The sequence below is a fragment of the Pelodiscus sinensis genome, chromosome 9 (genome assembly GCF_049634645.1).
Source record: "Pelodiscus sinensis isolate JC-2024 chromosome 9, ASM4963464v1, whole genome shotgun sequence".
NCBI lineage: Eukaryota > Metazoa > Chordata > Testudines > Trionychidae > Pelodiscus > Pelodiscus sinensis.
The window spans coordinates 38,718,095-38,954,288 of NC_134719.1; the positions used below are offsets into that span (position 1 = coordinate 38,718,095).

At 43.9% G+C, this 236,194-nt stretch overlaps 3 protein-coding genes across 10 annotated transcripts; 2 read left to right on the plus strand and 1 right to left on the minus strand.

The window, feature by feature from the left end:
* Positions 1-10,463: 10,463 nt before the first annotated feature.
* On the minus strand, positions 10,464-42,885 carry LOC102446988 (putative ferric-chelate reductase 1). Of its 5 annotated transcripts, XM_075936600.1 has the most exons (17): positions 42,818-42,842; positions 42,494-42,605; positions 28,534-28,729; positions 28,080-28,216; positions 26,693-26,787; positions 25,818-25,968; positions 24,264-24,443; positions 20,217-20,315; positions 19,147-19,294; positions 18,363-18,479; positions 16,615-16,727; positions 16,234-16,320; positions 14,942-15,039; positions 14,625-14,683; positions 13,765-13,908; positions 11,581-11,642; positions 10,464-11,495 (listed from the first exon to the last, which is right to left on the minus strand). In XM_075936600.1, exons 3-17 carry the CDS (start codon positions 28,727-28,729, stop codon positions 11,403-11,405), a joined length of 1,779 nt encoding a protein of 592 aa, XP_075792715.1. In that variant the 5' UTR covers positions 42,494-42,605; positions 42,818-42,842; the 3' UTR covers positions 10,464-11,402. The 5 variants fall into 5 exon arrangements, with proteins under 5 accessions (XP_075792715.1, XP_006119896.2, XP_025038754.2 ...); XM_006119834.4 differs by having other exon boundaries at positions 42,494-42,885; XM_025182969.2 differs by lacking the exons at positions 42,494-42,605; positions 42,818-42,842 and adding an exon at positions 42,308-42,463.
* A 27,287-nt stretch (positions 42,886-70,172) lies between these two features.
* On the plus strand, positions 70,173-138,458 carry AGL (amylo-alpha-1,6-glucosidase and 4-alpha-glucanotransferase). 4 transcript variants are annotated; one of them, XM_075936602.1, is made up of 35 exons: positions 70,361-70,517; positions 70,608-70,757; positions 75,185-75,395; positions 76,548-76,714; positions 77,181-77,384; positions 83,002-83,183; positions 83,820-83,931; positions 84,337-84,457; positions 84,684-84,786; positions 84,888-84,985; positions 87,397-87,536; positions 91,429-91,616; positions 95,127-95,250; positions 96,334-96,497; positions 97,098-97,199; positions 97,475-97,630; positions 97,711-97,861; positions 100,283-100,407; positions 100,505-100,617; positions 100,773-100,907; positions 101,595-101,725; positions 104,281-104,417; positions 105,236-105,369; positions 109,241-109,416; positions 113,069-113,171; positions 114,634-114,859; positions 115,427-115,538; positions 115,848-115,983; positions 118,623-118,735; positions 130,115-130,326; positions 130,833-130,930; positions 131,519-131,606; positions 131,707-131,840; positions 135,274-135,434; positions 136,214-138,458. In XM_075936602.1, exons 2-34 carry the CDS (start codon positions 70,676-70,678, stop codon positions 135,389-135,391), a joined length of 4,596 nt encoding a protein of 1,531 aa, XP_075792717.1. In that variant the 5' UTR covers positions 70,361-70,517; positions 70,608-70,675; the 3' UTR covers positions 135,392-135,434; positions 136,214-138,458. The 4 variants fall into 4 exon arrangements, with proteins under 4 accessions (XP_014427393.2, XP_075792717.1, XP_075792716.1 ...); XM_014571907.3 differs by lacking the exon at positions 70,361-70,517 and adding an exon at positions 70,173-70,329 and having other exon boundaries at positions 135,274-138,458; XM_075936601.1 differs by having other exon boundaries at positions 135,274-138,458.
* A 7,352-nt stretch (positions 138,459-145,810) lies between these two features.
* LOC102446348 (putative ferric-chelate reductase 1) lies at positions 145,811-195,638 on the plus strand. The gene is made up of 16 exons (XM_075936604.1): positions 145,811-145,832; positions 151,954-152,152; positions 153,159-153,295; positions 160,727-160,818; positions 162,382-162,466; positions 170,443-170,628; positions 172,205-172,306; positions 174,271-174,412; positions 175,905-176,018; positions 178,799-178,911; positions 185,288-185,374; positions 187,574-187,671; positions 191,213-191,271; positions 193,640-193,777; positions 193,878-193,903; positions 194,873-195,638. Exons 1-16 carry the CDS (start codon positions 145,830-145,832, stop codon positions 194,960-194,962), a joined length of 1,671 nt encoding a protein of 556 aa, XP_075792719.1. The 5' UTR covers positions 145,811-145,829; the 3' UTR covers positions 194,963-195,638.
* The last annotated feature ends 40,556 nt before the right edge of the window (positions 195,639-236,194 follow it).

Sequence of the window (236,194 nt, forward strand, 5' to 3'; positions counted from 1 at the left end):
TGCATAGATGGTTTGCACAGTGCTTAAGAAAGAGGCTGCAAAGAAACAAGGTGTCATTTTTAAAACAAGATTTCCCTTCACATATTACTACCATTGCTTAATTCCTTCCATTCTCCCATGGAGTCCACCTTTTATCTTCACATTTCCTTAAATCACTTGCTTTGTCCTTTCAAAGAAAATGTCTCATTCCTAGTAACTTTCCAATGTCTGCTTTACTTTCCTTATTCCTTCAACCATGCCCATATAGGGCTCCAAACTTTTTGCCTTCCCTTTTTCACATGCTAAATGACTTTTCCCAATGAGACAGGTTTGTCTACTATTAATTTGGTAAGGAGGGTGAGCTTGTTTACTAAGCCTTATACCTCCTGGTCCTTTTCTTAAACATATTCCTGAGGGAAGAAAAATAAATAAATCTGAGAGGTGCTTTAACTCTCAGCACCCATCCTTAAGGGAATCTAGCTCTGTCTGGGTATTGAGGGACATGCATTTCTACCTCTCCACTTTTGCAGCAGAGGCTTTTACATTTTTGCAGTTTCATATCTGGATTCTTATATTCAGACAATTTTGAAGAACACCTCTTTACAGGTTTTCCATAGAAGACAAAAGCTGCAGCTGTTTCCCTCTCCATTGGAGCCAAGGGTTTACATATTTACAGGTAGTTAGCCACTTTGTCTTTTAGGTCTGAAATTGTATGGATAGCAATTAACACTTGATCAGACCAAGGGTTATGCTCCAACCTTTGCAAGATTTTGTTCAAAAGGGGTAACATCTTTTACAAATGCCAATTGTCTCAGTCTTCTCTCTGCCTTCTTAAAAGACTGCTTACATTTAAACTTTTTCTAGTATACCCAACCTCCTATTGGGACTAAAATAGCAATACCACTACCTCCTTTTTCTTTCTTTCTGGAGGGCTACAATTTGAACTTTCTGATCTCTATTACCTGCAAAGCTTCTTTGTGCTGCCAACTAGGGCATTTGCACCACAAAGGAAATCACAACCTGGTGTGGCTCCTGGAGCTTTCACAGCATTTTAGTCTGTTTGCAGTTTTTACTCATTCTATAGTTTACAGGAAAATGTGCAATCTTTGTTTACAACACTACTTAGCCACATTAAACTTTGCATAGAGTGTAACTCTTTCTTTATGCTTACAGTTTTCCTGTACTTTCATTAAACAACTTGGACTAAAATGGTCTTACCAAACCAATTTGTTTTAAACCTGCAAACAAACAAGATTACTGGACCTTAAAACTTCATTTATTTACACTATATATATATATCTACACACAGATACACATACATTCTCTCTGAACCTTTCTTACACTATTTCTACATAGCTGTACAACAATTACATTCCCTTTTTATTCAATGGGGTAGTTTAGTTCCAATAGAACACCCTCCCTTTAGAGTTCTTTTGACAGTCTCTCTCTAATCAAATGTTCAGATTTGAGTCAAATTTGCCTGGGTTATTTACAGACATTCCTTTGGAAAAAGGGCCCATTTTTCCTTCAGAATGACTGTAAAGAAACCACAATTTTCTATCTACACCATTTTAGCATTTGCACAACTGCTCAATTCTCTCCATTCTCTGCAGAGTTTAAATTCTCTGTTTTTCTTTTCTTAAAACACTTTCTTATCTCTAAAATAAAAAACTGGCCTTGTTTCAGATATTACTCTTGTAAGTATGCTTTAAGGGTTTAGATTTCCAGTACTTACTGCCTTTTTCTCAGTTCTACCACAAGGCTTTCAATCTTATCTGTTACCTGCCTGCTTGTCTGGGCCTGATCCTGTTTTCCTTTTCTGCCTGCTTGCCTGGGCCTGATCCTGTTTTCCTTGCTAAATGGAAAGTGGCTCCTTTCCACAGACTCAGGCTTTGTCCCATTCTTTAGCTTGCAGGCAGTTCTATACTTACAGAACTGTACCCACAACTCCTCAGGATTTCCCCAATCCTCTTCTAACATTTCTCTATTCCATTTTGGGTTGCCCCAACCTTCCTGGGCAAACCCTTTCTCTATATCACTAAAATCCATGTCTATCATGACAGGCTTCATGTTGCTGTATGTGAACCAGTAGCACAATCCTGCCGACTACGCCAATTCTGTCAGCGGACGGTCAGGGCAGTGAGTCCCTTATGACCGGCTGAAGTTCTTTTAAATTGTGCTTGGTTCTGTTACAGCAACTGAAGGAGTCAGGTTAAAGCTTAAACAGTTACTATTTATTGTTACAGGGTAAACTTAGTTGTTAAATGCTACTACTTTGTTACAGATAACACAGACACTACAAAGGACAGGACAGAAATTACACTAATAAGTCACTTACAGGTACCATGAAACCCTTTGGTTCTCTGAGCTCTTATTAAATGCATGCAAAATAGACACATAGCAGGTATATATTCTCACCCCTGCGTTCCAGACTTGGCGTGGCCAGCGTCTTTCTCTCAATCCCTCGGGAAGAAGTAGGGCGAGGTTGGGCGTCCCACAGACCTCGGGAGACAATCAATACCTGCCAGCAGGTATAGATGATTGGAGCTCAAATAGGGTGGGCTGCTGAACCTCTTTTATACCCCTTGGGTCATGTAGGCTTCTTCCTGGGCTCAAGTGGCCATTAAGGAAAAATGGCTTTGAATGCCAAGTTTCCCACGAAGGGTGCAAAGCATAATTCACACCTGGGAAAATGCAGACAATGGGCACCTCTGGTATGTGATGGGCGAAGATTCCTCTCCTGGGACAGTGCAGGCGTGTCAATTACTGGTACTAGCCATCAGGGCGATGGGAGGCCCCGGGTCGTCAGCTAGCCCATTTACTGTCTGGTTTCTGTTTATGGTAGAGTCAGGGACAGGCAGCACACCTGTGTTCCCAGGGCATCAAAGGCTGACTGCCTTTCTCTTGCTCTCTGGGGGGGGGGGGGGGGAAACAAGATGGGGCTCGTGGAAAAACAAGATGGGGTTTTTGTGTCTGGCTACACCCCCCAAGCCTCAACACCCACACGCCCTCTGCCCTGCTCCCAAATCTCAACACCCACACTCCACCTGGCCCCCACACGTCCCAATGCTGCCTGGGCAGCCAAAGAGAATCTACTGTGAACCAGGAGCATTTTGTAGGTCTTTCGATTACATCGATTGAAAACGACCTGTGTAAAGAAATGGACTTTACTGACATAATTGAAGAATGTGCTGCCAAAAGAACTAGACAGCTATAGTAGACTTAAATACAATGTTTAATGAAATGAAAATGTTTAATTATTAATGCAGAATTGTTTAAGAATGAATTACAATATAATTAAAATAAAAATTATCCAACTAAATTAAGTTCCTATCAAATTTACCCAATTCACATTTAATATAAAAAATAGCCTTCCATTTGCGCATTTGATGCCTTTTTTCTATTTTGTCTCCAAAGGGGGACTCCGCAAAATTGTGCTGCCCTGGGCCCCGCAAAACTCATCTGCCCCTGTTTTCATCAATAGTTACAGTTGAGACTGTACAGGAGGCTGGCAGTCAGCTGCACCCCAAATTCGCCTCTTTCATCGGTTTAACTGTCACCATGCCAGCTGGGGGAGGGGCATTCCATTGCTGTACTTTTACATATGGGCAGTGAGCAGGCAAAAGCTAGTGCTGAATTGGGAGTGCCTTGCAAACCTAGGTCTAGTTACTTCACTCCTTGGCTGCCCCTCATCCTGTGAGCTATAAAAATATCTGACACAGACACCGTCTGAGATACATAGGGGTGCTTAAAATGTAGGGCTGAAAAATCTCTCTTAATAGGACTTCACTCAATGCAGGAAAAAGAACAAATAAAACTGAATAAGGCTTAAGCTGTTGTGTGGCAGTTCTTTTCTAGTTGCCTTGGTCTCCTTCTCACTCCTTCAGTCTTTAGGTCTCTCTTTACATTCTCCTAGGCTGTGCCTACATTGGCAAGATAACTTGCTGCCTATCTACACTGGCCGCGAGTTCTTGCGCAAGAACACTGACGTTCTAATGTAAGAAATCAGTGCTTCTTGCACAAATACTCTGATGCTCCTGCAACAGGCCAGTGTAGACAGGCAGCCAAGACATTTTGCGCAAAAGCAGTCTAAACGGAAAAAAAGCCCTAGTGGCAGCTTGGACGCTCCATACCTGCAGGCAGCTCCAGAGTTCCTGGTAACCCGAGACCCCTTAAAGGCAGACGCAGCCTGCAGCGGCCACGAGGCAGAAGCCTTTCTGCCGCCTCTGCCCAGAGCTCTGCCACATGGTTCCTGCCATCCCCAAAAGGCACCAGACCAGGATGGCTGCTCCAGGGGGGGACCAGCCACCCGCACCCCCAGCACAGGAGGCCCCAAGGGGCAGAAAACGAAGAGCCCCGTCCTGGTCCCCAGGGGAGCTGGAGGCCCTCCTGTGGGAGGAGGAGCACTCCCAGCCGCCCAAGCACCAAGCTGGCGGGTCAGGCAGCGGGACCAGCTCCTTCGGCGCCATGTGAAGGCCGTCGAACAGGTGGCGGCAACCAGCACGCACCGAGTGGAGGCAGACCTGCAGTGACACCAGGAGGCCTGGGGCCCCTTCCAAGCCCAGTGTGTGCACATGGCAGATGCCATCTCCACCCTCACCGCACACATTGGCCATGCCATACATTATGGCATGGCCTTGCCCCATGCACCCACCATTCCTCCCATAGCAATGCCCATGCCCCCTCCTGCTCCTGACCCTCCTGCCTACCTCCTTGTGCTGCCTGCCCCTACGCGGCCTGACCCCCATGTGCAGGTCCGCCCCCGCAGAAGCAATCACAGGGGCCACCCCTCCCAGTTAAGAACCTGTTCCCCCTCCCCCTCCTCCTCCCATCCTACATCTCCCCCCTCCCCATTGTAAATAAAAAGTTCAAACGTTGTGTTCCAAAAAAACCTGTATTGGTTGTTTATTGGGAGGTAAGGGGAGGGGAGGAGGGAAGGGTAGGGAATGGGAGGGAGATGTCAAGGGAGACAGAGGTGACCCTACTATGGGGCCCGGGAGAACATCTCCATCAGGGCCTCCCAGATGTGCACCCCATCGTGGTGCGCCTGGCGGATGGCAGCTGTGCGGGGCTGATCGTAGGCCTGGCCCTTGCCTGCCATCCATGCCGGGAGGAAGGCCTCCCCCCTCCGCTCCATGAGATTGTGGAGCACGCAGCACGCGGCCACTACCTCCGGGACATTCCGCTCACCCATCTCCAGATGGGTGAGTAAGCAACGGAACCGGACTTTCAGACACCCGAAGGCGCACTCCACTTGGCTGCAGGCCCGGTTGAGGCGGTCATTGAACTGGGCCTGGCCGCCTCGTGTAGGGCTGCATTAGCCAGGCCAGCAGGGGGTAAGTCACATTCCCCACAATACATGTGGGCATTGGCATGTCCCCGACTGTAAATCTACACTGGGGGAAGTAAGTGCCTGCCTCCAGCCTCTCAAACAGGATGGAGTTTCTTAGAATGCGGGCGTCGGGTGCCCTGCCGGACCAGCCCGCATAAATGTCCAGGAAGTGGCCACGGTAGTCCACGAGGGCCTGGAGTACAATGGAGAAGTACCCCTTTCTGTTTATGAAATGGGCTGCTCGATGCTCCGGGGCACGGACGGGTATGTGGGTTGCATCCAGGGCTCCCCCACAGTTGGGGAATCCGAGGGCAGCGAAGCCAGCCACCGTAGCCTCCATGTCACACAGGCGGATGACTCTCTGGAGCAGGACGTCATTGATGACATGGACGACCTGCAGAAGGGTACAGAGAAAGACAGGGGAACGCATCACATAAGGCAGGGTGAGTGCATGGTCCCTTGGGGGGAGGCCCCCTGAACGCATGCTCCCTTAGGGGGGGCCCTGTGATGTCCTCTGTCCTTACACATACCAGGGCCCTCTTGCCCCACAACCCTCCCCCCACCAGCAGGCCTGTGCAAGGGAAGGACAGCCCAAACCCCCGGGTGCAGCACCCTCCCCCTCCCTCTCCCCGGGACTTACCTGCATGACGACAGCACCGACGGTCAATCTGGCCACCCTGAACTGGTGTGCCACCGATCAGTAGCTGTCCAGGGTGGCCAGCTTCCATAGTGCGATGGCAACCCTCTTCTCGACTGGGATGGGTGCCCACAGCCGGGTAGTGCTTCTCTGGAGCGCAGGGGCGAGCCAGGCACACAGCTCCAGGAACATCCGCTTTCGCATGTGAAAGTTCCGGAGCCATTGCTGGTCGTCCCATTGCCTCAGGACCAGCCAGTCCCACCAGTGGGTACTGGTGTTCAGACTCCACAAGGACCTCTGCACGGTGGGTTGGGGATGGCACAGGGACGCCATGGCCTACCTGGTGAGGGAGTCCAGAGCTACCTGTGCCTTGAGACCCTGGATGAGGAGTGCAGCAGCCTGGAGCACCAGCTGCAGGCACTACACAATGGCCAGAAGGGGCCAGAGCAGGCACAAGGCCACCCCTGGCTCCATGGCACAAGAAACAACCTGAGATTAAAAAAAAAAAAAAAAAAAAAAAAATCAGCCAAAGGCACTAAAGGCACAAGGCAGCAGTGTCCAAGAAGGCAGAGGGCAACCACAAATGGAACTGCTACGGCTGTCAGTCCCTGCAAGAGGTCCTGTAGCACGCAGCAGGAGAGAAACGGCTGTCCGGGGAGATCCCTTTAAGCACGTGTCTCAAAGGAGAGCCAGCCCCCGCCCCCGGAAAGGGCTGCTGCCCTTTTGCCCTCTGCAAAATGGTTCCGGGCTCCTGCTTTTGCACAAAGCGTCCCGCTAATGTAGACGCGCTTTTGCGCAAAAGCGCATCGTTCTTATAATGAGTCCCAGACCAGTATAGACGCTTTCTTGCGCAAATACTCTTAACACAAAAACTCTTGCATTAAAAATATTTGCGCAAAATCATGCCAGTGTAGACGTAGCCCTATTGTTTCGCTTTTTCCTTTTGCCAGTTTTCTCCTCCTAGTCTGTCTACCCACATTCTCTTTCTGGCATTTCCATCCTAAAATGACAGAGTCCTTTCCTTTCTCCTTCTATGCTGGGGGAATTCCCTCCCCCCCCCTCAAAGTTCTGGGACAAGGAAGTCAGAGGCATGGGGGTGTCTGAGGAGGCAAAGGGATTAATTTCACTTTAAATCTATTGGAAGTTTAACCCAGTATTAGCGGAGATAAATTTACTCACAACTCCATCCATGCAGCACCAGTCCAAATGCTAGTGTGGGTAACGAGAATAACCATAGTTAATAGGGGTAGAATCCTCAGACTGACATGCAGCGAGTGAGATGTTCCATGACTTACTATAGGAGCCCCTCAAGTATTCCTCCTCTCATAGGATGTGTGGTTGGGGGAGGGGAGAAGACCACGACCAACAGCAGCAGTTGGTGGAAATACAGAGTTAGTGGAAATCCTTGACACCTGTGGCCAGATTAATCGTCAGCAAAACAATCACCAGCACTAATTTTTCAGGGGCAGCATAGCTTTACCGTGACTCATCTCTTCCCTTCTTTAGCACACAGGAACTCAGTGCATGCTGTTGGTGTATAAGGGAAGAGAACACCACAGCAGATCATGCACATAAGTCCCTCAACTTCACCCACTAAAGAAAGACTCTTGGAACGTGACCCCAGGGAAGCTGTAGAGGGGTGGGGAAGAAAGAGGACAACAATCTCTGTAAAGTGTCGCAATCAGTTCAATCATGACCTCATAAGTACATATTTTTTATTCACCCAATTATTTTGATATTAGTTATAAGAAACTCCTTTAGGCCACTTTCATTTTATTAGCCCTCTTATAACCAAGGAACTGATCATTAAACCCTAACCCACTGGAGCAGTTCTGTTAAACATCAATGACACAGTGGAAGTGGACCCAGAATATGGCCTTAAAGGAGACATGCTTTGCCAGAATGAAACTATTAATATGATTTATTACACCGTGTGTCAAACGCTTGCAAGGAACGGGTCCTGCTCATCTTTTCATTGGTGAAACAAATAGGGTTTCACACAGGAGTAAGGAAGCAGAATGTGATGCTGGCAGCAAAGTAGTATACTACATTACACTTGAAATGACTGGCATGAAAGAAGCCAAAAATCAGTATATTTAATCCATGCTCCCTTACACAGCAAAATTCCCCTGGTCTTCAGCTGGCAGTTTTCATTGTGCCATGATCAGTCCTACAAAATTAGTTTTTATGCTTTTGATGAAATGTATTTTAATGGCAAGATACAGCCTTAGAAAGATATAATGCAATAATAATCCACCTACCTTTATTTCAAATCTAGATTACCAAATGATTGGAAAGGAACGCTAATAGTTCTCAATGGCCCTAGAAATAAACCTGCTGTCTTCTCTTCTGCTGCCATGGATGATCCATCCACAGAGTTATAAACAGAGAAAAGGGAGGCAAGCTCCAGGAAACACACCTGAGCAGTGTTTTCTGCTCCTAGATGTACTGAGCCTGGCCCAATACCCTTTGTCATTAATTGAAAATCTACTTTGCTGGGAGATGGTCAAGCCCATTGTGCAGGGACTTTAAATAAGAAGCACTAAATCAATAAGGCTATGACTACACTGCTTCCTTCTGTGCAAAAGTCTATGCAAGTGAAGCAGAGATTAGCATATCACCACACTTCATTTACATAATTAGAGGTTGTTTCTGCACAAGGAGCTGTCTACATCACTCCTTTTTTCACAAAAGCCTCTTGCACAAAAACAGCCCCTAATTATGCAGATGAAGTGCTGTGATATGCTAATTTGGGCTTCACTTGCCTAGACTTTTGCGCAAGAAGAAAGCAGTATAGACGTAGCCTAAATGCTAGCAGCATGATCCCATGATTTTTTTTTAATTTGGAGAAGAGCAGATAAGCTTAGTCTCATCATCATCTGTGGAACTGACATGAGTAGCTATCCCAGGAAACCCTTGTCAGAAAAGCATGTGGTGGAAGAGTTTAAAACACACACACACACACACACACACACACACACACACACACACCCCGTTCAAGTTCAAAAGATTCTTTCATAGGAATGAATCTTATGAATTTTCTAAATTAAAAATAGTGTAATTGTACAAATAAATGTTGCCTATAAGAGAAAAGCAGCAGCAAGCCAAAAGGAAATTTTCCTAATAAAGCTAATCTTGTGCTTTTATTGTTAAGTGTCTTTATCCCATTAAAAAGACAAGACAAATCTTTGAAAGTAAAGTATTTATTAGTCATTTTAAAAAAAACACACAAAAACCCAGAATGTGCTCACATTTCCATGACAGAATGGACAATGTTTGAGGTATTAGAGTACATAGCACAAAGAGCTACTAGTGTAAGAACCACGCAAGAGACCTTGACAATGATAATTAAAACAAGCAAATCCCAGTGAAATATCAGCTTTTCATCTGTAGAGAAATGATTATAAGCATATGCAGAGTGGCCAGTGATTTAGAGGACAGTAGGGTACCAGTGGTTGCCAGGTTCCTGGGATTAGACATCCCTATATTCTATTGAAGCAGATTCCTAATACTCACATCTCCACCAATCCAGATCCTAGTATAATTCCTGTCATTTCTTTCCTTCTGTATCCACACAAGGGTTTTTGCAAGTGCTTGCTCTTTTTACTCAGATTCCTTTTCTTTTTGCTTCACTTCCTCCCTCCTTTCTGCTACCGCTGGTTCTTCTTTCCCATTCCTACACCCACTTGAAAACTACCATGGCTGCATGGGGTGGGGTTACCAATAAACAGCTTGGGGCTGAACCACATGCTTGTGTGGCTGAGATAGCTACTGGAGGTAGCAAGAAGAAAATAAAATTGACCCTACAGCCTTAGCTCATAGCCCTCCACTAAGCTGCTCCTGCAACCAACTACATGAGGGGGACCAGAAAGGGCTGGAGAGAGTACAGATAGGCTATAAAGGAGACAAACACAATAAAGGAGAAAAAAAAACACAACATAAAAGGTTGCCACCACTTTATCACAACTGCTAAGAGAATGTGTGTGGGGGGGGGGGGGGGGAGAAGAGAGAGGTTTGGAGGAGTGGTACAAGTCTGGTTTCATATACCTTTCTTCATCCCCATCTCATCCCTTGCAGCTAGTCAGTGATCACCTGGTTGGCAAAAAAATCTGTTATAACATACCCAGATCTTTATGCTTTGAAACATCAGGAACTAGATTATAGCATGAAAGTCAGTTCAGAGTTGGGTGCTACTGTAGTGACACATGCTAGTAAAGCACTGCTTATAGCAGGCTGGGACTATATAGTTGGCAAAGCTACTGCTGCCCTTAGACAAACACACAAAACAAAATTAAAAAACCACACCTTTCTGTACTTGTATCAGTATTGCTTATGGAATCCCTTGCTTCTCAAAGAGGGAAGGCACCCACAAACACACACACATAAGGTCTCTAATATTCCCATGCAGATGAAACAAAAAAGATCATGCTTCTGTTGGATGGATATGCTAATTCAAAAAAAGCTCTGGGAAAGCAGCTTCTATCAACTTAACTAAGAGGTCAAGGAAACACTTCATTTCTCTTGCACTAACAGTGCCATGTTTAATCACAAAGTGATGAGCAGGAATTTTGACAAAGCATGGCCCTTCAAGCCACAAGTGGCCAGAAGACACTGAATATTTTTATACACACAGTTTCTCTAAAAGTTACTCACACGTACAGAGGAAGCACCTAGTTGTAACACAAGCATGGCTCACATTACATGAGTTTGCAATAAAGCTGTGTTTTCTCTTTGTCCTGAGGGCTTTTTAAAAAAAAAAATCTTGAGGTTGATGCAAGTTCTGAAGCTTAGCCCTGTTTGTATGTTATATGACCTGCTCTTAGAGCAGAAAATGTTTATGCATTGAACTGCAGAGAAATATGGCAACATAGTTCTTGATACATCAACTTGTGTTTGTGACAGTCTCTGTGTCTAGATTTTTGGAGTGCACAATACTGATACCACCTACATTAAGTAAGAGCCATTAGGCAGTAAATTATTCATTAAGCAACATGGTAAACTGAACTATATGACAAGCAGATTTGGGACTTGTCTATTCAGTATTCCAAATACTGTGCATGTAGGTTAACACAATTCTGATGAGATCAACAGTGATTTCCATCCCTTCCAGCCAGTAGTTGGAATCATATCTCCTCAGCCTACATTCTTCGAAACAAAAGGTTAAACTACTGTATTAAAAATTATTGCAATTTTTACTTAGGAAAAGACTCCCATAAAAAAATCTAAAGATAGTTTGGGCAGGACTGCAGCATCCATCCTTAGAATCTGAACCTACATTTTCTTGATTCTGAGAGTGCAGATGGATTAAGTCTTCACACACACAATTATTCAAGTATAATTTCAGGAAGGTATTGAGGCAACAATTTTATCAGTAAGAATTCCTTGAGTGGTGCTTCACTTTTGATTTCACTGCAAATGTTCCACATCTATGTCCTTGCCAGAAAGTCATAGCTTTCATACTTGGTGGATTGCTGTCAGGAAGGTAATAAGGAACGCTGCATTTCCACAGATGTAGATGGTTAACATTATTTGTTTAAACGTATGACCCTAGAGGAGAGAATATACGTGTCACAATTATTATGCTGGAAAGTACTTTACAATACATGCTTTTCTTTGCAAGGTTGCAACTTGCCTCTGCCTCTGCCGATGTGAGTGACTGCAGAATTTGTATCCTATCATCATCAATCACTTCAACTGTAAAAATCAAAACAAATGTGTGGTTAGCCCGCTACTTGATAAAAGATAGATGATTATGTGGTAAAACATTGTATTAGCTATAAAGAAGTAATTCAATGGATGGAATGCCCTGTATAAAGGCTGATGAGCAGACATTTCTCCAGCCAGTTCAGAAACACCACTGAAAAGCCTCATGTCACATGTTTTTTCATGGCCTATACTTCACTGTTCAAAGTAGAAATAAAGATAAAAGTTGTTGGAAATATGGAAGAGCTTGCCAGAAGCAGAGAGAAAACTCAGTATTTTTTCTTTTTAATGATGAAAGCGGATGGTTCTCAAGCAAGGGTATGCATATCACCGTGCAACTCCTAAACACCTGCAATCTCAACACTTCTAGATATTTGCCTAGGTTTTATAAGAGGCTACATAAAAAGCACTAGTGAAATCAGTACAGACAAAAAGATTCATAATGACTTTACACTGTCTTTAATATTATACACTGAAATGTAAGTATAATATTTTTATTCCAATTGATTTTATAATCATATGGTAAAAATGAAAAGTACGCAATTTTCATTAGTGTGCTGCGATGCTTTGGTATATTTAGGTCTGATTTTGTAAGCAAATAGTTTAAGTGAAGTGAAAAAATTGAGGGGTACACAAGACAGACTCCTGAAATTAGACTGGGACACTCCTACAGTACACTGGGAGTGTCAAGATCTACCACTGCTGAAGAGGACAGTTGATACAGAAATGTAAACTAGCCCCCTAGATTTCTCACGGACTGCTGAATTTAAGACGCTTTTGCTTCCCCCACCCTTCCATTTTGTGCCATTTGATAAGACTATCCTCTTGTTACTCAAGGCAGTAGTTTAGGAGTCACCCAATTCCTCTTCACCACCACCGGCCCCCTGCCCATCTATAGGCAGGATCTAACTTCTGCCGGTTCTCCAAATAGCAGCTAAATTGGGCCTCTTCTCTGAATTCTGTGTTAATAACTATCACTTTTCACATACTGTAACAACTGCTCTCCATCCTTTTTTACTACTAGGCTGGTCTATTTGCTTGCGTGTACAATCTAGATTCCTAGCGACTGTGACCATAGTGGAGATGTGAACTTGGGGTGAAGTCCTGTCCTTACTGAAACTGCAAGACTCCTATGGATTTCAATGGGCTCTGGGCCCTGGTATTTGAGCTAGAATGAGTAACTCATTAGCTGCTAAACAGAGTTTGTGCTTAAGGTCCTCTGGTAGTTACCAGTCTGTTTGTACATAGGCAGCCATAGTTAATTACTGTAATAGTTTACCATAAATTGATTGAGGGCAGCAGATACTACTGCTTACCTAAATTCAAAAGGACTTTCTTCACTCCCACCCTAAGCTGGACTTTCCTCATAACATCACAATTGCCAGTGGTGAGCTAGCAACAAAAAATGAAGATTTTTAAAAACAACGGAGTAGCCCAGTGGCACCACAGAGACCAACAAAAATATATAGTATCTCAAGGAAGACGTTCTGGAGTACATTTTAAGAGAACCACATGACCCTCTGGCATTAAGATTTAGGTTTTCATGACATAGGGGCTGAGTCAAAAAGCTACACCAGCCCTTACAGTCAGGAAATCCTAACCAGAAGTGTCCAAAACAATTCACTTATTGGGACCATTTTTCAAAAGTGGTCAAATTCGCATGTAAGTTTTCATCCACTTGTATGCATCTATTCCACATATTAATTTTTTTTTAAAAATCACCTAATTTAGTAGGTTTTTGCAAGCACAGTATCAGAGGCTGGTTTAAGCCTCTCAACTGAATTAACTCATTTATCCAAGTATCAGAGGGGTAGCCGTGTTAGTCTGAATCTGCAAAAGCGACGAGGAGTCCTGTGGTACCTTATAGACTAACTGAAGTGTAGGAGCATAAGCTTTCGTGGGCAAAGACCCACTTCGTCAGATGCATGCATCTGACGAAGTGGGTCTTTGCCCACGAAAGCTTATGCTCCTACACTTCAGTTAGTCTATAAGGTGCCACAGGACTCCTCGTCGCTTTTAATTTATCCAAGTGTTTGCATTTCTTCTGAGAAGTCCTATTTAGAACTAGTTGACAAGCAAGACAGTGACACTAGCTGTATTGTTTGGTTTGTACCTTTGCGAATGAGACAGTAGCTATGTATCTCCAGGAGAACATCAATACCAACATGCCAAGCTACGAATCCAATCATTGTGTAAGTGTCCCATGGATCAGGAAGGTTGAGTGCTGGTAGGTCCATTCCCAGAAACATCGTCACCACTGTTAAAACAAAGTCATAGTTTAAAGTACTGCTCTTAAGACAAAGCAATACAATCTTATGGCTTGGTGGAGGAATGGTTATATCAAGAGTTAAATATACTTCTGGAGGATTAAGAGTGGAAAAAAAAATCAGTCATTAATGTTTAAATTTGACACTTTAGCATCTTTGTTGAGACCCATTCATAAAGTGTCAAATTTAAGCATGAATTACTGTAATTCATGCTTAAATTTGACACTTTACGACTGGGTCTCAACAAAGATGCTAATTACCTTACCCATTACAAAGATAGCTTCCCCAGTTATCACCTTTAATATCATTAGCTCACAGACATTAACCGCCCCCCCCCCCATCCCGCCTCTGTTCTGAAATTCGATTTGTCCTTTTTAAGTGTGTTCACTTTTTTTGATTGTATCCCTTTGGTATGTATGGTCATGCCAATTGTCTTTCACAATTTGATCTGAGGAAGTGTGTCTGGCCCACGAAAGTTCATCACCTAATAAACCATCTTGTTAGTCTTTAAAGAGCTGCATAGTCCTCTCTTTTGTTTAAGATTTAAGTAGTTATCTACATTAATATCCATGTTTGTACAAGCTAGTGTTCAACCACCACTCCATTTCTGCAAAAACCAATATTGCAAGACACACAAGCAAGTTACAACTAGGCTATAAACAATGAGGTACACTAGATATGCCTAGAATGGATTAAAATTACTCACCAGCTAGTATTCTAGCTGTTGTGCCAGTACTCCAGTGAACCCAGTTAAATACATGCCTTCTACAAGATAAAAGGTAATCAGTGTTATATCAATTTAGTTATATTTTAGATATATAAATCAGTGTTATATTTAATTTAGTTATCAACACAAAATCTTTAAAAGGATGGAAAAAGGATCCTTAAATATGGTAGGTTATCATGAAAAATTAGAGAGTTTATATCTGTGTAAAACATGCTCAAAAATCTTTAGTATACAGTCAATGCAAACTGTGGGGGATGTACCTGACGACATTTTAATGAGCATAAATATCGGAGTACCTTGGTGCGTGCGGAGGGGGTCGGAAACCTGCCATCAGAGGTTGAAAGATTGCCAAAGCCATCACGGTACAGCCCAGGTATGGATGAAAGCCTGCTCGCTGAACAAAGGATTCCTTTCATTAATACTGTGACATTCATGCTGAACAAGGCAAACATCATTTAGACAAAGGAATACGTCAGAAACAACTTAACACAGTTCCAAAGGCTTGTTTTAACCAATTCCTTCAGGGGCATTCCAAGTCCTTATCCTCAGCTACTTATGTTCCCATCTCACCTTTTCATCAAAGTCTTGGCTACAAGCAGAAGCATATTTCTCTCTACTGTATGTTTTTTAAATTAATTTAAAACTGAATGGTATGCAAGATAGAAGGCAGCTTGAGAAAAACAAAATGAGTGGAACATGGGGACAAGAGAGCAAAGGGACAATTAAGAAAAGAAAAATTCAGACTTAGGATTGGGATGAACTTGATGTCAAATACTATCACCACAGATAGGAAAACTGATCTAAGAAGAGTGCTTTATACACCATCATTTAAAAACTAGGCTGGATAAAGCACTGACTGGAAAATTATACCACAGAGAAGGTGTGTCTAGACTACACGGTTTTGTCGACAAAAGTGGATTTTTGTGGACAAAACTATACCTGCATCTACACTACCGCTGAGTTCTGTCGACATTAAGTCGACAGAATGTGGCAGTTTTGTCGACAGCGGTAAACCTCATTCTACGAGGAATAACGCCTTTTGTCAACAGAGTTCTGTCGACAAAAGGTGCTATTGCAACCACACTGTGCTTTTTCAAAAGAGAGCCTCTAGATTCTGTCGAAAAAGTGGCTTGCTTTGTCGACAGAACTGGCTGTAGTCTAGACGCTCTTTGTCGACAGAGGCTTTGTCGACAAAAGCCTGTAGTCTAGACGTACCCACGAGTTCTGAATAAACTGCAGTGGGGAGCAAGGGGGGAAAGAAAGTAGCAGATAGAAACTAGAGATGGAAAAAGATCTATGGTAAAAGTAAGGGGGGGGGAGGGGTAGAAGTGGGCTTAAAGCAGGCAGAATAATTCTAAACAAGGGAAAACCAGAAATGGTAACTGCACTGTGATTTTTCAATTGGAAGCAGCAATAAGCAGGAAAACAAGATAAATGCCTGATTTACACTTATCAGGAGATTACTCAAGCACAGCCATGGGGTAACCGCTTTCAAGGCAATTTGGGGGCGGGCGGGGATTAATAACTACCTGTAGCATGGATGGACATTAAAACAAAACAAAAACACAGATCTACTGAATTTACTTACTTCACTCCAGCCACCTCTATATATAAACGGAAGAACAAACGCGATGCTTGTAAGAAGCACTGTGGTCAACATCAGCATGCGATGTACCTATGAACATTTTAATAGTTTAAGAGTAGAAGAGTATTTAGGAATGTTATTAAAATAAATTGTTAGAGTCTGCAATACATGGGCAGGCAAGCAGAGATTATAGTAAAGACAAAATCCATTGTAAATATGAGAATACCTAATGGAGCTCATTGAATTACGCAAATGAAAGTTATGGCACTCCAGGTTTAGTAGTAAGAGAAGATGTAGGAGCATTAAAGTTTTATTCTAACTATCTGTAATAAGCTAGCACACGGCTAACTGGTATGCATAGTTTGTTGTGGGTTTTTTGCCTACCTGGAACCAAATCTCCTTTCCAAACAATGAATAAGGCCAAACGGGTTTGAAGAATCTGGCAACAATAACACCAATGCTAACTGTAGTCATCCATGCAACAAACATTAGTGAAGCTGAAGGAGAAAATAGCCACATGTGAAAATTGGGTTAACACAACGGGTATGAACACAATTGACAAAATAACGCAGTAGGCAGGCCTCAGAATTTAGCATTAGAAAACCATGAGAGAAGGAGGTCAAACCCTGCTGGTACTGGATTAAAAAATGCCTCCCACAAAGACGTGCATATACACATTGGTGTACTCTTGCTACATTAAATATCTATTTCTTTTTAGCAGAGACCAGTCAACAATAGGATTGATCCAGCAGTGGAGAGAGATCAGTGTTAGGTCAGCAATAGCAGCACATTCACAAACGTATAGCTTTCACTTCTAAACCATAGGGCAGTGTACTGCTGCCTTCTACGACAGGGGTGGGGAATCTCAGGCCCAGAGGCTGAATGTGGCCGCCAACTTGACTGGATCTGGCCCCTGAGGCTCAGCACTCCCCCCCCCCCCAACCCCCAGCACTGAGGAGTCGGTGCTGCGCTCCAGACTCCTCTCCACCCCCGCTGTCCTACGTCGGGACTGGAGCACACAAAATCTATGAGGCTGCACCCCAATAGGCTATGGTATGAGAGGGGAAATATAGGGCATGTCTTCCTTCTTCTCAGTCAGGGGCCACATCAGTGAAAAAGTGTGTCTTCCTCCCCGTCCCCCCCTGCCCCGGTGTGGCCCCCAACTGATTTCTGTAGGTAAGTGGCCCCTGACCCAAGAAAGGTTTCCCACCCCTGCTCTATGAGCCTATTTACTATGCAATAGCACAAGTCAAAGACAAAGGCGGTAGTGAGGAACCTATGCTTCATCTGCTGATCACAGATTTTTTTTTTTTAAATGAGCACCTAGACCAGTGGCGAGCAACCTACGGCCCACAGACAGCCCGTCAGGGTGGGGGGTGTTCTACGTATGGGCTGAGACACATTATGTTTACCGATTCCCACACGCAGGGTTGCCACATTCTTCTGCTTTCCATCTGGGTAGCTTTATTCTCCTACTGCTATTAGTAAAGTGACATGCATATCAAGCCAAGGGCACATGAAATGAGGGGTGTGCTGATTGCATACAACATTGACTGAGAGTTCACCTCACAAACTCTAGGTATGCAAGTGCAGTTAGCAAGACCATCCTATCCCGGGAGACCATCTTGGTTACAACAATCCTGGAGGGCCACTCATGCAGCCCACTCACTAGCTTCAGCTAGTGAATTTTTTAAATTATAAATCTAAATTAAATCTTAGTTTAAATATAAAGCAGGTCTTCTTTAACAAAATATTTTCATTCCAAAAAGTATTGGAAAAAAGGAACTTCAAAATAGAGATGCAATTCTAAATTCAGACTGCCCAGTTACAAAAATACAAAAACAAAACTCCTTTAAAGCCAAGGGAGCTAGTGATGTGTTTGACAAATGAGTAAATAAACTCTTCTCCAATGAATGCATAGAATCATGCAAAGCCACATTAGTCGGTCAGGCCACATTAGTGGTCCTATTTGTCCAAGCCAGCTCATATCTGGAGAAGCAGATACCTCAGTGGACTGCAGATATACCAGAGGATGGGAAAATAGCTACTTTACAAAATTTTCATCCTTCTTTCTACAGTCATCAGGCCTCTTCAGCACAGGGCAAATCTTTGAAGTTAAAACTGTTACTTGCCATGAACTTTAAGAAGAAGGGGAGAGCGGGATCCCCCTACATCCTTTGGAGAGTCTGTGACATTGTACATTCCATTGGTGATCAGAGGCTGACGATTATGTTTGTAAATTAGACCTCCTAGGCAAAAATACAGAATAGTTTACATATAATTAAAGTCACTGTGCTTGTAACCCTTCTCCTCCCATCTTTTGTTTACAATTCATGTGAGCACCATATGCTGTACAAACAGCTGTCTCCCTATATGTCCCCTCAAGATTCTGAGTGGAATCTTTTGGGTTCCACAACTCCCAACAATTGAGTTTTATTATAATCTGAGAAAATCTTAACATGCACAGACAGCCTAAAACAAAAGATTTCAAACACCTATAGATCTAATAAAGAATGATGAGGATCTTGCAGACAATGCTATTTAGTTTGATCCCTATTAAAAACAATATAGGATTCTCTCTCAAGAATCCTACTCCAAGCACCAGATGGTTATGGAACTCATTTGTGTTAAGAACAAACTAGATTTTTGTTACATTACCAGAGATGAGTCAGCACTCATTATATTAAAGTTGTTTCATAGAATCATGGAATACTATAACCGGAAGGGACCTTGAGAGATTGAGTCCAGTGCCCTGCCCTCACAGCAGGACTAAGCACTGTTTAGATCACCCCAGATAGATGTCTATCCAACCTGCTTTTCAATGTTCTTTTTTAGTACATCTTATATAGGGAGCAGGCACTGTTTGGCATGGTTTGAGAAATATGAATGTTTAACCACATCTTCAGTCAAACTTACCCTCACTTGCCTCTCCGTCTGCCAGAAATATGTAATAATTGGCATCCAGATTAAACCTCCCTTTATAAGCAGGAAGATGAAGGTTTCTTCTGAAAGAGCACTGAACGACACCATCAGCCACCCTCCAGGAGATATCTTCAAGGCCATTCTATGGAACAAGTCATGGACATTTAATGCTTGTTCTTTTCAAGTTTGAAAGATCCCACATAAATTCTCTCCCCTCCCTCCTCAAGGTCAGTGAGTTGGGCGTGGCTCTACTTGGCCAATAAGCCAACATTTCACGAGGCATACTGGAGCAGTCGACAAAGGCTTCCCTTGTCGTCCGTGGCACATCCAGACTGCCCCGCTGTGCCACCAAACAGCTGATCAGCACAGCGCGGCAGCCATTTTGATGTAAATGAAGCAGGGATTATTTAAATCGCTGCTTCATTTTCCTATGTCTAGTAAACTCATCTACATGGCTCCGTCAATGGAGCCGTATAGTCTAGACATACCCTAAGAGGTTTAATGACTTGCTTACACAGAGAGCATGAGGTAAAAAGAGGGAGGAGTGCTTCGCCGAACAGCAGAATCAAGAAATTTGCATTCTATTACCCATTAGCCAGCCATCTCAGCATTGCCTTGAACAAGTCACTTTCATGCTATCATTCTTTTACTCTCAGTACTCTTTGTAGAGTCACTCTAGACTCCACACACACACACACACACACACACACACACACACACACACGCCATAGAGCTCCATCAGGATTAGCAATGGTAAAAGAATTGTAGAAAGTTTCCCTGGCAGAGACAGGGCAAAAACAGGCCAGTTCCCCATACCACAAGAGAACTGCCCCCCAGGTTATTCAAAGAAGCTAGCTACAGATCTGAGTTAAGACATGCCATATGCATAAAAAATGAGCACTTTCCACGTGAGGTGGGTCAATAAGTCCAGAAAGGGAAAGATCTTGAGGGTCCTTATCATAAGATAGCCGCCTGTAGAACTTTATTAGCACCATGGAGAGCTATTGCAGCGTTTTTATATATAATGAATATCAGTGAGATATTGACAAATTAGGACACCATACCTCTGAATCCAACACAGGAGGAGTTCGCCCACTCAGATAGGCAGTATTTACATTAATACGGTGATCTTCATTAATACACAGATACGCATCATCATCACCCTGAAAATAAAAGCATTATTTTGTCTATTTTAGATAATTAGACAAAATCATGTTTATTCCAAGCTTTCCTTTTCATCTGTGAGATACCCAGAGTAACTTCCCTGTCATTACAGCAAGTTTATAATGGTGAAACTAAACTGAAAATCTGCCTGGCGTATGAAAAAGCTGATGAAAACACCTTTTTTGGGGTGACAATTTGATTTTGTAAGTTCAAACACTGGCTAGAAAAAAAACTGATTAGGTATTTAGTAGCATGGAATATGCCAAAGCCCAAATTTACATTAACAAGCTGAAGAAACGAATGTTTTAGTTTTAACTCCAACAACACAAGTAAGTACAGGCAGTCCCCGGGTTACGTACAAGATAGGGACTGTAGGTTTGTTCTTAAGTTGAATTTGTATGTAAGTCGGAACTGGTACATATTGTAGGGGAAACTCTAGCCAAACATTTCTCCAGAGCTCAGTTTTATTCTCCCACACCTCACTTCCCTCAATCCTTTATTCTCAAGCTGAGGTGTCTCCTGAGAAAAGCCACTCCGCGTCTCCCTGGTCTGCTGTGGGGGAGCGCTAGCTTCGCGTCTCCCTGGTCTGCTGTGGGGGAGCGCTAGCTTCGCGTCTCCCTGGTCTGCTGTGGGGGGCACAGCTAGTGCGGGGTTGCCTCACCCCGTTTGTAAGTAGGGATCCGATGTAAGTCGGATCCGTGTAACCCGGGGACTGCCTGTAGTGCATTAAATAATAAAGTCTCACCACCAGGGGTCAGTAGTACTTTATAACTATGCAGTGAGCACCGAATAGTCTGTAAAACAGTTTGTTCATGGTCTCCAGCAATCCAGAGACAGTGTTTTGGGAATCTAAATATCAGTGCAAAAAAAAGGGGAGGAGATTTTAACTCAAATTAATAACTTGCTTATAAATAAAATTGCTTTGTAGAAAGTAATGAAGAAGCATCTCCCACCTCTATTGCCAGAGCATCTTAAATAGCTTAAAAAAAGTAGATTAATTTACATCAAGTTATAGGATTACTTCAACAGCTAACTCTAGTTGTTGTAAACAAAGAAAACATTATTTCTTCCCATACTTGTAGAGTGAAGAGATACTTTCTCTTGGGACAATGATAGATATAGAAATGCTTAGGAATGCTCAAGAAGGCTGTTGGAGGGACATGGTCTCTTACACGTGTGGTTAGCAAAAAGGTAGTCCCGGACTTGCACTTCCCTTAAAGATCCTCTGGCACTCTCTGAAAGAATGAGTACATGCCTTCTGTTCAGTACAGAATTTAGATATACAGATTACTGCAGTGGCTCCCAATCAGGGGTACAGATTCCCATAGTGGTACACAAAGATCTTATAGGGGATACATCAACTCATGTACTTATTTGGCTATTTTTACAACAGGCTACATAATCACTAGCAAAGTCACTACAAAATACAGTTTTATACAATGATTTGGTTATACTGTTCTACATAGTGATGTGTACGTATAATATTTATAATCCAACTGATTTTAAAATTGTATGGTAAAAATTAGAAAAAAAGTGAGCAATTTTTCAGTAATAGCATCCTGCGACATTTTTAATATCAATTTTGAAAACAAGTGGTTTGTAAGTGAGGCAAAACTTGGGAGGTATGCAACACAAATCAAGCTCCTGAGAGGGGCACAGTAGTTGAGAGATTGGGAGCCACTTGATAAGAGCACAATACTTGTGATGGTACACCCCCATATTTTTATGGAAATATGTTTTGAATATGATAGTATAACAGGACAAGTAACATATCATTCAAGAGCCTATAGTCCCTTGACTGTGTAAATCCTATTTGTGTGCATATATCCATTCTTGTATGTGAAGTCAGAAATATGAAATGTAAATCTGTTTTACTAGTTCTAGGTCATCTAGTGAAAACCATTAGTTGTACTTGAGGAACTTTATGGCCTGGTGATCAAGACAATGATCTATAAATGGTTGTTTTTCCTGCAAGCCCAAGTTGTGGCTGGTCCTACACAGACATGTGACCACGCCACCTGGTGCTGAAATCCATCTTGAATTTCATATTTTTCCAGAAGGAAAGGGAGGAGAGAATTGAACAAACATTTCTCCCTTGAGGAAATTCTATTTAAGGAATAGGAAACAAAAAAAAATGAGCTGGGTCTTCAGCTGGGTCTTTTGAAACAAAAAACAAGAGGGGTTTTTTGAAACTTCCTCCCCATCAGAAGAGGAGATAAACGTGAAGAGACCTGAAAACAAAGAGTAATGAGGGAAGAAGCTGTTAGATGCAGGCCAGGTAACACTCTGACTAAGAATTTTACCTGAAATAAGTACTAGGGTCAGGAGTTTTATTTTGTAACAATTTCTCTTAGGCTACGACTACACTGGCATGATTTTCCGGAAATGCTTTTAACGGAAAAGTTTTCCGTTAAAAGCATTTTCGGAAAAGCACATCTAGATTGGCAGGATGCTTTTCCGCAAAAGCACTTTTTCCGGAAAAGCGTCTGTGGCCATTCTAGAGGCGCTTTTCCGCAAAAAAGCCCCGATCGTCATTTTCGCGATCGGGGCTTTTTTGCGGAAAACAGTACTGTGCTGTCTACACTGGCCCTTTTCCGAACAGTTTTCCGGAAAAAGACTTTTGCCCGAACGGGAGCAGCATAGTTTTTCCGGAAAAGCACTGATGATTTTATGTTAGATCGTCAGTGCTTTTCCGGAAATTCAAGCGGCCAGTGTAGACAGCTGGCAAGTTTTTCCGGAAAAGCGGCTGATTTTCTGGAATAACTTGCCAGTGTAGACACAGCCTTAGTGTATGAGGCTTAGCACTTTATTATCAAGCCCAGGGTAAATATCAGTTACCGGGGAGTGGGGGAGAACAATCAACAGCTGTGCACATTTCTCTTTCATGGATGGAGAGCGAATTCTATAAGTTCTCACTCTGTGTAAAACTTTTATAGAGAAAGATGGAATTTATTTGCAGGTTTGGTCCCTTTTGAGAGCTATGCTGCTGAGTGCTGTTAAGTCCCTGTAGTTGAGCCCTTCCAGAACTGTTATCAATGTCTGTGTTACTCTGCTGGTTGGGGAATGGGGGGGGGGGGGAAGGTAGCAACTCTGTGCCTTTGCTGGGTGAGACCAGACCATCAGCCCAGCAGGACAAGGTGATGTAGAGCTCCAGAGGACAGGCATTAGCAAAGCAGGTGACAGTCTTCAAGTGGACCTCTGTGATCCAACCAGTCACAATACTGTCTCCCATTGTAAACTCATAAGAGCCACTGAAGGGCTTTCAGGAATGACTGTGCCCACTAAGAACATAAAATCCTGTTTAACGGCTTAACCAATTAAACATTATATTAACCGATTCAAGGGGAACTTGGGGGGGGGGGGTTAGGGCCACTAACAGAGGCTGCTCAGGTCTGGCAGGGAACTGTCCTAGCCCCCTCTGGTTAACCATTCACATCCCTAGTGATCATCACAGAACTGTAAACTGGTTTCTGAACAGAATAAGTAAACATACAGCACTTCAGAGATTACTTTCAGGATAGGCAATGGAGAATAACTCGCCTAACTACACCTATCCAGGATTCGACCAAAAGAAGGTATGTACTCATTCTTTCAAGGAGTGCCAGAGGATTTTAAAGCAAGTGCTAAGTCAGGGACTACATTCTTCTTTTCATACCTGTAAGAGACCACCTCCATCCAACAGCGCTCTCGAGCACCACATGGGAGTAACTATTTAGTGGGAGAAGTGCTACTATCACCTCTTCCGGCAGCATTTCAGTTTCTCTTGTGGGGTTCTTAGACTACTACTCACGCTTAACTCTATTTACTTGCAACAAGTCTGATAGATGTGCAGCTGATAATGTTGGGGCAACAGAAATCTTCATTTTCAATTTCTTGACTAAGTATAAACTACGTATTTTGTTGTGCCACTTGGATGGCATAGGAAATACTGTAAAAAGACTACTCACCATCCACTGGTCATGAGATAATGCAAAGGCTATATAGCCTTCACTAGGACCACTCATTTCAATAAGCATTGAGTGGTTATTTTGTTTGAACGACAGAAAGAAACAGTCGGCAGCCCCAGGATCACATTTTAGAGGATTCCTTATGCAGAACTTTGTATTTCCACAGCCTGAGGCATTAAACTAGACAGACAAGTAGAAAATTAAGTTAACAAAACAACCTGGTCATTCTCCATCCTACCCCACCCCATGTGCCACTACAATTAATGTGGTCCCAATTAAAGAAGAAGAGAAGATTTACACAGAAAATGCATAAAGAACCCCTTCTTCCTCACTCAGCCAATAATTACTAACCAAGATTAGAATTCATGGTCATAGCAGTTATTAAATTGTGAGCTTTGAATTCACCAATGCATTTAAATGAAAGAGTTTGACATCATAATGGTAACAAGGCTATAATTTTGGAGGTGCAATACAATCCCCTCCTGTTCAAGGATATTTCTTCTGCTTAATAAAATATGTTATAATTAACTCGAGTAAAAAAAAAATTCTTAAAAAAAAAAAAAACCACTTCCTGGTAGCTCACTTTTTGAACTATTCTAAGTCATTAACAGTCCCAAAGTGCTTAAGTTATTAGAAAGATATTCCTGTGAAGTCTTGCAAACTCCAAATAGTGCACATTATGGGGGGGGGGGGGGGGAGTCTGCTTTTCCCCTATTGGTTAATAAATAAACTCACTAAGAAAAGTTAAGCTGCACAGACATGCAATTATGGCATTGAACTCAGGGTTGTTCACCATTTTAAATACAGAAAATTCAAGTTAGCAGTAAATGGAAGAGATGACATATTGCTAAGTCTGATAAAGTTAAATGATAATGCTATTGCCTGACAATGTTGCCATTTTGGAACTTCAAGAACCAGTAATGGAACTTCATCTGAAGAAAACGCATGTGAACAATATAGTTATAAATTAGGCTCACCCACTCATGTATAGAAATAATTCTTGTTTCTACCTACCCTCATTTTATTAAACTTGAGTTTTATTTATACAGAGCCACAAATCAGCATGGCTCTTTATACGTGGAGCATAAAAGGACTCCCCAGGTTAACTTATGCATTTTATTTTTTTGACTTTTTACCAATCAGAGCTTGAACTGAGTTTCTGTACTTCATCCCTTGTCTCTTAACACCTCAATAGTTAATAATTGGACAGAGACAAATGTGGGTAAAGTAGTCTTATTGAATCAACTTCTGTTGCTGAGAAAGACAAGTTGAGAAAAAAAAATAGACAGAGAGAGAGAGAGAGAGAGAGAGAGAGGAGTTGGTTCAATAAAAGACATTACCTGACCCACCTTGTCTGTCTAATAGCCTAAGATGAACATGGCTATAACACCACTATATTACAAAAATCTGATATCATTTCCTATCTTCTGGCAACACAATGGCTAAGAAAGCATTAACTGCAGTCCTCCTTTTGAAAAAGCTCCTATTGAAACCAGGGATGAGAACTGAATAAAGACTGCAGAATTTAGCTCATAATACAGAAATGATACATACCGATTTTGTTAGGTGAGAAACTGGCTGGGAAGTTGGCAGAGTGTCTGGTGTAATACTTGTAGGAATTGTCCAAGGTGGTGCATTAGGCTGGGAAATAACAGGGCCAAGAATCTTCACCCAAAAGAGTTTATATTTCTCTACAACTGTGGCTCTGGAAAAGGGAGAGGGGAAGAGAAGTGACACAAACTTTCCTCACTCAGTACTGAGTATTTCGAGTACTAATGAACGACTGAATAGTACATTACAAAAAAGGAGGAAGAAACTCCTATATTTAGTTGGCCACAAAGGAACATTATGCTTGTCACATTGCATCATACAACTGATCTCATCTACACCAGTACCTCATGTTTTGGGAAAGGGAAGGGGGAATGAAAAACCTTCATCTAGAAAAATCTAGGTGATCCAGCTTCAGAAATAGATTCAAGACAGTCACTCCCCAGCTGCCAGCTACATAATTTGAAGCATCACAGAAATGTCAGGATGCATTTAGTTTCTATGATCATACCATACATCCCGGTTCCAGAACAGTCATATAATGGCATGGTACACATGCAGTTTTATTTAGGAATTAAACTAAAAAAAAAAGTTGCACATCACAGAAATATTTCCACTGCTACATTTACAAGTCACTCATTGCCTAGAACTAGGAAATATCCTAAGTAGTAGGCCAGTGTCAACCAGTAACAAGCCTTGAAACTCTCCCCCCGCCCCCAACTTCAAAAGAGGAGAGAACGTTGATAATTTTCTACCAACAGCAGAGCCAGTTCCCCCAGAGACATTTCTTGGGTGCTAGTTAATATTTATGACAGAAAAAGCAGTGGTTTTTCATCTAGTTTGCATTTTTGTAAAATAGCACTAATACTTTGTTGACTTACAGAAATTGTACATGTTCTGGTGCATCTGTCGGGGAAACCCAATAAGCCTCTACATGATTCTTTTTTGATTTACTTGTATGACTGACAGCAGAATTCTGAAAGAGACATATCTAGAATCAGAGAGATCCCTCACATAGGTGTATACAGTATAAAATTATGTACATACAGTAACAGCATGCCTGTAGTTATAAAAATTAACACAAGGGTGCACCAGAGAGGCACTAAACTGAGTCATGAACAAGCCCACAGACCCAACCCAATGGCTTCTATATACAGTAGACTTCTGATAATCTGGCACCTTTGGAACCCAGGGGGTGCCAGATTATGGGATATGCCGGAGTATCAGGAGGTACTCCGGTGGAGGGCTGTGACGGGTCTTCCAGGACCTGCACTGCGACTGGCGGGGTGGTGTTGACAGAACGGCGCAGCAAGGGGCAAACCCTCTGATATTTTGCAAGGAGATGGGGGAATCCCCACACAGCCGCTGGCGACAGGCCAGCTGGGGCTGCAAGCGGCGGCCTTGGGGAAGCGGCAGAGCAGAGCAGCTGGGTTGCTGCCAGGTTGGTCCCGAAGCATCACCCCTCACCTCGCCATCTCTCCTCCGCCGCCGCTTGCAGCCCCAGCTGGCCTGTAGCAGGTGGCTGCACAGGGCTTTCCCGGCCTGTAGCAGGTGGCTGCACAGGGCTTTCCCCGCCTCCCTTCAAAACAGGGGTTTGCCTGTTTTGCAGGGTTTCGTCCCTCGCCGCCGCCATTCCCCGCCAACCCCGCCCCCTTTCCGCCCCCCAGCTGGCTGCAGTGCGGATCCAGCAGACCCATCACAGGGATATAATCCCCTTCCCCTCTCTCCCGTTTCCCGGCCTGCAAACACGCATGGGGCTCACAGGAGCTCCAATTGTCTGGCTGGCTGGCACACTTCCGGGTTCCAGGTGGTGCCGGACTATCAGGAGCACCGGACCACTGGATGCCAGACAATTGGAGTTTTACCGTACTAACATCAGTGGGACAACAGTTGGATCCTATGAAAAGGGAGTCAGTTATAACCAGACTCTGGATGTGACCAATGTCTGCAACATATATTGAATGGAGTGTCAGCTGTTCTACTTCCTATTAGCACACTGAACAAATATGAACTAAGAAGTATAATCCATTTGCTGTGTGCAGAGCCAGTTGGTACGAATCATTTCCCATTAGTAGTAGCTAGAGGCTATGGTCAGAGCCAACTGCAGATAGCTACACCTCCACCTGCAAATCCCTGCTTAAATATGCTGAGCTGGCTGCCTACGCAGAACTAGAGAGGCTAAGAAGCTTAGGCTAGGTCTACACTGATTTTAGCTATTGGGTGTAGCTACACCAATTCGTCATAGGCCCTGTTTGAAACACACCATACCTTTACACGTCCACATGTCAGGAGCTGAGAAATCCTTTCATCGGCAAGTATAAAAGAGCCAATTGCAGGGCCATCCAAGTTTTCTGCATTCCTGGCTTGTATGAAAAATCCTTCAAAAACTGGACCAGATAAACTAACTGAAATAAGGAGGGGTGAAAAAAGAGTTAAGATATTTCCAATGTAATCTATGAAGGTGAAAATGAAACATGCTTCCCCCGCCCCCAAGCTTTAGCAATGGCCATGGTTTCACGTTATTTTAGAGGTTAACTACCCTGACTTGGATCAACACTCATTAGCATCATCAGGACATTTCAACTTCCTTAGGATGTAACTGTCTATGGTGCTTGATCCAGGTAGCCACAAGGAACCTACAGAAGGTCAATGTGAGACAAGACCATAAAACAATGTCTTTGATCACTTTACTTTACATCAACCACAATGCTGGACACAATACCTTTTATATGGTCTCCTGGTCTAAATACAGTCACATTCACTGAGATAGTGTGCACAGGTGATGGTTGTGGAAAATGTCCATGGAGAGGCCTCATACTACTACAGGCTTCTTTTACTTTTCCATTTGGATAACCAGCCACAGGAACAGAAAGGAAGGTAAATATCCAAAGAGTGCGAGTCAGTCCAGGCAACTCCATCTGAATAAGTTGAAATTACACATTATTAGCCAAACCCTGTAAATGCTATGTAGTTTATAGATTAGAAAGAATAGGGTGGGTCTTTAGTAGATATAGTTGATTTTTTAATAATTTGCATGAGGTTCAAGAATCATAGCAAACGAGAATATCCAGACAATTTGCAGGCATTCGTTAGATTGGTATCTCTCTATAAACAAGCATTTAAAAAATTAACACAAATGTTTATTTGTTCAAGAACTGCTGTACAGGCAGTCCCCGAGTTACGCGGATCCGACTTACGTCGGATCCGCAGTTACGAACGGGGCACTTCCTCTCCCTGGTCTCGAGCAGACCAGGGAGAGGAAGCAAAGCGGCGGCGGAAGGCGCGGCCAGCTGACAGCCCAGACGCGTCTGGGCTGTCAGCTGGCCGCGCGTTCTGCCGCTCTGCTGTGCTCCGCTCTGCTCCCCCTCCCCCTGGTTTGCAGACCAAGGGGAGGGGGAGCAGAGCGGAGCACAGCAGAGCGGCAGAACGCGCGGCCAGCTGACAGCCCAGACGCATCTGGGCTGTCAGCTGGCCGCGTGCTCCGCTCTGCTCCCCCCCCCCTGCAGATCAGGGGGAGGGGGAGCAGAGCGGAGCACAGCAGAGCGGCAGAACGCGCGGCCAGCTGACAGCCCAGACGCGTCTGGGCTGTCAGCTGGCTGCGCGTTCCGCCGCTCTGCTCTGCTCCGCTCTGCTCCCCCTCCCCCTGGTCTGCAAACCATGGGGGGGGGGGGGAAGCAGAGCGGAGCACGCGGCCAGCTGACAGCCCAGACGCGTCTGGGCTGTCAGCTGGCCGCGCGTTCCGCCGCTCTGCTCTACTCTGCTCCACCTCCCCCTGGTCTGCAGACCTGGGGGACGGGGAGCAGAGCAGAGCAAAGCCGCGGAGCCCGAGGGCAGCAGGATAGCCACGGCGCGTCTGGGCTGTCCCGCTGCCCGCGTGTTCCGCCGCTTTGCTCCCCGTCCCCCTGGTCTGCAGACTGCAGCTGCAGACCAGGGGGACGGGGAGCAAAGCAGAGCAAAGCCATGGAGCCCGAGGGCAGCAGGATAGCCACGGCGCGTCTGGGCTGTCCCGCTGCCCCCGTGCTCCGCGGCTTTGCTCCGGACGCCTGTGGTACAGCAGCTGGGGCGCTGCCGGTTGGTCCCGTAGCGCCGCTCTGGGTGCCACTGGACCAACCCAGCAGCACCCCAGCTGCTCTGCCCCAGGTGTCCCCTAGTCAGCAGCTGCTGAAAATGACCAGTGGCTGACTACAGGAAGCCCCTGCCCCGGGCTTCCTGGAATCAGCCGCTGATCAGTTTCAGCAGCAGCTGACTTGGGGATGCCTGGGGTTCTTAAGTTGAATCTGTATGTAAGTCAGAACTGGCGTCCAGATTCAGCCACTGTTGAAACTGATCAGTTTCAGCAGCGGCTGAATCTGGACGCCAGTTCCGACTTACATACAGATTCAACTTAAGAACAAACCTACAGTCCCTATCTTGTACGTAACCCGGGGACTGCCTGTAATTGTGGTGACCATCTAGTCACATAGTAACCTTTGTCTTCCCTAACCAGATCTGTGTTTTAGACAGGCAACCATTTAAAACGAGTTCTATTTTCTTCTTTTAAAATAGTCCTTTCAAACTTTCAGAAGGGTCTTTTCCACGTTTCTGCTGATATTTATGGGTCTTTTCAACAACAGAGAGATGATAGGATGCAGAGCAACAGCCCCTAAAAAGCCAATTGCTCAGCCTTTACTTTCTTCATTTACTAAAAGTGAGGACACTTGGTACTTATTACTAGGGATATTAGATACTGGGTAATTGTCTAGCCATGCAAGCACATTAACTCTTATTGGTTACACAACTATTTAATAGTCTCAGGGGCAGGGCTGGCAGCCAATGTGCTCCATTCCCACTCCCGCAGAGCCTCCTGCCACCCTGCACTACTGTCTCTGTATCAGAGGCTGCAGCTCAGGGTGCCAGGCGGGAGCCAGTCCGCAAGGGGAGCCAGTTTAAAAACCAGCTCCCTATGCAGATCAGCTGCCTCAGAATCTGAGCTCTCTGCAGTGGCTTATCAGTTAATAGTATAGTCGACTACATGTTGACATCCCTACTTTGTACATGGATATGGAATGCCTCACTTTCATTGTAGATTTTCAAAATACTTCACAAAAAACTAACAGTCTCACATATGTAAATATTATCCCTGTTCAACAGAGGCGGCAACAGAGAAATAGGTTTTGACCATGAGAGAGAAAGAGAGAGATTGAGATGACATGACATGCTTAAATCTGCAAAGAATCTCTGAGCTGGGAGTATAACTCAGGAGTTCCTCCCTCCCAGTCTTGGGCTAAGCCCATGCCACAATCTTCAGTTCATTCTGCAATCAGTCCTAGAAAAAGTAAGCCAGCTCCAAGTAGGGGTGTTGACTACCTGATAAGCATAAGCTTTATCGGATAAATGAGGAGTCACTCGATTAGTCGCTTCCCCCTGCCTTGCTGTCTGTATCAGAAAGCAGCAGCAAGGGGGGGATGGGAGAGCAGGAGCCAGTGCAAGGGGGAGCTGGCTTGGAACCATCTCCTTAGGGGACAGGGCAAGCAAAGGTTTCCCGACTGCTGCACCTCGTCCTTTGAAATGTACAGGAGCCACAGGTGACTCCTGTACATTTCAAAGGGAGAGGCACAGCACGATAGCGAGCACCCAGGGCCGGATTAAGGCATGGGTGAGCCGGGCAGCTGACCGGGGCACCAACCAATGGGGGGCGCCTGATGGCAGCTACAAGGAGTGCGCAGAGCCCCTTTTAGCTGCCATCAGGCGCCACGCGCCTGCCTTCTGGATTGCAGGCTGCAGCAGCTCCCAGCGGCCGCCCAGGGCAGGGGCCGCATTAACCCCCGCAGCGCCGGCCAGCAGCACCCTTCCCCCAGCAGTCGCGGGGCCCTGCATGGCCAGGCTCGCACGCCAGCAGTGGTAGCTGGGCCAGGCCGAACCGGGCCAGGCACATGCGTTCTGCTGCCACCAGCTCCACGTGCCCTTCCACACACACCAGGCGGGGGCGGGACCGTGCATGCGCCCTCCCCCAACCAAGGGCGCAATTAAACTATCTGCCCAGGGCACCGGAATGGCTCAGTCCGGCCCTGCAAGCACCCCCTTATCAACTAATCAAGCAGTCAATGGAAATTCCATTAACTACTTAATTAGTTGATTAATCAAAATTTAACATCCCTATCTCCAAGCAGGGGCCTGAGTCAAACCCTCCCCACATGGCATTACAATGTTTCTCATCTCACAGTTCTAATCAGATGAAGCCCACCAGTTACATGGGACAGTCAGGTTTTTTTTTTTTTTTAATTAATCTAATAAAATACAAATGCAAAGGATGGTAGTATTTAGGAACTACAGAAGCCTGACAGGTCCATATGTTTATTAGTCAGACCCACAAAAAAGTTCAAATCTACATCATATTGTACTGATGTAGAACCAGTCATGCTGTATATATTTATTCCTTTTTGCATGACTAAAGATTCCCCAGTGACAAGATCTTCCCGAGCGATTTTAATGGCCAAGCAGTTTCTTTAAAGTCAGGTGAAACGAGATTAGGGTGTTGTCACACTAATCAAAGGGGAAAAAAAAAATCAAGCTATAGTTTCAAAGTACAAAGTTACAGACTAGAACTAAACTCTGATCTTTCCCTCTGGAAAAATATTTGTCTATGAGCTTGGGGAGGAGGGGGAGGGCTGGAGAGAGTGTGCGTGTGTGCAGGAGAGTGGGGGAGGACGGTATTTTCACTAGCTCCACACAGGTTTTCCCAAAGCATCTCTCTCCCCCAAGGAATCATCTTTTGGAATTGAACAGTACTGGACATTGTTATACCTTACACATATGAAAACCAAACACTGATGCAAAGAACCATGATGTATTAGGATTGAAGATCATAATGGAGGGAAATATAGATCTGACACACCAGATTATTTTAAAATACAGGCAGTCCCCGGGTTACGTACAAGATAGGGACCGTAGGTTTGTTCTTAAGTTGAATTTGTATGTAAGTCGGAACTGGCGTCCAGATTCAGCCGCTGTTGAAACTGACCAGCGGCTGACTACAGGAAGCCCGAGGCAGAGCTGCTCTGCCCCGGGCTTCCTGGAATCAGCCGCTGATCAGTTTCAACAGCAGCTGACTTGGGGACGCCAAGAGACAAGCGTCCGCGTCGAGAAAAGCCTGGTCTGCTGGGGGGGGGGAGGCGCACTAGCTGCACCTCCCTATCCCCAGCAAACCAGGGAGACGCGAGCGGCGGGACCACTGAGACGCACCGTGGTCCCGCAGCCCGCGTCCTCTGCGTCTCCCTGGTCTTCTGGGGGGCCCCCCCAGCAGACCAGGGAGATGAGGAGCAGCTTTTCTTGCCGTGGAGGACGCGGGTAGCGGGACCGCGGCGCGTCTGGGCGGTCCTGCCGCCCGCATCCTCCGCGGCGAGAAAAGCCCCGTTCGTATGTAGGGATCCGACATAAGTCGGATCCACGTAACTTGGAGACTGCCTGTAAAGAAAAGTAACTTTGTTCTGTCACCATGAGGAAATATGGCAGAAAGAAAGGTAGGTCTGGGCTTTTAGTGTTAAAATTTCAGCACAGTGAGATCTTTTAAGGGGATGAGTTGCTAGTCTGCATGTTAAGCAGAACACTGTAAATAGAGTTTTTAATTATTATAGGAGGAAATTGTTCAAAATAAGAAAACATTGGATCAGGATTTCATCTCATACTTGCATTAGGATACTGTTATACCAACAGTACTTGTGTACACTAAACTAGGTTCTATACTTACAGATATAAGACAGACATTTGCTATTATGCACAACGTTGCTCCAAGACAGTATAATTTCAGGGCAACTTATTAAATTTACCTGGGTGTCTGACATCTCAATCCATGATAAAACAACTATTTCCACGGTGGTCAAACAAAATGGTTTAAAAAAAAAAAAAAAAAAAAAAAAAAAAAAAAAAAAACACACCACACACACTCTTGAAATCTTCACCCTCACTAAGACATCTCAAAGCGTAAAGCAGATTACCGAAGACTAGTGTTCCCCTTTAAAAACAGAGTAGGAGACGCACATATATTCAAGTCACAGATATGCTAATGTGAGATCCAAATACCTGCTTTCTGGGAAAGTATAGTCTGTTTTACCCATATAGATCACAAAAGCGGAGCTAGGAAGCTTCCTAAGCACATATGGATATAAAAATAACACAAACATTTCTCAGATAAACGGAGCCCTGCCTTCGGATTTAAAAGAGAGAGAGAGAGAAGCCAAAACGTTTACAAGGTCAGAGTAACCATTTACTCACTAGAAACATTTTCATATTAGCACTTTTCGCAGAGTGCTCACATACAATGCAAGACTCAGTTGTACAAAACAATGCAGGATTTGTGCTTGTACATAAAGCCACCAAACAGCTACAGTACTATGTTCAGTAAATAGGAGGGGAAAAAAAACCCAGGTTTACACTCATTCCAGAGAAACATGCCCCCCCCCCACACACACACACAAAACCCTTCTGAAAAACAATGATTTTGTTTTTTCAGAATACTGAGACAAGACAGGCTATTATACAAACTCACTGTGTCATCTATTACTTCTAGAGAGCTAGTTTCCTAATTTATTGCAAATGACAAATTAAAATGAATGTGGCAAGCTCCTGCTAGTCCTCATTCCAGCACATCTCCAAAACCAGTCAATTTTTGAATCATCACCAGAATTCTGTGCAGGAAAGGCTGAGGAGCACATTCCATAGGCAAGAACTGAGGTGAATTAGAACTTAAAATAAAGACAACTTGCACAGTCCTTGCTGAGATCACAGTATGCACAAGTCACTGCAACTTTTCTTATTTTCAGGAGCTCTTACATAGAAGATAGAACAAGCTTCATCATGTTGACAGTTACCATGTGATAGAGACTTGTTTTTGATAAGAAGATAACAAAACAATGTTTAGGGTTCCAGTTTAAACAGTAGATGATGTGGTACAGATTTTTTAAGAGAAGCCAAGGTTATTCTTCTACAAAGTGGACTGGTAACAAGGCTACTTTTTTCCATAAAGATAAAAATGGGTTTTCAGAGGGGAAGAGAAGAGGGAAATGTGAAATAATTGTTATACCATACCATAATTTAAAAAGGGAGATGGAGCCAGCAGAGACAGGGCTAAGTGAGTGTCTGCTAGGTATCCCAAATTTTCCTACTAAAAGTTTATTCCTCCACACACACACACCCCTACCTGAGTTTCCTAGTAAAGTCCCTTTCTTTGAGTTGACTCTTTTACAGCACAGAGGGAAGAACGCCAAGAAAACCAGGAAGTTACTCTCAGAATGCCAGAGAGAAGAGCAATTTGGTACTGAAGATTTACCCAAACTATGTGAAAGGAATTCAGTGTCTGAAACCCAATACAAACCAGAATGTCATGCCAGACACCATTCCATATAGTAGTAAAGCCCCAAGCCTAAACTTCTTGAAGCTTGGGAATTAAAATGTAGATCCAAAATACATTCTCACCTCCATTCTCACCTCCAATCTGTTGCATCTCTTACTCTTCCTTAAGGGAAGAAGAAAAACTGGACTAGGAGACAATATCAAGAGACCTGATTTTGCAATAATGCCTCAGCATAGGTACATTAAGACTTGTGCTTAGTTTTCTCTTAAGTCCATAGCAATAACTGTGAGACAGAACATGTCACAACCTCGTGAACATGACACCACATATTAACTAAAAGCCATGAAGGAAAAACTGAACTTCTTGGAAAATTGAATATACATCATCAGTACGTCTGGATAGTGAGATCTTTAGATTTAAGGCGATTAGCTAATTATTTTACTGAACTAGTAATAACTGCTTCAGGAAAAAAAAAATCACCATAAACAATTATGAAAGTACCTACTATATGATGCCAATAATTCAAATAATGTATTGAAATCAAGAGCGGTAAGATAAACATGGTATTACAAATCATTACTAAAAATTATGGAACATTGGTACAGGGAACACATTTGTATTCACTCCAGAAAGGTTCAAAACTGCCAGTCCAGGATCAGCCAAACTTTCCAAACCAATCCTCATATAAAATCTTAATGGAATCAAGAATAGCTACTCTTTCCCTCCATAAATTACAGGGTTATTTTTTCTGATAATTACAGCTCTTCACTCAGTAGCTTAGATTGCCTATAATGATAAAGCTAATTTCCAAAACATGAAATTATACATGTTATTTGCTAAAAATGAGCTAGTGGGGGCAGAGCCAGGCCTGGCTCGCAACGGCCAGCAGAGAAGAGAGAGGAGTAGAGGCAATCACAGCCCTCCCTAGTGACCAGGGGTAGAGTCAGGGTTGCCTAGCCCTTTGTTGGCAAACAAAGCAAATGGGGTGCTGCCTCCTAGTTTTATAATAAAAATGAAGAAATAGCATTTATATTTTTCTCTCACAACAGTCCGGCTTATTAATTTATTTCCAGCTCAAACACAGTGAACTGTCTTTGTCAGCTGATCTCCTAAGGAAAGCTTAATCAGCAGATCTCATTAAATCCAATACTCTAGATAAGATTAGTAGAATTTAACTGGAAAAAGAACTATTCCTTAAACCACAATATAAATACCGTACAACTGACTGGTACCCACAGATAACTGGTTTAATAACCAATGTGAAGCAGAATGCAGACACTGGTGCCATATGTGAATAACGACCTTATAACAGGAACACACCCATTAGACAACAGTAGTTCTTGTAGTACTGGATATCTAATAGTCTCTAGCATTTATATTAAATTTAGAGCCAAATCTCTACAGTTGGAAACAGAAGAACTTCATGGCTATGTCTACATTGGCAAGAACACCGACGTTCTAATGTATAAAATCAGTGCTTCTTGCACAAATACTCTGACGCTCCCGCTCAGGGATAAGCCCTCTTGCGCAACTGTTCTTGCCAGTGTAGACAGGCAACATCAATTTCTTGAGTAAGAAAGCCCGATATTTAAAATGGCAAGAGAGCGTCTACACAGGCATGGATGCTCTTGCACAAAAGCACATCTTTTGCGCAAAGGCACATGCCAGCATAACGCTCTCTTACTCAAATACTCTAACGTAAAAACTCTTGAATTAAGGAGTATTTGCACAAAATCTTGCCAATATAGACGTAGCCAATGAGTTTAAAGGTTTTGTTCACCAGGTAACCAAATTTACCATCCAACAACAAAACATGAGAAGACAGTCAAGCTGTTTTACCTTAAACATACTTCTGGCTTGTTTTTTATGACATGGCTGTCCTATACAGTGTGAGAGTTGGTTGACCTTGATGTCAGCAGAGTTATAGCATAATTAACTGTAACTAACCGGCTGTGTCTAGACTGGCAAGTTTAGATGCTTTTGCGGAAAAACTTGCCAGCTGTCTACACTGGCCGCTTGAATTTCCACAAGAACACTGACGATCTCATGTAAGAAATCAGTGCTTCTTGCGGAAATACTATGCTGCTCCTGTTCGGGCAAAAGCTTTGCGCAAAAGGGCCAGTGTAGACAGCTCAGATTTGTTTTGCGCAAAAAAGCCCCGATCGCAAAATGGCGATCGGGGCTTTTTTGCAGAAAAGCGCGTCTAGATTGGCATGGACACTTTTCTGCAAAAAGTGCTTTTGCGGAAAAGCGTCCGTGCCAATCTAGACACTCTTTTCCGTTAAAAGCATTTGTGGAAAATCATGCCGGTCTAGACGTAGCCACCATGCATACTAACTCAGTAGATCAAATGGTTGCACAATTCATACTTTTATTTATAGTGCTTACTTGGGAAATGCTTCAGAACTCGCAAATTAGAGGAGGACATGTGTAAGTTCATTAGGTACTTTGTAACTCATTTCTATGCAATACACTACTTTCCTACTCACTCATTGGAGAGAGCCAATAATCCAGTAGCTTTAAAATACACTCATCTGAACCAATCTCAATGCGTCAAATACTAACTGAACTATAAAAATAATTTAATCCAAAACCTTCTACAGAATCCTAAAGCCCTCTGATTATGCAATGCTCAGTATATCATGTTTGACAGTGCTTTCTTCCTTGCTCCACTACCATTCCTAATTCAGGAGGGACTGACTATATCTGAAAATGAATATAATTTTAGTCTTCAAGTCCATTCCATCATTAGCATCTCCATGATAAGACTAACAAATAGTTAGATACTAGCACCAGAGCTGGCATTGTTTGCTTATTTCAAATAGGACCATGACTGTAAACAATGGATTGGTAACTTGTGATCCAAACACCTGAGTTGGGGTTGAATTAGAATCCACAGTCCATTGTAAAAAGTCTCTCACAAGATTGGCAAGCTACTCAGGTCTCAAGCAGAAGCCTTCTGTGTGGAAGTACCTGTCTTGACACCTGCACTGGTGACAAGCCATGAAAACAGGGTAAATATGTTGTGAGGCCACCAGAGATTGCCTAAATTCACAAATAGTATTCCTAGGAAGCTAGTGATTTCAGAGGTGAAGAACGGATATTCTGGTTTTAAGCAGGATCTGGATTTCCAGTCAGGTCATCTGGGTACCTTCAAGAGACACTCCTGAAGAACTGGTGAACAAGTCCCTTTCTCTTCAACTTGTCTGAGCTAAGGAAGAACAGCAGTGATTATTTAGATATTAACAGATCGGAGCAAGAGTACCTCTTTATCTGCAGCCACTAACTGATGGAGTTTACAGAAATCATTTTTACCTAAAGGAAAAAAAAAAAAAAAAGACTGTAGGGCCTATCCACAAAAGCTGTTATGGATGAGAAGCCAGATTCTGCCAACTTAAATATGAACCCTTATTTATAACTGTATTGAACTACCTAGGATTGTCTGAGTCCTATGGAGGAACAGATTAGAAAGTAAAAGGTTATACTTTCATTGACTACAATTAGCTTTAGATCAGGTCCTTAGTAGATGTAGGACAGGGAGGACTGAAAAATACCAGATTTGACTTAAGCTACTGTTAGGACTACATGGTAAGAGAATTTCTGGATTTTGTGCAAGTCATAAAAGATTGTAAATAAAACAAATCCCAGAAAGCCTCTGTTTTTAACATTGGAAAGGGACTTCTGGTGAGTTTGCCCAGCTGTGCCAACATTCTCGCTTCATCCTGCCACAACCCAAATACCATTCTGCATTTTCAGAGAGATAATAGTCAATATTAATAGGCTAAAAAGATGCAGCATCTTTATTGCACCCCATTTTTCTAGAGGACTAAAAGCTGTAATAAGATTAGAATCCTAGGGCCTAATCATTCCTGCTCCCATCTGACATCTGTGTGCACACGAACCCTCCTAGATGACAGCCCCACACAAGGTAGCCAGGTTCCTCCATAGAACCATCCCACCTCTCAGGACATCCTGGAGGGTTCTTCACAAGATCAACAAATCTGCCAATGACGAGAAAAAAAAAAAAAATCAGCTGGACCCACAGAAAGTTTGCAGGAAAAGCAGCAAAGCCTCAGGCTGGGCTATCTTCCAAGTCAGTCCCTCACATGAGGGAATGCTCCTAAAAGGGGGCCCTGAGGCAACTGGCAATGAAGGACTGGAAGCATGGTCCTATTCAAGACATACTGCTAGGGATTCAGAGAGGAAGCAGAGCGCCAGAGCATACCCACCAGGCCTCTATACAGGAGGCCCCATCAACTTCATGAGGTTTGGTGGGGAGACAGAGTGAGATCAACAGCTAGTTCCAGTGGGGTGATGTCAGAACTCACGTCAAGGGAACAGACTTGGTTCCCACACTCCATTCCAAAGGAGTTTCTTCATAAAAGGGAGACTGAATATCTGGATAAGGAACTAACTGATCTGCTGTTCAGATGCTGCATGCACTCCTGTGTAGCATCTACACAGCAATTCCATTACACGAAGTCCCCGGGTTACATCAATCTGACTTACGTCGGATTCCTAGTTACGAACGGGGGAGGGGGGGGACGCAGCTAGTGCGGGGTGCCCGGAGGCCGCAGCCCGGCGCAGGGCTGGGTGTTTAACGGCGGAGGCGGATTCCCCTTTAAATCTCCCTGCCTGCCCCCCACCCCCCCAGGTCTCCCTCTTACCACAATGCACCAGGCGCGCCAGGCTCCCTCATGGAAATGTCGCCGCCAGGGCGCAGCTAGTGCGGGGTGCCTCCCCCACTGTCACCGCCTCTGGCGGCGCGGGGGGCGCTTCCCCCCGGCAGACGAGGGAGATGCGGAGCTAGTGCCACCCTCCCCCCAGCAGACCAGGGAGATGCGGAGCGGCTTCTTGGAATCAGCCGCTGGTCAGTTTCAACAGCAGCTGAATCAGGCCGCCTGGGGTAGAGCAGCTGGGGCGCTGCCAGGTTGGTCCCGCCGCCCGCGTCCTCCGCGGCGAGAAAAGCCACTCCGCATCTCCCTGGTCTGCTGGGGGAGGGGGGCGTGGCGCTAGCTCCGCGTCTCCCTGGTCTGCTGGGGGGAAGTGCCCCCCAGCACCGCCAGAGGCAGCAACAGTGGGGGAGGCACCCCGCACTAGCTGCGCCCCGGCGGCGGCATTTCCATTCAGGCGGTGCTGAGGGAGGCTGGCGCATTGTGGGACTGGGCTGGGAGTCCCGTTCGCGGGAGGAGGCGGAGGGAGGGCGAGGAGCAAGCCGGTAAGAGGGAAACCTGGGGGGGGGCAGGCGGGGAGATTTAAAGGGGAATCTGCCTCCACCGTTAAACACCCTGCCCTGCGCTGGGCTGCGGCCTTCGGGCGCTGCAGCGGCCGGTCGGGGCGCACGGGGCACACTTGGCCCTAGCCCCAGAGACCAGTCGCATGGGGAGCGGGGGAAGGGGATGCGAAGCGCCGCCAGGGCCGCATTAAAAAACTCCCCGTGCTGAGGCCGACTTACATACAAATTCAACTTAAGAACAAACCTACAGTCCCAATTTTGTACATAACCCAGGGACTTCCTGAATTTCAAAATAATGGACAACTTATTCTGACTTCTGTAAACCTTATTCTACAAAGTATAACGCATATTCTGAAATAGTTATGTTGGAATAGGGGCTGTGTAGACACTCCACTTCTGCTATTTCGAAATAGCCCCTCACCAAGGCCATTCTAAGTTATTCCTCCTGGGGCTCTAAATCGAAATAGCACATCTACATTAGAGAAGCCTGCCTCGGATTAATTTTGAAGCTTTCCTGCAGTGTAGACATGCTATTTCGAAATAAGCTATTGCAGAATAACTATTTCAGAATAGCTTATTCCGAAATAACTGTGCGGTGTAGACGTAGCCTCATCGTGCCACGTTACTATTCTCACAAGAGAATGGGGACACAGAGCCCTGCTGTCTGAGCTCCATCTCCCTAAGTAATGTAAAAAGGAGGGTTGTGGTCACTTCTAATCTGCTGCCAGCTCAAAAGGACACCGTTACAGAGTAGAAGAAAGAGCCCTATTTGCATGTTCAGGTTAGCAATAAACTCAGCAACCTGTACTCCTAAGTCACTTAGAAATGAAGTCTGATAGATATTTCACTCAGATGGGTGAAATTAAAAAAAATGTATTTCAATCATCTTTATAATAGAGGAATAGTATTACTGTATATTTTAATCTGATCCAGAGTTACATAGTAGCCCATTTAAATTGGGAACGCTCTGCATTCTGTTCACATAGTTTGTTAGTTCACAAAAGCCAAAAATGTCCATTTCCAGTACAAGAGCAGGAACAACAACAGACCAGTCTGTGTAGCTTGGGACATATTACAATGTTTTCTGTTTCCGGTAACATTAAAACTACACACAAGGAAGAATAAGAGTATCTTCTGGGAAGGATAAGAGCCACATCAAAAAGCAAGATAAGGGAGGACTTAATAAAGACACCTGACATTGTCAGAGCAGCATCAACCTTCCCACCTTTGGCTCCCATCCTGCATCCAATTAATGGGGTCCACTGGCAGAGGTTAAGTTACCTTTGGGTAGGATTTTCCCCCTTTCGCAGGAATAGAAAAGAGTTTTCTTTAAAAAATATAAAGACACAATTTTAAAACTATAAAAGGCAAATGTATTTTTAAAAAGCCAAAATTGTTTCAAGGTAAAGTAGTCTGAAGTTTAGTTTAACAGGATCTTGTTAATATCTCAAACTTATAGCAATGACATTACTTTCTAAATAAGAAGATCTTTTTGAAGTCTTAGATGAAAGGCATTACATAAGCATCACTGTTGTAATACACTAAATGCAAATAATTTTCATTTGTTTTACAAGTGTTAGAAACAGCTCTCTCTTTGCACATATGTTGTCTTAGGAAATTTAGATTTTAGTAGAATATAGAAACAATGCTGGAAATGTATAGCATTAACATAGTTAAGCTGTGTTCATACAGAAGGATCTGGATTTCCAGAAAAAGACGTTATGTATAAAGCTTAAAATATTTTTTTTCTCTTCAGATACCCAATTATAATAATTGAATTTTGCTCTACATACCTATAGTTCTTTATAATACAGAGAACATAGAAACAGAGTTCTCCTGCATCACCACACTCATCAATACACATTTTAAAATAATCTAGTACTTTCTAATCACAGGAAAGCTATCATCAACCTTATGCCTGACATATATTACCAGCAGAAGCTCTGGAACCAGATCGTAGAACACCTGTTCTTTACTTGCTACATAGACCTTGCTCAACAAAAAGCAGTCACTTCTCCCATTACCACAGACACTCTTAAACTAGTGTTTTAAAAAAGATTGCACTACATGGTGTTCAAAGCGTTTTTGCTACCAACAGAACCCTAACATAATGCTTACCTTATAAAACCATGCAGAGTACTCTAGCCAGACTTCCTGCTTTCTGACAAGTTGCAGCACACTTCAGCAGAGGGTGGAGCCAAACAGAAGTTTAATCAGAAGGGAACACACCCTAAGGAAAAGCTTGTTAAAGCAAGTGTGAGGTTAACAACAAGGGGGAGAAACAGAAATGTTTTAAATTAGCTTTTCAAAATACATATCTTAATAAAATGTCATAAATGTTTAGCACACCACATTGAAAGTCTATTTTACTTCCCTTTACCCTGATGAGCAACTAATGAAAAATAAATATTTTACTCATCCAAGATTAAAAAAAAACCCCACAGGCAAAGAAGAATTTGCCAGGCTGCAACCATGTGTTTATGCACATCCTTAACTTCACTACTGGATGCAACCCACAGATTTCAGTGGGATCATTTTTGGAGTAATAAAGTTAAACAAATGCATGTTTGCAGAATTAAGAACTAAGGCCCACATCTTCACTGATAAGAATTAGGTGCCCAACCACCATTGAAATCAATCTGGATAAATTCCTAATCACACAATGAGCTCAAGGAAAGCAGGCCTTTTTCCTGGACAGCTGTATTGCTTTCTGGAGAACTTTATATGTGCCCATGCCTCTGCCTGTATGAAGTTCATTTTGGGATTAGCTCCTAAAAGATCAAATTCATTTTATTCTGTAATTCAGGGCATTGTCCAGCTGTCATTATATAAGACCTTCTTCTACAGGTTTCCATTGAAAGGCAAATTAATGTCATTAGGCCTGGTCCTGCAAGCTGACTTATGCAGCTGGATCACTGGGCAGACCCCCAACCAACTCAATGGGGCTTTGTAGGAGTCCACCTTGCAGGATCCAGTGCAAAACAAAATATGCTTATTTATTGCAATCTTGAAATGTTAAAAGTTACCTAGTAATGATCTCAAGGTTCAGTCAAACCCTTGTGCCTGTGAGGTGCCCTGTTGATGTCCCTGAGGCTCTAGCCCAGATCTTCAATGGCATCTATGCACCCATCTCCCATTGAAATTAACAAAGATCTGTCCTTCTGTGGCTCTGCAAGGATACTTCCTGCAAACCGTTATGCTTGTGAGAAATCTCATTGAGTTCAATGAGCTTACTACTCAGAAATGTAAAGTTATTTCTGGGTGTGCATGTTTGCCAGATTGCAGCTTTTATTACCAGCAAAGCAAATATGTACTATCATTAGAATTCTTGCATAAGACTGCAAGGGGATCTCAGTACTTATGCAGACATCTTATGTCACAATTTTAATATACTCCATGTTTTGACTAAATCCTTCTATTGCTCAGAAACCACAATATATTTTTTTACTGAGGGGAGGGGAAAGGAGCAGCAGCAAATATTCAGAACAATTCAACGGTATGCTGCAGCCATAGCATACATGTCTTTTTAAGTCTTTGTAGAGCGTCTCATTTACTGCAAATAAAGAAGTACTTTGTTTTATTAGGATTTCCATAGTTATTCTGCCCCACTGAGATAACACAGGGCCTTGAGATAACAATGCTCTTATCCATTGCAAGCAGCATAGTTCAGCACAACTGAAAACTCAGCCCCTAAACTTTAAGAGAGGACATAAGTCTTCCAGTGAAATAGACTAATCAAATGTTCCTATTGTGTGTTTGAGTGCTGTACAAAACAGTATATCTGTATTTGTATATGTTAAAATTGAAGGGGAGTTTGTTGTGGAATGGAGAAGTCTGAGAGAGAGTATAAATATCTTGATGTTTGAGTAGTGAGGCATGATATTCGGAGCTGGTATGGAGGGGTACATTGTGCTAAATGGTGACTTCCTGGAGTTTTGGCGATTGTTTTATTGGGAATTTCATTTCTGCAAACTGAACTGTAAATTAAAGATATTGTTTGTGTGTGACTATTTAAACTGAACATAATGACATAAAATTATGATTTCCCTACAGCCCTCCGAATGAAAAGTCAGGACTTTAATAAAGATACTGCTCTGAGTTACTAGATTCATCTCTAACTCCTCCAGATACATTTCCTGAACAGGAGTGAATTTCACTTATTGTGCATAATACCAATACTATATTTACATCATGCAATTAATACACTCCAATGCATATTTACTAGTAAACTGGAGCAATTTTATTACCTCAGGCATTCAATTAGAACTAATATTAGCTTGAAGAATGTAACTATTGAAATATCAGAGATTTGCTTATTAATACCCTGTAATTTCTCTCTAATCTCATTTTTTCCCAGATAACATTGACTACCAACCAACTTCAATACGATGATGAATTTTAGAGATGCTCTGTAAGAGCATATTCCAAGGTAGGTTTATGGTGTGAAATAACAATGAAATACTGATTGCATAAGCCATCACATTGTTAGGGCACCAAGCCCCAATCCTGAAATGATCTTCCTCAATGAAATCATTGTACAAGATCCTTATTGTGCAGTATCTAAAGAAATACCATACAAAATTAAAGCATGGGGTTGTTTGTTCCAGGTCATTTGCAAATACATTTATTTCATGTTCACTTTCCACTCATAAGTAAACCAAAAATACAGTATTTTGATAACATTTTGAGTCACAAAGCCCACAAAAATAAAGTAAATCTGATTTGAAAAGCACCCATCTGTCCGTAACCCATTTCTCTGTTTACAGCCACCTTGCTTGTAACAGTGTTATTTGTAAACCACTAGAAACAATATTAAGACATGAAAATTCAGTTGGAATTAAGGTCTCAGCCATCTGCTTGTGCAAATCTCATTACAGTATGAAAGTCTGTGTGTCAGAACAAAGGACAGGAATTATATACAGCTAAGTACCTGATTTGCACCTGCACAATGGGAGGATCCGCTTTGAAAATGTAGCACTTGAGTGTACATTTTGCTAATAACAGTAGTTGGATGTTGAAAAAGAGAATTCATTTGTCTCTCCATGTTAAACTGGCAAAAGGAGGGAATGACCTTTTGTTGGTGCTCTCTTGTTCAGCTTCTCTGTTTCAATAGCTGTTAGTGATTGCTTTACAAGTTTGGCAAATATTATTACAAAAACAAAGGAACCAAAAACTTTCTATAAGTGAGAACAGGTGCATATACTCCCTCTAAAATTGCAGCCCTGAATCTTTCTCCAGGGATTCTGCAGCTTTTCAAGGTTATCGATTCTCTTTCCAAAATACACGAATGTGTGCACAGAGGTAGTGAAAACATTTCTATAAAAAAGGCACTTATGCTATAAGAGGTAAATCATTCTTAAACTTAATATTTCTGTATAATATGCAGCCAAAGCCTGTAAAGAGTGCCAGAGTTATATTAAGGAAATATACCCCTGAAGGATATGTACTAGACAAGGCCGAAAGCTGGTTCTACAGGCTGTAGGAAATGTCACTTACTTGTAATTTGCCAGGTGTATTGCAATTACAACAACCTAGGACTTGACACTGTGATTGTGTAGTCAGTTTCAAGAATAAAATACACATTACAGACCACAAGCTCCCATTTGAACAGAATGTCCCATAAAAAATGTAAGCTTTCATCACACCAGCTTCTCACCTCAGAACTTTTTCCTCTTACACTCTCCCTGTTTGTTTTTCACTGGGAGAGAGCTGTTTCACATTACCCTTCCTCTCCTTGCCTCCTCCTTCGGTTTCCCAGGCAAAATCTTTCCCAAGCCAACTTTCCTGCACCCAGAAAAGTAGTTCAAAATGTATCATAAATATTAACAAATTAGTCTGCACCACATGTTACTTATCATTTTGCCCATTTCACAGGGATTAAAGCTGAAATTTAAATGTGTACACTGATTCTGAGCACACAATATTTGAACACCTAGAATCCAGTTCTCAGAAGCACTTAACACAAAGCACTCCAACAGAGACACAAGTCCTCAGTGTCTCTTAAAATCAGGTCCTAAGCACCTAAGCTCTGCCTCTAAAAATGGAGGCACCTAAAATTAGTAGGCATTTCAACATTTTATTCCAAGGACACTCAGCAGTTAGTGGTGGGTCAGGGGACAGAAACCAGGCATTCTGAATTAATTATATGTACCCTTTAGAGGAGGTACTCCTATTACAACACTGAGCCTCAAGGGAACTGGCCCTTGGACTCCAGCAGCAGTAGCTATAGAGGCTCATGACTCTGTTTCTCAGATTATTTAGGCTCTAGGGCAGAGATGGGACTTGCTAGGAACACTACCAGACCCAAGCATAAGCTAGAATTCAGAGACTAAGAATTTGCTTTTGCTTTCAGTTTTAGCTTTTGTTTGGAGTTGTGATGGATAGAAGGAGTGCTGGCCAGCACCCAGTGACTAAGGGGTTAAACTCAGGTAGCTAGGAACAGCAGGGCCGCCGGGGGAGGGCGGGCAAGTGGGGCAATTTGCCCCAGGCCCCGAGCCCCACAGGGGCCCCACGAGAATGTCTGAAGTCTGAGTTCTGAGACAGTGAGTGCCAGGATGCGGCCCACAAAATTACTTTGCCCCAGACCCCTCTGAATCCTCTGGGCGACCCTGAGGAACAGTGTTGGTAGGGGGCCAGAAGAACCAATGGGGATACAGTGCTGAAATCTGTATTGTATTCAGATACTTGCTCTCTTTGTGAAAAAAAATTGTAAGATAAGAGCTGGAGGAAGCAGATGCAGTAATCAGAATTGCCATGCCTATAAGAAATATTGGGCATGGGCGTGAACTGGGCCTTGAGGTACGGATCAGAATGGTTTGTGAGTAGAGGGAAAACGTGTATTTAGTCACGATTCAGGGTATTTTTCTTTATTTTGGTTGTTTGGTTAAACTTCTCTTTGTGAATCTATGCCTTCTCTCACCCACTTACCATTTAAGTTACAGCCTGAAAAACTATGATTCCTTGTCTTTTCTTAGTTGCTCTGTAACACCTAGCAACCAAGTAAGCTTTATCAAGCATAGCTTTTTGTTTTGTTAATAAAATCATCTTTTTATGGTGATGATTTGATTCTTGTGCCCTGGAAGGTAACAGGAGATCTCTGCGAGTCTGCCTAGCCTTGGAGGTCAGCTATCAGAGATATAGTTTGTTTTTCTGTGCTTTTTGCTTCTTTTTTCAAGCTCTCTTGGGGCAAAAGAACCTGGGATACTACTGGAGAATTCAAGTATTCCTTCCTGTTTTTTCTGGATTAAATCACTTGATGGTGGCAGCTATCCCCCCAAGGTCCCTAATAGGTCCCCATCTTCTGCACTTGAAGTGCCAGAGTGGGGAACACTTGAAGTGCCCTCCTGTTCTCCACACTCCTAACCAAGGGAATACTTAGAGACCTTTCAAGATTTCAGGGATGATGGAGAGTGTCATCTCAACAGAGACCAAGAGGTTGAGGAGAGTCACAATTAGGCTAACAAGAGACAACCTAACTACACATTTGAATCCCAATCAGAGAGATACCTTCGTGTAGCTACTTTAAGAACATCCATGTTTGTTTATTTTGATATTGTGTTTTAAGCCATCCTCTGACTTCAGCACTGCACCACCCAGCAAGGATTATGTCTAAACTCACTATTTTCCTAGGCAGGTGCTGGGAGCATAAGTGACTGCAGGGGAAGGAGTGCAGGGAGGGCAACCCAAAAGGGCTGGGAGAAGGCATGTGGGGGTACCCCAGTTAGCAATTAAAATATTGGTGGGAGGGTAGAGGTGCAGTGCACCATGACTACAAGTACATGGTGGTTTATACTGGCTGTAAACATAAGGGCTATGTCTACACTGGCATGATTTTCCGAAAATGCTTTTAATGGAAAAGTTTTCAGTTAAAAGCATTTTTGGAAAAGCATGTCTAGATTGGCAGGATGCTTTTCCGCAAAAGCACTTTTTCCGGAAAAGCGTCCGTGGCCAATCTAGACGGGGTTTCCGCAAAAAAGCCCCGATCACCATTTTCGCGATCGGGGCTTTTTTGCAGAAAACAGTACTGTGCTGTTTACACTGGCCCTCTTGCGCAAATGATTTGCTCAAGAGGGCTTTTGCCCGAACGGGAGCAGCACCGTATTTCCGCAAGAACACTGACAATCTTACATGAGATTGTCAGTGTTCTTGCAGAAATTCAAACGGCCAGTGTAGACAGCTGGCAAGTTTTTCCACAAAATCAGATGATTTTGCGGAAAAACTTGCCAGTCTAGACACAGCCAAGGAGGAATAGAGCTTATATATTGTTGTTTTTCTCTTTTATTATCCTGAGCCTTTGTTTCCATTGTCCCCTATCCTGCATGCCACATACTTAATAAAAGCCAGGTTATTGTTTTCTTACTTGGGAATTGTAATAGCTCTTTGACTGTTGTGTGCTGTTGCTGACACTCCACTGTGTGAGAATATTTACTCAAGGAATAGAGCCTCTGTGCTCTCTGCACTAGAAGGGGTTTCCTTGGTGGAGGGACCTAGCACTTTTATAAGTGAACTTTCTGTAATAGTATATACACATGCAATCTTTTAAATCATAATTTTGATTTTAGGAACAGTAAACTGCTCCTCAGGAGCTCCCCTGTATTTCCCCATGTCTGTACAGGTTTCTTCTTTCATAGTTTTATTGCCCTATAATTGGAGAGTAACTGATACAATATTCATGTGAATATAAATATTGTTTTTGTACAGTATCTTGCATTTGACTATGGTTATCCTTTTCAGATCAGCAATAAGTACTAAAGAATAAAAATGTCCTCTCTACTTGTGTTAAGAACCATATAGACTAGAGAACTTGAACAGATCTGACTGATTCTTCCATAATACCACAGCTGATGTTTCATCCTAATGTAAAGTTTGGCAACTAAACTTGTCTCCAGTCCTTCAGATCAGCATGGCATTCAAGAAGGGAAAACCACAAGCACTCAGAGAAGAATGACAACTTTAGGTTGCTTTTGTAGAAACTTTGGTCAATTTGCAAATCCAGATGCAGAACTACTTCTGCTCTATATGCCTTCATCACAACAAGGTACCAAAACTGGAAGCAGGTGTTCAAAAGTTTTGGAAAGCATGTTTCCTTGTTAAATACAAAGCTGCCTGCTGAGTCGAACAGTAGCAGAGTCTGTGCATTTCTTGGTTGTGAATGAACAGCTGCTGAGAGATGGCAGGATCAGAATAGCACAGTGACAGCCCTTCCGCGTTATTTTCTTTTCAACTCATCAGTTGATCCAAGTGGAAAGATGACTCCGGCTGTAGGATATCAAAATCCATGCTGCAGCAAGATTCAAAAGGAGATCATTTGCTGCCATCCCCCCTTTCCAGGCCTCAGTGAAGAGAGAAATCATTGCAGAAGATGTTCATAAAACTGAAGCAGAGGAAACATTCAAGGCTGATGGGACCAGAAATTACATGTGAGATAAAGTTGTGGCACAGAAGTTTTGATTAATGACTAATTTTTTTCCTCTCTCCATTTGTATGACATGACCCCAGATTACAAAAGGGTATACCCCATTATGTGTCACTGACTCCCGTCCTACTGACATAATACTAACATAGAGAACCCTTCCTGTGGGCATATGACTAGTCTCCGTGGAACAGCGATTGAAAGGCTGATGGATGTAACACATATGGATGGAGCTCTTGGATCCTAAGACTTTAGCAAAAACAGTTTCCTTCTGTTTGTAATAACTGAGTATGATGTAGATTCTGGTAAAATACTACGTCTAAGATGGAATCTTTATCATAGACACCTGCTACATTATACATGTCATGAGCAAATTCAGCAAGTTTAATCTAATTTAACTAGTATGTGACTACTGATACAAGTTCTGATTGGCATATGAAGCATTCTAGTAGACGATGGTAATCAGAAACCTCAAAGCCTTCTTAGACAAAGGCTTTATCTTCACTGCAAACTTAACTCATGTTCAAGAATGGGTTTTCCCAATAACACATTATTCATTCACATATGCACATAGCTCCATCTGTGCTATATGGGGAGGCAGCCCTAAGGCAGACACTGAGTTAAGCTATGTCTATACTGGGAAGATTTGGAAACAACAGCACTGTTGACATGCAAAAGTCACCAAAAGTGAAAACTGATCAAACCAGGTTTTCTGCCTCCCACTGCCAGCATTTCATGGCCATATTGCTGTAGATAGTGCAAAGCAGTATGGGTAAGCATACCACAGTGCTGAGTTGTGGGAAGGCAGAGCTGCTCTGCAAGCTTTTCATGCTAAGAAATGTCAAAGCTGCACAGCAATCTCTCCAGCCCTCCCCCTGCAGCAGCAGTCTTTCTGCCTCTGTGTTCCTAGCTGGGCAGAACAGGAAGAAATATTCCACTGATTTTCTCTTTGTTTGTTCCCCAAAGGAAGCAGCTCACTCAGCTGTCATATACTATAGAGGTGCATGCCTGCGGGGCAGCCAAGATCACAAAACACTGAGCAAAGCCATCAGGGCTGGCATTGTGGCATACCAGCAGAAGCCAATTCTCTCAACAAAACAAACAGCAGAGTCAACACTGGCTCTTTATCAAAAATAAAGGGAGAGGAAAAGACAAAATTTTCATGTATCCTGCCTATTCCAAACCCAGGTCAGTATAGTGAAAATGTGCAGTGACAGCCAGTTATAACAATTGATAGAAGATGGCCTTCCACTCCCTTCTCACAAGTGCCTGGGCAACCATTCCTTTGTACTATCTTCAGTCTACCTGCGCTCAGACCCCTGGCCATAAGTAGTCTACTTTCATTTGCCTCTGCTCAATGTCCTTAATTCCAGACTACTTGCCTGCCTTCAGTTTCACTCATTTCCAGTGCTTGGAAGAATGTCCTGTAAGAAGCCTATGTATCAACATGCAATCTGCTGTCAAGGGATGATACCAGAATCTTGGTGCAAAACAGCATTAGCCCATTCCATTCTTCCATGTCCACATGATCCCAGCCTGTTGTATTTCTGCTTGTAACTGTAAGCCACTGTCTCCATCTTCTTCACGCTGCCTTTGAAACACCTGCTACCATTGCTTGGCAGCAGAGTCTGCTGAGGTATGCCAAATAAACACTGCCTCGCTGAAAAGCACCAGCTGCCAGTCCCAATGATTAAAGTGAGTGGGCTCTATGCTTTCAGCAGATTACCATGAACCACTCTGCCAGCTTGGGTCCTGCCAGGAAATTAATTTCCTGGACCAAGCTCATTTCCTCCAATAGTCCCCAAAGTGGGCAGATGAAATGACCCACAAAAATCTTCAGTGATAAGCACTGAACAACTCAGTGAATTGTTGTACTGTGAATCACAGGCTACACAACTAGAAAGCTGTACTCATCACTGAAGACAAACTCAAATAATAAACTAAAATGGCCTGTTGTAGTTAAGGTCCTAGGTTTGCTTTCCCCAGCAAACTGGATCACATAGTCAGGGGTGAGATAAAGAACAGAACTTGCTTCAAATAATTCACTGCGGGAATTGAGGGCTACCAATGGTACTATAAAAATAATATCAATTTAGGTGAGCCAGGACTGGTTGAACTGGACCCTCAGCTATTTCTATACTACAAGGTTTTTGTGCAAAAATGGCCATTTTTTTCGCAGAAACTGGCAGAGCGTCCATGCCTTAAGCGCGTTTTTGCGCAAAAAAATACAGTAAATGAACAGGACAGAGGGCTTTTGCCGGTAGAGTTATTTCTCTCCCCATGTGGAATAACTCCTTTTTGTTCTATAGCTCTTGCACAAAAAGGCATGTGTGGATGCTTTGCAGGGGTTTCTTGTGCAAAAAGAGCCTATCAGAAAAAGCACAGGTGCTCTGATGGTCATTCTGTGCTTGGCCATCAGAGATTTCTTGCGCAAGAGCTCTCATGCAGTGTGGACGTTCTCTTGCGCAAAAGCACATCACTTTTGTGATGCACTTTTGAGCTGTGGACACACTTTTGCGCAAGAAGTTTTTGCGGAAGATCTCTTGTGCAAAAACCCTGCAGTGTAGACAAAGCCCCAGTGTAAGCACCGTGAAAACTCAAGGTATTCTGATTTCATTTGTACCATTTGTATCTTTCAATGAGTTATGAATTGGGTGGTTATACACCCCATTTTATCCAACTAGTATAGGCTACTTGTAGCCTATACTTACCTGTAGTAAATATAATCAAATAAAGACTGCAGCTATCCCAGATGTGAAGTGAGACTCTAAGAAACTTCATCTGCTTTTTATAGCGTTGACTATTAGATGATCCTAACATCAAATGGTGATTATTATACTCCTGTACTAGACATGGTATAAAGATTTTTATATAGTGCCACCTAATGGCTGAGCAGTATAATACAAATAAACATTTCATTCTGAGTGACCAAATCCCATTTCTATGTGTATAAAACAGCATAACATCAAATTATGTGAAAGGACAAATGCAGTTTTTATGAACATTTTTCCTTGCAATCCTAATATCTTAAACTATCCGAAAGCGTATAGCCATCTGTCTGTATAAACAAAATCACTGAAACTCAGACTGTATATTCAGTGATTATGAAAACCTCTACTGCTGCTAAGGGGTAGAGGAAATGGCTGTGATATAAATTTTTCTGGAATTACTATGCAGTTCTAGGCATGAATTGGCTATTTCTGTTTTAATTTATTGGCAAATAATTTAGAAACAGTTGTATGATATGTAAAGTACTGTACTGAGTAAAAAAGTATTATTAGCAGTCATCCCAATATTCTGTGGTTCCTGGCAGTCAGGTTGTTTCCTAACTATTATGATATTTATATAACCATACTGGTGTTTCTAAAGTCCTGTACTTGCCCAATACACACAGAGCCAGTTTATAAAAACACAAAAAGGACCAGAGGCATAGATGAAAGTGAACCTAGGAATTTAGCTTACTTGTATTTCCATTACAATAGTATTGCTTCCTATGAAAGCATGTTCCCTATTTTGATTGGTATGCTTACACAACATCATTAAGCAATGTTGCCAGAAAGAAAGGCTGATAGCATTTAATTAGGACGTAACAACCATATTAGACCTCCCTTGTGTATCTATGGGAAATTTTCTCAGAAGCCATCTCCATTCATTTTGATTTATATTAGTATGTTGTAATTGAAGGGATGTGTTGATATGCAGGGGAATAGACACAAATAAATTTGATATGCTGGCTGATTGCAAATGGATATGTTATCACCATTATTATTATTAATGATTATTATTATGTGTTTATTATTTGCATTACCATAGTGCCCGAAGAGTTGAAGAGTAGGAACTCCCAGTAATACCTTGTTCTCAGACTGCTGTTTTTATATTGCTTAGACTATACATTGGTAATGTAAAGATCCATGCATAAAGAAAAAAATAATTTACAAATTACTTAACCATCTTCTAACATCTCCTCTCATGTGTTTAAAGTAGGTATGGGGGTATCTATTCCTGGTAATACTACCACCAAATGTGCCTTCCGTAGCTCCCCACAACATTGCCTACTCTGCACATTTATGCCTGGATGATTACAGGGGCCTAGATTTTATCTACATGTGGAGGCATTTCCCTTGTCTGCCCTTTACCCATGTCACTGTCATGCATTATGGTTCTGTGACAAGGCTTCTACGGTTTTGTTTGAAGTTTTCTATTCACCAAGACCAACCTACATAAGAGAACCAGCCTTAACTCTTTTGGAAAAAAAAATATTTGCGTCATTAGTGGTATCCTGATCCTCTCTGCCCAAATTAATAAATACAGGATAATTGCAGCATTAATAGTGGAGAAAATTATAATGTCATGAAATGATTATTTTGATTGGCCTTACTTTTTCTTGGGACCCTTTCAAAGAGATTATGTTGTGCATTGTACTGGTCATTGGGACTTGTCAGCTTACAAAAGAGGAGCTTAAGGGGGGATATGATAGAGGTTTATAAAATTATGACTGGTGTGGAGGAAGTAAATAAGGAAAGGTTATTTACTTGTTCCCATAACATAAGAACCAGGGGTCACTAAATGAAGTTAATAGGTAGCAGGTTTAAAACAAACAAAAGCAAGTACTTTTTCACAAAGTACACAGTCAACTTGTGGAACTCCTTGCCAGAGGATGTTGTGAAGGCCAGGACTTCAACAGGATTCAAAAAAGAGTTAGATAAATTCATGGAGGATAGGTCTATCAATGGCTATTAGCCAGAATATGTAGGAATGTTGTCCTTACCCTCTCTTTGTCAGAGGCTTGGAATGGATGATAGGGGGTGCAATTGCTTGATGATTACCTGTGTTGGGATTTTGTGGTTCCCAATAATAACCTGATGATTACCTGTGTTGGGATTTTGTGGTTCCCAATAATAACCAAATGAGTCAGATGCGGGCAGAATCAAGGGTCTTTGATAATTCATTAAATTCAATTCAACAAGACTTTATTCAATGTATACAAAGGGAGAGCCCCTGGTACAAAATTCAGCCAGAGTCCGTCCTCCCCCCCCGCCCCCCCAGCAAGGAGCCCCTCCCCTTGCTATTTTATAGCACATGGCAGTTACATAACAAGTTACATAACACAAACCTCTAACCAATCATATTTAACCTTTCCATATATGGATTTGTTCATCATATGCTTATACTTCTCCATTCCACATGTTGAGCTCACCCCTCCCTTTGGCCTTTTCTAAAATGAGCCACAGCCTGCTTCTTTATGCATACAAACCTTCTAAATCTCATTTTGTTTAAAATGAACACAAGCATACCCTTCACCTGTTCTGTTCATTCCCTCTGTGGGCACCTAGCATTGGCCATTGTTGGAAGACAGGACACTGAGCTACTTGGACTGACCCTCTTTGGCCATTCTTATGGTCATCTGCGATACCCCGTAACCTATTCCCAGGGTCTCTAGACATTTTGTCACTTACCTGCTTTCCTTTTCACTTGAACTTTCTTTGTATTAGTCATTCTTCTTTATGCCATGTTTTTAATTTTCTTTTAAAAGATCATATTTTAAACTGAGTTATGTACATATACATGCATTATGTAGATAATAGTTTATTTGTTAAGAGGTTATGGAAAAGGCATAAATCATGCTGCTTTTAATATGGTACATTAAATGGCCACTTGATGGCACCAAACACTAGGAAAACAGGATAAGCATCTCCGTATTGGCTGAATAAGAACATACTTTCTTTTTTGTATCACTGATATTGAAAGGCAACAGCTAAGAGAACGTACATAATAGCTTCTTATCAAGATATTCACAAACTGCATAACAAGTTTTGTATCTTAGCTTCTCTCCTGAGTATTACCTTGCCAAGTCTGCTAGATGCAGTGAGAGATTGTATGAAGTATATACACAGAAGTTAATTTTCCATGCATAATCCAACTGTGTTACATTACCCAGACATAATCTGCATATTCTGTAAAGTAGGGGATGGGGAACCTCAGGCCCGGGGGCCAGATGCAGCCCCCAGTTTGCCTGAATCTGGCCCGCAAGGCTCAGGCCCCATCTCCAGCATAAGGGAGCCCATGCTGGCAGTCCAGCCTCACCACTGCCCCACCGTGGGACTGAGCACACAAAATCTACTAGCCTCCCTAGGCTCAGGTATGAGAGGGGAATGTGGGGAGTGTCTTTCTGCTTCTCAGTCAGGGGCCACGTCAGTGAGGGAGATATATATATATTTGCTTCTCACTCGTGTGCTGGCCCCAATTGATTTTTCGCTGAGTCAGTGACCCCCAATCCAAACAAGGTTCCCCACCGTGGCTGTAAAGCTTTCACTATTGCAAAATATTAGGCAGTATACACACTGGAGTAGACTTTGGCCTATTTGTACATATACTTTTTGATGAACAATTATGTGTCCATTGGATAGAATAGCAGCAGGAGTATTCCATCATTCAGCTTAAGAATCCTATCAGCTACACTGATTAAATTTAAGGATCTTTTATTTTTATGGACCATTTTTTTCAATATGTTTTGATTATATATTGACTCAGTAATATGGAAGCCCTTATAGACAATTTGGTGGCAAAGACAGAAGAACCCCTGACATATTTTTCAACATTTCTTTTTGAGGAAGAAGTTCAATGGCTAATGCACTACTCAGAGTAGTGAAATAATATCCAAGTTCCTTCCAGAACAGGGCTTTAAAAATATCTCAAGGACTAGCATATCTGACAAATATGCATAAAAGCAGAAAAAAAAATTCTGGGAGAGGACTTGACCAAATTACACCAAAATGATACTTTTAAAATGAAAACTGGTACAGTAGAACATGTTGATAAGAGAGAAAACAGGAGAGTTTTTTGTTTTGTTTTTTTATTTTTACACATTTGCATTAAGTTAAATTGTGCAGGTAAGAATATCATGGATACATTTTAAAGGGTATCAGCCCATACTGTTTAGAATTCTGTTTGCCAGCCCTCCACATCCCCCACTAAGAATATTCATAGCAAATTAGTCAAAATGATGCTGTTCACTGAAGCTCAAACAAATGTCTTCAGCAACTGTGCTGAAAATATATAATTATACAAGTTGGATCTCCTTGGTTTGGCACCCTGGGACCTAACCAGTCCCAGATGAGGGAATTTGCCGGTCAAGGGGAGGTCTCCTGACACCAGCCATTCAGCCTGCTGCCCCTCCCCACTGCCTGCTCCTTCCGCTCTGCCAGGCTGCCTGCTAGCCAGCCCAGCTCCAGCTCTGCTGCACGGCACGATGGCTCGTGTTGCTTCTGCCTGGCTGCCATGGCTCCAGCCCAGCTTCCGGCACAGCCCCAGGCTTGCTGCCACCACCTGTGCTAACACAACCCCGGTCAAACTTCCCCTCCTGGGCTGGGCTGCCATAGTCCTGGCCTCACTGCCGGGCAACAGCAGCAGCCCTGCTAGTGCTCCATTGCCACCCAGGCTGCCCCGGCTGCTGCATCCCCAGCATTATCAGACTCCCAAGCTGCTGGCCTCTAGGGCTCTCTCATCCAGAACATCTGTGGTCATGCTGGACCACGGATGTTGCCTGACAAAGGAGTCCCAGTTAAAGGAGGTGCTACTGTAACCTCCACTGGGCAGATTTGAACCTAGGCTGTTTGGAGCGCAGTGTAGGAGCCTCTATAGCTTGAGCTAAAAAGCCTTTTGGCTCTCAGCTTAGGCTGTAGAGCTCCCTTGTTCTTATCTTTCACTGTAAATCGTCTAGTGCCATTACATGGGACAGTGAACCACGCTAGGGCTATGTCTACACTGGCGGGTTCTCGCGCAAGAACCCGCAGGGCGTCCACACAGCCCGCCCGCTCTTGCGCAAGATTTACAGTACGGCGTCAGAAGAGACGGCTTCTTGCTCAAGAGCTACACTCTTTTCTAACAAGTGCAAGCTCTCTTGCGCAAGAGGGCAGTGTGGGTGCGCGGCAGGGGTTTCTTGCGCAAGAAAGCCCTATGGCTAAAATGGCCATCAGAGCTTTCTTGTGCAAGGGAGTGTTCACACTGCCGTGGATGCTCTTGTGCAAAAGTACATGGCCGTGTGGATGTGTCCTTGTGCAAGATGTTCTTGCACCAGAACCCACTAGTGTAGACATAGCCTAGGTGTTACACAACCTGTACTTTGTATTTACCTGGCTCATTACATGACCAAAGCTGAACCACCATAACCTAATTAAACCTTATAAAGTAATTATTATCATTCATATTTTCTATGGAGAAGCTAAAGCAAATAGGTAGCTTGACTTGTCCAAAGCCACATAGTCAAAGGTAGAGCTGGGATCAGAAAAAGCCTCTTTAATCCAAATGTTTCTAACAATGTAAGATTCAGATTTCAAAGATCAAAAAGGTACTGTCACGTGCCCACAGTAAAAGGCACATATTTAGATAAGCATACCATCAGCCCACATCCAGAATCTCTACACCTAAATGCATGAGATGTTGTTGTAGTTCATTTAATAGCTTTTTAACTCCATCAAACCAGGACCCTTTGCCATTATTAATCATGCCTATCTGGCTGTTTCAATTGGGCTGGCTATTTAGAAGGAAGCTGAAAACAATATAGGTTAGATGGCATAAGCCTGAGGTCCCAGCCAATGGTGTCTTTCTCAGTTGTAGGTTCTGTCCAAAGGCTGTTTGTGAACTCTCACAGAGCAATTACCATGATTGTGTAATGATGGCAGCATTTGCTTTCAGCTACTGCACTGCTGGAATCTAACTCGTTATTTTGTAAAGTGATTTGAAGCAACTCAAGTATGAAGGTGCTGTACCAAGCTTAACTCTGTTCTATGGAAAGTGTCCTTAGACATCACTTCTGTTTCACTATACTTTACATGAATACTGAAATAGTTTTAAGCTAGTTTCAAATAAGCAAGCTAAATGCCTATTTTTTGAAATAGCAGATCCCATATTAAATGTTGTGAGTCTGACAGGAGTGTATTCCCCACACTGGCCTGAGAGGGTACAGAATTAGGCCAGGCAGACCTAATTAACCAATTAAGCAGCAAGTAGGAGAGAGAGAGAGACTACAGAGAGGCCATTAATCAGAAGCAAGCTGTGCTGGGCAGGAACAGAGGGAGCCTGTATAACTCCCAGGAGCTGTTAGGTGGAGGTTGTTTAGCTATGTAGGAAGATTTCTAGGTAAACAGAAGTAAATGGTAAGTTGATGCACATTTTGGCTAGATGTTATGAGGGCCCTAGGCTATAGCTCCATGTAGGGAGGAGGTGTTGCTGCTACCAGTCCCTGAGTATGGGCCCAGGGTATTGATGCTATAAGCCAGATAATTGGTCTGGAAGAATTGTAGCTTCTCTAGAATGGTGTGATCTGGGCCAAGATATGACCTAGAAGCAGCAGCTCTGAGAGAGTGAGAGAAGAAGGTAGGTAAAAAGAATATAATGCCTAAAAGTGCTAATCCTTCTTTGCCCCCCTCCCCCCCCCCCCATAGCTAGTAGGAGGTCCCATGCTTGGTCACTGTGCAGAAACCATGTGTTAAAACCAAAGGGCTTTCTATCTACAGCAAATGCAGAATATTCCTCAAAACCATAAAATGTTACTGAAAGTTTGACTTTAGCGGGCAAGTACTATCTTGTACCAAGGTCCCCATTCCCAACTGGATGCTGACAGATACCTAGCTGGAATCTGTCTCCCTTCTGGGTTGATATGGGTAGGACAGATATAAAAGCCATGTGACCCATTTAGACTCTACTGAATGCCTGTGAGTTGCTGCATGCATTAGTTTTTCTTGTAAATGTGGTTATTACAGATTGGAAAATGAATACCTAAGTGGCTGTATTGTGGTAATTCATACAGAGACTCCCAAAGGAGAGGATCATAAGTTAGTATGGAGAACTGCCCTCCTACAGACCTAATCTTTCTCCTGAAAGAGGAGACCCATCAATGGGCTGTATGTGGCTCTCAACACTGGAAACAATCAGCAAAAGGATTAAAGGTTCCTATTATTGGGCTCTGCTTTTTGTGAAGATGAATCCTGAAAATGGACTCTTCTCATCAGCTGAATGTGCAGTTCAGAGCAGAAGGAGAGTAAACATAACAAACCCAAGGAAATGAGAATCTCTATGCTGCTTGTATTCAGGGTTGGGGTAAAGAGTTTGTAGGCATAAACGAGATCTCCAGCTGCTTAAGTAATTGGTTTACTGACTATAAAAGCACATATTTCTGTTGGAAACATAAGACTGTAAATTATTCATCTCTTTGTTTACTGGCTTGACTCTCTTTAAATATCCAATTTTCTTTTCCTATTTAATACATCTTCACATAGTTTACCTTAAGACTGGCTGCAAGATTTGTCTTTGCTGCCATACTGCATGTCAGTTGCATTTTAGGTAAGTGACCAGATTAGGAGTTACAACAAGATTCACAGCAATATCTGTTAAGGGGCAATCCATCACAGAGATACATTCACTGGGGGTGAGGGAGGCAATACAGACTGGAGTATGTTTGGGCACATCTGTGTGTCTGTGATAAGGCTGTTAACGTAACTCAGGAGTCTGCACTTAGTACAGCTGGTTGGCGAAATCTAAGTTTACAATTCCCAACCAATTTGGGGTTTGTGCCCTGGTTTTAGCACTCAAGAACATGAGTACCAACCACTGGTTAATGTCACCATTGGGATATTCACATACAAGCACCTTTTGAAAGAAGTATGACAACTTAATGTTTCTGCATTATGGTCCTAGCATTCTCTCTGACCAGGGCTGTCCTTGTCCAGTTTTGGTGCCCTGTACAGCCTGAGCACCTGCAACACCACACCACCCCCGCCCAAGAGACCCAACCCCTCTGTGTGAGAGGAGGGATGCAGCAGGGACACAAGGGCAGGAGCTGCACTGGGCAGGAGGAGGGAAGACAGCAGGGGTCAGGCCTGTCCTGCACTCAAATGTGGTGGTGAGAAGTGGAGTGACCTAGCCCCACCCTGTTCCGCTCCCAGCTGCATTGCTCAGGGTTGAGGACTGGGGGGAGGGGGAGGGAGACCACTGTAGCACTTGCCTACAGTAGGAAGTGGAGCAGCACAGCTGGGAGCTGGCGGAGTAGGCTGGGGTTAGGTTGCTCCACTTCCTGCTGCCACCAGTGAGTGTGGGGATGTGCCTGACCCCTGCTGCCAGCGTCAGTCCCCTCTCCTCCCCCCACCCCCAGACACACACACACACGCTACTACTTGAGCCATGTCCCTTGGAGGGGGAGGGTGGAATGTGAGTGGGTGAAGGCATAGTGTGAGGAGCTGTTCTCAACCTTGCATTCTCCAAAGATGTCTGGGGTATGGGGCTGCCTGCTACTGTGGGTACTGCTGAATATGCAGCTGCTTGGGGTACTACGGATTTTGGGTTACCCTAAGCAGCTGTGTATCTTGCATATTGGTAGGGATGGTCCTGTTGCCAGCATGCTAAACCTCTCACCCTGAGGTGAGGAAGAACAATGAAAGTGTTAAATAACACCAAACAAGGGCTCAGATGTGCACTTTGATCCACAGAGTACTGGATTGTGCTAAAAGGGGATGGGGAGTCTAGAGCCCATAGGCTGAATGCAATCCATTGCTGAACTTCATCTGGCCCATGCTGTGCCTCCCCAAAGTCGATGCAGGGACTGATCTGTGCTCCACTCCCTCGTGGGCTGCAGTATACCAAACTGGAGCTGGATCCAACCCACAGGCTCTGCCTGGTGGAGAGTGGGAGGAGGCAGTTGTGCTTGCTGCTCCCTCCCTCCCTCCCTCCCTCCCAACTGGGGAAATGGCAGTGCAGCAAAATGCTGCCTGGAAGCTTTCCCCCTGGTTCTCTGCCGCCAATAGGAGCGGCAGGAGACATGATGCCATTGCATCCACAGGGAGCTGTGCTAGGTAAGTGCCCCACCAATCACCTCAACCCCCTCACTTCCCTCCTGCTTCTGCACCCTGCTCCTGCCCTGCACCCTCATTTTGTTCTTGCACATCCCCCACAACCCTGCTTCTCTCCTGCACTCTACCTTCCACCCAGACCCCACACCCCCACTTCTTCTGCACCCCCTCCTGCCCAGAATCTGCACCCCCTAATTCACTCGTGCACATACCTCCCACCCAGCCCTACTATTCGCAGCCCACTCTTGAACACTACCGCCTTTCTAGATCCCCCACCCTACTCTTGCACTCTCTAGACTACTTCCCAGAAGCCCCCTTCCACACACTGAACCCCCCCACTTTTGGCAGAGCCTGGAGGCCTCAATCTACTATTCTGCCCCCCTGACTGTGCTTCTCATTTGGGGGCACGTTGGTGAGGTGCTTTGTAGGGGGGGGTTCGTCTCACTCTTGTGTGGCCCCTGACTGTTTTCTGTAGGTCAGCTGTCCCAGACCCCCCAAAAAAGTTCCCCATCCTAGGGATGTGAGGTACTGGTTGCTTCCCCCCCCCCCCCCCCCCGACCTCTATCAGAAAGAGGCAGCGGGGTGGGGGAGAAGTGAGGGTACTTCGGAGCAGAAGCACCACTTGAAGCCTGCGGCCAGACCCTGGGCTCCATGCAGCGCTGTTGCTTTGAAATGCTGCAAGCAGCCCAGGGCCAGCGGGGGTGTCCCCAGGCTGCGTGCAGCGTTTCAAAGCAGCAGTGTCACAGGATCCCAGGATCAGCTGGGTACTCCGAGTTCCTCATGACGCTTTCTCCCTAGGGCTGTTGCTACACTTCAAAGGCAGAATTGCCCTATTGACTAATCGAATAGTCAATGCAAAATGCATTGACTATTCAATTAGTCAATATTTAACATCTTTCCCCATCCCTGACTTAAGGTCTGGCCCAAACTCTCAGTCAATGGAAGTCTTTCCATTAACTTCAACAGGGTTAGGCTAGGCTCTAACTGATCTTAATCAGATAACCTTAAATATATGGTAACATGGAGACCCAACCACAAGTGTGTTAATCATGTACTGATGTCTGTCATAAACCATGGGTTACACAATGACTGTGAGAGGAAGCAGTGAGACAAGAGGCTGATAAGGACAATGGAACTGAGGTAGCGAACATGCTGCTACTTACACACATACAAGACACACATCTGCCAAAACTTTAATCCATTTCTTACTTGAGAGAGTGGTGGGATTTTGATATGACAGACCTTTTTAACACAACCAGTTTTAATGCATAACAGTGCAATGTACTATAACTAAAAGATCCAGCCTAGTTAAACTTTTCACAATATTAGACTACTTACACTTAATATTTATTTCCTTATTTTGTATGCTAAATAAGCTTTATTTCTTTAAGGTGATCTGAAGTGTTGATTTCAGGGTTAAAGGATAATCACAGTAGAGATAAACAATGAAGATACTACCTTGGTGCTCAACAGGATCTCAAAGTTTCTGTTGTCTTTCTCCTCTCCCCCGCCCCCCCTCCAATTTGGAAAGAAGCTGGTGTGTAATGTAAATTGTTCAAGGTTTAAGGTAAATATGAATTTGACACAGATAAACTGTGTGTATCAAAAGACAAACTATGTGCATTTTGAGACCTCAATCTGTGAGGGCTGAAATTAGATGCTTGCCTGGGGTCTAATTCTCATGGTAACATGGACAGTTAAGGCCAAATGAAGCAAAATGCAGGACAATGTAGCACTTTAAAGACTAACAAGATGGTTTATTAGATGATGAGCTTTCGTGGGCCAGACCCACTTCCTCAGATCAAATAGTGGAAGAAAGTAGTCACAACCATATATACCAAAGGATACAATTAAAAAAATGAACAAATTTTGTTAGTCTTTAAAGTGCTACATTGTCCTGCATTTTGCTTCAACTACCCCAGACTAACACGGCTACATTTCTATCATTAAGGCCAAATGTCTTTCAATTAAGCATGCAAGGGAGATTTTCTAATAGCCTAAGGCAGTGGTTCTCAATGGAGTTGTGTAGTTTTACAACAGGATACATAAAAAGCCCTAATGAAGCCAGTACAAACTAAAATTGCATGTAGGCAATGTGTTGCTTATACTGCTCTCTATACTGTGCAGTGAAATGTAAGTACAATATTTATATTGCTGTTTCATAATATGGCAAATGAGAAAATTAGCAAATTCACAGTAACAAGTGCTTTGACACGTTTTTGCATTTTCACGTGGTTTGTTTTTGTAAGTCTTCTAGTGAGGTGAGAGTTGAGAGATGCAAGACAAATCAGGCCCCTGAAAGGGGTACAGTAACCTTGAAAGGTTGAGACCTACTGGCCTAAGGGTTGTAGGAGCACAAATCCCATAGATCTATTAATTCATAGGTTTGTACAAACCCAAATAAAGATCCTTCTCTAAAGATCTGATAAGTGAACGTATATAAGACAATAGACTACTTCAGGTGCATGGGGGAGGCAGAGACTGTATTTGTGGGCATGATTGTCTGTGGTCTCAGCACTCTAGCATCATAACCTCTGAAGAGTTTTGTTTTTCTTGTGGGTCTGGGTTTTTATGGTATTGTGACAAAGGAGGGACTTGATGAAGTGGCTTTGCAGATGACTTTTGGGATGTACTCCCCAAACATGAAGGATAGCATGGAAGACAGCACAAAATACTTGTTTGAAAATGTAATAAGTGAGTGATGGAAAAACTGCATTATGATGCAATCGGAGGAAGGAATGAACCTCATTATTTAGAAGGACTGTTAGGTAGGATGGGAATAGGCCACAAAGATTACTGAATGAATTCAAGTAGTAGCTTATGTTTGGTGAGAGCAGTGATTTTGAAACTTTTACAAAATATTGTCTGTTATGGAAGGGTTGGAGAACTTTTTTGGGTCAAGGGCCACTGACCCACCAAAAAAAATCAGTTGTAGACCACAAGTGAGAAGTAAAATGAGGGGGGGGAACCTCAGCCCTCATTGATATGGCCCCCAACTGAGACACTTCAATAAATGGTGGAACTGAAAATTTTCTTCTTATTTGTATTTTAGGTTTAGTAGTATAGTAAGGTAGCATTAATATAGCAATGTAAGGTATCTATTAACATACATTTAATATTTTATTAAATTAAGTCCTTTTAGTTATTTCTTTGCCCTAAAGTTTAGTGAGTCTAGTAAATGGGCCTAAGCAGAAAAGATAGTTTTGGTATCGTGTCTGTGCTAATGAGACTAAAAGAATGTTCAAGGCTGAGGCCTTAGTTGCTTGATTTATGATACCCCTTCGCTTTGTCAATGCAAATATTGATACGCCACATAACCTTGAAAGTCCTTGTAACATTGCTTAACTGTGTGAGAAAATGTTCAAAGTTATTGCTCAGAACCAGATGGCCAAAAGAAGGTGGTTGAGTGTGGACCAGGGACCAGAAAACTAAACAACCTGGTGTCAAAGAAGCCATCTATAATCATGCCCATAATAAGAAGGGATTGAGATATTGGCCAATTGAGCCTTGAAGCAAAGCTTGTGCCCCCAAAAGACTATTGATTACAGGATGAGCCTTCAAGAGATGTTTGGGAATGATTGACATCAACAAGATAACACTCCGGTCACAAGCTGACAGAGCGGAGGATTATAAAAGCAGGGTGCTTTGCTATGGAACTTTGGGTTTGTCTTGCCACCAACTCCAGGAGCATCAGATCAATCAACCCACAGAGCCCAGCTCCCCTTCTGTGATCAATGTGGCTGACAGCTAGATTGTTCGAGAATCTGGACTGGTAGCTAGAACATCTGGCAGGACTGTGTGTGTGTGTGTGTGTGTATGGGGGAGTGTAGCCAGACAGGAACCCCCCTGTAATATCCATTTTTGCTTGCCTGGAGCATACAGGGCGCACAGAGCAGAAGGCCCAGGCTGTGTGACCGTGAATGGCTGTAAACAGAGATACGCCAATTGCTGACCAAGAGGCTGCCAAAGAGTGTCCTTGACTTAACCCATATTGATACGAACACACAGCTGTCCACGGGGGGAGGAATCTCTCGCCCAGTAAAAAAGTCTAGTACACACAATTTAGTTCTCTCTTGCAAGTGTAAATTAACTTGAAACTTGCTTGTAAGAACTGGCGCCACAAAACGGACCAGTACAATTTGGCATCTTAGATAAGAAAGAGGATATGGGTCCCCAGGGGTATAAAGATGGGTCCAGCAGCATATTTACTCTGAGTGTCAATCTACCATCTATCTGCTGGTCGGGTTAGGTGTTTGATCTCCCAAGGTTCCAAGGGGACGCCCACCTTGTATTCGTCTTTCCTAGGAATTGAGAGACCGGCCCTGGCCTGACACGCTGGAGTCGAGAGGCACAGAAGGGGGTAAAAATTGTACCTGGATGTGGTCCTTTGTTTAAGTGTGTGTGTGTGTATACACACACACACACACACACACACACATACATAGTGTTAGAGCTTTTTAAAGATTAAGCTGTCACTTGGTACCATTATTTCTATTTTCTATCTTATTTTCCTGTAATCATTTTAAAGACTTACATACATATATTTGCTAGCATTTAAGAAATAGAGCAATAGCCATTGTAACCATATGCTTTTATAAGTCTTTTTAATAAACCTGTAACTGTTTAAGTTTTTAACCTGACTCCTTCAGTTGCTGTAACAGAACCAAGCACAATTTAAAAACTTCAGCCGGTCATAAAGGGACAGGCATAGGAAGAGCTTGGGCGTTTGGATCTGTGTCACTCCCAGGTGACAGATTCGTTGGCGCACCTTTCAGCCTTTCCCAGGCTGCCCGCTGCGAAGGAACCCTGTGTTCTAGCAGCTAAAATCTAAGGTGTAATAAATTCTTCCTATAAAGGGGCATCTGTTAGCTTGCTGGCTACCTTCTGCGAAGGGACCCTGGTCCTAGCAGTAAAGACACAGATGTTAAACCTTTTCTGAGAAAAACACACACACACACACACACACACACTCTGCCCTGACTGTCGGCTGACGGGGAGGAGGGAGAGGAGTGTGTGTGATTAGAAAGCATATGCAACTGTTGTATTCTCAATAAATGCAGAGTATTGCCTTTCCCCTATAAAAGATCTCATGTGCTTCATTTAAACACAACATAAGGGTTGTTGCCAGATGTCAGGACACTCCTGATAACTCCAGAAGACCGCTAGAAACATTGACGAAACAGGGAAAGGATCAGTCCCAGAATGGGAGGTGAAAAATCAGAATAACTGAAGGTGAAAGATTTCATTAAACCAGTTTTTTTTTTTTTAGGGTATTAAGTGTAGCTAGCATGTGGTGGTTTGCTTCATAACTTGCTTTGTTCAGGGTGCATTACTGATAACCATTTAAATCTTACTTTTTATGCTTAAAAGTTATTTTAATCCAGTGTAAATTGTTACTGGGGGAGGGGAACAGTTGTGCATATGTATGTAAGAATGAGGGTGGACAATATGGGCCTCCTCTGTCTAAAACTTTATACAGAGTAACATTGATTTACCTGGGGTTCAGTTCCCATTGGATCTGTGTGCATGGGAGCTGACGCAAGTTCCTTTAACTTAATCTCCCCTGAGCTATTGCTCAGCAACTGCATTATATTGCTGTGGGGTGTGATTCCTATCCGTGCCAGTGCTGAAGGAGGCCAGAAGGTTTTACTCAGCAGCACAGGGGGTTGAAGGGCATCCATGAGGGCAGAAAAGTTGGCGCTGGTATTCTGGCACATCAATGACAGTCATAAGGGAATCTCTGACTAACCATTTCAGTTATAAGATCAAGAACACCTATTCCTGCTCATTCAGAAATATAATTTATGCTATCATGTGCTGACAGTGTCTGTCTGCTATGTACGTTGGACAAATGTCTGACACTTCACCAAAGAATCAATGCACACAACAGATGATAGACAGGATCACAAAGAAAAGTTTCTTGCCATTTCAACAAGAATGGGCATTGTCTCAAGGACTTAACTACCTGCATCCTGCTTCAAAGACATTTTAACACCAGACTTGAAAGAGAATCCTCTGAACTGTCATTCATGCTTAAATGTGACACTTCACACCTAGGTCTCAACAAAGGCACTCATTATCTTACCCATTACAAAGATAGCTTCCCTAATTATCACCTCTAATATATCATTAGCTCCCGGACATTTTCATCCCCCCTCTGTTCTGAAATTTGATTTGTCCTTTTCATGTGTGTTTTTGATTGTATCCCTTTGGTATATATGGTCATGCCAATTTTCTTCGACAACTTGATCTGAGGAAATGGGTCTGGCCCACGAAAGCTCATCACCTAATAAACCATCTTGTTAGTCTTTAAAGTGCTGCATAGACCTGTCTTTTGTTTCAGCTAGACCGGACTAACATGGCTTCATTTCTATTACCAGTCACAGTACTTATTCACACACACTCTTCTAGAAGATAAACCTTCACCTCCCCGTAGTGTACAAGGGGTAGCCATATTAGTCTAACTTAGAGTGGTCCTGTAGCACCTTTAGGCTACGTCTACACCGGCTTCCCTCTCTCTGTTCTCTCTTCCTTCTCCCCACCTCCCTGCAGCAGATATGCAAATGAGGCACTAATTTGCACATCTTGCAGTCATTTGCATATCCTCCTCTGATCCTTTTTGCGGAAGAGGTTTTGCAGTTAAGTCCTGTGTAGACTAGGCCATTTGTCAGAAAAACCCTCTTTTGCGTGAGTCCTTATTCCTCAAAAATGAAGCTTACAGGCTCTTGTGCAAAAGTTTTTTTCTGACAAATGACCCCATCTACATGGGGCTTTTAATGGCAAAACCTCTACTGCAAAAAGGATCATTGGAAGAAGATATGCAAATAAAGTGTGAATTTGCATATCTTCTGCAGCCAAGGGGGGGGGGGGAAGCTGCAGTGTAGATGTAGCTTCAGAGTCTAAGGACTGCTGGTCTGCAGGGGTTCCCCCCAGTAATAGTAAAACCCCACATGCATCATTCTAGCTGCTTTCACTACCAGCAAAAGAGCAGACTGCTCTGCTCCTTTGAGGTACATAGTGCCTAATGCAGGAAGCTTTCAACAAATTTCTATTTTCTTACCAGCTTTTTACTTATTGCCCACTGCAAAAGGCAGCCAGGTGCCAAGTGAACACTACTTTTTATGTTAACACAGTTACTGTAAATTGAGAAGTAGAGAATTTTTTTTAAAACAATCCTATGCAATGAAAATAGCCTGACCTTCCATGGTGCCAAGATTGACCTTTTTCTGTGGTGTCAACTAATGATAGACTGGGAGTGAGATGCTTATAGCAACTGTTCTGGCTAGCTTCTTGTTGCAATGTTAGGCTGCTAAGGCAGGAGTTCAAGAAGCTAGTTGATATTTCAGATGTGGTTTTCTTACGAAGAATACTGTAAACTTAAGATATATACAGATCACAAATACTAGTCAGAATAATTGCCTTGACAAGAGGTGTGTAGTTTTCAAAGCCAAAATGTTTTAGATTTAATAGACATTTATGGTTTTCTTTTCCTCCTTACATTTGGCATAGTACAGATCCTTATTTTAATCTTCCACAATGGGAGTATCTATATAGTATACACACCCAGCTGACATCTTTTTACAAAAAAGAAATATATAGCTGAAGAATTTAGATGTATGGATGATTTTGTGCTGAGGGAGCAGTGTAATTTTACTACAGCTTCTTTCTGCTATCATCTGTTTGCTGCTGAAAGATCTGGTGGAGAATTGGTGTTGTGTAGAACACTGAAAAATTAGTGCCTAGGCATGGGGCTGTTAATACCATATAGCTTTTAGCAACAAAGCTGTGCCCTGTTGACAAAATACTTCCACCCTCAACAAGGGCGTTTCATTTAGTTGGTAGCAGAGCAAGCCTGCCAATAAAGCACCTTTCACTCTTTCACTTGTTGTGGCAAAACTTTGCTTATGGGGTGGGGTTAAGCATCTGTGAATGCTAGATGTTTTGTGGCTGAAGTGCAACAGCCTTACAGACACACTCTTTCACATGTGGCCTTGAAACAGGTTTCAAACATTTTTCCAATCTAAATGTAAAGTATCCATTTCTCTGTTATAATGAACAGCTTACAGTACCAGAAATGTTTCTCTAATCACATCTCCACTACTGCTGCGTGATTTATTGGTATAACAAGCATTGAACATAGTAAGTTCAGTGCTGTTAACTTCGCTTCATGGGTGATGTGAGTAAAAGTACAAACTCGATGCCTGAAAGCTGTCGGGGTGCAGTGAGCCCGGACAGAGGTGCTTGCAGCCGGGGGAGAGCACAGCCCTATGGACTAGGTGACCCTGACTGGTCCATCCAGGACAGAGGCTTAAACCGGCGGCTGGGGGTCGCTTTTTCCAGCCTACTGAGCTGGAGGTGGATGGGGCCCCGGCGTGCCAGGCTCGATTTCCATCCCTGGCGGCGAGAGTGCGGCCACGACGGTTTATTTTTGAAGAGAGGAGAGAAGGGCACCGCATTTTAAAATTATCCCTCCACGTGCTGTGTCCTGAGGATCCAGCCAGCAACCCCCCCTCCCCCGCCCTCTGCCCGCTCTTCTCGCGGGAGCTCGCCGCCCTGTCAGGGTCTGGCCGCAGCGGAACCAGTGCAGTTGCTGCGAGGCGGGAGGCCCTGGGCTCTGTGCGCCGCTGCCCGTCCGTGTCCGCCCGGCCCGCAGAGGGACCCCACCGTGCCTGCGCGGAGGAGCCGCCCCCTGCCCTTCGGTGAGTGCAGCCCCGCGCCCGGCGGCTATTTATACCGGCCGGGGAGGCGCTGCCAGGCCGCTTCCCCGCCCCCTGCGCGCCCCGGCCCGAGGGCACATTGTGCCGGGAGAGTGACAGGCGCAGCCCCTGCCCCTGCCTGGCAGCGCGGCCGGGACTTGCCCCCAGCGCCCGCTTCTCCCCGCGGCGATGTAAGTGCCGAGGCGCCCGCGGGGCCGGGGCTGCTTCCTGCTTTGGTGGCTGTTGACTGGGGGGGGCCTCGGGGTTGTTTGTCGTTGTAGGGCCCGCTCCTGTGCGCCCGACGTTCCGCGTCTCCCCTTGAGAGAGGTCACGTCCGCAGGCAGCAGAAATGGCCCCCAGTAGGCAGACCCGGGTCTTGCTTCTCAACGCCATGGAAAAGCTGGAGAAGACCCTCTTCAGGCTGGAGCAAGGTCAGTGCTGCCCTGGGGCGGGTCCGAGGGCTGCCCGCGCTAGTAGCTGACGGGCAGCTCTTGGGGAAGAAGCCATCCCTTCACGGCAATGCTCGTGGTGAGCCGTCGTGTGCCCCTAGCCCAGGCATGTCCAAAGTCCGGCCCGCGGGCCAATTGCGGCCCGTGCTCCAGTTTAATACGGCCCCACAGGTAATTTGGAAATATCTATCTTTAATGGCCCCCAACGAATCCAGATGTATTGAGATGAATACATTGTAAAATCTCAGTTAATGTCAGTTGGTCTAAATCAGTTATAAATATATTTGGACACAACATGTATACTTGGTGTTATGTTCCTGTTCATATTTTTTGAACTTAAAAGTTGACAGACAACCTTTATTACCAATAATATGTAATGTACTTTACAATGTTCCTGACATATATTTCAGCTTCCTGGATTTTTTTTTTTCATCTGGCCTTCAGATATGAAAGGCAGAGTGATTTAACACCTGTTTAGATTTGTCATCCATGTGACGAAATGAAAAGTATGCTGTTTGCAATAAACTTTACATAAAATAGTTAATTTGCATTTAATTTTAATGGTTCAAAGAATGTCAGGCAAAATGGTCGGCCCTCGCGCATGTTCACTTCATCAAATCTGGTCCTCTTTGAAAAAAGTTTGGACACCCCTGCCTAGCCCATCGTCTCCCGGACGGGGTAATTGCTGAACACAGCTACTACCGTGTCCTTTGTATGTTGTTTATGGGGAGTAGCATGTTAGAGGCTCCAATTGTAGATCAGTGCTGGTGGTAAAGCTCTTGGAGGCCAAAAAGACATTGTATTTCTTAAAAAAAAAAAAAAAAAAAGGCAGAATCACGTTTCCAATGAAACATGAGTCTAGTTTAAGACAGCACCTGTAGGATGATACAACTCCTGTGTTCATCTCTAGTTCAGTCCCTATTTGTGCTATTTATAAGTAAGTCTTAGTGATTTAACTTTGTGTGTGCAGCACTGAATCATTATGATTTAGTCCCATGTCTTAATCCCATGTCTTAATCAATATGAAGTTTATTTATGTCTGTAGTCCTATTTTTTTGGGGGGGGGAGGGTCACAGATAAGACTTGAAGATCTGCTAAATTTGTGCGCAAAATTGATTAAAGCAATTCTGTAATTTAGAATTATTTCTCTTGTTAGTAAGCTCTTGGAAACATTTTTATATTTAAGTATATCCATCAGCCTGTTAATGAAAGGCATATTTGGACCAGTATCATCTGGATCAGCAAATTCAGCCCATAAACTGTTAAGGTGAAAATGTTTATTCTTTCTTGCATACGGTGTTTTCTTTAAGGTGCAACAGTGTAAGTTTCATCTTTCACCCAGAAGATTTAAAAATATTGTCCAATAATGGTTGATTTATGAACTTATTTTCAAAATATTTCAGAAAAGCATGACTTTTTTTGGCCCTTCTCAAAAACTAGAAGTCACAATTTGCTGAATGATTAATATTTGAATTTACCAGACTTTTTTATTCTTAATTTTTAAAAAAAAGTGCAGAGTCAATTCTGATCAGCCTATTAACTTTTCTTAAAGCTATATAAGCTTGCATGGGGGCTGCTGAAGATTGGAAAACCACACACTTCAAATTGCCTAAACTGATAGCTAGTGGAGGGAGAGCATAGCTAATTTAGGGAAAGTATTCCTGGTATCAGTGCTGTTACTATAGGGGATAAAATATCAAAGGCATATAACCCAGTGGCTTGATCTAATTTTAGCTGACTCAGTCAAGATTATGGTGAGGAGAAATTGCCTGAACTTGCTAAGAGTAATTTTTGTATACAATTTTTGCAACCAAATTAGCTAGTTGATAGGCACCCAGATTCTGAAACTGTTAAGTCTTTGTGCTATTATATGCTTGGGAGGGTTTTCTTTCATCCTTACTTTTTATGTTTAGTGGATGACAAGGTAAGTAACAGATACTGTAAACTTCACTGGCATGGGCTATTTAAATGTACTTGGATAGCTGAAATTTGATATTTGGTCATTCTGGCACAATTCCATTTGTTGAGCAACTTTTTTATTTAATGAGGATGGTATGATTTAACTGTTTTTAACATTTTTACATGTTACAGCATACGTTTTAAACTTTCTCTTATAGGCTATGTCTACACTGCACGCTTATTTCAAAATAACGCATGTTATTTAGAAATAACAGTGTGTGCTTCTACACAGTCATGGATTCTAAAATCCTGATCCTGCAACTGACTGTCCAGTGAAGTCACTGTGGCATGGCATGGGTTTATGGTTGTGTGTGGGTGTAGTTGGAGGATTGAGGCCTTGATCAATAATGGCAGTTGCCTTGAAAGTGCTTAAGCATCCGTCTAATTGCACTCATGTGAACAGATCAGGCTTTTGAGGCCCTGATACCACAATCTGAGTCATTCAGGCACTCACTTGCTCTGGGATCTGTTGGTTTAAATGAAATTCTATATGTGTTCACCTGAGTGGATCAGATTATAAATTGAGGGGCAAAGGTTTCTATTTTAGAGTATGAAGGCTTAAATCTTGCAATTTACAATTTGTGGGTGAGCTGCTGCACCTCATCAGAATACCAAGGAAGTCATTGGGGCTGTATGCAAATATAGCTGTCCATGCAATACAATGCAGGTGTGGGGCCTCAATTTGGTTTATATTTTCAAAAAATGTAAAGGATTTGGGATTTGTTTACTTGAATATTACATGAAATGTAAACATGTCTATAAAACATTTTCATTTTCAAGTTTGGTCTTCCATTTTTCACAAATAGTTATCTTCCCAATTCAGTTAAATTTAAAGGAGTGTCAAATCAGAACCTCGTTTTAAAAAACAATTAATTATGAAAATTCAGGTAATACATATACCCAAGTTCTCATGCCAGTGTATGTGGTTTGAAAGTCCTAGTTTCCTCTTATGTTTTATATTTTTTACTCTCTTGCTGTGTGAAAGATTCACACAAATATGAGAAACTGACTAGACAGAAAATGCTGTTAAATGCACAAAGATAAACAGACTAAAGAAATATAGCTTTTTCCCTCCCCACTCTGTTTTTCATGTGGCAGTAACAGTATGTGTGATACATATAACCCATGTTTTACTCTTGTTATAAGTTGACATTTATTTAAATAGATGTGTACCATCTCTATTTTATCTATTAAAAATGAGGTGACTGTTTAAATAGTAATACTTCTGTCACCTTAAATTAAGGATGTTTGCTATCATGTAATTGAATAGTTGTGTAACCACGTGAAATCTTATTTATTGGTTACATGAGTATTTGATTGGCTGACAGCCCCAGTCCCGGGGATCCTCCCTGCTACTATGCACTGCTACTTCTAATACAGAGTCAGCAGTGTGGGGTGGCAAGAGGAGCCAATTTGAAAACCAGCTCCCCACACAGACCAGCTCCTGCCTGCTGCCCTATGCTGCTGCCTCTGACACAGAGGCAGTAGCACGGGGTGGCAGCAGCCCCTATTTGTGGGGGGTCTGAGTTCCCCACAGACAGAGGCTTCTCCATGTGATGCGGAGCATCCTTTGTCCACAGGGAGCTCAGGCTCACCATGGACAGAGGCTGCTTTCCAGCAGCCTCTCCTACCCTTGTCTTGCTGACAATGATAGAGGCCGGGGGGGGGGGGGGGCGGGCAGACAGGCCATACCGCGGAGCTGGTGCTGGGGGGAACCACCTCTTAAGCTGGCTCTCCACAGCTCTGACTTCTGCCTGCCCTCTCCCCTGCTGCCTCTGTAGGAGGCAGCAAGGAAGGGACAGGTGAGTCTGCTGAGCTGATAAATGCAGGGAGCTGGCTTGAAAGCCGGCTCCTCGTGCATATCGGCTACAGCCTGCCTCCCTTCCCCCCCCCCCCCCCGCCGCCACTGGGCTTGCTGTCTCTTATCAGGTGCTCATGAACAGTCTGCTTAAAACCAGCACCTCACGGGCACCGACTCCCGCTCTCCCTCCCCTGCCTTGCTGCCTCTGTCAAGGGGTGGAGAGATGCATGTAGTCGACAAGATTATACGATAAGCCTAGGCTTATCGGTTAGTCAACTACATGCTGACATCCCTACCTTAAATACTTCTAAAACAGCAATAAATAACTATTTTTCAGACTTTTTAGTTAATTTATTGTATTTGTGTAGAAATAGAGTGCTCTGAAGAGGGATACTTAATTTCTGATTTTTAATGGCAACATTAGCAGAGAAGCAGAAATAATTATTACACCATAATTCTCTATTGATGAGAAATGCCATTAAAATTAAATCATTCTCTTAACTGTACACTCAGTGCATCAGTATAGAATTATGGTACCCCTCTATTAACTTGAAGTCTTCATATTGTGACTCTCACTAATAAACCATAAGATTATTCTTTAATTTTAACAAATACGAATTTTTTTAAACACTTCATCTTTTCTGTTGAGGTTTTGAACTACAGTTCCGACTGGGCCCAACATTACAAGGCAAGCATGTTACAGTGTACACTAACTATCCAGCTTCTGGAGAATTATTCAATCGCCGTAAGTTCAGGGCACTGTCCTGGCACAACCCAACAGGAAGAGAAGATGATTCCGATAAATATTGTAAACTGGATCTCCAAATTTCTGGGTCGTACCAGTATTATTTCTGTCATGAGTAAGTGGAGCTTTTTACATATGAAATGCTGTAGTCTTCACCCTCATTACTCTATGTATCTCCGTCTTGTCCTAGAAGGGAAACTGAGGTATAAGACAATAATTCAGTTTCCATATCTGTGCAGTCATCATTGGCCTCTGTGGTGGACTGCTTGCAAAGGATTCATGATGGTTTTTCAGGCTGCAGTGTTTTGGGAAGTACTCAGACCAAATTTATTCTCTCGCTCTCAAAAAAATTCATGCCTACACGGTCTGAGTCATCAGCATTCTAATGGTACAAATAATTAACTATTTAGTTTTGGAAGTTTGTGAGAGCTCAAACATTTAAAATCAAAGTTGTCTTTCTTATACATCTTCATGGGCTTTTTCCACTTAGTTCTGACATAGTGGCTAACAGAGCTAGAAATCATTATGTTCAAAATCCATTTATCTCTAACTTCAGTAATTTTTTTGAGGTCCTGACACAGTTTAAGCAGTCGATCTGTAACTCGGGGACTGCCTGTACTTCCTCTAATGGTTATGCTTTAAGAATACTCATTTTTATTCTATAAAATGGCTGAATAGAGAAAATAGAGTACCCACACAATGGCTGTTGTTCTTATACATGATCTTTAAAATTTTATAACAACTTGCATTCTTCCTTTTTTACTATTTAATAATTAAACATGTTGTTATACAAGAATAAGACTTAGGCACAGTTCTTCAAGGTGCTAAATTAAAACTTTTAAGAATTATGGCACCTTCTAGGTTCAGTCACTATTTTTAACCCCTATCCTATCCTATTCAGTCTATGCAGACTAATTTTCATATCTGCACAAAGCCCCATTAATATCCATGGGGCTTCATATAGACCTGAAGAACTGCTTGCATGGATCCAGCTGCAGCACTGAAGTCTTTTGTATGTTCGCTAGAAAAAAACCTCATTGTAAATTTCAGAGGCAGAACATTAAATAAGTTTGAGTTTAAATGAGTCCTTAAATTCAGAAAATGGTAGGAATGATTCTGAGTTGGAAAGACCTGTTCTGCAGTACTTTAGCATGCTGAGATGAGATGATTTTTAAAATACTAAATTGTGGGTTGGCTTCTGGTGTTAGAACTGGCTGGTGCAATGGGCATTTGTTTTTCCAGTAGTTAATAGACTCATTTTTTCTAGAAATGAGAAAAGTGGTGGAGGTTACATAGTTGTGGACCCTATTTTGCGTGTTGGAGTTGATAATCATGTATTGCATTTGGATTGTGTTACACTCCAGACATTCCTAGCTAAGTGTCTGGGACCATTTGAGGAATGGGAAGATCGCCTTAAAGTTGCAAAAGAATCAGGTAATAACTACATACTCTGTAAAGATCACTTTTAAGGGATACATATTAAATGTATACTGTTTAAGCTCTACCAGTATGTTACATAGTTCTACTTTTTTTTTTTTAGTTTGCAGTATGTTATGAAATAAATAGTTATGAAACTGAATCCATGTTAAATGCATAATAAAGTAAATCAGTCTGATTATGAAAATAATATTTTCTTTGAAGGACAATTATTTGGGAACGGCCTTTAAAAATGTGATCTGAATTTTTAGGCTGTTTAATTTGTATCACATAGATTGGAAAGATACAGAGGAAATGAGGATAGAACGTGGTTTAAATGTTACCAAAAAACTTGTTTTAGCTATTTGAAAAGTTTGGTGGCAGTACATACTATGATGGTACAGTTTATCATAGAATTTCATCTTATGTTCATTGTAATCTTTTTCTTGTATTAACCAATGGTTTCCTTGTAATTTTTTTGTAGGTTACAACATGATTCATTTTACACCAGTGCAAAAACTTGGACTATCTAGATCATGCTACTCTCTGGCTGATCAGTTAGAAGTAAATCCTGATTTTTCAAGCTCAAATAAAAAGTGCACTTGGAGTGATGTAGGAAACCTAGTGGAAAAAATGAAAAATGAATGGAATATGCTTTGTATAACAGATGTAGTCTACAATCATACTGGTATGATTTTTTGCTATACTACCTTGATGCTTTTTGTTGCCAGCTCAGTAACAGTGTCAGAGCTAATCTGTTTATTCGCTGTTTCATGATTTTTCCCCATGAAAAGACCTTTTAAAAGGTTTTTGAGGGTACTTAATCATCTTTATCTGCCTTTTGAGTCTCCTAAATCCATTGTATCTTGTATCTGTCAAGGAGAGCTGTCTATTAAGAAGGCAAAATAAGAATTTTTATAAGTACTTAAAATCTAAGGAAATCCTGATTAAAACATCTCTATAGAACACCATTATGCTTGTCTATATTTATGCTTGTCTATATTTTCATAATACTGTATTCATATATGCTGCATGGCATTGCTCAGGTATAAATTCACTGGATCACACTGTAACAAGTGTAATGTTCTTCACTGTATAAAAAAGGGGAGGGGAACCTTTTTTGGAATGGGGGCCACTGACCCACATAAAACTCAATTGGAGTCTGCACTCAAGCAAGAAACAAAAACAAAACCCATCACTAGGGATGTAATCATGTAGTCGATTAATCAATAAGAAGCAGCTTATAGATTAATGCTATAGACTACATGCATTTCTCCCCTTTCATCCACCAGTACATTTTTTAGCAGGCTGGCCATCAGCCTTGCTCAGTCCTGGCTTTTGATGGGTCTGGGACCTACCCCTGCTGTGGCTCTGCATTTAAAGTGTATTAGGAGCTATGCAGGCAAGCAGCCCAGCTCAGTCCCAGCTCATACTGGGTCTGGGAGCTCAGACCCTCCCCGGTCAGAAGCTGCTGCCGTCCCGCGCTGCTGCCTCTCTACCAAAGGCAGCAGCACGGGGTAACAGGAAGCCAGTCTACGATGGGAGCCGGTTTTTAAACTGGCTCCCCTGCAGACCAGCTCCTGCTGGGTATCCCATGCTGCTGCCTCTGATACAGAGGCAGCAGCGTACAGTGGCAGGGGGCTCCTTGGGAGTGAGACCTTAGTGCACTGGCTGTTGGCCTTGCCCTCCGGATAATATACAATAGTCGACTAATTGATAAGAATTCATGAGGTTAATTGACTATTGAACATCCCTACCTCTCACTGACATGGCCCTTGAATGAGAAGCAGAAAGACACTCCTCACATTCCCCTCTCATACCAGAGCCTCGGGGGGCCAGGCTAGTAGATTTTGTGTGTTCCAGTCCCATGGGGAGAATGGCGCGCAGAGGGAGGTGGGCTGGAGTGCCAGCTCAGGCTCCCCAGTGCTGGGAGGGAGCTCCAAGCCTTGGGGGCCTTTATCCGGACAAACTGGGGGCTGCATCTGGCCCCTGGGCCTTAGGTTCCTCACTCCTGGTCTAAAAAAACACCACATTAATTTTAGGATAGGAGGAAGGAAGGAAAACAGAAGTAGGGTGATTGGGTCTGAGGCAGAGAGAATGCATGGAACAGATCTGTATCATGCTTTCAGAAGAAGAGATGTTCTAGGAATATGTTTTTGACATAAATAAAAGGATCAATTTTGTACGAGTCTCTTTCATACATTAGTGCAAAAATAGATACTATCGTCTCAGTCTTCCGGTTTCTTTATAACCTACTCGATGAAGCTGTTGTTTGTAGCTCACTGCAGTGCTCTATTTTTGGAATTTCTGATGCTCTCTGGTGTTGAAGTGCTATTTTCTTAAACATCAAAGAAGCTTTTAAAAACCATTTCTTTGATTCATTGAGCAAGGTTTTATTGATTTCTCTTAACACAAATAGGTTAGGAATAAGATGATCATTTAAAGGAGTAAGATAAATTAATCATATACATTCTCTCAGATCTCATGACTGCATTTCTACAATGTATGAATGAAAACTCTTGCCTTCCCACTTCTGTGCCTGTCTCCAAAAGTCATGTGCATCCCTAGTACCAACTCTAATTTTTTTTAATTTTTTTTTTTTTTGGCAGTGGGTTTGATATCTAAATTATAGGTCAATATGTAATAGTTCTACAGCACCATTAGTGTTGTGTATGGCATTTTATAGCTAAATAATAGATGGCCCCTGCTCCAATGGCTGTAAAATGGAAGGGCTGAAGCCTGCAAACTTAATCACAAGAGTAAGATATTTTCACTTGAACACAGAAGTTAGGAATGGGCAATGGGATGAATCACTGGGCTAGATGGACCTTTGGTCTGACCCAGTACAGGTTGAATGTGTCTCAGCCGGGACTCCCTGGTCTGGCAACATCCATGGTCTGGCAGGCGTTCTGGATGTTGCTAGACCGGAGAGACCCACCCCAGTGGAGGACCAAAGGCAGGAGCTCTGTGAGGGCTGGGAACCAAGCCAGGCTGGCTGCAGGGAGGCCAGTAGCTGGAAGTCCGGCTGACCCCGTGGGAGGGGAGCCAGAACACCAGTGGGATCCGGCGGGGCAGCAGACTGCTTTAATGAGACCAGGAGCCCTGGTGGTGGGACCACGGGGCTGCCGCAGCAGGGCTAATGGGGCCAGTGCTGCCTCGGTAGGCTGGCTGGTTGGGAACTGCAGCTGAACAGCAGTCTGCTGTGGGGAAGAGAGGGGTGGGAATCTTGGTAATGGGACTGTGGGCTGGCGAGGCTGGTGCTACTGCCGTGGAGCTGGCGTGGCTGGGAGTACTGGTGGTGGGGCAGTGGTTTGCCACCATAAGGCTGAGTGCCCCAGCGGCAGGACCATGCGCTGCCATGCATAGCTGGTCACAAGTGGGGAGGCCAGGCAAGGAGCAGAGCCCAGCTGGGGGGCCAGTGGGTGGGGGAAGTAATGACCTCCCCTTATCTGGCAAAATCCCTCCTTGAGGACCACTCAGGTCTTGAGGATGCTGGGTCAAGGAGGTCCAACCTGAACAGCTGTTTTTGTTATGTTCACATGTTTGGATGTAAAATACAAGTCATAACAGCAAGCAGTGTACGAGCGGGAGGCCAATAAGAGTAAGTGAGGACAGTTCATGAAGAAAAATTGCTTGGTTAGTTATATATGTATTTTAAAGGTTTCGTGTCTTTTTTTTTTTCTTTTTTTTTTCCCCTGCTGATAAACTAATGGTGGTGGTAGTCGTCAGTGTTTCCTCTAAGCTGCGCAGGTGATCAGTGAGCGCTGCCCTGTCAGTCAGCTGTGTACAAGGAGCCCCCAGTCTCTGACTTCGTGGAGCTTCACAGGTGATTAATCAGCTGTGCTGCCATGCAGTTTAGAGGCAACACTGGTAGTAGTACTCTTTTTATACTAATTGGTGAAGAAGATTTCAGTTGGAGTTTGAACCTCTTAAATTCCTCTTCTGGGAAGTGTCTTATTTATCTGACTAATCCAAAATATTTTGCTAGTAAATTTGGCTGTTTGTATAGTCAGATAAAAACAGGTTTAGTTTTAGGCAGCATTCTCAATTCAGTGTCTGATAAGAACAGCAATAAAATGGTTAAACATGTTAGTGTCACAATCATTTCTTTAAAATTCAGCTCTGTGTAAAGCAAATAAAACTTTCAGTTTATTTCCTTTGAACTGACTGTCTTGGCATGCAACACACTCCTGGCCTAGTCTGGTATTTTTGTCTCTAAGCTTTTTAAAAATATAAATTAAAAACTTGGGCCCTGATTCTGTGTTTTCAGGATTGTGGCCTATGTCACTCCCCTCTCCCCTCCCCTCCCCCCTTCTCCCCCACCAGATGAGAATGTAACCACAGTGGGGGCAGGACAAGCAGAGGAGTCTTCCTGAGATTTCCCCACCTGCTTCCACAGGCTTGATCTGGTGGCTTGGCGGACTGAATCTGGCCTGCAGAGGGTGTTTTGCCCAGGCCTGATCTATGTGCTGTACAATTGAGGAAAATGTCTCCCATTTTCCTACAAACAGAAGTATTTTAATCAGTTTTCAGTAGCATTTAAATGCTTGTGGTAAATCAAACTAACCATTAGAGTCCACAGTTATTTGAGATAAAAAGGGAAAAGTGTGAGTGCTATTGTTTGCATCTGGCTGCACACTCAAAGACAATATTGTATATTGGCAAGTAAACTCCCCCCTCCCCCCCAGCTTTTTTAAATGAAGCTTATTATGAATATATTTTCTGAAAACTACAAATTTTTCTAATCATGCATGTTTTCCCCATTTGTTACATTCAACAAAACAAGAATAGTTTGTCAAGAATAATGCTGTCTAGTGTTTCTCTAGAAGTTTCACTAAATTCCAGTTCAGAGAATTATCTTCAAAGCAATTACTTTTATCAAAATTATTATACACTTTTTTTCATCTCGTGTCTGAAGGCTAGAAGGTGATTTCTCAGAATCAAGTGAAAAGTTATGTCATTTTGCTGCCTTATCTTTTTGGCAAGAATCACCAATTTCTGACACCAAAGGACACGTCTTTTTTTTTTTAATTTCCCGATGTCTGTCATTTTTTTGTTCATCTATTCAGAATAGGATAACTTTGCTTTTTAAAGAAAAAAGTATTTTTGTACAGAAGTCTCAGGCAACATATGTATGTGAATAAGATCCCATATAAGATATTTACAAGTGAAGCTTTTAAAGGCCCGAGGTAATGTTGCTTTGTTACTTTCAGATGCGCTGGCTGCCTTTAGTTGTGGATGGCAGGGTTCCAGGTTTATAAAGGTCAAACAGTCAATGCCAAATTCTAAATGATAATGAAATGTAACAGTAGAGGTCGCTTCAAACAAGAGAGAATTATAAATACTATGGGGTGATCAGCAAACAAAAATAACACACAATTTGGTTTTAAAAAAAAAAAAAGCCCTCACAGAATAAGTATTGCAGTCTGTTGCATTTCAATGGAACCACAACCAGCATAGGCTGATTAATAAATTCTATCAATGTTAGAAATGACTTGTGGATAGTAATGGACACAAACCCTTTCTTCTTTGAGTTAGGGACCACATTTCCTTTACTTCAGCCTTCCATGACTCTTTTCTAAGGCAATGTAAAAATTATATGAAATTTCTACAGGGCTGTGTTGGGGAGCATTTAATCATGATCTTTGTTTCGTTTGGTTGTTGAACCATTCTATAATCATTATAGTTCTCCTACTAAATTACATAGACTAGTTCAAAAGATCCCATGAAAATGATAATTTTCTATGAAACTCTGCCTAGGGCTTTTCTATAAGGAAAGAGCAATGAAAGTTAGATGCTTTCTTTTCCTCTCTTCCTCATTTTCTCCCCTCCTCCCACCCATGACTTATCTTTCACATTTTTTGTGGATACCCACTATTACTACAAGCATGGCCCCGTGTATATATAGCAGTGGGTTGCATCTTAGTTCTATGATAAGGGCTCCTTGATTTCTGCCACAGAACACTACTGTGTGAAGGGATCTGTATTGCACTGTCATTCAGCATGTACCAGAAGCAAGGAATCTCTTGTGTTTGGTTTTTTTGCACGAAAAAAAAAGTAAAATAGTTTCTGCTATACTAGAATATCTGTTTTTGTCTATTGACTTTTTAGTCATACCAAAGATGTTAGTGGAATGTAAGTTTTCATGTGGTCTGATTCTGTAAAGACTGAAACCAAATCTTCTGTTGGAAACTAAACTGATTTTTACCTCCTGTGCTATCCTAAAGTTTTGGTCATAAGATGTTTGTATAAAAGAGTGAAATAATTCAGCTTGTTTAATTATTGTTTTTTCTCTTATTACTAAGCTGCTAACAGTGAATGGATTAAGGTGCATCCAGAATGTGGTTATAATCTTGTAAATTCTCCCCACCTGAAACCAGCCTGGATCTTAGACCGGGCTTTCTGGTATTTAAGCTGTAGTGTGGCTGAAGGGAAATACAGAGATAAGGGGCTACCTCCATCAATTGAAAATGACCATCACCTGAACGTAAGTAAATGAGAAACACAGCATTGTACTTTGTAGTAATAATAAACAATGTAACTATATGAAGAAATGTTTATTTATATTGTGGTAGTGCCTAAACTGTGCTAGATGTTTCTCAAACATATACAGGTTGGACCTTTCTGGTCCAGCTCCCTTGAGACCTGATGGAACTGAAAGTAGGGAATTTGCTGGACCAGGAAAGGTCCCTTGCCACAGCCCCTCAGCCCGCCCTGCCACCAGCTCATTCCTTCCCAAATGGGCTTCCTGCTGACAGTCAGTTGCCCTGCTCTGGCCCCACTCCTAGTTGGGCTGCCGCAGACCCATTACCAGAGCCCCAGCTCTGATGCTAGGCTGCTGCAGCCCCGGCCAGGCTGTCCATGAGGGGTTGCCATGGCCACATGCAGCTCCGGCCCCCCTACCACCAGCCCTGCTGGGTTCCCAACCCTGCCAGGCTCCCAGCTGCTGGCCCTCTGGCCCCAGGGCTCTCTCATCGAAATACATCTGTGGATGTTGCCAAACCGAAGAATCCTAGTTAAAATAGGTGCAACCTGTACTAAGACACACAGTCCCTGCCCTGAAGTATTTATTTTTAATAGCTTTTTAGGACTTGTGTAAAAGTAACTCTCTTTTTTTTTACAGTGTATTCGTAAAATAATTTGGGAAGATATTTTTCCCAAGATAAAATTATGGGAATTTTTCCAAGTAGATGTTACCAAAGCTGTGCAGCAATTTAAAAACCTTCTGATTAAAGGTAAAAGTATATCTGTTATACATACATGTTTTGGGGAGAAGAGGCTTTCTGTTGTTGGTTTGCTGTTTAAATGCATGCTCAGATACATACCAACTTGAACACTCTCAGTTTTGACAATTATAGTCAAAATTACTTTAAATGACTTACAAAAAATAAAGACTGCTTTGTCTAAGAGCTTAGCTGAAATTATGACCTGGTTGAAGTCAATGAGTATTTTTGCAGTCAACTTCAGTAGAGCTTTTTTTTCCTCCCCTAGTTATCTGTATTTCAGTTTCTAGGTAAACTGGAACAGCAAAACCTGTCTCTCTATGTGTGTTTTTTGTTTTTTTTGTTTGTTTTAAGTTTTAGTGTGCGCATTTTAAACTTCTACTCTACCACATTTTGGTTAATTTTATTTTTCTTCAGGTAACAGGAAAACTCAATCTGATCCAAACCAACATCTTCAAATAATTCAGGATCCCGAATATAAACGACTTGGCTGTACTGTGGACATGAATATTGCATTGGCAACCTTCATACCACATAGGTAACTGTAATATTGGGTTTGTACAAGAAAAACTGAATGTTAACTTTCAATTGAAAAATCTAGTATGATGAGATCCTCTAGGTGGGGTAAGGAATTAGAATTTTCATTCATCAATATTTGAGTTACCTTTTATAATCAAAGGTATGTTTAAAATTTAGGAACTTTAAACAGGTGTATAGTGAGAGCTGAACTTACAGTTTTTAAGTGCTGTTTTTCTGTTGTATAGTAATGGACCAGCTGCAATAGAAGAATGCTGTAACTGGTTTCAAAAGAAAATTGAAGAATTAAATGCTGAGCAGTTCCGGCAAATTAACTACCATCAAGAGCAGGTCTTTTTTAATGCTGCATTTAAATTTTGAAATCTTTCTTTCTTTCTATTATAAACCATAATTTTATACTTTTATTGAAATAACATTTAATGTACTTCCAGGCAGTTACTTGTGTTGTGGAGACTGTGGCTTATGAGAGACTGGCTGACCATGGTCCTAAACAGGGTCCTGTTAGTAGAAAATACCCTTTACTCACCAGGTATTGTCTTTTGTCTTCGCTCAAAAAGCAATTTTTAAAATGTTCTACTTTCTTAGCTTGACTAAAACATCTAGATTTGATGTTACAGATGATATGGGCCTGACTCTGATGGTCTGTAAAGGCTAGGCCCTGCAAAGCATTCATCACTGTCATGACTTTGAGCAGTCTTGCTGAGCATCTTTGCAAGAATGAGCCTTTACACTGTTATAAGTTAGGAGTAACTCCCTTTAAGTCAATGGAGCAATAACTCTGTAAGAAGAGAAGAATCAGGCCATGTTTCTTAGAAACCAAACTATGCAAAACTTACTCGTTTAACTTGAACTTCAGTTTTAGCTCAATGAGGATTAGTGTTTCTCTGGTAAATTTTTTGTGCAAGTTGCACGTAAGCCTATGGAAGAGACATAATCTTTGAGGCAAATGTAAAATCCAATAAAAATAAACTTCTGTATTAAACTCACCTTTTTACTACAACAACATGGGATGCTTCCTTACAGTGATTAGCTAAAATTAGATTATTCTAATTTTAAGACTAAAATCTTTTGTTTTGAAACTGAGATTGTGCAGCCCCATAGTTCACATTCTGAGCTACAATGTAAGCCTTTGCATCACTTTCCCCATCTTTCTCCTCTGATCACACAGATGGAAAAAATGGTAACTTAGTTAAACTAATCACTGATAACGCTTTGTTGTAATGGCTGAACTTCTTGTTAGGCTTTCATTCAAAAATCTCTTTTAAAAAAAAAAAAAGGAGGGGGGGACATCAGGTGGCTGTACAGAACACGGTATGGGGTTTAGATTTCATTGAAATCCAGGGGATTTGTTATGGTGTTGCTATAGTGCTCATCTAGGGAATCAGGGGTAATTGCACCTTGCTGCCCTTGCTACTTAAGCTGCACAATACAGCTTTGCCAGATTTGGGGGGTGCAGCCTGAAAGAAACTGGATGTGGTGCTGATAGAATATTTGTACTAGTTTGGAAGCAGTGCAGTCTCTTAAGGGTGCATCTGCACGGCAGGGCTTAATTTGAAATAAGCTACACAAACTGAGCTACGTCAGTTGCGTAGCTTATTTAGAAATAGCTTATTTCAAAATTGAGAGTATCTACACAGCACTTATTTTGAAATTAAGCACTCTTCCTTTGATTTCCCTTACTCCTCGTACAATGAGGGTTACAAGAGTTGGAGTAAAAAGTCCTCCACTTTGACTGTATTTTGACATTATTTCAAAATATCTGCCTGCTATGTAGACATGGACTAAGTTATTTCAAAATAATGCTTGTTATTTCAAACTGTTTCTGTGTAGACATATCCTAACTGATTTAGAGGTCTAATCTAATTTTCAAAAGGGAGTTAGGCATTTAGGAGTTATCCAGCTACAGTAGACTTGTGATAATCCGGCACCCTTGGGATCCAGGTGGTGCCGGATTATCAGAAATGCCGGACTATCAGGAGGTACTCTGGCAGGGGTGGGTCTCGTCGGAGGGGAAGCGGGGGAGGGGGCGGGGGTGTGCCAAACCCTCCCTCCTGCTGCAGGGAGGCAGAAGAGGAGAGGCGATGACAGGCAGGCAGCCGCATTCAGGACATTCTGGTCAGTTACAGTCACTCCGGCTGGATCCACAGCCGACACCCAGTTCAGCCTTTTTCTTCACCACCACCACCACCAGAGCCTACTGTTGTTGACACTCCCATAGAAGCAGAGGAGGATATTGAAGAGGGGGATGATAACAGGGATGAAGCAGCACTGGTTTCATCGGATGATGAGTAATTGTGCAGCATGACAAAATAAAGTTACAGATTTAAGTTTCTGGGGTTTGTTAAAATTCGCATTTTTTAGTGTTTAAGTGAATAATTAACAGACTGTATATATATCAGCAGTGTATATATCCGCACACCCCCACCCCACCGACCTCTACCTTCCCCTGCCCCCCCCCCTCCCCCCCCCCCCCCCCCCCCGGCAGTAGAGAGGAAAGTTACATTAACTGCATGTTGGCTGTGAATCCAGCCGGAGTGACTGTAACTGACCAGAACGTCCTGAATGTGGCTGCTTTGGCACACCCTCCCCCCCCCCCCCCCCCCCCCCGGCAGTAGAGAGGAAAATTACATTAACTGCGTGTCGGCTGTGGATCCAGCCGCAGTTAATCAATTACTCTAACAACTTGAAGCAGCTGCTGGAGCACTTCCGGGTTGCAGTTGGTGCCGGACCATCAGGCGTACTGGACCATTGGATGCCGGACCACCGGAGTTTTACTGTACTTTGCAAAACAGAAAACAGCCCTTCATTTATCTCTTAGCAACAAAGTAGTTTTGTGCAATTTATTGGTTGATATAAGGCAGGCGGTATTTCAGTTGTCTTTAAAATATTTAAGTCTTAATTTTTTAAGTGCATTTTACTTTGTATTTATACAATCTCTAGATATTTTACTTACCCATATAAAGAAATGACTTTGGAAGAGGAAGAACCTCTGATGCATCAGCCTGATAAAGCTTGTCATTTCTTGGCTCATAATGGTTGGGTAATGGGAGATGATCCTCTGAGAAACTTTGCTGAACCAGGTTTGTGAACTGAACTTCAAATCGCTTAATAAATAGGGCATTTTGGGGTCTTTTTTTGCTTTATCTCAACGTAGTTCCAAATTTTAATTGAAACTTGTGCCAGTGCATATAGCATTTGTATTCCTATTCAGCATGTTAGCAATGCTACAACTACTTCAGGATTTAGAGCAGTGAACTCCAATCTTTTAAGCACAAGATCTCTTTTTGATTTTAAGTGCAATCCAAGGTCGACCTCAAATATAAATACCCTTGCCTCACCCCGCTTGCTCCATTCTCCCTTCCTCCCCCATCCTCACTCACTTTTATTAGGTTGAGGGTTGGGGTTCGAGGGAGGAGGTGCAGACACTGATCTTGGGCTAAGGGATTTGGAGTGTGGGAAGGGGTTCTGAGCTGAGCCTGGGGCAGGGATTTGAGGTGCAGGAGGGGTGCAAGGTGCAAGCTCTGGGAGGGAGTTTGGGTGCAGGGGAACTTGGGGCTAGGGCAGGGATTTGGAGTGCAGGAGGGGTTCAGGACTGGGGCTGGGGTTCAGAATGCAGGCTCCAGCTGGGCACTGCTTACCACAGGTGACTTCTGGGTGGTGGTGCAGTGGGGCTAAGACAAGCTTACTCCTACCTAGCCCCTGCACCACTCCCAAAAACAGCCAGCAAACTTTCCATCCCTGCCCCCCTGCTCGGTGGAGATGGGGTGCGGGGGGGAAGGGGTACCCTAACATAGCACACTACCTCCTCTTTTTCCCATGCCCTGCACAGCAAGCAGGAGGCTCCTTGGACTGGAGGACAGCTCCAAGGCAGAGGTCAGGAGCAGCATGGCTGTGCTGAGAGGGGCAGCTGAAGTGCCGGCACTGGATAGCCTCCCAGCCAACCCTGTTAGGATCACCAATCAGCAGTTCCCAGATCTACCAGTAGATCACAATCTGCTGGTTGGTGACCACTGATTTAGAGAGTCTTTTCATTTTCTGAGTGCTGTTTACTGTTGTCTTACCATGTGTATAGCAAGCACTATACCTCCTAAAATTTAAGCTTCAAAACACTTTGTTTTCTGAATAGGCGGGAGTGGGCTTTTGTTACGGTTATGATGTTCTGAAATCACTCTTTAAATGAAATTGTCTATGCTCATTCTCTCTGTGAAGGAATGCAATTTGTTAAACAAATATTTCCTGACATTTGAGTTAGGAGAACCAAAGAATATTTTCACCAGATTTTTTTTTTTATTCTGACAGTGTTCTCTAATAGCTTGAATACATCCAAACTTTGAGGGTCAGCTCCTCAGTTTTGCCTTTTAGGTACTCCCCTCCCTCCCCTCACTGCTCGTGTGTGTGTGTATCTCTTTATACACACGCGCGTATCTGTCTCTTTATTTCTTCCACTCCCTCCCCCCCTTTAAAGGATGCAGGTGATCTGAAAATTTATTTGGTGAACTCTCAGAGCAGTAGTTTTGTCTAGTGTAGTGAAATTTTAATTCCAATTCAGTTGCTAATGGTTAAACTGGTGCTAATGGATAGCATCACAGCAGCTGTTCGCCCTCATAAATTTACAGAAGTGCCTGTCAGAGCTCTGCCAATAAGTACATTCAGTATATGGTTTTTAATTGTTGCAAAATAATTGACTTCCTTTTTTTCCTCTACATATTCTCTTTAAAATAAGGCATTATTGAAGATTAATACATGTTGGCCCAGTGCAGAAGTTTTTTTTTTTTTTACTCATCCTTTAATTGGCTGTCCTTTTCTTTTGGCAAATATACATGTATTTGGCTAGTGCAGTTGTCCCCTGATGTCTAATTTTCACTAAATGGGTAAAATCTTGGCCCAATTAGAAATCTATCCATTGAATTCGCGGGTGCTAGGATGTCACTCAATTTGTTTGAAGATACTTGTACAGGTTGCACCTCTATAAAGCAGGATTCTCTGATCCAGCAACATGGATATTCCAGGATGAGTGTCCCAGCACATTGCAGGCAGTGGGCGTCCCGGTGTGCTGTGGAGGGAAGAGTGTCACGGGGTCCTGGTGCATGGCCCACCTGGCTGCACGGGGAATTGTGAAGCTGCCAGGGATATAGGGGGGCAGGAGCCTTGTGCAAGGCTGGGTGTAGCTGGCAGGAACCAGGGAGCCAGAAATGACTTCCCCTAGTCTGGGGGAAAAGGCCTCATCCAGGACCAGTCAGGTCCCTAGGGTGCTGGACCTGTGTCTCAATATATGACAATACTTTATATTCTCCATTAATCTATTTTTCTTGAAGGGTTCATTACCCCCCTATGTCTTGCATACTTCCATTGATGAAGCAGTGTGTGGTGATGTAAGGGTAACTGGAGCAGGCTGCCAGTGTGTCATTGCTCTCCTTTTTGCATGATAGAACTTAACAATTGTTCACAACTTGACAAGGCTTACAAATTTGGAGGGGAAGGATTTACAACAAGGAAAAATCACAAAACTAGCAGGAGATGTATGAAGTAATGCAGGATTATTTTCTCAGATGAGTACAGAAAGTTCTCCTTATGTTTCATAAATCAGCATTTTTAACTGCACTGAGTAAAACAGAATAAGAAGAGCTCATTGTGGAATAAAAGTAATCAGACCATTAGAACTCTGCATTTCATGAACAAAGTGTTCCTTATGCGTGATTGTAAGCAATTACCCAACTGGCTTCCCAGATAATGCTGAAAATCAAAGTAGGTTCTTAGATGTCTTCAATAGGTCATAAATACCTTTTTCCTAATCTGATTCTAACAAAATATTTTTAATAATCTTCAAGAGCTGTAAAAACAGTAAATTTCATATTTTGTGGTACAGTGGATTAGAGTATAATTTACAGATAAATCGTGATTTTTAAAATTTAGACTGATCACATGTAAAATACAGAAATAAGGGAATGAAACAGACTAGGATATAATTTTCAAAGCCATCTCAGTGTCTTAGGTGCTTCTTCAAAATGTAGCTCTAGATTTAGTAGGAATAGAAACTGAATTAAAATAGATTACATTTTAAAATTAAGGCAGTTTATATTACGCACAGTTTATATACACTTTGAACCTGTCTGTTGTCAGCATTTGCTGTCAAGTATATGATTTACTGTTTTACTGAACTGAAAATATGGAAAAGATTGTCGAGAAAGAGATCTTTCATGGAATTTGCAATGCTATACATTTTAATGCACAGGGCACTGTTTTATTTTATTCCGTTCAATGTACCACTGTTTCTTATTTGAAATTTAAAATACAAATTGGTTTGTTTATAGAACTATATTAATATTCGTATAGACTTCAAGTGCACCTTTAGTGTAATGTTACATGGGAAGATGTGATTTAGCATACATTATATAATTTGAGAATTGATATGGTATAGTTAAAATCTTGTTTTAATACTCCTTTTTTTATTTTTATTTAACAATAAACTCAATGGCTGCGTCTAGACTGGCAAGTTTTTCCACAAAAGCAGCTGCTTTTGCAGAAAACCTTGCCAGCTGTCTACACTGGCCGCTTGATTTTGCACAAAAGCACTGACTTTCTACTGTCTGAAATGAGTGCTGCTTGCGCAAATATTATGCTGCTCCCTTTCGGGCAAAAGCCCTTTTCCGGAAATGCTTTTGCGCAAAAGGTTCAGTGTAGACAGCTGAAAACAGATTTGTGCAAAAAAGCCCCGATGGAGAAAATGGCAATCGGGGCTTTCTTGCGCAAAACTGCGTCTAGATTGGCACGGTCGCTTTTCCGCAAAAAGTACTTTTGCGGAAAAGCGTCCGTGCCAATCTAGATGCTCTTTTCCGCAAATGCTTTTAACGGGAAAAATTTTTGTGTTGAAAGCATTTGCAGAAAATCATGTCAGTCAAGACATAGCCAATATGTCAGGTTCCCTTGCTATCAGTAATGTATTGCAGCTAAGTTAATTTCTTTTCTTTACAGGTTCAAATGTTTACCTAAGAAGAGAACTTATTTGCTGGGGAGACAGCGTCAAACTGCGCTATGGAAATAAACCAGAAGACTGCCCTTACCTATGGGCACATATGAAAAAATACACTGAAATTACTGCCAAATATTTCCATGGAGTGCGTCTTGACAACTGCCATTCAACCCCTCTTCATGTAGCTGAGGTGTGGAAGGAACTAGCATTTTTATCGTAAAGTTGTTTTTGTATGTGTAATAAAGATTTACATAGCAAATGGCAATGCAGACATATGCAGGCTTTCATTAAAAATCCTCGTAGATTAGTTTAGTTTATTTGAGGTAGCTTGAATCCAGGTAATGCTGATAATAGCAGTGAAGGCCAGCATGGGATTCACAACAGACTAGTGGGCTGAGTGCATATCTAGGACCCATGCCAGGCTTGAACTATCTGTGCTGAAGTCTGTGCTTTATTGTCTTCACTGTGGTTGTTGTACTATTTGGATTCAGGTGTTGTAGAGGTGTACCCGCTGGATCACTTGTCAGAACATTTGTCAGAGAATACTGTTCTAGATGTAGTATTAAATTCCTTGAATGTTAAATCTGTTTTTTTTTTCCCCCTACTTTCTGTTGAGTGCCTTCTCCTCACGAGAAAATCATTCTTAAACAATATAGGCTACTCATTTGTAACTCATTGCAACAACTGGTGTCATCTTTTCTGAATTAATATTTTGCATCTAATGACTTTGTTAATTACTATGGAAAATATTTTTCCAAAGCTTCTGTCTGATCAAGCTTAGTGTGAATAACTCTCTCAGTAGTTCCCCAAGATATATTTCGTTTCCAGCTTAAGTCTAGTTGAAGAATATTTAGAAAGCATTGATTTTTCTGATGACTCTATCAAAGCAGGATTGAAACTAACTGTAGATTTATAAGATTTTTTTTCAGTACTTTGGGAAACAAAATATTGATTCATTTAAACCTATTTTTGGCTCCCTGGGAGCCATAGTGCACATATGGCTCTTGCAGCTATACCTGCTGTTATTGCCATTTGAATTTCTGTTCTTAGCAGGTTTAACTGAACTGCTCATAAGAGGGCATGCTCATGAAACCCTAGTCTAAATGTCTACTCTTAAAATGGTACAGTGGCACATTTGCATCATTGTAGTACTTCTTTGTAGACACTGCCTTACACCCACTGGAGGGATTCTTCCATCAGTGTAGGTAATCCACATCCAAAGGGCAGTAGCTAGGTCAACAGGAGAATTCGTCCAGCAATCTAGTGTTATCTAGTCAGGGACTTAGGTTGAGTTAAATTCACATCACTGAGTGGTGCTGTTTTCACACCCTTGAGAAACATTACACCAAACTTAATTTTCTCACGTAAACCAGGCCTAATTCTGGTGTAGCTGAAATGGCAGCAAAACTGATGAGGTTTTTTTGTTTGTTTGTTTTTTGCATATTTCTCTTCAGTAAACATGGATATACTAGGTCCAGTACTGTTTGTCACAAATTTCATTTTCCATCAAGATCACCAGTAACAGTGGTTGCAACTGACAATGAATTGGTTTTCAGCAGCTTTTCATAGTTGCTGTATTATTGAACATACTAGTGCTTCCTGTAATGTAAATTCTTGTTGCTGACCTAAACAGTTTCATCGTAGCCTTCCACAATTGGTAAAGTATAACCCACAATAATATAGTTCAAAAGGGTTATTTTTCAGGGTTCTGCTTCATTTCGCGCCCCCCCCCCCCCTTTTTACCTTAAGACTTTTCCACACACCCACATATACTCCACCATCACATAACAGAATTAGTTTCTAAATCAATTTAGTTAAATGGATGCAATCCCTTTCTGCAGGACTGCTGATAGAATTCCCAGGATCCTAGAAGGGCAAGGCCGGGGCTAGCTTCCCCCAGCCAGCCCTTCAGTGCTGCCCAGCCTGTGCCACCTGGGGCTCTGGTAGTCATTTAAAGGTCCCAGGACTCTACTGCCACTCTTGCAGTGGTAGCTAGCAGCCCGAGGCCCTTTGAAATTGCCTGGCCCTGGGACAGCTGCCTCTTTTGTTTCACCACCCCCCATCAGTGGAGCTGCCTTTGTGAGACTTGCTTAGATCTAAATGTGCTTTCTTAATAAATAAAACTAAACTAATAGCCCTCTTAATCTGATTTTATCATGTTCACAAACAGGTGTTGCACACTTTTAAATCAGTTAGAAATTATTTTGATTCAGTACAGTTTCTAGCTGTAGGCTGGGCCTTAGTAATATGAAGTCTAATTTTTTCTGCTTTTGGTCTTTGAAGGCGCCAAGGACTAAATGCAACTTTTTCACCTTTAATTTATGTATCTTTCCTGTTTGTTCATGCAATTGAGTTTAAAGTATTGACAAAAACAAGCAAAAAAAAAATCCTCAAATTTTGAAGAAGTTTGACCAAGATTCTTGTGTGTATGTTAATATTATTCAGGAGATCTTTATCAAAACCATACCAGATCTTGTACAGGCAGTCCCCAGGTTACGTACAAGATAGGGACTGTAGGTTTGTTCTTAAGTTGAATCTGTATGTAAGTCGGAACTGGCATCAGCCACCGCTGAAACTGATCAGTTTCAACTGCAGCTGAATCTGGGTGCCAGTTCTGACTTACATACAGATTCAACTTAAGAAACCCAGGCGTCCCCAAGTCAGCTGCTGCTGAAACTGATCAGCAGCTGATTCCAGGAAGCCTGGGGCAGAGCAACTCTGCCTCGGGCTTCCTGTAGTCAGCCGCTGGTCAGTTTCAGCAGCGGCTGACTTGGGGACGCCTGGGGCAGAGCAGCTGGGGTGCTGCTGGGTTGCTCCAGTAGCGTGGCTCCTGGGCGCTACTGGACCAACCCAGCAGCACCCCAGCTGCTCTGCCTCAGGCGTCCTGATTCAGCCGCTGCTGAAACTGACCAGCAGTGGCTGAATCAGGACTCCTGGGGCAGAGCAGCTGGGGTGCTGCCAGGTTGGTCCGGAGCGGCGCTGCGGGACCAACCCGGCAGCCCCCAGCTGCTCTACCCCAGGGGTAGGCAAGAAAAGCCTGGTCTGCTGGGGGGGGCACTAGCTGCACACCCCCCAGCAGACCAGGGAGACGGGGGGTGGGGACGCCCAAGTCCTCCACGGCTTTGCTCCGTCTCGCTGGTCTGCTGACCTGGGAGACACGGAGCGAAGCCGCAGAGCACGTGGACAGCGGGACAGTCCAGGCGCGCTGCGCTGTCCCACTGCTGGCGTGCTCCGAGGTTTTGCTCCCCATCTCCCTGGTCTGCAAAGCCGCGGAGGGGCTGGGGCTGCGGGACAGCCCAGGCGCGCCTGGGCTGTCCCACCGCCGGCTTCCCCCGTGGCTTTGCAAAGCAGACCAGGGAGACGCGGAGCAGCTTTTCTCGCCCCGAAGTACACGGGTGGCGGGACCACGAGGTCCCGCAGTCCATGTCTTCCGGGGCGAGAAAAGCCGCGTTCGTAACTGCAGATCCAACATAAGTCGGATCCGCATAAGTCGGGGACTGCCTGTAATTGTTTAAAGCACACAATCAGGGTCTAACTTTTACAATAAGTACTACTCATTTATCGAAATTTTTGTTTTCTTGAACAATTTTTTTTTTAAGAACTCAACTATGTTTGGTTACCATACATCATGTTATGGTATATGCTTAGGTTTCAAGGGTTTGTTTTTAATGAAGATCATTAAAAAGTTTATCATCTATAGGAAATGCTAGCAGCAGCCAGGTCAGTCAGACCGAATCTTTATGTGATAGCTGAACTCTTCACGGGCAGTGAGCACATTGACAATGTCTTTGTCAACCGCTTGGGAATTACCAGTCTTATTAGAGGTATAGATGCCTGAAAGTTTTATTTAGGATTGCTATATGTGGTTCAAAGTTTTTAATGTGAAACTAACTTTGGTTTGGTTTGTTTATTTTTATATCTCTGCCCTTTGCAAATTCAAACCTCTTTTGTTCTTTTTCTTTTAATTCCTCTATCTATTATCTTTCTATTCCTAATTGGCTTTTTGGTTACTTTTGCATAATTGAACTTGTTTGGTTTCTTCATGTTTTGGCTTTCCATTTTGTGTATGCTGCATGGAATTACCTTGCTGCCCAATCCGTGCCTAGCTTTGTATTCTTTCTTTTTTTCTGTTCTGCCTTTCCCTTTTCTGTGTCTTCCTTGGCTGTGCTTTTTGCAGTATATGCTGGACACAGCAAGAAAACTGCGGGCTGATTTGTATGTAGTGGCTGAGCTGTTCACAGGAAGTGAGGAGTTGGACAATATCTTTGTGACTAGATTGGGCGTTAGCTCCTTAATAAGAGGTAGGCTTGCTATGTGTGTTGTTCCCCATCACTCCTCTGATGCTGCATGTATGGTGTGCCATGTATGGGAAAAAAAGTCAGATGTTGGACTTGTGCAACTTGTTATATTTCATATATTTAACACGTGCTCAGAGGCATTTAATTTTATATGGTATTTTCTCTTTACTTAAATATGGTATTGTGTCATAAGCTGAGATATGCATCCTAGGTGTTGTAAGAGTTCAAAAAGGAACTGTAATGTATATCGCAATCTGGAGGAATAGCAGTATTTGTGGCATAGCTTTCCCACACTTCTTCCTGATTGGTTCTGGTTTTTCTTTTTCTTTTAATTGATGGACCTTTGAAAGGGGATACTCTTTTCTTTTCTTTTTTTTTAATGTTTTTCCTTTTTTACCCTAACACACCATGACACATTACATGGTGGATGCACTCAAATTGTGGACACTCTACCTATAATTAAAGTTTAATATTCTTTTAATATTAAGTAATACCTTTGATTATTTAGTATGCCAAATATGAAGGCATTTATTGTAGCCTTCCTATTGGATATCCTTTAGTTATGTCAATAAGTCTCCTGTAAACACTCACACAAGTTTTGTTCCGTAGAGGCAATGAGTGCGTATAACAGTCATGAAGAGGGAAGATTAGTTTACCGTTTTGGAGGCGAACCGGTTGGGTCTTTTGTTCAGCCTCGTTTGAGACCATTAATGCCAGCTATTGCACATGCACTTTTTATGGATGTTACACATGATAATGAATGTCTTATTCAGGTAAGCTCTTCAGTTATTTTAGATTTGTTAGAGTATTTAACATGGAAACAATTTTTTTTTTTGGTAGTGTGATTGTCATGTCAATTCATAAAGGTTATAAATCAGGAATTACTTTTGAATGATGTTTTGGAAAGACATGACTAGTTAAAAAGTTATATGAAGTGGAATTATACAGTGTTTCCCACAATCTTTTGACCTGTCCCTTTGGGGATAGAAGCATAAAAATCTAGTAAATACATTCTGGTTTGACTCTTGCATGTCCACCTATTATAAACTTTGTAAAGGTTTCCTCTTCACCTGTTCTCTTAATCTGATCCTGGGATGTACAGAATGGGTAATACTGGGAGGATCAGAGGAAGATTGGGCACTGGGATGACATTGTTAGGAGCTCTGCTCTTTTAAACTTCATGTGATGATTTTAAATAAAAGCTTATAAAAGTTTTAATCTGTGATTAGTGCTATAAGCACATCCAGTAAACAGTGAGTTCTTCTGTAAAATAAGTATTTGAATTTCTTGTGTTTGGAAGGAAATAAAAAGATGATAGACTAGGTTAATTTTACTCTTTTTTTTTTTTTTTTTTTTTTAATTCTTATAAATAGCACCGATCTGTGTATGATGCTCTTCCCAGCTCAATGATCGTGTCCATGGCCTGCTGTGCTACAGGAAGCACCAAAGGCTATGATGAGTTAGTACCCCACCAGGTCTGTGTCTCCTCTTTAAAACTGCGGTTGACTTACTTTTTTACAAAAAATTCATCGCTATTATAATACTAGAATACCAATATTACAAATATTAAAGTTTATACAATAAATTATGGGATTTACTCATTTAAAATTTCAAAGAGATAGCTTATTAGCTATTTCACTGTATCTGTGGAAAATGAACTGATAGAAGAAGAGGAGGGAGGAGGAGAGAGAGAGATTTCTAGTTATTTTTCAGAATAGTTTATGTATGGCTAAAGTTTAATTATTTGCAGATTTCTGTAGTCTCCGAAGAGAGGTTTTATGCCAAATGGAATCCAACTGCGACAACCTCTACTCCTGGTGAGGTTAATTTCCAAACTGGAATTATAGCAGGAAGGCTAGCCATGAACAGGCTGCACCAAGAGTTGGGAGCGAAAGGCTTCATTCAGGCAAGAAATTGAAGTGTAATTGTTTCACTCAGTTACATTTATTTTCAGAATAAGAATGTGTTGACTTATGTATTTTGTAGGTATATGTGGATCAAGTTGATGAAGATATAGTAGCAGTAACAAGACATTGTCCTAACACACACCAGTCTGTAGTGGCTGTTTCTCGCACTGCTTTCAGAGATCCCAAAACCACCTCCTACAGCAAAGAAGTGCCTCAAATGTGCATCCCAGGTATTCAAACCTGTTTTTAAGAGTTAATAGTATCCAAGAGATTAAAGCATAAAGGTGAAACTCTATTGTTTCTACTTATTAAAGATTTTGTGATTAGTATGCAACATTAAATGCATAGATATGAAAGTATATAAAGGTACCACAAATACAGGCAGTCCCCGACTTACGCGGATCCGACTTATGTCGGATCCGCAGTTACGAACGGGGCTTCCCCAGAGTACACGGACTGCGGGACCTCGCGGTCCTGCCGCCCGTGTACTCTGGGGCTTTCTCTGCGTCTCCCTGGTCTGCAGACCAGGAAGACGCAGAGCAAAGCCGTGGAGGGGCTCAGGCAGCCCAGGGGCGCCTGGGCTGCCCGAGCCCTCCCCCCCACCCCCCCCCCCCGCGGCCTTGCAAAGCCGCGGGAAGCCGGCAGCGGAGCAGTCCAGGAGCGCCTGGGCTGCCTCGCTGCCCGAACCCCCCCGCAGCTTTGCAAAGCCGCGGGGGGCTTGGGCAGCGGGGCAGTCCAGGAGCGCCTGGACTGCTCCACTGCCGGCTTCCCCGAGGCTTTGCAAAGCCGGGGGGGGGGGGGGGGCTCGGGCAGCGGGGCACCCCAGGCGTGCCTGGGCTGCTCCGCTGCCGGCTTCCCCGAGGCTTTGCAAAGCCGCAGGGCAAGCTGGCAGCGGGACAGCCCAGACGCCCCGCGGCTGTCCCGCTGCCGGCGTCCTCAGAGGCTTTGCTCCCCGTCTCCCTGGTATGCTGGTCTCCAGCAGACCAGGGAGACGGGGAGCAAAGCCGCGGAGGACCCAGGCGGCGGGACCGCGGTGCATCTCGGTCCGCCGCCCATGTCTTCCTGGTCTGCTGGGGTGGGGGGAGCGCAGCTAGTACCCTCCCCCCCCCCCCCCCAGCAGACTAGGCTTTTCTCCGGACACCTGTGGCAGAGCAGCTGGGTGCTTCCGGTTGGTCCCGCAGTGCCGCTCTGGGCGCTACTGGTCCAACCCAGCAGCACCCCAGCTACTCTGCCCCAGGCGTCCTGATTTAGCCGCTGCTGAAACTGACCAGCGCTGACTACAGGAAGCCCGAGGCAGAGTTGCTCTGCCCCGGGCTTCCTGGAATCAGCTGCTGATCAATTTCAGCAGCAGCTGACTTGGGGACGCTTGGGGTTCTTAAGTTGATTCTGTATGTAAGTCAGAACTGGCGGTCAGTTTCAGCAGCGGCTGAATCTGGACGCCAGTTCCGACTTACATACAGATTCAACTTAAGAACAAACCTACAGTCCCTATCTTGTACGTAACCCGGGGACTGCCTGTAGCTAATACTAATTTGAACCACTTTTGACTTAAAAAAAATACATCTACCCTTATATCCCCATGGAAATTTTGTGGTTCCATTTCCTTTCTTCATGTTGCAAATAAGCCACACAAGCAGGAGAAACTTTTTAACCCTAGCAGAAAGCCATTGGAATATAGGGAAAGTTCTATTTTTTCCATATACTGTAATCTAAATCTCTTTTTACAGTTTTCTTAAGTACTACTAGTAGTAACAGATAAAGAATTTTTGGATATGTGGGTATAAGTTGGTTGTAAGCACTAGTGTAAAAAAAAGCACCAATGTGAGTAAGATCTGGCACAATAAATTCTTCATGTGTATTTTTGCAAGTTCTTAAGACTTAGTGCAAACAGCATTAGTTAATTGAGCCTTTTTGCATTGAAGTGGCTATTTGATCTTAGCCACTGTAACATTTCTGAAAGAGCCATTGCAACTTTTTATATTTTACTTTTTGTAAACCCCAAACTGCAAACATTTCTTCACTTGCTTGACTTTTCTCTCATGGCAATTCCGCTGAAGTCTGTGGAACTGCTAACATGCCTAAAGTTAAGCACATGTGTAAGTGCTTGTAGGATTCAGAGCCTTTAAGTTTTAGATCATTAAATAAAGCAAATAAGGTTTTTGAAGATCAAGGTGGTTCCTCTGTGTATTTAAAAACTGATGTGTTCTGTTGATAGCTGCTTAGGAAGTGTTGCAGCGCTTTGCGAAAGTCAGAACCCCCCAAATAGATACAATCACCTCTAGCAGGTCACCTGTTGGTTTTAATGGTGTTGTATCAGGTGGTTGTTTGTAATCCATGATTATATCACTATAACTGAGTGTGAGTTACGAAAGTTATAGCTTAGATTACACCCTGACCAATAAGTGAATAATGAATGCATTTTATCAAGTAATCAAGAGTGAAAGACGTAATGTATAGAGCTATAAAATCTGTATTCCCTTCCAGATCTATCAGATGTATTTAGTAATTGTGAGATGCATTTTCTGTAGTTTAAATCTTGCTTGAAGAACAAATTAAACATGTTTTAGAACAAAGAATACCTTGACATATACATTCATTTTGTGTGTGCGTATTTTGAGTTGTTGGTTTTATATGTGATTAACTGTTTATAGGCAAAATTGAAGAGGTAGTGCTTGAGGCTAGAACTATGGAGAGAAATGCTAGTCCTTACAAAAAAGATGAGCATTTTATTAACGGATTACCTAATTACACAGTAGAGATCAGAGAACACATCCAGGTAATTACACTATTTTCTTTATGCTAGTAGATACAACATCTTACCTAAGAGGGAAATCTGAATTCTTTATAGTTTCAATTATCTCTTCTTTTCTAAGATCAGAGAAAGTAAAATTATAAAGCAAGCTGGAACTGCCATAAAAGGTCCCAATGAATTTGTTCAAGAAATAGAATTTGAAAACTTAACCCCAGGAAGTGTGATAATATTCAGGTATATGATGATGATTCTCTACTTACTAAATGTGTTAATTGGCTGTACTAGTTTAAATGGATTGGTGTTGGGGGGGTTTTTTAGTCTAATTCCATTACTTCAAAAATAGTGGTTAGAGCTGCTAACTTCTACAGTTTGTGCACTGACATTTACAGAGTTAGCCTTGACCCTAAAGCACAAGAGGCTGTTGGTATACTCCGTAATCACCTGATCCAGTTCAGTCCTCATTTTAAATCGGGAAGTCTTCCTGATGACCAGTCAGCACCTATACTAAAACATCTTTTTTCTTCGTAAGTATGCCTTACATTTGTTAGATTACATCTAGTAGAAAGCTAGATTAGAATCAGAGATCAACCTGCCAGTGCTGAGGAATTATAATTACTGGGTCTATTTTAATTAATGTATGAGCAAGTATGTTTAGAAAACTAGATTCAGAAAGTAGTGGTTCAGACTTTAAAAAGTCTTACCTCTTTCATATGAGTAGTTCTGTGTTCCCTGATGATTGATTTTTCTGCCAGGAAATTTTACATCTTTCAGAAAGGTGTTCAGATGATTTTATCAACATGGCTTTTTTAAACTCTCACACCCGTCAAAAAACTAGTAGATATTAATTATGTTCTTAACTGCAATGATAAAAAAATCTACTATATAGTTAGCATTATAGAAAGAAATGAGATTTTTTTTTTTAAAAACCTTGTAAAAAATGAGATTTTTGGGGAGGAGGTTTGTTCCATTTTAAAACTAACCTATAGTTATACTCTTATATCAATACTAAGGTTTGTAAATAAGTGGCCAGATTTTTTGGAAGTCATGAATAGCTGCAAGTTGCTTGCTACCCTTGAAAATCAGCCTGTTTTCAGTAGTCTAAATGTAAGCATCCCTCTTTAAATAATAACTTGGCCTAAACCATAACTAGAACTCTTCATGTCCATTTGTATACTGTAATTAAAAATGTTGGATTTTTTTCCCTTTCTTAGTATTGCATCTAAATTAACGTTGGCTGACTTGAATCAAGTACTTTATCGGTGTGATGCTGAGGAACAAGAGGATGGTGGAGGATGTTACAACATACCAAACTGGTCACCCCTTAAATATGCGGGCTTGCAAGGTAATATTTTGTGCATGCTTTTTTTGGTAGAAGAAAAAAAGAGAATGGATCATATCAATCAAGATTTCAATGGCCAGATAGTTAGTTAGATTTTGTGCACTTCTTTTCAGATAGCAAAGACCAAGTTGCCTCTGCAAATGGGAAAGTAAGATACTGAATCAAAATACACACTTTAATATTGGGGTGAATGTAGGTTAAATATTTAATTTACAATCAAACTGTAGTAATCTTTGGGAATCCTTTGAAACCAATTCAAATAGGTTTACCTCTTGTCAAAATGGCATTATATAAAGCCCAGAAATATTATTTGGTACTTGAAGTGTCAATAATGGCTGCATTTTAACATCTGAATGCTATTGTGTGACTTCCTAATTATCTGAATTTTTAAAATGTAAGGAAACATGGGCTCTTTGATTACCCAGTATTTGTCTGAAATTTACTGTGGGTCCACTGAGTCCTAGCAGGTGGATTGGATCCCTTCTCATTGTACAGTCAAGTTACAGCTGCAAGTCACTACAGCACAGTTGAAGGAGTCAACCAATCTGTTGCCTTTCTCAGAATGTTCTGTTTCCGCTAGTGGCTCTGGGAAGTTAAATTCCTAACTTTGCTAGACAATAAAACTCATGATATTAATAAAGACATGGATTTATGGCTCATTACAACCATCTAACCCATTAACCCCTCTCCCCCCCCCTTTTTTTTGGTTGCATGACTTATAAAGGTTAACTGTCCAGTTGACCTTAAATAGTCTCTTAAAACAGTGGCACACAAACTTTCCCAGTAGTGTCCCCCCATAGGGATGCAAGTGAATAATCGACTACTCGCTTCCCCTTGCTGCCACCATGAGAGGAAGCAAGAGGGAAGGGGAAAACAGGAGCTGGTGCTGGGGAGAGCTGGCTTAAAAGGGTAAGAAGTGGTGGGAAAGGGATAGGGGAGACTTCTCTGGCAGAAGTCTATATTTGCAGTAGACAGGGCTGGCTGCTGCGAACAGGGATTGCTGGACTCTGCATGAACCGGGACCAAGCAGTCCCAGCTCACACTGGTCCGGGATGCTGTTTATCTGCATTTTAAATATAGTAAGAGCCCAGCGGGATGGCTCCCTCTGTGACTGTGCATAGCAGTCCTTATTGACTAGTTGTGTAGTTGATATAAATTGTATTGACTACATGATTAGTTAGATAACCGCAATTTATCATCCTTAGTCCTTCCCCTCGTCATTAATGGAATCTGTTTGCACTCTTTACCATTGACCATTAACAATCTCTTTGGATTCCCCTCCATAGCCAAGGCTTCTTTAGCAGTGGGCTGCTTCTACTTTGCAGCCAGGCTGCAATACTAGGGCAGGGCCAATACCTGCCCTACTCCCCCTTAGATTTTTAGGTGGGCTAAGATGCATCTGATGGTCTGATTTATAGGCGAGGTAATCTACTGAGGTGAGGTCAGTGTGGAGGCAACATTCTCTCTCTGTCCCCCAAAGGGGCTGACTTGGGTTCTGTCATGTGGGGCTGGCATTAATAGTTTGGCATGTCCTCTCAGTACCCCCTCGCGCAAATGTTCTTCTGTGGCCCCTTAGGGCTGCGTGCCCCACAGTTTGCACAACACTGCCTCGGAATTAGGGATGTAAGCAACTAGTCGACTACCTGATAAGCATTAGCTGATTGGGTAATCGAGTAGTGACTGGACTAGTCACTTGGGCCCCCATCTTGCTACCTGTATCAGAGAGAGGCAGCAAGGGGGGGAGCAGGAGCCAGTTCTCCCTAGCACCATCTCCATGGGGGGGAAGCAGAGGCAGAGCGGGGACTGAAGCAGTTCTGACTGCTGCGCTTCTGCTTTTGAAATGTAGCAAGAGCACCCTGGGACTGTTGCTACATTTCAAAGTTGAAACGCTGCAGTCAAACGCACTTGCCTCATGATCCCTGCTGCCCTTTTGCCTTTTAAATGTGGCATCTCTTTCTACATTTAAAAGGCTGAGGTGCAGCCCGGGTAGTGAATGCCCCACCTCCCCTTTGATGATTAATCGAGTAGTCAATGGCAATTCCATCGACTACTCAACTAGGTGATTAATCGAAATTTAACATCCCTGTTTGGAATGCATCAACTACTTATGCTAAACAACCTGTTCTATTTTTTTTTTTAATCTGGGACACTTGGAGTACCTTTCTCAGTCTTGAAAAAGAGCTCTGTGTAACTTGAAAGCTTTCACCAACAGAATTTGGTCTAATAAGAGATTCCCTCAACCACTCGCTCTCTCTGCTAAGCAGTGCACAGCAGCTTACAAACCTATTTCTTCAAAATACACAAACATATTTAAGTATTTAGAGACTCCAGTGGGACTTCAACACATGCCTAAAGTTTGTTAAGCATATGCTTAAATGCTTTGCTGAATTGGGGCTTAAAGCTTATGAGGAATAATGATGGGTTGAAAAAATCATTACTGATCTAGCTCTGTTTAAAATTTTTCAGACTTGAGATGTTGGATTTATTCCTGGAAACTGGAATTGCTGTTTGTGATAATCGTATGAAGAGTAATACAGTAATGCTCTTTGAATTTTCAGGATTAATGTCAGTGATGGCAGACATTAGACCAAAGAATGATTTGGGTCATCCTTTTTGTGCTAATTTGAGATCTGGAGATTGGATGATCGACTATGTCAGTGGACGTCTAATATCCCGTGCAGGAGCCTGTGCAGAAGTAAGTACATTTATTAAGTATCAGAGGGGTAGCTGTGTTAGTCTGAATCTGCATAAACAATGAGAAGTCCTGTGGTACCTTATAGACTTAACAGATGTATTGAAGCATAAACTTTCGTGGGCAAAGACCCACTTCGTCAGAGGCATCTGACAAAGTAGGTCTTTGCCCACCAAAGTTTATGCTCCAATAAATCTGTTAGTCTATAAATTTATTAAGTTATTTTTCTTTCACATATTGAGAGGTAACTGTTACCATATAGATCAGGGGTGGCAAAGCTTACTAACCCTCTGAGCTACAAGCCTCAGAAGTTTGAGAGCCAGAGCACACCTTACACAGCTTGGGGCTTCAACTCCATAATCATATCAGAACAATGATTACTTTTTTTGGAATTGTTGTTGACCGGTATTTTGCATATGATCTAGTGACCTCCAGATATCTTTCCAGAGTACTCATCACTCACACAATGGGCATTTTGTAGGATGTGTGGAATTGATTGTTCCTTACTAACTTTGCATTTATCCTTATTGAATTTCATCCTTCAAACCCTATCTATGGTTTGTCCAGGTCATTTTGAATTTTAATTCCATCTTCCAAAGCACTTGCAACTCCTTATAAACTTATTTATAAATATACTCTATAATGGAAAGTTTCTGCCAACCAGAATAAGTGGTGCTCCCAGTCATGCCTATGATCCCCAAAAAACAGGTGTAGGCAAACTAACAGGAACTCTACCTGTCTTCCAGTACAAAGTATGACTGCCATACTATTAGTCTCCTGAAAGTAGAAATTGATAACTTACAGAAGTATTATTCTACTAGGTTGGTAAATGGTTGAAGGCCATGTTCATCTACCTAAAGCAGATTCCACGTTACCTTATCCCATGTTACTTTGATGCTATATTAGTGGGTGCATACACAACTCTTCTAGATCTGGCATGGAGTCAGATGTCTAGGTATGTATAATAGTGTTGAAAGAAAAGTATGTGTATGTTTACATGTTGTATTATCCACTTGTGCATCAGAAATAATCATTTAAACGCTTTACATATGCTTTCTTAAAAGGTTCTCTACAGCTAACATTTTATTATGCCTTGAAACTGCAATAATCTGATTAGACTCGTAAAAAGGTATTCTCTTTAATTAATCTTCCAGTTCAGCGCAAATGTTAAATGCATAAATGCGGTATGTCCCTTTGGGTCTCTCAGCTGCTTAATGCAGTGGCCACACTATATGGATACCTGCATAATAGTACTGATGGACAAAAAGAAAAGCTGTCAAACGGCAAAAATAAATATTCTTGTTGGTTAATGGAAAAGCGTAAAGCTGATAATGAAAACTATATGCACCTTCTAAGGGAAAATAATAGATGGTCAATAATTTAGTGTTGCTCTAGGACTTGGATTTACCACTGGCAGTGCAGTAATAGGAAATGGGACATGGACACAAGGTCCACCTTCCAGACTTCAAAGCTGCCTCTTCTTCATTACTTTAAGATGGCTTGACCATGGTTGCATAATAGAATCATATAAGATTAGGATTGGAAAAGAATTTAGGAGGACATCTAGTCTCTTCCACCTCCGCCCGCACTCAAAGCAGGACAAACCCCAACTAAATCCCAAATGGAGTACCTCTGGTCAGTTTTGTCAGCAAGAGTTGAAATTGTGCACCTGCAATTTAGCATGTTTATTATTTCTACGGCAGTGTACATGCATAGACCATTACAAGTACTGTTGTGAATCTACTATACGTCCAGCATGACTTCAGTTAGCCATGAGCTTTTGTGGGCACAACCCACTTCCTCAGATGAATGGAGTAAAGGGGTATGGGTTGCAAATAAATAGTAAAGAAAGGATGGGGGGGAGAATGGAGAAAAAAATATTGTCAATTAGAGTGTTCTGCTAAATGAGGCTAATATAGTGGGCTGTAAGTATTCTGAGTATCCACAGTACAATTACAACAACGATCACATTTCCACCACCTTATACTGGAAACCTACCAACAGTTACACTTACCTACATGCCTCCAGCTTCCACCCAGACACATTTCAGTCAATTGTTTATAGCCAGACCCTAAGATACAACTGGATTTGCTCCAGTTCCACAGACAGACAAAAACCTAAAGAATCTATATCAAGCATTCTTAAAGCTTAGAGACCCACCCAGAGAAGTGAAAAAACAGATTGACGGAGCCAGATAAGTACCCAGGCATCAGCTTCTTCTAGACTGGCCCAACAGAAAAAACAACAGAACACCACTGGTCATCACCTACAGCCCTCAACTTGAACTTCTCCAGTGCATTATTAACAGTCTACAACCTATCCTGGAAAATGACCCCTCATTCCCACGGGCCTTGAGGGACAGGCCAAACCTCGCCTACTGATAACCCCCAACCTCAACCAGATTCTTTCCAGCAACCACACAGCACGCCAGAAACCCACCCCTGCAATCAACCCCCGTACCATCTCTGTCCACATATCTATACAAGCGAGATCATCACTGGACCTACCCACATAAGCCACCATACCAGAGGTTCATATAACTGCACATCCACCAATTTGATCTATGCCATCAAATGCCAGCAGTGCCCCTCTGCTATGTATATTGACCAAACTGAACCGTCTCTGTTACAGAGGATTAATGATAGAAATGTAGCCGTGTTAGTCTGGTGTAGCTGAAACAAAATACAGGACTATGTAGCACTTTAAAGACTAACAAGATGGTTTATTAGATGATGAGCTTTCGTGGGCCAGACCCACTTCCTCAGATCAAATAGTGGAAGAAAATAGTCACAACCATATATACCAAAGGATACATATCCTTTGTCTTGTATCCTTTGGTATATATGGTTGTGACTATTTTCTTCCACTATTTGATCTGAGGAAGTGGGTCTGGCCCACGAAAGCTCATCATCTAATAAACCATCTTGTTAGTCTTTAAAGTGCTACATAGTCCTGTATTTTGTTTCAGAGGATTAATGGACACACATCAGAGATTCAAAGTGGTAACACACAGTAACTTGTTGGGGAACATTTCAACTTGCCTAGGCACTTACTAATGAATCTGAAAGTATCTGTATTATTTCAAAGCAATTTCAAAAGTCCCCTGGAGAAAGAAACTACAGAACTGGGTTTCATTTACAAGTTTGACACCTAGAATAGAGGTTTAAACAAAGACCAGCTCTGGATAGGCCACTACTTTCCACATCCGAATGACACAAAATGCTAAGCATCGGACACTTGAATAGTTTATAACCTTCTCTATTAGCCTCATTTAGCAGGACACTCAATTGACAACATATTTTTTGTCTTCATTTTTTCCCCCTATTCTTTCCCCCCTCCATCCCCTCTCTTTTTCTGCGATTTATTTGCATCCTGGATGCCTTTACTCCAGTCATTTGAAGAAATGGGTTGTGCCCATGAAAACTCATGATGCCATCTACATTTTTAACTACTCTCTAAGATGCCACAAAACTATTAGCTTTTGTAAAGTTTTTTCCATTACAGACTAACATGGCTACCCCTCTGAAACTTTAGTAAGCCAGATGTTCATTTATCATAGGTGTGACCAAGTTTCCTGCAGCCCCATCAAGTTTGTTTGCAGCCACCAGTCCTGGCTCTCAGTGTTCTGTGCTGTTATCTTGCTTTAATTTACCACTAAATGTCTAAGAGCCCAGTAAGCAGTGGAAGTGTTGGCAATGCTGCTAGACAACATTGAACTCTCATGATTCAGCAAATTCTCTGGCTTGGCAGAGGATGCCAAACTAGAAAGGTTCAACCTGTACCTTGGAATTATATATGCTATCAGTGTCTCAGTTAAATCCAGTACTGGTTGGCTTTAACAGTGGGTGCATTTACACATCATACACATCGTTAATTCACTTTATGCCAGTTACTGTATATTGAAGCAACTTAGTTCCTTTAAGGATGACCTTACTACTTGATGTGTTTCCAACTAAAAATAATATCTGTGTCACGAGGTGTGAATGACAGTTTTGATAATACATACTGTACTTAATACCAAGGAGTTAAATGTTGTTTATATTATGTCTGTTGCTTGCGGGAATTTCAGTAACTTTTTTTTTTTAAATATCCCGTTCTAATTGAGAACATATCTATAAAACACACTGAATAGTTGTTGTACTACACAGTTTTATGTGTAAAGACTAATTAAAATACTACGCAATATACAGAAAGTTAGCAGTTTTTAAAGGATTTTAGAATACAATCATCCCTGCACAAATATATATATGAAATGCAGCATATTATCTTAATATATTTAAATATGTTGTATTTTTTTCTTTTTGGTAATTTGTCCCTTTTCTTGATTTATTTTGTTTCTGTTCTTTTCTGATTTTAAACATGGATAATATCACTCTTCTGTAAAAACAGATACCAAAACTGTACCAGGACAGAGCACATAATATTGGCAGTTTTGGGACAGTGTCATTTTTTTTGTTGTACTAATCAAGAATGTATTTTATCATCTTCTTTCAATGTCACTTTAAAAAAAATATAAAAGCTAAAGGCCCAGATTTGAAAAGGGGAATGTAAAATAGGGGCTCAAATTTTATCTTTAGGCACCTAAATAAATGGCCTGATTTTCTAAGTGCTGTGAACTCTGCAGCTCCCTTTAGTGTTAATTTTACGACTTAATCATAAAATCACTCATTTTCAAAAATCTTTTCAACAATGTTTTGCAACTAGAGCACTCTTGTTGAGCTGGTTTTTTAAACTATGGCAAGGGGGGAAATAGGTGAACTTTAAACAATGAAGTTGCTGAATTTGAGAAGATAGGTTTTGTTTCAATTCAACTGCTTTGATTACAGCTTTGTTCAGAATGGATCAACATTTGTTAAACACCTGGCTTTGGGTTCAGTCCAGATGTGTGGGATAGGAAAATATCCTTCTCTGCCAAATTTGTCTCCTGCTTTACATGATGTCCCCTATAGAATGAATGAAATCACAAAAGAGAAAGAACAGTGCTGTGTATCTTTGGCAGCTGGTAAGTAAGAGCTCATTCCATAATTGTTGAAGCAGGTGGTTTTACAAAACAATGCAACTACTTAGCACACTGGTCTTGCTGGGTACCTGTTTTTGACGGAATATGTGTGAACACTTTAACTTTTGCTGTGTCTTGAACTATAAGCAATATGAGCTACTCTGTCATCATCTTAGAGTATATTTTTAAAGTATATAGTAATATGTGATTTCTGAACTAACTTAACCTGCCTATTTCCAGACACATTTGTCTGTCTAGAATATTTTAGAATCTGTCTAAAATCTGACAATTCTTCTGGGAATTATTTTTGCCTTTGTTTCTTTCAATGTAAGTTTCACCTCTTTTACAAAAGCATTTTGGATGTTTTTAGCCTTTCTACATTTTATAGGTTTTATAGCTAATTGAAATGGGGCTTCTTCATTCAAAAAGGACAAGTAATTTGTTTCTAATCAAGTAAAACAAAAGTATGAACCATTATAAGACTCATAATGCTTTATTTCTAACAACAATATATTCAGAACGTTGTCCTGCTTCATGCTGGCCTTTATTCTGTAGCAAGCTCCCATGACTTATGTTGCAAATCATCTCTGAATTGTTCAGTGCATTGAAATTCCATGTCAGCATGATTCTACCCAAGTTCTTCATTCACTTTGGAAATGGGGAGCCCTACCTGGGCCAAAAGGAACTCACCTCACCTCCAACATCTCTTAGGACAGTTGCAGAAAGCCTGGGATGCCTCATGTAGTGAAACTGTGCAGAGCATATATTTTTGTAATGTTCCATAGGTGAATTTTTTTTCAAATTTCTTATCCTGACTGATCTACACACCTATTTAAGGTGCATTATCTAGAAGAAAGTGAGTGTGTGCCGTACAGTGTGTATTGTAGGTTGTAAATAGTGAGCTGATGCCAGTATAGTTGCCCCATAATTTAGACAATGGGCAGAACTGGAAAACGTTTTAAATTTGTATTTGAGCCAAAGCACTGAGTTGGTTCAATATTTTATTTGCAATCCTTTCTCTTCCCTCCCCCCGGTATTAAAGAACACTAAATCTCTTCTGAATTTTTTTTAAAGGGAATAGGATTATACACAAGTTTTCATATGCATATTGAAAATTTGTATTTTTTTTATTGTCAATCTTTAGACATATTCAGTATTTAGAAAATCAGTAATAATGAATGACCACATTTTTGCACTTCCATGTACATACAGAGATTGCTTTGTTATCCAGCACTTGTGGGGAATGTTGGTTGCCAGTTACTTGAATGTACTAGATAACAAAGCTTATTGCTCTGCTCCGGCCCCTACCAGCAGATCTGGCTCCTGGTAGCTTGAGGCAGGTAGAGGGGAAAGGAGGCACCTGCTGATCACATCAGCTTGCAGTGCCAGCTGTCAGAAGCCCCACAACAACCATCTGGGCAAGTGGGAATTAGGTGTGCGCACCTGAAGATGTGGTGGTATTGTGGCTGGGGGCAATGCTAGTTAACAGAGCTTTCATTGTACATTCTGAGGAATGCTTCAGTATATGTATTCATAGAAAATACTTACTGTAGATTTTAAACATCTAAGACTGATATAAATGAAAGAGACTAGAGAAATGTTTTTAATCACTTGATTTGCATTTTGCTTATCTTCACCCTTTTATATATAGTCACTTTCATATTTCTTCCCTGCTCTTTGTCATTTTTCCCTTGATTGTATAGGTCTCTCAGTGACTGAGACCTTTTAAAAAGAAAATAGGTCTGTAAAACCCATATTAGCAGTGGGATTCAAAGGCAAGTATAGAACTTGAAACTTATTTTTTAAGCTGACTAGATTTCAGCTGACATTCCCCTTAACTTAAAAAAATGTACACTTTCTGGGCCTCAAACTCCTGGTCTTCTTTTTACAGCTTTGCTGACTGTCCCTCTCTTGCTCAAAATATAGCCCTCCTCCACACTTAACTTTTATCCCCTGTTCTAACAGAATTCTACTAGTGTAGTTTCTGGTTTCTAAGCAATGTTCTTCATCCTTTTCTCTCTGGTGTGGCAGCACAGAATGGCTACGGTACTCTTTACATGAGTATATAGGTGAATAAACTGGTTTTGAAAAATGGCTTGGGATTAGTATTCCATATATACATGTTTCACTTAAATTTTGGTTATCTGTTTCATCCATGGTCCTTGTACTGTCTGACCTCTTAACTTACTATGGAAACAATGGAGTAGAAGGACCTACATGATTGATTCACTCAGCAACAATCATATGCTTTATCTAGACACATAGCTATAACTTTTATCAGGGAAATGGTTAGGTTCATTTTTATGACACTACACGCTGAAACTCTTAACCAGGATTGGTCCTGCCTTGGACAGGGGACTGGACTTGATGAACTCCTGAGGTCTCTTCCAGCACTATGATTCTCTGATCCAAGCAACATCCATGGTCCAGCACAGGTGTTGCAGAACCAGAATGTCCCCGGTGGAAGACCAGTGATAAGGATCTCTGTAGGGCTGACAGGGCAGCAAGCTGTCCACAGTGACCTGACAGTCCGGCCACTCAGCGCTAGACAACAGGGCTACCCAGCGGGGCTGGGAGCTGTAGTAGGTTGATGGACAAGGACTCGTGGAGAACACATGCCTAGAGTGTCCTGAAGCCCCAGCGCAGCACATGAAGCTGCCCTGCAGGTCCTGGAGCTCCAGCATGGTGCATGCAGCTGCCTGGCAGGTCCCAGAGACCCAGCATGGGGATGCCTGGCAGGTCTAGGAGCAATGGCAGCGATGGCTGACCATTGGGATCAGCAGGAGGTGGGGAGCTGCAGCCAGGTTAGGGGGGCTAGTGGAAGGGGGTCCAGAAATTACGTCCCCTGGTCTGGCAAAATCTCTCATCCAAGATGGGTCAGGTCCCCAGCATACCAGACCAGGGAGGTCCAACCTGTATATAAAATTGCTGCTGTTACATGTGAAAGAAAATGGTTCAGAATTGGTCCAGTTGTAGTGGTTTTGGTGTGTAATGGTTGTTGTTTTGGTTGCCATTTACAAAGCTTCTGATTTATGATAGATAACTAAGCAAGCTGTTAGAAATGAGGACCAGGACTTCACAGAGCTCACAGAGATTTTTCAAAAATATCTTTGGACACAATTTGAATGGTCCTGAAATTTGGATTTGTATTATATGGGCAGTCACCACAAATTATGGGTCAGATTTGGTGGCACAAACAGGACAGAACAGGGGCTTAGAATTTAGTTTAAAAGGTAAAAGCACCTGCCTCACAACTCTACTCCTGTGTCTAAGCTGAAAGTTGCTACTTGTTTTCGCCATGAATTTACTTCCATCTTAATAAGCCTAGCAGTTTGTCACTGTTAACTTACACTTTTGAACTCGAGGTCTGTTTAATAAAAATAAAGTTTTAAAAAATGATTGTACTTAAAATGTGGCATTCATGTTGGCAAAATATATTTTTGATCCTTGTTTCCTTTTTGTAATGTTTGGGCCTTTCACATTCAGAACTGTGTTAACATATTAGAAATGTTTGAGTTAATTTATTAAACAATATACACATCAGTAAATGAAATGAAGACTACTACAAACATTCTTCTCTCTCCATTTGGTGCATGGGTGAAGATCTTTCATGTTAAATAATCTAATTACTTAGTTCATCATGTTTACTCCATAGGTTTACCACATTTTTCATCTGGAATTTTCCGCTGCTGGGGAAGGGATACCTTTATTGCACTGAGAGGTCTGACGTTGATTACTGGGCGTTATTTAGATGCGAGGTAGGAATAAATGTCTAACCATCTTCTTGGGTATTAATCCATCTTGAAAGAGCTCTCTTTTTTATATATTTCTGGAAGAAAGAGGTAATTTTTTAAAAACAATTGAAATGCACTCTTACTTATACTGTGCCTCGGGCCTTTTTTGAGCTCTTAGCAGATAGACCTGCAAAATTACTTAACATGAATCTCAGTTGTCTTTAAATGTTTGTGAAGCACCTATTCCATTTCTTATGCATAACTTCTCCAGCATAGGTAGAGCTTATTCTAACTTTGAATGTCATATCTGCTACAGGGTTTATGTAATATAAAATACTTTTATCAGTGATAGAAAACAGTAAGTTTGAGAATCTCTTTGCAATCAGATTTGTGGTGTGAGAAGGTGTCTCTCTCGTTGTGATGTCCATTAATATAGCTATCACAGCTGGAAATGAATGTTTTGTGGATCATTAACTAAATTTTGTATGTGCAATGTAAGTCTAAAACCTAACAAACAGAAAGTTTTTGCCAGATTTGTAGGGCATGACCTTGCCACTAGTTAATTTTAATTTGTTGCTATGAAGTATTGGTACTGAAGTGAACAGAGAATGAAAGTATGGATTTCTCAGGTTGACACATACATAAGTTTTTCATTGAGAATTAATCTACTTTAATTACTCTAATTGGTTTTACATTTGTATAAAGTAACTACTGGGCTTACCCTGCAATCCTTTCTTAGACCCTAACATTGCAAAGGGATTCATAGTCTATATGGTCCCTTATACCAGCCTGTATTTCTCTTAAAGACAACTGGATTCCAGTAATGTAAGGGTTTTCAGTATTGGATGTCATTATGAGACTTCCTAAAAGTATAATCCTGTAAAGTCAATGGAGGTTTTGGCTTATGGAAGGAGCCCAAGACCGGTCCCTGTAATGAGAAATCTTCTGTATTCCCTTCTCCCCCATTGGCTCCCTTCCTTCTTGGAAAATATTAGAAAACAATATCACTTCAGTGTCACCGATAGGGCCAGACATTCCTTTTGAACTTTGCAAAGAATCAAGGCTTTATTCCGTTATGAAATTCCTAAGCTATTGGGTGTATTGTTTTTGTTTTGTTTTACAAATACAGGACTTTGGATCAGGATGTTACTTTTAACATGTTGTGAAAGTAAAGCAACTTTTCTATATTAGCCAAAATGTCGTATTACCTTTTATTTAAAAAAAACGGTTGAGCATACACTTGAAATCTATCCTTTTATATTTGCTTTGGTTGGCATTAGTGAATATAAGGGGGGTTATTTTTTTTATTTTTTTTAAATCTTGTATTGTGTGTAGTCATCTTTGTAACATGAAACACTAGGATGTTCTATCCTAATTTTCCCCCCACTATCTCTTGGTATAAAAATATATTGTATTTTTTAGTTTACTGTTTGGAACTTGCACTACCTTGAAAACCAATTCAGTGAATATCGGATCTCTTTTTCAGGAACATAATTTTAGCATTTGCTAGTACTCTGCGACATGGACTTATTCCCAATCTACTTGGCCAAGGGACCCATGCTAGATTCAACTGCCGTGATGCTGTGTGGTGGTGGCTTCAGTGTATACAGGATTACTGTAAAATAGTTCCAAATGGCATAGACATTCTCAAGTGTCCTGTTTCCAGAATGTATCCTACAGATGATTCTCTCGCTCAGCCTGCAGGCACATTGGTAAAGATCATTTCTAATAAGCTGTTCACATACTACAAACATAACTGTAAGTAAATGAAACCCTAAGAAACTCAAAAGAATCTCTATTCACCATGTTTTTCCTACTACTTACGGAAATATTCTTGCAGAGGTCAGCTTTTACTGGGGACAGCATCCATAGTATTTTGAGGGACAGTGTTGGCTTATTATTGGAGAGCTACCTGGAAGATTATAAAAATAATCTGTCATTTTTGGTGGAATGTGATGAAAACAGGGATGTTCCACATTTTGGTTATTTATTACCCAATTCAGTGACTCATATTAAGCACCTATTAGATGGTGGCAAATAAGGCTTTTTGAAACCAGGGCAAAAAAGTTCCCAGTTTTATTTCTAGCTTTCTCTTTTTATCAGCATTTGAAATGTCAAGAAATGTATTTTAAAAAAATATTGGCCAACTCTATCAGAGGTGCGGACTGATTCTTGCTGGATTGCTTGTGAAGTATAATAGTCTGAAGAGCTAAAGTACTTGTTATCTCAGTATTTCATACAGCCTCTCTGTCTTTCTCTCCTGTCACCCAAAAAACCAGGATCAACCACTGTATGAAGTAATACAGGAAGCTATGCAACAACACATGCAAGGCTTAGAATTCAGAGAAAGGAATGCTGGTCCACAATTAGATCGAAATATGAGGGATGAAGGTAACTTGTGTTTCTTAAATTATAGTGAAAAGTTCAAATGTGAGTAAAATTGTTGTACAAATTTATTTTCTTCTATTGTTAAACAGAATTCTCCAAATCTATTTTTACATTCAGTGCCTCTAACAATGTAATGTTATAAATGTATTAATACTTTAATTTCGGCTATACTGAAATTATACTCTGGCATGAGTATTCTGTAAATAGTACTATTACATCCATTACAAAAGCATACATGGTGCTTCTTTACCTTTTTCTTTCTGTGATGCATGAGAAACAAGCTAACTTCATACTGACTTTCTTGCTGGATAGGTTTTAATGTGACAGTAGGCGTCGACCATGAAACTGGTTTTGTCTTTGGAGGGAATCGCTTTAATTGTGGCACATGGATGGATAAAATGGGAGAAAGTGAAAAAGCTCGCAATAAAGGAATTCCAGCTACGCCAAGGTACAAGCTATAAGATGTATTGTATAACTTTAGGATAAGTCAAAGTTTAGTCTCTTGAATAGCAAAATCCTTGCTCTTGGTTCCTGTGCCATCAGTAATAAAACGTGCCAAATATTCCAGGCCCTTCTGACCTGTATTTGACTCTTTTAAAACATTAACAGAAACATTATACCATGCAGGCTAAGAGAAAAAGAACACTGCAAAATATTATCTGTTAACATACTCAGTTCAATATGCTATTTAAACATAATGCTAACTCTTCATGTCTGCAATGTTGTAGCACTAAATTTAAAGTGTTAACTAATTAGTTGCCGTGAAGAAATTACACAGGAATATTCTCTGATGATGCTTGTTGTGGGATTTGAGTACTACCATATGTGTAAATATTTGTAAAGCTTGCTTGCTTGCTTGCTTCTCCCTCTCTAATGCTAATATTAAAATGTTAGTTAAAGCTCTTTATTCTGCTTGAATCTGATCAATTTTAGATAGATGAAACTTTTTTTTAAAATGTTGTACTATGTGCCTGTAAACTGGTGCAGACTTTCTGTTTTTGACACAGGACAGGAGAAATGAGGTTGCTCAGATCAGTTGCAGTTGTGAGTGGGAATCCAAAAGAAGAGTAATTGAACTTAATTGATACTATAATTGCAAAGCTTTCAGTGTCATTCAGTTTTGTGGAAAACCATGTCAGTTTAGTTCTTTGATAAAAGATTAAATGGTAGTCCTGTATATATGAAGGCCTGAATTCTTCAAGGCCTCTGACATTTACTTAAACTTTAAATAAGATCTCTCTAAAGGAAGGGGATTTGTTCAGCAAAAATATACATTGTGTCTTCTGTAAACTGTATATGCACACCCTAAAAGTGAGGTTTGCCCTTCACAACAAGAATTCCACAGCATGGATGCCAGGCATATTGGATGACATGAGCCTTTTGATTTTGCTAGCAGTAGGTGCCTATAATCAGATACCTCTGAGAGAAGGAATGAATCAAGGAAATATAGCTTCTAGGGATGTACAATCCCTGTTTAGTTAATCAGTTAAACATTACGTTTAACTGGTTAACCTAGTAAATGGGGGTGAGGAGTAGGAATGCTCCTGCCAGGCTGGAGGTCCCCTGCCATCCAGCCCCACAGGTTAACCATAACCGGTAGGCATCACTTGATAAGGGTGATGCTTACTAATTAACCGGTTAATCATTCGTATCCCTAGTAGCTGTGTAATTTTCACCTGAAGTGAATGTCAGCCAACGGTCAGGGCAGTGTGTGTGGGTATGTCTCCCAAGTCTTCAACTGCTAAGACACGAAGTCTCATCGCAGTGGGCAGCCAGAAGGCTAAAGGGAGCCCTGAAAGTTTTTAATGTCCGTGACTTTACTGCTAGGACCGCGGTCCCTTGCAGAGGGTAGCCAACAGGCTAACAGACGCCCCGGTGTGTAGGAAGAGCTTATTACACCTTAGATTTTAGCTGCTAGAACCCAGGGGTTCCTTCGCGGCGGGCAGCCTAGGAAAGGCTGGAAAGGTGCCCCAACAGATCTTGTCACCTGGGAGGGACAGATCCAAACGCCCAAGCTCTCCCTATGTCTGTCCCTTTATGACCGGCTGAAGTTCTTTTAAATTGTGCTTGGCTATTGCTCTATTTCTTAAATGCTAGCGTGAGTGTGTGTGTGTGTGTGTGTGAGAGAGAGACACTGAAAAATGGTTACAGGGAAAAGGTAAAGATAGAAATAATGGTACCAAATGACAGCTTAATCTTTAAAGAGCTCTAACACGATGTGTATATATACTTAAACAAAGGACCACATCCAGGTACAATTTTTACCCCCTTCTGTGCCTCTCGACTCCAGCGTGTCAGGCCAGGGTCGGGGTCTCAATTCCTCGGAAAGACGAATACGAGGTGGGCGTCCCCTCTGGAACCTCGGGAGGTCAAACACCAAACCCGACCAGCAGATAGGTGGTAGATTGACACACAAAGTCAGTGTGCTGCTGGACTCATCTTTATACCCCTGGGGGCCCGTATTCTCTTTCTTATCTTAAGAGGCCAAATTTTACTGGTCCGTTTTGTGGTGCCAGTTCTTACAAGCAGGTTACAAGTTAACTTACACTTGTAAGAGAGAAAGATAACTAAATTAGGAGTGCCGGATGTTCTTTGTGGGCGGGAGATTCCTCCCCCCGCGGACGGTTGTGTGTTCGTATCAATATGGGTTAAGTCAAGGGCATGATGTACAGCCTCTTGGTCAACAATTAGTTTGACCACCCTCCTATCTCTGCTTACAGTTGGTCACGGCCACTGAGCCAGCATATCTAAACCTCCTGCTCTAAGGTTTTCAAAGAATATGCTGTTTTCCTGTTCTGATGTGCCCTGCATGGTTTCAAGCAGACAAAGATGGATGTTAAAATAGAGGTTCACGTCTGGCTACAGTGAGGTGCAAATCTGCTGTGTCAAAACTGGGTTCATCTGAAAACTGTGACAGGGCGTTTGCCCCACACTGGCCCTACAATGAAGGTTTTTAGAGGTTTGAATACATTTGTTGGGGTTGGTAGAGTGAAATCTTCAAATGTTGGTATCTGCATAAAAGTCTGTGACTTAATATCGTCATTTACAATTATTCTTCAAATCAGTAACTATCCTTTTTTGTTTCAGAGATGGCTCTGCTGTGGAAATTGTTGGCCTGTGTAAATCAGCTGTTCGTTGGCTGCTGGAGTTATCAAAGAAAAATGTGTTTCCTTATCAGGGAGTCACCATAAAAAGACAGGGTAAGCAGGCTTACCTCACAAACATGTGATCAATATACAACTATTATTGAATCCGTGGACCATGCAACACCTAGGATAACATTTTCAAAGCATTATACAAGATTTTAGGGGGAAAGCTTCTGTGTGAATTTGACATTTGATTAATATATGTTAAAAGTCAATCTTGTCTTTCAATCAGTCTGCCCTGTGAACATCTCTCTCTATACAAAGAAAATTTTTCCTGTGGGACTCTGTCCCCCACAGCCCCTCCCCACCTCAGCCGCCCAACCTCCTCCCCACTCCCCGCTGCTAACCCAGCAGAGATCAGCATCCTATGGCTCCTGAGCAGCACCAACACTGAAGATAAGCTGCTGCTATTTCTGGTCAACTTGAGGGGGGGGAAGGAGGAGGAGAAAAATTGCAGTGCTCCTGCTGTGGGGGGGAGGCCAGTGGAGAGGCCCACTGTGGGGGGAGGAGAGGAAGCTTGGGAGGAGAGGGGCTGCCAGATAGCTCTACTATGGAATGCCCCCCATTGTGGGCCTCACGGTTGCCCTTCTCCCTGCCAGAGCATCTCACTTAAAAACTCCAGCAGCTGCCATGTAGTGGATGGTTATCAGAGGTTTAAATTGCAGCCCTCCAGACTGGGTCCCACCTCTCTCCCTTCTGGCTGCTGGTGGGGAGAGTGGGGCTCCGCGAGGGAACTGGGCCCTTTCCCCTTCCCTCTGGGGTCAGGGGAGAGTGTGAGGCTTGCATAATACTTTTTTGTTGGTAGAGTATATAACCAAACCTCACTATCCTAGCTTTGTGCTTCAGTAGGGTATCAGTACGGCTATGAATTCGCTTGCTAATTTGAGATGACTGAAAGGAGTTAAGACTTCTCTAAGAGTTAGGTGAAAAGTTAATTTTTAGCTGTTTGTACTGTGTGGTCTTCTTGTGATAGTTTCTGGGGAGAATTCATTACATATTACTGAGACTAAATATACAAGCCATTAAAAACTTAACAAAATAATAATTAACCTTGAGAAGCTACTGTATTAACTGTTCTTTTGTGCAGTATTACAATATATTGATAGCTGTGTTTTCTGTATCTCTAGTCCTAGATATTTCAGCTTTTATTTAACCATAGAGTTGATTACTCATTTTTCTTCTAAATTTCTTTTAACCTATGGCATGAGTGGGATTGTTTATGGTTCAGTAATTGACAAAAATTACATACAGTTTTGATCTCTGTCTACAGCTTCTCCCCTGATTTGCTGTCTCAGGTACCTCACACAGCTGTGTACTCAGAGCTCAGTTTGTTTTATTTACAACAGAGAGGCACATAAATTCTTCTTCGGGTAGTCCCCGTGAGTGCTCCACGTCTGGTGTCGGGCTGGTCCCGGCGCCGCAAATCGGAGCTTTACAGAGCTGTGTGGCCGGACCACGCGCGTGCACTCTGGTTTCGCGCCTTTCATCTGCCTCGCGCGGTCCGGCTCCCGCCAGTTCTTCTCATCCGCCTTGGGACGCAGACGGAGCTCCCCACTTTCTCCTCAGAGTTTCCCCCTTTTTCCCTTCAGTCGCTTGCCTGTGGGGAAAGTTCATAACTTTAAAAGCTATAAAATATAAAGCGCGTTCAGCCCCGCTTGCAGGCGCGGTTAAAAAAAAAAAAAAAAGAACCTAAACCGAGAGAGAGCAGTGCTATTTCATATAATGTTTGCGTTTTTTTTTTTCTGTTAGCTGCTCTGGTTACTTAAAAAAAAAAAAAAAAAAGAAGAAAGAAAGTAAGAGAGAGGACAAAGCCAAAGAAACTGGGGACGCACACAAGCGGCAGCACTTAGCCAGCGCGAACGCTCAGTCCCTCAGAACTCAAAATGCCGGGCTCCCCCGGCTTCAAAAAGTGTGTGAGTTGTGCTGAGCCAATGCCGGTATCGGACGGGCACTCGGCTTGTATCCGCTGCCTTGGGGAGGCACATATCCCCCAAAAGTGCACCCACTGTGCCAGCCTAACGACCAGAACCCGCAAGGAGCGGGAACGTCGTTTAAAAGAGATCCTGTTTGATAAGGCTCTCATGCTTTCCACTGCCTCAGGATCCTCTGCCTCAGACCCCACGGCTGAAAAGCGGAAGGCTCCTTCTGAGGCTATGCCCTCATCAAAAAAGAGGAAAGCCTCCCCCGCTCATTCCATGCCAGCTGCTCCGCAATCGCAGGTAAGCGCAGGTGACAAGCCGGGTACTTCTCGTTCGAGGGTAACCCGTGCTCCGTCAGTAAACAAGCCAGCCGGCACTTCGGAATCTCGACAGCCCCCGGCACGGGAACCTCACCCGGCACCGGAGCTTCTTAAAGAGCCAGACGCAGTGGCATCAGCTTTATCGGTGCCAGGTGCTGAAGTGCCTTCAATCACGGCCCCTCCCAGGGAGCTGTCCTCGGCACCGGCAGGGGATCAGCGTACTCCTGCCCAGATGCCTGCTTCACAGCCTTTAACCCTTCACTCTCCAGGCTCTGCACAGCCTGCAGCAACAACAGAAAAATCAAATACCCAGGGAATCTCCCTGCGTACCTCGCCAAGGTCGTATCACGAACCATCTCCTCACCGCTGTGCTTCTATGCACCACATGAGATCATAGGCATTATTATCACCGCAGTCTCTCATCTCGTCACTATTATGACAGAGAGCGTAGCTGTTCACACCAGAGATATTCTAGATCTCCTTCTCCTGCAAGACGCTCACGCTCACCAACTCATTCACCAAGAAGCACCTATTATGTCAGGTATGACAGTGCTAGATCTTCTAGACGCTTGTCCCCTGCAAGGTCTGACCGGCGTTATACGCATCGTTATAGACCGGACTATGTTGAGTCATCTCATCCCAGTCACTCTCGATCTCATCGCAGGTCTCCATGTTCCTGTAGGTCAATTAGCCCATGCTCTGTGCATTCAGAGATCTCCAAACATTCTCCGCTACGACGCACGATACCTTCTCGTTCCCCGATGCATTGATCACAAATGTCAGATCAAGAGGAAGGGCAACTCTCGGAAGCTCACCCGGACATGTCCCCTAATACCGGTTCACCACAGCCCTCTAGGGATGACCCGCTATCCCTGGGCGAGAAGTCACCTCCGGACGATCTTAAAGAATTCCAAGACCTGTTTAAACATGTAGTGCAATCTCAGGAGGTGCAACTCACTGAGTCTCAAGCTAAGCAGCATAAGTTATTTAAGAATTTACACCCTAAACAACAAAGAAAGATTGCACTCCCGATAGATGACGCCATCTTGGAAGTGGCACAGGACATCTGGCAGACGCCAACATCAATACCGCCCACCAATAAGAAAATGGATAAAGTATTTTGTCTCATCCAAAGGCCTGGATTTTCTTTTCAATCACCCCCAGCCGAATTCCCTGATAGTGGATGCGGTTCACCACTAGAGCAAGATGCCCCAATTTAAGAATTCCCTACCAGATAGGGATACAAAGAAATTGGATCATTTTGGTCGGAAAGTTTACTCCTCCTCAACCTTGCTACTGCGGGTTGCCAATTATGCTGCTCTTTTGTCAGACCATAACTTTGACAATTACTCCAAGTTACCGGAACTTATGCAACATCTCCCTGACAGTAAGAAGTCTCTCCTTAAATCCGTTGTCCAGGAAGGTTTCACTGCATGTAGAACAGCTCTTCAGATTGCCGCGGACGTTGCCGACACAGCGGCAACAGGCATCGCGATGAGAAGAGCTTCCTGGTTATTGTCAGCGGGAGCCCCTAAGGAGTTGAACTCCAAAGTGGAAGATTTACCCATTGACTGCCAAAAGCTGTTTGCTTCTACTACCGATGAGGTCCTCCATTCTGGCAAGGACTCTCGTATGACTCTCCGATCTCTAGGGATGTACACGTCACCTTTTAAACGCAGGCGGTACTACCCCTTCCAGAGGAGATATGATTACTTCCCCTATAAGCAGCAACAGCAACGTGGATCTGACCAGCCTAGATTTAGACAGCGCCCTCAACGCAAACGTCAACAACAGAATCGCTCTGCTGCTCGGCCTTCCCAGAAGCAGCAGGTTTGACTCCTGTGCGGAGGACTCAAACACATCTCCACCAGTCAACACACTAAAGCCTGCAACCACCACCACCACCTTATTCCACCACCGCCTGAGGCCATTTCTTCATCGATGGGCTACTATTACCTCAGACCGATGGGTCCTAAAGGTCATATCATCAGGCCTAACAATCCCGTTCGCTTCAATCCCCCCTACCACTCCTCCCACCCCATCCCTTCTCAGGGACCCATCTCATGGGGCCGCTCTTCGAGAAGAGGTTCTTCACCTGCTCGAGATTGGAGCCATAGAGAGAGTACCCGACGAATTCCGGGGCAAAGGGTTCTACTCCAGGTATTTCCTAGTTCCCAAAAAGTCCGGGGGGTGGAGACCCATCCTCGATCTGAGGGGTCTAAACCGTTTCATCCAAAAGCAGCGCTTCAAAATGACCACCCTGGCCAAGATCATGCCAGCACTAAACAAAGGAGACTGGTTCGCAGTCCTAGATTTGCAAGACGCATATTTCCATGTGACAATACACATAGCACACAGGCGTTTTCTGAGATTGGTAGTGGGCGACGACCATTTTCAATACAGGGTCCTGCCTTTCGGCCCCAAGGGTGTTCTCCAAAACACTAGCGGTAGTGGCTGCCCATCTTCGAAGGATAGGAGTCTCTATCTTCCCCTACCTCGACGATTGCCTCGTCAAGGGACGCACCCAGTCAGAGGCACATCACATGGTAGTCGCAACTCAGGAGTTGTTCGACTCCCTCGGCCTTATTGTGAACATTCAAAAATCACGTCCACTACCAACACAAATTCTAAACTTCATAGGAGCACGTCTCGACTCCCAGTTAGAGAGAGTCCATCTGCCACTCGAGCGTTTTCAATTAATACAAGACCTGATAAAAACAGTCTTGCAAGCTCCAATGCTCCCGGTACGTGTATATCTCCAGCTTCTGGGTCATATGGCTTCCACGACAATCATAGTGCGCCACTCAAGGCTACACCTCAGGTGTCTGCAGCATTGGCTGAGGACGGTGTACAAGCCTATAGAGCACAGCATCCGCAAGACTGTGGTACTTCAGTACATGTCAAGGACTCCCTATTATGGTGGACGAATCACAACAACATGTTGTCAGGAGTCCCCTTCCACGCACCGCAACTGTCACGAGAGATAACCACAGACGCTTCTCTCATCGGCTGGGGTGCCCACATGGGCACAAAAACAGTTCAGGGTCGTTGGGTCCACGACGGAGATGATGCTCCATATCAATCTTCTTGAGCTTCGAGCCGTGTTTCGTGCCTGCAAACACTTCAAGTTATACATAAGAGGCACTGTCACCAGAGTTCTCACAGACAATGTAGTGGCGATGTACTACGTGAACAGACAGGAGGGTGCCCGATCCCGTTCACTTTGTGCAGAAGCAATCCGCCTCTGGAAATGGTGCATTCGAAACAACATTTCTATAGTCGCGTCATACTTACCGGGTGTGAGCAATACCACAGCGGATGCGCTGAGCAGGTATTTCCCTCAGGACCACGAGTGGGTAATCCGAACAGATGTCCTCCTAACTCTTTTCCACCGGTGGGGTTTTCCGGCGATAGATCTCTTCGCCACACGTGCCAACGCAAAATGCAGAGCTTACTGTTGCAGAGCGGGAGTGGGCGCTCACTCTCTGGGAGACGCATTCCTCCTTCACTGGGGCACGTCACTCTTGTATGCATTCCCCCCTGTTGTACTTATTTCCAGAGTACTCGAGAAGATCGTGATGGACAGGGCATGAGTGATACTCATAGCCCCAGCGTGGCCCAGGCAGCCATGGTACTCAACTCTTCGGCAGCTCTCCATACGAGCACCGCGCCGATTACCTTGCCTACCGGACTTGCTGACACAACAGAGAGGCTCCCTGCGTCACCCGAAGCTGGATACTCTGCACCTCACTGCATGGATGGTACATGGTTCAGCGAGTCCGAGAATCTTTGTTCGGACCAGGTGAAGCGTGTTCTCCTGCACAGCAGGAGGGACTCCACCAGGAAAACTTATCTGTCAAAGTGGTCGAGATTCATGTGTTGGTGTGCTCCTAAGCTTCTAGACCCCTTGGTTTCACCAATGCATGTCTTACTGAACTATGTCCTCCAGTCAACTGGACTCTCCATTTCATCACTTAAAGTCCATGTAGCGGCGATAGCTGCTTTTCACTACCCCGTTGAAGGCAAGTCGGTTTTTTCTCACCCCATGATGACTAGATTTCTCAAAGGATTGGTTAACCTCAACCCACCACGTAGGCCTCCGCCACCTGCATGGAGTCTTGACCTGGTGCTTGATGTCCTAACTAGGCCACCGTTTGAACCGTTGGCCATGGTACTACCGATGCTTACAATGAAAGTACCGATGCTTACAATGAAAGTACCGTATTTTCCGGCGTATAGGGCGACTGGGCGTATAAGACGACCCCCTATCTTTTTAATTAAAAGATAGGGTTTCATCTTATACCCCAGCGCCCTTCCGCCTCCTTTGCTCCCGGTGTCCCTGGTCTGCTGGAGATGGTCCCCAGCAGACCAGAGGCACCGGGAGCAAAGCCGCCAGGAGCGCCTGGGCTCCCCCCCGCCGGAGCCCCTCCGTGCCTGGGATGCCCCCCCGCCGGCTTCCCCCGAGGCTTTCAAAGCCGCGGAGGGGCTCCGGAGGGGGGGGCAGCCCATGCGCGCCTGGGATGCCCCGCCGCCGGCTTCCCCCGAGGCTTTCAAAGCCGCGGAGGGGCTCCGGCGGGCGGGCAGCCCACGCGCGCCTGGGATGCCCCCCCGCCGGCTTCCCCCGAGGCTTTCAAAGCCGCGGAGGGGCTCCGGCGGGGGGGGAGCCCATGCGCGCCTGGGATGCCCCCCCGCCGGCTTCCCCCGAGGCTTTCAAAGCCGCGGAGGGGCTCCGGAGGGGGGGCAGCCCATGCGCGCCTGGGATGCCCCGCCGCCGGCTTCCCCCGAGGCTTTCAAAGCCGCGGAGGGGCTCCGGCGGGGGGGGAGCCCATGCGCGCCTGGGATGCCCCCCCCGCCGGCTTCCCCCGAGGCTTTCAAAGCCGCGGAGGGGCTCCGGCGGGCGGGCAGCCCATGCGCGCCTGGGATGCCCCCCCGCCGGCTTCCCCCGAGGCTTTCAAAGCCGCGGAGGGGCTCCGGCGGGGGGGGAGCCCATGCGCGCCTGGGATGCCCCCCTGCCGGCTTCCCCCGAGGCTTTCAAAGCCGCGGAGGGGCTCCGGCGGGCGGGCAGCCCATGCGCGCCTGGGATGCCCCCCCGCTGGCTTCCCCCGAGGCTTTCAAAGCCGCGGAGGGGCTCCGGCGGCGGGGCATCCGGCGTACAAGACGACCCCCGATTTTTGGGGGATGTCTTTTAACTTCAGAGGTCGTCTTGTACGCCGGAATATACGGTACTCTTTCTTCTGGCCATAACATCAGCACGTAGGGTGAGCAAATTATCTGCACTAATGTCAACACCTCCCTATACAGTCTTCAACGCGGAATCAGTGATATTGAGATCTCATCCAGCCTTTCTACCCAAAGTCTGCACAGATTTTCATATAGACGAACCAATTGTTCTGCCATGTTTCTATCCAAAACCTCATACCTCTCAGCGTGACGCTCTCCTGCATACACTCGATGTTCGTAGAGCCTTGGCTTTCTATATAGACAGAACCCATACTCTACGTAGGACGGATCGCCTCTTCATCTCGACATCAGGGCCTTCTATGGGCAAGTTCTTATCCGCCCAGCACATTTCTAAACTGGTTGTCTCTTGTATCATGACTTGCTATACTATCTGTAAGAAGTCTCTCACGTCGCAGCCTAGGGCTCACTCAACACGAGCAGTTGCTGCGTCTACAGCTTTCGTGAAAGGAGTCCCTCTTCGGGACATCTGCCGGGCGGCGACTTGGTCTTCTACTTCCACCTTTTCAAGACATTATGCAATTGTTCAGCACTTCACCTCTGACTCAGCAGTAGCCTTGGCAGTGCTGCCTGCTGCTCAGAATACCGATTCCGAAACACATGTTTAACTGAGATTACTGCTTCGGAGTCACCAGACGTGGAGCACCCACGGGGACTACCCGAAGAAGAAAAGGAAGTTACTCACTTCATGCAGTAACGATCGTTCTTCGAGGTGTGTCCCTGTGGGTGCTCCACGACCCGCCCTCCTCCCTGCTTCGGAATCTTGTCTTTCTGTCTTTCAGATAGGCGGTGAGACGAACTGGCGGGAGCCGGACCGCGCGTGGCAGATGAAAGGCGCGAAACCAGAGTGCACGCGCGTGGTCCGGCCACACAGCTCTGTAAAGCTCCGATTTGCGGCGCCGGGACCAGCCCGACACCAGACGTGGAGCACCCACGGGGACACACCTCGAAGAACGATCGTTACTGCACGAAGTGAGTAACTTCCTTTTACTTAAATCATTGGCACAACCTTAAAGTGTATATTCAGCTCCTGATAACCTACAGACTTATTTTAAAATCAGCATTTAATTTCCATCCACAGTCTCTGGGTTTTCTATTTATTTAATTTGCTAAGGACTTCTTTAAATTGCGTACAACTTAGATTCCATCTGCAACATTTTTATTTTTGTAGTACTAACATGGCTTCAGTTGCCCTTCCATTTTTTTTTTTTTTTTTTTTTTTTTGGCTGATTTCTTGAGAGTAAAAGAAATCTTCTACACCGCAACCAACTGTATACCTGACAACCTTTTAATAAATCACATGGGTGGGGAGGAGGGGGTTTATTGGTGTTACATACCTGTGTTCACCCAAAAACTTGAGCCTCCCTTTTGGATTTATTTTTGGAATGGTTCTTAAATAAGCAATAGTTTTGCAAGTGATTGACTGTAGTACACTTAGTAAAAGATCAGATATTAAGTGAGATTTTTCAGGCTTAAGTCAGAACAGAATTTAAATAAAAGTAGGACATTTGTTCAAGTGCTTGCTCATGTCTGTTCCATTGTAGGGGTGTGTGCTTGCCCTATGCACTGGTGACAGGATTTTTTCCTCAGTGATATCCATAGGGGGCCAGCACTGGCACGTTATGCCAATGCACTAGTGTAAGGGGCACTGCTAACTCTCACCACTGTCAGTTCCTTCCTATTGCCAGTGACAATGCCGGAATGTTTCCTCTTCTCAACAAGCTTAACTATGCCCAGTTGTGAATTTTTGTGTACAATTGCTTTTTAAAATGTAATTTTTTAGTTTGTGTAGTTTTAGTCTCAAATGATACTTAGTCAAGGGAAGGGGCCTGTTCCCATTCCCGAGCTTCAAATCTTGTGACTTTTGCAAGAAATCCAAGCAAATCAGTGATTACCATAGCAGCTGCTTGAGGTGCTTAAGGGAAAACCACATTAGTGACAGTGTTGGATTTGCAACAATTTCTGGCTACGGACCAAAAAGGAACATGACATTCATTTCAGAGTTCTCATTGAATCGACCCTTACTCCAGCCTCAGAGCCAATTAGATTGGATTCTGCTCCTAGCAATGTGATTTCAGTGCAGAGTAGGCTTATGGCACCAGCTGCAGACCATTACTGATCCCCTCCCTGGTACCTGCTAAAAAATACAGAGGCTGGAAGGAGACTTTTTTTTTCTTAAATCCTGTGAAGGAAAGGAAAAGACCAAGGAGGGCTAAGACCCAGCAGAGGCAGTTTTTCCTTTCCAGATAGAGGTTGGGCCCTGACTCCAGCAGCTGAGTAGCCAAGTCTACTCCCAGGACCTGCCCACAACACAAGTGAGTGGAAGTGGCACTTCAGCACCAGGCAGTGCCATCCGTGTTGGAAGTCTTTCAGAGAGACATTCCGTGTTTGCCAGTGCCACCCATGGAGGTGCCCTGTTCAAAGGATAAAGCAGCCTTGGGACACTTACAGCAGTCCCCATCAATTCAGCACAGCTCCTCACCACAGGAGATGCCCTATCAAAGCAACAGCCTATGAATGAATCCCTAGCATCGGTCCATGGACTCTAGAGGGCATTCCTCTGGGTTGAGGCTGCAATTACCAGTGAGCTGGCACAGACCTATAGAGGCATGGCACCCATCCTCGGAGCCCTGGTGCCAGGAGTGCCTGAGCCGCTCACATGGCACCATTCAAACGGGTTGAGATTCTGGTCCCCAGAACCACGCCGCTACTTGCCAAACAAGTAGTATGGCTCACTGTGAGTGTGTAAAAATCTGACTTGCTGTTAATGGACCAGCACCACCAACAAAGCATAAGGCAGCAATCATCAAGTAGCCAGAAAAGGCAATTTCAGAATTTTATAGACAATTGGATGACCTTATTTTTGCTAATGTTGTCATCCTTTCTTTAAGCAATGTATTGAACTAGTCGGAGGTCTATCTTTTGGCAGATACTTTTTGCTGTAATTTGGCTTGTTCAGCAACAAGGAAACACAAAATAAATGGCTACCCATGTTCCAAAAGCAACCAAAGTAGAGAGGGTAGCACTAAATCACTTTACATGTCTAGGTAGTAAGATGTTCAGTGATGGTGGCACCATGCTAGATATCAAGGACTGAATATTAAGAGCAGCAGATAACTTTGAGAATCTGGAAAAGTGGTATGATTTACCACTAATACACAAGTATCTATTTTTAACACTGGCTTCATGTCTCTCATTCTTTATGGAGAAGAGTCATGGAAATGTATAATAGAAATTGATAACATCAACTTTGTTTGCAGACATTTACTTTGGAATATTTTCAGAGCTCAGTGAAGAGTTTTTTGCAGCATGAGAAATTAAAGAGAACCAATTAAATGTAAAATATCAAATATGGTGGGCATATTTAGCGAGCACCATAAGGATGCCATCAACACAACTTCCATGTCAAGTCATAATACGGACACTATCTGGAAAAAAGAAAAGGCAACCTGGACAACCATAACATGGAATAATGACGGAAGAAGCCAAAGTACATTAGCATGAACTCAGAAGCTTGAATAGGCCAGTGAAGACCAAATTAAATAGCAGAAACTGGTGGATGCTCTATGTTCCTAAGACTGCAGAAGGATGAAGAAAATATATTTGATGTAGAATATAGTGAAGTGGCTTTACAGATGATTACAGGGAGCTCCTCCAAAGCATAAAGGGCAACATTAGAGAAATCTTAAAAATGTTTGAAATTTTGACGAGTTGGTCAGAGAGACTAGCATTACAAATGCAAATAACCAGCATCTCCCTGAAAGCATTTTTGGGAACATGGGCATAACCTTCAGTTTGCACTTTTAATACTAATCTACATGTTATAATGGCTATTCTTTGTTTCAGCAGCACTAGAAGTCTCTTAAGACTTCAAGTATGCAAGAGGCAATAATATTTACAAAACTAAGAGTAGTAGATATATTCAAGGAAAAAAACGGCATATTAACATTTTTCAGGAAAAAAGGAAACCATTACATATGATGAATGGAACAGGAAGATTCAGGGGCACTTTGAAAAGCTGTTCTTTGTCTCTGAGAACCCAGAAGATCCTAATGAAAAACATCCAAATCTGGTTCACAAGCGTGGTATATACAAGGACAGCTATGGAGCTTCAAATCCTTGGTGTGACTACCAGCTCAGGCCAAATTTTACAATAGCAATGGTTGTGGTAAGTAGAAAAACATGTTTAATGTAACAGGTCTCTTTAATCCTTTTTTTATTTTAATTGAACTAAATTTTCATGAAAGTGATCATTTGCATGGGATATACCAGGAAGTATTGATTGTTCAGAATAAATTTGTATCTTTAATGGATAATGTATAGTGGCTTTTTGTTTCAGCATCAGCCCATCCAGAACTGCTTTCAAATTACTTGCATTGGTTAGCAGGCAGGTGTCACTTAGGATAAATATTTTTAAAAAGTTAGCGCCCTGCAAACCCATCTTCCATATAGAAAGTAACAATCACTTTAAGAACAAAAGTTCAATATCTTTATGGAATTTGTGAGGCTCCCTGATACATTTTGTATCCATTATAAATGGTTGTAGCTTTCTCTGGAAGCATATTGAAAAGTAATAGAAATCTTTGAAATACACTATGCAGTTGGTTGATTTCATAAAACAATACTAATTTTTAAATCCAGAGTTCACTAATAAAATCTTTGTTGTTCTGCCAGGCCCCTGAGATATTTAGTCCTGAGAGAGCTTGGAAAGCTCTTGAGGTAGCGGAAGAAAAGCTGCTTGGCCCACTGGGCATGAAAACATTGGATCCAGAGTAAGCATATTAGAGTTTGTGCCGTATGCATAGTTGTATTCATAGAACCAAATTAACAGTAAGAAGTTTATTTAAATATCTGTTTAATTCATTAAGAAAACATCAATAAATGCACTAAGTACAACACGGAACTTTATTTTAGTCATGATTTAGCTGTTCTAAAGGCAGTTGAGATACACTTAGTTATTTACAACAGCACCATTTTATTCACTGTTACTCTCGTTAGAAGTTGGTAATTTAATTTTCGGAAATATTTAATAAAACTGACTATGCAGTATTAGAAAAATGGCAGCCCGTAAAATTTTAAGCAAAAGTTATAACAAAATTGTGACCAAAATACTGTAGTTATGGACTGAACACAGAGTTCTGTACTTGTAGTTCTGTAGTCCAAAGTATGAGTGCAGTAGGTCTTGTATAAACTAACCAATGAAGAATGTTAAGATAACTATAGAATAAAGACCAAGATATAATGGTCACTTTCTTCCTTACTGTCTCCCTTGAATTCACATAGGTAGTCTGTTCATCATATTACTGCAAGTTATTTCTCAAATAGAATTCATGGAATGCATTTCTTTTACTTTCTTACAGTGATATGGTTTACTGTGGAGTTTATGATAATGCTCTGGATAATGAAAACTACAATGTTGCTAAAGGTTTTAATTACCACCAAGGACCTGTAAGCTCTACAATTCCTGAATTTTACATTAAATTAAAACATTACATTAAATCTCAAATTGACAGACAGCTATCCTACTATCTCATTTCTTTTTGTTTAGGAATGGCTCTGGCCTATTGGATATTTCCTTCGGGCAAAGTTGTACTTTTCCAAGTTAATTGGTCCAGAGACGTATGCAAAGACTGTATTTTTGATTAAGAATGTTCTCTCTCGCCATTATGTTCATCTTGAGAGGTAGGTCATCATACAGTTAAAAACATTAAACCAAATTAGTATAGTCCAATATCCTGTTGCATATAAATGATAAGCACACACAAGCTTTGTTCAATCTGTTTTGAGCATTTAAGAACTACAAATAAGCAACACTGATTTAGTGTCTTCTGAGCATAAGTCACTTCTATGCAGAATGCCATTTAAGTCCTGCATCAGCCTTCAAAATGGGCAAAACTTTGCTATGCTTTTGGGGGGAAGGGCAGTGATTGTAAAAGGGCAGGTATTAAATATTCCAGAAGTAAAACAAAGTGAGTGAGCAATTTTAAAACCCGTCATGGAGAAGAATAGATGGAAAACATGAAGAGAAAACAATAGAATTTGAGGTCTAAAAATTGCTAGACCGTTTATTAAAAAATGTGGTGCAGAGGAAAACATGCATGTGTACTTTTAAAAATAGATCTTTAGCAGTTTTCAGTCACACAACAAAAGCTGTTGGGGAGTGAATAACAGGTAAAACATAAAGGTTATGTCTACGCTATGACTGTGTCTACCTTGGCATCCCTTTCCGGAAAAGGGATGCTAATGAGACACTTCGGAATTGCAAATCCGCGGGGGATTTAAATATCCCCCGCGGCATTTGCATTTACATGGCTGACGCTTTTTTCCGGCTCGGGGTTTTTGCCGGAGAAAAGCGCCAATCTAGACGCGATTCTCCGGAAAATAAGCCCTTTTCCGGAGGATCCCTTATTCCTACTTGAAAGGGAGAGCAGGGCTGACATGGGGAGATTGGTGGAGGGCAGGGGGGAACCAGCAGCTGGAAGCAGGGTTGGATGGGGGCAGCTGGACTGGGGAGATCGGGAGGAGAAGGTGGGGGGGAGCGGGACTGACCCAGGCACATGAGTGAGTCCGGCCCAGGGATTCCATTTTGCTCTCTCTCCCTCCCCCCTCCATACCCTCCCTCGTAGTTGCTAACTGCCTGGTTGGTAGACACACTCATGTAGCATGAGCAAATCTACCACCAGGCAGTTTGCAGCTAAGAACTGATACACCTAATTATAATAAAATATACCGAATTAGAAAATACCAGACATTTTATATGTCTGGTAATTTCTCAGTTTTTCCCAGACAAAACTCTCAAATACCAGACTGTCCGGTACAAAACAGACACCTGGAAACCCTCCCCTTCCTTGCACTCTCCCTCCTAGCCAGATACCCTACCCCCAATCTGCTCCTACCTCCTGGAGTGCCCATGCGGCGCTGGGTCCCCCAAGTCCTGGCCCAGACTGGGTGGAGGATGTAGCTGGGTGAAACGCTGAACATTTTTTTTTTTTTTAATGTGTTTATATTTTTGGGCTGCAAAAAACAGTACTGGAAAAAAAAATGCGTTCTAACTAAAGTAAAAAGTTTGGGAAACCCTGATCTAACCAGCTTTCTATCCATCTTACAGTAAATGTATCCAATCCATATTCCCTTAACTTGCTGGCAAGAATATTGTGGGTGACTGTATCAAAAGCTTTGCTAACGCTGGCACTGGGGGCTTTGGGAGGACCAGAAACAACTTATCTGAATATTAATGAATATGCAAATGAATGTTACTGGTCTTCCAAAAGTTCGTGAATGGATTTACTGGTCCCTGTGTCAAAAAGTTTGTGAACACCTGCCCTACAGTAAACATAGCCTTATCTAACCCCCCCTTGCCTTTTGTTCTATTCTCCACTTTTAGTCTTCCTCTGTTCTTCCTACAATATTTTCTATACTAGAGATGTTAGAAATCATTTAATTTTACTAATTGTCTAACAGCAACATTTTTTTTTAGCAGTTTCACGGTGATTCCTAGGGGCAGGGCTGACAGCCAATGCGCTCCCCGGCCCCACTCCTGGGGAGTCCCTTGCCACACCGCACTGCTGCCTCTGTGTTAGAGGCAGCAGCATCTCCTCTCCAGGGGTGGGGGAGTGAGCTCCCTGTGGACAAAGGCTGCTCCAGCATCCCACTGAGCAGGGGCAGACTCCCCTTCAAGCTCTTTATTTACAACTTGGACTAGCAGGCTGGGACTGAGCCAGTCTGCCTGTCCAAGTTGTTAAATGCAGAGCACAGGACAAGGACCGTTAACTGTTCAACCGATCAGCAATTACTTATCAGTTATCCAGCTAGCCACTAACATCCCTACTCTCTATACTTGTTCTTCTCTACTACAATTCTGAATATTTCCCATTTTCACTCCTCCCAAAGCATTTCTAGATAAACAGAGATCCTTCAAAATGCCACCCCACTAGTTTAATGGATGGGAGACTTGATTGGACTTGCAACATGCTGGACAGCTTTAGAATAAAACAGGGCGGGGAGTGTTCTTCTTTCTCATGTGTGCCAAGCCAAAGAAAGGTGGAAGCCAACTCACACCTTCCTCCCCACTATGATCAATTTCAGCCCTTGTCTGGGGTTTCTCAAGCCTCTTGCTCCATTTTATTTGAACACATTCTTTCTTTCTTGTAACTAGTTACGTAGTATGAGAACTTTGTTTGGGGATGTTGTGAGTCTGACAAATTGCCTGTTCGGGAGAAGGAAGCAGTTTTTCACATTGGGACCAAGTTAGCTGAGGCATGGCAAGATTTTTTTCATAGCATCACTATGGCATAGTTTGCCTAGGAATAGTGCCTAATATTAGGAATTTGTAGGAATAGTTAATTCGTCATAATTTGCAGCTTTGCCCAGTGCATATGAAAGGCCAAAAGAACCAGCACCTAATAGTAAGAGATCTGGAATTTTGCTAGTAGACTTTCAGGTCTATGATGTCACTCTTTGGTACCTTCTGTGCGTGTCCAGCAAGGCAGAGTGAGACGATTCAGTGAATCAATGTGAATTCTAAGGGTTGGTAAAAGAAAGCCTGATCTAAGTTACGGTCAATATCAAAGGGGCCTTGTATTGATAGTATTGTTAGTGTTTGAAGTGGCACCAGACTCATTGCTATCTACTAGCTCTCTGAAGTTTATTTAAAACAACTAGACATACCATTTAATTTGGAAATCTTATAACAGCTTGCAATACTTTAATAAATAGCATGGATAAAGAACCAGTCAGACCAAAAAGAACTTTATGTGCATTCACAAAATCATGGTGATTGCATTATTTCAGTATTACTTTTTTAAAGCAATAAAAAAATTGCACTGCAAAGATACCTGTATTTCTCAGATTATAGAAGGCTTCTCCCAATGGAGTCTCAGGAAGTTCCTGCAACCTGCACGTGTTTTAGTATCACCATTTATCTTTTCATGTTAATACTCTCTCTTTATTTCACTACTTCAGTACTTTTGTAGTATTTTCATTGTGTTTGGTATTTTTTGTACTTTTGGCTCAATAGACTTATACTTCTATGATTATACTTCTAAAATATTTTAGAAGAGAAATATTTTAATTTAATGTTTTATGATGGGATTTTTTTCTCTCTTCTGTTTTCCAGGTCTTCCTGGAAGGGGCTTCCAGAGCTGACCAATGAAAATGGGCAATATTGTTCATTCAGCTGTGAATCACAAGCCTGGTCAATTGCAGTTATCCTTGAGGTTCTTTATGACCTGTAAATGTTGGCTTTGATACTTGGTAAAATTTGCTATGTACTTACAGGTACAAATGAACAGCTTGCTCATACTGTAGGAAAAAATGTTTTGCACAGTCACTTAAACAACTGTGGCCTGATATTTCAATGGTGCTTAATATCTGTATCATCCATTCACTGAAGAGGAATATGGGTGCTCTTTAGCTTCTGAAAAGGCCATGAGTATTAATATATATAAATTGGATATAGAAAAACTTCTAAAGCAACACCTTACAGAATGTACACAAGTGCATTTAAAATAGCTTTTGATTTATAAACATATTAAATTAGGTGTTAGAAGTCTGAATTGTCTAATTCCAAATCTAGAATATGAATGCCAAATGGTTCCAGAAATCTGAGTTGAAACTTTTTCATACTTTGTCAGTAGATGCGGCGCATACTCATCATGGGGGGAGAATAGATTGGACTGTAGGTAGTAGTGTGTATTTATGGTTGTGCATTTCATAGCCTACGCTGTCATTACGGTTTTTGTCCCTCTATGCTGAACTGTGTGGCTTTTCCTAACAACTTATTTTCTTCCATGTTCAAATGAATGGTCCATTAAAATAAAAGTTCTCACTCTTTACAGATAATATAGTAAATTAATCTTATGAAGATGCATTTAATATCTTCAGAAACTTTAAATGAAATTTGAAAACTAATTCTAAACAATGACATGAATATATCCTGAGTGAGATCATTCATAAGTGACTTTTTGAGTTGTGAACCGTATGGTCAAACTTTATTTTGTTAATATAGTTTGGTTTAAAATAACATACATCTGTCAACAAATGTGTTCGTCTCATAGGAAATCAGAAGAAACACTTTATCATCAATACCCTGTGCATAAATCAGGTGAGGTCAAATGATCCAGGAGACCACTGGATTAGATGCTGATTTAATGAACTTTCTTCATTGGGTTTGAAATTCTGGTTTTATCAAAGACAATTGAAAAACTCTTTGACTTCAGTAGGGTCATTGTTTCAACCCAGTTGCAGAAAAGAGGCAGTCTAGCACCACATCTGAAGACTTTGGAGCTCAATAAGACACCTGCCTTTTGCTTTCTTCCCTTAAATGTTACTTTCATAAGAGCATGCCTTTAACTGAGCTCAACCCAGTCTTTTAAAAAAATTACAGTAGGTGTGTGAGGTGGGAAATGTATCAATTTGAATTTTCTGCTGGTCCCGAAAGTAATGAATAGGCAACAGCTAGATTGACCAGTAATATCCTCAGCATCACAGAAGGAAGTGCAGCACTGCATTGTGGAAGAAATGGGCTGACAATAGAGATTAAAAATAGAAACCTGTCCTACCTATTATTTTTGCCATTCATATATTTACATTCAACAAATTGAAAATGTGGTATGTCCCTGATCCAGCACCCTTGTGACCTGACCAGTCCCGAATGAGTGAATTTACAAGATCAGAGAGGTCCCCTGCTACCGGCTTCCCAGGACACTGCCCTTCCCACCTCCTGGCTCTGCTCCAGTTCTGTTGCTACAGGCTTGAGGCTTGGTTCTGGCCTGCTTCTGCCAGCTGGCTGGGGCTCTCCGGAAACAGAGTTCCCCAGCCACAGCTGCCCCATTTCTGTCCCACCCATCCAGGGCTTCCCAGGGCTCCACAGCTGCCCTGCTGTGCCATGCCCAGCTGGGGCTCACCAGTTCCAATGGTGGAGCTTTCTTACTGCTGGACTCCTCACTGGCTTGCACTCTTGGGCGCCAGAGCGTCTTGGATTTAGGAGATTCAACCTGTACTTCACATTGATTACAGTTGAACTACTTTGCAGATCACCTGATCATATTCACGTTTATATTTAACCGCTATGTTGTTTGTGGCATGTGTTCGTTTGGGTACATGAAGCACTGTCATGTTTTCTCTACATAGAGTTCAGTTGAATGGAATTCATAGTCTAGAAATTCTTTATAGGTTGCTCTGTAAAACTATCTTCAAATTGGAAAGGTGTTTGAAGAGTTGTGATTATTATTGGGATTATATTGATTTCAATCTATTTAGAACAATCTCTAAATGTAAGGAATATCTGGGAGAAATGATGCTTCAAAACTTTCCATTCTGTCATGGCTAACTTTTAAAATAATTGTGAATTGCACTGTTGGCATGAACACTGTACCAATGTCTCATTGCTAGCTTATTTTTAACTTAATATTAAAATATTTAAAAAGAAAATCACAAATGTACACAGATATATACATATATGCTAATTATGAATTTTGAGAATAGATAGGTTTAAAATGCTACTTCTGCACTCATTAACTGAATGGAGTTCTAGTGACAAACATATTTTTAAGACTAAAGTAGGTACAATAATATATTTTATGGGCTAGTTTTGTCCATAGAAACAAGAACATTTAGATTTTAAAATTACCTCTATCTTTGTTGCTTTGTTGATCTTAAATATTTTTGGTCAGACTGGCCAACTTAAGAATGAAGTGAGGATGTCATAGTCAAAATTTCTTGAATTTTCCTCTGAACACATTTAAAATAGCTAGTATGATTTAAATTTAATGTTGGGGTGGAGGAAAGAGAAGAGTTGTTAATGTAATATTTTATTTGTGTGATGGGCTTCAGTACCAAGTAAATTGTATACAACCAAAATCTCAACACGTTTAAAATTAGCTGGTTGTAATTTAGAAAAGTTGACGGATCCTGAACCATAGTGACACGCTCACTGTTATATAATATACTGTAAAATGTAATCACTCAAACTTATGGTCAGTGAAATACTTATTTTTGTAGGTAAACCAAATAGCATCTCTGTACCTATATGTGCCAATCTTGTTTCTTGATTTGTATGCTGTGGTGTATAAACTCTAGTATTGCTTCACCAGATCTTATTTGTCCATTCAGTCAGTGTGCATTATTTCATTCATTTAATAGGTTTTTACTGATTAAAATGAATAATTTGAGAACATTTAAAACAAGTTACTGTATGTTGTAATATAAAATAAAAAGATTTGGGTCTGTCTAGCATAGCAACTGCTGAATTTAGAAAAATGTAATGTTTGTGATCAGCATAAAATAAAAGTGTTTAACAAAGCTTTGTTTTTCTTTCTCGCTGTAGATCATCAACAGTAAGTTTTAAATCTTAGGTTTTTACTGGAAAATCTCATACAATTGGTTTTTGCAAATCATGAAATCTTCTTAGCAGAAATGAACTGCTTATTCCCATTGTTTAAACTGAAGATAAAAAGTATCGTTCTGTAGTTCACACATGGTAGTATAAAATAGCTAGCTAATTTTGACCATGACACCTATGTACTCAACTGCTTTGTCTGAATCCAGATACTTTAAATTGAAACAACACTATTACAAATTACCAAAAATCAGAGGGTCACAGTCTATAACACAGGGTGATGCTATACAGTCCACCATGTAATTTTTGCTCTGTGAAGTCTCAAGTGGTAGATGAAGATGTTGAACTTCAGTTCTTTTGCCAGGGAAGAAATTACTTAGGCATGAGCTTTTGACCATTAAAATGAGGTGTAGTTATTGTGTGGCTGGTTGAAATGACCACTCTGCACCCTTAAGAGGAAGAGCGGCTGGCTGGCTGGGTCAATGAAAGGAACAGTGCTTTATGGTGGGAGAGATGAAAGTGGTCACTGCTTCATGCCCTAGGAATGCTGAGTGTAAAAGAGGGAAACCTGTACCTGAAGCCTACCTTTCACATGCAGCAAGCTGAAGCAGGAGGCAACACAGCACATCTCAGCCATGTGGCTCTACATAAAAGCAAAAGTCATCCCCCTTCCCCTAGCTGGGGTAGGGTAAAGCAGGTACTGCACAGTAGCACTACACCATGAAGTAGGATATAGCTGGTTAGGCAACCTGTCAGGACAAAGTGTGAGGGCATGAAGGGTCACATACCCTCCAAAGGTGGAAGGTAAGGGGCCAGCGAGCAGAGCTCAGTTTGCCAGTCACCTGGACCACATTTTGGGGGCTCCTATTCAGAAGGTTTAATTGTGGTTATCTGGCTAATTTGTAGTTGATATAAATTGTATTGACTAAACTGCCCAATTGTTAAGGACTGCGCTGCAGAGAGTAGCCCCAGGAGCCAGCTCAAGCTGGGACTGAGCAGTCCTGGCTCATGCTGGATCCAGAAGCTACCCGTGCTGCAGCTGTATATTTTAAATATAGTAAGAGCTGCTGGGTTCTTACTACATTTAAAATGCAGAGGCTCAGTGTCCCAGACCCGGACCCAGACTTGTCCACCACAACCGGGTTGCTGTGGGCTGATAATCAGAGCAGTTTCTGGTCACCATAGCCAGGGTTGGCCATGGACAGGAGCTGTTGCCTCTTAGTGCTGCCTGCCCCCCTGATGCCTCTTTGACTCCTGTTTTAACTGCCTCTCATAGAGGCGGCAAGGGGTGAAGGGGAACAGAGTAGTCAATATTCCTGTCGACTACTTGCTAATATTCCTAGGCCCTTTAAGGGGCAGGCACCAGAGAGAACCTGGCAGTAGCAGTAGGGGTTAACCTCCACTCCCACATTTATCAGTGACTGCAGGAAGCAAACTGACATGGCCTCCTCCTGCTTTGCTTCCATAGCTGCATCATTCCACTTCCTGCTGCCTGAGCACAGGCAATGGTTCTGCCCAATCCCCCAAGCTGGCAGCCTGGTGCAGGTTGCTGGGTGCCCCTGCATTCACCAGCAACAGAAACCAGAGCAGTGCAGCTAGGAGCCAGAGTAGCAGAGCAGACTTGGGCTTGTGTTGCTCCGCTTCTGCCACCAGTGAATGGGGGTAAGCTCCCCTTCCAGTGTCAGCCCTTCCCTCCTGCTACTAATCCTTTGGGTTGCATCAAGTAGGGGAAAGGGGTCTTGGGGAAGGGATGGAATGGTGGCAGGGCAGAGCAGAGCAGGGGTGGGAAGAGGCCACAACAGTAAGGAAAAAGCATTTGGGTAAATCAGGTGTCACCCACAGGTTGGAAAGAGCTCCATTTCCAGTTCAGCTTGAAAAGTTAGTGGCTCAATTAGAAGTGCCTTAATGAAGGGGAGAGGGGAGACAACACTTCTGTGGATTTAGAATTCTGTCTAGGGGATTATAAAAATACACAGTCAAACAAAAATACTGAGTCACAGGTGTGGTACAGTATGTGCTGGTATATAAAACTTAAAGGTCAGAGGTGTGGTTGCGCTTTCTGGTTTAAACAAACAAAAAAAATCCCCAGGAATGAATTGAGAGCAGGATTAGCAGGTCCTTTCCCACAATGGCCTACACCTAACTTGCAGGTTTATTGCCTAGGGCTTGGTCCTCAGGCTCCAAGGCAGTATCCCATTACTTTATTATCTTTCCTGGGTTTACACTGGCATAGCAGATGCCCTGCCTCACTTTTACATAACAGGTTTCCAAAGCTGGCAACAAGAGCCGGTAAAGAACCTGAGTGACTTCCACTACAGGTTGAATCTTTCTAGTCCGGCACCCTCAGGACCTGACCGGTGCCAAACCAGAGAATGTTCTGAATCACAGGATGTCAGCATGGAGAGCCCTTGTCTTTTGGATGGCAGTGCTATGGGACAAGCCTTAACAAATTCATGCCATTACAGGTGCATGGAATTATAGGTAATCTATTTACTGGTCTGTCTCAACAGTCTTGGAATCATCTCATTCCTGTTAGACTTCTCAGTGGGCTAAGTGGCTATGCATATCTACACAGTAGTCTTAAAGGTTGCTGGCAGAATGGTTGTATTCCACTGGCCCCATCCAGAAGTCAGGTGGGCAGATCATCTCAGGAATTCAAATAGCCTTGCCCGGAAAAAGCATTCTTAAGCAATTTTGTACTTTCAGGATCAGTGAGCTAATTCATGGGTTATGTAGGGACACTGTTGAAGGGGAGCTTGGAACTGTGTAATGTATACCAAGAGGCGCAAGCAGGAATACTAAATGGGATTATGAACAACAGTCAAGGAGACTGAGTTGCATTTATCTTGCAGAAAGGCTGTGAGCTTGTTGCTGCTCTATGGCATTTGGTTCTCAGTCATTCACAGACAGGGGCTACAGCAGCTGCGTACAGAGGTACAGGCAATTCTGACAATTGGGTGTTGGCATTCGGAAGCATCCAATATATGTGCAACCTCAGGTGCTCAGTTACCAATAATGTGATAGTGTTTCGTTCCACACAGTGGCAGGCCATCTATGGATGCATTGGTGTGGATCTGTGGGTCCAGGATTGTTTGTCTTATGCATGTCTTATGGCCTTATAGGTTGTCAAATGGGGTCCAGTGGTGGGGCAAGTCTGCATTGGCAAAGGAGGAGGATTTGGTCATGCCACTGCTCATGATGAGAGGGGCCTGTTAGCAGTCACCCACAGTGTGGGACAAATATTGGAGAACTCTGACTGGGAAATGTGCACAAGAGTTCAGTGCAGTTACTGCCCAGAACCAGAAAAGGGGTGTGGGGTTTGGAGAGGGCTAATTCTGATCTGTGTTGTCAGACATTCATTCACACAGGGGTCTGGCCAGAAAAAGTGGATCATCACCAAGGTGGACAAAGCTCAACAGAGTCTAGTGGGAAGTGGTCAAACCCCTTGTGGTCATAAAAGGCTCTGCAATTTGGGCATCCTAAGGCACCAAATTATTCAGGGAGGATGGGGTTCCCCTGTAAAGCTTTACAGTCCACTTATTTTGGACAACATAAAGGCTACGTCTACACTGGCCCCTTTTCCGGAAGGGGCATGTAAATTTCACCAGTCGTCGTAGGGAAATCCGCGGGGGATTTAAATATCCCCCGCGGCATTTAAATAAAAATGTCCGCCGCTTTTTTCCGGCTTTTAAAAAAGCCGGAAAAGAGCGTCTACACTGGCCCCGATCCTCCGGAAAAAGTGCCCTTTTCCGGAGGGTCTTATTCCTACTTCGAAGTAGGAATAAGACCCTCCGGAAAAGGGCACTTTTTCCGGAGGATCGGGGCCAGTGTAGACGCTCTTTTCCGGCTTTTTTAAAAGCCGGAAAAAAGCGGCGGACATTTTTATTTAAATGCCGCGGGGGATATTTAAATCCCCCGCGGATTTCCCTACGACGACTGGTGAAATTTACATGCCCCTTCCGGAAAAGGGGCCAGTGTAGACGTAGCCAACATGGGGTAGTAAGAAATGTCTGAGACCCTGACTGGATTTGAGGGGAAGCAGCCAAGCTAATGGCTGTGCTTCTTTGTGGTGAGTGCTTAGTGCAAATACTCCATAGGAAAGGCAAGGGCCTTTTGCACAAAAAGAAGCAGTGCTGCTGCCTCCATTTTGCTCAAAAACCCCATTTTGTGCAAGATCCTTATGCCTTTCTGGGGTTTTTGCACAAAATGGAGGCGGCTACAGTGCTTCTATTTGCGCAAAAACCCCTTGTGCAAAAAGAAATGGCAGAAAATATGCTAATGATATTGCAACTTATGCTAATTAGTCCCTCATTAGCATATTTTCTGCCACAATAACTTGCAGTGTAGACAAAGCCTAACACAGCTACCCCTCTGAGACTTTATACTCATTTAAAGTCACATAATGTTCCATTATAATATTGTCTGGCTTCCCCTGCCCACCTGCTCAGCTTTCCAGATGTGCTTTCTTATGTGCTGATATTTTCAGGTAACATTTATTAATGCATTCACTACAGACTCTCGGTATATCTGGAAATAGTGTTTCATAAATAATATCACTTTGCAGTTGAACAGAGGATACATGCAAGGAAAAACTTAATGTAAGAACAGGATCACTTATGAATGGATGATTGGAATCTTGAAAGTTTTTGGTGCTGCAAAAGCATTTTACTTAAGGCCCCCCCTTTCCCTCATCCTATAAAAAAGAGCAAGGAAAATTACTCAAAAAACCCTATGAGGCCTTAATATATTCCCAGACTCCCTATAGTGAGTTATTTTCTTGTAGTTGGCACTACATGTGGTGATATTAATCTTAGATTTTGATAGAAATGCTACTTATAAAACATGCCCCAAAAATCCGTGTTTAAGCTGATGAAATACCTCTGCAAATTCAATTTGATGAGCTTTAACTGTAATAGGGACATCACACAATTTACTTAGAGTGCTCAGAAATTTCTGATTGTTTTAGTCAAGTTTTCAAAATTTTGACATTATTGATAATTATGTTACTTGGTCTACTTAGCCCTTTTTCAATTGACAATACATCCCTCATTTCAGCTGGGGAATGTTCAGTTGGATCGGCAGGGGAAAGACCTGCTCTGAAGAGGCTGTTGGAAGAGAGAGGGGAGAGCTGATTCTCTCATGCCCCAGTCTTGTATATTATACCCTCAGGGGGGACAGCTGCCATTTTGTTATGGTTGTTGCCACTTTCCCTGTACAATAGAGGTATAGTTTGAGCTGTTTCATTAAAATGCTGCAGGTTTGACCAATCACTAGTGTTCAGAATAGCTGTACTGCCAAAGATCCTTAGTGTAGATTCTGCTTGTACCACCAGCAGGAACTGTTTAACTAGATCAGTGAAACCACTATTAGCCATACCAGAGAAAAGATTCCTGCTGCTATAATCTGTGCCACATTCCTATCTGAGTTAGGAGTGTGATTTTTCCCTTCTACTACCTCTCCACTGACAGCACTGCTACCAAAACTTTGTAGTGTTGACCTGGCCTCAGGGTTGGGCTCAATCTTTGGGGTTAGGCTGAAAGGGCCAACCTAGAAGACTGGTTATTTGACATGCAGAGTGTTTTAATATCACGTACTCTGGATAGTTTTGACTGATATAGAGCCTGCCTCAATATCTCTTTTGGCATTTTATTGTGACTCTTCTACCTCATTATGAATTTATAAATGTGTTTTGTTTTCAGCCCTTTCTAACTGTACTGAAGCAACCATTTTAAGCCAACTGAATTTGCCCTTCTAATGTATAAATTGTCATTAGCAGAGAAAGTAAAAATTGGAATTGCTGTTCCACTGAAAATTTCAGAAATAATATTTCCAAATTGGAATAAAATCTCAAAAATAGTTTTGTAAAAGGCAGAAACACTGTTTTAGCCTTTCTGTAACTTTTCTAGATCTCTCTATATTACCCCAGACTCTCAGCTGACGCACAGGGCAACTTGCCTAGTTCTCATCAGCTTTTCAGAAAATTGTCATACTCTAGTGCAGGGGTCCCCAACACGGTGCCCGTGGGTGCCACAGTGCCCGCCGGGGTATTTATGTGTGCCCGCACTGATATTTTAAAACAGTGGTCTCCCAAGTGAGGTGCGCGAAACTATCGGAGGGAGCCACTGGTTCGCAAGACATCTGAGGGAGCGCATGTGCGGCAAAGACGCTGCGCATGTGCTCCCTCAGATGTCTTGCGAACCGGGCGTCTCCCCTCTCAGCTGTTGCATGGCGGCATGCGCTCCCTCCAATCATCTCATGCACCCCCTCTGCGCAACAGCTGAGAGGGGAGATGTCAGGTTCGCAAGACCTCTGAGGGAGCGCATGCGTGGCGTGTTCAAATGCCCATGCAACAGCTGAGAGGGGAGATGCCCGACGTGCCTTGACGTCACGGCCTGGGACTTTAAATTTTAAAACCGCACGGCCCAGCTCCACGGAAGCAGTTGGGGTCACGGAAGCAGTTGGGGTCACGGAAGCAGTTGGGGCCGGGCCCAATCACAGACTCAAACTGGAAGGCACAAGGTGGGGGTGTGGGAAAAATAGGGGGAAGAAGTGGAAGGGGGAGGGGGCAGGTTAGGAGAAGAAAGAGGAAGGGACAGCGTGGGACAGCTTGGAGGAGAGACAAATGCCAGGGGGCCAAGTGGAGACAATGAAGAAAAGGGCAGGAGGGGAGGTGTCAGTGGGAGAGGGGCAGGGTGATGCTGGGAGAGGAGAGGATAAGGGCATTGGGGGCTAGAGGGGAGAGGAGGAGGTGCTAGGAGAAGGCTTGAAAGAAGGGGTGGGCATGAGAAAGGTGGGGATGGAGCAAGGCATGTGTGAGGGCACAGAGGGGCAGGAGGGAAATGGGGCAGAGAGTGGTGAGGGGGTGTGCCCCAGGGAAAAAGAGGGCAAAGGGAGCAGGGGCAGTCAGGGAAGGGGGAGGCACCAGGAGGGTGTAGGGCTAAGGGAAGGTGCAGGTGCCAGGGGATTCTGATGGTGAAGCAGAAGGGCAGACACCTACAGGGGAGGACTAGCACCAGAGGAGAGAGGCAGGGCAGGTGTGTAAAGGGAGGTGTTAGGAGAGGGGGTAGCTCACATGATCAGAGTGGGGCTACTGGAGGAGTGGGGGGGGGAGAGAAGGGCTGGTTGAGGTAACAATGCAAAGTAACAATACAAAGCATATTTTTAATTAACCATAACTGGCTATCTATGTTAAAGTAAGAATAATAAATATATTTGGACCAGCAGTTCAACAATGTTTTACTTCTTTAAAATAAATGAGATGAAAACTGTTTGATATTTATTTTGTAAAAACTCTTAAATTTTTCTTACAGGTAGATAAAAAAGAGCAAATTCACATGGTAAGGTGAAAGAGTAATTGCCAAATAATTTAATTAATACCTTTTACATGTAAAATTACCTTTTTATTTTATGGAATATTAAATATGATGTTTTTCATATTATTTAATGTACAAATACAAAATAAGCCTTGAAAAATTGTTGGCGCCTGCCACACTCTTCTGAAAACATGAATGTGCTATTGGCCACAAAAAGGTTGGGGACCACTGAGTCTAGTGGAATGTTTCTAACCTTTTGAATACCTTCTATTAGAAAACTGTCTATCCAGCTCCTGTCATCCAGTTATTGTAGGCTACATGGTGACTAGCAGTAGCACTCCTAAACTTTTTGTAAGCTTCTAGCAATTGAAAAAATATGACTGAAAATTCTGGCATAGTTCTTAAATAGCTCCTATTAGGGATGTAAGAGTTTAACCAGTTAACCAATAAGCATCTTATTGGTTCCAGTTAATGGTTAAAGTTCTGGGAGTCGCTAGGAGCCCACAGAAACAGCAGCATTTAACTGTGTAACCAATTGAATTGTAATTGATTACACGGGCAGTAATTTGTAACAGTTTTCACATCCCTAGCTCCTAATCAACTATTCTATTTCAAAGTGTTTACCTATTATCAGGAGCTTTCTTGGGTAAAACCCACTTCATCAGATGAATTGGAGTAGAAATAAGCGAAACCTATATATATATATAAACCAAGCAGAAGTACCTGTTAATTGTAGGACCTTTCTTAATGAGGCTAATTAAGTGGGATGGATTAGGGATGTTAAAATTAGATCCATCAACTAATCAAATAGTGGATGGAATTTCCATCCACTATTCAATGAGCCGATAAGGGTGCTTCCACTTAGAAACGCTGCAAGAGCCTGCTGGGCTGTTGCTACATTTCAAAGGTGGAAGTGCCACAGCTGTGTTCTGCTTTTGAAATAAATGTACAAGAGCCCCAGTAGGGGACCTGGTGCATTTCAAAGACTGAAACAGCGCCTAGGGCCAGGGAGGGACTCTGACTCCCCACTCTTGTACATTTCAAAGTCTGAAACCCATCCCTGCCCCCTCCCACAGAGCTGGAGCTGGGGAGAACAGGCTTTTAAGCCAGCTCTCCCCCAGCACCACCTCCTCTTCTCACCCTCTCCTGCCTGTTTCAGATAGAGGCAGAAAGGGGGGGAAGCAACTAGTTTAGTAGTGTGTTGATTATCTGATAAGCTTTTTCTTATCAGATAGTCCACTAGTCATTTATAGCTTTTGATGTGGATATGCAGCTGTTAAAGGCAGGGGAAATACTGCACTAGTACCCAGGGTCCCCTCCTGTCCCTTCTTGCATCCAAGGCCTGGTTGCCTGGCAGAGAGGGAAGAGTCTTGCCCTCTGGCTGGAGGAGCAGGCCCTGTGCTTTGCCCTGCCAGCTCCTATCCTTGGGCACGGGGCGCCCGCAAGGGGCAGCCCTGCAGTGCAGGAGGGTTGTGTCCCGCGATGGGGGTAGAGTGCTGTGCTGTGCTCCGCTCCCCCTCCCCACCCCTATCTGCTTCCCACCAAAGCTTTGCCCGCCCCCACGGGGCCCGGGGCCGCATTTGCCCCTTCGGGAGGGGAGGGGGGGAGCTGGTTTCGGCTGGTGGGCAGGTGCCAGCCCCACGCCGGCAGGTGCCTGGTCCCTACCGCGAGGCCGGGCAGCGCCTCCCTAGCGACTCCGCCGGCTCAGGCCACGCCTGTCCCCCGCGGAGCTATCGCCGCCCTCCTGGGGCCCCGGGTCTGTCCTCCCAGACGGGCGGTGCCGCAACTCGCGGCAACCGAGGAGACGAGGCCGGGAGCAACACCTGCCTGCGGGGCCAGGACAGCGCTGGGGCAGCGCGAAGGTCAGCGCCGTGGGGGCTGCTGAGGAGCCGGCGGGGCGGGGCGGGGCGGTGTCCATCCCCCTCCGCTGTGCTATGGGGGGGAGGGGGCTGACGAGCTGCGGGCTGGGCTCTGAGCGCGCCTTGGCGGGAGGCAGGGGCCGCCCCTCGCGGCAAGGAGCCTGGGCTGCGTGTCGGGTCCGCAGCCCGCCCTGCTCAAACCTGGAGGCTGGGGCGCTGGGTTCGCTCCCTTCGCTCGTCTGGGGATGCCGGTGGCTTTTCGCTCTGCCGCGGGAGTCCGTGCGGGGTGGCTCTGGGAAGGGGAGGCCAGGGGCCCCTGGCCCTTCGGCGGCACGGGGGTAGGACCCGGCCCTCGCTGCGTCAGGCCTGCCTCCCCGAGGGGCAACCGAGGGGGTGGCGGGGGTGGTTGAGTCTCCAGAAGTTTGTAGCAAAGTGCAGTTGTGTGCATCAGAAATCAAGAGTGACAATTCTTCTCAATGCGTCACAGTCTCCTTACTGTACTATGCGTGTCTGTCTGTCTGTCCATGTGGGAGTCCCTTTGTTCAAGAACTGCTCTTACATGATAAGGGTGAGGGCCACCAAATTTGGTATCCAGTTTCCTCATACCATTACTTAAAGCAAGTCCAGGTTTGATTGTGCTAGGACAATGTGATGTGCCTGAAATTCAATTGTTTCTCTCAAAATGGAAAGGAAGGGGGTCTGGCAGGAGGAACAGTTATACTGCAGAATGTCCAAAGGGGGCAACAAGGGGCTAGAGATGGGGGCCAATACACCTATAACCCCATTGGACCAGCAGGGGGCAGGGGTGGAGAAAGGGACAGCTATCTACTATATATTTCAGTGAGTTTGTGTGTCTGTCTGTCCCTGAGCCAAGGGACATGCACCCCTACCCTGGCTGTGCTTGCTGTAGTGGCCAGGGACAGATGCTTCTCACCTGGTCACAAGCTGCTGAGGTGAGAGAGGGCTGGGGTTGTCCTCTCTCCCTGGGGCAGTCTGCATACTGAACCCCACATCCCCAGCCCCACCCCAGTAACTTCTATATTGTTTACTTTAGTAACCAAGATTTCACACACAAGACAAGTGTGAGTGTGCAACAGAACAAGCAAGCAGGCTTACTGATAGAAAATTGGAAAATAGCTATATGAGAGCAATAGTCAGAGGGGAAAACTTGGCTCCTGAACTGTTGGTGAATTGACTCTAAGAGCTGTTTTGATGCTGCCTCTCTGTGAGTCACTTTGCAGTTTTGCAAACTCATGCAGGCGTGAGTGGTGGGTGAACCACTGGCTTGGGGAGACAAGCCCCAGTCGGGGTCCTTGTGCTCAAGTGTTACCAGATTTGCCCATTACTCTGGAGTATGCTCATTTATTAGGGTTATTCTAATGGGGGAAGAGGAAGTTAATTTTTCTATCATTGTGCTGCTTGTGTTACTTGTGCTCTCGTATGAAGCTTTATTTCTCCTTTCTGCCAATTCCCTCCCAATGGAGCTCTCCTGCAGGAACTATGTTCCCCAGAACTGGGTTCTTCCCACCCTACAATCAGATGAACACACAAACACTCACATCCACTAGCAGACCATGTTTGAGAGGACAGATTAATCAGCACTCACAAGATGACTCCTTATATGTTCCTGGTCTCAGTAGGCTTGGTTGCACAGCAATGCCACGCTGTGACCTTCATGTGTCCTTGTACTTAATGGGCTGCGTTAAACTGCACTTTAAGATGCCACCCTCATATGCCCCCAAGTTCAGTACCTCCCTCTCCCCACTTTCACACCACAACCATTCTGCTAGTAACCTACTTGATGAGCGAACCCCCCAGGATTTTTGGGTGCTACAGGGATCTTTAGCTTACAAGCAACATTGTTGCAAAGTGAATGGGGAAGCCAAAACGCTCCTGAGGGAGAGCGGGAGACACAGAGAGAGAGAGAGAGAGAGGAAAAGAGAGAAAAGCAACCAGCTTAACAATGAAAGTTATTTATGTCTAGGTAGTAACCATACATAGGGAGCCAAACAAAGACAACAGTTACAATATTACATATAACAAATCTGATTACAAATGTTAGGTCTAGCAAACCATAACTAATCACATAAGGCAGTGTAAGGGGCTATACCTGCAGAGAGGCAAGAGCTAGGGTGGGTGAAGAGATCTCACCCCTCCATGAAGCTTGCACTGATTGGGATTCCTAGATGGCGATGGTGGCCAAGGGTCCAGAGTGCTGGAGACAGGCAAAGCAGAGCAGAGCCCCCACCAGAATCAGTCAGGAGAAGATGAAGTCCCAATGGAAGTGATTTAGACTTTAGATTCAGGCATCAAAACTTTACTTGAGCAGAGGTAAGAGTTTTCTTAGGGACAGAGCAATGGTTCAAGGAGAACACTGGATTTGTTTAAGGGTAAACAGATAGCTCAAGGAAGTATTCAAAAGTTGTTGTGTTTAGGCTAGAAAATCAAAAGTGATCATTCCTAGCTATGGGTTGTGTTCCGTGAGAGAACTCATAATGCAATAAGGCAATTTCAGTATTTTGGATATCAATAGAGGACCTTGCATATTCAAAAGCTTCAGAGGATAGCCAAGTTAGTCTGTAACTGGGAAAACTTAAAAAACAATGAATAGTCTAGCAGCATCTTAAAGACTAACAAAACATATAGTTGGTATCATGAGCTTTTGTGGGTACAACCCACTTCTTATGAGCTGTACCCACAAAAGCTCATGATACCGACTACATGTTTTGTTAGTCTTTAAGATGATGCTAGACTTTTTATTGTTTTTTAATAGAGGATCTGTAACTAAAATTGGTCTGTTAATTACTGATTTGGGTGTGAGCAAGCATGGGTTTGTTAGCATCTGGGGCAGAGATTTCCCACCAGACAATGCTTTTCTATTTTCAGTATCCCATAGTTCAGTGTGGTTCTTGCTCTGGAAGTGCTGTTCTCCATTCTACATGCTAATGTAAATGTCTGTCACTTCTGGTTTGATGCAGATGAGGCTAGGGGTGTTTCCTTAAGACCCCTAGGGGTTGTCCAGAGGGGTTTCGGTGTGTCTTCCTTTACCTTTTCATTGCTTTATCTTTGGTTCAAGCAGATAAAGGTTTCCCAGGGCTAACAGTTGACCACCTCTTGGTTCCCCAAAACACAGAACTGGTGGGTAGCAAGACACACATACCCCGCTGATGGGGTGCTTGTGCTGAGCAAATATCCCCATCACACCCTTAGTTTGTTGTAGTGGTTCTGGTCTTCAATCCATTGCAGCAGCTGCATCAATCGTTGGATCCAGCAAACCAGCAGAATCAGACCAATTACTGGTATAATTTGGAAACCAGTGATCACCACAATGGAGTGAAGCATAATATTTAAAAGACCTGTTGCACTGGGGCTCCACCCAAGCAAAGTCTCCCACCAGGAGTTATGGCCTGTGTTTTTAATTGTTAGCCTAGAGATCTCCTGATTGTGGTGCTGAACCTTGAGTTTGCCTGTCTCTCCCATAATTCAGAGCTTCTGACACTCATTTTGTAAGGAGGCATGCATTAATATTCTCTTATTAGCAGTGAGATCCATTTCCAGTGTGATGGGGAAAATCTCATATAGCTCAGCGTAGGCTTTTAAATGTGGTACAGTCCATATAGGCACGGTAAACTTATTATCACATTTAACTAATTAAACATCTGGTAGTGTGTCTGCTCCTTTGGCTGGGCTGATTTAACTACGTGTGACCTTTTTCATTAAAACAGCTTCACTTAGGATTGCTTACAGAATGTTGGTTGGTTGGATTTTTTCTGTTGAATGCTTCTAGCCAAACTGAAGGACCAATTATAGTATTCAGTGGTTGTTTGAGAATATAGATAGAGACTGAAGAGTGTTACCAAGCCAACTGTGGAAATGAGTAATCTAGTTGGTGTAAAGGTCTTGCTTCAACAAATGTATATTATTATTATTATTTTATTTTGTTTTATTATTTTATTTATTGTATTCCTTTCTACAGTAATGATTTTAATCTTTTAAAAATATTGTCCTATATAAATCACATTTTGTGAGTTGGAAGTGTTTCCAGGTTTATCCTAACTAGGTATGATTAGAAATCTGAACTCTGCTAGGAGTGAACAATTGCTAATATTTTGTGGAGTTTTTTGCTTAATATGAAACTCTTAACCGCTTCCATTAAAAACAAGTGGACCCAATCCTACATGGCATGCACTTGCAGATTTCCTATGGATTGCAATGCAGCTATTGGTTTGCAAGTAGATTTTCATCAAGTACCTGTGTTTTTTAAATTGTTTGCTTCTCCTCTACAGATGGAAGACTGGGTTTGCTGTCTCTTTGGTTTTTGTGCAGTGTTTTCTCCAATTGTCCTTGGCTTTCCAAGTGGAAATATCAGTCCAGCTTGTGATTCAATGTTACCTGTCCATGATAACTCTGTTTCACAAACTACTTCAGCACCTTACAAGATCTCTATATCCAACACTTCATTTGACCCAGGAAATAAGATCACAGGTAATTTAAAATTCTGAATAATTTGGAGTGTCTGGATATGCTTTAAATGAATGTAAATTTTTTAAAGAAAAATCAAATCAAGTTGTAAAGAGGCTCTTTATTTCAGATCATTGATTGTGACCATTTTAATTACAGTAATTCCACATTTAACACTATAGATATGTTTCAGAAAATGACCGTGTTGAGTGAAAACGTGTTATGTGGGGTCAATTTTCCCATTGAAAATAATGGAAAAGGTGGAGGTTGCGTTTCAAACAGTGGCGTCTGTTGGGACTAGGACATAAGGTTGGGGGAGAAAGGGGACTGGCTAACAGCAGGGAGGGGAGGTGTTTGGCTCTGGGGAAGGGAAGGGGAGGAGAAGGGAGGAAGATTGGGTTGGGAGTATGCCCCTGTGACGGGTCTGCTGGGACCTGCACTGCGTCCGGCGAGGGGGCGTCGCCGAGGAATGGCACTGCGAGCAGCGAATCCTCTGCTACTTTGCAGGGAGGCGGGGGAAGCCCCTTGCAGCCACCGGTGAACGGCTGGCTGGGGAAATAGTGTTATTCCGGGGATAGTCGTGAATTCAAAAAACGTTCCGTAAAAAAATCGTGCTATCGCGAAAACATGTTAAGCAGGCACATGTTAAATGAGGAATTACTATACAGTACATTGTGCTATGCAAAACCAGAATACCACTGTAATTTACAATTTCTTATGCTCTCCCCCTCCCCATTCTGCAGTCTAGGAAAAGCAATGTGTCCTATTTTCTTGGTTTGGGGTTTAGATTTATTTAAAACATGCCTCTCATGGTTTTTAATGTAAAAGCACATAGCTCTCTCACTACCTTTATATATAGTTCTTTGTATCTGTAGATCTCAAAATTACAACCTTTCCATTGGACACGGGGGGGGGGGCAGCGCACCTCCTGAGTGATACCGTGGGTCACCTCTGATGACATAAAAGTGGCTGACACTAGTAAATATTTTAATTGACTACTTGAAGTAACTGCCATATCTTTGTCCTTCAGTGACTCTACAAACAATTGACAATTCCAGTTTTGAAGGATTTTTACTGCAGGCCCGGGCAGTTAGAGGAAATAGTATTGTTGGTACTTTTCAGATCATAGACCCTAACACGCAAGGTCTTTTGTGTAACCAACTTGAGGTATGTGGTCACATTTTGAAGTAGTTTGTTGAACTTATAAGTTATTTTGCTTGCATTATGTGAAAGACATGATAAATATTGTCTTTTTGCATTACAGGCAGTCCCCGACTTACGCGGATCCGACTTATGTCGGATCCACACTTACAAACGGGGCTTTTCTCGCCCCAGAGCTCACGGGCGGCGGGTCGCCACCATGTCCTCCGGGGCGAGAAAAGCTTCTCCCGGTCTCCCTGGTCTGCTGGGGGGGTCCAGCAGACCAGGGACACCTGAGCAAAGCCACCGCCTGGGAGCAAAGCCGCTCAGGCAGCGGGACCCCCGGGCTCCCTCCAGCACCCCAGGGAGACAGGAGCAAAGCCGCACGGGCAGCAGGGTCCCTCCGCCTGTGCGGCTTTGCTCGGGTCTCCCTGGTCTGCTGGGGAGGGAGGGGGCGCAGCTAGTGCGCCTCCCCCCCTCCCAGCAGACCAGGCTTTTGTTGCGGGACACCTCGGGTAGAGCAGCTGGGGTGCTGCCGGGTTGGTCCTGTGGGAACCTACCGGGCAGCGCCCCAGCTGTTCTGTCCCAGGCTCCAGATTCAGCAGCTGTTGAAACTGATCAGGCTGATTCCAGGAAGCTGGGGCAGAGCAACTCTGCCTCCGGCTTCCTGTAGTCAGCCCCTGGTCAGTTTCAGTGGCAGCAGCTGAATCTGGAGCCAGTTCCGACTTACATACAAATTCAACTTAAGAACAAACCTATAGTCCCTATCTTGTACGTAACCCGGGGACTGCCTGTACATTGTTATGCTAAATGTGATCTAGGGGCAGCTTCATGCTTTCTAAAAAGTGTGCAATTCTGAAAAAATACTTTAAAAATAAAAGATACATTCTAGTTTTTCTGTAGGTTAATGTCTGTGAGAGTAATGACAAATAGGACTGGTTGGAAAAGGTAACCGCTTTTGTGGAAAATGTTTTTTAATTGTTTTGAAACTATTTCAAAAATTTAAAATACAAATTTCAATTTTTGAACAGTAGAAAAGTTTCTGGGTGCAAGTGTTCCCCCATTTAGAGTTTTTGGTTCTCCTTCCCCCTATCTTGTTTCCCCGCTGAGAAGGAAAAAAAAGGGAATGGGGAAGAAAACAAACTAACAGAAAAACTGATTGGAAGGGGAGGTTTGAAAAATGAAACTAAAGTAAAACATTATTTTATGTAAAACAAAACTTTTTTTCTTTTATCAAAACATTCTTTTGGAATTTGCCTTTGAAAACCCTTTTGTCGTCGTTGTTGAAAATAGGGGTGTGAAAGATTTAATGGTTCTGGTTAACTGTTAGCAGTGGAGCTGTTCCCTGCCTGCTGTGGCGGGGGCTACTCCAGCCCTGCAGGGCCTGCCATGGACAATGGCTGCTCCAGCCTTCCCTGTCTGCAATGAACCTGCGGGAGGTGCTCTAGCCCAGCCATGGAGGGTGGAGTGCTCCCTCCCTTTAATCAGTTAAACGGTTGTACATTATCAGTTAACCTATTAAATGAGATTTTATATCCATCATTGAAAATAATAGACAGAAAAAATGGAGTTTCAGGGGGTAGCCAAGTTAGTCAGAAAAAAACAACAAATGGTCTGTGTCACGGGGCGCAGCACAGACCGCCGCCCCCGCCCTGTTAGAAGTTAGGTTGTGCACGATGCACCACTCGCTTCCGCGCCTCCTAGGCGGAGTGGGGGGTCCGGGCCCACCCTCACTCCGGACCCCGACCCAGGGCCCTGACACCGAGAGCGTGCCTCTCGGTGGTAGCAGGGGGGTTAGCACCCCAAACGCACCTCCTCCCGGGATCCACGACCCGCCCTGGGTCCCTCTCCACTCCGCCGGCCTGCCGCGCCAGCTATCCGGCCACCCCATTCGGAACCTCCCCCGCCGGGGCTCTTCCTGCAGAGTTCTTCCCCCCTGCTGCACTCTCTCTCTCCGCTCCCTCCACACCATCCGTCCCCCTCGCGTCTTCCCCTGCCTCCTTTCTACTCTCCCCGGCTCTTCCGGGTCCCCTCCTCCCCCTCCGTCGTCGCGCCTGTGACGTCACCCGTCACGTCCCTGGGCGCACCGTGATGATGCCCCACGGCCTCCTCGCCCCCGCTTCTTAGGCCCGAGCGGCCTGCTGCGTCCGTGCCCTCTCTCTCGGCGGCCCCGGGTAACGCTAGTGAGTGGCAGGGCTGCTCTGCCCCGTCACACACTTCCCCCCTTCCTACAGTCTGTACGCCCCCCGGTTGCTCGTCACCCGGCAACCGTGAGAGACAGTCCGCGTTCACGTTATCTTTACCAGGTCTGTGTTTAATGTCAAAACGGAACGGTTGCAAACTCAGGTACCACCGCATTATCCGCGCTTTGTTATCCTTCATGGTCTGCATCCATTTCAAAGGTGCGTGGTCCGTCACCAGCGTGAAGGTATTGCCTGTAAGAAAGTAGCGTAAAGAGTCTATGGCCCATTTAATAGCCAGCGCTTCCTTCTCTATTACGGCATAGTTTCTTTCCCTGGGGAACAGCTTCCGGCTTAGGTAGGCCACGGGGTACTCTGCGCCCTCCTCCTCCTGTGCGAGGACTGCCCCGAGCCCTACCTCGGAGGCGTCAGTCTGCAAAAGAAATGGCTTTTCGAAATCGGGAGGCCGTAGCACTGGACCCGACACCAGGCACTGGCGGAGTGTCTCAAACGCCCGCACCTCTTGGGGCGTCCACACCACCCTTTGGGGTTTCTCTTTCTTTGTCAGGTCTGTTAAAGGGGCTGCCAGGGAGGCAAAATGGTTTATAAACCGCCGGTAGTACCCCGCGAGGCCCAGAAACTGGCGTACTTGTCGCTTGGTGTGGGGCCGGGGATAGTCTCTAATGGCTTGTACTTTGTCTAGTAGCGGTTTTAGCCGTCCCCTCCCCACCGTATACCCGAGGTAGGATACTTCCCTTCTCCCGAACTGGCATTTCTTGGGGTTTGCTGTGAGCCCTGCCCGTTGGAGCGCCCGCAGGACGGCTCCCAGCTGCTGTAAATACTCCTCCCATGTCCTGCTAAAGACGACGATGTCGTCTATGTATGCCATGGCGTAGTCACGGTGGTCTTCCAGGATCTCGTCCATCAGCCTCTGGAACTTGGCTGCTGCGCCGTGTAATCCGAACGGCATGGTGACGAATTGGAATAGTCCAAACGGGGTGGCGAACGCCGTCTTCTCTCTGGCTGTCGGCGCCAGGGGTATCTGCCAGTACCCCTTCGTGAGGTCAATCGTTGATAGATACTCCGCCTGCCCCAGGCGCTCCAGCAGCTCGTCCACCCTGGGCATGGGGTACGCATTAAACTTCGATACCGCGTTCAGTTTACGGAAGTCGATGCAGAACCATATGGTCCCGTCCTTCTTCGGGACCAGTACGATGGGGCTCCGCCACGCACTCCGCGATTTCTCTACCACTCCCCACCGTAACATGTCCTGCAGCTCTTTCTGGACCATGCCCCACAATTTCCGGGGGATGGGGCGTACCGGGTCCCTTATCCGTCTCTCTGGTTCCGTCGTGATTTCGTGGTACGCCATGGTCGTCCTCCCGGGTCGGCTCGTCAAGCTGGCTGCCGCCTGTTGTAGTACCGCCCGGAGTTGTGCCTGTTGAACATGATTTAGTTCCATCCCCACGGGGCTGACTGCCCATGTGACCTCTTCCTCGCCCCAGGGCCCGAACTCGATCTCCGTACTAAGGGCTTCCGGTGAGGGCTCCTCCCAGGGTACCCATCGTTTTAGCAAGTTAACGTGGTACACTTGGCTCTGACGGTGTCTACCCCCTACCTGGACTTCGTAGTCTACCTCCCCAATCCTCTTAGTCACCCGGTAGGGCCCCTGCCACTTGGCTAGCAATTTGGATTCCCCTGCCGGCAACAGTACCAACACCGGGTCGCCCGGGCTGAAGGCCCTTAGCCGTGTCCCTGCGTTGTAGTGGCGGGCCTGGGTTTCTTGGGCCTTTTTTAGGTTTTCTTGCGCCCACCTCCCTATAGTTCGCATGCGGTCCCGCAACTTAATTACGTATTGGACCGCAGTGCGGTGGATGCCTGCTCTTCCCATCCCTCCCGCACCAAGTCTAGTATACCCCGCGGCCGTCGGCCATACAATAGTTCGAATGGGGAGAACCCTACCGAGGATTGCGGTACCTCTTGTATTGCAAAGAGCAGGGGCGGCAGCAGCTTATCCCAGTCTCGGGGGTCGTCTTGGACCAGCCTCCGCAACATTGCTTTCAGGGTTTTGTTGAAACGCTCCACCAACCCGTCTGTCTGGGGGTGGTAGGCTGCGGTGCGGATCTTCTTTATCTGCAGCCATTTGCACAGCTCCTTCATTAGGCGCGATACCAGATTCGTTCCCTGGTCGGTCAGGATCTCTTTCGGGAGTCCGAGGCGGGCGAACATTTTCACAAGCTCGTCGGCTATCGTGGCCGCGTTGGTCTTACGCAGGGGGACAGCTTCTGGGTAGCGGGTGGCGTAGTCGACCACCACCAGTATGTATTGGTGCCCCCTCCGGGTCCACTCCAAGGGTCCCATGAGGTCCAGGCCTATCCTCTCGAAGGGCTCCGATACTAGCGGCATGGGCCCTAGGGCTGCTCGGGGGACCCGGGCTTCCGCCGTCCGTTGGCACTGGGGGCATGATCTGCAAAAATTCTTGACGTCCTGGTATACCCCTGGCCAATAAAACCGTTGGAGCACGCGTTGCTGCGTCTTCTCAGTGCCCAAGTGCCCGGCCCAGGGGTTGTCGTGGGCCATCTCCATCACCCGCCACCGGTATGCTTTCGGCACGATTAACTGGGTTTCCCCGCCTCCTGTCCCCGGGACCCGGTAAAGCCGGTCCCCTTGGATCTCGAAGTGGGGGCCCTGTTCGATTCGCTGTTCGGTCCCCTCGCTCTCCACCCGGGGCCCCAGCGCATTCTCCCAGGCGTGTTGCAATGACGGGTCCTCTCGCTGCAAGGTGAGGAAGTCGCCCGTGTCGACCTCTAGGGCCGCCCGCGTCTTATCCCCGTTTAGCCCTTGCGGGGGCGCCGTCCCCTCGTCCTCCTCCTGGGTAGCCCATGCCTCTTGTGTGCCCCTGCGGGCGGTAGGGCCCCGTTCGCCTAGGAGCCGTCGCAGCCCGGGCCAATCCCTGCCTAATAACACGGGGTAGGGCAGTCGGGGTGTTACTGCAACTCGCAGCTCCCCGCCCTGGCTCCCGTCGTGTAACCTCACTCGGGTCGTCGGGTACGGCCGGGTGTCCCCGTGCACACACTTGATCCAAACCGGTGTTCCCGTGTGCCCCGCTCTCCCTAGCGCGTCTCTCCACACGAGCGTCTGCCCGCACCCCGAGTCCAACACGGCTTCCACTACCTCCCCGTTCAAGCGTACCTGCCTTATCATGCGGGCCCGGCTTACCTCCTGCCGTGGGCCTTTCCGGGGTCTGGGCTGGCCGTAGGTGCAGTCCATCATGGGGCAATCCCGGCGGATGTGGCCTTCCTGGCCGCACTGGTAGCACATCGGTTTCGGCTGGGCCCTCGGTGCATCCTCCACATTCCTTCCGGCGTCGGCCCGGGGTTCCCCTTTCCGTGGTCCTCGGTTCTGCGCCACACCGGGGCTAATCGTCGCTCCAGCCCTTGGGCTGGGGGGCTTCCAGCTCTAGGCCCCGTGCTATCCCGCCCTTCCTTCCCTCTGGGGCTAGGGCCTCCCCGGCCCACCGGGTTGGTCCCCGTTCCTACCTTGCCGTGTCCTTCCGGCGTCTTGGCTGCCAAGAAGTGCTCCATGAGCGTCACGGCTTCTTCTAGGGTTCCGGGCAGGTGTCGGCGTACCCATTGTTGGCCCTCTGCGGGGAGTACTTGCAAGTACTGTTCGAGCACCACCAGGTCGGCCACCTGAGCCGCGGTCTTGGTGGAAGGTTCCAGCCACCATAACCCGGCTTCCCGGATCCGCTGGGCGACCGCCTGTGGCCACTCTTCCGCTGCATACTTGGCCGCCCGAAACCTCTGCCTGTACGTCTCAGGGGAAATGCCCAGCTGGTCAAGGATCGCCTCCTTGACCTTGTAGTAACACAACGAGTCACGGTCGGACAAGCTCCGGTAGGCGAGCTGGGCTGGGCCGGATAGGTAGGGGGCGAGTATGGTAGCCCAGTGTTCCTGGGGCCAGCGGGCCGCTGTGGCCACCCGCTCAAAAGTTACCAGGAACGCCTCTGCGTCGTCCTTGGCCCCCAACTTGGTGAGCCTGATGGGGAGTTGCGCCGGGCCCGCCGTGTCCTCTTCTCCTTCGTTGGTGGGTCCGATCAATCCCGTCCCATCCTTCAGCTCCCTCACCAGCTGCCTCTGTTGCTCTCTGAACTCGGAGGTTAGTTGTCGCAATGCCTCCGTCTGTTGCCTCTGGAGCTGGCGCTGGCTATCCACCAGCCATTCTACGATTTTGTCGGCATCCATGGTGCCGTTGCCTATTTGAGATGGCAGTAAAATAGAGTGGAAACAAAACCCACCACCCTCACACCCTAAGTCACAGGGGCGCAGTCATACCCACATTCTCCACCACGTGTCACGGGGCGCAGCACAGACCGCCGCCCCCACCCTGTTAGAAGTTAGGTTGTGCACGATGCATCACTCGCTTCCGCGCCTCCTAGGCGGAGTGGGGGGTCCGGGCCCACCCTCACTCCGGACCCTGACCCAGGGCCCTGACACCGAGAGCGTGCCTCTCGGTGGTAGCAGGGGGGTTAGCACCCCAAACGCACCTGCTCCCGGGATCCACGACCCGCCCTGGGTCCCTCTCCACTCCGCCGGCATGCTGCGCCGGCTATCCGGCTGCCCCGTTCGGAACCTCCCCCGCCGGGGCTCTTCCTGCAGAGTTCTTCCCCCCTGCTGCACTCTCTCTCTCCGCTCCCTCCACGCCGTCCATCCCCCTCGCGTCTCCTCCTGCCTCCTTTCTACTCTCCCCGGCTCTTCCGGGTCCCCTCCTCCCCCTCCGTCGTCGCGCCTGTGACATCACCCGTCACGTCCCTGGGCGCACCGTGATGACGCCCCACGGCCTCCTCACCCCCGCTTCTTAGGCCCGAGCGGCCTGCCGCGTCCGTGCCCTCTCTCTCGGCGGCCCCGGGTAACGCTAGCGAGTGGCGGGGCTGCTCTGCCCCGTCACAGTCTGGTAGCACTTTATACACTAACAAAACATGTAGATGGTATCAGGAGCTTTCGTGAGCACAGCCCACTTCTTCAGATGACCGGAGTTATGAGTAAGGGATATGGAAATAAATATGAGAGGGGAAGAGAAAAGAAAGAGGAAGGGAGATGAGGGGTGGAGGAACAGGGCATCATTAAGTATGTGGAGAATGGGTACTTAAACCTAAGCAGATAAAGATTAAAGCCAATAGATAGATTGCTGAGACAGGAAGGATGTTTCGGGAAGCAGGAGCAGGGGGAAGTGCATTACTTTATTTCATTTGAGCATTTGCCTTCATTTTTAATTACAGAATTCTTCAGTGAGTCACACAAGTTCCAGCAGAAAACAATATGTAACAGCAGTTTGGGTAGCACCTTCAGGCACAGGAAATGTGCAATTTAGGTACATTTTTGATTCCTACTATACTAATATTTCTTAAATAAATTAATTTGAAGAAATAGGAAAATCTTCTGTTAGATTTTGCAAAAGGCTTACCCTTAGCAATTTTGTAACAATGGTAATTTGAGACTTTCTCATCCTTTTTTACTACTTTCTGGCCTTTACGTTTCATTTCTAATACTTTTAAGATATGCTGGCAAGGGAGGTTTTGTTTTAAGATTTGTCTTATAACAAGTTACTGAACAATGTTTCCCCAAACAATGGCCACTCTTAAACTTTAATTCCACTTCCAGCTCTAAAGGTAAATGCATCTATCTATTCTAGTAGAATTCTTTGAGCATGTGGCAAGGGGAATCCAGTGGATACAGTGTACTTTAGATCTCCTGAAAATCTTTGGCAAGATCCTTCACCAAAGGCTCTTAAGCAAAGCAAGTTGTCCTCTCATGGCTTGATAAAAGACTGGAAACAAAGGGTAGGAATAAATGGTCAGTTTTCAGCATGGAGAGAGGTAGCTAATGGTGTCCCCTTGGGATCTAAACTGGGACCAATCCTATTGAACATATTCATAAATGATCTGGAGAAAGGGGTAAACAGCAGGGTGGCAAAATTTGCAGATGATACAAAACTGCTCAAGAAAGTTAAATCCAAAGCAGACTGTAAAGAGCTTCAAAGGGATCTTACAGAACTAGGTGACAGGCAACAAAATGGCAAATGAATTTCAGTGTTGATAAATTCAAAGTAATGCACTTGGAAACAAGTATAAAATAATGGAAACTAAAGTAGCTGGTACCACTCAAGAGAGATATCTTGGAGTCATTGTGGATAGGTCTCTGAAAATGTGCAGCAACACAATGTGCAACACAATGTGCAGCAACAAAAAAGTAAACAGAATGCTAGGAATCATTGAGAAAGGGTTAGAGAATAAGACAGAGAATATCTTATTGCCCACATCTTGAATACTGTGTACTGACCCCTAGTTCTTTTATTATACGAACAAGTAAATAATCTTTCCTTATTCACTTTTTCCACATTAGTTATGGGTCACCAAATGAAATTAATTATTAGTAGGTTTAAGACAAACAAAAGGAAGTGCTTCTTCACACAAAGCACAGCCAACCTGTGGAACTCCTTGCCAGAGGATGTTGTGAATTTCAGTTCTTTAACAAGTCCTTTTTCTCTTCAAAAAAGGATTAGATAAATTCATGGAGGCTAGGTCCATCAATGGCTATTAGCCAGGATCGGCAGGAATGGTGTCTCTAGCCTCTGTTTTGTCAGAAGATGGGAATGGGCAACAGGGGCTGGATGACTTGATGGTTATCTGTTCTGTTCATTCCCTCTTTGGCACCTGACAGTGGCCACTGCCAGAAGACAGGATACTGGCCTAGAAGGACCTTTGGTCTGACCCAGTATAGCCATTCTTATTTTCTTATGTTAAAAAGTCAGACATTTTGCCGGTAGTAATAAATCCATGCATAAATCTAGAAACATTACTGGTGATTTATCAGAACATTTCCCAAATAATGCTTCAAAATGATATGTGTGGTGTTTGTTTGGTTTCGTTCCCAGAGCAACTGTTGTTCAGCATTTCAAAGTTTTCTGGACTGATGTCAGAAGTCAAACTCTTTTGTCTTCCAGTTCACCCACTAACTTAGTAAGTTTTTCATGTTATTATGAATGTGAATATATTGTTTGTTTCACAAACATGCATAACGGTGAGTCAAATGAATAAATTTGGGGTAATTTTCCCAGGAAATTTTTGCTCAGAGGTTTAATTAGAGCTAAACTCCTGCTAAGATGATGACTTCTAATAAAATAAACTAAATTTAAACTTGCTTTTAGTCCATTTTAAATACCTTTTGTGATAGTGATGATGGTTTTACTTAATGTTAAATGCAATGATAGAAGCTGCCTTTTGTGCAGAATCTACAATAGTCTATTTTAATTTGAGAGGCCAAGAAGGAGAATAGCAAAGATTCTGTAGGTCAGAACTGAGGTGATTTGAGGGAGCTACAGAGGAAAAGATTGTATAGCCTCTGTCTGAACCAAAACTACCTCAAAATAACACAGTTACTTTCCACATACAGAAACCTTCTTCTCTGGACTCATGGCATTCTATCAGATTTATGTTACTGTGACTGTATGCTTGCCAAGGAGTGGTATTGATAGTGTTTCCAGGGAAAGTAACCTACAGGGTCTACTATTTAAACTGCTTAGTCCTCAATGCTGACTTGAAGACCCTTCACTCCATTTCTATCAATGTCATCAGTTCAATATGGAACTAGATTAGTGGTCTCACCTGTCTCTAATCTCTTTTAACACTCGTAGGCTGTGTCTACACTGGCTGCCTATTACGGAATAGGCATGCAAATGTAGCACTTTGGAAGAGGCAAATCCGCGGGGGATTTAAATATCCCCCGCGGCATTTGCATTTTCATGGCCGCCGCTTTTTTCCGGCTTGGCGATAAGCCGGAGAAAAGCGTCCAGACTGGCGCGATCCTCCGGAATAAAGCCCTATTCCTTGCAAGTAGGAATAAGAGATCCTCCGGAATAGGGCTTTATTCCGGAGGATCGCGTCAGTCTGGACGCTTTTCTCCGGCTTATCTCCAAGCCAGAAAAAAGCGGCGGCCATGAAAATGCAAATGCCGCGGGGGATATTTAAATCCGCCGCGGATTTGCCTCTTCCAAAGTGCTACATTTGCATGCCTATTCCGTAATAGGGGCCAATGTAGACGTAGCCAGAGAGTATTGTTGGCAGCAGGAGCACGTACACAGATATGCCCTTAGTCAGCAGCACACCACTCGCTGTCAGGATAGGGAGGTGAGTTGGAAAGCAGCACAGCTGCAGGGATTCTTTGGAGTCTCTGTGTGCTGTCACAAAGGAGCAGGGCCATCCCTAGGTGAACACGGGGCAACTCCCCCCACAACCAGTGCCCCAGACGCAGGGCCCAGGGCAACTTCCATGCTGCAGGCTCCGCCCCCTCCACCCTCAGCCTGCCTCTGTTCTATCCCTTCTCTGCCCTACTGTTCCACCCCTAATCCCTACCCAACTTCCATGCTGCAGGCTCCGCCCCCCCGCCCCCCCCACCCCTAGCCTGCCTCTGTTCTATCCCTTCTCTGCCCTACTGTTCCACCCCTAATCCCTACCCTGGCTCCACCTGTGCCCACCCCAGCTCTGTTCCCTTGCACCCTCTTGCAAGCAGCACAGGATTACGGGGTGATTACGGGGCCAGGTATGGGGCAGCAACAGGGTCACCTGTCCCCCACACTCATCTTGGTAATGGGGAGCTGAAGCGGCCAGGCAGCCTGCTCCACCTCCCCTTCTGCTGCCCTCTGCTTCTCCACTGTGGTGGGAAGTATAATGCCCTAGGCCTGGGGTGCTCTACTTCCCAGAGCACAGCCAGCCAGGAAAGGGTGGTGTGGCATGATGCAGTGGAGCAGGCTTTTGGGTTGCTCCAGATCTCGCCGCCATGGTTGAGGGGTGACCCCTGCTGCTGCCCCGCACCAAGCCCCATAATCCCCTGAGTTCCTCCCATTCAGCGACGGATATAGGGCAGGGCGAGCGGAGTGGCTGCCCGGGCCCCGCACTTCAATAGGCCCCGCGCCAGTGGGGTCACTTTCTAGCTTTCGCCACTAGAGGGTGCCACTGCTCCGTGCCTCACAGGGAAGCCACGAGATCCTGGGAGCAGGTGGGACTCGGGCAGGGAGATGTTCGCGTGTGGGCAGCGCTCTCAGGGCCCTGTCCCACAGAGCATCCCCCCCAGCATCTGCAGTTCTGTCTAGAGCAGCCCGGCTGGCCCGCAGGCGCTCTGGGGGGGTCTCTGCTGGCGGGTGGGTACCATGAGGTGCCTTTTCCCAGCTCCGCAGACTCAGACACGAGACCAGCTCCTTGAAAGAGTAAAAAAGAATAAAGTGGCAGCTTCTGCAGCCTGGCCCTGGAGGTGACTCTCCTGAGAGGCGCAGGATCCGGCAACGCGGCGCTGTGCCTGGCCCCGCCCCACCCCAAATCTCCTGCCCCCCAGCTACTGCCCGATCCTGCAGCCAGAGTCCTTTTCTCCAGCATGCGAAGGGGTGGTCTCGGTGTGGGGGAGCCTCGTGAGCCCCACATTAGCTGGTCCATGCCTACGCGGGGTCTGCGCATCGGGGGCTGTTCCCTTCCTGGCAGTAGAGCAGCTGGAGCAGTCGGGCACCAAAGGCCCACACAGCTGCCTTGGTGTGGACGCAAGGCGACTGAGCCAGCTGGTTGCCCCCAGCCCCAGCCAGGAGGGACCCAGCCCACAAGCTGCGCAGCATCAGGCTGGCAGAGCACTCTGCTCGGGCCACTCCCATGGGGGGCGACAGTGGAAGGCGCGTTTGCTGTGTCCGAGCTCCCTTTCTCGGAAGGGCCAGTTTGGGCAGCCTCTATGGTCCCTCCTCTGGCCCTGCCTGGGGCCTGAGGTGCAGTCTCCTTTCCCTCCAGCTGCTCTGCAGGCTCCTGAGAGGCTGCTGGCTTGGACATAGCAGCCAATCCCTTCTAAACCGGGTCAGGATTTCCCTGCTCCCCGAGCGCCTCGTTGCTACCGTGTCTGGGGCTGGAAAAGGGGCTGATGCTGGGGAAAAGCCTTTTCCCACCGGCTGATAGAGACCCAGCTGCCAAAAGAGCTAGACAGCTGTAATAGACTTTAATAGAATGGAAATGTTTAATTATTAATGTAGAACTTTGTTTAAGAATGAATCACAATATAATTAAAATAAAAATTATCCAGCTAAATTAAGTTTCTATCAAATTTACCCAATTCACATGTAATATGAAAATAGCCTTCAATGTGCGCATTTGACGCCTTTTTTCTATTTTTTCTCCAAAGGGGAGCCCGCGAAACTGTGCTGCCCTGGGCCCCGCAAAACTCTCATCTGCCCCTGCTCCCATGCACAGTAGGGATGTGAAAAGTTAACCAGTAAGCACCACTCTTAATGGGTGATGTTTACTGGTGCCAGTTAAACTCTTCTATCTCCCATCATACAGGCATTTAGAACAACTCTTTGGTGTGGTAGACAGTCTCTGACTGGTACACGGAATAAATAGAATCTGGTTTTCCCAGGAGCAAACCCCTAAGGGGAAGACCCTGTGCCACAGCTGGAAAGGAGAAGGACACTGCTGAGAGCCTTGCCTCTTACTGCTGTGTATATCCAGCCTCTTCCTTAGTGAAATGCTGTGTGGGAGGGACCTACCTGTCAGCATCAAGCATGTCCCCATGTAGCAGTTAGGGAAACAATCCTGTAGATGCAAGACAGCTGCAGATATCTGAAATAACATTGTGTGCATCTACACTACAAGCTTTTATTTCAGAATAATATCATGCTGGAGGACTTCTTATTCTGACTCATGGTAACTTTAATTTCACGAGAAATAAGGGAAGTCAAAGGACAAGTGCTCTTCCTTCTACTTCCTGCTGTGTAGATAGCGCCAAAAGCCTAATTAAGCTATTTCAACTTCAGCTACGCAATTGACGTAGCTCAAATAGCATATCTTAATTCAACTGTAGCCCTGCTGTGTAGACGTACCTGGACTGGGCAGCCTGAGGTTCCTACAGTTGGAGGCGGCTGTTGGATCAGATTTTCCCTGAGCTGCTTGGAGAATCCTGAGTGTTATTTGCTGCTGTAAAGTGTCAATCAGTAAATCTTGTAAAGGTTCCCATGACCTTTCTTTATCTTACTGAAACGCGTTAATAATTGCATCTAGAAGGGGGGACACCCTGTACAGTAACCCATCCTGGTACAGCTGTGGAGCGATGGGGACTAGAAGCAAGTGTGAGGTAACAGGGTGCAGAACTTTCTGCAGCTGGTGGAGGTACCCAAGAACAGCCATGCAGAGCAAGAGCAATTATTGTCCCTCCCAAGCAGCTAGGACTAGCAGCAAGGAGCCCCTGGCTGGAGTGCTTCCAACAGCATGGTTGAGATCAGACCTACCTCTACTTCTTGGAACCTCCTGTAGCTGTAGGAAGCTCTGTGGTTGCTGCCTTCTGGGGACCAGTTCTGCAGGCAGCACAGAAGTGAGAATGGCAATCCCATGATCCCCTTACAATGGATTTGCAACCCCCCACAATTTTCTTTTGGTTCTGTTACAACACAATGAATTTTCAGTTTTAAACAGCTGAAAATGTGAAATTTTCCCATTTTCAAATCCTATGGCCATGAAATTAGCTATAATAGACAATGCTTTGGGTAGTACCCTAACAATAAGTAGTTGTGGACTAACTAGCAACATCTCTGAACAGGACATGGTGGGGTAGCTGGTGCCGGAGCCACCTCTATAAAATGCCATAGGGGCTCTAAGAAAAAAACTGCCTAAAACCAAGTCTTGCTGGGGCAAGTGGAATTCAGTAGGCAATTTGCAAAGGAGCAAGGAATCTCTAGTTTCAAGGGTGTCAGGCTTGAACAGCCAGCCTGGAAAGCTTGACTTGTAGATATGCTCACGTTGACTTTGAATGAGGACGTTTTAGAGAAGAAGAGGATAAAAAGAGGAAACTGTTCCATGCAATGTTTAGTTGCAATGCAAAGTTCACATCTCCCCAGAGTTACAACAACAAAACCTCTGAGATCGTTACTCCTATCTTGATCATAGGGAGATAGGGTGGTATTTAATATTTTTTTAAGTGACAACCGTTCTGCATGTAGATCTACCTCTTTCATTTCTCCTAACAGCTGAAGAGTTGAAAGTGAGGTTTTGGTTTGGTACATAGTAGAGTGTAGCCCAGAGGTGGGCAATAATTTTTGATGGGAGCTTCCCATGCTGCCTGTGCAGCAAACAGGCAGCTGCTATTGGCTGAAACCAGCCAATGAGAGCTACTGGGGGTGGGAGCAGCATGAGAAGCCTGTCTCCCCTCCCTCCAGGCTTTCAGCGTTCAGAAACACATATGTGGCCCTGCAGCCGGTTTTCCAGAGTGCTGGGAAGGGCAGACAGGGAGGGCTCAGGCTCTCATGGGCTGGATCTGGACCGCAGATCTTCATTTGGATAGTACTGGTCAAGAATTTGGTAAGAGGTTGAGGACTGCACTCTTCCATGAATGTAATCATAGAATCATAGGACTGGAAGGGACATCGAGAGGTCATCGAGTCCAGCCCCCCGCCCTCAAGGCAGGACCAAGCTCCGTCTACACCATCCCTGACAGATGTCTATCTAACCTGTTCTTAAATATCTCCAGAGAGGGAGATTCCACCACCTCCCTTGGCAATTTATTCCAATATTTGACCACCCTCAGAGTTAGGAATCTTTTCCTAATGTCCAATCTAAACCTCCCTTGCTGCACTTTAAGCCCATTACTCCTTGTCCTGTCCTCAGAAACCAAGAGGAACAAATTTTCTCCTTCCTCCTCGTGACACCCTTTTAGATATTTGAAAACCGCTATCATGTCCCCCCTTAATCTTCGTTTTTCCAAACTAAACAAGCCCAGTTCATGAAGCCTGGCTTCATAGGTCATGTTCTCTAGACCTTTAATCATTCTTGTCGCTCTTCTCTGTACCGTTTCCAATTTCTCCACATCTTTCTTGAAATGTGGCGCCCAGAACTGGACACAGTACTCCAGCTGAGGCCTAACTAGTGCAGAGTAGAGCGGCAGAATGACTTCACGAGTTTTGCTTACAACACACCTGTTGATACAACCTAGAATCATATTTGCTTTTTTTGCAACAGCATCACACTGTTGACTCATATTCAACTTGTGGTCCACTATGACCCCTAGATCCCTTTCTGCCATGCTCCTTCCTAGACAGTCGCTTCCCATCTTGTATGTATGGAACTGATTGTTCCTTCCTAAGTGGAGCACTTTGCATTTCTCTTTATTAAACCTCATCCTGTTTACCTCTGACCATTTCTCTAACTTGCTAATGTGATTTTGAATTACGTCCCTATCCTCCAAAGAAGTCGCAACCCCACCCAGTTTGGTATCATCTGCAAACTTAATAAGTGTACTCTCTATCCCAATATCTACATCATTGATGAAGATATTGAACAGTACGGGTCCCAAAACAGACCCTTGAGGAACTCCACTTGTTATCCCTTTCCAGCAGGATTTAGAACCGTTAACAACTCTCTGACTACGGTTATCCAGCCAATTATGCACCCACCTTATCGTGGCCCTATCTAAGTTATATTTGCCTAGTTTATCAATAAGAATATCATGCGAGACTGTATCAAATGCCTTACTAAAGTCTAGGTATAGGACATCCACCGCTTCTCCCTTATCCACAAGGCTAGTTATCTTATCAAAGAAAGCTATCAGATTAGTTTGGCATGACTTGTTCTTCACAAACCCATGCTGGCTATTCCCTATCACTTTATTACCTTCCAAGTGTTTGCATATGATTTCCTTAATTACCTGCTCCATTATCTGGGGGTCTGGGATAGAGGTTGGGTGCAGAAGGAAGCTTGGGGCAAAGGATTGGGGTGTAGTATCTGGGAGGGAGTTTGGGTGAAGAATGGGATTGTGACCTGTCACAATGGACAGGGTGCAAGGTCTGGAAGGGAAGGAGTGCAAGGGTTTGGGTTCTGACTAGGGAGGGTAAATGGTGTTTAATCAGCTAATCGACTAGTCAATGGAATTTCCATCAACTAGTTGATAAGTTGATGGGGGGGGGCAGGGAATTGCAGAGTCACAGTGTGTTTTGCAGCAGCTCTAACTTTTCAATGTATTAAGAGCCTAATGGCTCTTAATACATTTAAAAGGCTAAAGTGCAGCAGGGGGACCAGGTGCAAGCTGGGATAGCTGAATACCAGCTCGCACCTGGTCCCCCGCTGAGCTTTAACCATTTAAATATATTAAGAGCCTGATGACTATTTGCTTACATCCCTAGTTGTGACCTGGGACAGGGAACTGGAGTGCAGGGAGGCATATGGGTTCAGGAGAGGATTCTGGCCCAGGGGAGGGGTGTAGGAGGACGGAGTGCAGGGTTTGGGAGCGGGCTGTAACTTGGGGCAAGAGTGCAGGATGGATTTGGGCTGTGCCCGGGGCAGCAGATTAGCGTGCAAGGACTGAGAGGGGGTTGTGACCTGAGGAGGGTTGTAGGAAGGGATGCAGTGTCTGGGAAGGTGTATGGGGGCTGGAACAGGGGTGCAGAAGGTTTGGGTTACATAGGAAGGGGGGCAGAGGGTTGGGGGAGGGGGAGGCTGGTGTGCCAGAGACAGGCTCTGGCTGGGAAACCTTACCTGGTTCCCAGCTAGAAGCCCAGCAGGTTCCTTAGCCAGGGTCCCTGCCTTCCAGCTCCTGTACATGCTCAGAGGAGCTTCTGGAGCCATATTTTTTGCTCTGAACTGAATGCTCTAAACCCGGGGGATGATGGCGGGGAGGCACTTCACATGCTGTCTGTCCTGCAAACATGCAGCTGCTATTGGCGGAAACCAGCCAACGGGAGCTATTGGGGGCAGGGGCAGCATGAGAAGCTTGTCTCCCCTTCCCTCCAGGCTTTCAGCGTTCAGAAACACACACGTGGCCCTGCAGCCAGCTTTCAGGAGTGCCCGGGAGGGCAGGCAGGGAGCTGGCTGAGGCTCTTGTGGGATGGATATGGCCCACAGATCCTCGTTTAGATAATACTGGTTAATAATATTGGCACATTAACTTATCATCTAATAGTTTTCCATGCTGTTATATATTATAGACCTCTGGACGTGAAGGCTGTGGCACACAGAAGTTCTGTTTCAGCAGTCCCCCTGGATGTAATCTGAATGATCCAAACTGTTATTTTATGTCTTCTGAGGCACAAGGTGGTGATGCTTTTAAATTTGAAATGAGTGGTCTTTCTGATGGATATGTGGCCATTGGGTTTTCTGATGATACAGAAATGGTAAGATACTATCCCTGAATTCACTATTGGAACAAGAACAAACTTCTATTTTGTAAACTGCGGAAACTTGACAATGAACTATTCTGTGATCACAATGTTTAGCAAACATAGAAAATCTTAGAATGCTAGAACTGGGAGGGACCTTGAAAGATCATCAAGTCCAGTCCCCTGCCCTCATGGCAGGACCAAGAACCATCTAGATCATCCCTGACAGATGTCTATCCAATCTGCTCTTAAATATCTCCAGTGATGGAGATTCCACAACTTCCCTAGGCAATTTATTCCAGTGTTTAACCACCCTGACAGTTAGGAAGTTTTTCCTAATTTCCAACCTAAACTTCCCTTGCTGCAGTTTAAGCCCATTGCTTCTTGTCCTAGTGTTGATCATTCACAAATTCCAAGGACAGAATGGAGCAATCTGATCCTTTATTCTGACCTCCTATATAACATAGGTTACAGACTTTCTTTAAATTAATTCCTCAGTTTTATCATTTAGAAAAAAACTCATCTTGATTTAAAAGATGTCAGCGATGACACTTGGCAAATTGTGCCAGTGGTGATTTAATCTAAAATGTATACTTTATTTCTGGTCTCAATCCCAGACATTGGATTGTGTCAAACTGATAGATCTATAATTACAAGGATTATATGATTAACTCTTTTAAAATACTGTCACAACACCAACTTTCTTCCAGTCTCTGGAACTTCCCAGTGATTCAAGACTGATTGAAAAATAACATTAATGTTCCAGCAAGGTTCTCAGCCAACTCCTTTAAAACTCTTGAATGCAGGTTACCAGGGCATACTGATTTTAAAAATGCCCAATTTTAGTAGCTCATAGACTCATAGACTTTAAGGTCAGAAGGGACCACTATGATCATCTAGTCTGACCCCCTGCACAATGCAGGCCACAAAATCTCACCCTCCCACTCCTGGAATAATCCTGTCACCTATATCTCAGATATTGAAGTCTTCAAATGATGGTTTAAAGACCCCAAGATGCAGCGAATCCTCCAGCAAGTGATCCGTGCCCCATGCTTCAGAGGAAGGCAAAAAACCTCGAGGGCCTCAGCCAATCTACCAAGGAGGAAAATTCCTTCCCAACCCCAAATATGGCGATCAGCTGAACCCTGAGCACGTGGGCAAGACTCACCAGCCAGACACCCAGGAAAAAGTTCTCTATAGTAACTTCTATCATCCCACCATTGGCCTATTTACCACCGTGCTTTAGATTAGAATAGATGCCTTAGACTGAAATGAAAGGTTATGTGTAAGGGAGACTGTTGTTTCAGTGGCTTCATTAGAACCACACTGGAAGAAAGGTGGATGAATGTCACATACTAGACACATGTTCTAACTATTTCCTTCACAAATAACTGAATAGAAGATTATATTTCAGGTCCAAAGGTACTGGACAATATGCCAGTTGTCACTAATCTAAAGGTACTCTCCAATATCTATTGGGTTTTGGTTTATTACAATTATGGTTCTCCTATCAAAGTTTGTGAGAGATTACTCTGTGTAAGAACTGCATGGAGCTTTATTCACTGACATGGGCAAATCTCTGCTTTTTCAGGGGAATGACGACATTTATATTTGTGGTAAGAATGCCACAGGACAAATAGAAGTTCAACATGCCTTTTCAACAGGACAAACTGCTCCCAACATTTTGCCTTTGGTAATTTAATTCCAGGTTACATTGTATGTATGAGTAGAGTAACACTGTTCTCTGTGTTAATCATAGAATCATAGGACTGGAAGGGACCTCGAGAGGTCATCGAGTCCAGCCCCCCGCCCTCAAGGCAGGATCAAGCTCCGTCTACACCATCCCTGACAGATGTCTATCTAACCTGTTCTTAAATATCTCCAGAGAGGGAGATTCCACCACCTCCCTTGGCAATTTATTCCAATATTTGACCACCCTGACAGTTAGGAATTTTTTCCTAATGTCCAATCTAAACCTCCCTTGCTGCACTTTAAGCCCATTACTCCTTGTCCTATCCTCAGAAACCAAGAGGAACAAATTTTCTCCTTCCTCCTCGTGACACCCTTTTAGATATTTGAAAACCGCTATCATGTCCCCCCTTAATCTTCTTTTTTCCAAACTAAACAAGCCCAGTTCATGAAGCCTGACTTCATAGGTCATGTTCTCTAGACCTTTAATCATTCTTGTCACTCTTCTCTGTACCCTTTCAAATTTCTCCACATCTTTCTTGAAATGTGGCACCCAGAACTGGACACAGTACTCCAGCTGAGGCCTAACTAGTGCAGAGTAGAGCGGCAGAATGACTTCACGAGTTTTGCTTACAACACACCTGTTGATACAACCTAGAATCATATTTGCTTTTTTTGCAACAGCATCACACTGTTGACTCATATTCAACTTGTGGTCCACTATGACCCCTAGATCCCTTTCCGCCATGCTCCTTCCTAGACAGTCGCTTCCCATCTTGTATGTATGGAACTGATTGTTCCTTCCTAAGTGGAGCACTTTGCATTTCTCTTTATTAAACCTCATCCTGTTTACCACTGACCATTTCTCTAACTTGCTAAGGTCATTTTGAATTATGTCCCTATCCTCCAAAGAAGTTGCAACCCCACCCAGTTTGGTATCATCTGCAAACTTAATAAGTGTACTCTCTATCCCAATATCTACATCACTGATGAAGATATTGAACCGTACGGGTCCCTTGCGGAACTCCACTTGTTATCCCTTTCCAGCAGGATTTAGCACCGTTAACAACAACTCTCTGACTACGGTTATCCAGCCAATTATGCACCCACCTTATTGTGGCCCTATCTAAGTTATATTTGCCTAGTTTATCAATAAGAATATCATACGAGACCGTATCAAATGCCTTACTAAATTGTAGGTATATGACATCCACCGCTTCTCCCTTATCCACAAGGCACGTTATCCTATCAAAGAAAGCTATCAGATTAGTTTGGCATGACTTGTTCTTCACAAACCCATGCTGGCTATTCCCTATCACTTTATTACCTTCCAAGTGTTTGCATATGATTTCCTTTGCATGCTTTTTATTCCATAGCTGTGTCTGAGTTACAGCATTATCCGTGCTGCATTCCAAACAGAATAAGATCATCAAACTGTGTGCTACGGTATGGAAAGCTAACGGTATAACTTTGCTCTGAATGAAGCTTATTCCTTAAAACTGATTTGGACCATGGACATATTTTCACACACATTATTCTCCTGGCTCGACTCTGAGCTGATATTAGCAAAGACTAATAGCTAAACAAAGACCAAGATAGGCAGAGAAGAAAATAAAATGTGGATTACTCATTGATTTATGCAGTAAAACTTAAACAAGCAATATGCTGCTAAACATTTAACTGGTCAGAAATGTAAGACTAGTCAACAGAATTTTGTTGTTTATGCCTCTTGCAGCTATGTAGGGAAAATAAATTTATAGTCTTGTCTTAATTTTTAAAATGTTGGGGTTTTTTTTGTAATTTATATCACAAAACTCTATAAATAGCTCTTTCCTATTAGCTCATAATAAATTTTGTAACTAGCAATTGCTAGGATAGGTGCTATTTCTGCTAAACAATTTACAAATTCTGTCACTTGTTTAACAAGTGTGATGAATGTTCTAGTAATTACAGATACTCCGATTTCAGGGTGATGTGCAGATCACAATGACTTCCTTTAATAGTGGAAAAATCAGCTGCTCCTTCATTACAAGAAACGCCATATCAACTCAGTTAAAAGCCGCTAGCAGTTTGTACTTCATATTTCTGGCCCATGGACCATCAACAGCTGGTAAGTATTACCTTATCCTGCAAAGTCCAAAAGGAAGAGTAAACAGAGGGTGTGCACAAAAATGCATCCATACACACATGCATGCCCAAATAGACCTGTGGGGAGGGAGACGAGGCACAGAGACCATGCACAGGTAGCTGTCACTTAAAACAGCTCTGAGGCCGCTGTGTTGAGGGCATAACCTGGTATCAGGACAGGATAGAAGTGGGTCATGTAAATATAATTTAAAACTCCTTTTGCACCCATCTACCTGAGTTGTGCTGAATTCAGATGTGGCCTGGCCCAGGATTCCAGCCCCATCATGATTAATGCAGCCTATTAAAACATTGGGGTGAAGGATTGAGGAAAACCTTTGCCACTGTGGGCTAATATATTTGGTGAAGTGATGTGCATCTTGAGGGGAGAGAGAGTGTCTGATTCTAAAGCATATGCTTGTTGTGTGCACTAACTGGTCTGTGTAGATTCTGCTGGTGCACACAAGAAGTTTCCACATGTACTTTATCATAATGCTGTTTGAAACACTACTACATCAAAGTTCCCTAGGGACCTTTCAGAGCACTACATGGGCAAATTAATGCACAACACATTAGTGTGTTCCAGAAATCACACATATAGAATACACATTGCCTCGCTCTTTAGATTCTCCCTAAGATTCAGTTCTGCAAATGAATTGGCCAGCATGGATTCTTTTGCCTTCCTGTTAAATTCCTAATTTTTTTATTAAGATAAAAGATAATTTTATAGTTAAACCCCAAGAAACAATGATAAATTAGGGCAAATGCCATTGCATTTGCAGTAGAAATAGTGGCTCAACGACACCAGAAGATCACTATAAACCTTTATTTGGCCACCCAAATATTAAATCTAAGCCAAAGAAATTTACAAATTTAGGGTTTGATCCTGCAGTCTGTTGAGTGCCTTTGTCTACAGTGGTATTTTCAGGGACTCAGCCCCTCTGAAAACTAAGCCATTTGTTTAGTCTCTCAAATACGGATTTAAGAGCCCAACTTTAGGCATCCACATTTATAAATATTGGTCTAGGTGCTCTACATGCAAAGAACAAAGGATAAAATGTTGAAAAATTCTGATACTATGAGCTACATGTTCTGCAAATGCCAGAAAAGACCATAAGTGTCTGAATAATATTTATTATTCGGAAGTAGCCCATCTGAGTTGAACCCATAGACATGACACCAATTTCTGACTCTCCTCATGTTCTGTGGACAAACGTTCAAATGAAAATCTGAAACATCTAAACATGAATCTAAAACAACAAGCCTCATCTTGGGGGAGCTATCGTAGAAGAGATTCCAAATCAAAACTATTAAGCTGCGGTTGTGCACATTCTTGGTTCCTGCGATATGTCCTCCTGTATTGCGTCAGATACCATATTAACTGATTACTCTTGGCCAGTGAATAATTTGTATATATTTATTATTGATTTATTTTAAAGAGACCAATAGCTTGAATAATGATTGCTTAATGTTTGCAGGACAGATACACATTCATTCTAGGACACCTTTCATCACTCCTCGGAAAGTAAATATTTCAAGCTATGAAGCAGTAGGAGCCACCGATTCTTCACATTCTATTATTAAGGCTCACGGTAAGAATATTTTTAAGAAAGTAACTGGATGAATCAGCTATCCATCCCTTCCTTTTGTTGAAGCAAAAAAAACGCTCCTCTCTGTTTAGGCATCTAACAAACAGCTTTATTAATTAATAAAGCACAGCATGAGCCAAACGTGGTCCCAGCAGAGCCGGGCCCAGTAAAGCTGGCTAATACAATCAATCCTAGTATCTTTATACCCTTAGCCAAACAGTCTGATGTTAGGGCATCCAATTACAGAAATCCTCAATTAAATTTGGAAAAACAAAGCCTTATCAACAAGATGGCAGACAGGTACGAGGGAGTACATCTCCTGCCCCAACCAGCCCAATTAACACATACAAATAGCCTATCCTGTAGGGGGCGACAGAAAGTTCACTCTGGTCTACGTGCTTGAGAGAAAAGCTGAAATGGTTTCTGTTATACAAGATGGCTTCTAGCTAAATATGAAAATGGTTTCTACAGCTTCTAAACTTTTAAAGGGGAAAGTGTTTGTTTTATAGATATGCTCATAATCACATCCTTTCCTATGAAATAAGGCTCCTATTTCTAGTCCTGCAGATTCAGATCATATTGTACTTTAATGTCATTTTTATGTCTAGATAATTGGTGTTAGGCTGAAATTTGCCCATTTTAGAGGAATGGCGGGAAATTCCACATTTGAGGGATGGACATCCAACAGCTTCCATTTTTTAAAGTTTCTCAGGTTGGAATGCTAGAATAAATCCTAGCGTGGATGGAGTACTGAGCTTGGGGAAGGAGATAGGAGAGCGCACTTTATTATATTCTGCAATTCATCATACGATTCTTTAACTTAATAAATGGATATTAATCTCCATCTGTTTTGGGGGGAGGGTGTATACATTGCAAACCACATTCTCTGCAAGTGTAAATTAGCATGGCTTTATGGAAGTCTGTGTATCAATTATGTGAAGGAATTATCTTCGGCAGCTGACACTGTAAAAAGGCTAAATAATAGTAATAAAATTGAGCATGGACTTGCATTTGAAACTTAGAGAAGAGGATTTATATTATACAGTTGATAATCCCCTGTATTTCACAGTGATCTAGAAAACTGGAAAATTGATTTTCTGCCACACAACGGATTATCTTTAATTTTCCAGAACTCATTAATAATCTGATCTTTCCTGTGTGATTTTTCAAAAATAACATAATCATTTTAGTTCCACAAGAAATATTTTGTAATATGGAGTACTGTAGTTACTAATGGGTTTATAATGCTCTCCAGTATGTTTCAAGGAAGATCAATTGCAATCATTAAAGCTAAAAAGATTAATCTTTAACTAAATGATACAGAATAGAAACAGATTTGAGGATTTCTGAAATCCATATATTAGGACATTTGTTTTCTTTGGCTTATGCCCAAAAAAGATTTGAGATTTGGGATTTCTCTGTACAGAATGTCTTCAATGCATTATAAAATGTGTTATAAAACAAATACCTCTTTCCTAGGAATGGCATATTTCTACACATTATCTATATAGTTGAATTGAAACTCAGTAAAATTACATGGTTCTTTCATGATAGTATGCCTGGTCATATTAATCACCTAGATTTTTGTTATTAAATCTTTCTTAATTTTTACAGAGTAATGAAGAGACACATTTTGTGACACTGTCATGTGAAAATTACTGCTCTGTATTTCTATTATAGGAAAGAAGATGGCTAGAAAGGGAGAGGTTTAGAAAAGAAGAGTGTACCAGGGAGAGGAAAGAGATCCCCTCTAGAGAGACTCAGGCTCAGAAACAGAGTTAGAGACAAGAACCGAGAGAGGATGAGAGAGGTTAGAAATGTATAATGACCCAGTAGCTGACTTAACTATGCTTCACTTATACATAAAATACAATTATATACCAAAGTCTATAACTAAAAAAAAAAGTGCATCAATCCTGCAATTTTTTGAGTTCTTGGCATCATCTGTGTGATTTTTTTTCAAAAAAAAAAATCTGCCATTTCTGCTAAGTTTTATACAAGTCTCTAACTTCTAGAGATGACCTGTGTTTCCACCATTGCAAAATAAGCAAGTGCAACCTGAAGAAACTAGAGTTTCTGACCATTTGTAAAGCTTCCTTTTGATCTGCATCTGACCTCCGGTTGTCTATGCAAATATTAGTTCACTCCAAACAGCAATGAGACACTGGTGTGCACTGGCCAACTGCAGTGTAACCGTCACGCCACAGCTTTTTTCATTCTAATTGTTTGTGTAAACAAGCCCTAGTGTGAGAGTTTCAATGTTAAAGGAATATTAATATTTAAAATAAAGTTTGTCCTGTAACACATCTCTAACAGCTTTAATAATTCAGTCATGCTATTGCAAGTGTTCCTTAATAGGGAAGGAGGGAGTCCAGCTGGAAGGCAGGCTGGCTGGCCAACTGGCTAGCTTAATTATTTCAGAAGAAAGAATCTCTTAGGGATCAATCCTGGAAACACCTGACTAGTCTGGTCTCTATCCAATAATGCACTTTAAACACTTGAGGAGTCTCATTGAAGTCAATGGAGTTACCAGCATACTTCTTGTAAAGCACTTTTTGGAGTGCTTTGCTGAATTGTGGCCTGAATACTCAGCATCTTGTAGGATCAAGCTTGAAGTGCAGCATTATTGTTGAGCTAACACAAATATTCTTGTCTGTGTTTTCTGCTTACTTAGTAGTACCTGCAGGTGTGATTTCAATTTTTTTTGTAATTAGAACAAGGTTGGAATTACTGTTTAGAATTTTTGTATATAATCCATTCATTGTCTTTTGTTTTTTCATAAGGGGCCCTGATGTTGATAGCCTGGATGACCACGGGAAGTTTAGGAATGATATTTGCTAAGTATTTGAAGAATGTTATCAACACAACTCTCCTTGGGAAAGATATTTGGTTTCAGGTATGAAAATAAATCGAATAAAAGATATGAATTACTATAGCAGCATCACTGGTAAAACAAAACGACACACTGGGCAAATGAGTGAAAAGAAATAGTTGTTTCTATTTCCTCTTTGATTTTGCTGTGAAAATAGAGAAGCCATTTCTAAACAATAACTGATCAAAGAGAAGTATTTGTGTACACACATTCATAAAATGCATAGGTCATGCCACTTATTAGAGAAAAGCACCTGGATCTTTTATATTCAGTAAATGGTTATGAACAATGACTATATTAACAAAATACAGGGTTGGTAATACTCAAAACAGAGAAAAATAATTCACTACCCTACAAAGACGCTAAATTTGTAGCAAATATTATTCATATGAATAGTATGACCATTTGTAATGTTTGAAGAGAGTATTTAAACAATGTTGAATACTATAGAACATTAGTGTCATGACATTATTTGGGTAAACAATAAGAGAGAAAATGAGATCAATGTGCTTTAGGAAAGGTCAACTCAGGAAATGTCTTGCATGAAAGAAGCTTTATTGAGGGTGCAGGAACAAACCACCCTGATGTGCAAAAAGAATAGCAAATATAGTAAGCAACCAACTTGGCTTGAGAGAGAAATCTTCGGTGAGCTTAAATACAGAAAATAAGTTTATAAGAAGTGGAAATATGGAAAGATGACTAGGGAAAAGTATAAAAATATTGTTCAAGCATGCATAGGTGTGTTCAGGAAGACCAAAGCTCAATTGGAGTTGTAGCTAGCAAGGGCTGTGAAGGGTAACGAGAGGTTTCTACAGATATGATAGCAACAAGAAGGTGACCAGGGAAAAGGAGGCAACCTAGGGTATGTCTAGACTACATGGTCCGTCGATGGAGCCATGTAGATGAGTTTACTAGACATAGGAAAATGAAGTGGCGATTTAAATAATTGCTGCTTCATTTACATCAAAATGGCTGCCACGCTGTGCCAGTCAGCTGTTTGGCAGCACAGCGAGGCACTCTAGATGCACCGCGGTCAACAAGGGAAGCCTTTGTCGACCGCTCCGGTAAACCTCATTTCACAAGGCATAACTAAGCGGTCGACAAAGGCTTCCCTTGTCGACCGCAGCGTGTCCAGACTGCCCTGCTGTGCCGCCAAACAACTGATTGGCACAGCGCGGCGGCGATTTTAATGTAAATGAAGCAGCGATTATTTAAATCGCCGCTTCGTTTTCCTATGTCTAGTAAACTCATCTACATGGCTCTGTTGACGGAGCCATGTAGTCTAGACATACCCCTACTGACTGATGATGTGGAAAAAGCTGAAGCATTCAATGCTTGGTGGTTTTGTTTTTTTTTTTTGCCTCAGTCTTCACAGACAATGTCAGCTCCCAGAATTGTTACACTGGGTAGCAGAGTATGGGGAGGAGGTAAGCAGCCCTCAGTGGTGAGAGAACAGTTTAGAACTATTTAGAAAAGCTGGACATGCACAAGTCCAAAGGGGATGGATCTTATACATCCAAAGATGCTGAGAGAGTTGGCCGATGTGATTGAAGAACCATTGGTCATTATCTTTGCAAAGTCGTTGGCTATTGGGGTGCTCCTGGACAATTGGAAAAAGGCAAATGTAGGGCCCATGCTTTAAAAAGGAGAATCCCCAAAACTACAGGCTGGTCAGCCTCATCTCAATCTCCTGAAAAATCATAGAGCAGGTCCTCAAGGAAACCATTTTGAAGTATTTGGAGCAGAGGAACGTGATCAGGAACAGTCAACATGGATTCACCAAGGGCAAGTCACGCCTAACCAACCTGATTGCCTCAGCAGTTTGTGAATGACACTCATCTAGCAAGAGAGGTAGATACACTAGAGAGTAGGGATGGAGTCCCGAGAGATCTAGACAATTTGGAGGAGTAGGCCAAAAGAAATCTGATAAGGTTCAACAAGGACTTAGAAAGGAAGAATCCTATGCACTGCTACAGGCTGGGGATGACTGGGTAAGCGGCAGTTCTGCAGAAAAGGACTTGGGGATTACAATGGATGAGAAGCTGGATAAGTCACCATGTGCCCTTGTTGCCAAGAAGGCTAACGACATATTGGGCTGCATTAGTAGGAGCATTGCGTGCAGTTTGAGGGAAGTGATTATTCCCTTTTATTTGGCACTGGTGAGGCCTCATCTGGAGTATTGCATCCAATTTGGACCTCCCACTACAGAAAGGACGTGGACTAGTTGGAAAATGTCTAACAGAGGGCTGGGATATGTGATCTGTGAGGAGAGGCTGAGGGAATTGGGTTTATTTAACTGAAGATGAGAACAGTGAGGGGGGAATTTGATAGTAGCTTTCAACTACCTGAACAAGGGTTCCAAAGAGGATGGAGCAAAGCTGTTCTCTGTGGTGGCCGATGACAGAACAAGGGGCAATGGTCTCAAGTTTCAGTGGGGGAGGTCTAAGTTGACTATTAGAAAAAACTATTTCAGGAGAAGGGTGGTGAACCACTGAAATGAGTCACATAGGGAGGTGGTAGAATCTCCATCCTTAGAGGTTTTTAAGGCCAGGCTGCAAAAGAGTCCTAAGTAGGATCATTTAGGTGGGGTCAGTCCTGCTTTGAGCAGATGACTTCCTTAGGGTTGGAAGAGACCTTATCTTCTGTTATTGTAAGTAAAGAATGCCAATTTACCTCACTTGCTGTCAACCTTTTGTAGGGTTTATTCCAGTGTTAGGAAGAGGCATATCAATGGTTTGAGGGGTAGAGCTGGATTACAGTGCACTGGCAGAATATAACTTAGTTGATGTTTCTGTGGCTATAAATTAGAGCATTTTTCCTAGGGAACTATTTTTGCACCCCTGTGTACTCAAGGTCAGAGAAAGTATAAATGGGTAGCTTAGAACCACCTTTTCCTCCCCTTCCTGCAATGGTGACAAACTTGGGTCTAAGAAGTTGTAAAATAATCACTGTTAACTAAAACTTTATTTGAATTTCCACACTATTGCTAAATAAATTAATGAGGGTCATTGTATACACCACTTGACTTGTAATGCCTAGTCACAACCATGGGAATTAAGAACAAGATCTCAATTTATTGCCTTAATTTGGTGGTTACACCACAGCTATTGGCTGTAATTTTTATAAGTTCTTGTTGTATTTCATGTGTCTAAGTTATGGCTATTCACTACTATTCAGTGAAGGGTATTGTTATCAAAAGATTGTCACACAGCTCTATGGAAAGTCTCGCTGAAAATATTCTCCGTGGTGCAATAGACCTTTTCATAGTAAAATTAATGCACAGTGACTGTGCTGGCCTGAGTGTTCAGAGTGATGCATTCATTGGACATAATTCACAAGAAGCTGTTATCCTGGTGAATCTCTTAATACCAGGGATGTTGATCTGACTTTTGGCCACTGAATGTATCTATTTGATGTTCATGGTAGATTCAGATTCTTGAGAGTGGAAGCTTTTATTAAAAATAAGTTAATATTCTGGGATTTTTCAAAGGAGTCTCTGAAATTCCCAGCCCATTCTCTGTGCAGGTGAGAAGGTAATCTTCCCAAAGCAGAACAATCTAGTTCTGTCCTTGTCAGCTAGAAATGGCAGCTAAGACAGGCACGAACTTCCTTCTTTATCTAAATGACATTGATTCTAAAGCTTAACAATAGCACTTAAGGGTCATAGTTTTCAGATGTAACCATGCCATCACATACCCAGTTTGCACATGTACTGAACATGCTTATGATAGAAATTGAGTAATTGCACACCAAAGAGCTCAGTTGTCATCTGGCATAGGTCAAAGTGACTATATCACCCTAAATTTGGGAGCTCTTGCTGTGGACCACTGTTTGATATAATTCAGCCTTCTTTGTACAATGAATTTTACACTCCTGTTCTACATGATATTACTGTATTTTGGAACCACATTTTGCCCCCCCCCCCCTTTTTTTTTTAAAATGGTGCAAATAGAAATAGCTTTATTTTCAAGCAGTTGACATACCCATCTTGAAACCCTGAAGATGTCCTGTGTATTGCTTGGAATACATATGTATGTTGTGGTCTAAACAGGGAGATGAAGATGATAAATTTGAAGACTATATATTCATTAGTTAATGTTTTTGCTAAATAGACTGACTTGCCACAGAACCTGATATGTTAACCAAGGGATATTGTTGTTATATAGTGCTACCACCAGGTGGAGACAGAGACTATATGAAATTTATGAAGAGGACCATAATATCTGAATTGTACTCTATCCCTCCCTGTCTCCCAGCAGCTAACAATCCTCTTCTCACCAGCTGAACAAATCAGTTTGGTTTCTAGGTCTACAGTTTTCAATTTCACCAAGCTTACTTAAAGCAAAATGTTCTAATTTGGGGATAGATTGTATAACTCTTACTCACCCGGAAAAGCACCAATCCAAATGCTCCCAGTGACTTTGTCATAAGTGAGCACAAAACATTGGGCTGTTGGTAACTAAAATTAGATACTTAGGCAAAATGCAGGACAATGTAGCACTTTAAAGACTAACAAGATAGTTTATTAGATGATGAGCTTTCGTGGGCCAGACCCACTTCCTCAGATCAAATAGTGGAAGAAAATAGTCACAACCATATATACCAAAGGATACAATTAAAAAAATGAACACATATGAAAAGGACAAATCACATTTCAGAACAGGAGGAGGATTCGGGGGGGGGGGGGGAGGAAGGAAGGTAAGTGTCTGTGAATTGATGATATTAGAGGTGGGGAGAGTGGGAAGTCTGTGAGCTAATGGTATTGGAGGTGATAATTGGGGAAGCTATCTTGGTAATGGGTAAGATAGTTTGCGTATTTGTTCATTCCTTCCCGGAGAGTGTCGAATTTTAACATGAATGACAGTTCAGAGGATTCTCTTTCAAGTGCAGATGTAAAAGGTCTTTGTAGCAGAATGCAAGTGATTAAGTCATTGAGAGAGTGTCCTTTCTGGTTAAAATGGCAAGAAACTGGTTTTTCTTTGTGATCTTGTCTGATATCTGTTTTGTGGGCATTAATCCTTTGCGAAGTGTCTGAGATGTTTGTCCAATGTACATAGCAGACGGACACTTTCGGCACATGATAGCATAAATTATATTTCTGGATGCGCAGGAATATGTGTTCTTGATCTTATAACTCACTTGGTTAGGTCCAATAATGGTATCAGCAGAATGAATATGTGGACAAAGCTGGCAACGGGGTTTGTTGCAAGGGAAGGTACCAGGGTTGGTATTAGTGTAGTATGTCCTGTGGTTGTTGGTAAGAATCATCTTGAGGTTAGGTGGTTGTCTATAGGAGACTATGGGTCTGTCTCCCAGAGCCTCTTGGAGTATGGTATCCTGTTCCAGTATAGGCTGTAATTTATTGATAATGTGTTGGACAGGTTTAAGTTGGGGGTTGTAGGTGATGACAAGTGGTGTTCTATTGTTGATTTTCTTGGGTCTGTCTTGAAGTAGATGGTTTCTAGGTATTCGTCTGGCTCTTTCAATTTGCTTTTTTATTTCTCTGGGTGGGTAGTTGAGGTTTATAAATGCTTGGTAGAGATCCTGAAGCTTCTGGTCTCTGTCAGTGGGATTAGAGCAGATGCGGTTGTATCGAAGGGCTTGGCTATAGACGATGGATCGTGTGGTGTGTTCTGGATGGGAGCTGGAAGCATGTGGGTAACCGTATGAGTCGGTGGGTTTTCTGTAGAGAGTGCTGTCTAATTTTCCATTGTTGATTTGTACTGTGGTGTCCAGGAAGTGGATCTCTCGTGTAGAATGGTCCAGGCTGAGGTTGATGGTGGGGTGTAGGTTGTTGAAATCTCTGTGGAATATCTCCAGTGTTTCTTGGCCATGCGTCCAGATCATAAAGATGTCATCGATGTACCATAGGTAGAGAAGGGATGAAAGAGGACGGGTGTTGCTATGTTTACTTCCTCCTCAGAGGCAAAATTCTCTCCTTTTGCTTTATATAAATCTCTGAAATTATTAATTAACTATATATAAGCCTTTGGTTTAATAAGAAGTATGGTAATTATAGCTATTTTTATAGTTTGGGATAGGCTGATAAATTTGAGAATTCCATTTCTGCTGATTAATCATATGACTTGCTGTATGGTAGAGTTTTCTAAAAGTTCAAATATTTACAGTAAAAGAGTTAATTCATTGACTGCAGATAGACATTTTGCAAACTATTTATAAAAAAGTTAGTTGGCAAACACTAACCAATGTTTTCTAGTGGTGTCATTAAAAAAATGAAAGAAATTCTGTTTGGACAATACACACACACTTGTGAAGCGGCATGAGTTAACTGATAATCAAAGATAAAAATAGAATAATTTGTACTGTTTCAGCAAAACAACAAACATATTAACATATGCTATGGATGAGTTTCAGTAACCTGTCATTTGTTTTTACTTAGATTCATTTGTTTCTGATGGTGATAACTGTTGCAGAAACAATAGCTGCTTTTGTGCTGGCCTTTGTAGAAGAAATGGGATGGAACAGTGTAAGTTTTACCTAATTTCTTCCCACCAACTTTCCAGGTTAACACATGAAAGAAAATTTTTCCTTTTCATCTTGGTGCCTCCAAATTTAAATACAGAACAGAGTATTTCACTAAAGACCTTCCAGTTTATAACCCGCTGCTGTTCGATTTTTATGCCCTTTTGCATAGTTTAAGAAAATTGTTCATATGCAATATAATTTCTCTTGTCGTGTCATTCCACATTTTGGCAGGTGTTTAGTCAAGATGGCCCTTGTGGTGCCTTCTAAACCTGGGATTCCATCATTCGTTTTGTTTATTTCTTGCCATTATGATATACTGGATAGTTGATGAAGTGATTTCTTTACCTCTTCTGTCTTCAGCGTTTCACCTCTTGTCTTTCCTTGTTTGTTTCACATCTCTAAGATATACAGGCCTCTTTCCTAAGTTTCCTCTAAACTGTGTTGCTGTGCAGCACCCTATTAAGGCCCATGCAGGGGCTATGGGCTTCAGTGAGGAGAGGAACCACTGCACATCAGCCCCTGTGTGGAGCTGCTGTGGCTGGGGGAGAGGCACCAACCCAGACTACCCTTAACATACCAAGGCCATGGAAGGCATGTCTAGACTGCAGGGGTTTTTTGGTATCCCAGAAGAACCCCACCGCATCCAGGGAATGTGTTTGCTCTTCCGCTTTTTTATGCAGAAGAGCAGATGCGTTCTTTTGGGAAGCCCTGCATACCTCGTTCTATGAGGAATATGGGCTCCTCCGAAAGAGGCTTTTTCACCATTTGGCCCTATCTAGACGGGGCCAAATGGCAGAAAAATCTCTTCCGGAAAAGCAATTGGAAAAAGCTACGCAAATTGCGGAGCACAATTTGTGTAGCTTTTTCCGATAAAAGGCTATAGTCTAGACATAGCTGAAGTGGTGCCTCTCTCCAGACAGGCATTGCTGGATCTGTTGCAGCCATGGAGAGGCGCTTCTCACCTGGCTCTGAACTTCTGCAGTGAGAGCATTCCCATCTGGAACACTCACTCCTCGCCACACACACACACCTATCCCTAGCCTCCTCCCACTCTCCAAATCCTCCATGCCTGGCCCCAGGCCAGAACTTGTACTCTGAGCCAGTACCTTTAACTCCTTGATACCAACCCTCTGCTCCAGCCCTGAGTCCTCTCCCACACTCTTAACTCCTCAGCTCATCCCTGCCACACACTGTCCATCTACAGAATGAATTTTGTGACGTGCACCAATATGGAAGTGATGTCACACATCACCTCATAATAGGGCACAATGGACATAAAAAATTAGAGGGAGCACTGCTTCTTTCCCTAGTATGCAAAGCTGCCTATCCTATTTCTGTCAGAGATGAGCCTGAATCAGAAGTTCAGAGCCAAACCCTCTGAATCTCTGAAACTCTTGGAAAGTTTTTCACTGAACATCCTGTCTATGATGGGGCTATCTACGTAGTCATCCTGAATCAGAGTTTCTCCCAACCTTGAGAAGCTTTAGATCTGGATTCAAGCTTGTGCAATTCCTGCTGCAATTACAGGTCCTGATCCTGCAATAGTAATACTTCACTCCTTACTCTGGAGCAGTGGCAATGGGGCTGCCTGTGAAAGTGAGCTGTGCACTCACTGGTGGCTTTACAGGATCAGGCCATATAGCTAGTGACCAAACTCCCTGTCTATGATGCCTCTCCTATTTCACTGTGTAACATACTGTAACATTATATTCTTACTTTTTCCTCTCAAAACACAAGTTTTTCCTTTAACAAAAAATGCTGCTCAAAATAACCAGAATTAGCTAAATTTGGAGGAAAGGGATTAGGATAAGAGGTTCTGATTGGTGTTCTGGTAAGTATTGTTCTTACTTACATTTCCAGTCTGCTTTGTTTCCCTATCTTGGTGGGAGAGAGTGGAACCTATTTCAAAACTTTACATAATGTGGAGCTAAAACTATAGATTTCTGCAGGAAATAAACATTAATTGCTATGCACTGGCCTTTTGATGGATTTACAGTGAAATTTAAGGGCCAGATTCTACTTACAGGTGGACCAGAATAACCTTGGAGTGACTTCTTTGACTTCAGTGTAGTCAGTCCAAGTTTGCTCTGGTATAATTGAGAGCATGATTGGGCCCTTCACTGTCAAGAAACATTGTTAAATGCAGCAGCTAAGAAACCAAATCCCAAACGTCAATGCTGTGCGCTGTTCTCTTCCACAGGATACAAGCGACCATGGTATCATCGGATGCATTGTCATGATTCTTTCCTTCTTTCAACCAGTGATAGCTTGCTTCCGGCCTTCTCCTGAAAGTAAGAGGTATGTACACGTAAGTGCTTCAACAGAATGGACGTTTAAACTTGGGTTGTTTATCAAAAAAAGTACACGCTTGTTATATTGTGGATCAGTCAAGCCGGAGGGAAAATTGTAGGATTTTTGAAGCCAAATCCATAGGTGGTGATATGCTGGAAGTTAGTTGGGGTAAAGAATTGTGCAACAGCAGGAGAAAACAGACCTTTGAATACAGCTGCTCACTTCACATAGGGCTTCTTTGCAACAAAATAGAAAGAAGGATAGTTGCTATGGCTTCCACCCACTTTTAAAGGGTTTCGTCTCTGCTACCATGAGGCAGGCTGGACCGCTCACTTTGGTATCCTTTGCCTTGTCCTTCCCCCACCCTCCCATTGAGACTGCAAACCCAGTCTGCCTAGGCCGAGCAAACTGGGCACCTGCAGCCCAGGGTGCAGTAGGCAAGGGACCAATGCAAAGGGCTAGGGCTTTGGCTTCTCCTTACTAGCCATGGCTGGACTCTGATCCCCGTGCACTGGACCAGCAGGCTTCTCCCCAACCCCTCCCTCACTTGCTCCTCGGCTGGCTGGCTGAGAGCTCCAGATTCTGGCCCTGCCTCCCCAGCCCTAGGGACAGGGAGCCCCGAGTGTCAGAGCTAGTCACTGGTTGTACAGCAGCCCAGCTCAATGCTGCCCAGAGTGGGGCTCCTTCCTGTATCCTGCCTGCCTGCGCTGTTCAGTCTCTGGGACTAGGAGGAGCAAAACTTGAGGGTTGCCAACTTCCACATCATAAATCAGCATCCACATTTAAGACATTTAATAATGCAAAATACAAGCTGATCCTGTCTCAAACAAGACCAAAAGAAGCCACTCCCTAACAAAACCCTGACTCTCTGTGTGACTAGATCCCTGGCATGCAGTCTGGGCCTGCTGTGCATCCCTGAACTTGCTCCCTTTGCTCCTACTTGTCCCTTCTTGCCTCTTGCCCCCATCACCCCTGCTTACCCTGACAAAGATGCAACAAGTTACAAGCCAAACCCACAACAAGCAATCACCCTGGGTCCCACACTTTGAGGGGCTCCATGGGACCCAAGGTTGCCCACAGGATTAGTAGAGGGCCTGGTGCTAGCAGCAGGGGTAAGCACGCACACCCCCACGCTCACTGGGAGGGGAAAGCAAAGTGATGCAATCCCAGCCTGCTGTGCCCTCCAACCCCCAGCTCTCCACTGTGTTGCTCGGGGAAGGGAGTTTAGAGCAATGAGTGGGACCACCCTCTGCACTCACTGGTGAAGAGAAGCAGAACTTCGTGGCTGGAAGCTGGGGGAGCAGGCCAGGCTGAGGCTGGGTCACTCTGCTTCCTGCTGCCAGTGAGTGTGGGAGGGGGCCACCCCTGCTACCAGCATCCAATGCCCCACTAGTCCATCAGGCCGCATCACTCGGGAGAAGGGATGGCGGGGTGATGGGCAGAGCAAGAGTGGGGGCCTAGGGAAAGGGGTGGAGTAGGGCAGTGTTGGGGAGGGCTTAGGATAAGTTGTCCCTGGGCCTCTTGCTAGGAATGGGGATGAGTCACGGGATGAGATGGTCACGTGGCTGGTGCCTCCCTTGTGTTCCTCTCCAGCAGTCGCCTCTGAGTGCACTCGCTGTCTCTCACACTTCCCTAGTATACACAGACACACCATAGACCTGTGTATGTTAGGAGTGCGGGTGGAGCTCTAGGACTCTGCAGGCAGGGATGGTGGCTGTGTTCCCTTGATACACTGACTTCAATGGAGTGTAGGATCACCCATTTAATAATGCTGCGTAGGGCCCCAGAAAGCTTTAGGATGGCTCTGACCCTGTCTATGCTGGATGACTAAATGTAGAACTAGTGAAACGATTCTATCACAAGAGTCAATGAGTGCTAGTTGAGCAATTGAAAGGAGAAGGGATTTTTGCTATGTGTGTTAAACTTTTATTGTTTGGTTTTGAGAACACTTACAGAACTCAATGACTAATTCTCTGTTCTGGAGAAAGAATGACTGTTATAGCTGCAACCACTAAACCCTTTCCATAGAAAGCCTGGAGGTCTTCCAGCAAACGTGGAGACCAGAGATGGTAAACAAACAAAACACACACACAAAAACCCTAAAAGCCAAGCAGTGGAAACAAATTCTAATCTACTCTTACCATTTTTTTCTACATTAACACAAAGAAAAAGGAAACCAGCCCAATTAATAAACTCTTCTCCTGCTCTCCCGTAGTTTGTTCGGTGTCAGTAAGATATTTCCCCAATTTGAGGATGAAATCTCTTTTTGCCTCCTTCTCTGGTGCATGCAGTTTGTCCTAGTCTGTGTATCTTTCTGCTCCTCCATGACCACTTGTTTATCAATACTTGGAGAACCTCTATGCTGTCACCCGTGTGACCAGAGTCTCAGTCTGAGCAGGGGATTACTGTGGGTCTGACTCTCCCTCATCCTACAACAACAAAACCCATAAGCCCCTATTACTACTGCTGTGGCCTCTCACTAGACCAGGGAGAGTACTGTGACAAGCTGGTGTTCATCCAACCTCTGCAGATTTAACAGGCGCTATACCATGACTGATGATTGCTTCTACATGTTAGAAAAGCAGCTTTCCCAAGATTCTGCAGTCATCGTTTTAAGCATGCTAAAGAGTGGTAGCTGAAGTAGTCATCAGTGTATCTACCTGTCTCTGGATACAAGATCATATTAGTTTTCGTTTAGACCAAAGAGCTCTCTAAGCCCTCAGTTTTAGGATCTGCAACAACTTATTTGATATCCATAAAAGATTTTGATTCATATGTTGATTGGCTCTTTTCCACCCCCTGAAACCACATATTGGAATAGTAACTCAGATTCATCTTGTATTTCCACTTACAAAAAATTAACATCTCACTTCACTGCATTAGTTCTCTTCCAATCCACTCTTGCTAACACCCATTTCCACTACAAGTGAATCCGAATCAGAATTCCACAGTCAGGTGTCCTTGAAATTTGGGGAGTGTTAATTTTTTTTTATTCACTTAAGAGAACAATGGAGTCTTCAGAAGTTTTAGGGTCACAATAAGTAGTGCATGATTTATCAGACTCTGAACATTGTCTACAAGAATTATAATTTGAAATTGGATTGTAAAAGACAAATGGAGAATTTCTGGAAGGTAGAGCAAGAGAGAGTGAGAATGTCTTGGAGGGTGAGAAGGCCAGCAGGAGGAAAGTGCAAAAAGTAGGAGAAGGCAAGAGGATCTTGAAAAAGCTACTTTTTGTGTACAGCACAAGCATTCAGTAACTAACTGCAAATCAGAAGTGCTTTTTGCTGTTCTCTATAGGAAAATCCTTCCTATGAGATCCATCTACCATTTCTGCCCTGGTTTTCACATGCAAAATAATGTAATGATATCATATACCCTTAAGAACTACAGTGTTTCCCTGAGAGGTTTATCATCTCGTAGGAGTTTTGAAAAATTAGTCTGGCATATTATTCACTGTACAGTCTGTTTTTCATTGTGAAGTAAAATTCTACTATATCACACCACTTTAACATAAAAGTACACATCTTTTCTATTATACCAACAGGAGATTTATTTTTAACTGGTTTCATGCTCTAAATGCTCTCGTCATAAAGGTCCTGGCTGGTAAGTTGATGTTTGAATGTTTATATAATAAACTTATAACAACTACAGATGCTCCTTGGGAGTGCCCACATATTCAAGCCAGAATTGTTGAACTGGGTTTACTACTTCATTTTTAATATTATATTCATCTTATTGATCAGTTTTGTTGGAGAGGCAGGAGTCTGGTATAGAATAGAACTGAGAATCAGGATTAAGACTTGCTAAGAAAATGTCATCAAAATGGAGTCTGACAGAAAAATGTTTTTTGATTAAACTACTTCTTTTGTGAAAAGTGTCTGCTTCCCACAGAAAATTTTTCATTGAAATACTTTGAAAATGTTTCAGTTGCAGCTAAGAACTTTTAATTCAATTAAGAAATGCTACTGCTGTTCGCATGAGAGTTACAGATTCCATTTTCCTCTTTCAGGGTGTGTCTAGACTACATGGCTCCGTCGACGGAGCCATGTAGATGAGGCAGGACGACAAAGGGAAATGAAGCGGCGATTTAAATAATCACCGCTTCATTTACATCAAAATGGCCGCAGCGCTGTGCTGATCAGCTGTTTGTCAGCACAGCGTGGCAGTCTAGACAGGGATCGGCTGACCCCAGAACCCTTTGTTGTCAGATCCTTTATGCCTCGTAAAATGACAAAGGGTTCTGGGGTCGGCAAATCCCCGTTTAGACTGCCGCGCTGTGCCAACAAACAGTTGATCGGCACAGCGTGACGGCCATTTTGATGTAAATGAAGTGGTGACTGTTTAAATCACCACTTCATTTCCCTTTGTCATCCTGCCTCATCTTGGGAAGCCATGTAGTCTAGACACACCTGCAGAGAGGTTCCCAAACTTGACCACAGCCATGGGACCCCAATGATGCACCAAAATTAGAGGTCTTGGTATATCATGGGAGATGCTGTCTGACCAAGGAATCCTGTGTCTAGCGAAGAGAATGGGGACATGAAGAACTTAACAACTCACAACTTCAGTGAGGTTTGCGGTTCCAAATTAAAACTATTGTGGTTTTCAAGCAATTTTCATTTTCTCACAACAGGTCAAAACTATTGGTGAAAAATGTAAATGAAAACAATTTTTTTCATTTACATTGAAATTTTCCACAGGAGGAAAAAAAATGTTGTCCATTAGTAAGGATTCCTGCATTTTATTCCCAGCTCTCCCATCACTTTGCTATATTACTTTGAGCAAGTGTCTTCATTTCTGTCTTCAGTTGCTCCATTACAAATTGCTTAAACTATTACAGAGTCTGATTCAGAGTCCAAAGCCTTTACTTAACAAGTATTTAAATTTAATTAATATTAATAGGTCTTCTGATGTAAAGTGCAATAATAATGAAAATATGATTATTATTACTGTAATTATGACTTATAATTAATGTGGGTTCTCTTGTAATTTAAAATTAATTCTTAGCATTCTCTGTTATTTGCCTTGATTATATTTTGAATGTATAACAATGCACTGATTCACAGCAAAATGTAAGGAAACTGTAACACCTTAAACATTTTAGAACATAAATTGGAAGTGTTTTGCCAAATATCGCATTGGCATGAAACTGGTTCTGCTTCCCAAGCCAGCCAGCCTTTGTTTTCTGCTGACATCAGCAATGCTGCTGGCACCGTATCCAAACTGCCAAGGCAAAAGTGCCAAGTTGGCCCACCAGCCAGCTCTGTTGCTCATGTTCCCAGATGGGGACTGCAGGTATTGCTGCTACCACTGCTGGTGTTGCTATTCCTGGCCTACTGAAAAAGAAGAAAGGTGGGGAAGAAGAGAACAAAACCCTAACCGGTCTGCTGTCCAGCCCTGATTCAGGAAAACACTTTGCTAAAGACCAACCCTATTCAGGACCTGTTCTTAACTTGGAAGGCTTGATTGGGACTTAAACATGTGCTTAAAATTAAGTTTGTACTTAAGTGCTTTACTAAATCAAGGATCTAATGAGGAAGAAATTCTCATTAGCTCCTCCTTCTTCCAAGTGTAGTGCCTTGTCATTTAGACCCCATCTGTGGCATTCACTTACCCACCACTCCTCACCAGTCTTCATCGATCAAGGCACTGAGGTTAAGAGCTAACTCTCTGTTTTCATCTTGACTGATGGACAGGAAATTAGAAGTGGGGGGCAGGAGTTTCTATAGCTGGAGCTGTACCACATTCATACATTCGTAGAAAGGGCACAGAGTGGGATCTATAAAATACACCAACTAGTGGGTTATATCACCATTGTTAATTCTGCGTTCCAAACAACTGGTATTTGCAGATCAAACAATCACCCTTAAAAAAATTGAAAATGTTGGAAAATGTTAAAATTGTGAATGGAATCTAGAATGGTTGATGGTATTATATTAAGTGCATGTTGCTTTGTTTTGTTGCTCTTTAGTTGCTGCCATATTTCTGGGACTGCAGTTATTTGACACCTCTCCCAGCCTGTGGATGGTCAAAACTATGGGAGGATTTGTAGGATGGGAGGCATTAGCGTACATAATGCTTGATGCAAATGCTTGGTTGAAAAAGAAAGGTAAATGTCAGCAACAGTTCATATGGAGAATTATTTTTTTCTTTTAGCAAAGGCAAGAAGTAAAATGAAGACTCATAATTTTCTTGGTTATATTTTTCAGAGAAATATGAAGATCCACCTAATAAGGTAATGTTGATGTAACATATTTTAAAACATAAAATGTAAATGATTTATTTTTCATACTGCTGAAAATATACCTTGCAGCACTTTGGAATGTGATTTTTGTCAGACTTCTTGAGTTAACTGAAATGAATCTGAGTCAGCACTCAATGGGAAACCACCACACACAAAATCTAGGGTGCTGCAGGAAGATCAATTAATAGATTCTTTTAAGAACTATATTATGATTATATCAGGCCCTTAGTGCATATTTTAGAAAAACCTCCAGTCATGATTTAAAAACGTCTTCAAGTGAAGTAGAATTCTTCGCATTATGTGGTAAGTTGTTCCATTGATTAATTACAATCACTGTTACAAATGTGTACCATACTCTCAATCTCTCTTTAAACTTCAGCCATTGGATCTTGTAAAACCTTGTCCACTAAACTAAAGAGTGCTCTACTATCAGAAATCTTCTCCCCAAATAGGTACTTATAGACTGCTATCAGGTCATCCCTTAACTTTTTCTTTGGGATAAATTTTCAATTAGTGGCAGTGAAGTGACGTTGAATAAGTGACAGTGTTGAGAGATGGGGACTATTGCTGGAGGTGCTCTTTTTCAGGAGAGGGAAACTGATGTGATCCCAAAACATCCCATGAGACTTTTTTCAAGTATACAGTTCCTAACACAGCACCCTGGTTAAATTCTAATTTGCATATTTGTAGTCTGGTTACCTGTACTTAAAACCCTCATGCATTGTTAATTAGACACACAGCTTCCACCCTTCACTCTTTCTCCAGTCTTCTTCAGAGTGACTCCTTTTCTAAATTTTAAAGAGTATTGCACTTACATCAATTCTATTTAACTATCAACTTGTGAAAAACTGGTACAGCTTTCAAAACCTTTGTTATGTACTTGTTAGTAAAACTGATGTTCAAATAGAATTTAATTTGATATTTTCTTTGAATAACTTTTAATATTTTTCTCCTTTCTAGATAAAAAATGAAATTATTATATTTTTAATATATACATGTGGAAACCTGGCATTTGTAATAGCACTGCTTGTGGGAATTGGAAAATCCTAAAATTGACAGGATTTATCTTGGAAAAATGAAGATTATTCCTATCTTGAGATTCTTCTAGAACAAATACAAAGAAACAATGAACATTGAATACAAGTTTTAGCAAGCTTTTAATTTTGTTTGTTTATAAATAGTATTTTAGGTTCTCTAATTGACACATTTTCTACACAATAATGCAAAATAAATTTTATAGTGAGATTCTATTAGCTAGTTATTGGAGATGTTCTACACGTTATAGCAGATAATTATTTCCAACATGGGAAAAGTAAGAAGGCAATATATAAATGCCAGGTGTTTATAGTTGTTTCATATGACACTCCTTTCTAAACTTTGTTAATGTTTCCATCTTTAACAAGAAAAGATTTCTTTGTGCAAAGAAAGTTGAGGACCTGATTTTCATGAGACTAATTTATGCTCCAATTCTTGCACCGAGAACTTCACAGGCAAATTTCTGTGCCCACCTGGGGTCCTGTTGACCTCAGGATTTCAGTAAAGCTCAGTGCAGGCTCATAGATCCATCTACAACAGGGGTGGGCAACATACTGTCTGTGGGCTAGATCCAGCTCACCAAGCCACCTGATCTGGCCTTGGGAGCCTCAGCCAGGCTCCCTGCCTGCCCACTCCCACACTCTTGTCTTCACACATTGTCCCTGCCCCTAGTACAATCTCAAAGCTCCCATTGGCCAGTTTCACACATTGTCCCTGCCCCTAGTACAATCTCAAAGCTCCCATTGGCCAGTTTCACACATTGTCCCTGCCCCTAGTACAATCTCAAAGCTCCCATTGGCCAGTTTCTGGCCAAAGTACCACACAAAGTACCTCTCCAGCCTTGCTGTGTTCAAAGCCACACATGGTGCCTGCAGCCGTCATGGAAGGAAGGGACCCTGGCTGAGGAACCTGCTGGGCTGTTGGCTGGGAGCACCCAAGTAAGCACCTCCTGGCCAACCTCCATCCCAGACCCCGCACTTCCTCCATTGATATAATAGAAAAGTGTGATCCTTGACCACTTACCAAATTCTTGGAGTGGTCACCTCCCTTAAAAAAATTGTTGTGCACTCCTGATCTACAAGGTTGTCAGTGAAGATCAGGGCCATGGAGTGCGTCTACCCTGAATCTGGAAAGTGTAATTCCAGCTCAAGAAGATATGCCTGTGCTCTCACTGATCAAACTATCCCTCAAATAACAGTGTAGCTATGGTAGCACAAGCGTCAGGACAAGCTAGCTACCCCAAATGCATATATATGGCTTGGCGAGAATTATATGTGGGGGAGCTAGCCCATGCTGTCCTCATGCCATGATACCCTACATTTTATAGCAGCTGCTTAATCAGAGCTAAGGTATCTATGTCTCCATGAGCTGGAATTTACCTTCCAGTTCCCAGACTACTGTACTGTAGACTGCTGCTCTCATTGATGTCAGCCAAAAAACTCCCTCTGTCTTTCATGGTGCAGAATTTGACTTATAGTCAGTGCCTGACTTTGTTCATGCTTGTTCAGATTTAATGGGTATTTTTGATATCATGCCCTCAAATGCTCACAACTTTCTTTTTTAGGCTGAAAATAGGAACAGGTGGTGGTTACATAATGAAATTTTAAAATGCAGATATGTTTTGAAAATAGTAAAGATCCCAGAACCCGTGATGTACTCTGTATATGCTTTTTTTTTAATGGATTATAGTTCATGGTAGTTTTCAAAATGCAATGTGCATATGATGAATAATAAAGCAGGCCTCAAAACAGTCTAACTAGTCTGTAGCCTTCAGTTGTGTACAGCCATACTATGTAATCATCTACTGCATGGGATGTATATGCGGTCCAAATTCTGCTCACCTGCCTCATATGAATGGTCCCACTAACTTGAGTTGGATTTGTCCCCTGGGGGATACGAATTTTGAGGGGACAATACTTATAACAGGTAAGATACTAAAAACTATTATCAAAAGAATGATACATTGTATTATAAACTTAGAAGACGCCATTGATTATGGTGCTATAGATCTTTGAACGAAAAATTACCCGATGGGATTTATAGGATTGCAGCTTTTATTCAGTCGTATATTACTATCACTGAACTGGCAGCAGGAGGACCCAATGCAAACCGGCAGCAACCCAGAAGAATTGGGCAAACCAACTCACTTAACTCATCCATGCCCACATGTGAAAATCAAGTGCTAGGCCCGATGGCTGCCTTAGAGTATGCATTTTTGGTGATGACTGAGATACCAACGAGTAAGACACATGATCAAAAATGTTGGAAGCAGGATCCAGATACCAAATCAGATTGTGAAGCTGCTGACAAAGAGCTAGATTTTGGCTACATTAGAAAGTAGACCAGCCAAAGTGCAGATTTGCTGCTGTTTGTTACCTTTTGTGCAAGGTGAACAGGATGCGTGTTCATACTATTGTGGGTTGTTTTAAGAGGAAATATCCTGTGTCTGGGCACCGCTTCCCAATTTCCAGCCTGAAGAACAGACCCATTGTAAAAGTCCATCTTCCACCCATGAAAATGAGATGGTGATTATTTATTTGTATTATTAGCATTTCTAAGGTGCCTACTGTCATAGGGTCAGGGTGACTGTACATGTATCCCTCTCCTCCATGGGCCACTTCTTAAATGCCTGTCAGGTCTCCAGCCATCACGTGTCTCTGGCCAGGGATCCTTGTCCCATTCCCCATTCTCTTCTGATGGGGTGGGGAAAGGCTGGTGTTTAAGGCGGTACAGCGCCCTGCCTTAAACTGTGATGTCCCCAAGAAGCCAGTGCCTGTGCATTGCTTTCTACCTCTAAGAGCTATGACCAGGCTGTTGCCAGGAAGAAGTGGGTTGTGCCCATGAAAGCTCATGGTACCATCTACATCCGTGGTCCCCAACACGGTGCCCGCGGGTGCCATGGCGCCCACGGGGGCATTTCTCTGCGCCCGCCAAGTGCTCAGGGCTGGCTGGCCCTGGGCACGTGGTGCATGCGCGGTGCCGGCCCCGGGCGCGTGGCACATGGTGAGCGCCGGCCCCGGGGGTGCTGCGGATTCACCCCCCGCGGCGCATGGGGGGGGGAGAAAGCGCTAGCGCCGGCCCTGGACGCGCGGCGCTTGGGAGAGAGAGCGCCAGCGCCGGCCCCGGGCGCGCGGCGCTTGGGGGAGGGGGGGAGAGAGCGCCAGCGCCGGCCCCGGGCGCGCGGCGCTTGGGGGAGAGAGCGCCGGCCCCAGGCGCGCGGCGCTTGGTGGAGGGGGAGGGGGAGGGAGGGAAGCGCCGGCCCCGGGCGCGCGGCGCTTGAGGGGAGAGCGCCGGCCCCGGAATGCAGCTATGGGGGGGGCCCTGCCCCCCCCGGGCACCCGGCGGGCGAACGGCCACGCCCCCTGGCGCCCGGCAACCCCAAATGGTTGGGGACCACTGATCTACATGTTTTGCTAGTGTTTAAGGTGCCACTAGACTTTTCATTGTTTTTTAAGCTTTTCCTGTTACAGACTAATTCGGCTACCCCTCTGAAACTAGATAAGCTCATTTATTCTTAAGGTAAAATCATTACAGAGAAAATATAAGAAAAACAATAAACAGATTTAAAGACTCACTCGACATATCAAGAGTTGAGCATGAGTCTTATGGGGCACTATTAGGCCAAAGTCTTTCCAGTCCTTCCACAGAGTTGAGATTCCCTTTCGACAGAAGGTGCTTTTCAGTGGCTGGGTCAATTTAATGCCAGTTTTTCTATATCAAAAGCCCTTGCTGTTTCTGTGGGTCTCTGGAAGACCCAATCTGAGCCAGTATATGCAAGCCTTCTCAGAACTGATATTTCTCTAGGGAGGCTTACAACCTAAGTGATTTACTATAATCATCCCCTACTGTTTTTGGCTCCTAAAGGAGCTGTGGTAACCCTCCAAACTGGAGCTGCATACAGTCCCTGGCCCGCAGTGATACATAAACCATTCATAAAGGAAATACAATCCAGTCCCCAAAGATAATGCGCAAGATTGCAATATCTGTCACATGTACATCAATGTATGCAGGCACCACTAAATAGCTTTAGAAAAGCATCGCTTCCTTCTGGGGAGGGAAGCAATAAATCGTTATTGGAATGTGTAGCATCCAGCTGTGAATCTATAACTATTAATCAGAAAATGGAAGGGAATCTTAGGTTCATTTCGTACATTGTGCCACCCTTCTGAAAATGTTGAAGTTCACTCTAGAACACAGCGCTACTATCTGAAGTGAGTCACAGGACTACAATTAATTTGTGCCAGTTTCTGCCTTTATCTCATTGTGTATATGTCTTACAAACATTATGTGAGGTCTGTATGTACAATTGGTATGCATTGGGATGCTGTAACCTGGCTTTCAGATCTTGCCCGGCTACTTTCCTTTCTCCTCCCATTTGGAGAACTTTTCACTCCCCCACACAATAGTTAGCAATACCTAGCTGCCTCTGACTTCACTCTTCTAATAGGAATCTACAGCTGGACTGACTGTTCTCCTTTGCTGAGGACAGTAACAGCATCTGCTACCTCCTCCCTCTCCTCTGGCTAAATAGTGGAGGAGGGAGAGGAATTATTACCTGTGGAATGCAGCAGATCAAACCTGTGGGTTTGGTGATAATTGCTGCATGACACAGAGGTTAGCAATAAAAGTTCCCTATTGTGTTACTGTGGTACTGTTTGAAACAGGGCTACATTAACACTTCCCAGGGACCATTTAGTGCATGCCAGCAGGGTGGACACAGGCCAGTTAGTGTGCAGTATATGAAGGGTCACTTGAATTTAAACCCTTCTAGGGAGGACTTAATGCACAATCTCCCAGAGTAATATGAGACTTCTGTAGAAGCAAAGTAAAACTTAGCTTTAAGGGCCTGCTGATACTGTCTTGTTAGGCAGGTTTTAAAAGGGTATTTACTACACTTTGGGTGTAGTCATGGCAACTCTTCACTAAAAATCCAAAAGTTAGATATCTGTACCATGGTGTGATCAGCTCCTCACTCTACTCCTATTAGGAAAGACTGATATAAAGTAACTATTCAGCATCGCTCCACTTGCTTCTTCCTTGCTTTCTATTTTTCATTCCCCACCTATGATTATATCTTCTTAGGACACATTGTTTTCACAGACATACATGGTCCCTACCCCCAAAATATTTGCTCTCCAAGGTTAGATGTTACATCATGAGTGATAGCAATGGACAAGGTCAGGATTAAATGGAAGAAGAGACAAGGGTGACCATGTGGTATATCAGTAGCCCTTTAAAATACGTTAGTTGTTTTAGGTAACTAGTCTGGTACTAACAGTTAAATAATAGAATTCAAAGCATTTGGTGTTTCTTGTAGTTAGTATTGGCAAGTACAAAAGGAACCTTGCAGATACAGAGATGATCTTTTCTACATAAAATCAGACCATTTTATTAAACACAAGGGCTACCATTGTATCACATCATTATGGTTACACATTTTAGAAGATAAATACCATATGAAATGAAGCATACAAATTTTAGAAGACAGAGAAACAATCGGCCTATAGTTATTGTAGACAAGGTTTAAAGAATTAGGTAACAGCCCAACACTGATACAATATCTGCCACAGGGAAAAGACATCAGATTTCAACATAACCTGGTTGACATAAGCACAAAGTAGCACTCACCTGGTAGATTAAATCTGTATTTGTGTTGGCAGTTAATTGCAGGTGAATGAAAAGTTCTGCTTTGATGTTCTAGCTTTAGGAAAGCTGCTCTAATTAAAGTAATTGTTTATTATGTGTTTCCAGTTTACTCCCTTGGTAATGCCAGCTCCCAGCAGTGCAATGCTGGCACTGTGCAAGCCCCAGGTGGGGGTAAGTCTAAGCTTCTTAGCAACTCACACTCTCCTGCCAGGCTCAGCATGGCCTTATGAAAACGAAAACTGCCCCATCCCAACCTGATTAAAGCACAATATCCCCTAGTGATGCATTCATGGATGATTTATATGGAAACCCCACTAGTTATTGTCCTTAATAAACAAAAGGATGCAGTCCCAGAGAAGGGGCTAAGCCAAGAACTTGGAAGGTTTGGCTCCAGCTCCAAACATTCAAGGGAATAGGTATCCATTACTGCATCTGTTGTCATCATTGTGCAATATACATTAAATAAACAGAGCTTGTTACTGTAAAAATATTGTTAAGACCCTCTTGAGCCTAGACAATAAGGGCACATATTGTCATGGTCAATCTTCTGGGGTTCAATTTAGCACCAGTACTCCTGCCCCTGTCAACCTCCTGCTGTGTGGACTGCAGGGAAACACAGTGTAAGATACCTCGACTCCAACTATGTAATTTACATAGCTGGAGTTGCATATCTTACTTAGACCTTCCCACGGAGTATAGATCAGGCCTAAGTGAGTAAAAGGAGGATCTGGTTACCCAGGGATCACACTCTAGGCAATCACCAGGCCAAAAGAATATATACTGTGCAGCTAATTTTTATTGTGGTTTACAGTGTATTAAGTGCTTGAAACAAAGGCAGACATACAGTCCCTGCCTGAAGAGCTCATGGTCAACAGAATTGTTTTTCATCTTGGTGAAGAAACAAACTCAAACTCATCTGGAAAATGTCGTAAGAAATACGATAGGAAATACCCATGAAGCCAGTAGTTCCCAGCCTTTTCCAGATGGGGACCCATTTTGACAATTCAGGAAGACTTGGTGACCCAAGGCAATTCAAAAATAGGGTGAGGAGGGAGGGCAGAGCCACTTGGGGAGACACTTGGCGACCCTTTTGAAATGTAATGGCGACCCATATTTAGGTCCCATATGTTGGGAAACTCTGCTCTAAGCTGTAGCTCACTTGTGGTGGCTCACCATGCCACCATGTCACTCCAAGCATACTCCCTTCAGTGTCACCACCCTCCTGGATCTTTCACAGAACGTTCCCCTTTGTCTGCCTGACTGTTAATGTATTTGATTACAGAGCTCCATGCTGGATTGGTGCCCTGTGGGCCTAGATATTGTACAAAAATACAGATAGATATGGTCTTTGCACAAAGTTTACAGTCTGAGAAGACAAATATCCTATTTTATTCATTTAGATTTAAAATGATAAAAGATGCCTATCTAAAACTCAAGGCACCCAAACATTCATTACCTATAGGATGCAATTAATCCTTATTCAAATAATGCTGACAACAGAAACCTTGCCTGCCAAACACCCACAGAAATTCCTTTCTGCCCTTTCATTCTGGTAGGGCGCACACCCTTAGCCCTCTCCAAAAACTCAGGTGTCTTTTGAAGCATGCCAGAAGATCACCAAATGTGGCCTACTTGAGAACAAGAGAGTTAGTTTGTTCCAGAATCTCAGGGCCTTCACAGAGAATAAGAAGGACTATTCAAATTTGGATAAATGTGTACGTGTCCATCCCACGCACAAGTCTCCCCAAAGTTTCCTGGCAGATTTTTTTGTGGGAATGATAAGAGAAGTGTGTCTTGGGCAGGGGTTTAAAGAAGGGTAGGTCAGTGGCTTAGAGAGGGAAGAGGGCTGGGGAAGGAGGGTGAAGACCGATGTGAGAGAGGTGGTCGCAGTTGGCCTTGGGTGTGACACAGTCAGAGTCAAGAGTAGACATGCTGGGAGGAGCAGAGCTTTAAAGGACCTTTAATGTGAAGACAAGAAGCTCGAACTGGTTACAGAGCAGAAAAATAGCATCAGTTGAGAGATTCAGCAGGGGGTTGGTGTGATCTGAGTGACTGGCAAGAAAGCTGATCTTTGCTCCTTTATAATCCATGGGAACATGCAGCTCCTAAGTGAGTATCAGGCAGGCCATAAATGAACCCATTCATTAATGGCCTTCCTGATACTCACTTAGGATGGAGGAGAGAGCAGAAGAGCCTGGATGAGGGTTTTTGGAAAGAAATGTCATATTAAATATATTCTGGTTGAGGAAGTGTATGTACAACTTAAGCTTCTCTCCCAGGCTTGGGTAAAATACGGCCTACAGGCCGGATTCGACACGATAAGCCACCCAATCCGGCCCATGAACACTGTGGGGAGTCCCAGGCAGATGCCTGTGCTTGCCCCTCAGCCTTGCACACCACTTGAAAAAGGAGATGTAGGGCCATTTCTCTTTAAAAACTGTGATCCCAGAGGAGCTCCCCCAGCACAATTCCAGCCCCCAGCACAATCCCATTGGCCGGTTTCTGGCCAGAAACCCTTTCCATTAATATCATGGAAGAGTGCGGCCCTTGACCACTTTCCAAAATCTTGGAGTTGTCCCTGGTCAAAAATTATTGCCCACCTCTGTCCTAACCATTATTCTTATACCTCGGGTGTAATTCCACTTTTCCTATGCATCAGATCTCATTTCTTCCTACACCCCTTTCCTTCTCCCACTCCCTGCACTCCATCTAAACTCTTTTGTCACGTCCACCCTCTTCTGATGCCACAGCTTCCTCCACAATGCCCTTTGCACTTGAAACAACATTTGCCAAGCTCCGTTCCTCTCTTCTGCCAAATCATGTCACCTGTTCTCCAAGGTCTTTGCTACGCTAATGTCCAAATGCAACTGTACTGACCGCTACCTGTGTTGATCATAGTAAAAACAACATAATGAGGAGTGAGATAAAACCTGCTTTACTGAATTGCCCTCCGTAAGATCTAGAGCATAGACTCCCCCACACTTAACTGGGGTCACATTTCAAGAGGTATTACAATGTGAGTCAGAAGTGTGGCTAGCAAAATCAGCTCCATCAATCTGAAAGAGGTTGTCCAAGGGTCCTATTTTATGGGGGGGATTTTACTCCCAGCATTGTGACCTGTTGTCGGGAATTCAGTGTCTAAGCCTGGCTGCATCACCCACCAGTAGAGTCTGCAACCAGAGGCAGGGGAACCTGGAGGCTCCCTTCTCCACTAGGTTTCAGCCCAGGGCTCTGTGAATAGCTATTCAGATATGCAGCCGGGGGGGGGGGGTTCACCTCCTACTGCATTCTCCAAAGACACAACTAGGGACGATTTCTGGACTCACAAGGGATTGTTAGGTAACAGGGACCTGGAGGCTCTTTGTCTTCAATCTCAGTCCCTCATTCCGAGGCTCCTAGCTTTTGGTAGCTCTGCATCAAAGTTTCCTCCAGGCACTATGACATGCCTATGGCCTCTCTGTATAAGCTACCAGCACAAGACTGCTCCCTTGCTCTGCCCACTCTGGCTAGGCTGCGTCATTCCCTTTTGACTTGGGCCTCTATGGTGAGAATATGCAACAGGTATGAGTGACTGGGATCTTCTGGGGCCAGACATGCTCTTTAAATCCAAGATTTACATCACAGCTGCACAATATGAATTTTATGCTTCTGAATTATTTTAATTTCATTGACCAGTGTTGTTTGTTAGCAAGAGGGTAAGACCACAGGAAATTACAGTCTTCAGCCTAAGAGAGTGGTGAGTTTGCCTCATAAGAGACTGAAAATTGGGAAGAGAGGCAGAAACCTGAGAAAGAAACAGAGTAAAAAGTTTCTTCCAAATCAGAGACTTGTTTTAAGTCTGCACTTTGGTAAGTAGTAATTTGTCTTACCCTGAGGTCACTGGTGAAAACTCTTTGATTAAATGTATTATCAAACAGGGAGTCAGACAAGCCTTAATCTAAATTACTGTAAAACGAACAGACCAATCAACTTAATACAGGAAGTGTCTCACTGCCTCAGTCTATTAATTTATTTATGTGTTGGTTTGATCGTTATTAGATCTAATTAGAAAATGGATGTTTTCCATATTTTTTTCACTTAATGAAAAATAAATTTTGTAACTGAAAACCAAATTTTGGACCTGAAAATTTTGAATTACTGCCAAAAAAAATATATAGTCTTCATTTTTTTCAAAAAACGTGGCACTTTTCTGGAGAAAGCCAACGCTTTTAGTTCAAACATGTGTTGCTAAAAACAATTTAGGTGGAAATCTAGGTGCGGTCTATAAAATCATGGTAAATAAGGAAGTGCTATGAACTCCTCATAGCACAAGAACTAGGGTTAACACATGAAATTAATAGTCAGCAGATTTCAAACAACAAAAAAAGGAAGTATTTCTTCAAAGAAAACAATCAACTTGTGGAACTCCCTGCCAGAGAATGTTGTGTAGTCCAAGACTATAAAAGGGTTCAAAAAAGAACTAGGTAAATTCATAGAAGATAAGTCTATCTGGTTATGTCTACACTACCACCCTAGTTCGAACTAGGGTGGTAATGTAGTCAACCGGAGTTGCAAATGAAGCCCGGGATTTGAATTTCCTGGGCTTCATTTGCATGTTGCCGGGCGCCGCCATTTTTAAATGTCCGCTAGTTCGGACTCCGTGCCCCGCGGCTACACGCGACACGAACTACCTAGTTCGTGGAATGAGGAGTAACGGTAGTTCGAAATAAGAAGCCTAGTCCGAACTACCTAGTTCGTGCCGCGTGTAGCCACAGGGCACAGAGTCCGAACTAGTGGACATTTAAAAATGGCGGCGCCCGGCAACATGCAAATGAAGCCTGGGAAATTCAAATCCCGGGCTTCATTTGCAACTCCGGTTGACTACATTACCACCCTAGTTCAAACTAGGGTGGTAGTGTAGACATACCCTCTGTGACTATCAGCCAGGATGAGCAGGAATGGTGTCCCTAGCCTCTGTTTGCTAGAAGCTGGCAATGGGCAACAGGGAATGAATCACTTAAGGATTGCCTGTTTTGTTTATTCCCTCTGGGGAGTCTGGCATTGACCCCTATCAACTGACAAAGCCCTGGCTGGGATGATTTAGTTGGGATTGGTCCTGCTTTGGTCAGGGGCTGGACTCGATGATCTCCTGCGGTCTCTTCCAGCCCTAGGATTCTGATTCCCAGTTTGAAGACAGGATGCTGGGCTACAAGGACCTTTGGTCTGATCATTCTTATGTTCTTGTAGAATTTTCAACCAGCCCTATAACCAGAATCGTATTTTTGTGTAGACCAAATTTGGGATGTAGTAGACATAATTCCTTTTTTCCAGACAATGATCAAGAGCAGACTTTTATTGAAGACCCAAAGGTGGCTTAAGCTTGTTTCCACCTTCTCTAGGGGTGGTTGGAACTTTAAGAAATTTTGTATGTTGGAACATTTAAATATGTATGAATTGTTCTCCCTCCATACATAAAAGAGGAAACAAACTTCAGTAATAGGTGAGAATTCTCCAATTTCTAACATACTAAAAGAAACAATTTACAGTGTCATTGTAGTTGTGTTGGACCCAGAATACAAGAGAAACAGGGTTGAGTGGACCAACTTCAGATGTGGACAGTATGTGTGTTAGAGGTAGACAGAGCTCTGGGGAAAGAAACAGAGTGTGTGAGCTAAATGCAAGATGATACAAATTGTTAAATAGAAGGGGTAACACATGTTGGAGCTTGAAGGCAGTCACTTAAAACAAAGTGAGCAACTGGAGTCCATGCATAATATCTAATTCCTAATTTCCCACTTCATTTCAAGTGACCACCTCCAACATGTGTTACTCCTTCTGCTTAACAATCTGTCCTAACTTGTTTTTAGCTCAGTTTCCTTCACCAGATGAGAAGAAGAGCTCTATATTGCTCAGTAAAAGCTATTACCTCGCTTCCTTTGTATCTCTCTTCAAAACAAGGGATGGCTTTAATTAAGTGATGTATTATTAATGATTCTCCCATTCCTAATTTTATGTCAAGCACAGCAAGCATGTCAGAAAAAAACTGTATTAACAGAGACACTAAACAATCTCTCTAGATGCTTAATACTTTTGTCATGTTTTTAGGGTAAATATGTGTTTTATTATTTTTCCAGTCCTATTATTCAGTCTGTTCTACTGAAATCTGTTTCTTTGAGGATACCGAAAGTTTAAACATTTCTACTGGAAGCTTGTTCTAGAATCCTTCATTTATTAATTGACCCTTTCCAGAAGCAATCATTTTTTGCTAAATAAATATATTAGCATGCAAAGGTTGGAATGATTCCTTTACAGAAGGAACAACATACAGCATTCATTTAGATGTATGGTTCACTCGGTGCTTCAAATCATTCTTGTGTCTTATGTTTCTAGCTGTTCAGCTACCCAAGTGGGCCACTTAAAAGGGAGTAATGTAGTGGCAGAAAAGGGAAACGGACAACAGACAGAAGGCTCACTGTTTAGCTACGTGATTTCTAAGGAGGCTTTGTACTTTACGTAGAAAATATGTGTGACTTGGCAGGTAAGAATGGTGGAAAGAAACAAGAGTTTAAGGCAAACATAGAGCTCAGCAATGCAACATGACAGAACTTTTCTGTATAGCCATACAATTCTTTATCCCAAAGCAGTCTGCGGAGTTAAATAGTACACAGTTAAACAAATAAGGACCAAGAGAAGGAGAGAAATGCACAAGAAACAGTTTTTCAGGTGAAAAAAATGGCTAGACAATATGGTGGATTTTTTAAGCTGACTTAATGAAAACAACATATTTTGTGGGCAATTTGCAGAAAAGTCCTGCGTGAAATCATGTAGAATCTTTCTAAGTGAATGCAGCTGTAAGCTGAAATAGAAAAGGTCAGACAATGCAGCATCATTTGTTCATTCGCTGTTATTTCAGTGCAGCTTTTCCTACATGCTGAAAATTTGCTGAAGCTTCAACAAGCATTGTTATGGCTAAACATCTACCCAAACTGCATCATTTGCCAATTTTTCTTTAACAGACGTGCAACACACTCCTGTTCTACTTCACTAAAAAAAGCTTTTTGGCTTGTGTAGAGGTGACTGAGGAGACTGTATAATGAGTTTCTTGTTTAGTAGCTAATAACTTCACATAACACTTTCCTTTAGTGTACTTGAAATATATGTATAAGGCTACATTTAAATCAAAGGGGCTATTTGTAGAGTAAGGTACTATTTAACCTAAAAATGAATGGCTCAGTCTGGCCCATAGTATCTTTAGTATCTTTTTTTTTTCTTTTTCTTTTTTTTTTTTTTTTTTTTTTTTGAGGGGAGGGTGGACTTTTTTATGTCAGACCAATACAGAATCAGCCAGGAAATGACCAGAACTTATTTTACAATGATTTCAAAGGCAAATTATAATAGTTCCTGGAAGGTCACAGAGCTCATGCAGCAGATTCTCTTTTGCATACATAAGAGGCATATTTCAACTAAAGGATACTGCTATTGTTCAGCAGTTCCACTTCATTTTCCAGCTCACAAAGGAGGAAGAGCCAACCATAAGCATATAGGTCTGGGAGTGACTAATTATAAGGGCCATGTTTTTAAAGGTATTTAGTCATCCAAATATGTGGTTGGGCACCTGGCTGGATTTTCAAAATAGCCTAAGCCGATTAAGCTCATAACACACAACTAGTCATGTAAATCCCATTGACTTTTGAGTATATTTTTAAGTTGCAGAGTTATTAATTCTCAGAGGAGGTTTGTGTGCACATTAGTCTAACTGCTCCTTTTTCAAATACTTAGTCATGCAGGTGCCAAATTTCCAAACATCTGAGATTTCTTTCTCTTTCTTTCCTCCTGAGTTTGCATACAGGGTTGAGAACCGGCCAGACTTTTTATGGGTATAGAGTTTCAAGGACACACGTTTAAATTATCATGGTTTCTTAACAGAGGTGTAAACAGATGATCACTGGAAATTTGAAGCTAAAATTAAATTATATGCAATTTGTTAGCTATAAATAATCTCAAAATGTAATACAGGCAGTCCCCGGGTTACGTACAAGATAGGGACTGTAGGTTTGTTCTTAAGTTGAATTTGTATGTAAGTCGGAACTGGTACATATTTTGGGGAGAGACGGGGAGCTGGAGTTAGGTAGAAAAGACCCTGATTCTCATACAACTTCCTTATTCTAAGAAAAACACATACTGTTTTGATATGAAGGTTTTTTTGGTTGATATTTTAATTAAAAATTGATCATAAGTTTCAGTGTTTCATGCTATATCCAAATCTTCCTTTTGGGGTACCTGAAAGATCCCTGTTATTCATTTAATAGTCAGAATCTTTGTTTTTTATAACTAAAAAAGGATTATTCAGTGCATATCACTGTTCCAAATAGAATTTGCTACAGATGGTTCAGTGAAATGGGTATTAAGTGTAATCAATAGTCATTGGAGAGCACAGTGAAATATTGATACAATCAAAGCTGTTGTTGTATTCTGCTGAGCAGAAAATGGAAATCCCTTCCTGTGAAGTGTGGGTGTGAATTTATCCACAGGATTAATTTTAAAGAAAAATTCTGTGTTGGGAACAGGAGTTTAGCCACAGGTGGGTCCTCATTGTCCACTCACCCACTTTGCAACCAGACCCATCCCCTCGGGGCTTACCCTGCTCCACTCCAGCCAGGGTGTGGGGTTGGGGCTTATCCCCTCTTCCCTTCTGTCCTGCTCCTCCCCACCCACATCACTGGGGAATTTTTCAGCTTCACCTCTGCCAGGCTGGAAGGGACTTGTTAATTTCACGTGACGCTAACAAGATACTTGCAGCTCTAGTGCTGAAGAGGGAAAGAGCTGTTGCTCCCAAGGTGGGGACTGTAACACAACGGGTCTCACTGCCTGCTGCTCCTGCTGTTCCCTAGGAAATTAATTTTTCCGCTCTGGGGTGCCCCCTTTTGGCTGGTGTCTTGTTCCCCCCAGCAGACCCGCGTCCTCCGCGGCGAGAAAAGCTGCTCCGTGTCTCCCTGGTCTGCTGGGGGGGGGGGGGCGCTAGCTCTGTGTCTCCCTGGTCTGCTGGGGGGAAGTGCCCCCCGCGCCGCCGGAGGTGGTGACAGTGGGGGAGGCACCCCGCACTAGCTGCGCCACCCCCCCCCGTTTGTAACTAGGGATCCGACGTAAATCAGATTGATGTAACCTGGGGACTGCCTGTAAATCAGTTGTGAATCAACATTATTTAAATTACAAAAGTTCAGTTTCAAAAGTTCAACTACATTTTAGTTTATTGAGCACTGAAATGGACTAAATCAAATAAGTCAAATTTGCTAGCTATTGGCTTGATCTTCAGTGACAGCTATAGTCTTATTTTGTTACTTCATAGTTTCTTGGTTATCACAATACGACTGGAATGCCTCATGGATCCTCTTTTAAATATTCCATCTTGGTTCTCCTGTGAAATGACCAAATTACAGAACTGTTGCATTCTTTCGAGAGAGGAATGCAAATACAGCTGAGCGAAATTGCAAATGAAGCGTGGATTTGAATTTCCTGTGCTTCATTTGCATAATCGCGTCTGGGTACTATTTCGAAATACCCTATTTCGAAAAAAGAAACGCTGTCTAGACGCGGTTATTAAACCTCATGGCTACACCTAGACTACATCCCTATGTTGGCAGAGGGATGTAAATGAAGCACTGCGAAAGTGCAAATGAAGCTGGGATTTAAATATCCCGTGCTTCATTTGCATATTCCCGTAATGGCACTCTTTTGAAAAAGTGTATTTCGAAATTGAAACCGCAGTCTAGACGTGGTTCTTTTGAAAATGGGGCTCTTTTCTGAAAGATCCCGTAAACCTTATTTTTTGAGGTTTTTAAGGTTTACAGGATCTTTTGAAAAAGCACCCTGTTTTTGAAAGAATCACGTCCAGACTGCGGTTTTAATTTCAAAATCTTTCAAAAGAGCGCCATTATGGGATTATGCAAATGAAGCGTGGGATATTTAAATCCCGGCTTCATTTGCACTTTCAAAGTGCTGCATTTACGTCCCTCTGCTGACAGAGGGATGTAGTCTAGACGTCATCCATTTTATAAGGAGTAAGGGTTATTTAGAAAGGAGAGTTTTCTTTCTAAATAACCGCATCTACACAGCGTTTCTTTTTTCGAAATGGAATATTTTGAAATAGCGCCCGGATGTGATTATGCGAATGAAGCGCAGGAAATTCAAATCCGTGCTTCATTTGCAATTTCACTCAGATGCATTTGCATTCCTTTCTCGAAAGAGTAATGCAGTGTAGACATATCCTTAGTAAATTCTGCCTTTTCTGGGCACTACTAAAGTTTATGGGAGCATCTATGACATAATCTGTGCAAAGTATGTATAGCCAGATTTATTTAATCCCATTGGATGCTTCTTTGTAGCAACAACTCCTGGGGTGACCCCATAATCATTATTCTAATGTAAATCATTCATAATTTCTCAAATATGTAAATGAATTGGCAAAGACACCCAGTCATCCTTTCTACTGCTGTGCCCTCTGAGATGATGGCTATTTGGAAATAGACGTGGTTCTAATTCAGCTGTGTAGCTGATTAGAGTACACATTCTGTTCTTTGAGTTACATAAGTCACATTTGGTAATTTCTCAACAGAGAACATGTGCATTGTATATTGTTTTATGGTGCTACCTTTTGATTAGTTCCACCCTTATTTCCCAGTAAACCTCCATAGCCTTTCTCCCCAGGCCTTTTCTCAGTACACTTCCTGCTCTTGTACAACTTCCGAGCTCTTTATGAGGAACCCTCTTTTGGAAATAGCAGAACGTGACATGGATGAGAAGCAGAAAAAGAAGAAAAGTGCTTTCACTGTGCAAAACCCTTAAAATGCTGAGTTGATATCTCATAAGAGATTGCAAAATAGTCTGACAACCAACAGAAAAATAACAGGTATTATTGAAGCCTGCAACACCCAACTTTTCTTTTCACAGCCTAGTTGAATAAGGTGGTTCCTGGCAACTGGAAACATTGTCACACCTCTGCTATTCCATTTGGGTATGTCTACACTACCACTCTAGTTCGAACTAGGGTGGTAATGTAGGCAACCGGAGTTGCAAATGAAGCCCGGGATTTGAATTTCCCGGGCTTCATTTGCATAAAGCCAGGCGCCGCCATTTTTAAATGCCGGCTAGTTCGGACTGCGTGCCGCGCGGCTACACGCAGCACGAACTAGCTAGTTCGGATTAGGCTTCCTATCTGAACTAGCTGTATGCCTCATGGAACGAGGTGTACAGCTAGTTCGGATTAGGAAGCCTAATCCGAACTAGCTAGTTCGTGCCACGTGTAGCCGCGCGGCACGCAGTCCGAACTAGCCGGCATTTAAAAATGGCGCTGGACGGCTTTATGCAGATGAAGCCCGGGAAATTCAAATCCCGGGCTTCATTTGCAACTCTGTATGACTACATTAACCCCCTAGTTCGAACTAGGGGGGTAGTGTAGACATACCCTGAGAAATCTTCTTAGGTGGAGTAGGTAACTCCACTCATTACTGTTCTGCCGATGTCATTACTAGTTTCTAAGCTTCATTTTTAGGAATGTGGGCTTTGATGGTTCCAGAGATAAGATCTACTGCAATCCTCAGTTCAGTATCTTTTCTCTTGAATTCTGTTTTTATTTGTACTTTGTTAATTTAATCAATTTTATAATAACATTTCAAGCAAGATTTTCTACCTTCTGAATTTCGCTCATTCTTTACAAATTTTCTTTCTTTTTGAACTCATTTCACTGAGGTTTTATCATCCACTACTTTCTTGGGTTTTCTAATCTCCCTGGGCCCGGCTACGTCTACACTGGCCCCTTTTCCGAAAGGGGCATGCTAATTTTCAACTTCAGAATAGGGAAATCCACGGGGGATTTAAATATCCGCCGCGGGATTTAAATAAAGATGTCCGCCGCTTTTTTCTGGCTTGGGGAAAAGCTGGAAAAAAGCGTCTAGACTGGCCCGATCCTCGGGAATAAAGCCCTATTCCGGAGAATCTCTTATTCCTACTTTGAAGTAGGTGGTTTTGGCACTGCTGCTCTGCCAGCCACTCTAACAACTGTTTTGCCTCCATTCCTCCTTTGTCACTATCGGTTACTCACGCTCCCCTCTGCCGGGGTGTGGGTCTGTGCCCACATTCTCCACCATCTGTCATGGGGTTAACCACCCCCCTCCCTCTTAACCCCGCAGGAGTGTGGGGTAGGGTGGGCCCGCATTCAGTTCATGGAGGGGCCCTCCCCTACTCTCTGTCCGTTTGCTGTAGGCCAATAGGGCGTAGTAGGGTTCTCCCGTACCGGGGGGTTCCGGTAGGACTCGCACCCTCCTACTTATGCCCTGGGGCCCCTCCCTCTATAGACTATTTCGGCGTCGTGGGGTCCCTTTCGGTTCCGCGAGGGGAGTCACCATCACGGCCTTGCACCCTACATGGGAAGGAGCGCTGGGTACCTCTTCCATCTGAGGGCTTCTTCCGAGCTTCGGGCGGCTTCCGTGGGCTTCCTGGCGGGAGTCTCTTGGCTGATCCTCAGCAGTCCGGAGCCCCGTCAGTCTGGGCAGGGGTGCTCCGCTCCTGCTTCCTGCCTGCCCCCCGCTGCTTGGGCGATGCAGGGAGACACTCCCTGGTTCGCCTGCCATCAGCACCCCTCCCTGGTCCGGCGGCGTCCTCCTCCTTCTCCCCTCCGCGTCCCCCGCCTCGCTCTCCGCCCTGCGGGTGTGTCCCCTCGCCCAGGTGCACTGGTGCCGCGCTTAAAAGCAGCCGCTGGCTTGCCGTGCATGCATGGCAGTACAGCCGGCGCTTCCCCGGCTCCCTGCTCGCAGCGCAAGCCTCCAGCACGCCCGGACCTGGCACAAGTGACGGGGTCGGCCCGTCACAAGGCACTATTATGTAACGTTAGGAGAGGGACAAGTTCTTTCACTTTCTCCCTTGAATAAAAGCTGTTTACTTCGGAGAAATTAAATCCAGGCAGTTATTCCCAGGAGTACCATTGGCAGTTTGCAGCAATGTAATGGCTCGTATTCTAGGAGCAGGCCTGATGAATAAAGCCGGGGTAGCAAGACCTCTCACTCAGCCTCATCTCTGTTGGCATTGAGTTCCACAGCTGAGAACACTCTTTCCTTTTCTAATCACCACAACCGCAGGACTAGTTGCCGTGTTGCCCAACACAATCATTCAAAAGTCATGAGATTTTAAAAAAACAATATCAAAGTTCGAGTTCTTTTTCTTTGCCTTCTGGTTTCTGAGCCTTTGAGGTTGCCACAGGTCACATTGTCTGACTTGTCTTTGCAAGCATGAGGGCTAGAAACTTCCTGGCTTTAAAAATGAAAGCCGAGGCTCTCACATAACTGCTTGACTCTGGGAGATGGGGCACAAAGAAAAGACCCAGAAACGGTGAGATTATGGATTCAGTCTGGAGAGTAAACAAGAGAGCAGAGAAACTTGTGACGTGCACCAGCCAGGCCCATGATAAAATCTGAGGAACACCCAGATTCCGCATTTGCATGTCTAATCTGGATAGTCCGGGCTTGTCCAACAGCATACATTAAAGAAGCTGTCTTTCAAGCAGGCCCATAACAGAACCGGAGAGAATTCTATATGTTTTGCAGGATGAAGGGTCATGGGCTTGTGTGTCCGTGTACTGAAGGAGCAGGATTGTGCTCATTTAGTGCAGCATTCTGACCATTTAGTAGCAGGTGGAGTATAGCATCCAGAAATACCATGCCACATTTCTTGAGGCCTCAAGAACATAAAACATGCTATTAAGTGATCTTAGACTCTGAGGGTATGTCTACACTACAAAGTTAATTCGAACTAACGGACGTTAGTTCGAATTAACTTTGATAGGCGCTACACTAGCACTCCGCTAGTTCGAACTTAATTTGAACTAGCGGAGCGCTTAGTTCGAACTAGATAAACCTCATTCCATGAGGACTAAGCCTAGTTCGAACTTACTAGTTCGAATTAAGGGCCTGCACCCGGCACGGCTCGAGCCAGCCACCCGATGCCCCCCAGCCCTTCCCCTCTTCCCGGGACCAGGCTGGCGGCTCCCAGGAGCTTGCCCAGGACCGCAAGAGGCGGGCACCCGCCTGGTCCAGTGCAGACATCGTGGACCTCGTCCACAACCTCCACACTAGGCACAGGAAAGCGGCCGTCTAGGGCAGGAGAGCTGCCAGCCTGGCCACCCAGGAGCAGGTTTCCATGAAAATCAAGGTGGTCCACTGAGACCCCCGACCCTGAGCCCTGAGCTTAGAATGGCCGTCCTGGGTCAGACCAAAGGTCCATCTAGCCCAGAAGCCTGTCTGCCGACAGCGGCCAACCCTAGGGACCCTGGAGGAGATGGACCAAAGACAGTGACCAAGCCATTTGTCTCGTGCCATCCCTCTCCAGCCTTCCACAAACTTCAGGCAGGAACACCACTCCTACCCCCTGGGTAATACCACTCCATGGACCCAACCTCCATGACTTGATCTCACTTCCCTTTAAACTCTGTTCTAGTTCTAGCCTTCACAGCCTCCTGCAGCAAGGAGTTCCACAGGTTGACTATTTGCTTTGTGAAGAAGAACTTTCTGTTATTAGTTTGAAGCCTGCTACCCATTCCTTTCCTTTGGTGTCCTCTAGTCCTTCTATTATGGGAACTAATGAAGAACTTTTCTGTATGCACCCTCTCCACCCCACTCATGCTTTTATAGATCTCTATCCTATCCCCCCTCAGTCTCCTCTTTTCTAAACTGAAAAGTCCCAGTCTCTTTAGCCTCTCTTCATATGGGACCTGTTCCAAACCTCTGATCATTGTAGTTGCCCTCCCCTCTCCCACGCTCTCTCTTCCCCTCTCCCACCTCCTTTTCCCAGTCTCCCCGAGTTTTGTTCAATAAAGAGATTCTATTTTTGACCACACGTTTTCTTTATTTTGTACATCAGGAAGGGGGGCTAGGGAAGGGTAAGTGGAAGGAGGTGAGGGAGGAATGGGGTACGAGCCCCCGATGGGGAGGACTGGGCTGGCTCTGCGGGCTTCTGGGGGTGGAAGCTTTCCTGCAGCCCCCCCAATTGCCCGCTCTCCCCAGATGGCAGCCTGCGGCAAGTGCAGCCGGTCTGATGGCCGAGTGCTGTGATGTGCACAGTGTGGGCACTCAGGGCACTCCAAGACAGGACTGCTTTGCAAGCGGGGCACCCCTGAGAGCTGTCTGTCCGGGGTGGGGGTCAGGTCCCTTTGAGCACAGCCCTCGGCTAGCCTGAGGCAGCAGCTCCACGCTCTAAGTCCTCATCTGATGCCCTGCCGGCACTGCTTCCGGCCATCCTTAACCCTGGTTCAGGGTCCACTTAATGTGGACATGCAAGTTCGAATTAGCAAAACGCTAATTCGAACTAGTTTTTTAGTCTGGATGCGTTAGTTCGAATTAGCTTAGTTCGAATTAGCGCTGTAGTGTAGACATACCCTGAGTCATGATGACACTATTAACTGGGTAAATGTATACACCAGGAAAGACAGGGGAGGAGTAAAAGGATAATCCACAACCGTATACCTCAGACTTATAGGCTACTTCTACACTGGCATCCTTTTCCGGAAATGCTTAAAACGGAACAGTTTTCCGTTATAAGTATTTCCGGAAAAAGTGCGTCTAGATTGGCAGGATGCTTTTCCGGAAAAGCACTTTTTCCGGAAAAGCGTCTGTGGCCATTCTAGAGGCGCTTTTCCGCAAAAAAGCCCCGATCGTCATTTTCACGATCGGGGCTTTTTTGCGGAAAAGAAATCTGTGCTGTCTACACTGGCCCTTTTCCGGAACAGTTTTCTGGAAAAGGATTTTTGCCCGAACGGGAGCAGCATAGTTTTTCCGGAAAAGCACTGATGATTTTACAGTAGATCGTCAGTGCTTTTCCGGAAATTCAAGGGGCCAGTGTAGACAGCTGGCAAGTTATTCCGGAAAAGCGGCTGATTTTCTGGAATAAGTGTCCAGTGTAGACACAGCCATAGAGAACAATTGCTAAATATTACCGTGACTATCCCTATTACTGGGCACATGAGGTAAAAGACTTTGAGCCCAGATTGTTAAGAATTTCTTTTGGACATTTCAGTGTAAACAGGGTATTACTGCCTGTCATGCAAGCCAGAGGAGTGGGGAAGCCATGAAACATAAGAAAGCTACCCTTGTACCCAGGCCTATTAAAACCATTTCCTTTCAAAGAGTAGGAGTTTCTTTCATGGGACCACTGGGCAGAGCTTTTGACTCTTAGGCTACGTCTAGACTGCAAGCCTCCTTCAAAAGAGGCTTTTTCGAAAGATACTTTTGAAAAAGCCTCTTTCGAAAAAGAGCATCTAGACTGCAAGCAGTACTTTCGAAAAAGCAAGCCGCTTTTTCGAAAGAGAGCACCCAGGCAGTCTGGATTCTCTCTTTCGAAAAAGTCCTGTTTGCATTCAAGAGTGCCTTTTTTCAAAAGAGTACTTTCGAAAAAAGGCGTTCTTCCTCGTGAAATGAGGAGTACCGCTGTCGAAAGAAAAGCCGCGTTCTTTCGATTTAATTTTGAAAGAATGCAGCTGTAGTCTAGACACAGGTGAAGTTTTTTCGAAAAAAGGCTACTTTTTTTGAAAAAACCCTGCAGTTTAGAGACAGCCTTAGTGGTAAATTACTGGGCCTTGAAAGTGTGTCACAAGTCCAATAAATTCAGATACTTTGGCAGATATATTTAGATTTTCCCATGGCGATATCTTCTGCAATGGTGATTTTAATTTCAGAATGAATAGGAGGCTTTTGGAGAAACATGGAATGAAGCTGCAATATCATCACTATATTGATCCCAAACCAATTGGCTGATTTTCAAGGGGTTGGAATTATTAATCTTATTTGAATTTATTAATATCAATATGGGGAACCACTAAACACTAACCATAAATTTCTATATTAAATCCAAAGGCCCTTATACAATTGCTCTACACATATCTAATAAAACTAAATAATAAGCAGTTTGCTACATCCAAACAGTAACAATACATTTATAAGTATTTGCTCAAGATACTTTTGGGCTAAATCCAGGGGTGCTTCAACCCATATTGGTCAGCTCTAGTGTGGTCAGGCAAGTATTCGTAATGGACCCTGTAAGAGTTTACTTTTTATACCCTTTAACATCATTGCCAATTACTGACTTCAGCTACTGACCTTATTTTCAGTCTTAATCCAGATAAGATTTACAATCTTCTTTCTTCCCAAGGCCTTTCCTTCCCTCCTCTTTGCTGTCTAATAGTTTTCCTATTGCACCTGAGGTTACCTAAACTTTTACACTGTCGTGTGGGCCGGGAAAGGGCCATGTTAGCTTATTTTAAGATGCTTTCTCATTTGATTTAAAACCAGTGTCTACGACCCCTGGCTGGCTCCTGGGTGCTGGGGGACTGGGCAGGGGATGGCTGGCTGGCACTGGCTTCCTGGCTCATGGTGGGGCCACTGGGTCGGGGCAGAGACTGCTGGCAGACCTGGATCTGGCACATGCCGTCTGGCCAGAGTCTACCCCTTTAAGGGCTCCGGGGCTGGGGGAGAGGAGAGGAGTTTTCCTGGTTTGGCCCAGGGCTGGAAGCCAGCTAATTTGAATTAAGCGTCTACACAGCACTTATTTCAAATTAGCTATTTCGAATTTGACGTTACTCCTCGTAGAATGTGGTTTACCAAATTAGAATTAAGTACTCTGCTTTTTTGAATTAATTTCGAAATAGCGGTTTGCATGTATAGACGCTATTAAAGTTCATTTGAAATAGCGGCTGTTATTTTGAATTAACTTTGCAGTTTAGACATACCCTAGTAGATTAGTAAGACATGATTTCCCTTTACAGAAACTATGTTGACTTTTGCCCAACAAATTACGTTCTTTTATGTGTCTGACAATTTTATTCTTTATTATTGTTTCAACTAATTAGCCCGGTTCTGACATTAGACTTACCAGTCTGTAATTGCCGGGATCACCCGTAGAGCCCTTTTTAAATATTGCCGTTACATTAGCTATCTTCCAGTCACTGGGTACAGAAGCTGATTTAAAGGATAGGTTACAAACCATAGTTAATAGTTCCACAATTTCACATTTGAGTTCTTTCAGAACTTTTGGGTGAATGCCATCTGGTCTCGGTGACTTGTTACTGTTAAGTTTATCAATTAATTCCAAAACCTCCTCTAATGACACTTCAATTTGTGTCAAATCCTCAGATTTGTCACCCACAAAGGACGGGTCAGGTTTGGGAATCTCCCTAACATCCTCAGCCGAGAAGACTGAAGCAAAGAATTCATTCAGTTTCTCCGCAATGACTTTATCATCTGTAAGTGCTCCTTTTGTATCTCGATTGTCCAGGGATGCCACTGGCTGTTTAGCAGGCTTCCTGCTTCTGATGTATTTAAAAAACATTTTGTTAGTACCTTTTGAGTTTTTGGCTAGCTGTTCTTCAAACTCCTTTTTGGCTTTTCATATTACATTTTTACACTTCATTTGGCAGTGGCATGAAAACATTTTGCAAGCCTCACTCAAGCAGCACAGCCAGTGGGATCAGTGTCTTTCAGAGCTATTTCTCACTGACCAAAGTATGTCTACACAGCAAAGTTCACATACAATTAGTGCGACTTGAGTCAGCTAACCTGTGTTAGTGAACCCAAGATTTGAGCATCTACACTGATTCTTAACCCTACTTTAAGACTTTTTTAAATCGGGCTCAACCCTGGGGCTCTGGCACCCATGCTGCAGCATGAAACCCCAGTGAAACCAATTATATACCAGACTTCCTAATACTGCTGTGAGGTGAGCCATTTCCTCCTGGGTGGAGCTGTGACAGAAAGGGGGTGCTCAATGGGCACATTCAGTCAGAAAGTGCACGTAGCTGGCAACAGAAAACAGAGATGCTTTCAGTTCCCACATTATGGATTTGCATGACCTCAATGAATGTGCTTGTAGTGCAGGAGTGATGGGGCTGGAAAATTGGGTTCAGTGTTTGAGGAGAGGTGGGGTTTTGATTGCCAGGCAATGCAGCTGTGAATGAAAAAGAGGGTGGAGGTGATCCACAGCACGGATTGATGTAAGGAAGTGACTGAAGTGTTGATTGCCGCACCTAACTGTAGAAAGCTATAGGGTTGGCTGCCTAGTTCCTAATTGTTCCTGATCATGTTATGTTTAATTAATGCAAATCGTGAGTGTACGATAGCAAATTTTCTTGATGACAGTATAGAGCAGTGTTTCTGAAAGGGCTCCACAGAATCACTTTGAGAAACACATTAACTGGCCACCTGAGTGTGTTTATTTACCGGTGCCGTGGCCACGGAGCCTTACAGCTCCCATTGGCTCCGTTTCGCTCTTTGCAGCCAAGTGGAGCAGTGGTATAGAAGGCTTTGTTTATAAATCTGGGTAAAAACAGTACTATAGTCACCATTGCCAGACAACCAGCTGCCATCACACCACCCAAACACTGGTTAGAAAAGAACATTTCCCAGACAAACAAGAGTGCATCAGCAAGTGCAAACAAGGCAGAAACCCCTGAGCACTGCATGTCCCCAGGCCTCTTTTCCCTTTTCCCCCATTTTCTGAGAATTTGGCACCGGGGCATGGAGGTAGAGGTCTCCACTGAAGAGAGAGTTGCATGAGGTTCACCTGTCCTTCCCAGAGACTCTGAGGCCTGATTGCATGACCGTGGCAACTCAGATATGGAGTTCTCCAACCTGTTTCTGGACTGAGGGAACATTGCAGGAGCCGGTAATCTTGCAGTCCTGATTGAGATGAGCTCACACAGTTTTCTCTCCGGAGCTCTGTCCTACCTTAGCCACTGTTCCTGTTCCAGTGCAATGTATTTCAAACAAGCCTTTATGACTCATGGTAACCCTTATTTCACAAGGAGTAAGGGAAGTCGAAGAAAGAGTTTTCTTCCTTCAACTTCCTGCTGTGTAGATAGCACCAAAAGCCAAATTAAGCTTTTTTGACTTAAGCTATGCAATTGTCGTAGCTGATGTGGTGTAACTTAATTCGACTGTAGCCCTGCTGTATAGAAGTACCCATTGTGTGCACCTTGACTTTGAGTACAGGATCTTTTGAAAAAGGGGTTTTTTCAAAAGAACCGCGTCTCGACAGCAATTTCACTTTCAAAACACCTGTTTTCTGAAGAACGCATGGCTGCCATTATGCAAATGAAGCACGGGAAATTCAAATCCTGGCTTCATTTGCAATTTTGATCTGTCTAATTTACAGCCCTATTTCAAAAAAGGGATGTAGTTTAGACATGCCCAAAGCCATAGTTCATAAGTGAAGTGTTGGGATTCTTTCATTATAAGCCAGATGTGGAATTAACCTTGCAAGGTAATGTTTGTATACTTAGCTGGAAGGACCCTGGAGAGTCATATGTTGGTAATTTATACTTTGAAATTATTTTAAGTCTTTTTAAACTATCTTGTGTGAATGGAAAAGTAAAAAGTTGTGTCTTGTGAGTCAGAGTTACAGTTGTTTGGGGAATGCTTGATATGTCTTTGTAAGCATACAGATTTACTTAAATACCAGAAAAGTACAAATTGGATATTTTGACCCAGATCCTCCGGTGTAAAATGGCAGAGCTCTGTTTACATCAGTTGATCACCCAGCCCTGTAATCTGCAGGAGCAGAAACCAACCAGTGTTTTATCTCTTGTTTATCTCTGTGTAGTGAAGACAAGCCCAAAGACAGACCAAAGGCCCTAGCTCAGTGCTTTCATAACAAAGTGTCTTTGTGGTTTTACTATCACACCGTCTGTGGCTCAGGTACAGAAAAGAACATAATGAAAACCTCGACAGGTGCAGCTAGCAATTCCCAGAGTTCCCTCCTCTCACATCCTGGAGCTCCTTCCCACTTGCTCTGGGCCTCGAGTCCCAGTCTCTTATCTTTAAAAACAATAGCAATGATGACCCCATTATTGGAACCTTTACTGGACTCTCTAGAGGGATGTTGTGGGGAAACCTCCCATGTGATTGCTTCCTGCGCCATATCTGCATAGTGACTTAAAAGAAGACTAACATTATGTGACTTGTTAGCCTGATGTCATTCTGAAGCATTACACTCCAATTTAAAGAAAAAGAGAAAACCATTTTCCTTTTCCGCTGAACAGGGAGTAAGGAGTAGCTGCAGGTGTGGAAGAAGAGATGATGCCACATTCTCTTCCCAATTAAAGTGATAGAAGCCCAAATAAAGTATAACAAAGAGCAAGACCAGAAAAGGCTTAGGAAAGCCTTGGTTTGGGAAAGCCAAAATGATCAAACTTCAGTGTCTTTAGGCACATAAATCTATACAGAGGGACCTAAAAAGCATCCAGATTTTCAGAGTTGCTGAGCAACTGCAACTCCAGCTAGTGTAATCTCTAAATTTAGGCATTCAGGTTTGACAATTTGGGGTGAAATCTCTAGGTTTGATGCCATTCAGGGGCACAGGATTGACAGAGTTCCTTCAAGACCCAACATTGTCTGTAGCAGTCATGAAGAAGGGCAACAGGCAAGTAACATAAATCTGTACTGTGCTATCCACAATCAATCTGACCCTCCATGTGAAGGAGCATTGAGCCCCGGCTCCATGAAAGCAAGCAGCATGCTAAAAACCTTTGTGTCACTGGAGTGGCAGAGGCAGTGGCAGAGGCTTGCTGTACTGCTGTGTGCTGAGGGGATTCAGGCAGGCTTGTACTCAGAGCAGCTATCCTGAGACGCTGCTTGCTGCTGCCCATGCTACTGTGGCTATCTTTAGTGCACTAGCTCAGGGACTGCTAGTGTGAGTATATCTATGCAAGCTGGAAATCGCTCCCCAGGCTCGCCCTGCAAGAACTCAGATGGGCCAGGTGAACTGAATCATCTAATTAGGCTTCAAGCGGGTGGGTGGGGAAAGTTTGAGGCTGGAGGCAGTGAGTTAGAGAGAAGCTTGCCTGTGCGGGACAGGCAGGGCTTCTACAAAAGCCAGGAAATTGGAAGTGGAGGGGCCTGGCAGATGGGTTGCCTAAAGTTGCTGTGTGGGAAGAGGGAGTGAAGATGCTGCAAAATCCAGAAGAGTAGAAAGGGCCAGGAGCAGTGGCTGTGTAGCCATAGGGCCTATGCCCAGGGGCCCCTGTTTTTCAGGGGCCCCCATGCCATGACCATGCATTGTGGTAGAGCAAGCCCCTGAGCTTTGACTCTACACCCTTGCTGGAGCACCAGTGGTTATGGGAGGAGGATCTGCATTGCCCTGACTCAGGGTCCCACAGAACTGTAATCTGCCTCTGGCCAAGAGCAGTGCTTAATTTTTGCCAGGGCTGGGCTTGTTGCAACAATTATGAATGTAAAATAATTGCTTGCACTCCAGCACCTCTGTTATTACAAACTAAGCACTGGCCAGGAGATATGGAAGCAGCTCGGGAAAGGCAAGAAGGTGCAGGGAATGGGCCCTGGCTCCTATGTAGAGGGGTCCCTGAATCAGAACCTGAACTAGAGGGTGAGCCTGAGGAGTGGCGCTGTGAGGCAGTGAAGACTGCCTGAGACTGCTGGAGAGAAAGGGAAACCACAAAAGTGACCTGGCCAGAGGGCTGAGTCAGGCAGAGGCAGCAGCAGGAGCTCATGGAGCAAGAGAGGGGCTGCAGATTGGCAGAGTGATGGGGTACAGTCTAAGGTTGTTAAATATCGACTAATTGACTAATCAAATAGTCAATGCATTTTGAATCGATTATTTGATTAGTCGATAGGGCGATTCTGTTGCTACACTTCAAAGGCAATAGCACCGTATGGAGCCTGGGATCAGCTGGGAAGTCCAGCTGATCCTGGGCTCCACATGGCGCTGCTGCTTCAAAACACCATGTGCAGCCTGACACCAGGCTCTCCGCAGTGTGTCAAAGCGGCAGCGCCACATGGAGCCCGGGGTCAGTGGGGGAGTCCCCAGCTGATCCCGGGCTCCACACAGCACTGCTGCTTTGAAACACTATGTGCAGCCTATGAACACCCCAGCTGACCCCAGTTTGCATGCAGCATTTCAAAGCGATAACACTGTACAGAGCCCAGGGTCTGGCCCCAGGCTCCAAGTGGAGCTGCTACTTTGAAATACACCCTCTTCTCCCCCCCCCCCCCCCCCGCCCCCACTCGCTGCCTCTTTCTGATAGAGGCAGTAAGGGGGGGAGCAACTAGTTGACTAGCATGACGACTATCTGATAAGCATTTGCTTATCAGATAGTCAACTAGTCCTTCTCATTCCTAGGACAGCCATGGGATGGGGTGTTGAGCTGATGAGCTATTCCTCAGATTGACAAGGGTGAGACATGCAACCCCCTTTAGAGAGGGAAAGCATAGATTTACTTAAAACCCAAACCTTCATTTCTGCCTCAGTAACTAGCTTGATTGACCAAGAATCCCTGAATGATGCAGACAGAGATGTGATGGTGATGCCACAATGACTCTTCAAAATCCCTCACAGCAAACACAATCATCAGGCTATTACCATGCACTTATACCGCGCCTTCTACCTAAGGAGCTCAACTACTTCACAACCCATAATTAAGTCTCTTGTCAACCAATGAGTTAGGTGTGGATCATCATCCCCATTTTATAGATGCAGAAACTGAAGCACAGAGAGATTTAATGACTTACCCCAGCTCATCATGGAAGTGGGTGGTAAAACTGGGAACCCCTGGGAGAACAAAACCCCAGTCCCTGACTTCTACGCCAGCACCTTCCCATAACACCAGTCTTTCTCCCCATAGCCACAGTCACTGCTAGTGTTGGATTACCACTGGCAATGCCACAGCCGGAAAGAAGGAAACAGTTGCTGCGTGGGTCTTCCAAAGTGCTAAGCATTAGCCAAATTCTGCTCCAGTTGAAGTCAGCTAATCACTATTGACTTCAAAGAGAGTGAGGTTAAGTAAGTGGAGCCCAGTTTAAAAATTCTGCCTAACATTTCCATCTCTGGTTGAAAAAATAGCTTGTTTAGGTCGTTCTGTTTCATCTTTAGCTAGTAGCTCCTTGCAACCTCTCCCATGCCCTCACAGGAATACCCACAATATTTTCCTTGTCTTCCTGCACCTCGTATTCTTCAACTCTGAACTTCCCACAATGGAGAACTCAAAGAGGAACATTCCGTGGTCTAGGCAGCCTTCTATGACAAGATATTTTCTTTGGCAGCTTTGGCGAAAATATTTCTCTTGTCTTTTTTAGATATAACTTTTTCTCTTGCTGTAAAGATAAATAGCAGAAACAGTACTAGATGAGAATATCATGGGGCTGAAAGATGAATGTAGTAAGATAAGAGCCTGAAACATAAGCACAGGTATCACAGGCCTGGTATGAGGCCTAAGGCCTAGACAGCAATGGTCAAGACTTTGCTAATATAAAGCAAACAGAAGCTGTGAGCAAGAGGCAGGCCCTCTGCACAGAAGTTGACAAGGACAGGGCTGATATTACAAAAACAATCATCTCTAAGAAGTACTAAGCACAAGTTGTAAGTACATTCCAGAGAGGTCATAATAGAACCTCTTGTTAAGAAATATCTTGGTACCAACCTCCTCCCCACAAATAACAGGCATACTGGCTAAGTTTCAAGACCAGGTCTAAACTAGCAATTGAACACTCCCTTGTACGAGGTAAGAGGTGGTAACTAAGCAACAGGAGGTGGCAACCTGATATGTCAGGACTGGTGTGTAACTTGTTTGTATTTAAGTATAATAGTGTACCCCAAAGAATTGTCTTTGTCCAGCTGAGGAGGCAATAATGGAATCCATATTATTGACTGAGCTAAGTCCATTTAACGGGGCATATATGTGTTAGCCTAGGCGTAGACCTTTTGGTGTGGGGAAGCTAAGACTGCCTCATCTACAGTAAACCTGGCTGGGCACCTTCAATCGTTGCTTGACTTTTTTGGTCTTTGGGGGCTTCCTCAGAGTCTGCTGTGTTGACTTATTGCGCAGGGTCAATACAGTAAAATGGGGAGCAAGCACATGAGTGCACACAGTTGAATGGTTAGCACCACTGACAGAACAGGAGACCTGTCAGGATGCCACACCAGTGAATCCTGACTGCTACAATGAAAAATGTCTCTCTTGTTTTACATTGTCACGGAACAGCTGCATCTTGTGGAACAAGTCCAGAAATGACGTTAGACCTCCACGCATCTATTCCCATATCGCCCCCTTCTGCTCAGACTCTCCTCATATCCACTCCAATGATCTCTAAAGATGTGTAAATTAACATAATTTGCAGGCTGAGGAGCCAAGAGAGGATGTATGCTAAGATAGCTATTATTGAGAGCTATTACTAAGTTAAACTTTTCACCACTTTCTTTCAGCTACTACACAGGATGCAAGTTACATTAATTAAATTCCCATAAATATTGGTACATTAGATGAACAGAAGTCTGCCTGTATATAAAGGGATCTGCATAAATGGAAGGGGACACATGACCTCTGAATTAGGACATCTGTCTTTACTATCACACTGGTGTCAACTATCAGTAAGGCAATATATGCATCACCATCACCTCCCACTAATAATGCCCTGCTTCCCACATGCTCACATTATACGTCTGGTATACGTTATACGTTGTACGTTAAGATTAGGTTTTAATGCCTTTTATATGCTTCTTTCTTAATAGCCATGTATAAGTCATGGGTGTGACGGACCCGGTGGGGTCCGCACTTGACCCGGCGGGGGGAACCCCCTCCGCGAGGGGAAAAGCGGCGGCAGCGGCCGCCGAGCGTGCCCAGGCGGCGGCACTGGGGGCAGGACCCCCCGCAACCCCGGAAAGAGCCGGGAGCGGGAGACGGGGCCGAGCGCGAGCGGCCAGGAAGCGCCCGCCCCTGCCGCCCCGACTGACACCCCAGGCGGGCACCCGGGAGCACCCAGGGACACCCGGGAGGGGGGCCGCGCCGGGGGGGGCGGAGCTAACCCCTCCGACGTCATCCCCCGGCGACTATAACAGCCGGGGACGTCCCGGCCAGAAGGGGGGAAGATTCCAACAACGGGCGCCCTGGCGTCCAGGAGCACCAAGCCCCCAGCCCTTGGGGCGACCTGACGAGACGGACTCGGCAGCTGGCGGCTCGCCCTGGGACGCGCCCGACGACTCCGGCGTGGTGAGTCACCCGGGGCTTGTTCCGCCTGTGGGACAGGTCAGCGGGGAGTGGAAGGAGCCCGAGGCGGGGCCCCTGTGGCGCCCGTGGGCGAACGAGTTGAGGGCCACAGCCCCGTCCGCCGTGGGGAGTGACGACCAGTCGTGAACCCCCACTTAGGGCCTCGGGCTGGGACCCGGAGGTGAGGGAGGGCCCGGGTCCCCCACTTCCCTTTTCCTCCCACGCCACTACCCGCCCCTACTCCGCCAGGTCGAGGAGCAGGGGAAAGAGACGGAGGGGTCGCAGAGCCCCCCCAGTCCCTTGGGGCTGAGGGGTGATCGCCCCCGCAGCTAGAACCTACTAGACGGACCCCGGGTGGGGCGACCAACGAACATAGTTCAGGCGGGAGGAGTACGCTGGGCCCCGCCCCCTCCCCAGACTTGGGCCGAGAGCGGCCGGGAGAGAAGGGGCGAGGAGCTCGCACCCCGGGAACCCCGTCACAATGGGCACAACCCACTCTTCTTTTCCACAACAATCTCGGTGTATATTCACAGAGCATGCCTGCTTCCTTGGAGCATGGCATCTAGCTCAGCTTCCTCTTAGCCAGCACACCAAGGCTATGTCTACACTGGCATGATTTTCCAAAAATGCTTTTAAAGCACTTTTTGCGGAAAAGCGTCGGTGGCCAATCTAGACATGGTTTTCCACAAAAAAGCCCCAATCGCCATTTTCGTGATCGGGGCTTTTTTGCAGAAAACAGTACTGTGCTGTTTACACTGGCCCTCTTGCGCAAATGATTTGCGCAAGAGGGCTTTTGCCCGAACGGGAGCAGCACAGTATTTCCGCAAGAACACTGACGATCTTACATGAGATTGTCAGTGTTCTTGTGGAAATTCAAGGAGCCAGTGTAGACAGCTAGCAAGTTTTTCTGCAAAATTAGATGATTTTGCGGAAAAACTTGCCAGTCTAGACACAGCCCAAGTGTGTCTAGACTACAGGGATTTTTCGAAAAAAGAAGCCTTTTTTCGAAAAAACTTTACCTGTGTCTAGACTCCCACTGCGTTCTGTGGATAGTAAATCGACAGAATGCGGTGGTTTTGTCAACAGCGGTAAACCTCGTTTTATGAGGAATAACGCTATTTTCAACAGAGATCTGTTGGAAAAAATGAAGTGTGGATGCGGGGAAGATTTTTTTGTCAAAAATAAAGGCCTCCAGGAAGAAGCCCTGGTGGACACTCCTGCCAGACCTTTCACCTCTATTGTTCCTGCCTGTAGCCATCTTTTAAAGGCACAGGCACCCAGGAGTAGCACTGTGGCAGCAAGCCAGCTCTAAACAGGACTCTGACTGCTGAACTCTTCCTGGTAGGTCCACCCAGAGCCATGTCCCAGGGACAAGCCCCCCAAATTGCCCCTGGCCCCTCCAGGAGCACCAAATGCCGGGCACTCTCCTGGTCTGGCCCCAAGATCAAAGCCCTCGTGGGGCTCTGGTCTGAGAAGAGTCTCTTCAGGCACTGCAGTCCAAGAGGAGGAATGCAGAGATTTATGCCAGAATGGCTGATGGGCTTGCCAAAAAAGGTCACCACCCCTGCACACTGGAGCAGGTCAGGGCAAAGGTCAAGGAGCTGCGGCAGGGCTATGTTAGAGCTAGTGAATGCAGCTCCCACTCTGGGGATGCACCACAGTATTGTGCCTATTATGAGGACCTTGACCGGATCCTGGGGGCAGGGGAATCCCTGCCTCCCGAGAGAGTTGTGGAATCTGGGGTGGAGACCCCTGTGCAGCAGCAGCTGCTGCTCTAGGGTGAGACCCCAGAGGACCAGCAGCTCCAAGAGGAGGAGGACACCAGCAGGAGCACTGTGACCCTGACCCTGGAGCCAGACACCCAGACGCAGGAGGCCTCCCAGACAACTTTGGACACTGGGGAGGGAACATCAGGTGAGTGCTGTGAGGGTCCAACACACACAGAGCAGGAGAGGTGGGAACAAAGTGGATGGTGCAGTACTGTGACGTGTCATGCTGATCGCAGCCGGGGGGAGGGGCACACACGTGGCCGACCTCAGGGAGGGCCTTCCTACCCCTGCATCAGGGCAAGGGGTAGGACAGTGATGCCAGGTACAGGCATGGGCTGGGCACCCTGGAATTGCCACACAGCTTCACACCACTCAGCAACCTGTGGGAATCTCAACTGTCTGTGCTGCTTAGCCATGGAGTGTGTGGGGGTGGGGCAGGACAATGGCCTGCACACCGTCTGGGCTGCAGGGAGGCCGTGGCTGCTGGTTAGGCCACACCACACCTTGCTGAGACCACATGAGAATCCCCTGACCCTAGGACAGGCAGTGACTGCTGAGAAGGAGGGAATGCCCTCTCAGGGAAAGTGTGAGCATGCATGAATGGTGACTTTTCCCTCTTGTCCTCCACAGCCGGACCAGCTGTCCAGGAGGGGAGCACCACACCTTTCCCACCACACAGATGGCTGCAGGGAACCTGTCGGCACTGGTTCACATATCTGGACCTGGTGCACCAGCACATCTCGGTCCGGCAAGGGATGCAGGAGACATTTACACTGAGGATGCAGGCAGAGGCACAGTGGCACAGTCGCTTGCTGGACGAGTGTGCAGCAGTGCACTGCAATTTGCACTGCTATCCGGGAGACAATGGCCTTCCCCAGTCCTGTGCCTGTTCCTGCTCCTCCTGCTCAGCCTGCCCCTCCTCATCCCCTACCCCCCCTACCCCACCTCACCTCCTGCCCTCCCTCACGCCTGCCCCCTTTCACACCCTGGTCCCCCTTCACTCCCTGCCATCCCAGACCCAGGTACAGCGCCACCTCCTGCCCAGTTCCCTACCGTCCCAGCCTGCACGCACAGCTGTCTCTGAGCAGGCCACTGCAGCCAAGGTGGCAGGGGCTTGTCATCCAGGCAGCTCCCTCAGCCCTGAGCCTCTCTCCCCACTTCCAGGTTGACATCCGCCTTCCAGCTGTGAAAGTCAGTAAGGGAAGCACTTTACTTTGTTAACAAACAATTTATTTTTCTGAACAAAAGAGTTTTATAGTTTTTGAAACAATCAACAGTGAAATAAACTGTCAACATGTCTTCAACAGTACCTGTCTCCGTTCTCAGAGTGAATGTGAATGTGGGGCCGGGAGGAGCTTTGGGGGAAGGCACTGGAGGCATGGGGCAATCCCACATTTGGAAGGCCCTGGGAAAACCCAAGTTCCTTGGGAGAATCGCTCTCTCAGGGCTTCCTGAATGCACAATCCCAGCTGGTGGGTTTGCCGGATGGCAGCTGTCTGGGGCTGCTCAAAGTGCCTCCCTTCCATAGCAGCCTGTGTCCCCCACCCTGAGAGGAAGGCCTCCCCTTTCCTCTCCACTAGGTTGTGCAGCACACAGCATGCAGCAACCACATCGGGGATGTTGTGTTCCCCCATGTCCTGCCCGGTAAGCAGGCATCAAAACTGCCCTTCAGATGGCCCAAGGCACATTCTACCTGGAAGCAAGCCTGATTCAGGTGGGAGTTAAACATTTCCCTGCTCACATCCAGGTGTCCAGAGAATGGCTTCATGAGCCAGGGCATAAGAGGGTACACCACATCAGCCACGATGCACATAGACATCTGTGCATCCCTGACTGCGAAGTTTTGCTCCAGAAAGAATGTCCCAGCCTGCAGCCCGCAGTACAGGTATGAGTTCCGGAAAATGAGGGCATCGTGTGCCAGGCCTGATCACCCGACACAAATGTCTGTGGATTGTCCCCGGTAGACGACTAGGGCCTGCAGCACCATAGAAAAGTAGCCCTTTCTGTTAATATACAGGGCTGCTCGATGGGATGGTGCGCAGATCAGGATGTGCATCCTGTCAAGTGCTCCACTACAGTTCAGAAATCCTAGCCCCACAAATCCGGCCATGATGGTATCCAGGTCTCCAAGGCAGACAGTCCTGTGAAGCAGCTCTGAATTGATGGCTGTTACCACCTGCAAAAAGGGAAAAATAGAAACACACAGAACAGGACATTAGAGGAGTTGTCTGAGCTGATGAGAGGTGTTTCTCCACCCCTCCCCTCCCAGACCCCAAGAGCCCCCCCCTCAGGCAACTCCCCATCTTCCCCCCTGCACCATGACAGGGTGAGGCCAGGAGAACTTCTACCACTGCCACCCCCATCCCCCATTCCCTCTGCCCGGTCCTGACTGCCCCCCTTATCTGCCCGCCCACCCCCATGGACTGTCCCTAGAGAGTGACTTACCTCTATCAAGATGGCCCCAACAGTAGACCTCCCCATGCCAAACTGGTGTCCCACTGAGTGGTAGCTGTCGGGGGTGGCCAGCTTCCAGAGGGCAATAGCGACTTGCTTCCCCAGGGGGATGGTGGGCCACAGGTGGGTGTCCTGGCTTTGTAGGACAGGGGCAAGCCAGGCACATAGCTGCTGGAATGTGGACTTCCGCATACGGAAGTTTTGGAGCCAAGCCTCATCGTCCCACTGCTCCATAACAAGCCGGTCCCACCAGTCTGAACTGGTATCAAGCCTCCAAACTCACCTCTCCAGGAATAAGTTAGGTGGCAAGGGCAGTGGGGCTGCAGCCCGAGTGAGGGGCTCAAAGCTGGGCTCTGAATCCAGCTCTGCTACAAACATCATGATGGTCTCATGAAAATGCAGCAGAACTTCCAGCTTCACAGTGCGGGGTCATTGCCTGCCCAGGGGCAGCTCAGGCTCCATGGCCAAAAACACAGTGAAAAGCAGAAAAAAACCCTGAAAATAAACTGCTGTGGTGTCCAAGAAAGCAGGGCAACCAGAGCAAGCACTGCAGCAGCTTTGCTTTCCCTCCAGGAGGTAGGTAAGCCAGAAGCAGGAGCAGAGCAATGGCTGTCCAGGGGGATCCCCTTTAAGCACGCGTCTCTGCTGCAAAGGACATGTAGGAGCACCTGGAAATAAAGGCTGCCCCCATGCCCTGCCAGAAGCACTTCCGGGTGCCTTCTTTTTCGAAAGTGCATCCGGCAGTCTGGACACTCTTTTTCGAAAAAGCAGATTGATTTTTCGATCCACGTCATGTAATCTAGACGCTCTTTTTTGACAGCAGCTTTTTCGAAAAATACTTTCGAAAAAGCCTTCGTCGAAAAAGGCGTGACATACTCCAACTGACCCACAGATTTCCTGAACTAAAAGCATAAACTGTTACAGGTTGAGATAAAGCCCCTTATCTGAGCTCTTACCTTCTGCAGATTAGCACAGAGGGGGCAGGTAACACACTGGCTCACCACCAGATCATACATTCTTTACATGAACATCATGTACACAATTATGTCTCAGACTCCTTGGCTGATTCAGCAACACTAGGGTCCTTTCCCTGTGGTTGCATTATTCTGGACACAATATGATATACTAGCAAACATAAACATGCAGAGATTCTAATAGGTGTTTTGTGTAAGAAAAACCCTATGCCTTGCCTGAGGGTACGTCTAGACTATCGCGCTTTGTTGACGGAAGTTTTGTCGACAGAGACTGTCGACAAAACTTCCGTCGACAATTTGCGTCCAGACACATGGAGTTCTGTCGACAAAGCAAGCCGCTTTGTCGACAGAACTCTATAGTCTGGACGCAGTGTTACAGGCAATAACACCTTCTGTCGACAGAGTTCTGTCGACAGAAAGTGTTATGCCTCGTAAAATGAGGTATACCAGCGTCGACAAAACCGTGGAGTTCTGTCGACGTTATGTCGACAGAATTCCACGGTAGTGTAGACGCTGGTATTGTTTTGTCGACAAAAGTCCACTTTTGTCGACAAAACTAGGTAGTCTAGACACACCCTGAGACGGCGAAATTAATGACACCGCACGTCAGTATTATGCCTTTCCTGTTTCATGGATATAACCTTGTAATCACATCCTAATTCTGTAGCATGCCCTGAGCATGGTAAATGGCTCTTTAAATTGTCTATATATGGCTGGGTGTAAAATAATCTACTATGGCTAAGCATGGGAAAACACTTATGAATGGTAGTTAATTAGAAGTGACTTTGCCTTACAAGACGTACTACATGTTAGTAGTTACACCCAAATACCTAGCTTAAAAGTACAAAGAAACCACGTCAGTGCTTTAGCTGCATTATATTGCACAATCCACGAGATAAAAATGAAACGAGTATCATCACACTTACACATACTGCTCAAGTTCCTTGACACCATGTAAATATAGAGAACCAATAAGCCATAGCGGGAGGTGGTTTGGTGGGATACTGACTCATAGCTCAAGTGCACCCAGAGCTTTCCCATGGCCCTGTTGGCATGGGCCATTCTATTAGTCCTTCATTTTGAAATTAACATTTTAAAATGTTTTAAAATGAATCCTGGTGCAGGGGACTTTGTTAAGTGCAACTTTCTACTGGGGAAAGTAGCTTGCAGTAGAACGGGCTGTTTAGTCCATTTGTATTCATTCACACTCTTGTGAGAGTCCCACTGATGTGACCTGAGTAAGAATTACAGGATGTGACCCATTATTATTTATACAGGGTGTGTCTAGACTACAGAGTTTTTTCGAAAAAAAACTTCCCTTTTTTTGAAAAAACTTCCCTTGTGTCTAGACTGGTGCCGCGTTCTTTCGAAAGTAAATCGAAAGAACATGGAGGTTTTTTTCGACCGCGGTAAACCTCATTTTACGAGGAAGAACGCATTTTTTTGAAAGTGCTCTTTCGAAAAAAGGTGTTCTTGAATGCAAACTGTGCTTTTTTGAAAGAGAGCATCCAGACTGCCTGGGTGCTCTCTTTCGAAAAAGCAGCTTGCTTTTTCAAAAGTACTGGTTTTAGTCTAGACGCTCTTTTTTGAAAGAGGCTTGCAGTCTAGACGTAGACAGTGTTACAGGTGGGCATAGCACTCCAGAGATGGGAAACATGAGAAGAAGTGTGATAAAAATATGAGTAAACACAAAAAACGGATAAGAGGCAGAGGTCACTGGGGAGACCAAAATAAAAAGATGGTCTGGGAGAGGAAGGAAAAGAAGTTGGCACTTCAAAGGGAATAAATAGTGGCCGTACAAAGGGAAGCAATCATGTCTCCTGACAGGCCCTCTGATTACACAGTGATAGGAAGTGATAGGAAAAATCTTTCTCCAGTTCCCTTATGTTTTATCATAAGGACCAGTGATGAGATGAAAGTTATATGAAAACTGATGTGCGACTGTGACATCAGCAGAAAAGACTAACATGGGTATAACTTTACACAACCGGTGTCCAAATACACATGTTTACATGCATTGTTTCTAGTTTTATGTTCTGTTCATTCCATTTCTCAGAATTCAATCAACTCTTCAGTATACTAATTATAACCTCATCTGTCAGATTCTAGAGTCTCTTGTCCTCATGACCCAGCTATATCATGAGCTTTCTATGGGATCAATGTTTGCATAATTAAGATGAACCATTGAGGTGGTTGATCTTTGCTGCCTCAAAAAGTCCCTCCTCTTATTCCTTGTTGATCATTAACAAAGGAAACATTTGGGAACTGAGCTCTCTTGTAATCCCTGAGTATTGTCTAGTATAGACCACTTTGAAGCAGAGGAATGTGTAGCTCTGATTTTCAGCATGTTTTGAAAACTATTGTTAACCAATCATCAGCCAGCAATGCCTGCACTGGGGATGGCTCAGAAGTTTCAGTTACATCATTGCATCTAGTGTCTTCTTGTTGCCCAGAACATCTCTTTTGCCCTGTCCCTCTTGTAATAAAGGGTTACCATACTGGTACACCAGAAGTTCTGTTCACCTGCATGAGCCCTCATGTTTCTGGCTCTTGCAATTATCATACCAATTCTTGGATTCAATCACGTTATCATCAGGCACTGGCCAAAGGACTTCACCTGTCCTTTGGGCTCTTTGAAAAATCACCAGGATCCTCAAATCAGTTAAGCAACATCAGCTGTGCTTTATGACATCTGATCAATTATCAAGTCATAATTCAGACAATTCATCTCCCACCACTGTCCTACTGACAGAGTACTGTGCATTCCACAGCAAGCAAGCCCTAAATTTTGCTGCAAAGTCCCTAGATTCTTTGGAACTCCTATGCTGCAGATTAAAAAATTAGCAGCAGTTTTTTTTGGATACTGAACACCAGTGTTTTAAAATTATAGGTTTTCACAGCTTTCACCCTGCGTTATTTTAAATACAATTTATTTAAAACGTTTTCAGTTTTCGGTACGCCAAAGATTATTTTTAATGGACAGTGCATGGCAGCTTCATAGAAGCTGGCAGAAGAATTCTGGAGGTTTTCGCAGTTGGGTAGGGTAATTTGGGGTATATAATAGCAAGGAGGTAGGGGGGCAGTTTCAGAATGTATGGTAAGCACGTTAGCTGGATATTTCTGCTAAAACGATTGGCAGTAATACATTTAAAAGCTGACAGTTAAATTGTCATCTTTAGTTAAATACCAATGAGAAAAAAAAAGAATTTCATCCCTCTCTTAGAACTTCTATTTCACACTCTTAGGCTATGTCTACACAGCACAGTTATTTCAGAATAAAATATTCTGGTATAGCTAATCTGATATAGTTTATTTAAAAATAGCACGTTTACTTTGCAGGGAAGCCTCAAAATTAGTCTGAGGCAGGCTTCCCTAATATAGCAGAAAAGCCCAAACCAAAAGTCTAGATTTTACAGTTAGGGAGAAATGGTAGAATACATGAAGCCCTGCCAGCGACTCAGATCAAACAGAGGTTCCTCTGAAATAAACCAGAAGGAGAGAGGCAATATAAGAACATAACATAAAAATGGCCATACTGGGTCAGACCAAAGGTCCATTCAGCCCAGTATCCTGTCTGCTGACAGTGGCTAATGCCAGGTGTCCCAGAGGGAGTGAACCGAACAGGTAATGATCAAGCGATCTCTCTCCTGCCATCCATCTCCACCCTCTAACAAACAGATGCTAGGGACACCATTCCTTACCCATACTGGCTAATAGCCATTAATGGACTTAACCTCCATGAATTTATCTAGTTCTCTTTTAAACCCTGTTATGGTCCTAGCCTTCACAATCTCCTCAGGCGAGGAGTTCCACAGATTGACTGTGCTCTGTGTGAAGAAGAACTCCCATTTATTTGTTTTAAACCTGCTGTCCATTAATTGCATTTGGTGGCCCCTAGTTCTTATATTATGGGAACAAGTAAATAACTTTTACTTCTTCACTTTCTCCACACCACTCATGATTTTTTAGGCCTCCATCATATCCCCCCTTAGTCTCCTTCTTTCCAAGCTGAAAAGTCCTATTCTCTTTAATCTCTCCTCATAAGGGACTCATTCCAAACCCCTAATCATTTTAGTTGCCCTTCTCTGAACTTTTTCTAATGCCAGTATATCTTTTTTGAGATGAGGAGTCCACATCAGTACACAGTATTCAAGATGTGGGCATACCATGGATTTATGTAAGGACAATAAGATATTCTTCGTCTTATGCTCTATCCCTTTTTTTAATGATTCCTAACATTCTGTTTGCTTTTTTGACTGCCACTGCACACTGCATGGACGTCTTCAAAGAACTATCCACAATGACTCCAAGATCTCATTCCTGATTATTTGTAGCTAAATTAGCCCCCATCATATTATATGTCTAGTTGGGGTTGTTTTTTCTGATGTGCATTACT

What these genes read in the sequence shown, in the direction of transcription:
- AGL (XM_014571907.3), top strand. Translation starts at nt 70,676, where the DNA reads ATGGCCCCCAGTAGGCAGACCCGGGTCTTGCTTCTCAACGCCATGGAA. An exon ending in GCCTCAAATGTGCATCCCAG is followed by an intron (nt 97,862 to 100,282) that starts GTATTCAAACCT and finishes AACTGTTTATAG; the next exon opens with GCAAAATTGAAGAGGTAGTG. An exon ending in GCATGGAGTCAGATGTCTAG is followed by an intron (nt 105,370 to 109,240) that starts GTATGTATAATA and finishes CTTTGATTACAG; the next exon opens with CTTTGTTCAGAATGGATCAA.
- LOC102446348 (XM_075936604.1), top strand. An exon ending in GGAAAGATATTTGGTTTCAG is followed by an intron (nt 178,912 to 185,287) that starts GTATGAAAATAA and finishes GTTTTTACTTAG; the next exon opens with ATTCATTTGTTTCTGATGGT. An exon ending in CGTCATAAAGGTCCTGGCTG is followed by an intron (nt 191,272 to 193,639) that starts GTAAGTTGATGT and finishes GTTGCTCTTTAG; the next exon opens with TTGCTGCCATATTTCTGGGA.
- LOC102446988 (XM_075936599.1), bottom strand. An exon ending in GAAAGGAGATTTGGTTCCAG is followed by an intron (nt 16,321 to 16,614) that starts GTAGGCAAAAAA and finishes AAATGTTCATAG; the next exon opens with GTACATCGCATGCTGATGTT. An exon ending in CCCCCTCCGCACGCACCAAG is followed by an intron (nt 14,684 to 14,941) that starts GTACTCCGATAT and finishes TTTATCTTGTAG; the next exon opens with AAGGCATGTATTTAACTGGG.